The sequence below is a fragment of the Anolis carolinensis genome, unplaced genomic scaffold (genome assembly GCF_035594765.1).
Source record: "Anolis carolinensis isolate JA03-04 unplaced genomic scaffold, rAnoCar3.1.pri scaffold_23, whole genome shotgun sequence".
Classification (NCBI taxonomy): Eukaryota; Metazoa; Chordata; class Lepidosauria; order Squamata; family Dactyloidae; genus Anolis; species Anolis carolinensis.
In genome coordinates this window covers 103021-391378 of record NW_026943832.1, presented here as the reverse complement: position 1 = coordinate 391378, position 288358 = coordinate 103021, and the positions used below count along the sequence as shown (strand labels likewise).

The window sequence follows — 288358 nt, the reverse complement described above, 5'->3', positions numbered from 1 at the left end:
TAGTTAAGAAAATTGAATAATAGGCTGTTTGTACTATGAAATGATTACTGCAATTGACATTATTCTACCTGTGCTTATAATAAATAATAACTCTCTGCTAATGAATTTACAGCTTTGTAAGGGATGGAAGCTGATCATTTTCCCCACTGTTTTTCCTGGTTATAAAAAAAAAGCAAATTTGAATGCAATCTTTATTTCCAGCCACCAGGAAAAGTAACGGTTATACCTTGCCATACTGTTGCTGGCCATCGAGCACCTGAAGCTGAAAAAGGCTACTCCTCCTTTCCTCTAGTTTAAGGCTGATCCTTTATCCACAGATGCTCATGAGAAATGCCGTTGGCACCTCTATTTCTGTTGTGTACCTAGGGGGCCATTGCAGAAGGAGATGCTGAATGCGGCCTTCTACAATATTAAAATAAATCAATATGGCAAGGGACCAGGGAATACACTGGTGTATGTCACTAAAAAGATACTGATTGTGGTAGTATGTTTGAGTGCTGGACTAAGACCCTAGATACCAGGATTTAAACCCCCGCTCAGTCTTGGAAACCCACTGACCTTGGGTGAGTCACACTCTCTCAGTCTCAGATGAAGGCAAGGGCAAACCTCCTCCCAACAAATCTTGCCATGAAAACGCCATGATAGGGTGGCCTTTGGGTTGCCATAAGCTGGAAACAATGTGAAAACACACCACCTCCACCACCATCACCAAAAGAAACATCATTTAGCCTGTTTGTTTAATATTTGACCACAACAAATGTGCACTATGTGAGCGGTTTCCCTCCCAGTTTTTATTATAATTTGCATAGAGATTTTTCTCTTCTTCCACAGAAAAGAAAATGCAACCTTTTGCTTTGGGTTGACACCTTATTGTCTTGTTCTTCAAACAGATGTATGTTTTCTTCCTCTTAAATCCCTTGACATGCCCTTTTAAAAACAATTTATCTCTTGTATCTGTTTCTCATTTTTGAGAAAGCTAGGCATTTTTTTTCCCAGATGAACAGAAAAATGGACATTTTAGATGGCAAGAAAGCATCTCATTATCTTTTTCAGTTTTCACTGCTAGGTAGCTTCATTTTTCTTTTTGTCTTTGGAAATATACCACACAAGCCAGCTACACATTTACTTGAACAGCATAAACCATATGAACTGCCTTGTTAGATCAGAGCAAAGGCACATCTTTCTCCAATAGTTGTGTCTCTGAGAGTGCTCATAACAAGGTCAGAGGAATAATTCCACTCTTGTCGCCAGGATTTCAAAATGCTAGATAAACTGCCCTCACTCTGGAGGCTTCATTTTAAATAGGGCTTGGGGCAGGGACACAATTTTTTAGACTACAGCCTTCAGAACCACACAGTTAAAACCAGCAACTTTTCCAATCTGTGAATCTGGCCTGATAGTTCTTGATTGCAACAAATTTGTTTATACCTTTATGGAAAAGGCTATTCCTCGCCATCACCATTTCTGGAGCCAATCATTTCAAACTAAGCAGTTCTGTTTGTCACTTCTATTGGCCACAACACAACACTTCTGTACTAATTTTCTATGCTTAAATTTCAATTAAGGAGAGCTGAAGCAAAACAAGAAAATCAAGAAGTAGTATCTCTCCTTTCAGAGGTAATACTGTGTAACTTTCCACTATGCAGACAAAACAGTCTCACACTCCATCCATCCATCCACCTTTTCTCCCAATTCCAAGACAGATTGACTCCCATTATCTCAGTATACTGTCAGAACCCTGCTACTAGAGCCTGGATGTGGCTCTGAGTTTCAGGGTCACTGACATTGATAAGACACCTGCGTCCCAGGACTCGGAGGAGAAACGGCTGATGGACTTGGCGGGGAATTTGCGCGGGGTTTTACTGAGCGGGAAGAGACTGTTCAAATGAGGGGGAGGGTATATAAAGGAGGGTTGGCCGGAGCCTCCCATTCTTGGCTTTTCTGATGTTCATGTTTCCTACAGTAAAAGTTCCTGGTGATACCACAGAGAGTCTCGTGTGTTCATTCAGGAGCGGCTGTGGTGAGCTGACACTAAGCCAAGAATACGGACACCATCCCGCTGTAGCGGTGAGGTGTAACATGCAAGTGGAGGATGAAGAGCTCTTGGGCGCCGGAGGAGGAAGGTCGGAAAGGGCAACTCCCGAGACGGACGCTGAGTTCCACCAGCTGGCGGCCCTGGCGTCATCCACCGCTTATGCCCAGCCAAATGGGGTAACCCAGAGGCGCGGAGTGGTGCGGGGAGATAGCACCGGAGGAGAGGAAGGTTCACCTTCCCCAGGCCCGCAAAAGATGGTGTTTCTGGAGGAGAGGATGTCGGCGATGGAGACCACCCTGGCAGTGATGTCGAGGGCGATGGAGCGCCTGGCGGTTTTGGCGGAGCCGGAGCGAGGAAGGGAACTCCGGGCTAGCTCAATGTGGGACGTGAGCATGGGAAGCAGCCAGGGCTTTGCAGACCTCCCAGCACCGAAGGGAAGGGAAATGCGAAAGGAGCCCGGTGCTCGGCCCAAGATCCAAACGAGCCTGACGCGGGTGGAGGAGAGTGACGACGAAGGGGAAAAGCCTCCGAGAATCCCGGCTACGCTCCCAACTGAGACCCTGGTGCCCCTGGCGAATGCCGGGCGTGGCACAGGACAAAGGGAAGCAGCAGCGGGGCCCACTGGCCCGCAAGGGGGCTTGCGACGGGCGGAGAATTGGGGATTGCCACCACAGGGACCCCTACCGAGACGAGAGGAACTAAGGATCGAGTTTGGGGGAGAGTCCTCTGAACTGGATTTTTTCCTGACCACGGTGAGGGGCTATATGGAGGACAATGCCCACACTTTTAGAACGGAATCCAGCCGGGTACGGGCCATTGGTGCAGTGTTGAAGAGGGGAGCGGCCAGCTGGTACGTTCAACTACACGCGCGGCGCGACCCATGTCTGGGGTCACTCCGACGCTTTATGGGGGCCCTGGAGACCCGTTTCCGAGATCCACTGGAGCAGATCCGGGCGAGGGAGGAGTTGAAGACCGTCTCCCAGGGGCAGAGGTCGGTATCTGAGTATGCGGAGGAGTTCCAATGCCTCGCTGAAAAGGTGCCGGAATGGTCTGCAGTGACAAAGATAGAACTCTTCAAAGAGGGGCTCAGGCGGGAGATCCTCTCCTGGGCGGTGCATCGTGATGAGCCTGACACACTGCGCGGATGGATTCAGCTGGCGGGGCGCATCGAGACATCGCTGGCCCAGGCGAGGAGGCACCGAGGAGGGCTACAGCAGCGGCCGCAGATGAAAGAGGGGAGCCGGAAGGAGGGATCAACCCCAGCCGGGAGGAGAACGGAGCCGACAGGGAACGTGAGCACCAGCAGGAGGGGCTGCTTCGTGTGCGGCCGTTTGGGCCACAGGGCTGCCGAGTGCTGGCAGAGAAAAGGGGAAGGCGGAGGCCCGCCCAAACCAAGAGCCGTGGCAGGGAAACGCGCCGAGGAAGAACCACCGATGAGGCACCACTCGGGGGGGTTGGTAAGTCAGGACAAAGCCATGATAGTGGTCCCCATTCAGCTGGAAAGTGGCAGCAAACAAGCAACCTGCAAAGCATTTGTGGATTGTGGATGTTCCAGGAACATCATCTCCCCTGAATTAGCCGAGGGATTGGGATGCGAAAGAACGAACCTGGAATCCCCAATAGCTTTTTCGCAGTTGGACGGATCCACAGCATCGGGATCATTAGCTAAGTACAGTGCCGAAGATGTAAAGTGTAAGATAGGGAGTTGGGAAGGAAAGGTGTCATTTGTGATATCACAAATAGCCAGCTATAATGTTATACTAGGCATGCCATGGCTGGGGCAGGCCAACCCGCAAATCAACTGGGAGGATAAGAGCATGATCTTCAGGATGAAGTTGGAAGGAGGGAGCCAGGAAGTGGAGAGGGAGCCGGGGAAAAGGGGGGAGGAAGACTCTATCAGGATAGCAGAACTGGCAGATAAATTACCCCCAGAGTATCGGGATTTTGTGGACGTATTTGATGAGAAGGAAGCAGACAGTTTCCCACCGAAGCGGAGAGTTGAAGTGAAGATAGAGCTAGTCCCAGGAGCAGAGCTTCCTAAGGCAAAAATATACCCAATGTCGGCTAGGGAAAAGGAGGAACTGAGAAAATACATTGATAAAAACCTAGCGAGGGGTTTCATAGAGCCTTCAAATTCCCCTCTAGGGGCGCCTGTGTTGTTCAGGCGCAAAAAGGACCAAACGCTGAGGCTCTGCATTGACTACAGGGGCCTGAATGCAATCAGTTCTGGAAATAAATACCCCCTACCTTTAGTGAAGGACTTGATCGCCCAGTTATCGGAGGGACAGATATTCACTAAATTGGACTTAATTGAAGCGTACCATAAATTGCAGATTAAACCAGAGGACAGGTGGAAGACGGCCTTCTCCTGTGCATTCGGATTATTCAATTATCGTGTGCTCCCTTTCGGTTTGTGCGGCGGAGGCGCCGCGTTCATGCAATTAATCAACGAAGTGTTGCATCCATTGTTGTACAAGGGAGTCTTTGTTTTTTTAGATGACATATTGTTAGTATCTCGGACTAAGGAGCAACACATAGAACTAGTCAGGGAAGTCCTGCAAAAGTTGAGAGAAGCAAAACTGTATGCGAAGCTTGCCAAGTGCGAGTTCAATAAAGACCAGATAGACTTTCTGGGGTATAGGATTTCCTCCCAGGGAGTGGCGATGGACCCTGCGAAGGTAGAAGACGTGAGGGGGTGGGAAGCCCCCAAAACACGGAAGCAGCTGCAATCCTTCCTAGGGTTCGCAAACTTCTATAGAACATTTATCAAGGACTTTGCGCGCCTCACTTTGCCATTAACGGATTTGTTAAAGACTAAAGGTAGGGGAGAAACAGCCAAAGTGAAGGCCCCAGGGGCCAAACTGACCTGGACAATAGAATGCCAGGAAGCTTTCGAAGCCCTTAAAAAGCGTTTTACTGAGGAGCCTGTCCTACAGCACCCTGATATGTCTAAGGCCTTTGTACTACATTGCGATGCGTCAGACCGGGCATATGGGGCAGTTCTGCTACAGAAAGACGAGGGGGGGAACCTGAAGCCATGTGGCTATCTGTCAAAAAAGTTTAGCGATACAGAAAAAAACTGGCCGATTTGGGAGAGAGAAGCCTTAGCGATTCTAAAAGCACTAGAGTGCTGGAGACACTTTCTGGAAGGAAGTGGAACACCGTTTGAGGTGTGGACTGACCATAGAAATTTACAGTATCTAAGATCCCCTCGTAAACTATCAGCGAAGCAAATTAGATGGGCCCAATATTTCAGCCGTTTTGATTTCAGACTCAGATTCTTCCAGGGGAAACATAATATACTCGCTGACGCTCTCTCTCGGATGCCTCAGCACGGGGGAGGAATTCAGGAATCTGAAGGGAGTATTTTTCTTGATAAGCAATGGGGCCTGGCAGTACTAACTCGAGCACAAGCGGCCAAAGAAAACAAACGTACTGCCATTTCCACGGGGGGAGGAGAAATATGGGAGGAAGAGTTGAAGCGAGCGTATGGAATGGACAAATGGTTACAAACAAACAAAGAAAAGGGAGAATTGTGTGGGGATTTGGTGTTTGTAAATAAGAAATTGTATATTCCTGAATGTTTAAGACGAGAAATGTTAAGGAAGTACCATGATAACAAGGGTGCGGGTCATCTAGGCCCCACCAGGACTATTAAACTGTTGGCCAAACAATGCTGGTGGCCCGGAATGAGGAAAGACGCCAGGGGGTACGTCACGCAGTGTGAATTATGTGCAGAGGGAAAAACACCACCGGGGAAGCCCCAGGGGCTATTGCAGAAGGTGGTGGAGCCCATGAGGCCATGGGAATGCGTAGCCATGGATTTTGTAGGCGAACTACCCCCCAGCAGAGGCCACAGATACATTTGGACAATATTGGACCTATTCTCAAAACAGGCACACTTTGTGGCTCTGCCAAAACTCCCTTCAGCTGAAAAACTTGCTGATTTGTATGTGAAGCATGTATATCGCCTACATGGGTGTCCCGACAAGATAATTAGTGACCGGGGAGTCCAATTTACTGCAAAATTTTGGGGAAAATTCTTACAGCTGTTAGGAGCAGAAAGGAACCTGAGCTCGGCCTTTCATCCCGCGACCAACGGGGGGGTCGAACGTACCCAACAGACACTGTGCCAATTCTTAAGGATGTACACCAATTATAGACAGGATGATTGGGCGGACCTTCTTCCGTTTGCTGAGATGGCTTTTAACGGGGCCGTACATTCGGCCACAGGTCGTGCCCCATTCGAAATAGTATACGGACAGGAGGTGGCACCTTTCCCCAGGCTACCCGAGTGGAAGGAAGGGGAGGGCCAGACCGACGAGGAATGGCCGGCCAAAATCAAGCAAGGGTGGCAAACCGTGGTAGAGGCATTGCGGGAAACACAAAAGAAGTACAAGCTCTTTGCGGATCGTAGGCGCCGAGAGGGGGACAAATTGGGCGAAGGAGATCTGGTTTGGCTGAGCACAAAAAACCTGAAATTGGGGTTCCCATCCAAGAAATTGGCTCCACGCTATATAGGGCCATTCAGGGTAGCAAAAAGAATAAACGAAGTGACCTATGAGCTGAGGCTACCAAAGGACCTAGGAAAGGTACACCCGGTATTCCATTGCAGCCTGTTAAAAAAGTATAAAGGAACTCTGGACAGCGGAGAACAATAGTTGTGTTTAATCTTTTCCTTCCAGGACGAAGGGGAGGAGGACGCCATGTCAGAACCCTGCTACTAGAGCCTGGATGTGGCTCTGAGTTTCAGGGTCACTGACATTGATAAGACACCTGCGTCCCAGGACTCGGAGGAGAAACGGCTGATGGACTTGGCGGGGAATTTGCGCGGGGTTTTACTGAGCGGGAAGAGACTGTTCAAATGAGGGGGAGGGTATATAAAGGAGGGTTGGCCGGAGCCTCCCATTCTTGGCTTTTCTGATGTTCATGTTTCCTACAGTAAAAGTTCCTGGTGATACCACAGAGAGTCTCGTGTGTTCATTCAGGAGCGGCTGTGGTGAGCTGACAGTATACCAGTTAATTTTCATCAATTACTTTTCTATCCTGTCTTTCTTCCCATAATGTAAGGCAGCATTGATGGCTTTCCTCACCCTTAGTTTATTTTCACAACAACCCTTCAAAGAAAATCAAGCTAAGAGGAACTGACTCAAACCCACCCTGCAAGTTTTGTGGGTCAGTGTGATAAGAAACTTAATCTCCCAAGGCTTAGGATACATCTGCACTGTAGATTGAATGCATTTTGACACAACTTTAACTGCCATAGCTCAATGCTACAATAATGAAATGTTGTAGTTTTACAAGGTCTTTAGCTTTCTCTGCCAAAGAATGCTGGTGCCTCACCAAACTACAAATTCCATGCTTCAGTTATGGGAGGGGGGTGGGTATTCTTATTTAGCAGGCAATGTTCCCTGAGAGAAGAGTAAAATATCTACTCCTGCAGTGTGCAGAAGCAACACTCCAAGCATGCCTTTCTGAAAACTCAGATAGAAATAGTGAATGGTACACAATTGTCGTATGTAATCAAGAACACAACAAACTCAAGGCTGTAATACTTGCCACCTCGTCAAATGGGCAAAATTGCACCTCTCTTCAGGCATGGAGCCTGCTGGATCTCAACACATGACATCGATCTACTTTCTGCAGGGCTCCATGCCTGAAGAGAGGCGAAATCACCTGAGGAAGTAGCATCCCATGTTGCATTGAAAACAATGGGGGGGGGGGGAGCCGGGCAGCAACACACCCTCCCATGGAATATGATGAGTGGTGATTTGTACAATTTGGACCGCAGGGCAATGGGTTTCCCACACCAGATTCACCACAATCCATAGTGAATCCCTCCATTATCACCCAGATCAGGGACCTCATGTGAGGAAGAGATCCTTCTGGGACCAGGAAGAACTTCCTAATTTCAAAAGAGATTGAATCCTTCTTAAGAATTTTAAATTTCAGAGCAAGTTTCAAATTTCAGTCAGCTCACCCCAGAAATATGATCTCAGAAAGGGGAGAAAACTGGAGTGTGGTAGTGACAGAGAGAGGCAGGACTGGATCCATGGAAGTCGGGACTGGCAGTGACAGAGAGAGGCAGGACTGGATCCAGGGACCGGGCTGTGGCGCAGGCTGGTGAGCAGCTGCTGCAATAAATCACTCTGACCATGAGTTCGAGGCCAGCCCGTGGCGAGGTGAGCACCCGTCAATTAAAAATAAAATATAGCCCCTGCTTGTTGCTGACCTAGCAACACGAAAGATAGTTGCATCTATCAAGTAGGAAATAAGGTACCACTTATAAAAGTGGAGAGGCAAGTTTAACTAATTTACAACGTTGGAATGAGGAAGTGAGGAAGTGCCATCAGAGTGGATGATGAAGCAGTTGCTCCCCCTTGTGGCCAGAATCGAACATCCCCTCAGGAGAAAGTTAAATTGCCTCTGCGTCTGTCTGTCTGTCTGTCTGTCTGTCTGTCTCTGTCTCGGTTCAATGTGTTTATGGGCATTGAATGTTTGCCCTGTATGTGTATAATGTGATCCGCCCTGAGTCCCCTTCGGGGTGAGAAGGGCAGAATATAAATACTGTAAATAAATAAAATAAATAAAGTCAAAATCCCAACCATGTCTGCAGCATGGGGAGAAACCTAGCATAATCTCATGGCATGTGCAACTTCATCCCAGTAAGCAATGAGAAAATCTTTTTCCATTCAAGAGGCAGAACAGGCTCTGCAGAAGAGGGAAAGGGCCAAACATTAGCTCCGCTGACACTTCAGTCCGATTTGTATTGGCAGCTCCGATGTTGCCCTAGTCCCTGTTCCCCACACCTTTAGAATTACAGTTTAAAGGATTTTTTTTTCAAAGAAGGAGCTGTATTGAAATATAAAGAGGAAGAAGGGAGAAAGAAAAAGAAATGTGACAGCATCTTTAAGACTGTTTCTTCTTTAAATTTCATATCAGCTTGAACTTTTGTGGATTTAAGCCCATTTCTTTGGAGGCAGTACTTTGAAAATTTAGGACAAGGGTCATGATTTCTATCTTTCTGGATCTGATTAGATTCTTTCTCATTCCTACAAATGTATAAATATGCTTTATTCCTGGGGCCTTAATACCATTCAGCATTGCTTCTAAATTAGTAGGTTTAGAAAGGGCGCCCATTGCAGACATGTCGGCAAAACATGAGAGATGTCTATGGACAACAGACTCCTCGGCATGGAAAAATGGAACAAAAGCACCTCCCCATGGGCAGAGTTGAGCATCGCCTCCAGATGCCAGAAATGAAAAAGGGGAAGGCCTTTACCTTGTCTATGTATTGTATTTTTTGTTATTGTGCAGAATAATGTACTGTAATGCGCTCTGAGTCCCTTTGGGGAGATAAAGTGGAATATAAATAAAGTGTCTTCTCCTCCTCCTCCTCCTCCTCCTCCTCCTCCTCCTTAGATCCACTAAAGCTCATGCTAAACCAAAAGCCAGTTAGTCTTCAAAGTGCTGCCACATTTCTTTTGTTTCTTTTCCTCCCTCCCTCCATTTTAGTCCAAGGGAAGTTACAACATCCATTGCCTACATATTTATGATATCTTCATTTGTTCAGGAAGAAACAAAACAAGTGATGTTTTGTGTTCCCCTTTAACTGCAGGATCTCTGCTGCTTTGGTGGCTTTTAACACCACGAATGAGGCATGGAGTCAAATCAGCCTTCATTAGGCAGAGGCAATTTCCTTTCAGTTGAGACAGAATTAAAGCAGGTCTGTGCCTGTCTTTTATTGCTTTCCATTGAAAGGTTGCCTACCTCAGCTAAAACCCTTGGTAAATGAAGACGCTTCCTTCTCTCTTCATGTTTAATGGCTTTGTGGTTTGTGAATTAATTTTATGAAATTTATAGAATGGTGGTTTGGAAAGATGCTCCATTCACAGCACAGTATGGAGGCTAGTCTGTTCTAATTCCTAATTTTACAGGTGGGACACAGAACAGATCCAAGGTTCTTTCCATAGCATAGTTAAAGAGATCCCTTCATAGGTGTCATGAAAGTTCACACCAGAGATCAATGTTTCGGTGGAGCCAGGGCTTGCAATCTTGGCCTTCTATGAATGTTTGATGAGTAGATATTCGCTATATGTTAGCTGTAACTCAATTCCTTTTGAGCTTAACTGGAACCATCACAGTAACAGAAAGGGGAAGATTTTCAGAGAACAATATATAGTTTTATATAGCTATCCCTGTTGGAATGAAGAACCATTGGGGGTAGCCCGGTTTTGAACAGGCAAGATTCAACTGTCATGATGTGCATCTGCTTCAGAATTTGCCATTATTGATGACTGACAAGTAGATAGCTCAAGTGTTCTTCTTGTTTTTGATCTTACCTAGCATCCTCCTCCTTTTAATGAAAGAGGAAAAATCCTTTTTTCAGATCCCCTTTCTTTTGGAATCTATAATTTCATAGCTTATATGTTTATTTTCCACAGAAAGAGGAAATTCTTTCTTGCATTAATAAATTATTGTAAGCGAGATTGAATTTAGGCAATTTATGAAGCAATGCCTTGAACAGTTGCAAATTAGTCATTTTGACTTTTCACATTTAAGGTTTTTATTTCCCCCTAAGCTGCACAGCAAAAAAACCCCACATAAAACCAGTGAGCATCAAGTGACCTTTGGAAGGAAACCAACAAAACATTAATAGTTTGAGCTGTATGTTGAATGCAGGCTATTTTCATTTTTTTCATAATCTTTTGATTATGCTCAGTGATATCTAAAAATATATTAGGAATCCATCTCAAATATTAGAAAACATGTTCCTGTGTAAAATGGTATATTGCCATTTTGTGAGGCATGGTTACTATGCCCTAAGCATTATTCTCTCACAAGCAGAACTGTTTTACCTTTATTTGCAAAGGCAATGATCAAAACAGGATCAACTGAACTCGGGTATGCTTCTGGAATGACTCTCCAAATGGAAAGATTCATTGCTCAACTGTAGAATGCATTTGCCATAATTCTACAGCAACTTGATAGAGCAAAATGTTCCACAAATGGTACCTCCTCTTCCCCTTCCCTATATTTTAATCCAAACTCTCAGCTTCTGGGGCATGATCTAAGAACCATTTAATGAGGAATGTCAGGAAGCACCAAAGAAGCTTTCACAACTGGAAGTATGTATGAGTCATCTTCTGGATTACCTGCAAAAACATAGTCAGATATCATGGCATGGGGCATGCTCCAGAAATGGCACATAGGCTAAATGTGTAGAGGCTTATTGTACAAAGATGTACTGAATATCCTTTTGCACATTTATTGCACAGTTTATGCCATCAACAGGTAAGAAGAAATGTTGAAGAGTGGAACAGATGTTGGTGGTCTCTCATTCTTTGGAGGCATTTAAATAGAAGTTGCATTGACGTCTTTCAGGAATATTTTAATGGTGTTTTCCTGCATTGCAGGGTTGAATTAGATGGGTCTTTTGACTCCTTCCAACTCTAAAAATCTTCCCTTTCTGCTCGCATGCTGTGCACACAAAAACGGGGGCAGGGCATTAGATGCCATCTGGGTGCAAGCTGAGAAGGAGGAAGAACTATCACCCTCCCAGAGGGCCATAGAATTTCCTTTCTCCTGGCAACAAAGCAGCAGCCCAAATGATCTTGTTGAAAGAGATATCCAGGTTCAAGTAGACATTTCTTCCTACCACAATAAGAAAAGTCGATATGCTAGTATAATGCAAGGTTACACCAGCATATGCTATCAACAGGATCCCAGTCGATATTTGCAGACGTTTTACACAAGCAATGCTAGCCCTTGAAAGAAGGTAGATGAGTATAATATTTCTCATATATATATTTTTAAGGATGGGATCCCATGTGCGTGTTACCTCTCCCAGAACTCATTTTTGCTTGACAGAAGCCTTGACCCCTTGCCTTGCCATTCCATTGCTTGTGGATAGTGAGAGGGATCAGAGAAGCACCTAATTATGTTCCCATATCAAATGCAAAATAAGGACTTCTTCCACCAAGACCTACTGGGGTTTTCAAGAGATGTCAATGGATGATGTCATTGGTCTATGTCTAATTCTAGGTACACAGCTAGTGCTTTTCTGACCTCCACCAGCAAATGAATGGTTGGGAAGGGATGTTAATGTAATGGGGTCAATAGTATATGGAGGGGGGATGCTGAATATCACAAAGAATGAAAGAAAATGCTGACTCCTGGAACAACAACAAAAGATATACAGAAATGTAAGGTAGACTATGTCAGTAATGGGATGTCAGCCATAAAATGTGCATTTTAGTCTCAGCCACATTTTATTCTTTGGAGGTTTTGTAAAATTAAAAGCAGTAGATAAATCTGACAGACAAATGTATGTGGTAAGCATCAAGAATAACGACTTGGGGGGCATGTAAGAGAAGGAGCCAATGCATCATAGTCTGGGAGCTGGAGACATATTATAGATCAGCACTCTCATTATTGTTTCTAGCTTCAGTCAGATCCTAGCATTGTCTGAGAGTTGTGCTATGTAAAACCTTGTACCTTTTTTAACCCCATCATCTGCCGACTGGTTTGGGCTGTGCATAAAGGCCTACAGATGGTTGGGAAGTAGGCTTGGACCTGAATCAGTTTGACTGAAATTAATTTGTAATATTCAGTGTTCCGTTTCATGTAATCTCCTGAAAACAGAACAAGGAGGAGAGAACGGAAAAGCTCGGCAAAATAGATCAAAAGTGCTGGATTTATCAACTACTGGAGAGGATGGAGTTATATCTGCATTATACCTGAGGCAGGGATTTGCCACAAGGCTCCTGGAGAAGATCCTGCAGTGTCGTTTCTTCCTCCTTGGCAGTGGAAAAGTTTCCTAGGCTCCTCCGCCAGAGAGGGCTCTGCTGGGAACTTGCTTTCCCAGCAGCACTTGAATGGGATGGACATTAAGAACAAAGGATGCCCCCAGGCAAGAGACGAAAACCTTTCCAATGCTAATTAGGGTGATTAACTGAAACATTAATGCTGGCTTCCCAATGACAAAGGACTCTTGCCACACCCTGGACTCTACACAGATATATATTCTTTCCTTTCCTTACTTAGTTTATCCATACCTCACAACCCCTGATGATGCCTGCCATAGATGTGGGTGAAATGTCAGGAGAGAATACTTCTGGAACATGGCCACACAGCCCGAAAGACATACAACAACCCAGTCTCTGAGTTTCTCTCAGAGCATGATGGGAGTTGAAGTTTTTTTCTCTGTGTGTGTTTCTCAGCCAATAAAAGGCCTGATTGTGTCCATACTTTGATTGGCTGAGAATTGACACAACCGGCAATTAAAATTCCCAGAACCTTCTTTTGCAGTTTGTCTTATTTTAAATTTATTTATTTATTTATTTACAGTATTTATATTCCGCCCTTCTCACCCCGAAGGGGACTCAGGGCGGATTACAATGAACACATATATGGCAAACATTCAATGCCAACAGACAAACAACATACAGTAGACAGACTCAGAGGCATTTTTTAAAACATTTTTCCAGCTTCACGATTCCGGCCACAGGGGGAGCTGTTGCTTCACTGTCCAGTAGTGGCTGTACTTCCTCATTCCTTTCCTCGTGTTTTGCTGGCAGTTTTATGGTGTTGTAAATTAGTTAAATTAGCCTCCCACATAAAGCGTCCCTAAATTTCCCTAATTGACAGATGCAACTGTCTTTCGGGGCTGCATAGGTCAACAGCAAGCCAGGGCTATTAATGGTCGGAGGCTTAACCCGACCCGGGCTTCGAACTCATGACCTCTCAGTCAGTAGTGATTTATTGCAACTGGTTACTAGCCAGCAGCGCCACAATCTAAAAATCAGTAGATTGGTGAATTATTCTAAAACTTGGCAGACCTGCAGTTGTAAATGGAGTCTAAAACTTAGGTACGTTTCATGCAGATAGGCTTTAAAATGATAGAGGATTGAAATTTCCCATTGTAGCCAATGGGCCAAATCTTTGCCAAATGAAAATGGCAACATTCCTCCCGATTCGAGTAACTTCCCAGTGAACAGAATGAGAGGTTAGCTGAAAATGGACCCCAAAATGGCATGCCTTTTGGCCAAATTGCACACCTCTATTGGGAAGTACTTTATAGCATCGCATATTGATAATGGCATCAGGGAACTCCATGATGAGATCAATGAGTGTGTAAGTCAGTTGGGTTATGCTTAATAATCAGGAAAGTAGGGTTTAAACACATGAAAAAACATTCTGTTTCATAAAACATTATTACTAATGGACTTTTAGCAAAAGGTTTTACAGCTACACTTCAGCTGGAATAATATCACCATCTGTGGGGTGGAAATTGTTTTCTTAATCACTCTTTCTGCTACTATCAACCTATTTTTATTACAAAAGCTTTTCCAAGTATGACACATGAATGCTGGACACTTGCAATAACATCTGCTAAAGAGGAAGAGATAATAATATAAATGGGAAAAGCCTACTTTTCTTATTTTTATTGAGCCCAATTATATGTATTTATAGCCTGGCGCTTAATGTTTGCTTTTTTGGCTGAAGCAGCCCTGTACTTCTGCTGTGATATAACCTTTTCTCTCCCCTCTCTAGTCTTCACCAAGCTCCTTCTAAACATAAACCAAGGTTGTTTCACCAATTCTCCTCCACCTCTCTTTTGTAAAAGGACTGGAATCTTGCATCATTGTGAGATCAGAGAACTCTGACCAAACCTATGCGGATATCTGTTGCATGAGACTTGTAATTGACTTTTTTATAACAAGTCCAACTTTCAATGAGAAAATATTGCAAAGCATTTATTGAAGGTAACATGCTAACAACATGCTAGCACGAACACGAGGAAGTGTGTCCTGCTTAAGACCAGCATTTACAACAGAGAATACTACCATTATGACTACAAAGTATCCAAAGACATTTGTAAGCAAAGTTCAAGTGGGCTGAAACAACTCAAAGACCAGCACAGAGAAATAAGTTTTCTGACGGGGCAGATAGAAGACAGGTCTTTGGGTTACGAAAGCTACATTTCAATTAAATCACAAAATTCAGAGTATAGGGTTGTGTGTTTTTGAGGGGCCAAAGCACTCTTCTATCCTTCTTTTATCCCAAGGTCTCAAGTTTATAATTTTACCACCATGGAGCTTTGCAAAGGTTTCTCAAGGCAATGAAATACCAAGGTATTCTTTCTCTGCTTTAGACGTGCAAATTGAAGTCAAGCATTATAATGGTTATAAAAGGAGCCTGTGAGATATTGTGTGACCAGATTCAACTTAGAGTAATGTATTTGCAATGCCATGGCAACTACAAAAGTACGTTTCAGAAGTACCTTATGTAGCTTTTAGTACACAATATGCACCAAGGTTCCGTAAAGTAATGAAACAGTAAGTCCTGTGGGTGAAGGACACAAAAATGGAATGCAGTGCCTAAACTTATAATAAACACTAATCTAGGTGCTTTTTAAGAAATGACAAGAAGGGAAGACTGTTTTTGTGAAGTTCTATTTTTGTTTCAGTTTTTGAAGTTAATGAGAAGGGAAGAAAACCACCTTCCTTCCTCATATTTCCAGGAGGAACTGTGGGTGAATATCTGGTTAGAAATGTTAACAGTTTTCATTACCATTAAAAATGACTGTATATTAAGTATTTGGTATCAAAATGCAGATTGTAGATTTGCCCATCTCTTCATTATGTTTGGAAGCAACAGATTGGATGTACACTTGGTTTGTGGTCTAGCAAGTGCACCAATCTGTATGAGGGATTATACCTCAAGCGTGAGATATAGATTCCTAATAGGTTTATCATTTTTGGGAAAAATTACAGTGAATTTGTAAAACTACCATTATTTTTTTAATAAAGCCAAACCAAAAAGAAAGAACAAACACAACAGGATAGGGAGATTGATTATAAAAACTCATGGTAAGACAAGTTTACCATTGTTACAAGTAAGTAAGTATCATATTTTCAAACATACATGCATATTTACCGATACATTTGTGGGAAAATATGCACATTTTCTGTGCCTTCACTCATCAAAATAACTCATGTTGATGAATTCCACCCACCCAACTTGATTAAATTCTGAGTTGATTCATTCTCATGTGGTACATACCTACACATATTGAGCTTTGCTACATGGACAAAAGAATAGATATGGTTCTATTTTGTATAATGTTTTATTATGAACAAATTGTTAGTGAGAGGAGAGGCAACAACTATTTTTAGATGCTCCTTCACCTTGGATTTCTGCAGATGTGAACTCTTCTTTGTTCATTAGCCTATAATAATCCACAGTATTAGTCCCAGAAATAAACCAAGGACTGTATCTTCTAAATGAAAGGGTAGGAAAATCGTGATTCTGCAGATGTTGCTGGATGACAACTCGCATTATCCCTAGGAGTAGCCCATGTTATCTTGGACATGTGAATTAGAGTCCCACCTTGAAAGGCCATGGATTTTCTGCCTCTGATTCAATAAAAAAATTAAAACACAGTTCTTCACCACTTTAAAAAAATATGCCTGGAACCAGTATTGCTGATTTTGGGAGCTGGAGTTATGCATTCCTCTTCCTGATTATGCATTCCTCTTCCTGATTAATTTATTAGGAGGATTTTTTAAAAAAAAAATACAATCCTTTTGGTTACAGTGAGCCATGAAAATCTCATGTATGCTCAAAAATCTTTATTTCAGAAGGCTAAAATATAGAAAGATAGCACTTGGCTTTTGCATGTCCTCTCACCTGCCATTTTCCTCCCTTTGATGCACCCGCTGGGAAAATTTCTAAGGGCACCTAAGTGAATGCTAATGTAGTCATTAATCCTTGGCAGGAAATATTCTGTCTCATGTTGCCTTCTTTAACAGGAAGGTGTAAACCTTTTTGTGGGACTTCTGTTTCCAAGTTATTTGTTGTAAATCAGCATCTTCATAGGCTTTATCCAATCACCAACTGAAAATTAATGACATAATGTTTCTCCTATCTGCCTTGTGTCAATGGAACATTAATCAATGTAGTTAATCCCCCTCCCTCCTACAGCCCCTCTATGCACCTTTAGCATTGGTTAAAGAAGGCTGGAACAACTACTGGTACACACTGTTTCTGTTACAGAAAATTTGAGTACAATGGACAGAGGGGAGTCCCCAGGCATTGAATACCCAAATATACCATTGAGGAGTGTGGAGGAAGGGTAATATTTTTTTCATCTTTTTTGTCAAATTGCTCACAAAACTTTGCCTACACCATTAACTTCAGTGCTTAAACAGGATCCTTACCACTTCAAACTTGCATGATTTCATTTGGTTTTTGACTTGCAAATAACATAATCCACCAAAACTGACATCAGAATCAGACTCCCTAGGTTAAACTCCATAAGAAAAATGTAAGTTTCAATACAATTTATAATGTTTCTAGGTATATAACAACTATGATAATTTGTGCTTGCTTTAAAAAGTTTATATTTTAATTTCTCCACAACTATCGAGTATTTCTTGAATAATCAGGTACCAGATTAAAGGTACTGGGGGGGGGGGGGGTGATAGTGGTACATAATACATTTTTGTCTGCACAATACTGATTTACTAACAGATTAAATTAAACCTTTAGATTATTTATACAAAAATTAAAATTTGTTAAAAGAATTAAAAGAGTTAAAAGAAATAATATAAATAAGAACAATTAAGGTGAAATTTTAATGAAAAAGAGCTGGAGGAGAAGACAAAAAGAACATGGAATAATACAGAAAATATAAGAAGATTTGACTATTCGGTTTTTTAATTAGATGACAATACTATTCCTCTTTTTGTTATAAAGGATATATGGAATTTGTAACCTTTTTAACACTTTAATGTCTGTAAGGGTAATAAAAAGGTAAAGGTAAAGTTTTCCCCTGACCTTAAGTCCAGTCATGTCTGACTCTGGGGGGTTGGTGCTCATCTCCATTTCTAAGCCAAAGAGCCGGCGTTGTCCATAGACATCTCCAAGGTCATGTGGCCGGCATGACTGCATGGAGCACCGTTACCTTCTTGCCGGAGCGGTACCTATTGATCTACTCACATTGCCATGTTTTCAAACTGCTAGGTTGGCAGAAGCTGGAGCTAACTGCTCACACCGCTCCCGAGGTTTGAACCTGGGACCTTTCGGTCTTCAAGTTCAGCAGCTCAGCGCTTTAACACACTTCGCCACCGGGGTAATAGAGATGAAGAATTAGATGTAACAACTATAATTTTGTACAATGTCTTTCCCTCCATCCCCTCAACCTCCCAGTTCCATGGTGGCATACTAGATATTTGTAAAGAGTTAACCTACTAACAATAACTCCATTACTCCTACCCTCCTTTTCCCCCCTTTTTACTCAACTGCTCAATTTCCTGCTTTTATGTGAAAAAAAATCTGGAAATATTAAATAAAATATTATAAAATATATAGAATGAGTCATAGAATTTAAATTATTGTGTGTTATGAACTTACTCTTCATGATTTGCTAAAAAAATTTAAAAAAATGTTTCAACCACACCTCCTTTTTCTGGCTATGTGTCTGCTTTCATACAATATAATTCTTGTATTTATTTACAGCATACCTCACAATTAGAGGTTTATTTTTCCCCATTCATTCACTTGACAGGATAACAAGTGACTTTTTAGATTCTTTGAACAATGCTGCGAATATTTTAAGAACAAAATCAGTTTTGATTAGAACTTCCTGCTCTATGAATAAAATTTATGTCACATTCCCTTAGACCCTGACAGTGTCAACATGACAATTTTTGTAATGTGGTTCACAAGATATTTTCTCTGTCATGTCCCATTTGGCAAAACAGGCAACCCTGAAATCCTCCAAAGATAAATGACTGATACCCTTCCAAGCCTAAAGGGTGCAACAATGATTAGGATGACAGATGTGTTTTTTGAGGTCAGGAAAATACTCTGCAGAGTACATTTTTCCTCAAGTCTGTCGAGGTTAACAAAGCAGAACAGAGAAAATTGTAGCCCTATTGAAATCTTTCCTGTTGGCCAGCCTTTAGACCAAGTAGCCATGACTAGTCAAACAACAGTAATAAATATTTCCAAATTTAGGGTTATGGCTTTCTCCTTATGCTTTAAAAATCTTAGAATTCTATCAAGTTTGAACGTAAGATTCTGCAAGTGATTGGCTGTTTGCCTACATTCATAATTTACGTTTTTATTCACCTGTTTCTGTGTGTTCTGTTATAACAGTTGCTATGGCTACACTCTAATCTCACACTGCAGATATTGACACTGTTAGGCATAGGACAAAGTTACGGTATTGCTGATGAACCCTTTGACATACATTTCTCCTTTCCATCTATGCAAAATACCACTGTTAAATCATGGCCAATAGACCTACAGACCTGCCCATATTACTCAATTATGAAGACATTGACAGTCATTTCCACAGTAAATCAGATTGCTGTGATTTGCATAGCTCACTCTTTATTACTTTTATCATATCATTCTCCTTAATTGCCCAAGTCAGCTCAGTTTTAGCTTCATCCAAACTAGGGTGAGCACAGGGTATCTCTCCCCCTCCCCATTCCATTCATTGGATATCATCCAATTTTAAGTATTGGGGTTTGATTTCTATAGTCTGTCACCAAACATAAAGTGTTATTTAGGTTTTCAGGTGTGCATTTGGGATTAATTAAATCAGCCTTACACTCATAGAATCATAGAGTTGGAAGAGACTTGTGGGCCATCCAGTCCAATTTCCTGCCAAGAAGCAGGAAAGTCGCATTCAGAGCACCCCCGACAGATGGCCATCCAATCTCTGTTTAAAAGCCTCCAAAGAAGGAGCCTCCACCACACTCCAGTGCAGAGTGTTCCACTGCTTAACAGTTCTCACAGTTAGGAAGTTTTTCCTACTGTTCAGGTGGAATCTCCTTTCCTGTAGTTTGAAGCCATTGTTCCGCCTCCTAGTGTCCAGGGAAGCAGAAAACAAGCTTGCTCCCTCCTCCCTATGACTTCACTTCATACATGGCTCTCATCATGTCTCTTCTCAGCCATCTCTTATGCAGGCTAAACATGTCCAGCTCTTTAAACCACTCCTCATAGGGCTTGTTCTCCAGACCTTTGATCATTTTAGTTGCCCTCCTCTGGACACATTCCAACTTGTCAACATCTCTCTTCAATTGCAGTGCCCAGAATTGGACACAGTGTGATTCCAGTTGTGATCTAACCAAGGCAGAATAGAGGGGTAGCATGACTTCCCTGGATCTAGACACTAGAGTCCTATTTATGCAGGCCAAAATCCCATTGGCTTTTTAAGCTGTTGCATGACATTGTTGGCTCATGTTTAACTTGTTGTCCATGAGAAATCAAAGATCTTTTTCACACATACTGCTATCGAGCCCCATTCTTTATCTTTGCATTTCATTTTTTCTGCCTGACTGGAGTATTTTGCATTCGTCCCTGTTGAACTTCATTTTGTTAGTTTTGGCCCATCTCTCTAATCTGTTATGTTCATTTTGAACTCTGCTCCTGTGTTCTGGAGTATTGGCTATCCCTTCCAATTTGGTGTTGTCTGCAATGGAACATTAACTGCTTTTTCAACAAATCATGTAATTTCATGAGATCCTAATCAGCTCAGTTAAGTCATTTTGACTTCTTTGTCTTTGTAGTTGGTTTTAATAAGGGCACTGGTTTTGTATTTGTGAACCACCATGACTATCTTCATTGTGTTATGAAGAAAAGAGTGGGTGTTTGTTTTCTCTTTGATTCTGAACAATGTAGTATTTATTTTCATTTATTAAATAATTAGTTACTGTTTAGTATTCATATACATTGTCTTTAAGATGGAGAAAAGAGACAAAGCCGGAAATTTGGTTGCCTCTGCTTTTCAGACGGAACCCACAAAGATGTAGAAGACCCTGACACGGTTCGTTTCTCTTCCACCCTCACTTTTTCTTTGGCTACGAGGGAGCTAAATGCAGTACAAGTACAGTTTACTCAACAAGGCAATGTGCTTAACCTCAGATTACCCTCGACAGAATCGCCTGGAGGGAACTGTTATATAAAAGTCATATAGTAGCAGCTGCCTTACAGATCTTTTCTAATCATGTTGATCTGTTAGTTGTCATGTTAGAGGAGAACTGCGTTCGCAGCTACACAATGAGTTCTCTAAAATAGCAGAAGTGCACATATATAGTCCTTTGTATCAATTCACTCCATTCCATAACACCCTTGTACACTTTTCTTCCTAAACGAACTCTTCCATTCCATTGTTGATCACAATGGTACTGTGTTATGTTTTCCACTCCTAAATCATAAATATGCTTTATGGCGTTTGCTTAAGTCATCCCAACTCGCTCTTGAAAGGTTTTTCATTTCAAAAGGTGCTGTGAATGCTGTGATTAGGTAGCTAATGTAATTGCCTTTTATTACAGGTCAACTGGTATGAATTCCATCACCAGTAATGGGGAGAAGTACATTAAGATAAAGCTGATTGGGAGGAATCATTACCGCTGATTAGCATAAAGATCACTCATTTCCCAGGGCTCATTTCTGATAAACATGCTCATCTATTTAGCAGAAATTATGCCAATTTTTTAAAAAAGGAACTTGTGTTTACACCCTCCCCCCACATTCTCTACAAAATCACAGAAGGGAAATGAGAAACAATTTTAACTGTAAAATCTATCTATCATCTATCTATCTATCAATTGATCTATCTCAAAAAAGGTTTTAAAAACGAAAATACAATACCACCCACAGCTCAAACCTGCCCGCACAAAAAAGAGAAATCTGCAATGAAGCTGCATATTCATTATTGGCAGATTGGCCTGATGAAATCTAATTATTTGTGAACACATGAGTAGCATCTTAATTCAGAGAACAAAGCATGATAATCACGCTCCTAATCAGCAATTTTTACTTCCAAAATTTCTCACATCAGAGCCTGGTGAGTAGCCAGGGTCGTGGGAGTGATAGTTATTTCTGTCCAGTCAAAATCCTCTTGTATCAAAGGCACACAGAAATTCTTGTCTTTCAGATATTAGCCAGGAATGCTCACAAAATGTGGATCTTTTCAGAGGTGGAAGCACATATTGGCAAAGGCTGGAGGGGGTTGGCTGCAATCACATTTAGTATCATGAACCACTTCACAAACAAAATGGCAACAGATCAACTGAAATGTGCCATTTTTCTACTGATTTTTTAAAGTCAGGAGAACATTGGGACATGAAGTGGCAATAAGCATCACAAAATTGGTGAAATGATGCGATAAAAACTTCCACAGATTTAAAAATCTAGATATGTAAGTTATCTCCTTTTAATCACTCTTGGCCAAATCCAAGGAACCCTAACCCAAATGGCACAATTTTTTATAGGATGGATCAGGGCAGCAGAGAGAAAAGAGAAGTAATATTGTGACAGGCAGTGTATGCATGCATATGTATGTGCCTTCAAGTTGCCCACTGATTGGACAAACCCATTAATTTTATGAATTTCCTTAGGAAAGGAGTATTTAGAGATCATATTGTTAATTCCTTCCTCTGAAATACAGCCTACAGTATCTGGTATTTCCTGGCAGTCTCCTAACTAGAACTAACTAGGAGTGACCCAGCTTAGATTCCAAGATCAGTAATAGGGATGGTAAAACTCAGTCTGAATCTTGATGGATGTCCAGAATAATGAAGCATGGTTGTTGTTTCCCCCCCCCCCCCCCCAGAACTTTGAGATACTCAGGAATTATTTTTCTCGTAATAATGGGAAAGCAATTCATTTCCATTCAATCCATAGTGGGAAACCCCTGTTTCTGCATTAGCTTCAGGAGATGCAGAAATTTGTTATGTATAGTTTTTCCTTGGGGATTCAACAATGCTGGAATCCTGCTTGAGGTTTTTAATGTTACCACATTGTGTCTCTGTTCAGAGTTGCCATGATTGGCATCATGTTTATTTTTATGCTGATTTACCTTGTTAAAACCACCATGAGTGGCCTGTACATCAGAAACAAGTAAATCCATCGAGGTTGACTACTATGCTGGAATAAATGCAAACTAAAATTAAGCCATCCATTAGCCATTTTATTACTGGGAAGCAGTCACTGCAGTTGGTGAGGATGTGTTCCTCTGTTGTTCAGGAAGCAGCTGGCTGAAGGTCTCTGACGTGAGTGATCTTTTTCACACAAACACTTTGTGACTGGGGTCTTGTTTCTGCATGCCGCACTGAAGACTGCTCATGGCAGGCAATAGCTGCTTCTCAACTACCGAAGTTCAAAACATTGCAGCCAGGTGGGTTACTGGTACATCTTGCAGTAACTATATTGTTGTTATTGTTTGCCTTTGAGTCATTTCTAACTGATGGTGAACTTAGGGATAAGGCTCGTCAAAGATCACCCAATAGGTCTCCATAGGCTGCCAATTAGTTTTGGGGGAAAATACAAAATGTTAACTTTAAAGCCTTATATAGTTTGTATCCATGTTAACTACAAAATGTATTTCTCCCATACAATTCATTCCATACACTCAGGTCATCTGGGAGAAATCTACTTTGGTCTGCGAAAACTAGATTGTTACCCAGAGCACATTTTCTTTGACTTCCCCAATATTGTAGAATGGCCTGCTGGAAGAAATTTGTCAGCATGTGTTTTAAGCATCATTTTGATCTACAGGGACATGTTGGTAAGAAATAATAACAATAATAATAATATGCTAGGCAAGTATAGGATCTCAGCTGCTATCAATGCAACACATGGAACAGTTCTCTGATTTGCCAATATGTTATAGTAGCAGTTGAGTAATCCCACTGCCCATCATTTGACAAGTGTGAATGTTTCAAATATTCAAGGAGTCAAATGTCTCTGCTGCAAAGTCTGATTTTACATCCTGAGATTTGGAAGCTGTAGGCTTTTTCTCACAATCATAAAAGAAAATTCTTTTGGAAAGAAATGCCCCCCCCTTCCCAGAGTTCCATACCTTCTCAAAGTATGGCGTTTTATGAACAACTCCCCACATGATAGCATGCATGTCAAAACTACAAAATGAGCTATCTCATTTATCTTTGAATCATTTTACCTTTTTTTAAGTTAGAGAAAAAGGGAGGCTAGTCCTACTTATGTGACAGACTTTGAGAATCTTAACATCCAGCTTTCACTCATATTCACAGAGGCTAAGCTTGAGCCTTTTTAATGGAAAAAAGCACTTTATTGAAGTAACAAGGTGGGCTGTGGGCACTAGATACAGAGCGGATTTTTAAAATCTCATGCAGAACAGAAAGGGCACATATCGGAGCTGATGGTAAATGGGAATTAATTAGAAGCCAGGAGGAGACTGTGGGAATGGGAGATGAATAAATCAAAATTTTTGATCACTAGATCTTGTGTGGTCCCAGCTGCTGCTGCAATGGCAAAACAGTACAAGTTATAGCCGTCAAACCCTTTTTATGACTGTGATATACACCTTTGGAGCACAGATATATAGCTCCTTTTGACTTTCTACAGACACATGGCATGATTCTACCTTTGCCTGGACTGTCAAGCTAAGCAGTCAAATCTCAGTTGCTTAGAAATCAGCCTTTGAATGGCCTTGTTGCAAGGAAGGATGAGAAAGTACTTGTTTGAATTTCATTTCACTTTGGAAAGATCTACTGAAAAATAAAAAGATGCATGCTGTTAGAGGAATTCACTGTTGCAAGTTCTAGTCTGAACCTGACAATAGAAGCATAGAGTTGGAATGGGCTGTGAAAGCTAGTCCAACCCCTAGCATTGCAGGGACATACAACTAAAGAAATTCAAGATCACATGTGTCAAATGCAAGGTCTGCAGCCACCACATTATTTTATGTGGTCCTTGAGGTTTTCATTGCCAGGGAAACATAGCGATATTTATACATTTTTACAATTGCAAATAGCACATTGCAAGCAACCATAAGACTGATGTGGCCCTTGGTGAAAATGAGTTTAACACTCCTGCTCTATATGTTGAGAACAATGAAACAATTTTTTCATCCAATAATAATAATAATAATAATAATAATTTTATTTCTTACACGCCTCAAGGATATGCAGGTAAAAAAACAATTAAAATACATAAACACAGCAAAAACACTACAAATATATAACTAAAATGTACCTCCACAAAAGTTACATGCCAAACCATATCTCTATGAAATACATATTAAAACAGACAGAACAGAGATTAAACAAAGGACATGCATTAAAATTCATGTTTATGTTTCTTAGTTTGGTATCCAATGGTTTCTTCATAGGCTGTGATAATGGAAGTCTTCAGTTTATTCCAAAGTTCCTCAACATTTTCAGGATGTTTTATGTGTAGATAATTCTTAAATATTGTTTGGAGAAGGGCCTATTTGAAGGGCTCTTTAAGGCCTTTGGTGTTCATTTTACACATTATCTTTCTTTCTTGGTATCTGCGTTTGGGAGCAATCTTGATGGCTATCATGGAACAGAATTAGCCTTTGGCCTGTCCAGCAGTTATCAGCACCTGTCATAGCTTTTGTGAGCAGCATATCACATAGTCTAGGAAGTGCCAGTGCTTTGACTGGGAGTGCTACCATGATGTCTTAAGCTTCTTTTTCTGGTGGAAGAGTGTGTTTGTGATGACAAGGATGTGTTCCATATATTTGGTGAGAAGCAAGATGCCATTCTGATAGCTGCTTCCAAATTCACCTTTCCTTTTGGTCCCTGGCCACAGGTTGAAATTTCGTCCAACTCTCTTATTAAAATCACCCAGGAAAATGATTTTGTCCTCCTTGGTATCTCCGACAGGATAGTGTCCATCTGACAGTAAAATTTCCCTTGATGTCTTCGTCAGCATTTAGTGTTGATGCATAGGCACTTACGATGGTTGCTGCTGGTTTTTGGCAAGGTTAATTTGAAGGGTTGAGAGTCATTTGTTAATGCTTCAGACAGATGTTTCACCAGGTTGCTTCTGACAGCAAAGCCAACTCTGTGTAATCTTCGTTCTTCTTCAGGCAGTCCCTTTTAGAAGAAGGTCTAGAACAAAAGGGAGAAATGCATCAAGAGGAAAGTGAGTCAAGCCAACCCTGACTGGGACCACCTTCCACCCGGAAATCAATGTCCTCACTGTGGAAGAACATGCAGATCAAGAATAGGTCTCTGCAGTCACCTACAGACCCACCATCAAGACACGACATTTGGATGACAATCATACTCGGGCACAAGCGATCACTGATGATGATGACTCCCTGGCAGTGACAGCTGTTCAACAATGAAATATGCTGCCTCAGATTATGGTGAAGTCTCTTTCTCTGGATGTTTTTAAACAGACTGGATGAGTCATCTGCTGGGTGTATTTGATTGTGTATCATCCATGCTGAGAGGTTGGAGTGGATGCCTCTTGCAGTTTCTTTCAACTTTATAATTCTATACTTCTATTTTTATTATTCTGTGACATTGTGAGGAAACAGAAAATTCAATGTAACTGTGATTAATTTTTCTAGTACCATCCATAACTTGAAGCAATGATGCCACTTGCTAGTAAAGGCTGGTGAATTCTATATCATTGGAATTGTGAATCTACACCAGATTTTAATCTAAATTATAAAGGTGCTGGGACTATTTTAAGGACTGGATCCCACATGTTGTACAAATCCCTTAAAGGGAACAGATGGACTACCCCACTGATGTGGCTGCCACTGTTTCCTTTTCAAGAAAAAAAATCTAGATATTCTTCTAAACTGTTTTGTAAAATCAGTTCAATGCCAGCCCCTTTGAACTGTTTGCCAGTTTAATCTTCATGTGTTTTTCATGAATCCATTTTTTCCTTCTCACATTCCTTTCCCTCTCCCCAACTCTGATGAATCTATAAAAATCAGCTTTATATGAGAAGCAAAGCAAAGAATCTGCCAAGAGATGTAGGAACAATGCAGATTCACTTAAGTGAAATGAACTGTTCAATGAACATGCAGTACAAATTGGTTCAGTACCATTACTTACACTATTAGTTTAAAAGCTATATCTGGCTGAGCACGTAGTACCGATGACAGTTTCTCCATTTCACATCTGTGCAGAACTGAATGCTTTGTCTTATTGCATTTACATTTGAAAAGAGATTGCGGTATGGTCTCCTTTTCCATGGATTTGATATCGACTGTTTCTTTCACCTATGCTACAAAAAATCTTTACAGATGCCTCTCTTGGTCCTTAAATGTCATTCTATGGCATGATTCCAGACCAAGCATAATCATAGCTTTTGCTATTATCCATGGTATAAGTTATCACCTGTGAAAATGGAGGTCATATGTGTTTCATCCATTAAAAAAGACTATGTTCTTACATTGAGATTTCATACCATATATCTCTGCAGGCAGAGTTACACATTGATCCTTCAGGTATCTCTTCTGTTGAATGTTGTGTAACTGAATGCAAACTTGAATGCACAAACATGTCACCACATCTGTAAGTCCACTGCCACACACTTAAAAAGAATATACAAATTCTGCATTGAGTAAAAATGTTCAGCCACTTCCATAGCGAGACTTGAGCATGTGTCATGACTCTCTCCTCCTGTACTTCCGTTCTATATTTTTTCAAAGCAATACTGCAATTATAAGTATGATTCATATTTTAAACAACTAAAAAATTACTGTCTCAAGAATAGCAAGGAGTAGAAGAAGAGGGTACAGGAGGTGAATCCCAGCCCTTGAATATCTCTTGACTACTTAGAAAATAGCACAGAAGAATTGCCTCCTGTACCAAGTAGGTGATGGGAACATGGTGTGATTGGCAGCTATTGACATGACTTGTCCTTCAGAAACAGGAGATTGGTTTATCATGGGAAGGAGATAAACCATCAGATAGGTACAGTATTCTGTGATAGAATTGTCACCAAAAGCACTGGTTCTGCTTCAATGCTGGGTTGCCTTCTTCCTGAGATAAAGTCCTCAGGTATGAAACTCTATACAGCCACAAAACCCACTAGGTCACACTAAAGCACCCATTTTTTATCTAGGCTAACACTATTGTATCCACCGAAGCCAGGACATTAAGCCCATTATAGATTGCCACACTGTATTCCTTTCTGATCGCGTCCTTCTTAGGGGTGGATCAATAAATGGACATATTCAAAATATTCTAATGACGTTTATTTAAGTTTCTCACCACAACAAAGACCACTCAGTGATCACGTTGGAGGGAATCCTGGAGCAATCAGAGGCTAGCGCAGGAATCTTGAATAGCTGTCAAATGTAATAAATATGCTATGTATTTGCAGTTGTGGTATGCTAGTTCTTTGAAGTGTCTCCACTGACATTCTCTCTGTCCACTGAGAATCAAACCTCTGATTTTGGCTTCATTCCATCTTTGTCTTAGTTGATACTTTGGAAGCTTGACAGTCTGGGCCCCGAACGTGCAGTTTTAGTGAAGCTGAAATTACATGACATAAATAAAAGAAACATAATTTGAAATCAGAGAGAGCCAGCATGGTACAGTGGTTTGAGCGTTGAACTATGATTCTGGATAGAGGGTTTAAATCTCTATTCAAACTTACTGGATGGATAACGCTTTAGAGAAAGTTAAAATCAACTCCTCTCTTAATAGTTTCAGGCATGAAAATCCTGTGATAGTTAATCCTTATGGTCACCAAAGTCAGAAATGACTTGAAAGCCAACAACAACAACAACAACAACAACAACAACAACAACAAAGAATCAGAACTTTCAATAGTTGATTTTTTTTTAGAAAATGCATAGACTTAACCTTTCCCAAATTCATCATATGATTGTATTTAAAACTCAAATATTTAGAATGATGTGTTGTCGAAGGCTTTCATGGCCGGGATCACAGGGTTGTTGTATGTCTTTCGGGCTGGTATAAACTGAGGGCTAAATATGGGAACAATCTAATATTTTCTTTTAAAAATTAGAAAGTTAAATGTAAAATGCCTCAGAAAATAAAAGTAAGCAAAGCATGTTCAGCTTTGGGGGAGGTATACTTTTTACTGTAAGATATTATAAAATCAGCTGTCAGCAGAGAAGACACTTGTCCTTGCAGATGAAAAATGTACTTCTCTTCCAAATGGAATATGGTTATCTTAATGAAGAGATAAGGGAGGCAAAGGGATAAGGGAGGAGCTGCTTCTTCAAATAGTTTGGCATCACACTTTTTAGTGCCTAAAGGATTTCATACTAGCATCTGGAACTGGCCTTGCTAGCAAATTTATACAATATTCACAAGGAGACAGAGAGATGTGGAATGTCTGCAAAACTTCAGATTTCAAAATATCTCTGCATGTTGGATTGTTTCACCTATGGTAAATTTATAAAAAAATTAAGGCTCATTGTCACTGAGGTATTTTATTTTGTTGTTGAAAGTATAATATCAGTGGAATATTCTTAACTGAAATGCTTTGGATTTTAGATTTCCTTTTTTTGATTTTGAAATGCCTATGTCTGCATAAACATAAAGGACAACATATCTCAGTGGTGCAGCGGTTTAAACCACTGAGCTGCTGAACTTGCTGAAAGGTTGGCAGTTCAAATCCGGAGAGCGGGGTGAGCTCCTGCTGTTAGCCCCAGCTTCTGTCAACCTAGCAGTTCAAAAACATACAAATATGAATAGATCAATAGGTACTGCTTCGGCGGGAAGGTAACAGCACGTCATGAATCATGCTGGCTACATGACCTTGGAGGTATCTATGGACAATGCCGGCTCTTCAGCTTAAAAATGGAGATGAGCACCAACCCCCAGAGTCGGACACGACTAGACTTAATGTCAGGGAAAAACCTTTACCTGTCTTGGAGATGACACCTAAGTCTAGGAATTCATGTATGTTTCATTACATTTTGGAATTCTTGATAAGAAATGCTGATGCTGTAGATGTAAAATACTACTTTTAGAGCTAAACTTTCCCAAAGCAACTGTGACAATCACACACAGAGAAACTGTAATGAGGAAAGATGCATATATGAAGTATTCACAGATGTCTTGCTACAGGCTGTCATGAATATAAAATAATATACTATTACATATAGGACATAAGCCAAGCTGAACTTGATTTGTGTACAACCTTGCATATAGACATAATGTAGTTCACATATTAAGGAAGTATTTCACCCTGCTTTTAAGAAATACAGCAGGTTGAGGATTTTTTCTGTGGCTGCTTTGTGTAGTTGATCTCGTTAATTCTACAAAACTCTGGCCTTACTTTTGCAACTTGGCATTCAACTCAGGGCAGAACAGGCATCAGGTCAAGGCTGGCTTCTGGGATACAGCGGTCAAAGTCTGAAAGCCTCTGTGATTAACAAAAAATGGTTGCGACCTTTCTTTGCACTTATCTATCTATCTTCTGCATCCACAAAACCTCAAACTTGCTAAAACCTAAAATCTATATTTTACACAAGTAATTTTGCTCATTTTAAGCTATCCTCAATGAGATCTTAATACATCAGGCCCCAGGTTAGAACAGAAGAAAAATGATATTATCTGAGATAGGAGTACATTTGAGATGAGAAAATTGTTATGGTCCTTACTAATTATTCATATTCATAATAAAATGCAGCATTTAGAGAGATAGGTTGTGACAGTCCATTTGAGCACGTCTACTGAAGGGACCAAGTGTAAACAATGGCAGGCATTCTGTATGGCAGTTACAGACATAGAATCAGTGAGTTGGAAGACACCTCATGGACCATCCAGTCCAACCCCCTGCCAAGAAGCAAGAAAATCACATTCAAAGCACCCCCGACAGATAGCCATCCAGCCTCTGCTTAAAAGTCTCCAAAGAAGGAGCCTCCACCACACTCCGGGGCAGAGAGTTCCACTGCTGAACAGCTCTCACAGTGAGGACGTTCTTTCTCATGTTCAGGTGGAATCTCCTTTCCTGTACTTTAAAGCCATTGTCTTAGTCTCCAGGGCAGCAGAAAACAAGCCTGCTCCTTCCTCCCTATGACTTCCCCTCACATATTTATACATGGCCCTCATCATGTCTCCTCTCAGGCTTTTCTTCTGCAGCCTAAACATGCCCAGTTCTTTGCCTATTAGGTTTTTCTGAAGGAGTTACAACATTCCTTTCATGTAAGAAGCTTGTGACATTCTGCATTATGACACTATGCTGGTAATAGGTCCAGGGTGGAAAGATAGTCACAACCATTTACTCTCCCTATGAAATAAAAAGATATGGACAATGCAAAAAAAAAAAAAGGTCCATAATATCTTATTGAGTAAAGAAAATGTTAAAACAGATGCATTTCATTTAAATTGTTATTGTTTCTACAAAGTTAAAGACACAGGTACAGTAGAGTCTCACTTATCCAACACTCACTTATCCAACATTCTGGATTATCCAATGCATTTTTGGAGTCAATGTTTTCAATATATCGTGATATTTTGGTGCTAAATTCAGAAATACAGTAATTACTACATAGCATTACTGCGTATTGAACTACTTTTTCTGCCAAATTTGTTGTCTAACATGATGTTTTGGTGCTTCATTTGTAAAATCATAACCTAATTTGATGTTTAATAGGCTTTTCCTTAATGCCTCCTTATTATCCAACATATTCGCTTATCCAACATTCTGCCGGCCCGTTTATGTTGGATAAGTGAGACTCTACTGTACTTGCATTCCAGATAAGTACACATGAAAATGGCAAGAAAATAAGTGTAATCTGAAGGAGAAAGACCAATTTAGACTTTTTCACCTTATTATCAACTCTATTTATACAATGTTACAATTTATATGGTTGTGGAAGATCTGGACAAGAACTCTCCTCTCTTTTCTTAATTTTAGACTTAATTGCTAGGAGAGGGAACAGGATATTGTTAATTTTGTTTGATGACATTCTTTAACATTTAATAAATAAAGTATTTTTTAAAATGAGGCCCCATCTACACTGACCACTGTGGTGGACAGGCAACAAACTCCTGTGCAAAAGAAACCTCTCAATGTGCATCATTGCTTTATGGTTTGTGTAATCACTAGGGATGTGCAAAAAGACATTTGTGCCTCGTATGTCAAATTTATTTCCTCACTAGCTGTGCCCGGCCACGCGTTGCTGTGGCGAAGTCTGGTGGTATGGGAAATAAAGTGTTGAGGAATTGGTGGTAGTTAAGGTCAAGGGTAAAGGTTTTCCCCAGACATTAAGTCCAGTCGTGTGTTACTCTGGAGGTTGGTGCTCATCTCCATTTCTAAGCCGAAGAGCCGGCGTTGTCCGTAGACTCCTCCAAGGTCATGTGGCATACTGCATGGAGCGGCGTTACCTTCCCGCCGGAGCAGTACCTATTGATGCACTCACATTTGCATGTTTTCGAACTTCTGGGTTGGCAGAAGCTGGAGCTAACAGTGGGGGCTCTCTCCGCTCCCCCAATTTAAACCTGTGGCCTTTCAGTCCAGAAGTTCAGCAGCTCAGCGCTTTAACACGCTGCGCCATCAGGGGATATTATTTCCTAAAGGTTGTGAATATACAATATTTCTGATTGGTTTTTTTGTTTGTTTGTTGGAGGCAAGTATGAATGCTGCAATTAGGAAAAATGATTAGGATGTAATGGCCTTGCAGCTTTAAAGCCTGGCTGTTTCCTCCCTGAGTGAATTTTTTGTTGGGAGGTGTTAGCTGGCCCTGATTGTTTCCTGTCTGGAATTCCCTTGTTGTTTGGTGGTGGTGTTGTTTGTGATATTTTATGTGCTTCTACTGTCTGTGGCCCTGAGAAAACAGAGGATTTTCCAGACTTTGATGATGGGAATACTTTGTTGGGAGGTGTTAGCTGGCCCTGATTGTTTCCTGTCTGGAATACCCTTGTTTTCAGAGTGATGTTGTTTGCAATATTTTATGTGCTTCTACTGTCTGTGGCCCTGAGAAAACAGGATTTGCCAGACTTTGATGATGGGAATACTTTGTTGGGAGGTGTTAGATGGCCCTGATTGTTTCCTGTGTGGAATTCCCCTGTTTATTTACTGTCCTGGTTTTAGAGATTATATTGTTCTGCATTATTCTATCCCAGTAATTATTTCATATTAAAGAAGAATCTCACATATCCAACATTCGCTTATACAATGTTCTGGATTATCCAACGCAGTCTGCCTTTTCATAATCAATGCTTTTGTAGTCAGTGTTTTAAATTCATTGTGATATTTTAGTGGTAAATTTGTAAATACAGTACAGTAGAGTCTCACTTATCCAACAGAAACAGGCCAGCAGAACGTTGGATAAGCGAATATGTTTGGATAATGAGGAATTAAGGATAACCCTATTAAACATCAAATTAAGTTATGATTTTACAAATGAAGCACCAAAACATCATGTTAGACAAGAAATTTGTCAGAAAAAGTAGTTCAGTACACAGTAATGCTATATAGTAATTACTGTATTTATGAATTTAGCACCAAAATATCACGATATATTGAAAGCATTGACTACAAAAATGTGTTGGATAATCCAGAACGTTGGATAAGCGAGACTCTACTGTAAATACTACATAGCATTACTGCGCATGGAACTACTTTTTCTGTCAAATTTGTTGTATAATATGATGTTTTGGTGCTTAATTTGTATAACGATTACCTAATTTGATGTTTAATTGGCTTTTCCTGAATCCCTTCTTATTATCCAACATATTCACTTATCCTGCCGGCCTGTTTACGTTGGATAAGTGAGACTCTGCTGTATATTTCTAATCTTGTATTATCTGCTCAGAACTGGATTATCTGAGGCCCCTTCTTCACAGCTGTATAAAATGCACACTGAAGTGGATTATATGGTAGTGCGGAGTCAAGATAATCCAGTGCAAAGCAGATAATATAAGATTATAAATGGGTTATATAGCTGTGTGGAAGGGCCTTGAGTCTACACTGCCATATAATCCAGTGCAAATTAGATAACCTGTGGAAGAAGTCTTAGTGAGGCCTAAATCTGCCTGTCTCCTAACTGAAACCTGGCTGTCCCTTGGTTGCTAGGCAACCAAGTGGGCAGAGATTAGCCCTCTTCCATTAAGATTTGGATGATCTTAATAGGAACAGATTTGTGTTGTTGTTGACATCCTTCTGATATTCTTCTCCTAGACTGTTTATAGGATGCAATATGGATTTTATAAAAGGCATCAAAGTAATGGGGAAAGCTTTTAAATAGAATGTTCATTGCATGCAAATGCTCAGCAAGAGCTAGTGGTTCCAAACTCTGGGCTGGTGAATCAGCACTGGAGTTATCTAAAGATCTGTCCAAGGTAATAAACTGAGTTTGGGGAAAGCCAGTGTGTTGTAGTGGTTTGGGCACTGGACTAAGACTTATTTATTTATTATTTATTACAATATTTATATCCCGCCCTTCTCACCCAACAGGGGACTCAGGGCGGCTTCCAATAAAACGCATATATAAAAAATTATACAGTACAATATAAATCAGTTAAAAATTATAACTGATAAAAACACATTATAAAATGTACAGTGTAGATATGTGATATTAGATTACACATTATAAGATAAAACACATTATAAAATATAGGTAGACGTGTTCAGTTCAAAAAAAAACTGGGTCTGTCGACTGCGTTCTGCGTACATGATAATAATTAACGCTGCCAATTATTATTCAAAAGCCTGGCCCCAGGGAGGGAGCCTGCCTGACTTCAATGGGGAGGGCGTTCCATAGGCGGGGAGCCACTACTGAAAAAGCCCTGTCTCTCGTCCCCGCCAGCCGCACCTGTGAGGCTGACGGGACCGTGAGCAGGGCCTCATCTGATGATCTTAAGCTTCGAGGTGGGTCGTAGTGGGAGACACGTTCGGACAGATAAGCTGGGCCGGAACCGTTTAGTGCTTTATAGGCTAAAGCCAGCACCTTGAATTGTGCTCGGTAGCTAATCGGCAGCCAGTGGAGCTGGCGTAACAGAGGAGTAGTACGCTCCCTGAACGTCGCTCCAGTTATTAACCTGGCAGCCTCCCGTTGGACTAGTTGAAGCTTCCGAACAGTCTTCAAAGGCAGCCCCACGTAAAGTGCGTTGCAGTAGTCTAAACGGGATGTAACAAGGGCGTGGACCATCGTGGCCAAGTCTGGCTTCCCAAGGTACAAGTTTTAACTGTGCGAAGGCTCCCCTAGCCACCGCTGAGACCTGGGGTTCCAGGCAAAACGATGAGTCTAGGATCACCCCCAGACTGCGCACCTGCGCCTTCAGGGGGAGTGTGACCCCATCCAGCACAGGCTGTAACCCTATACCCTGTTCGGCCTTCCGACTGACCAGGAGGACCTCTGTCTTGTCTGGATTCAATTTCAATTTGTTGGCCTTCATCTAGTCCGACACAGCGGCCAAGCACCGGTTCAGGACCTGAACAGCCTCCTTAGTGACAGGTGGGAAGGAGTGACAGAGCTGGACATCATCTGCGTACAGATGACACCGGACCCCGAAACTCCGGATGATCTCTCCCAGTGGCTTCATGTAGATGTTAAACAACATGGGAGACAATACAGAGCCCTGCGGGACCCCACAAGTCAACGGTTGTGGGGCAGAGCAGGCGTCCCCCAATGACACCATCTGGGACCGACCCTCCAGGAATGAGTGGAGCCACTGCAGAACAGTACCTCCAAGTCCCATTCCCACGAGGCGCCACAGAAGGATACCGTGATCAATGGTATCAAAGGCCGCTGAGAGGTCCAGCAGAACCAGCAGGGACACACTCCCCCTGTCCAGTTCCCAGCGAAGATCGTCGACTAAGGCGACCAAGGCTGTCTCAGTACCATGCCCCGGCCTGAAGCCAGACTGTGCCGGATCCAGAAAATCAGTGTCAACCAAGAATCCCTGGAGCTGTGAGGCAACCACATGTTCCAGGACCTTGCCCAAATAGGGGAGATTGGAGATAGGCCGAAAGTTTCCAAATTGAGTGGGATCCAGTGATGGCTTTTTCAACAGCGGCTTGATCACAGCCATTTTTAGGCTCGCTGGAAACTTGCCCTCCCGAAGGGAGGCATTCACCACCACCTTCACCCACTCGGCCAAACCCCCTCTGGCTTCTCTCACCAGCCAGGATGGGCAGGGGTCTAGGATGCATGTGGTCGGTCTCGCCTCTCCAAGGATCTTGTCCACATCCTCGAGCTCAACCAATTGAAATGAATCCAACAAAACTGGACAAGCAGGTGCACTCGATACATGCTCAGAGACTGCCGTTAACATGGTGTCAAAGTCGGAACGGATCAGAGCGACTTTGTCCGCAAAGAACCGAGCAAATGCTTCACAGCGGGCTGTCGAGTTATCAGGGCTCCCACCTTGATTGGTGGGAGCTAACAACCCTCTGATGACACGGAACAGCGCCGCCGGACGGTTCTGTGCGGACGCAATGTTGGCCGCAAGGTGGACTCTCCTTGCGGCTTTGATTGCTGCGGCATATGCCCTAAGATAGGAGCCTAGCCGTGTTCGGTCTTTGAAGACCAAGGGCCAAAATTCCCAGTTGCCCATGGAAACCCATTGGATTTTCTTAAGCAAGCCATATATTCCCAACTTCAAAAGCTTTAAAAGGCAATCCTCCCTCCACCAAGCAAATCTTGCAGAGAAAGCCCTCTGATGAGTTCACATTAGAGTCACCATAAGTCCAAAGCAATTTGAAAGCAATAACACCAATATTACTTCTTAAAAATTTCAGACAATTTTTTTTAAAGCAGATTCATTATCAGGAAAATCATAAGATACTCCCTAGAAAATGTCATTAGAGTGAACATGTTTTTAACCATGTTTAACCTTTGGACAGCCATATGGAGACATGGGGTGACCAAGGGGAAACCCAAGGGCCATAGAAGATTTAGTTTCCTATATGAAATGATCCACCAACATTAATTGGTGGTGAGAATTAAGGATGAGGGAAAATTAATTCAATCTGAATCCACACTGCCTGAACCTACAAGTGACAAGTGACCTAGAATTTTGTAGTCCCAAAATTTGGCAATTTAGATCAACTGAAAATGCTTAAAACACATATGCTGGCGGGGGGGGGGGGGGGGGAGATGTACACGTACATTTGTGTATTTCTTGATGTAACAAACAAAATACACTGTATGCTTGCAGAAAAATTAACATTGGAGAGAGTAAGGATCATGATGATGATGATGATGATGATGATACTTTGTACCCTGCTTTTGTCTCTAAAATAGTAGCATGTCCTTTTGAAAAATAATGTTCAAAATCAGACTGAATGAATATCTGTAAAATTATGAAGAAAAATAAGACTGTAAGAATAATCAGTTCCTAGATTGAAATACAGTCCAGTTTGGGAAGGAGGATAGAACAGACCACTGTGAGAATCAGAATTTTGCCAAAATTATGAGGACATCTATGCCAGAAGAGGAGATTTGAGAAGTAAATTCTTTGAAATGGAAAGTAAATATAATATGGGACCATATACGCTTTTTGGTACTGTTCAGCTGTCAACCTATCTTTTCCCATCCCAGTCTGGAAGAAAATTAAAAGTAAATTTGAAATCCCCAGATAAGCTTCTGAAGTCAATCTAAGAAAGAACCAAGCTTTTAAGTTTTTCAGTTCATTTTTTTTGAATGGAAACTTCTGTATGTCTTTGCAGTGTTACTTGATCTATGCTTCAAGGGAGAACTGCCTATCATTCTGTGTTTACTGTCTGAAGAAAATCTTCAGCTGGTGACATTGTGATAGGCAAGAATCTTGTTTAGTGCCAAGTAGTTGTTTTTCATTTCCTTTTCCTATCCACCTCACTCCACATACATTGAATTAGGACAAAATGTGAGATGAGGACAATCCTATATACATTTTGAAGAAAACTCAGCTTCACTGGCAAACAGTGGAGACTCAAGATATTAAATAAAAAAACATGCACAATTGACTTTTTATTTTAAAAAACAAGGCAACTACTCTTATAATAGTTTAAGCTTGCAATTTATCATGCAAGTATTTTGAGGAACATATTTTGAAATATTTAACAAGTCAAAAAAGTGTGGGTTTGTTGAGCATCATGTGTTTTTGAGAAAATATTTACTAATATTTAAGTAATGTCCTGCCCTCCAATTAAAATACACATTTCACAAGACAGGTTGAAGACATATCAGTTTTGAAATCCAAAAAAAAAAAAAAAACACACACACACACACACAAAAAGTAATAAATAGTGAAAGCAGCATTTGTAGCAGCAGAAAATGCAGCCTGGAGCAATACTAATAACCAATAGCATAAAACCCAGAAGCAGCTATAAAACAAAAGTGCTGTAAATAAAAAAAAAAGTTTTAATATAGAACCTAAAAAAACTGCAAAACTGATTTGAAGCAACTTTCTCTGAGGAAAGTAATTGGCAGATTGCTACCACAGAAACCCCCCTTCTCTCTACTCACCACATGGCCACTTATGGAGGTAACAATACTGATTCCTTAAATTATTTCACCATGTTATCATTGTGTATCTTCAAGTTGTTTCTGACCTATAACAACTTTAAGATGGCTCTATTAATGCAGAGCCACCTTAATGGGAACCCCGGTGGCGAAGTGTGTTAAAGCACTGAGCTGCTGAACTTGCAGAATGAAAGGTCCCAGGTTCAAATCCCAGGAGCGGAGTGAGCGCCTGCTGTTAGCTCCAGCTTCTGCTAACCTAGCAGTTCAAAAACATGGCAATGTGAGTAGACCAATAGGTACCTCTCCGGCGGGAAGGTAAAGGTGCTCCATGCAGTCATGTCGGCCACATGAACTTGAAGGTGTTTACGGACAACACCGGCTCTTTGGCTTAGAAATGGAGATGAGCACCAACCCCCAGAGTCAGACATGACTGGACTTAACATTAGGGGAAACCTTTACCTTTACCTTTATTAATGCAGTTTCTTTTTATGTATTTGTTCTTGGCATTTTCCAGTTCAGAGGGGCTTTGCCTTTGCTTCTTCTAAGGCTGATAGAGTGTGAGTTGTTCAATAGTCATACAGGGATTTGAACCTTGGTCTCCAGAGTCCTAGTCCAATGAACAAAGCACTATACTATGCTGGCTCTTCTGTTATATACCCAGGGTGATAAGTATCACTTAGCAAAATCATTTTCATTTTAAATTCCTAATTTTCTGTAAATTCTACTAATGATCTGAAAGCTTACAGTGATGGCTAGGATCTAGGAAACATATACGCATGCAGGCCAATCCTGTTCTCGTATTTTCATAAATACATGTAGGCCTAACCTGGTTTGAGTTTGATGGAGTTGGCATGATTCCCAGTGTTTCTATGTATGCCGCCCTTCCCTACTAGGTTTCTTGAGATTCTTGTACTGAGCAGGAAGGTCTCTTGCGACCTTATCACACAGCTGCCAGAATCATCCCGCATTGTTGGGGGGGGGGGCATGGGGAACCACACCCTGCATTGCCCGCTTTCTCAATCGATAGATCCCATGGAAGGAAGTGTTGATCGTGTGGCTTCCCCTCATAACTTGGATGATAAAACATAGAGCATGTTTCATCTCTAAACATTTGCAGCTTACAGATACAAATCAAGTACTCTGAGACCAACACATTATTCTACACATAGTTTGAAAACCTTCCCAATGATTCTTCCACCTTCTTATCCACATTGTAGAAGGGAACAGTCCAGTTGAGGTCACTGAAACTCTTTTCTTATATTCAGTAAACACATGAAAGGGAAAAGGGATTATGTTCACTGTGTATCTGTCTCTAGGTATCTACTGACTTACCCTCAACCTTCATAAGCTACAGGCACTTTGGGCCTTATTTAGAGCCCCTCCACCTGTCAATATTCTTATTGCAGCCTTTGGCCTTTTTGTATAATGTGTGCTTACTGTAAGGCTAGACGTGTGGGTAAGAATGGGTATGATAGTTAAATATGCTGCAATGGTCTTCCCAAAGCAGAAGAGAACATGGTTATCCTTTAGATTCTAGGGGAAAATCACTTTGTGTGTGTGCTTATATGTATATGTTTCTCTAGTTTAGATAAGTTCCTCCAAAATAATGTTTCATTGCACATTTAAGAGGGTTAAGTGTTACAAGAGGAATAGACAGAAATATTTTTTCAGACATGTGGCACACTATTATATAAGAGACTTCTCCCCTCTTCTTTTGAAGCATCAAGTACTGATCACAGCTGCTGCAGGGCAGTAAAAGCTAGTTTTAGATGGATAAATGTTCTGATCCTACATGACACTTGGTGTGCTCCTAGTCATCACTGATGGGCAAATGCAAAAACCATGGCAAATTTAGAGGACATTCAGGGTCTTCTGTTAATAAAATGACATGTTGATCTGCTATTCTCAATGTGATTCTCCAGCAAGATAACAATGCAAAGCAGAATACCTGAAACCCACCCCCCTTAAATGGTGTGTGTGAATCTATTGATAGATAAAAGTCAGATAGATGATAGATAGATAGATCTCCATCATCTATCAATCATATAATTGAATTCATCACTTTCTGTGCTGTGCTGTAAAGACAGCTTTTTAACACATGTTTCCAAGGTGAAGGATTTGATTTCATTTTTATGAAAGAGAACTATGAAAGGAAGGAAAATCTCTCCAAAGAGAATAGGTCACTTATTGTTAAAAGGACCTCCTTGCTAAATTCAAGTTTGTTCTTGAATGCATTATGTTCAAGGGATAGATATAATCCTAAATAATAATCTTCTTTAATGAGTTGGAATCAAGATGTCAGAATTTATAAAACATGTGAATATCAATTATTCTCCAGTGCAGAGACTTCATAGGATATGTAAATCCAGCTGAACACTAAAAGAAGAAAATGAGTGAAAAGGCAAGTAAAGATGAAACTTATTGTGTCTGACACATTATATGTAAGGAGCAAGGAAAGTAGACCAAATGAGTAAAGGTGGTGGGTAAATCAAAACCATTTTCCATGTTCTTTGTTGCTCCTCAAAACAATATTCCTAAAATGTATTTCAATACATTTATACATCTTTTGCACATTTTCCCCTCTAGCTTTTAAGGCAGTCATTAATATTCTTTTTAGAAGTAAGAGTGGGTCATCTCACCCCAGTATGCAGATTATGTGCATAATGGAGACAAGTATTGTTTTTCAGTGTTTGTTGCCAACTTTCATCATGTGTAGAATCTTTAAATTGAGCCAAAGACCAGCAATACAAATGCCTATGGGAATAATCCCATTTATACAATTGCTATAAAAGGGGAAGGATGGAAATCATCTGAAAATGGCTAAGGCATTAAAGAAACATTGGTCCCAATTGCCTGCACATGGCAATATGTATTATCTGAGTAGGAATAGAAATAATATTTTAAAATATTTTGATAGCAAAAATAAATGCACACATGTGTTTTAAATTTTGAGAAATGCTGATGAGAATAATCCTGGAATGATGAGAATCTTTCCAATTTGAGACTTATTCTGTGTAAAATTCACCCATGTTTGATTTGTATAGAAAACAGAATTTAGGAATTTAGGGTTACTATTAACAAGGATAGATAAATTGGCTTAAAGGCTTCATAGTGCTTCAGGGTTGGAAGTCATGGTGAAGGGTGCACGGGTGTGGGGAAGGGGTTTTATTTTATGTGGGATAGGGGTTTTGGGTGCGTGCAGGGTTTGTTGTGTGTAATACGTTGTATGTTTTTGTTTTGTTTGAATGTTAGGGTAAACTCTTATATTTAATTTTTTTTTAAAAAAATGAGTAGAAACCTGGATTGAGAGTGGTGGATGACATGTGGAAAGAGCAGTTCTATATGTTTTGAGTAACAGATAATAATATGTACTGTGTTAGAATTGGCAGGCTGGTTGACTAATGTAGATATGCATGTACATTTCAAAATGATTGTTATCTGACTATATTTGCGATAATTTGCTGTTTTGTTATGTAACGTTTCATTAATAAACTGTTTACCCACAAAAAAAAAAGAGATCTCTTTCAGATTGGGGAAATGTTAATACTTTGATAATGCAAAACTTCATATAATGTAAAAAATCTAATAAAATTCATATTGACTTTGGGGGAAAAAAAGAAAACAGAATTTTCTGCACCAAAACATCATTTTCCATACAGAAATATTAATTTATGCAAGAAACCCTTTTCTGCATGGAAAATCATGTAACGGGGAATTTATTCTATATTAAAGTCACAGTTGATCTACAGAGAAAACAGCATTTCCTGTGCAGAAGACAGCAGTTTCTGCTCAGAAAATATTATTGCTCCATTTAAACATAATTTTGTATGCTAAAAATAATGCTTTCTGGGCAGATAGTGGATTTATTTTTTGTAAAGTTCGCACATGACTGACTTTCATTTTCCATACCAAAAACAATATTTTCTGGTCATGAATTATTATTTTTGTATTAAAATATTATTTTTGTATGGAGAAAATGCTGTTTCCTATGCAGAAAAGGCTGGTTTTACTACAAATGAAATCTTTTTGGGGTGCTTCTGCACATTAAAGAAGCTATCCAAGATGCTCAATTACATCTTCCAAATAGATTCAGCATTAGAGTTTATCTACTCTCAGCACTGATATAAGAAACATTGATGGCATGGCTTTTAAAAAAATCTTAAATAAACATTTCTTTTCTGTAGTTTTTATTTTCAAAACATGCAATTGGTTTCATTGGGATACTGACATTTTTGGCTTATTATTCATCCTTTTTTGGTATTGTAATCATTAGCTTTTATTATAGTTTTCAACTGTTATTTTTACTTAATTTTGAAAGGCCGAGGAGTGTTTTTAAGGATAGCATTTAATTTTTTTAAAGAAACGACCAATGAAGTGATGCAAGAGATCAACTATTTATACCCAACCTACCCAAGGTGTTCATAAAGAAAGAAGCTTTTTCCTACATCTAGGCTCACTAGATGAAAGAAAAATACATAAAAATACATAAAATATGTAAGTACATATCAAACTCTGAGGACACTACTGTATTTTAAATAATAAGTGTTGAATGTGTGTGTGTGTGGGGGGGGGGGGTTGCAGAAAATCAGCATGAACAACATGACCATGATCCTCAAGTAGGACACATAGTCATGCATGATCACCTTACCTCCTATATCTCATTGTGCCTGCTCTCATTTCAGACAATGGTGATCTGCGAAAGAAAGCTCTGTTTACTCTTACTTGAACATGTGGGCAATATTTACTGAAGTGGTATAGTGAAGCCAAGGTTGACAGTGTTGAATTCCCTTTATAGCAGAAATCTCCACAGTAACTGAAAATTACAATGTCCTCCACCTTAGTGCAATGAACGGAGTTTGCAATGTCCCTCCATGAACCGACACAGGCTCTAAGATCTGCTGGGAAGGCCCTCCTCACAGTCCCCCACTGTCACAAGCGCAGTTGGTGGGGACAAGGGAGAGGGCCTTCCGGCTTTGGAACTCTCTCCCCAAAGAGATTAGACAGGCCCCCACATTGTCCTCCTTTCATAGGGATTTGAAGACGTGGCCTTTGTGAATATTTGTCCTACGTAGTAATCACACATCCTGCACTTTATCCCATGCCCTCTCTCCATTACTGCAGCTGGCACTTATTTTATTCCAGTGTTTACAGCCCGACCATGGTGCCAGTAATGTACCACCACTATTAGGGGATCACAGCTTGATGTTTTATATGTTGCATGTGTTTGATTTTATTGTATTCTATATTGTGTTTACTTTTTTGTTTGTTTTTAGTCACTTTGTGCCATCTGTGGGCTGTCCCGAGTCCCTTTGGGGAGATATTGGTGGGATATAAGAATAAAGTTATTATAAAGTTGTTATAGGGAGGGGCATTGTTTCTGGCCTCCACAGGGGAGGGACCAACATTATTTGTTCTTGCACCATGTTCTAAGAGAATGGGGAGAGTTGGCAAGGATTGGATTTCCTAACAAAGGCAACTCTGAACTTTTTAAATCCCCTTTTGAAGACTGTCAAACCACCATACCATCTCCTTTCACAGTGTTCTGGTTACCTTTGGGCCAGGCAGGATTTTTCCCACTCACTAAAGTTTTTTCCCCCACCTACACTATATTGTCATGGAGGATTTGGGTATTGGTATTGGATAGTGTCATAAATAGGACTTCCTGGTGGGTGTTTGGAGTGGGGGAGGTGAGTAGGAAATCACCCTCTGGCACGCTTTTTGTGGATAGGAATTTGAGACTGCTCCCATGTATCATATGCTTTTGAGGTTGGTAAGACATTGCTCTCTTTGGAACTGACATCTGGGACTTTTGCCTTCACTAGGGTCCATGTGGATTGGGGGCTTACACCCTCTGGTCAGCCTGTTTTTGTAGGTGGCATGGGAGCAACCCTAAGTTTCAGAGATTCCTCTCAAGGGTCACAGAGAGATGGGGCTGAGGAGTTAGACCTACTTCTCCATCTGCACCAACACCAGTTTGCTTATGGTGGATTCATGAAAAATCAATTCCTGGTAGAGAGTAAAACTGACAGAATCTAGAGGTATACAAGGTAGTTGGAAATTTGAATGCCCCCCCCTGCTTTGTTTCATAAAGATTTGGAGGGGTCTGGTTTGGTTTCGTAATCCAAATCTCCAAAACTTCATAATTGTTTTGTTAAGATTTGTTCCATTAGCGGCAATGGGGGAAAATTTGAGGCTCATTTTGCCATCATTTTTATGGCTATCAGAATGAAACTTGACAAATTTGTAGCAACATTTATGACTTTAAGTAGTCATCCACTGATTTCAAGATATCTTTACAAATTGATTTTAAAATTAAAGAACTACAAGAGGCATCCCCTTGAATTTCTGCACAATGAGACAACATAAGTAGGGCATTCATTCTGCAAGTTTCAGAAAGATTTATTCATATACTGATTTTTAGGAATTTTAAAAAGTTTTTTTTTTTAAAAAAAACAACTTGAAACACCTTGAAACAACAAATGTTTGTTAATATCTCTGAAATGTTTTGGAGGCTTCAGAGGGGTTCCGTTCCAATTAGTAACTCAGAAATATGTATTGGTAAATCATACAACTTCCGAAGCTTTGCACAGTCTTACTAGAAACTATTTTAGGCCAACCCAGCCAAACACCCTTTTGGACCTTCCATGAAATAACTGCTTTAGAAATTATCCTGCATTTCAAAGTTGACCACTACATTTCTGGTACACCCAAATATAGAGGTTTAGACTCATATTCTATGGCCGATTCTTCTCAAAAACTGACAATACAGGATACCTGAACAGAGCTTTAGAAGAAACCTATTGTTTAGAAAAACTGACCACTCAATATTTTGCTAACAGATCAGTACCTTCAGACAAATAGGATACATTACTGGAAAGATAACAGCAAGCTAGATAAGTGAGCCCAACATTAGCATTAATGGCAAGCCAATAGTTAGATCTTAGTGAGGTTTTTTTTCCACAAAATAGTGGGTTTTTTCATAGTTAGGGTTTTACACACACAATGCACAAAAATAACATTAGAAAACTCCTAATTGCTCCTTGTGGGATTAAAAAACACACATTCAAACTTCAAGCAATGCGTTAAGTGTTCTCATGGTTTCCATTTATAAAGCATATGTGAGAAATTTGGCTTTGTTTTTTTAAAAAGAATGGCAGAACAGTAACTTCAAGGAAGTCTGAGGGCATCAGCAGGGGATTACTATAAGTGCTTCTAGCAATTTCCTTTTTTAAAGGACAGCCAAGACTAAGAGAGAGAGAAATTCTAGCAACTTTACATATCCTTCACTTGAATTTTGAACAATAAACTATAATAGGTATTTTTCTTTCTTTTTCTAAGGCCAACCAAGTAATTAGATGTCATTATAGTTATGGAGCCCTCAGTGGCGCAGTGAATTAAACCGCTGACCAAAAGTTTGGTGGTTCGAATCTGGGGAGCAAAGTGAGCTCCCGCAATTAACCCCAGCTTCTGCCAACCTAGCAGTTCAAAAACATGCAAATATGAATAGATCAATAGGTACCACTCCGGTGGGAAGGTAACGGCACTCCATGCAGTCCTACAGGCCACATGACCTTGGGGGTATCTATGGGCAATGCTGGCTATTTGGCTTAGAAATGGAGATGAGGACCAACCCAAGAGTCGGACATGATTGGACTTAATGTCAGAGGAAAACTTTTACCTTTACTTTATAGTTACATTTTAAAAAAATTCTTACATTTCCAGTTTCTCAAAATTAATTGAACAATGGTTTGTTATTTTTAAAAATGAATGTGAAGGCAGAAGTATAATTTAAGCTAGAATTTGAACTATGCCACCACCATTCAGGAAGGCCACCTCAAATCTGTAAATGTAACCTGCTAAAAGTAATCAGGTTATCCTTTGCATTAAGTTACAATTGCTATGGAGCTTAGTCTTCCTCTTAGCAAATTCAACAACTTACTGAAGCTCTGGATGGCCGCTACTATGGAGGGACAAATCTTTCCCCTATCCTGATTGGGGCTTTATGATGCTGAGCAGAATTTGAGAAAATGTAGTTTAGGACATAGGGTTTTTTGCCTTCCCAAACTATGTTTCCCAGAATTCTGTGCTTTCTCAGTCTCTTTTAAAGCAAAAATTGCTTTCTCCCTGCTTCTTCCCTCTCCTAATGGTGAAAGACTATTAATTTAAAGAGGAAAGGCAGCCTTCTTGGTTTTGCTTTGCTTTCTTGCACTGAAATTGAAACTGACTTTGGGAGGCTTCAGAAGTTTACAAAATTCCAATGATAAAGTATTGGGTAAGTTTTGATTTTTAAGTTTTTGACGCAGGCCATGGATACATGTCAGAGATCACATCGTAAGTACGAATTTAATTTGGTCTGACTTACGAGGACTAACGATAATTTTGCACAGCCCTAGTAATGATACATAATTGAATACTAAAGTTAGGATTGTTTCTGCATTTGCATTTCCCATTTGTATGCATTGTTTGAAAGTTGAATAGTGTAAATGTTGTGTATGTGCATGTATGTCCTAAAATAAAATATATTTTAAAAAATTTAAAAAGAAAGTTGAATAGTGAAGTAAGCTGATAGGAAGAAAATCAGCTCATTTGAAATATGCTGCTGGATGAGAGTTCTTCAGATACTGTAGACTTAAAAAGATGAATGAATGGGAATTAATAATTTCCACCCAAGACTGCACAATTATGGCTGCTGTAGGTGAAGGAATGCCTTTGATGGCCTCCTTAGATAGAGGCATGATTATGCTACCCAATGTATCTGAGTGCCAAGGCAAGCCACATATGAAGGGTGGGACCAGAGATTTTAAAAGCTCTGGCTGTTCTTTTCTGACTCTCTTTCTGCACCTTTTGACCCATCCTTCCACCTTCAGTCCAGTGTGAGTTTCATCTGGTTGCCCATTGGAGATGGGTAGAATTTTCTCACCTCCCCCATCTCCCCCATACTATCTATGGGGAAATTGACTCAAGATATTGTCCGCAAATAGGTTCATTGCCAGGTTTTGAAGGAGAAAAGTCAGAAATGGTTCTGAAACAGCATCTTCGTGTTCTGAGGCATGTGAGCTGGGAAGGGGCTTGCCCTTGGGATCAACATGGGGTTTGGCTCTTCCTTTTTGAATTTTGGGGCTTATGGGGAGAATTCCCTCGGCCTAGGTCTGACTTCCAACAGCTGATAGCTTGGATTGCCCTCTGGCTCAGGTGTTTTTGCCCAAGGTGAGACTGGGGAGTTTTTGAATCAGGTAGGCATCTGCCCCAGCTAAGACCTCAACCAGATTACTCTTCCAATCTAACAAGTTTTCCATGTTTAATCTTAAATAGTCAATAGGTCAAATAAAGTGATGCTTATTTCATCGAATTTCATAGGTCTTGTCTGGTTATTTCAGGGTTAATAATAAAACAGAGTAAATCAAATTTGTCATATATAGAGACACTCTATCTTGGCAAGGATAAGCACATTTGTGATTTTTTTTTACAGTTTCTACTGTGATGACCTATTCATATATGGGAGACATTTCTGGACTTCCAGTGGGAGCTGTAAAGACATATATGAATTAGCTCTTGATGGTTGGAAGTTTCACATTCAAATTTCCTTCAGACTTCCCATTTTTGCTTAGTTTTAAGGGTTATACAAAATTTCAGTGGTCTATTCAGAATTTGACTAAATTTGATGATTTGTAGATATGAACCACCGAAACAAAACACTGGAAGGCACCCTTAGAACCCAAGCATAACAAAACAATCTTATTACAGAATTCCGGGCAAAGTTCATTCATTCATTAGGTTCGTAATATCCTGAACATTTTTTCCAAATTGAGGCAAGCATTACCTCTCAGTTGAGGCGATGGAGCTGACCACAGCCATATATGCCGCATCTTATGGTCTTCCTCAGCCAATCAGACTGGTTTTCCTCTCCACTGTCCTGGACTTCAAGTCCAAGAATTCCCTGTTTTTTTCTGCAAGTTGTCTCCTCCTCTCAGTTGGAGATAGAAAATTTTAAAAAATCCAGAAAAATCAGTGCAGAAGCAAAACATTCTGTTGCTGTGGGGAAATTCAAAAAGATATCTCTTTTGTTTTTGTTTTTAAAAAATATTATTTGTAAAAACATTTTTTTAAAATTTCCAAAATCACTGGATAAGCCAAACATTCCAAAACTTTGCATGCTTATGGTCATAAATGTGTCCTACAAGTGTGCCATGTTTCATCCTAATAACCATAGAAAAAACTGAGAAACAAGCTTCTAATGTTCCCCTTAAGAGACCCACAAAGGCATCTAGTCCAGCCCAACTCAAAAGGGTATAACTAAAAAAAAAATCTTAAAATTAAAAATAAAATCCCTACAAGCTTACAGTTGTAAATGTGTCCTACAAGTGTGGTAACTTTCTTCTTATACGTTATTTTTAAAAAACTTTAAAATTTTCCAGAACATCAGTGGATGTGCACATTTACGATTGTGTGTTTCATCCTGATAGCCGTAATGCTGACAGAGAAATAAGACTCCAATTGAACAAAACTGATGAAACAATAACAAAACTTCTGAAATTTGGATTCAAAACACACCCCTCCCCCATTTTTAATTTTTTAAAAACAAAACAGGGTCCATCTGAATTTTGAAACAAAATTCGCAATGGATTACTGTAACACTCCTAAGTGGCGCGAACACTGGGAACCAACACAACAGCCAATAACAATATAATATCTTTATAAAAGCAATAAAAGTTCCAAATGGAAATAAGCAGTTATATAGAAGTAGCAATTGACCTTCCAGGAAAGATCAATTTTAGTCCAATAATATAAAGTCTTATGTCCGGTATTAGAGTTCAAAATCCAATATCTGAAACACACTCAAACTCCGCCTGAGTTTTGAGTGGGGAAATAAGCAGAGCAAGAAGAGTCCTTAGAAGAAATGTTCCAAACAGGGTTTCAAGGCAAGGCAAGTTGTAAGTTCAGGAACTGAAACGCAGTCCCATCATGGCAAGAAGGTAAACCAACACCTGGTCTACTCCAGAGTAAGTGCACTGTCAGGCTGCTTGGAAATCAGGAATGAGAGACGACGCTACTTCTTAGTCCAAAGTTAAGTTGCCATCGCACAGAAGATTCTCTATGCACAACTTTTATTGAAGTTCATAGCTCCCCCAAACCAGGTGTTAAACTCCCCAAAACTTCCCAAAAGAACTGGACCTCCAAAACATCATGCCAGGTGCCTGCCTCCCTAATTCTTCCCAAGAGAACTGGGTTCAGCCACAATCGCCTCGCTCTGCTAATCTGACACTTCTCCTTACAGATTGCCTTAGAGAGCAGTCTGTTTTCAAAAAAGCCCTTCTATCGAACGGTAACTTCTCTGGAGAGCCGGGAAGAGCCGGCTCCTTCTCAAGGCCATCTTTAATTGGCTCTGGCACGGAAATGTCAACAGAAGGCATATGGAAAGGAACTGAATCCTGCTCACTTGGGAAAAAACGCAAATCCTCTTCATTTTGGACAGCAATGGCTGTGGGGTCAGGGGCTAAAGGTGCCTGAGACATCACAATTACTGCCATTTCATGCATCCCTATTAGCTTCACTTCTAATGGGACTTGGTTGATTTTTGGGGTCTCCACAATCACCTGCATATCCACTGTCAAGACACTGAACTTGGAAGGCCATCATACTCAAACAACAAATGATCTTTCTTGAGCTTGTTTGGAGGTTCTAGCAGGGGAGTGCAGCTATCGTATACCCAGGACTGAAGACTGGAGATCTCGGTACACTCCTTCTATACCTGGGACATCGTCCTCTTCCACTGAGCGCCCAGCTTCAGGAAGGACGCACATGGAGCAGTGAGGGAGGAAGGGGACACCCGCCTAGCCAGCCAGATCAGCCAAATCAACCCTGGCGATCAATGGGGTGACAGATGTCACAGCCAGATTGCCCTCACATGCTACAAAATAATACCTGGGTTGATTTTGTGTTTGTGGTACATGATAGCCAGGAATCTGTTTATTGTAGAGTAAACCTACTGAATAAATCTAACTTTTGAAATCTGAGTCATCACATAGACCCCTGTAATTGGCAGTGACCAACAAAATGTAGGCACATATTTGCTAGTATTGTTTTATGTGTTTAATAAAATGAATTTTTTCGAAAGATAGATTACAATTTTGAGGTCAGAATTCTAAGTTACTCATGTAGCAAAATGAGATAGACTGCTATTTTAAGAGAACGTTTCTCCTTAAAATTCAGAGGCATGAAGCAATAGGTGGAAGCTTAGAATAATAATAATAATAACTTTATTTTTATACCCCGCCTCCATCTCCCCGAAGGGGACTCAGGGCGGCTTACATGGGGCCAAGCCCGAATAAAAACAGTAGCAGTATAAAACACAGCAATAGACAACAACTTGCACAATAAAATAAATAAAATAAAAATAAAACATTAGCCAATAAAAAACAAGAACTAATAAAAACATGGATTAAAACTGAGAGATTGTAAAAGTAGACTGGGTAAAGTGCACCATATAAATATTGTAGACACAAGGTGACTGATAAAGTGCTGCTTATGTGGTTGGATACAAATTTTGGATGGAAATGTTAAGAAACATAGAATTATAGTTTATAGAGAAGGAATAATTGACTTGAACCCCCCCCCCCCCAAGATGTTGATGGGCTTCAATTCACATCAACCCTAGCCAGAAAGTAAGATACATGATAAAATTACATGATAAAATTTGCCATAGATCATTGTTTTTCATATCTGAATACAGAATTGCCATGTGTATATGTATGCATATCCATATGCATATGTAAAGGAAGCTTTGTTAATAAACAAAAAAAAATGTATGTGCTATTTATTTTATTTGGAATACCCATCACTTTATAATTGGTTTGCAAATAACATATATGCTTATAATCTTCCAAATTTCTTTTTACTGTTTTTAACCATGGCATGCATTGAGAAGTTATGCAGTTGCCAAGCATTTACCATAAGGATTATTCATTTTATGCATCCTTTCTTTGCACACTGAGATTAGTGTTGTGAGGATTAGTTATCGATGACAGTGTTTGCTTTCCTATGACAAAACGATGACAAATGGGGAAAAGAAAACAGGAATTTTCAGGGAAACAATTATTCAGGCTAAAATAAATGGCTTTATGGGGTTTACTGAGCATATGCTCCACTTTGTAACCATTGTTTTATACAGAGATCTAACTGTAAAGGTCTTCAAAATTGTAGGCTCCATGAGAAAAGAAGATAAAGTAAGACATGACCCCAGGACCCCATATTGGAAATAGTTCTGTGAATAACTGGAAGGGATAGGACTTAAGCCAGGAAAAGCCATGATGGAGTGTAAGGAGATATTCACTAAATAATATGTATGACTTCTGATAATATCCTGATCCTCCTCCTGCTACTCCTCCATATAGAACCATCAAGTATACAAAGCACTTTGCAATAAAAGCAAAAACAATAGGTCCTACCAGAGATATACAATCTAAAATATGTGAGTGTGTGTACACACATACACATACAGAAAAAAGGAGGAATCACAAAATTACAGAATACAATTGCAAAGTAAGGACCTTCATCCTATGGGGATGGGAATCATCTTTTTACTGTAATGTTTCATGCATTTCTTTTTTTTAAATAGAAAAACTAATAATTCATTTGCCGCCATCACACATGGTATATTCTGTCCATTTCTACAGAAATCCTCCACTTTCTGAGCTATTTCAAAGGCAAGTGTATTTTCTGCCCATACTGCTTTCTTTCTTTTTAAAATATTGAAAAGAGAAAACATCAACATTGTGAAAGTCCTGAAAATAGGTCTAAAAAAGAGGGAAATGGAGCTACAGTGAACTGATAATATATTGAAATTATGCAATTCTGGAATAATAATTTATTTTTAAAAATACTGTATATGATACATGCAAGAGGATTAATGGTGGGAAAAGGAGCATCAAGGCACATTTTGGGAACTTTAACATCACTATGACATCTAAAATGGGGGAATCTGACAGTTCCCATCTCACATGAAAATAAACACCTTTAGTCATTTTTGTGTGAATCAGAAGCTCTGAAGACAATTACTCCCCAACTCCAAAAACCTCAGTTTCTACAAAGTTTAAGCATATTTTAAGAGTCCCACTGGCAATGGGTGGAAGTTGATTTGTATCATATGATGGGCTCGGTCTTTAATATGTTTTAAAAGTGTGTAGAAATGAAGGGGGCCTCATGGGGTCCTAAATCATCAACATCATCATCATCACCACCACCACCACCACCACCTAGAGTTAAATACCATTAATTTAAGCCAGTGGTTCCCAAACTTATTTGTCCTGCCGCCCCCTTTCCAGAAAAAATATGACTCAGTGCCCCCTGGAAAGGGGGGAGTGGCTTAGAGGGGTGGGCGTGGCTCCGGCTCAAGAGGGTGGGGCTGAGCCTCTCCCCAGGGCTGGGAGGTGGAGTGGAGTTACGAGCTCTGAGGCAGGGCTGAGCTTCTATCCCTGTCCTGTGATGCCTGCCACGACACAGGGGGTGGGGCTAGAGGAGGGGGCGGGGCCTCTTCCTGAGTGCCTGGCAGGGCTGAACCTCTCTACCCCACCCCCATGTTCTAACAAGTGCCTCAGGGGAGGTATACAGTGGTTTATCCCTGTCTCACACTCTTTGGAAGAGGCCCCGCCCCCAGCCCAGCCCCGCCCTTTAGTCTAAAAGGCCTCAGAGACTCAGCCCTGTCTCAGGCTCTTGGAAGGAGGCCCCACTCCCTTCCCTAGTTCTGCTCTCTGTGTCCCAACAATTGCCTCAGGAGAGTTATAGAAGATTCTCAGCCCTGTCTCAGGCTCTTGGGAAGGAGCCATGTCCACTCCTCTAGCTCTGCCCCCTGTGTGTTCTAACAGGAGCCTCAGGTGCTCAGCCCTGTCTCCGGCACTTGGGAAGAGGCCCCACCCCTCCTTTGGCCCCGCCCCATGTCCTAATAGGTGTCATCACCGCCCCCCTGGAACGCTCCTGTGGCGCTAGTGTCCACTTTGGGAATCACTGATTTAAGCCATCTGAAAAAAAATGCATTACATTGAGTCCTGCTTGTCCGCTGAGTTTTGGTTCCAGGACCAAAAGTACAATATACAATAGCATAGTAAAATGGTGCCCATTTTATGAAATAGAAAAATCAAGGTTTGCTTTTTGGATGTTTAAAAACCATTTTAAAGACATGGATTGTTGAATTCATGGAGGTAGAATCCATCAATAGGAGGGCTGATTGTAGTTAAAACATAACAAAAGATCAACAAACAATGTAAAATATAATAATATAATTATATATAATAATAATAATAATAATAATAATAATAATAATAATAATAATATAAAAATCTATTTAAAATGGTACAGCAATATAAAATGAATAATAAATAAACTTCTTAAAAACCTTTCAGTTTTCAGTTTTCAAAAGCCAATTGGAATTGGAAAAGTATTTGCCTGATAATGGAAGAATTGCAAGGAGAGGGTCATTTAGCCTCCCTGAGACTGGAGTTCCACAACCAAGGACCAATCATCAAAAATATTCTTTGTATGATCTTTAGACATGATGGGACTGAGAGAAGTGTTTATTTCAGGGGCTGGGATAAGATTCCAGTGGAGCTGTTATAATAAAGGATTCTATTCTTTAATATGGCTGATGGAAAATGAAGATTATAGTTCAGTTGGAGTCTGTAGGAGAGAATTGTAAGTGTACTACTGAAGCTGTGATGCCTGTCGAACCAAACGATCATCCAAATATAATAAATTGAGGTTGTAGTGGCAGAAGCACAAACATTTTCAGATAGAAATATCCAAGGAACAACTGGAGCGGCACAAATGGAGCTACAGGTATGCCAAGCTTCTCCCCAAACACTCCAGTCTTTCTAGTTCTTCCAAGAGAGATACACCGCAAAAACAGAAGCCCTGTGTTCATTCTGATTTGTTCTCTCTAAAATAATAGGGCCCAAACCTCTTTGCACACAACATATGTCCACTCCAATTCCAGATAAATATCTCTCAGTGTAGGGAAGAGTTATACTAGTGCTATCGAGCCATGGCACCCCCCTCCCTCAAAGTTACAAACAATTAGAGGACTTCAAGCAAGGGACATGATTTTTCTTTATTTTTTAAAACATTTTTTGATATTTCAAAGTTTCACAATATTTAATCCACTAGAGGCTCTGGGAGGACGTAGCAATAACTGTACCCCAAACCCTATAAAATCTAAACCCTTTAATAAATATATAAAATGAAATTTCTGTGTAACTTATACTGCTTGTATACTGTATCAATTTAAAATTTGTATCAAATGTATCCTGAAGGCTTCTAGAATCATAGAATCATAGAATAGTAGAGTTGGAAGAGACCTCATGGGCCATCTAGTCCAACCCCCCGCTGAGAAGCAGGAAATCGCATTCAAAGCACCCCCGACAGATGGCCATCCAGCCTCTGCTTAAAAGCTTCCAAAGAAGGAGCCTCCACCACATTCCGGGGGAGAGAGTTCCACTGCCGAACAGCCCTTCTCACCGTGAGGAAGTTCTTCCTGATGTTCAGGTGGAATCTCCTTTCCTGTAGTTTGAAGCCATTGTTCCGTGTCCTAGTCTGCAGGGCAGCAGAAAACAAGCTTGCTCCCTCCTCCCTATGACTTCCCCTCACGTATTTGTACATGGCTATCATGTCTCCTCTCAGCCTTCTCTTCTGCAGGCTAAACATGCCCAGCTCTTTAAGCCGCTCCTCATAGGGCTTGTTCTCCAGACCCTTAATCATTTTAGTCGCCCTCTTCTGGACACTTTCCAGCTTGTCAACATCTCCCTTCATCTGCGGTGCCCAAAATTGGACACAGTATTCCAGGTGTGGTCTGACCAAGGCAGAATAGAGGGGGAGCATGACTTCCCTGGATCTAGACGTTATTCCCCTATTGATGCAGGCCAGAATCCCATTGGCTTTTTTAGCAGCCGCATCACATTGTTGGCTCATGTTTAACTTCTTCCCCACGAGGACTCCAAGGTCTTTTTCGCACACACTGCTGTCAAGCCAGGCGTCCCCCATTCTGTATCTTTGATTTCCATTTTTTCTGCCGAAGTGAAGTATCTTGCATTTGTCCCTGTTGAACTTCATTTTGTTCGTTTCGGCCCATCTCTCTAGTCTGTCAAGATCGTTTTGAATTCTGCTCCTGTCTTCTGGAGTGTTAGCTATCCCTCCGAGTTTGGTGTCATCTGCAAACTTGATGATTGTGCCTTCTAACCCTTCGTCTAAGTCGTTAATAAAGATGTTGAACAGAACCGGGCCCAGGACGGAGCCCTGCGGCACTCCACTTGTCACTTCTTTCCATGATGAAGACGACGCATTGGTGAGCACCCTTTGGGTTCGTTCGCTTAGCCAATTACAGATCCACCTAACCGTAGCTCTTTCTCTCATTTTTGGCGAATTTATTCCATTTATATTTTTAAAGGATCTTTAGGGCCCTCTTTCTTGAGGTAGTAGATGTTCATGCAATTCTTCCTCATCATGTGGAGTGGTCTGTTGCTTTTGTTGAACATCTTCCTTTTCCAGGATCTATTGAGGTTACAATTTCCTGTCTTCTTAGATGTTCTCTTTCTACTTGGTCTTCTAATCTTTCTTCTGAATCAAGGTATTTTTTTAAATTTCTCATAAAAATCCTGGGTCTTCATGACTTATATTAACCAGTACCTTTATCATTTTTAAGATACCACCACTAGTTCTGGGTTTTCCCATCTGAATCTCTAGTTTTTCTTCTTAAGTTTATCTGTCAAGAAAAAGTACTATATTGCTTGAGTGGAAGGTCTCTTAATACTGCAATCCTAGTATTGCCTACTTCAATTAAATCTTTGGCCTGAGCTTACAACGCCTGGTCTCATATTTTCTTTTTTGTAAACAACACAATCAGATCTCTTGGAAGTTTGTACCTTATTGCATTTTGAGATTGAATCCTAAAAGTCCTGTCAATTTGAGTCCTGACCATTTGCTATGGTCTAGCAAGGATTCCAGCCACAACTTCAGTTTTTGCCAAATGAAGTTCCTATACAGATTCTGATATTACTATCAACCTTAATGAGTATTCTCTTTGTGAATATTCTAATCTTCCCAAAGAGGGTTCATGATGCTCCACCCTCTTCTCTTGTTTCAGTGGGGAAGGTGAGATCCTTTGAGTCTGGAGGGATTGTGCCTGCCATTTTTCTTTCTGAAAATGTATTTCTCAACTGGATTCCTCAGTATTGAATAACTACCAGCCAATTTCTAAACTCCCTTTCTTGGGCAAGGTTCTAGATTGGATGGTTGCTTCTCAGCTCCAGGGATTCTGGGATGAGACTGATTATCCAAATCTATCACAGTCTGGTTTCAGGCCTGGCCACAGGATTGAGATGGCTTTAGTTGCCCTGGTGGATGACCACCACAGAGAGCTAGGCAGGGGGAGCTTTTCCGTGTTGGTTCTGCTAGAAATCTCAATGGCTTTTGATACCATTGACCATGGTATCCTTCTGGAGCAGCTTTCAGTAATGGGTCCTGGGGGCATTGCCTTGCAGTGGCTCTGCTCCTTCCAGGAAGATTGCAGTCAGTTGGTGAAGCTGGGGGAGACCAGCTGGGGGAGACCCTGGCCATTGTCCTGTGGGGTCCCTCAAAGTTCCATTCTATCCCCATGCTTTTTAACATCCACATCAAACCGCTGGGCAAGGTTATCCTGAGTTTTGAAGTTCAGTGTCATCTCTATGCAGATGAGACTCAACTCTACTACTCCTTTCCACCAAATTCCAAGAAAGCCTCCCAGAATTTAAACTAGTGCCTGGCCACTGTAATGGACTGGATGAGAGCTAACAAGTTGAAGCTTAATCCAGACAAGACAGAGGTCAGTTGGCAACCTGTGCTTGACAGGGTTGCACTCCCCCTAAGGACGCAGGTTTGCAGCTTGGGGGTCCTCCTGGACTCAGCACTGATGCTTGATGCTCAGGTGTCGGCAGTGGCCAGGAGGGCCTTTTCACAGTTAAAACTTATGCACCTGCTGTGACTGCACCTCAAGAAGTCAGTCATGGCCATGGTGGTCCACGCCTTGGTTACAACCAGCCTGGGTTACTGCAATGCCCAGAAACTTCAGTTGGTTCAAAGGTCGAAAGCCAGGCTTCTAAATGGAGCTAATTATAGGGAGCATACAACACCCCTATTAAAGTAGCTCCACTGGCTGCCAATAATCTGTCGGTCCTAACTCAAGATGCAGCTGATGACCTATAAAGCCCTATATGGCTTGGACCCTTCCTATCTTTGTGATTGCATCTCTGCTTATGTGATTGTTTTAGTCAATTGTTATGTTTTGTTTTTGTTTTTAATTCTTATAGCGTTTTATAGTGTTTTCAGTGTTTTATTGTACAATGTTTTATGCTGATTTTATATTGAAAACCGCCCTGAGTCCCTTTTGGGAGAGAGGGCGGTATACAAATAAACTTTTACTTACTTACTTACTCTTATGAACCAGCTCTAAGATCTGCTGGGGAGGCCTGCCACTGTCACAAGCACGGTTGGTGGGGACGAGGGAAAGGGCCTTCTTGGTGGTGGCCCCCAACTCTGGAATGCCCTCCCCAGAGAGATCAGGCAAGCCCCTATATTGTCTTCTTTATGCATGAACTTGAAAACCTGGTGGTCCCTGCAGGTTATTGAGCAGGATTAATCCCTACCCCCACCCTCCCCCGGCTATCAACTAGGACCTTACCTTGCACCTTATCCACTACCTAGCCCTATGATATTCTGGTCCGCTAGTCACAGCCTAGGTCATCATAGTTGGCCATGTCTACTCTGAAAGCACTGGTCACTGCTATATTGAACCCATTGATGGAGCATATCGAAACTGGATTTTAACTTTTGTGGATTGTTTTGAATGACATGTTCTTGTTTTATTTTGTTTATTATTTTTATTATGTTCACGTTGTTGTATGGTCAATTGAATGTTGGAAATGTCCTTGAGTCCTCCTGAGGAGATAGGGCAGAAATAAATATTATTTTATAAACTCCATATGATTAATAAACCTCAAGGGACATCCCAATGCTCGGCCAACTGGCTGAAACACTGCTCACAGTTCCATTTTCTTCACTGGAACATATTCTAAGTTAAGATTTCTGGGTTAATGTGTTGTCAAAGGCTTTCATGGCCGGGATCATAGGGTTGTTGTATGTCTTTCGGGCTGTGTGGCCATGCTCCATAAGTATTCTCTCCTGACATTTTGCCCACATCTATGGCAGGCATCCTCAGAGGTTGTGAGGCATGGAGAGACTAGGCAAGGAAGGTAAATATATATCTGTGGAGAGTCCAGGGTGTGACAAGAGTCCTTTGTCAGTTGGAAGTCAGTGTTAATGTTGCAATTAATCACCCTAATTAGCATTGGAAAGGTTTGTCTCTTGCCTGGGGGAGCATCCTTTGTTCAGAGTCATTAGCCATCCCTGGGGCTCCTGCCCTCAGAGTGTTGATTCCCATCTACTGTTCTGATTTTTGAGTTTTTTAATACTGGTAGCCATATTTTGTTCATTTTCATGGTTTCTTCCTTTCTGTTGAAGTTATCCACATGCTTGTGGATTTCAATGGCTTCTCTGTGTAGTCTGACATGATAGTTGTTGGAGTGGTCAAGCATTTCTGTGTTCTCAAATAATATACTATGTCCAGGTTGGTTCATCAAGTGCTCTGCTATGGCTGATTTCTCTGGTTAAGCCATTGAAATGAATATGAATGAATATGTGTTTGGTTTTACTGGTGGACAAAATAAGAGATGGGCCAAGACAAGAGCACTTGAAAATGGAGAGATCAAACATACTTTTTCATTTAGTAATGCAAACATGTATTGGGTTAGACAATAATTATTTCTGAAATTCTACATCCCATCTGCTGATGGTGAAAAGGACCAGGTGTGTGAACTTGTGTTTGTGTGAAAATTCTTATAAAATGTCTCAGGAATCTTGTACATAGTGTGTATGTGGAAATTTGTACATGAAGCTAATAATGAATATCTGTTCATTTTATAAAATCACATACTTTTCTCTGAAATAAATAGTAAGATTTAGTACAGTGGGAATATTGCTTTTGTTATTCAAAGACAAATTCCAAATGAGAAACTGAAGTACACAAAACAAAAATAACTATGCAATTTAAATGGAGTGTTGTTTGGTTTTCCAGCTGTATGGCATGTTCTAGCAGCATTTTCTCCTGATGTTTCACTTGCATCTGTGACTGGCATCTTCAAAGGAAAAGCCTATGACAATACAATCTTAAATGCTTTTGGTGCAAATCCTAAGTATACTTATTCAAAAGTGTGTCCCTTTGCATTCAAATAATTGACTGCCTGGGAAATTTGCTCAGATTCACTTATTTTGTCCTATCTGTAATTGGAAAAAGGACAATTGAAGAGCAGAATCGTTTTGCTGTCACTACCAAAGGTGAATAAGCAGGAAAATCTTTTTTCTTGTTTTCCTTTCCTTGAACTACATTTATTATATGTATAAACCGAAAAGCTCTGTAGTATTAGATAAAATGCACCTGATCAGAAAATATTGTTTACAGGCATCATAAGTCACATTATTCTGTAAAACAAGGAAGAGATTTCTATACCTCAGGAAAGAATCAGGTTGATAAGTCTGCCCTGTTTCCAAATATTACAAGGAGAACATTGGATATTGTTGGCTCAGCAGACTACATAGATTTGAATGTCAAATATGTACTACATAGTTTTGAATGTCAAATATGTACCACATTATAGATCAGCTGTTAAACACCAGCTATTAAATGAAATCAAATGTCACATATGTATGATAGTCATACTAAAGTCCCTTAGATATCCCCTGAACAATACCACCTGGCCTCTATTAATGTCAGTATCTCATTTGGGAATATTGATGGAGAGGGGATTTTCCAGCACTGTGATGCAGCAGCTAAAAAAGTGAGTGGGATTTTGGCTACATCAAAAGGAGCATAGTGTTTCGATCAAGGGAATAAATAGTGCTTCTATATTCTGCTTTGGTTAGACCTCACCTGGAATACTGTGTCCAATTTTGGGCATCACAATGCAAGAGGGATATTGGAAGGTGTCTAAACAAGGGTGACTAAAATGATCAAAGGTTTGGAGATTGTGCCCTATGAGGAGTGGCTTACAGAGCTGGGTATGTTTAACCTGCAGAAGAGAAGGTTGAGAGGAAACATAATCACCATGTTTAAATATTTGAAAGGGTTTCATAAGAAAGAGGAAGCAGGCTTATTTTCTTCTGCCCTAGAAACTAGAACGCAGAGCAATGGGTTCAAATTAAAAGCAAGGAGAGTCCACCTGAACATTAGGAAGAACTTCTTGACCATATGAGCTGTTCAACAGTGGGAGACTCTGTCTCAGAGTATGAAACTCCTTCTTTGGAGGCTTTTAAACAGAGGCAATTTGTCAGGGTGCTTTGAATGTGCTTTTCCTGCATGGCAGGGGGTTGGACTGGATGGTCCACAATGTCTTTCCAACTCTATGATTCTACTAAGCAGCATATCTAGAATGTGGGCCATTTAGTTTAATTTATATCTTATATCTTGTCTTGCCACTAAAGATGCTATATAAGACAGCTAGAGAGAAAGCCTACCACATAGTCCATGGTTATATTTCTTCAGAATACACTGTTTATCTCAAATTCTGAGGTGGAGTTTGAAATAAAAATTATTTCTGAATTGAACTCCATTTTACTAACTGGGTGCCAAGCGTAGTATATATCAATAATTTATTGTTCCTGATTCTACAAGGAGTACATTCAGAAAAAAAAATAGTCTGTAGATCAAATTTGTCCCATATTATACTTTAGAATTCCTGAAGTACTGACTTATGGCCATTATAAAGAACTTGTAATATCATCATGCCTTTAATGTAGGTCACATTCACATTGAAAAGGAACACACACTATTAGAGCAATTGCTCATAAATGACTATGGGAGCATTAGTATCATTAATCTGAGTAATTATCAGATTGATACACACACAGATTGTGCCAATTAGCCTTTAAACAGTTTGTTACCCACAGTGAAGGACTCATCTATTATACGAGCAGGCACCACGTACTTTATATTTCTTTCTTTAGCATAATGAGAGATCCTTTACATTTGACCGTGTTTAAATGCAAAAGATATAAACATTATCGGAGCCCCGGTGGTGAAGTGTGTTAAAGCACTGAGCTGCTGAACTTGCAGACCGAAAGGTCCCAGGTTCGAATCCGGGGAGCGGAGTGAGCGGCCGCTGTTAGCTCCAGCTTCTGCCAGTTCGAAAATATGCCAATGTGAGTAGATCAATAGGTACCACTCCGGCGGGAAGGTAACGGCACTCCATGCAGTCATGCCGGCTACATGACCTTGGAGGTGTCTACAGAGAACATCAGCTCTTTGGCTTAGAAACGGAGAGGAGCACCAACCCCCAGAGTCAGACATGACTGGACTTAACATCAGGGGAAACCTTTACCTTTTTTTTAATTCATTGGGAATTATTTTCAGATAATTGTACAAAGGATTGCTGCCTCAGTTCATTACTTGCCATGAACATATAATATCTATATGGATCACTACAATAGTCGTAGTTGATCAGAAATCAAATTTTTCAACAAACATTAGAATCTAATTGAGCTCTATTTTCTCCCCGCTGAGAAAGGGGTTTACTCAGATATTTATCCAAATAGGTTGCTGTTTATTGAATGATGAAGAATGTGGAATGTATGTGTGCATGTATACGCACATTATTACAGTCTCTAATATGTGTTATGGTCTTTTTATAAACTTTCTTGTCTCTTATATGGTGACTGCACCCATATGTCCAGCTGTTGGATTATGTTTTTTTTCCCAAGCATCTCCAAATTTGAATGTTTTAGATATCCATTTCTTGGCAGGAGATAATTATGATTGACTTAATCAGCAAAACTATGATTTAACCCAAACAAGCATGTATTTGTCCATCTAACTAATCTGTCCAAGCTTTTGAAGCATGTGCCGTCCGCCGGACAATAAAAAACTATAAAACTGAAACGTGCTGTCCTTTATCCGGGCGAACTGCAAATCCCTATAAGCTGTCCTATAGATATTGAACGACTGAGTCTGGATAACTTCAAAAAAGGATGTTTATTCATACAAGGTTGTAAACCTGGCACAGATCTTAAAGTTGCAAAAAATGAAACAAATTTCTATAGGTTTTAGGTACAGAATTATCCCTGGTTCCAGAAAGCAAAGGTGATTATAAAACCACTATACCCTAATCACGCTGCCTATATTAGAAGGAGAAACTCTTTCCTTCCCTATCTTTACAGCAAAGATTAGTTCTAGAAGCGACAGAATAACCCTGCTCCTCTAACTAGATTTCTTATTCCAGATCAATATAATTCAATACTTATCTAATTTGGATAGGCTTAGATTGGCCTGGTTTTGAGGATGATTTGTCCCAGTTAGCCTTGCACAGCTCCAGCACGTTGGAAAACTATAGCCAGAATGAAGCTCCAAAATGGAGACTAGACCCTGGTAAAAAGGGCGGTCCTAAGATGTTGCACTCTTTGACCAATCACTGCAAAGAAAACTGCAGCCAGCTTTTGCAGATTCCAAGCCACTTTTCCTGGGCTTTGCAGCCAGAGGCTGAAACAAGATGCAAAGGAGGGAAAACAAACAAACGACCAATAAGTAAGGCAAACCATCGTCCTGGGGGACGGAACACTCCCCGCTAAATTCCCAGGATGTGGGAATTTACCAATCAAAAACATACAAACACCTTTGTATACACAACAATACAAACACTAGAACTTTAAACATCTCCAATAAGCAACACGAGGTCACTAATTGGTCTGTCCAAAATGGACACTTTGTCTCTGTTGCAAGTCTTTAATTGAACTTTCCTGACCTTACCGTCCGGGCAAGGAAAGGTCTTTAATACAATGCCCATGGGCCACGCATGGCGGGGCAAGTCTTTGTCCTTTAACAACACAACGTTGTTAACCTCAATGTTGTCCTGTGGGCTTTGCCAGATTCTTCTAGCTTGAAGCTGGCTTAAGTACTCAGCTTTCCACCTTTTCCAAAAGTGGTTGGCCAAGGACTGCACCTGTTTCCACAGGGCACGGTGAGTTCCGTCCGGAACTGGCAACATGACGTCCTTCCATCCTGGCACCTTTTGTGTCAAAATAAGTGCAGGAGTCAGTGGTTGTAAGTTCTCAGGGTCACTGGTAAGGGGAACCAGCGGCCGGTTGTTGATAATTGCGGTAACTTCCGCCATAAGTGTCACCAAAACATCATGCGTCAATGACCTATGACTCAAAAACATGGCATTAAGGATTTTGCGACTAATACCAATCATCCTCTCCCAAACACCACCCATGTGGGAGGCGTGAGGAACATTGAAAGTCCACATAATTTGTTCAGTATTCGTAAAGTTCTGAACCTTTGGGTCTCTCCCAAACCTAGACACACAATTGAGTTCTTTGGTCGCACCTACAAAATTGGTGCCACAGTCCGACCGAATTGACTTAATTGGCCCTCTGAGGGCTATGAACCTTTTCAATGCGTTTAAAAATGATGAAGTGTCCATCCCTTCTATGACTTCTATATGAACAGCTCGTATTACTAAACAAGTAAACAAAACTGCCCACCTCTTGTTATTTACAACACCACCCCTGGTTTTCCTAGTGACAACCTCCCAAGGACCAAACACATCGATTCCCACATGGGAAAAGGGTGGGTCTGTCAAAGTCCTATCCTGAGGTAGTTCTGCCATCAACTGACTTTGACAGTTTCGCCTAAGGCGCCTGCATTTAACACATTTGAAAATACAACTGTTGACCAACCTTTTGGCATTAACTACCCACAGACCTTCATTTCTAAGGGCTGCCTCAGTTAGAGTTCTACCCTGATGATGGATCCTTTCATGGTGATGCCGAACGAGCAGCAATGCAGTGTGACTATTAGGGGGTATGATGATGGGGTTTTTTATGCACGCCTTGAGTTTAGCTTTGGCTAACCTTCCTCCAACTCTCAAAATACCCTCCTTGTCTAGAAATGGGTTTAACTCATTTAGAAGACTTTGATTAGGGATGTTGAGCCCTTGCTCTAGCCTAGCTATTTCCTGCTTGAAAGCAGATCTCTGCACTGACTTGAATATGACGCTCTTAGCCTTTATCATATCCTGGACCTGTAAAGGCTCACTATCTTTGCAAGCTAAACGATGTATAAGCCTAGCTACTGCTCTAAGAAGACTGTGCCACTCCGAAAAACGTTCAAAACGGTGTGGTTCCAGGCAAGATCTTTGGCCCATCTTGATTTCTGTGGTCATCTTGCAAACTTTCACCTCTGCAACGGACTCGGGCAATTCTGTATTATCGGTGGGAGAAAAGGCTGATGGAAAATTGACTTCGGTCAAGCATCTGGGGCCTGTCAGCCAACTTGAACTTAACACTCGTTGAGTTGAAGCTCCTCTGGAAGCGATGTCAGCTGGGTTGTTGCTGGTGGCGACGTGGTGCCACTGGCTAGGCGTAGAACTGGATAGAATGTTGTTGATTCTATTAGCCACATACACCTTGAATCTTTTGGTTGTGTTGTTGATGTAACCAAGCACAACTGTACTGTCCGTGTGGAAATGGACATCTTGAAACAAGTCTCCTATCTCTTGCTGGATGATGCGCCAGAGCTGGACAGCAAGAACTGCTGCACACAATTCCAGCCGGGGTATTGAAGTTCCCATAGGAGCTATTTTAGCCTTTGCCATGATGAATCCTGCGTGACAAAAATCTCTGTCCTTTTGTCGCATGTATGCCACAGCTGCTATAGCTCGCTCAGATGCGTCACAGAAGATGTGAAGTTCTGTGGTGGGTTCTATCATTACCTTACAGGGCGCAAATTGTCTGGGAACTGCGATGGTTTCCAGGCCTTCAGCTTGGGCAGTCCAGTTTGACCAAGCCGTTTTTATTGATTGAGACAGCTCTTGATCCCATCCTATTTTTTCTTGGATCACCTGTCTGAACAGAAGTTTAGCAGTGATCAGGACAGGAGCAGCTATGCCTAAGGGATCAAATATCCCATTGATGGCGGAAAGCATCTGTCTCTTAGTGTTCACAAACTGAAATTTAGATGCTCTTAACGAAAGATGGTCCGATTTTACATCCCAGAGAAGTCCTAAACTAGACTGGGAGCTTAACCCTTTGAATAACTCATGAACATTGCTTTCCGCTAAGTCTTCGGAGGGAAAGGCTTGCAAGATTTGTCTGCTGTTGGATAATAGTTTGTGCAGGCGAATGTTGGCACCTTTTAACAAAGCCTGCAGCTCATGCACTATTTGGATGGCTTGATGAACGGAGTCAAACGAAACCAGAAGATCATCCACGTAGAAGTTGTGGTTAACTATGCTGGCGACTTCTGGACTGAACTGGTGCCCAAACTCATCTGCGGTTCTTTTGAGGCAGTAGTTTGCAACGGCTGGAGACGGGGTATTTCCAAAGACATGTACGCGCATCTGAAAAACCCGAACGTCACACAAATTTTGAGTGTCCGCGTACCACAAAAACTTGAGGTACCTGCGATGATCAGGACGAACTAAAAAGGCGTAAAACATCTTGTGGATGTCTGCAATAACAGCAAACTCTTTCTCTCTAAATCTCAAGATGACTCCGAGCAAACTGTTTAAAAGATCTGGTCCCTTTAGCAAAACATTATTAAGAGAAATGCCTTGGCATGCGGCACTGGCATCGAATACAATTCGGACCTTGTTAGGCTTTTGGGGATGCGTGACTTTATGGAAAGGCAGGAACCAGTTTTCTTCATTGACCTCACTTTGATCAGAGACCTCGGCGTAGTTACTTTGGAACATGTCTTCCATAAAGCCAACGATTTGCTCCTTTACCTTGGGGTCTTTCTGCATCTTCTTCTTCAGTGACCAGAGTCTATTTTCTGCCACATGCCTGTTGTTTGGCAAAGTGGGTTTTTCTGCTTTAAAAGGCAGAGGGGCTATCCAATTTCCCTCGGGACTCCGGGAAACTTGAGAGTTCATGATCTCTAAAAACCTCTGTTCATCTTTGGAAAGCGCTGTAGTTTCATCCCTTTCGGAGACTTCAAAGATGGAAGAATACTCTGGTGTTATCCCCTGACAATAGACCGAGATATGACTCAAACAGCTATGCATTAGTGTGGGGCGACTGCCTTGAAGCACGTGCGCTTGACGAGTGCCCACCGACGATGGAGGGTGCATCCTATTTATGCACACTGGGCCTGTAACTGTCCAGCCTAGTGGTAGCAGCTGAGCAATGGGCGCCCCTGGAGGTCCCTTAACTTGGTCGTTCACATAGAACAAGTTCGGACAGTCCGCACCAAGCAGAAGGGCAATGTCCACATCTGGACGGAAAGCAGGTAAGGCGTTCTTCAGCTTTCGCAAGTGAGGATGGGCCTCCACAACTTCTCTAGTTACAATCTGCCTTTTGTTCCGGGGAATAGAGGAACACTCAATGAGGTCTGGTAACTCGAACAGTCTCTTCTGGTCACAAGAGGAGACAACAAAGCCGGATGCTATGCGACCCTGCAACTTCTTCTTCCCTACACAGGTGGACATGGTGTAGTCGACCGTCTGGGTTTTTATGTCAAACAGTTGGAAAAACTCTGGAGTCGCCAGGGAGGCGTCGCTTTGTGAATCCAAAGCCACGTAAAGTCTCTTTTTAAGCCAAGGTCTTCTGGCTGGATATACATCTGCTAGGCAGATGGGATGGCAGACTCTGAACTGGTGCACGTCAGAGCATAGTTCAGTACAGGCGACCGATGGAGCATCCTCCTGCATCCGTGACGCGGTCTGCATGTTGGTGGCTTCAGTAGATGACCCTTCTTTGGAAGACGTGTCCCCTTTGGCGCGGGAGACAGCGTCAGAGTTGTGCATCGCGGTGCAATGCTTAAGGCTGTTACACCTTGCGCATTTGACGTCCTCTTTGCAGTTGGATGCAAAGTGAAGAGTTGCTCCACAGCACCTAAAACATATGCCCAGCTTCTGTACAATCTGTTGTCTTTCTTTATAAGGCTTCTTGCCAAATTCCCGGCAGTTGGCCAAACTGTGAGGCCTTTGGTGAATGGGGCAGAGCACCTCCTTCACCTCTGACTTGGATTCGTTGGCCCTGTGCTGAGTTTCGACTGCCTTTACGCTGACAGGTCTATTGGCCTCTCTAGGTGGTTTTTTCTCCACTTTAGGTGCCTTCTCTGGCTGGGTCCCTTGGTATAAGGTGGGGAGGCCCGTCTGCGGATCATTCCTTTCTCTGGCCGCCCTGGTGATGAACTGGACCAAATGAGAAAATGGAGGGTATGCCTGGGAGTGGGCCTCCTTGTAGTTGAAGACCTCCTGTCCCCAGCGTTCTTGCAAAGTGAAGGGCAGCTTGGTCAAGATCTGCCTCTGGGACAGGTGCTGATCGAGGCACTTCAAACCGGGCAGTTCTGGATTCTCCTTGGCCGACTCTAATTCCGTAAGGAGATCGCTGAGGTCCCACAAGAGTTTGAAGTCTTTGAGTTTCAAAGCTGGGAACCTTTGGAGCTTGTCCATAAGAGATGCTTCAATCTCTGTGCTGGCCCCATACCTCTGCTGCAACCTGGCCCAGGCCTTTTCCAGGGCTTTGTCGGGATCGGCTACGTGGGCTGCGTAGATCTTCTTAACTTGTGAGGATGAGGCTGGGCCCAACCATGCAGCCAGAAGAGTCAGTTCTTCCTCAGGCAATAACTTTAAGTCTCTGATTGCTCTCTGGAAGGTGGCCTTCCAGAGAAGAAATTCCTCAGGCTTGTCCGAAAACTTTTCGACACCCTTGTCCTTAAGATCTCTTCTGGGACTTCTGATGATGGAGACAAGCTGGGACTCCGGCGTCGAAGGGAACAATTGAGGAGTTTGCTGTTGTGGAGTGGACTCCCACCGTGTACCTTGCGTCAACCTTTGGCCTCTTGGAGGGATGACATCGACCACTGACGAATCGATGGTTCCCTGTGCAGCTGTCTGTAGGGGCCAACTAGCGCTCGGCCTTGAGGCCCTGATTGACTGACCTAGGGTTTTAGCAGGAGGCACAGGTAGCTCGAGCAAGGGTGAGCTCCCCGCTATGACGCTCTGCTCTGCAGGAAACTCAAAAGTGACTTTGGGGCCCTGCTCTGGGTAAGGAGAGAAGTCTCCCTGTTCCTCATCCGAAAACTGGCTGTACATGCTGCCAAGGTGCGCAAACACTTTGGCAGAAGGGTCCTGTATTGGTAACTGGCTTACATTTTCTTCTGTGAGTGGCTCAATTAGGGCCTTGGCCAAAGTCTCAGCCCTTACCCTTTTGGCTGCGGCATCCATCTTTATTCTAAGCATCTCTATACGAGCCTGTTCTATTTGCATTTCGCTTTGTCTACGGGCCTGTTCTATTTGCATTTCGCTTTGTCTTTGGGCCTGTTCCATTTGCATTTCGCTTTGTCTACGGGCCTGTTCCATTTGCATTTCGCTTTGTCTACGGGCCTGTTCTATTTGCAGTCGTTGCTCTTCTTCTTTAAAGGGAAGGGTGAGATCAGCTACCTTAGCATCAGCCTCCGCCCCCGCTACTTTGCTCTTTAGCTCCAGACGTGCAGCCTCCTTAATGTGCAAGGCAGCTAGGGAAGAGATGGCACTCCCAGCAGCAGAAGACTTGCTAGAGTGGCTGTGTTTAGACGATGCACGCTCCCTTAGTTTAGATACCTGGCTAGAGCGGTTGGACTTAAGACTAAGTGCCACAGCAGGTGATTTCAAAAGATTGGTCTCATGGCTGCATAAGGAAGCTAGGATTGCCCTCACCCTATTTTCTTTCTCATTAGTGTCAGCTAAAACACTCCCTATTTCTAACTCTGAATCCTTGGCGTTAATGCGCTCGAGGACCTGGACTATCTTAGACACTAAACCCCTCCAAAGACCGAAGGCTTCTTCGAGGTCTGTCTGTAATATGGCTGGCACCCTTGTGATACCCAAGCTCTCTATTCTGTCCATTAATGTTACAATTCGCTCCCATGCCGAACCTAACCTCACATGGAGGAGCTCCTTTTCATCTATTAGATGGGCTAGCATCTTGGCTGAAGGGTGCTTTATCCTTTGGGGCCTTTCATTCCTACTTTCAGCCTCAGAAGGAGGTACGCCATCTGTATCATCTTGAAATTGCATAGACATTATGTATTCTTAATAGCAAGTAAATTTACAATAAAAGCAAATTCAATATATAATACAATTCACAGCACTTAACCATAGCAATATATATCACTAAGTAACTATACTTTACAAAGATTGTGACCTTTGGCGCCAGACTTTGGTGGGCAAGCTGCAAAATGTCAACTGACAGCAACTTGCCACTTGATACCTCCCTTGCCCGAGTGACGTAAACTGCCAAAATGGCGACTTCGCCAAATTTTCAAGCACCTCGTGCTCTGCGGCTCGAGGCCTGCCGCCGAAGGAGCACCGAGGCTGGCTTTGGAAAGGAGGAGAGAAAAGACGCCTCCTCCCCGCTGTGAAGGGAGGTCACCACCGCAGGACGATGAAGCAGGTCACCACCGCAGGACGATGAGGCAGGTCACCACCGCAGGACGATGAGGCAGGTCACCACCGCAGGACAATGAGGCAGGTCACCACCGCAGGACGATGAGGCAGGTCACCACCGCCAGGCGATGAGGCAGGTCACCACCGCAGGACGATGAGGCAGGTCGCCACCGCAGGACGATGAGGTAGGTCGAAGCCGGCCGAGTGCTCCGGCCGAACTCGCAGCAGCGTTGCCAGGCCTGTCCAGGTTCTAGCCTGGTTCTGGTGGGCTTCACGCCTCAGAGCCAACCAAAGAACTGTCGCTGGTGCTCCGCGGCTCGAGGTCTACCGCCGAGGGAGCCCTGGACGTTGCTGGGAACTGCACAGCCTGTGCAAACCCAGAAAGCCACTGGGCCACGTGCGCACACGCGAGCCAAATAGCAAGGAAATAGAGCCCCACTATTTGACTCCTTCAGGTCTGAGAGTGGGCTCCACTGCCTCAGACGCTGGTAGAGTCTTTAGGTATGCAGACTGAGCTCAGGCGGAAAAGCCGCGGCCTAAACTAAACTTCCTAAACTATAAAAAACTATAGGCTGTGCAAGCTAGCTCAAGCGGAAAAACCGCTGATCTACCTCAAAACTGTGCCGTCCGCCGGACAATAAAAAACTATAAAACTGAAACGTGCTGTCCTTTATCCGGGCGAACTGCAAATCCCTATAAGCTGTCCTATAGATATTGAACGACTGAGTCTGGATAACTTCAAAAAAGGATGTTTATTCATACAAGGTTGTAAACCTGGCACAGATCTTAAAGTTGCAAAAAATGAAACAAATTTCTATAGGTTTTAGGTACAGAATTATCCCTGGTTCCAGAAAGCAAAGGTGATTATAAAACCACTATACCCTAATCACGCTGCCTATATTAGAAGGAGAAACTCTTTCCTTCCCTATCTTTACAGCAAAGATTAGTTCTAGAAGCGACAAAATAACCCTGCTCCTCTAACTAGATTTCTTATTCCAGATCAATATAATTCAATACTTATCTAATTTGGATAGGCTTAGATTGGCCTGGTTTTGAGGATGATTTGTCCCAGTTAGCCTTGCACAGCTCCAGCACGTTGGAAAACTATAGCCAGAATGAAGCTCCAAAATGGAGACTAGACCCTGGTAAAAAGGGCGGTCCTAAGATGTTGCACTCTTTGACCAATCACTGCAAAGAAAACTGCAGCCAGCTTTTGCAGATTCCAAGCCACTTTTCCTGGGCTTTGCAGCCAGAGGCTGAAACAAGATGCAAAGGAGGGAAAACAAACAAACGACCAATAAGTAAGGCAAACCATCGTCCTGGGGGACGGAACAAAGCAGTTTAAATGATGCTTAGCTCAGCATTTTGAAAGACAAGGATAAATGGAAAACATCCATGTTTTGTTTGGATTTTTAACTGGTCACTAATTTAATTTAGGCTTTGCAAAAACTTAAGAATTGCCTTCATTGTAGATCAGTCAGGTAATTAACTAAAAACAATAACTCATCTCTCTGGACAGTATCACCAGGATTTCTGTGAGATTGAGGAATAATGCCTCTTATGCAGGTACGGTCTTTTCTCTGTTAGTTTGTCTATTAGTGGGAATTTACACCTTTGTAAAAGGAGAACTGAGACCTACCATGACTTCTCAGTGAGTTATAAACTTATAAACAAGCATTCATGAAATCCCCCAAAGGAAAGAACGTATTTATCTCACATGCTGAATCTTTTAAATGCTTTAGAGCAGGCATTGGCAAACTTTTTTGCCTTGGGACCGCAAATGCATTTGATAAACTGAAAACAGTGAAGAATGACAATATAGGGAAGGCAAAGCAACACAGAAGTGTATCAATAAACTAATTGTGGATGCCTGGAAAATCCCTTTCCAGGTCTAGAAATCACTAGTGATGGGCTAATGTCCTCAAGGCCATATTCTCGTAAAGAAAGACTAGTAGGAGACGTTCAAGTGTTATATCAATTCCAAAGCAAAAATGGTGAAAAGCTTACAGATGCCTTCCTGCCACATATATTTACTTGTATTGTCACATGTCTTACAGCAACCCTAAGGTGAATCCATGAAGTGGCCATTCAGAAGCTACTGTGATATTTAATTTCTCACCCTTAAGTAAATATTGCATAGTTTATGAAGGCTTCTTTGCTGTGGAAGGAAATTGCTAAAAATTACTCATGGTTACCTTCAAGTATCAAATTAACAAAAATCACACCTCTTTGAGGAATTCTGTGTAACATCAATACATTGCAAAAGAAGGAGATGATGGGAGATATTGCCTTATTTATTTTAAATTCTACTTCATGTTCCCATTTATTATGCCTGATGGCTGTTACCAATACTGAAGCACAGATGAAATTTACCATATGTTGCTGAGGATAAAAAGCAAAAGTTCTACTTGAATAATAATGAATGGAAGATGAGAGCATCTGCAAACAAAAATGCATGATTCTAGCTGTCATTTTGACAAAGTAAATTTGTCTGCAGGATAGGCACTTAAACATCACCATGTGTATATCTTTCTGTATAATATTAATAACTCTCCAGTTTTTGAAGTCTCATAGACCTATAGACTCATAGAATCATAGAATCATAGAGTTGGAAGAGACCTCATAGGCCATCCAGTCCAACCCCCTGCCAAGAAGCAGGAAAACGACATTCAAAGCATCCCTGTCAGATGGCCATCAAGTCTCTGCTTAAAAACCTCCAAAGGAGGAGCCCCCACCACACTCCGGGGCAGAGAATTCCACTGCCTAACAGCTCTCAATGTGAATAAGTTCTTCCTAATGTTCAGGTGGAATCTCTTTTCTCATTGTTCCACATCCTAATCTCCAGGGCAGCAGAAAACAAGCTTGTTCCCTCCTCCTTATGACTTCCCCTCACATATTTATACATGGCTTTTATTTATTTATTTTGTGTCAAAAACACTGCATAATAAATAAGTTTTAGAGTGATAAGATAAAGGAAATCACAAGCAGCTAAATAGTTTTAGACCAAAAGTGGGCAACAGCGATCACATTGTCCATGGCTTTGAACAACTCCTCCTCCGTGCATGAGGCAGGGTATTGTGGGCAAGCATACATATGCGGAGTTGTTTGTTTTTCTCCACAGTCACACAAGGTGGAGGATTCCTCCAGGTAGTGCCATCTTACCAGGTTCTCTTTTGATCTGCCCACTCAGCTTCTCAGTCTTTTTAGGGACTTCCAAATTGCCCATTCTTGGTTTGCCCCTGGAGACAGACCCTCATGGGGGGCCATCCAGTTGGGATTGCCTGTTTTAGCTGCCCAGAGGGACACCCTTGCTGTTGCTGGGGGAATCATCAAGAGGAGTGGTGGTTCTCATGAAGCCCTTCCTTAATTTGAGTCTGGTGGGAGGAAGCTGATAGTCATGCAATGGGTGGCTTTCACAATGTTTGACCTTATTTCTCTCACAGTTAGCAGCAACTTCCCTTCGCACATCAGGAGGGGCAATGCCAGCTAACTTGTAGAGTTTATCAACAGGAGTAAGTTTAAGGCATCCTGTGATTATTATGCATGCTTCATTCAGTGCTATGTCCACCTGCTTCGCATGGGCAGACTTGTGCCAGACAGGACAGGCATACTCAGCAGTTGAGAAAGACAAGGCAAGGGCTGATGTTCTTATTACTTGTGGGTCTGCACCCCATGTGCTGCCAGTAAGTTTCCGCAGGATGTTGTTGTGTGCAGCTATTTTGTGCTTGGTGTTCATGCAGTGTTTCCTATATGTTAGTTTTCGATCTAAGGTGACACCAAGGTATTTAGGATGGAAACAGTGTTTGAGTTCTTGGCCTTCCCAAGTAACTATCAGTTTCCTGTTGGCTTCACGGTTACGTAGGTGGAAAGCACACACTTGTGTATGCATGACTATCATGTCTCCTCTCAGCCTTCTCTTCAGGCTAAACATGCCCAGCTCTTTCAGATGCTCCTCGTAGGGCTTGTTCTCCAGACCCTTGATCATTTTAGTCGCCCTCCTCTAGACACTTTCCAGGTTGTCAACATTTCCTTTTAGTTGCTGTTGCCGGACACAATATTCCATGTGTGGTCTGACCAAGGCAGAATAGAGGGGGAGCATGACCTCCCTGGATCTAGACACTATATTCCTATTTGTGCAGGCCAAAATCCCATTAGCATTTTTAGCTGCTGCATCACATTGTTGGCTCATGTTTAATTTGTCCACGAGGACTCCAAGATCTTTTTCACAAGTACTGCTGTCAAGCCAGTTGTCCCCCATTCTGTATCTTTGCACTTCATTTTTTCTGCCTAAGTGGAATATCTTGCATTTGTCCCTGTTGAACTTGATTAAGGAGTACGCCCCAAAACACTGTGGGGCTTATTTCCAAATAAGCAAAAATCAGAGTGAGTTTCATGCTGATTTATAAGATTGTAGCTATGATGATCATATGCCATAATGTGATGGAGGAGAAGGAATTTCAGCATAACAAGCTACATATGCCAACATTCCTTCTTATATACAGCTAGTATATAAAGGCTCAGGAACCCTTTTGTTTTTACATCAGGACATCCCCGAATAGTGGGATCTATCTGAATATGTATCTTCTGCCTATATGCTGTATGATGACTCCCGGTTTAAAATTAAAATTACATACAATGTTTTTCTTTGAAATTAACAAAACAAGTATTTTTTGCTTCAGTTATGCAAAATTAAAATATGGTGAAAGCTTTGGCTTTCTATAGAATTGTTCTATAATTGCCCCAGCCATAATTCATTTTTCAAAATCTTATTTTAACAGGAAAAAGCTAAATGTTTTTTTCCAAAGCTACATATTTTACATGTTTATGTAGGAGTGATGTCCACTGAATACAATAGAATTTACATCCTAGTAAAGCACATTTGCTTTGTACCGAGACTATCTAATTGACATAAATACAGTCCATTACATGAAATTAACTCTTGTTGGACACAAAGAAGTCTGAGCAATTTAAAAAGCACTGAACAAACTGCACCCTGGCACTATCAGATACAGAACCAATCTTTGGAAATGGGGCTATAAAGTGGAGTCCACGACATGTGGGTTTGGAGAAGAGCAAACCATAGATCACTTACTACAATGCAGCCTGAGCCCTGCCAAATGCACAATGGAGGACTTTCTTACAGCAACACCAGAGGCACTACAAGTGGCCAGTATCTAGTCAAAGGGCATTTAGTATAATGCCAAGTTTTTAACTTTGTGTTTTTAAATACATTATAAATGTACCCTCAATTTGTTTCTGACCCAATAAATCAAACTCTTGTTGGATTGTGAAAAAAGCAGGGAAGAAATTCTCTATTATTTCAAAAATAATTTGTAAGGTATCCCTGGGGATAACAGATTGAGAAACATGAATTCAAAACCCCCTTGGGTCCTCAGAACTTGTTGCACAGTCCTTTGGATCCATACTGTCATAAATAAATAACTGGGTAGTGGTTAGGAGAAGCAATTTTCATGCTTCAAAGCCGCTGATCGGAACCATCGTAGTTGTTCATTTCTCCCTTGTCCTTTGAATTGAATCACAAAGGACATGAAAATAATAATAATAATAATAATAATAATAATAATAATAATAATATCTATCTCTTTCTGTGGCTTGTAGTCTTACCATGAGGGTGTCATGGGATCTTTCTATATACAGTAGAGTCTCGCTTATCCAACCTTCACTTATCCAATGTTCTGGATTATCCAAAGCAATCTGCCTCTTAGTAGTCAATGTTTTTGTAGTCAATATTTTCAATACATTGTGATGTTTTGGTGCTAAATTTATAAATACAGTAATTACTACATAACGTTACTGTGTATTGAACTGCCTTTTCTGTCAATTTGTTGTAAAGCATGATGTTTTGGTGCTTAATTTGTAAAATCATAATGCAATTTGATGTTTAATAGGCTTTTCCTTAATCCCTCATTATCCAATATTTTCGCTTATCCAACATTCTGCTGGCCCGTTTATGTTGGATAAGTGAGACTCTGCTGTATTTTAAATAAGTTCTAATGGTTTTAATGCTTTTAACCATTCAGATTAGAGAGATAATTGGCTAAAACTAACACACTTAAGTTCAACAGGGACAAATGCAAGATACTCCACTTAGGCTGAAAAAATGAAATGCAAAGATACAGAATGGGGGACGATGTCTGGCTCGACAGAAGGACGTGTGAAAAAGATCTTGGAGTCGTCCTAGGGAGGAAGGAGAACATGAGCCAGCAATGTGATGCGGCAGCTTAAAAAGCCAATGGGATTTTGGCCTGCATGAACAGGAGTCTAGTTTCTAGATCCAGGGAAGTCATGCTCCCCCTCTATTCTGCCTTGCTCAGACCACATCTGGAATCACACGGTGTCCCATTCTGGGCACCGCAATTGAAGGGAGATGTTGACAAGCTGGAAGGTATCCAGAGGAGGGCGACTAAAATGATCAAGAGTCTGGAGAACAAGCCCTATGAGGAGCGGCCTAAAGAGCTGCACGTTTAGCCTCCAGAAGAGAAGGCTGAGAGGAGACACGATGAGGGCCTTATAGCAAGAAGTGAAAAGTCATAGAGAGGAGGGAGCAAGCTTGTTTTCTGCTGCCTTGGAGACTAGGGCATGGAGCAGTGGCTTTAAACTACAGGAAAGGAGATTCCACGTGAACATTAGGAAGAACTTCCTCACTATGAGAGCTGTTCAGAAGGGAACTCTCTGTCTGTCCTAGAGGCTCCTCCTTTGGAGGCTTTTAAACAGAGGCTGGATGGCCATCTGTTGGGGGTGTTTTGAAGGTGATTTTCCTGCTTCTTGGCAGAGTGGGGTTGAACTGGATGGCCCACGAGGTCTCTTCCAACTCTTATGATGCTACGACTTTTATATAGCTCTAGATTTAAATCTGTTTTAGTGTTTACACTCTTTAGGTATTTGTACATGGTACTTTTTAAAGTGCTGTTTGCTAGCTTGTGTCTGAATAAGAGAAAAAGCAGCATATAAATCAATATAACAACAACAACTGCACCAAGGAGCAAAGAATACACAGAGCCATGTCCATTTGTTGATAAAATTTATACTTAAAGAGCTAGGTGTGTGTGTCCACACACATTTCAGTACATACAGAGTCAGCAGCCAAGTCAGTCTTTTATGTCTCTCTTTAGGTGATATATGTTAAAATAAAAGGAATAATGTGGGATCTGTTTCATACTATACACATACACCACAACCAGTTCATTTTAGCTGCCATCATTTTCATCCTGGGACTTGGGAGTTAAGGGAGATAAAGGCCCCATCTATACTACGATATAAAATCCAGATTTGCTTTGAACTGGATAATATGGCAGTGTAGACTCATATAATAATGTGGATTATCTGCTTTGATAATCTGGATTATATGGCAGTGTAGAAGGGGCCTTAGAATTCTTAGCCAGAGAACTTTGGTGCTTCAATAGCCTACAAATCGCAGAATCCCACATGATGTAGCTAATTATGGCAGTTAAAAAGAAAAATTAGTGCTATAGCTGCGGGGCATGAAAGGTCCCTTTAGGTAACACAGGAGAAAATACTTGTAGGCTTGGGAGATCATCTCCCATATCATTCCTATCCCTGTGTGCGAAGAAAACTAAACATGAGGATTAGAAAAAAATAGCCTTCTTCCCGGATCCAGCAAGAACTACTAATCCTGCTCCCAACACTCTATTCCATAACATATAACCAAGCAGATGCCCAAGTAATTAAGGCTTTACCAAACGAAGCACAAAGCGCATGATGCGTGCAAGACTGTTTCCTCACCAGCTCACAAACATTCAGAGCAATGAACAGAAGCAAATCCCATACATTTCAACGTGGCCTAACAGAGGGCTTTGGAGGAGATCGTACCCTCTAAAAGTAACCAACAATCCCACTTCAATGCCAACAGGAAGCTTCAATGACCCCAGTTTTCTTCTTTGGACCCCAACACTCAAAAGCCAACCACAGCAGAGGAAGAAGAAATACGTTGGATTATATGGATTCTCTTGGGTCTGGAGAAGCATTGGGTATCAAACTTGTCAGAGAGTCTATATCAATTTCCTGATCAGGGAAGACCCAAGTTCAGTCCCTTTGTGTCTCGAAATTTACAACACAAAACAGAGGAAATAATGTGTCCTTCTCTGCAGGTTAACTCAATTGAAAACCACAGTTGGTGAGTTCTCTGCAAAAAGGTGGATGTAAATCAGAAGGGATTTCTAGTGGACGGTTCTCTCCTTCTGCCGCTGGTAATCTAGAAGCAATAGAAAGAAAACATGAGAAGGAAAGTCAACATGTAGAACTTGTTCTGAACTTGGAACTGGCAGGAATTCCAGCACCAAGACAGTTGTCCATTTTATGTTTTATGACACGGTCTCTTGAAGGCTGAGCTCTCCTTGTAGAGAGCCTTGGGCCCGGGCTGTGGCGCAGGCGGGAGAGCAAGCCAGCTGCAACCAGCTGCAATGAATCACTCTGACCAGGAGGTCATGAGTTCAAGGCCCGCTCGGAGCCTATGTTTGTCTTGTCTTTGTTCTATGTTAAAAGGCATTGAATGTTTGCCTATATGTGTAATGTGATCTGCCCTGAGTCCCCTTTGGGGTGAGAAGGGTGGAATATAAATACTGTAAATAATAATAATAATAATAATAATAATAATAATAATAATAATAATAATAATAATAAAAACTGCAAATTGAAGCAAAGACACAATTGGGGGTTTCGGTGTGAGAAGAAGGGAAACAGCATTTGGCTTCCAAAAAGGGCACAGGGCAACAGCAACCACTTACTGTATGGGAAGAAGCGGACCCTCATAATGATCTCCCAAGCGGTTTTCAATATCTCCACAGCCTGCAGGGAGCAAGCAACAATCACAAGAGAACATTCAGCTGGGCCCACATTAAGTTCTCAATGCTTCAATCCTATAGTAAGTGTTTTCATCCCATAAAACAAGGGTGACAATCATGGGGCCCTTCAGTTCTTGCCGCTGGGCGATGAGTCCCATTCAACCTGAGATAACATCTCTCTAGGACAGTAGTTCTCAACCTGAGGTCTCCAGATGTTTTTGGCCTACAACTCCCAGAAACCCCAGCCAGTTTACCAGCTGTAAGGATTTCTGGGAGTTGAAGGCCAAAAACATCTGGGGACCCCAGGTTGAGAACCACTGCTCTAGGAATATCTAGGACCTTCAGCATGACTTTACAGTCAGTTTCTGGCAGAAGAGCTAGAGAGTCTTAGTGAGAACATATTAATTAAATGGGCTAAAGCAGGCATGGGCAAACTTCGGCTCTCTGGGTGTTTTGGACTTCAGTTCCCACCATTCCTAAGAGCCGGTAACAAATTAAAATACTAAAAGACTGGGCAATAGCATGAGGAGATTGTTATAAGTCAGGTTCAACTTGAAGGCATATAAGAACATCAAAGCCTCACCTTGCCATGTTCAATATCCTGGAAATCCACATCATTTACTGCTAGAACCTGGTCTCCTTCTTGAAGCCCTGCTCGATGAGCATCTGAGTCAGGGATTACCTAAAAACATCATCATCATCATCTTTATCATTGTTGTCAAAGGCTTTCATAGCTGAAATCACTGGGTTGCTGTGAGTTTTTTGGGCTGTATGATGAAGTTCCAGAAGCATTCTCTCTTGATGTTTCACCCACATCTATGGCAGGCATCCTCAGAGACCTCACAACCTCTGAGGATGCCTGCCATAGATGTGGAAGAAACGTCAGGAGAGAATGCTTCTGAAACATGGCCATACAGCCCAGAAAACTCACAGCAATCCAGTTGTTGTTGTTGTTTGCTACCTGTCTCTACTAGCGCAATGCGGGGTACAACAGAGTCAAAACATATAAACATGAAACATGTACAAAATAAATACATAGATAAAACACATTGTTATAAAAACATATACCAAACACAGGGTACAAATCAACATATAGCAAGAATAGAATGCAGTTTCAAAACTCATGATTCAGAGACGACTGGGTAAGCCTGATGGAAGAGGATAGGTCTTTGATTCCTTTTAAAATTCTGACAGACAGAAGAGGAAACAATAACAAAAACATCAGAATCAGAGCCAGTCTGAAAACATATAAAAACAACAAAGTAAGGCAATCCTCCCAGAGTCAAATGAATGCAATCCCAAAAAACATAACTTGCTTGCCAAAATGAAAGCAGCCAAACACAAGTTGGAAATAAGAGATACCTTAGAAATGAAGATCCCCAACTGGGATGCTTTTCCTCCTCGGATGTTAAATCCCAGCTAGAAAAGAGAAACCATGAATGAGGGGTGTGAAAGAAGTGTGATTATTCAACACAGAATTAGTTATCGAACATAATATTTTCCCTGAAACCATTTAATGCACTACAGGAAGAGATATAAAGGACACAAACCTAACATTAGAAACAGAAATACCCCCCAAATGGTTGCAAAATACTAGATTCTTTGGGCAACTAGGTCTGTGCAAATAAAATGAAAAGATTTCCAAGCCTTAAGTAAAGCTCATTTCTTATTAAAAGAGACATCTTCCAGCCCCAGAAATGATAAGCTTTCTAGCTCTCAAATAATGGATAGACGTGGGCCTTTAGTATATGCTGGGATTGGATTCCACAACCCCCATGGATACCTAAATCTGTGGATGCCCAATTCCTGTTCTATACAATGGCTGAGTAAAATGGCTCCTCTTATATGAAATGGCAAAATTAAATATCTCACCTGAGCCCCAGGAGGCTTTTTCAGCACAATCGTCCTAGGCAGGAACTGGGTGAGCTCATTGTTGTAATCAGAATGGTAAATTCTCTAAAAAGAAACACACACACAGAGAAATGGCATAAGGTGAATTCCATTATAGGGGACATTAAACCATTTCTTGGATTCAGTAAACACTGCCTCCTCTACTTCGGCCCCATAAAATGGAGAAAAAAGCACAGGAGGGATTGCTGAAACGTTTTTATTGATCTTATCTTAATTGTTTTTAATACTAATGATGTTTAATACTGTTTTAATATTTGTATCTTTGTATATCTTAAATTGGGGGCCCTGGTGGCACAGAGTGTTAAAGTGCTGAGCTGCTGAACTTGCGGACCAAAAGGTCCCAAGTTCAAATCCCGGGAGCGGAATGAGTGCCCGCTGTTAGCCCCAGCTCCTGCCAACCTAGCAGTTTGAAAGCATGCAAATGTGAGTAGATCAATAGGTACTGCTCCGGCAGGAAGGTAACGGTGCTCTATGCAGTCATGCCGGCCACATGACCTTGGAGGTGTCTATGGACAACACTGGCTCTTCGGCTTAGAAATGGAGATGAGCACCAACCCCCAGAGTCGGTCATGACTGGACTTAACGTCAGGGGAAACCTTTACCTTTACTATATCTTAAATTGTGTTGTAATGCTTTTGGTGTTAGCCACTTTGAGTCTCCTTATAGAGGGAAAAAGCGAGATATAAATAAACATAAACATAATAATGATGATGACGATGAATGCATTCAAGACACAATGGAAGACCAATCCAGTCAATTTTATACTCTGAAATTTGAATTTACATTTTATGAGTGTCCTGCCTGAATCTTTGTAGTATGCATTTTCATATACGTATTTTAATGGAACTGTGTACTGTATTATCTGGGTGTTTTATATGTGTTGTACCCCACCTCCAGCGACGAGGAGAGTTAGACTACTACTACTAATAAGGTATAGGATGTAGGGTCTCCTTCCTCTAAACTTTATGACCAAGGGAACATCTACACTGTAGAATTAACGCAATTTGACACCATGTTAAGTGTAATGGCTCATGAGTGATGTAATTTTACAAGGTCTTAAACCTTCTCTGCCATATAGTGCTGGGGCCCAACCAAACTGCACCTCCCGGGATTCCATAGTATTAAGCCATGGTAGTTAAACTGCAAGAGGTGTTAAACTGCATTAATTCAACAGTGTGGATGCATCCCAAGTGTCTGTCCTGTTCGGATCCAAAAATGCCGATCCTAAAATGCTTAAGCAGCTGAGACCACCGGGCTGTCTGCATAACCAGAGAAGGACCTGTGGCCACTTGCCTCATGGGGAGGGATCCAGGCAGGAGGGCTTTCATAGGGAGGCAGGAACACAACTGGATAGTCGTCGTACGGGATCCGGCCTCCACCACCCATGTCCATTTTGGAGGCAGTGGAAGAGAAATCTGGAGAAACAAAATAGGTGATTTCACACTATCCGAAACGAAATACACATATAGTACCTCCAAGCCAAATGCACACAAAGAGAAAGAAAACTGATCTCCCATCCACCAAGCTTTCTCTTAGCAGGTGTTAGGACGTGGGCCGGGCTGTGGCGCAGGCTGGTTAGCAGCCAGCTGCAACAAATCACTCTGACCAAGAGGTCATGAGTTCGAGGCCAGCCCGTGCCTGCGTCTGTCTCTGTCTCTGTTCTATGTTATGGCAATGAATGTTTGCCTTATACGTGCAATGTGATCCACCCTGAGTCCCCTTCGAGGTGAGAAGGGTGGAATATAAATACTGTAAATAAATAAATAATAAATAAATAAATTGTGGGAGTTGGAGTCCAAAACACCTGGAGGGCCCAAGTTTGCCCATGCCTCAGCTACACGGTAGTTAATGCAGTTTGATGCCACTTTAACTGCCATGGCTCAATGCGATGGGATCCTGGGAGCTGTAGTTTTGTAAGGTCTTTATACTTCCCCCTGATAGTGCTGGAGACTCACCAAAACTACAACTCCCAGAATTCCTTAGCAAAGAGCCATGGCAATTAAAGTGTTATCAAACCGCATTAATTCTACCGTGTAGATGCGCCTTAGATCTCCCGGATCCAACCAAAGCGAGAAAATCTATTCCTCCTTCTATTGGTCTGACGTTGCGTCAGGTAGAGACACAAAGCGTCTGGATTGGTTGAGAGGAGGAGAAAGAGGCGGGGAATAGGAGAAGTGGGCGGGGAGAAGGAAATGCTGTCTTTAATAGGTGTGGCACAGTAAAGGGATGAAGATGCGCTTCCCTGTCTCCAATCGGCGTGCCTCCATGGCGACGGAGGGCGTCATGACGTCATGACGTCTTTTTCCTTCCCTTCGTCTTGCGTCACTCTCTTGGTTCCGCCCCCTCTCTTCCGCGAATGCCCGGATGGGCGCGTTGCGTTTAAATAGTGGGCGTTTTCACAGTGCAAGACGCCGGGAGGAGGAGAAGGAGAGGAGGCTGCGCGCCATTGATGGACGAATAACGTTTTTCCCCATCCTGCCGTTGTGAATTTTTATTTTTCACTCTTCTGGGAGGTGAGGTCCGAACATTTAATTTTGAATAAAGGCTGTTTTTTTTTTTTGCGGCGGGGGAGGGGCCAATGAAGGCAATGGTAGACATAGTAATTAATACATGAAGCTATTGTATTATTATAATATTATTATGTATTATTATATGGGACGATTATATTATTATTATTATTATTTATGTACTGTTTTGTGAGTTTTCCGGGCTGTCTGGCCATGTTCCAGAAGCATTCTCTCCTGACGTTTCGCCCACATCTGTGGCAAACATCCTCAGAGGTTGTGAGGTCTGTTGGAAACTAGCTTGATTAGCATTGAATGGCTTTGCAGCTTCAAAGCTTGGAAACTTCCTGCCTTTATACTTTATTGGGAGGTGTTAGCTGGCCCTAATTTCATTTTTTAAAAAATCATTCTGTCCATTTAGAGCAGGTGTTTTGTACTTCTACTATTCCTAATTGCCGGTAGTCCAAAACACCTTAAAGGCCCTAAATCAGACAAAAGAAGTGCTGACAAAAGCAACAACAATAACAATAAAAGTTATTCTCTATTGCCTTTCTAGGGATGGAATGGAATCTTTAAAATATAATTTCACTTTTTTTTGGAAAGTGTGCTCTTTATTTGGGAGGAGGGAAGTGCTCACAATAATAATAATAATGTTACTTCTTTTATAATGCGTTTATATGAAAGATTTGAGAATAATGTTAATTCCTCACCTGATTTTTTTTTAATCCTGTCCATTAGGCTTGGGCTGGAAAATATTAATAATGATAATATAATATTAGGTAGATAGTATATACTATTTTGTACTGTGTTGTCTTTTTCTGGATGTGGAGGTCAGCCACATTTACTTTCATTTTTAAAATACTTTAGTCTTCATTAGGTAATAGTATGATTATGGTTGTAAAAAATAGAAAAGGCAAAGGTGCTTGTGTGAACAGTTCTTTTGACATTTTTTGTCATGCAGATGTTGAGACAGAAAAGGTTTATTAAGAAAAAAAAACTATATGTGAGTTTAGAGCCATAGCTTTTCAGTAGCAACCTGCTTTTTGTTTAATTATGTCTGCTGTGTATAAATAGAACAATTAGAGGAAATGCTTTTAAAGTTAACATTTTAGCAGTCACACAAATTGTAGTCCTGATGCTAGTATACCTTGGACTAAGGAAGTTCTTTTGGTTGTGTGAATGACTAAAATCTGCCTGTATTGTATTCGGCACCCATACCACACAGCTATTTTTCTAGGAGACTAACATTCTGCCACTTTCGGATCTCTTGCTCAGGAAGCTAGCCAGATAAAATGTCGAAGGACGAGGACAAAGGGATCCCTGTGAAGGTGGCCCTGAGGTGTCGCCCACTTGTTCCTAAAGAGATTGCGGAGGGATGCCACGTGTGCTTGTCTTTTGTCCCTGGAGAACAGCAGGTGAGGAGAGTTTTTGGGCCTCAGTTCTGAGCCCGAAAGCGGTAGGCACTTTTAAAAAGTTCAAATCCCTCAACTCTTTTAAGTTGGATCATGAAGGGTATGGGTGACGAATTTGGTCCAGATCTATCAAGACTTTCTGTTACAAACCAACCAACCAACATACACATTTGAATATATGTGCATATAGTGTTACTTTGAGTTGAGTTAGGGATTTGTTGGCTAAATATAATCTCCCTTTTTGCTTCCTCACAGGTAATCCTAGGGAAGGACAAATCTTTCACATATGATTATGTTTTTGACCCTTCTACTGAGCAAGAGGAAGTTTTTAACACTTGCATCGTTCCCCTCATAAAGGGAATTTTTAAAGGTGAGAACAATACTGACAAAATAATGGAGGGGTATTTTCATGAAGAGGATTGTGTCCTGAAACCAAAGTGACAGCTCTAGTTTAACAGTTTAGATACCTGAACATTTGAATTTTTTAAAGAGTTTCTTACTTTTGATCACTGACTAGAGATAAGAGCAAAAGAAGCCTTCTGTTCAAATGGAGAAGAAAGTTGGTTTCTTTCCTACATGGTGTAGCTTCTGATTATAAAATCCTAAATAACCTTAGCAGTACGAAGGAATAAGGCTTGAACAATATGCAGGTTGCCCAACTGAAAATATGTGGATCCGGGGAAAGATCAGGTATTCCCAGTGTGCTTCTCTTTGATCATGTGAGGCAGCCGTCCTCATATATAATGACAAACTTTCTTTTTTGTCTCAATTATCAAGGATACAATGCCACTGTTTTGGCCTATGGACAGACGGGGTCTGGGAAAACATATTCCATGGGAGAAGCCTACATAGCCAACCAAGAGAACGATCCCATCGTTGGAGTCATCCCCCGAGCGATAAAATTTCTCTTCCAAAAAATACAAGAGAAAACGGACTGGCACTTTTCCTTGAAAGTCTCTTATTTAGAGGTAGAAACCATTTATGTTTTGCATAAACTAATAGCTTAAGAAAGGCTGGATGGGCATCCATCGAGGTTCTTTGTGCTTTTTCTGTAGATTATTAACAAAGTTTGCCTCATCAATTGATCTGGGTAGCAGTTCTAAATTGGTTGTGGACTTAAAAGTGTTTTTAACATATTTTTCTCATATATTGCTGAGGTGAGGAAAAGCTCAATTTCCCTCTCAGACTTTCAGCAACAATCCTTTTTCCAGGTGTGGTAGAAGAGGAACACTAGCATCCACAGTCATTGGAGGTGCTCTATCCATCGATCCTGCACTTGTTAGCTTGAAAATAAATTCCTTTGTTTGGTAGTGTTTGCTTACAAGAAAGCAGGCTTGAAGTTGCCACTGTTGTTTTATGTTGATTACTTTTTAGCCTGCTACTTTGTACTTTTCAGATCTACAATGAAGACATCTTGGATCTCTTGTCGCCAGCCAAAGATAGGACATCTCAAATCAGCATTCGCGAAGATCCCAAGGAAGGCATAAAGGTAGACTTGATCTGCCATTGTTTGCTGGGTTTTTTTTCAGAGAATAGTATGTGAAATATCACATAAATATAGCTGGTAGTGTCAAAATGGATTTCAATTTGGTCTTCAGTAGATGCAGGCAAGCTGACTTCTCTAAGTGTGGTAGACATATGCAAGCACTATTCTCTAATAAAGATGAGAAAATAAAATAGACATCTGTTGTTTTATAAACATTGCTCCTTTATATCTTCTAAAGCCTCTAAAGTTGAGGAAATAAATACAGTAAATTGAGCATTGAGGCAATTTTCTGGTCTACCAAAAATTGGAAAGCAATATAATTATAGCTAATTTATGTTCCTTCTCATTCAGAATTCATCTGAACAACATTTCATCTGAAGTCTTTCAGTCTCAATTCTATATCTTGTAATAAGATCGCCAATTATAGGCTCCTTTGCCTGATAGTGACTGGTTTTACAGATACCATAAACAAAGGGATCTTCAAAGGCAGAATAATTGCTTCTTCCTCATCTTGTGTTTTGATCCAGATCGTGGGACTGACAGCACATGAGGTGACTAATGCCCAAGAGACAGTCTCCTGCCTGGAGCAAGGAAATAACTCCCGAACGGTTGCTGCCACAGCTATGAACACCCAGTCGTCACGCTCTCATGCCATCTTCACCATATGCATTGAGCAGAAAAGCAAGAGTGACATGTAAGCAAAAGCATCCAGAACCTTGCTCATTTGTAATATTGCCTGTTGCAAATAAATGTGGACTTGTGCTGTGTGTATGCAATTACACAAAGCACCTTTCGATCAAAATTCTTGGGGGGTAGAGGAATACTTGGAGAAGATATCTGAACTCGATGTTTGGTTAGAAAAGCAACAAATGCAGAACCTTGAAAATTAATGTTCTGTTGTCAGTAGCTCTCTTTGCACCATTGCAGTGCTACCCACTGAGAAACTATTATGAATGCTATCCATTGTCATACATTTCCCATACACTGTCTTTTGACTGGACCACTTTATTTCTGGCTTAGGAACACCAGCTTTCACTGCAAACTGCATCTGGTAGACCTGGCAGGTTCTGAAAGGCAGAAGAAGACCAAAGCAGAAGGGGATCGACTCCGGGAAGGTAAGTAGGATAGGTTTCTGACAATGACAATGTCTTCATGTTTCAAAAACCTTTTATTCCTATTTTTCATCTCTTTGTCAATCAAAACACAAAGTTTAGGATCGCTTAAAGTAAGGACTGATGATTTTGCAGACATAGAAGTATTTTAATAGTTTTTCTGATTTGCTGCTTCCATGTTTTACTCTGTCTTCCTTTCTTATGAAAAAGCATTCACTTGAGATCTCTCTATCCTGTTTTTTTTCTGTATAGGTATCAATATTAATAAAGGGCTTCTCTGCCTGGGGAATGTCTTCAGTGCTCTTGGGGATGAAACCAAGAAGGGCAGTTTTGTCCCTTATAGGGATTCCAAGCTAACCCGTCTGTTGCAAGGTAAGGCTGGAACACGAGACTTTCTAGGAATTACCTTGAGGCTCTGAAAACCTGTTCTTTCCGTTGCCAAAGGGATGTTAGTGGGCGCTTTGGAGAAACATTTAAAATAGGTTGGATGGCCCCTGGCCATGGATACTGTAGCTTTGAATTTCTGCATTGACTGGAGGTTAAGTGAGATGGACCTTTGTTTTCCCTTCCAACTTTCTGATTCTATAAACAATAGTAAAATAAAACTTTTAAAAAGCAAAACATAGACTCAGGGCCCTTCCACATAGCCATATAATTTAGAATATCAAGGCAGAAAATCCCACAACATCTGCTTTGAACTAGGATATCTGAGTCCACCCTGCCATATATTCCAGTTCAAAGCAGATAATGTGGGATTTTATTCAGTTTTATTCAGCCCCTGTTGCTTTCTTACTCTCCAGATTCCTTGGGAGGCAATAGCCACACTTTGATGATTGCCTGCGTGAGTCCAGCTGATTCTAATCTGGTGGAGACGTTGAATACCCTTCGCTATGCTGACAGGGCCAGAAAAATAAAGAACAAGCCAATAGTGAATATTGACCCACAGGCTGAAGAGATCAACCGGTTAAGAACGCAGGTATTTTCCAGAATTAGGGAGGGGAGAGTTGCTGCGGAAATAGGGTCTCATTGTCTCCCTTGTATTTTTTTTGTAATTGCTGCCACAGAATCATAAACTATGTTATTAGGTAAAAATGTCAAGACAAACAGTTAAACATAATCATATTCTTCCTTCTAGGTTCAAGAGTTGCAGGTTTTATTGCTACAGGCCCACGGAGGGACACTCCCAGTTTCTATTGGGTAAGGAATGTCTATCCATAACTGTAACTTTGCCCAGGAAGCAGTTGGCCCATGAAATTAAAGGCTGGTTCGTGGGGAAGTTTGCTATCTTTTCCTCCTGTAAACTTAATTGCAATGCATCCTGCACTGCTTTGTTTAGTTTTTGGTTAGAAAAAAGTGGTTTTCTGGTAGAAGGCCCTTACTAACGCATCTTTCCTTCTTACTGTCAATAGGGAGCCCTCAGAAAGCTTGCAGTCTCTGATGGAGAGGAACCACTTCCTTACAGAGGAGAATGCAAAACTCAGCCGCAGCCTGAGCGAAGCAGCAAGTCAGATTGCTCAGGTGTTGGAGAGTTGCATTGCGGTAAGGCCCAAGATACACTCAAAGTGATTTGTCTCATACTATTGTGCATGGCTGTAATAATATCATTGTTCGTAATTCATTTTCTATTTTTGGTAGGCGGAGCAGCAGAATGAAAAGATCAACGCCAAACTTGAGGAGCTGCAGCAGCACCCAGTGTAAGTCTGTGCCCTATACATGCTTAGGTGTTTGAATCTGTAGAGCAGTTGCTGTGGGACTCACCCCATGGAGACCAGGGCTGACAAATTCTTCATAGCCAGCAAAGCAATCTGTGAGGGACAGTGGGAATTGCAGTCCAGCTAGAGTTCCACATGTTGTCCACCTTTGATCCAGAACAGGGATGAGGACATACATATGGGCCAGCCAGGACAGGATGAGAGTGTTCAGTTGATCATTTACATGCCATAAATTAGATACAGATGTTCCAATCCTCACTTTGTGAAATTGAATTTCAGAACAAAACTCAACCTGCAGAAGTTACTTGAGACTCTGGAGGACCAAGAACTAAAACAGCTGGTGGAATTATTTTGTCAGCTGCAGGAACTGATTACTCGCTTGACGGTAAGAGCCCTCAGGTAGGATATTTTACAGACTTAACAAAATACAGCATATTTGAAGATTACAAAACTATGCAAGCCTTAAAGATTGCAAAACTTTTCTTCTGGAGAAGTTCAAAATGGGCAAATTACCATGTTTTGTTTGGAACTGGATCTTTCCAGTGTTGGAAATATGCACCTTATATATTCCCAAGAGCTGGTTCAAAACAGAGGCCCCTGTAAGCTGTTTATAGGACCTTTGTATCATACCTGGCTAAATCTTGCTTTCTTCCACAGAATGAAAATGCTAATGGTGATGCTGACATGGATACATCTGACCAGGATTCTTGTTATAATAGTGCTGTAAGTCAGCTGCTGGATGTCGTAGACTTTGAGTTCATGTCCTAGTATATGTGTGTGTATATATATTCATGCTTAAGTTTAAAAAATGTATATCCCAAAATGGCACTCCCCTCCAACTGGGTCAATTTTTTTATGGGCCAATGTGATACCTCTGTCCACTTCTAGCCTTCACGGACTTAGCTTTTGCCTGTCCTCTTCCAGGTTTCAGAAGCTGATCTGGAAGCCCAACGATCCTCTGATGAGTATGCGACCCAGCATGCCCTTCACCAGGCTCAGATGTCAAAAGAGCTGCTGGAGCACAATAAAGCCCTGACTCTGAAGAAGGCCTTGGCGAGGAAGATCTCTCAGAATGACAGCCAGCTGGAGCCCATACAGAGGCAATACCAGGTAAGAGCTGCCATCACAAAGAGCATTTGTCATAAGTATACATAGCTGGAGAGGCCATTTTCTGTGTCTTACCAGCAGGAGCAACTCTTTATCATGAAAATGAAGGGGACATCCTTCTCCATTGTGATTCCTAGTTTGTTGATCTCTCTCTAGAAGCCCATTTGGTGACAATACAAACATTGTTTGGGGACTGTGATTCATGGCTGAAGTCAACTGTGTAGTTCTGAGTATAGTGCGGGCATGTGTGCGTGTATATATATATATATATTCACACACACACTTTGTAATACTTGCATTAGTATGGATTTTTTTCAAGATTTATTTATGTTTTAAAATCATTTTATCAAGAGCAACATTAAGAATTTGGAAGAAGTAGTTTCCAAACTGCAGAAGGAGAAAGAAGAGCTGATCATGGCACTTCACATGTCCAAAAAGGATGCCAACCAAGCAAAGTAAGAGGCACACATTCTGTGGAGGGTGGTGGGGGGTGGATTGTTAGGAAGGGAAATAAAGGCTTGGCTGGGAACACCTCTGAGGCTTCTCACAAAGGTATGCTGCCCTTTCAGGCTGAGCGAGCAGCGTCGAAGGCGACTTCAGGACCTGGAAAGAGAAATGACAGATCTGAAGAAGAAACTGAAAGACCAGTCAAAGCTCCTGAAGATGAAAGAATCCAGTGAGCAGACAGTGCGCAAACTAAACCAAGAGATCCGGGTACGTAATGATCCAGAGTATCAATGTGAAAAATATCAAGGGGTGTGTGAAGAGCTTTATAAAATGGATTGATTTTTTTTATTCTTCCAGTGGAGGAGGAGAGTCTGGTATGGGAGCCAGTGTAGATCATTAGCTACATCCTGCACAAGACCTCAACAAGTTGATAGGCGTCTGAGTTAGCTGACAGGGAAAGCTCTACCTCCAGTGCCCTCTTTGTCTTTCTCTTCTGTTCATTAGGCTGATACTTCTCAGGGACATGACTCTTTTTATTCAAAGTTTCCAGACTGCATGGCAAGCTTCTTGAGCCTTCCATTTTGCTGTTCTTCTGTGAGCATGGAGAGAGACGATGTCTCCAGAGAAATAGCTAGATAGTTAGGCCCTAACTTTCCCATATAGAAATGTAATTCATTCAATTAAGTTTTAAAGCTTGGCTTTGTTCCTGTAATTGATAAAGCTCATTCGTCTCCTGCTAGTTCAAGCAGCTTCTGATCTGCTAAAGCTGCTGCTGCTGCTGCTTTACTATTTTACACTTTTTTGAATTACCCGACAGCCAGAAGGCAGGGCCAATATTGAAATCAACTTGGACCCCAATCTCTGCCCAGTATCTTGGTCCTGCTTAGCTCCAGATCACATAAAAACATTGTGATAGAGTGCTGGTACTCGGGAGGTTTCATCTCCTTACCTTGTTCTCTAGGATAGAGCTTCTTAAACATTTCCACTTGCGACTCCATTTGGCCTGAAAATTTTATTACGTGACCCAGAATATATATAGGAACATTAAATATATCAAAATTTTCTGATAATAAACCAGCATTTGCAAGGCTTAATGTGCAGACAGATTTTCCTTTTCATGAAGTACAGCTGAAGCATCTTCTGCAGAATCCAGTGTAAGCCCTGCACAACGGATTCGTGCAAATGTCACCACAAAACATTTATTTTTACTTATTTAGGCAGACTTAAAGGAGGTTTTTAAGCAAGTCGGGATGCTGTGGTTTTAGCTATGAATAGGTTTTTAATCAGCTTAAAGGGTTTTAACTATTCAGTTCTAATACCATTAATATTTAATTCTATTTTGATATTTGTATATTTTAGGTTTTAAATTGCATTGTATTGGTTTTGTTGTAAGCCGATTTTAGTCTCTTTAGAGAGAAAAGGCGGGTTAACTATTATAATAATTTTATTGTTGCTATTTTTTGTGAGACAACATTGAGTTAAGGCAGTGGTTCTCACCCTGTGGGTCCCCAGGTGTTTTGACTTACCAACTCCCAGAAATCCCAGCCAGTTCACCAGCTGTTAGGATTTCTGGGAATTGAAGGACAAAACATCTGGGGACCCACAGGTTGAGAACCACAGAGCTAAGGAGGCCCCATTTGGTGTTAGTTTAAACTCACAGTTTATGAAGTCCTGCTCTAGGAAACAGGACAAGGTGATGTACAGGATTATTAGCAGTAGGACACCCTTTGCTGTCCTTGTACCTTTGAAGACTTGTTTAACTGGGTTAGCTATTAGAAGAGCATTGTTGCCCTGGCACATGGGTTGCATTTTCATCAGTAAAACCTTGAAGACATGGAACATTTCAGTGTTTGTTCCCATTGTTTGATGTTCACTGACCCCCCAGCTTTTACTTCTCTTCTAGACAATGAAAGTCCAGCGTGTTCAGCTCATCCGGCAGATGAAAGAAGATGGTGAAAAATTCAGACAGTGGAAGCAGCAGAAGGATAGGGAAGTTATCCAGCTGAAGGAGCGGGTGAGTTGTAGCTCCTAAAAACATTGTCCTTGGAAAGGAAGAAGCAAGCCAGTGTTCTCAGGCGGAAGGCAGAAGAAGTGAGGGAGCCAGAAACACCTTTCTCTCCTTTCCCCCTCCCAAACCCTCATTATCTAAAAATGATCTTTTAAGTTTTTCACAGGCTGAGGTGGGAAGTAGATGATAAAATCAGGACTACTTAAGGATGCAAAGGAGAACCTTCCAGATTATGTTGGATCCTCACTTTGGACATACTGGTAGGGGCTACTGGCAGTTGCAGTTGTATAAGACCAGGAAAGCTACATAGGCTCCCATCGCTGTTGCATTCATCTGGAATACCAGTCTCTAAAGCAGGCATGGGCAAACTTGGGTCCTGCAGGTGTTTTGGACTCCAACTCCCAGCATTCCTAACAGCCTCAGGCCCTTTCCTTTTGCCCCTCAACCGCTTAAGCGGCTGAGGGGCAAAAGGAAGGGGCCTGAGGCTGTTAGGAATGGTGGGAGTTGGAGTCCAAAACACCTGGATGGTCCAGGTTTGCCCATACCTGCTCTAAAGGGATATCATTACAAAAATGCAATGTTTGCTGCATTGCTCAACATATTCCTATTTTTTAAAGATAGAAGCAAAACAGGTAGGAATGTGGTGAATGTACCGCTTATGGGTTGTCTTCAAGACATCTGTGAGCATACTCACAATAAGTGCAAAACAAAAGCCATATGAATTTGAGGACTTTGTTAGAACTTTGGGAATAATCTTTATGTATTGCGCTGCAGATTTGAAGGGAACTTAAACCTAGCATCCAGTTAATATTGTTATAGAAAACTATTTTGAGGAGTTAATAATATCAAGGAACTATTCTGAGAAGCTCCTTTCTTTTGTTTTAAATTGTGTTTAATGTTTTCGGGTTTTAATGTTTTGGCTTTGAATTGCTGCCTATTTTGAAAGGCTCTGAGTCTCCTTCGGGGCGAGAAGGGTGGGATATAAATGATGTAAATAGATAAATAAATTCCTTCTAGCTCCCTTTTTTTCAATCCTCTTCAAAATGCTTTGAGGCAAGGCAAAGTGAGTGGCCCCAACATAATCGCTGCATGGTTTAGGGAGGGATTTCAACCCATGACTGATTCTGATTCTTGCCTCTGTCCCTCTCTAGGAAGCCACTGCTAACAAACGCTTGAAGATTGCTCTGCAGAAACAGCAAGAACCTGCCAGCAAACGGAAAGAGACCTCGAACCGCGGAGTCGAGGGACTTGCTGCCCGTGTGAAGGTGAGGCTTAGTGACTCAATTGCTCCCATTGATAACAAATAGATACTTATATAGCTGACTTGTTCAGAAAGGGGAGCAAAAGCAGAAGGGGAAGATGAGGCTTAGCTGGTTCATTCAAAATACTTTTTAATGAAGCCTTCATGTTCATTTAAAAAAAGAGAGGCCTAAAATGATATTTTAGGAGCCCCCTGTGGTGCAGTGTGTTAAATGCTGAGCTGCTGAATTTGCAGACTGAAAGGTCGCAGGTTCGAATCCGGGGAGCGGAGTGAGCACCCGCTGTTACCTCCAGCTTCTGTCAACCTAGCAGTTCGAAAACATGGAAATTTGATCAATAGGTACCGCTCCAGTGGGAAGGTAACGGCGCTCCATGAAGTCATGCCAGTGGCGACATGACCTTGGAGGTGTCTATGGACAACTCCGGCTCTTCGGCTCAGAAATATGGAGATGAGCACCAACCCCCAGAGTCAGACATGACTGGACTTAACATCAGGGGAAACCTCTACCGTTACCTTTAAAATGATATATCTTACGTTGATATATACCCTAGTTTGTATCTCGGTGAACACCACATTACAAACAATTCCATGTTCATTTTAAGAACTTTTGGGTGTAAAATGAGGCCAGGTGGAGGATTGGGCAGCTCTGGGTGCAGACCTTTGTGGGATGTTTTCTTTCCTCTGCATTAGAACACAAGGTATGTGTCCCTACCTTACCATAGGCCTTGGTTGTACCTGATTTCTTTCTTATCCAGAACGATCTTGCGAATGAAATTGAGTTCCTTGTTAGTATTGAAGAAGCTCAGCACCACCTCAACGACCTTCTAGAAGACCGTAAAAAATTGGCCAAGGAAATCACATCACTTAAAGAAAAGCAGGAGGCAGGGGAGAACCTTTCCGCAAAAAAAAAGGTGAGGATTAGTTGCTGGTTTACACAATAATGAACCATGAGGAGAATGAGGCTCTTTATTTTTCCAGGGCTGGACTTCCCATGCTTTGTGAAGGATGTCCTATGATGGGAGATTCTTCCTCTTTCCTGAAGCCAGTGCTTACTGGAATCGGTGTCGCTTTTTCAGCTGGCAGAGAGGGAGCCATCCAGGAATGGGTTAACTCCTGTCGCAGGCCAAGGAGACATCCAGTTATTTAAACCTTGGAAGATTTTTCTGCACTGGCCCCATAGAAAATCTACTTCTTCTCAAACAGGAAAAGTTAAGGATACCTATAGTCAGGGCATGAGGCTTAAGCCAAACACTTCTTGCCATCAGATACCAGCACCAGCATCCATTTTATCCTCTTCCAATACACATTCGCTTTCATCTCACTCTCACATTAGATTTCTCAGAGGGGCTGTCCTCTTGGGACTTTCACAAAATGTTCAAAGCCCTGTGTAAGCCCACTTTTGAACTGCTTAGATCTATTGAACTCATACTTCATAATCATTTCAGCCAAAAGGGTTTCAGTGCTCGGTCCCATGTTGGTTGCCATATCTCATTGTGAATTTGATTTTGCATTTCATTTTATTCATCCCATAGTGTTTCCTTCATTTTATTTTCACACAGCACATTCCTTGGGGAAATAATGGCATATGTTGAGTGTCAAAACAATGGTACAAGCAGATGTAAGAAGAATGCTAAAACTACGTTAGGCATATGTATATTAACATTATAAGGGTATATTAGAATTTTTAAAAATAAGAGGTTTTTTATATCTAAAGTCTTGTCTTTGCTAGAGACTAATTTCAATAGTCTCCTTTGTTTAAGACAGATATGCAGCTGCGGTGGGACAGGGGCCGCTTGGACCCCATCCATCCCAGTGAGTTGAACCAAAACTGGAAGTTTTCATTTTCATTCACTTTTTTGTCAATGGCATGGCGATCGAAAGAGCAAAATTACAATTTTCCTGTTTGGAGAGATCCAGTTCACTATGGTCTATTTCATGATTTGAGGGCCAAGAATGACCTCTTTTTAAAATGAGGGTGCCTCAAAGGGCCATAAAAAGGGGGTTGACGTGTTGCGTGTGACATTCATCCAACATTTCCCCTACTACTGGATTTAAGAGGTTACTATTAACCTGGTATCTTTTCTCACCCCTTTCCTCCCAGAGGCGCACCTTCTCGCGCAATGATGCAGATATGAACTATTCCCTCGCCAACCAAATTCGGAGCCTGGAAACAGAGGTGGAGCTCAGGTACAGGGTTGCTTTAATTTCCAGATGTGCAGATACACAGGCTGGGATACCATAAGACAAGCATGGGCAAACTTCAGTTCTACGGGTGTTTTGGATTTCAATTTCCACATTTTCTAACAGCCAATAGGCTGTTAGGAATTGAGGGTGTTGAAGTCCAAAACATCTGGAGGATCGGAGTTTGCCAATGCCTGGTTTAAACCATGCAGCAGGCATCTTAGATGGGCTGGGGGAATTCAAGTTTTTAGCTTTGCCTGGTTGGGGCAGAGGTCCTTATCATTTTCTTCCGTAGTAAATCCGAATTCCCCAAAGAAAAGGATTGGGCTATAGCCCATTAAATAAGTTGGGTGTTAGCTGTATTGATGACCTGCATTCCTAGCACTTACATTCTTCACTTCCTCCAAAGGAGTGCCCAAATTGCTGATCTCCAACAGAAACTGCTGGATGCCGACGCAGGAGACCGCACCAAGCATCGCTGGGGGAGCATCCACACCCTCCCAGAAGCCAATTGTGCGATCAAGCACCTGATTGGCGAGGTAAGATTAACTGGCAACAGAGAGGAATAATAATAATAATAATAATAATAATAATAATAATACCTTTATTTTTATACCCGCCACCACAAAGAGACTCAAAGTGGCTTACATATGGTGCAAAATACCCACAAAACACTAAAGACAATACAAACAATCAATTAAAGCAAAAACAATTAAAATAAGAGCATGATAAATATAACAATCAAAATAAAACACAATTAGATACAATAGCAGAATATAAAACAGCAGCAAAAGCTCAATCAAAACAATACTCAACAAACCAATTGCCAGTAGTACAATGGGCCTGACCAGGCTATAAAAAGGGCTGGACATGGGACATCTTGCAAATAGCATGTGATAGGGCTGGGTATTGGATGAAATGCAGGGAGTCAAATAATATTAGGGAACCTCGAGACAGTATAACTAAGGACTAGGCGTTCTCAAATGCAAGCTGACACATCCAAGGAAGGATGGGGTGAAGATGAGGAATGTGTGATGATCTGAACTTGGATGGAGGTTATTGCATTTATATAACAGTGAAAATGGTAAACATATTGCATGTATAAGAGAGATACTGTGTTAAGCTTTCTGTTGTGAGGGAGGATAGAATAGGCATATTCAGAACATTTATGGAAACCCTTTGGGAGATCTTGACAAAGTTATATTCCCCAGCCCAATACCTTTCATTGGAAACCTTATGTGGATGCAAATTATTCAGAGGAAGTTATTTTAATATATCACCTTTCCCCTATTTCCAAAGCTTACCTCCTCCAAAGTAGAGTATAGCAAACTGGAGAACCGCCTCAAGCAGAGCAAAACCTCATGCGCCAACCTGCACAAAATGCTGACAGAGAAACAGAAAGTAGCCACCGAAATGGAAGCAGAGTACAAAAGCCAGCTAGTCAAGATGGAGCAGGAGCACCAAGAGAAGGTATGGGCTGCTATCATAAATGGAGGTAATTTTAAAAACTGTTTAGCTTTTCCCATCATTGATATTATTATTATTACTATTCTTACAATACTTTATTTATATTCCCCTCTATTTCCCCAAGGAGACTCAGAGCGGATTACAGAATACATATAAACAAACATTCAATGCTGTTATACAATTAACAACAAAGACAGACAGTACATACAGAGGCAAGGCGTCCCTCTTTTTTCATCTCCAGCATCTGGAGGTTGTGCTTGACTCTGCCATGGGGAGGTGCTGTTGTTCCATTTTTCCATGCCAAGAATCTTGTTGTTCATTAATGCCTTCCTGATCAAATTGCTGGCATGTCTTCAGGGCGCCTTTTTACCTCCCCACCAAAGTGGTACCTATTTATCTACTTACATTGCTGTTTTTGAACTGCTAGGTAAGCAGAAGCCGGGGCTGACGGCGGGAGCTCATCCCGACTTGTGGCTTGAACTGCTGACCTTTCGGTTGGCAAGATTTTCTGTAGCTGGCGATTTAATCCGCTGTACTAACCATGACCCCAAAAGCAAGCAGAACATCTGACAGTCCCTTCATTTTTATCCAGCCTTTCACAACCCCGGAGGGGACTCAAGGCGGTTTACAGATCTGATAAAAATTCAATTCCGCACAAGTAAACAAAATGTAAACAATCTATATATACAGTAGAGTCTCACTTATCCAACATAAACAGGCCGGCAGAACGTTGGATAAGCGAATATGTTGGATAATAAGGAGAGATTAAGAAAAAGCGCATTAAACATCAAAATAGGTTATGATTTTAAAAATTAAGCACCAAAACATCATGTCATACAACAAATTTGACAGAAAAAGTAGTTCAATACGCAGTAATGTTATGTTGTAATTACTGTATTTACAAAATTAGCACCAAAATATCACGTTATATTGAAAACATTGACTACAAAAATGTGTTGGATAATCCAGAACATTGGATAAGCAAAAGTTGGATAAGTGAGACTCTACTGTATAAGCAATTAAAACACATATAAATCAATTAACAGGTTAAAACCATATAAAATGCCGAGTCATGATCTCATGGCCAAATTGTTTTCCAAAATCCATAGTCCATTATTCAAGCTGTTAGAATCTCATTCCGTAGTTTCCTGTTCACCAAACCATTGCATAAAAAGCCAGGTCTTAAGTTTTTTTCTACAAATCAGGAAGGATGGGGCTTTCCTGATGTCACTGGGGAGGGAGTTTCACAACCGAGGGTCTCTCTGGGTCTCTCGTCCCAACCAGTCGCACTTACAAAGAGGTTGGGACAGAGAGCAGGGTCTCCCCAACTGATCTTAAAGCTGTTGTAGGCTCATAGAGGGAGATGTGTTTAGACAGATAATGGGTATATGGCATGGTTCAGTAGTTCTCAAGGCCTCTGACAGTGAATCTCCTTTTCATAGCTTCTTTCTCCATCTTCCCTTTGTTGATGTTGCTAAAAAGAACCCAGCCAACTATGCAGAGGATGAAGAGAAATGCAATGTTGTGGGCGAAAGGTCTGCAGTGTTGCCGACAAATAGAACTTCCCTCTATATCCAAAGTTTTCCAATTCTGCCTGTTTTCTCTTTTGCCCCACCTGCCTGCCCATTCTCCAGGTGCTGTACCTGCTCAGCCAGATCAACCATAAAGAAGAAACAGAGAAACGGCTCCTCAAACAGCTCCAATTCCAGGTAAAAGCAGCTCAGTGTGGCACCTCTTGCTCTCCTTGAGATGGAGCCATGGAAGTGGCCCCATTTGCTATTTAGACCCAAGGAGGGCATATGCCGAGGAAAGGAGGTTCATTGTGCCAATTGAATTGATTGTGTAGCATTTTAACTTTTTTGTTATGATGGAAATTGCATAGACCTGAATGGTAAAGAACACCAGAATTACATGGAACACTGTGCATTTTACTAGTTTTTAAGGGTATCCAAAACAAACAAAAAATGCCCTCTGGAAGAAGCGGAGAGAGGGAACCTGAATTAGCAGAATAAAAAGATAGGTTATTCCTAGTTCTACAGAATCTGAAGCTGTCATAATGTTCTCCTCATAAGAAGAACTGTGAAAAGGAAGCTAAGATCAGGAATTCATCATGATCCAAAAGTGACATTACTTTTAGAAACCATTTTGGGAGAGTAAATATATGAATGCCTTGTCTGAAACGTTTTACCCATAATTCTAAAAAAAGATGCTCCTTAATATTTTGTTCTCATTTTCCAAGGAAATAAATTGCAGGGGGAAATATTATGAAAAATCAATTATTCCACATGTGTTGTCAAAGGCTTTTATGGCCGGGATCACAGAGTTGTATGTTTTCCGGGCTGTCTGGCCATGTTCCAGAAGTATTCTCTCCTGACATTCGCCCATATCTATGGCAGGCATCCTCAGAGGTTGTGAGATACCTCACACTAAAGGCTTTTGGGAAAAGGAGGGAAGTGACTATAGAGACCTTTTCATTGAGAGCAGGCCTGCACCACAGGATTCCCTCTGTCCTGAATTGTTCTCTAGACAAGTGTTGATGCTTCTTCACTTCTAAAAAGACGCTCTACCTGGAAGCTCTGCAGCTCCAAATCACGATGATTGGGATGAGATTTTTGCTTTGTTTGGGAACATGCAGCGTGTCGCTTCAGCCACTGGGCAGCCGTTTTGAAGTCCTTATTAGAATTATCATTAGATTTGGTATAGAAAGCGTATAATGATTAGAGTGCTTGCTTTTAATACTTGCTCAGCCATGGAAACCACGGAGCAACTCTGGGTGCCAATGGGGTGGCCAGTCAGAGGGTTGGGACTTAACCACATCCTGCACAAGCTTGTAGTCCTCATCAAGGGCTTAGATAGTTGAGTTGGTTAGCAGGATAAAAGCCCTTTCCCAGTTGATCTCTCTGTCTGCCTGTCATTCTCTTCTCTCCTGCTGTCACCTTGTTGGTTAGACTTATAGTTCTCAGGGATACACCTCTTTTTCTGAGCATGCAACAAGCCCTAAGTCTTTCATTTTGTTTGGTTCTTCTGTGAGTATGGGGAGACGTCTGCTGTGAGTTTGTTAGCTAGCTATGCACTGCTGACTTCTCTATCTGGATATGTTGTTCATAACTTTTAAAGCTTGGTTGTGCTCCTGGATTGCTTTAGCTCAATCGCTCTACTGTGGACACTACAAGCTTTTGATCTGCTAAACTGTTGCTACTGCTGTTGCTGATGCTTTACCTTTCTGAATGTTTTTTTTTCTTTTTGCCGGGAAATTACCACCCAAGAAAGAGGATAGAATTCTTCATTTGAAGAGATAATGAATAGAAAGAGCACACTCCCAAGTTCCCATACGTCTTTCTGTTTTCCCGCTCAGGAGGGGACACTCATGGAGGGGCCAACAGGAGATGCCAAGGACCTGGAAGACCCCACGCTGGTGGCAGCAGGGGACACTTTCTTTGCGCCCCCAGAGGTCACTCCCAAGAGGAAGGTAGGTAGATCGCAGAGTCATGGATGACACCGAGAAGATTCCGATTGTTCTTTGAGGTGTTATTGAGGTCTTATTGGGGAGAGAAGTGGAAGAATTCCAATAATGTATGCCTGTTGGGTGAGAAGGGCAGGATATGAATGTTGTAATAAAATAAAATAAATAAACAATGAGCTGGGCTATTTTTAATGGTCAGGCGCTCCGATGTGGGCTGGCTTCGAACTCATCAGTAGTGATTTATTGCAGCTGTCTACTAACCAGCTGCGCCACAGCCCGAGCATCTGGAGCTCCTCTTTGAGGGGCAGTCAATTTAATGATCACGGTTCAGTGTTTCTGAGATTTGTAGATTGGCGAGGCATCCCATTCTATGCAAGGGACCTTGTAAAACTTTAGCCCCCAGGATTCCATAGCATTGAGCCAGGACAATTAAAATGAAGTCATTCTACAGCTTAGATGCCTCCCAAAGTTTTCTTTTTCGTTGCTTGGAAGCTTTGGTGTTCTAATACTTTTGTTTTTAAAGAAAGAATTCTAAACACATAGCATAAAGAGTGCACTTTTTCTTGCTGCTGTGCATTACATTCAGCAGCAAATACTTTTTTTGGTTTCAAGATTTCAAAAATTGAGTTGCACATTAGATTCAATGGTGCCTTAAGACTTGAGTAAATATGGTATGTGATGAAATACATTATCTGACAAATCTCTCCTCCTTTCCGTAACCCAGGCATTGGAAGAAACTCCTGAGGAAGAGCCGGAGGCAAATGGCACCTCCGTCTTCCTCAACCCAAGTGACTTAAACGCTGGTGGGAATCCAGTGCTGTTGGGAAAGAGGAAGCGGTTGTTCTCCGGCTGCACCCTGATCAAGGAGGGCTTCTGAGCCGAAGGAAGAGAGGACCCTTCATCCTAGAATTGGCTCGATCCTGTACTCAAGGCAGGCCCAGTCTTTTGTTAGTTTTATAGCATGTACATTTTTTTCTTGAATCAATAAAATTTACAGCAGGTGAAATACACGTTTTTACTTTTTTGGTTGTTTTTCACGAACATACATTCCAGCAGGCTGAGTTTATGGAAAGAATAAGATGAAATTTTCCTAGAAACGGCCTTAGAATATGTAATGTAAGATATGTTAACCTCTTGGTATCAAAAATCGGAGCCATGTAACATTAATTCCATAGTTCCATCTTCCTCCAAGGCAGTTTAGGTGAGGAAGCACCAGCTGGCCTTGGCTCAGAGGGGGAAACAAACAAGAATGCACTTATTCCTCAAACCAAAGAGTAATTGCATCTCCCTGTACCCCACTTTGCCCCAACTCCACTGGTAAACAGCATCAGCCTAAATCTCAAAGGCTTGATACTGAACCGGTGCAAAGGATAATAAAAAAACACTCATCACATACACAAGCCACACTTACATCTGCATCCTGCCCAGATCTTGGGCCGCTTTAAAAACCATCTTTTTATTTGGATTCAAGGTACCATATGACTCTTTTTGCTTTCAAATATACACTGAACTCCAAACTCTTGGTATGAACCAATACAGCTTCATAACTTTGCTTCCTTTGATTTGTACATAGTAGGGTTGCAATGTAGTTGTAATGCATAACATAACTCTTTAAATGAGTCTGTCATTCTACTGTTTGTTAAAATTTCCTATTTATGTAGACAGCCCTGTCTGGTATCAGTTTCTAAAGGGTTTGTCCCACTTCCTCCTATGGCTGACACCATTTCTCAAGTTCTTAGTCATGCAGCACCTCAGCGATGGAAAAGCCCTCCTTAATTCAGTGTTCTACTCTGAAAAAGATACTTTCATGTGCAGTGTCGGATATTATTGTAATAAAATTGATTTTCTTAAGGCATCAGTCTAAACAGATGTCAACCTTTGATTGTTTTTTTGTAATTAATAGCTAATTTCTGATATGCAAATAAACTAATGTTTTGGTAGCAAATATAGCTTAACTGTGTCTTTATTTGGGAAATGGATAGTCAGTCCTCTACAGTCAACGGGAAGCCCCCATCTACACTGCCATATAATCCAGTTTCAGAATGATGATTAACTGCCTTGAACTAGATTATATGGCAGTGTAGACTGATATAATTCAGATCAGTTCAATTTGCAATATATGAGTCTACAATACACTGACCATATAATCCAGTTCAAGCTGCATTATATAGCAGTTTAGATGAGTCCTAAATCCTCCAGCATGACTCTTTGATGAACTCCTAATGGAAGCTGATTGTAGAGATGCACTGAAGTATCAAGAGAGGGGAAACATTTTAACCAAACCTGCTCATAATAAAATCCGTGAAAGTCAAACCTGCCATTTACATAGACATGGAAAAAGGTTCTCCAAAGGTTGCTGAACTCAATTGCTTTGCATCCTGTTCATGACCTGTGCCTGCATATAATTTCTCCACAGGGCAAATCATTTGCCATAGGGCTACCGAGAAAGTGGGGATGCACACCGAGGAATGGCCCAGAGGACTGAGGGATTATGGGAAGTGAAGTCCAAAAACCATTTTCCCCCAAACCTTGCAACCTACTTTTTACATAACACTTTCAAGTTACAGATTCTATTTAATCTCTTCTTCCCATGATGCAAACATTTTTTTTGGGGGGGGGGGGAGCAAGTAATCAGAATAGAACTATTTTTTAATAAAGAGAATAAATACTGAAAATGAGGAAATTAAACTTAAGATATATATGAGCAAAACCACAATTTATAACCCCACTAAAGGCAAATACAAACACTTCTCCACATCCAGCAGTTTCATAGGGTTCTGACTAAGAACAATGAAAAGCAGGGTTTAGGTTTAGTTTTTTTTGGCCTCAAAAACAGGCAGCTTGCAAGAAAGAAAGGAATTTGAACCTGTCCTTTCCCTCCCTTTATTTTCCTTTGAGGGCGGCTTCAATGATTCGCTTCTGGCCCAAAAGCAAAATGGCACAGATCTTTCAGAGCTGAGTTCCGTTAAGCTTATTTCCTTCCTTCCAGTGACGGGTAGGATTACCCAGTAAACTGAGGCCTCCTGCAATTCCCAAATGCCAACATGGCCTTAAAAAGAGTGGCTCCTTGCCAGCAAAAAGGCTTCTTGCCCACGCAGTCCAAAGCAAAAAAATTAAAATGTGGTCTGAGGGATGCAGAACAGCCCTCTCTGTATGCCTCTCACAAGTTGTCGTAATCGTCCTCATCCTCATGTTTCCTTTTCAACGCGTTTGACTCGCCAGACACACCCTGCGACGAGACCATGTTGGTGGTGATGAGGATGTTTTTGGATCCAATCAGGGATGGGTTGATCAGCACATTCTGGACCGTTGGAGTGGTGGGCGTTGCTGGGGGGGGGGAGGTTTTATATAATTAATCTTCCTAGAAATCAATAGCGGTTCTAATTTGGGTAGATACATTTTGGAACTCATCCACATCCTGCACAAGTTTAGAGTCCTCATCAAGAAAATAGATAAAGCAGATGAGTTAGTTGGCATGGAAAAGCCCTTTCTCAATTATCCTCTATGTTTCTCTATTCCAGGCATGGGCCAACTTCGGCCCTCCCTCCAGGTGTTTTGGACTTAAACTCCCAGTAGGCTGTTAGGAATTGTGGTAACTGAAACCCAAAACACCTGGAGGGTCCAAGTTTGTTCATGCCCGCTTCTGTAACTGCTAAAGCTCTTCTGCTGTGCTCAAGAAGCTTAAGAGCTGCTAAAACTGCTGCTGTTATTGCCGATTGACATTTTTAAATGCTTTTTCCTTTTCGAAATTACCCAATGGATGGACGCCATGCAGTTTTAATTTATACTTACCTGATTTTACTGATGTTTGAGATGTGGGGATCTGCACGGTGAACCTCTGGCCTGTCAGGGAGACGGGAGTCCCAACTTTTGCAGAAACTGACATAGCTTGCGCTGAAGGCGTTCCTGAAATTCACATCATTATTGAGAAAAAGTTTTATCGAAATCCCAAGAAGCAATGCAAAAGGAAGGAATGCACAAGCACTTTTTATCAGAACCCATGATAAAAAGGAATAGTGAATATGGTACTAGAGACAGCCCTAGGGGAAACTGCCAGACTACAGGCCCCAGAATCCCCACCTCAGCCTCATGTGGGAAGCTCTGGAAGTGGCTGCTATTACTAAGGGACATCTCAGGCACAAACCCAAATATAACTGGAGCAAAATGTGCTAACTTGCCTAAAGTGGGTGTACTGGGGCGGCTGGTCACAGCTCCAACACTGAGTCGTGGCACAGTTATCCTTCCAGCAGAGGAAGAGACCTGGGGAGAAAGAATGTTCCAAAAATATATCCAATTAATATTATGTATACCATTTATTAGTAGCAGTGAAGGGGTCACTGAACCAGAGTGACTCCATTTTAGAATGCCTGTCTGCTTGAAACCAGAGATCAGTCTCTCTTCTAGGAATAAAGATAGAAATTGCAACTTGCTGTCTTGCGACAAGATAGCATGTGTCCTGTATGTTTAGCAAGAATCAGTTGTGGTTAGCCGATTCTGAGAAATGTATGAAATACACGTACCTTTGCCTAACCTGTTGAAATGTTCTACAGTTCGTGGTGAGCTACATCCTGAAGTGGTGTACAGGTCAGGATGTGCCTGCCCACCACAAACCGGGCTGGTGGTTTTTCCAGTAAACCCAGTCCAGAATAAGGAACTAGAAATGTGGTAAACAAGTAGGGTATATAAGACCCCGAGCAGATTCGTTCGGGGCAGACAATTTTTGCCAGCTTCACTGCCGTGTCGCTGTTGTCTGTCGGTAGCTACCTAAAATAAAGGTGTTTGTCCTCAACTTCATTGGTCTCCAAGTGGTGCTCATAGCTGCTTGGCAAACCCGGGGATTCATGTGATTGGGGTACTCCCAAATCACCCCTTTCAGCAGTAGTATCAACAGTATCATTACCATTATTATTACCATTATCATTCTCATTAACTGGTAAACACAATATAGATCAGGCATGGGCAAACTTCGGCCCTCCAAGTATTTTGGATTTTAACTTGCACAATTTCTTAACGGCCAGTAGGCTGTAGACTCTGGGCAAATTAACCCGACAATTTCTTTGATTAAAGAGTACCTTCTGGACAGACTTCTTACCTTTTTCTGTAAGGATCTCAGCCTGTAATTTGGTGCTGTCAAGCAGTATCGGTCTGGGGGCAACCTTGGCCCAGAGTACGGTTTAATCAGTGGCAAAGGCGTTTGGTTTTTCTGTCTTGCGATATCCAGCAAAAACTGTTTTCCCCAAAGAAGAGGAAGAAGAAAAAGAACTGACAAATTAACAAGGCTTTCTTCCAAATCCCTACCCAACAATAAGCCTGAGCATTAACATGCTCTGTTTTTCCTCTTTCTTGAGCTACTGCATTTATTTTACCATATCCCCCCAAATCTAATTAAAAGGAGATTGAGCAGGATGCTGGATTGTTAAACTACTAAGGGCAGGAGCTTTTCTGTTCACAAGCCTCTATACCAGGCATGGTCAAACTTCGGCCTTCCTCCAGGTGTTTTGGAGTTCAAAACACCTGGAGGAAGTTTGAAGTTTGACTGTGCCTGCTCTATACAGAGCTTTTTTCATAAACCATCCTCTACTAATCCCAATAAAAAATTCCCTTTCCTCCATAATAACCAAAGCTTGTAAAAGTTGTAGCTAGTATTGTGTGCCTTGAAGTCATTTCCAACTTATTGCAGTATATTGGTGTGGTAAAATATGCTGGTATATAGTGCTAGTGTTGTACTGTGATAGTGATATAATACACTGTATGTACCGTAAATATTATTTGTAAGCTGCTCTGAGTCCCCTTCGGGGTGAGAAGGGCAGGGTATAAATGTAGTAAATAAATAAACTTATGGCAGCCCTATCACAGGGTTTTAGTCTTCAGAGCAGGCTTGCCTTTGAGGCTGAGAGAGTGTGACTTGCCCAAAGTCACCCAGTGGATTTCCATGTTTAAGCAAGGATTCGAACCCTGGTCTCCAGAGTTGTAGTGCAATACACAAAACACCAGCTGGCACTCTTGGGAAGATTGTTATTCTCAATTTCTGAACTATCTGATGCTACAATTAATGGCCTACAAATCAGAGACACTGGCTGAGGGTTTCCGGCCTTGTTGTCCCCCCAAAAAAGTGTTTCCAAATTCAAGAAAATAATATTGTTCAGAAAGGTCTAAACGTACATCTCGTGGAGGAGGAGAGGTGAAGGACTGGTCTGTCCGGCACTGGATGGCCAACCGGACATCATCTGCATCCACACTGGACTTCTTGGCATGACTGGAATAAATCTTGGCATCTTCTAAGATGGTTGTCACATACCCTTTGAGGAAACAAAACGCAAAAGAAATTAATAGGGTGAGTATGTTGATCTCCACAAAAGGAAGGATTCATTTGACAAGGTTTTAGCTGTATGAGGTGCACAGTTTAGCACAAGAGTAGGTGGGTAACTCCATGGAAGGGGAATTTGATCCTCATGCTCTTCATAGAATCCTAGAATCATAGAGTTGGAAGAGACCGCTTGGGCCATCCAGTCCAACCCTCTGCCAAGAAGCAGGAAAAGCACATTCAAAGCTCCGCCGATAGATGGCCATCCAGCCTCTGCTTAAAAGCCTCCAAAGAAGGAGCCTCCACCACAGTCCGGGGCAGAGAGTTCCACTGTTGAACAGCTTTCACATTGACTAAGTTTATCTAATGTTCAGGTGGGATCTAATGCTTTTTTTTTTTGTTTATTTCAATGTGATTCTAGGCTGCATCAATAGGAGTATAGTGTTGATATTGAGAAAAATCATGGTCCCACTCTATTCTGCTTTAGTCAGACATCACCTGGAATAAGCTTGTGTCCAGTTCTGGGTCAAGACATTCAAGAAGGATATTGACCAGCTAGTATGTGTCCAGAGGTGGGTGACCAAAATACTCAACACTTTGGAAACTATGAATCCCTTTGAGGAGTGGTTTAAGAAGCTGGATAGGTTTTGCCTGGAAAAGGAAAGGTTAAGATTGAACATGATAGCCATGTGTAAATATCTGAAAGGAAATCATATTAAAGACAAAGCAAGCTAGTTTTCTGCTGTCCCAGATTGCAACACAGAGTGATGGATTCCACCTAAAATTAGGAGTAACTTCCTGATGGTGAGAACTGTTGGACAGTCGAATACACTGCCTGGGAGTCCATTGGAGTCTTTTTCTCCCCAGAGGAACTTGTAGAGGGCATGTGTTCTGTATTTCAAAAACTAGAGCTAATCCGGGAAAATGGGTGCCATTTTTGGGTTCATTGGGTCAATTATAAATAAGTATACCATTGGAGGCACCCAAATGTGTGTTGGCCTTATTTGTATTTATATCTCCTACTTTTCCTCTCTAACATCAAAGCATGTTTATGCCGTCAGGTGTTTAGAAACAGGACTGGGGGGTGGGCTTGTTAACCTGTTTTAAGGTTTGCCTTTCAACGAGTTTTTGATGCTTGTAATGTTGAATGCATCAACTTTACAGGTTGTTTTATAAACAAACGAGTGGGCAGGGAGTCAGGATTCTAGGCAGCCTGGCCGTTTGCTAAGTCTTGCTGTGGTGCAGATAGTTTTTGGTGCCTTTGCATGCAGCGGACACAACCTCCGCATGGCTTTTGCGGTCAGAACTGCGCAATGACACTGGTCCTGGTCTAATGAAAGGTCCTACATGCAAACTCTCATTCAGGACAAAAACAAAACACCTGAACTGTTTATTGGCTCATCCATTACGCATCTTGGTCCTTTGTTCTAATGTCAGTCTAGGTTCAATGTACTTAAGCTTTCTTCTAACAAATGTCTCCTTTAAATCGTGTATGTGTGTCCCTCTAGAGCAGGCATAAGCTCTAGATACAACAGTTTCATGTCCCCTGTTGATATTTAGGTCTCTTTTTGCTTCCTTCCCAAAGTCAAAAGACGCGTTGAGAAACTCAGGGCGGACCTTAAGAACGTACAGGAGAATATAAGCACCATGTTCGACCAGGAGATCCTGCGCCTGCCCACCGCCCTCAGAGAGATGAACTGGATCAGCTACTGCGGTACGTACCTCTAGGGACCGGCCCCTTTGGGACCCACACTGGCCGCAAAGCACACCTTTGCTTAGGGTCGCCTTAGACCTTGAGTGAGCGGAATGGCACTTGGAGGGGGCGGTGGGTGAGCAGGAAAGACATTCCTTTCCTGGCTTGTGTTGGGACTTGTAAATTACCCGGCGTATCTTAAGTGACAACAGGGTTAATACCTCAGCCCCAACTACATGTGAATGTCCTGTGTCAATGTAATCAGAGTGTGGAGGCTGACACAGTGGGAGAGAAATAAAAGTTGTGTTCCCCTAAATGAGTTTCGATGAGGATGAGATGGTGGGTGTTGGAGAGAGTTGCTGCTGGAGTAGAGAGAGAAATTGTAAAGTTTGTATGCCTTGTATGGGCTCGGGCTGTGGCGCAGGCTGGAGAGCAGCTGCAGTCAATCACTGCAATGAATCACTCTGACCAGGAGGTCATGAGTTCAAGGCCCGGCTCGGAGCCTATGTTTGTTTGTCTTTGTTCTATGGTAAAAGGCATTGAACGTTTGCCTATATGTGTAATGTGATCTGCCCTGAGTCCCCTTCAGGGTGAGAAAGAAGGGCGGAATATAAATGCTGTAAATAAATAAATAATTATATGGTTCCCCCACTTATCGCGGTGTTACGTTCCAGGACCACCCACGATAAGTGAAAATCCAGGATGTAGGGACACTATTATTATTTTAATATTTATACATCATTTTAAGAGTTGGGTGGCCTTTCTCCCCCTTGCAAGCCCTGGAGAACCAGTGAAGCCTTCCTTAGCAGCACCGGCGGGCACGTTGCTCCATGCGCACCATGTTGCCTTGGCTGCCTCTGCTCCCCCAGCCAGGGAAGAAGGAATGCCGCTCAGCCCGGTGAGTGAGTGAGCAAGCGAGGGAGGGTGGGTAAGAGAGTGAGGGTGGGCGGCAGAAGCAGCAGCCTGGAAGAGGGCCAGGCTCCTGCTTCTTCCGCCACTCCAGCCGGTCCAAGCTGGGAAATGTGTAGGGGGCAGAACTCAAGGAGGGCTCCATTCCCTCTTCCTAGTCCTCCACGTTTCCTGGCTGGAGCAGCGGCAAAAGCAGGGGCCTGGCTGCCTCTTCCAGGCTTCTGCTTCTGCCGTCCAACCTCACTCTTACCCACCCACCCTCCCTCCCTCCCCCGTTTGCTCACTCACTCACCGGGTGAAGTGGCGTTCCTTCTTCCCTGGCTGCAGGAGCAGAGGCAGGCACGGAGCAAGGGGGCAGCCCTGAGGAAGAGAAGCCGCAATGGGGCAAATAAATCATTTCCCTGCGAAACAGCAAGTCCGGGAAACAGTGAACTGCGAAGTAACGAGCGAATGCTGTATACTGTATATACCAGGCATGCGCAAACTTTACCCCTCCTCCCACCATCTGTTAGGAATTGTGGGAGTTGAAGTCCAAAACACCTAGAGGGAGGGCCAAAGTTTGATGTTGCCTAGTATATGTTCTGTGTGTGTGTGTGTGTATCTAATCAAAGAACAGAAAAGGGAGGTACACCTGGAAGCTACAAGGCTGTGGAACTCATTGCCTCCATATATTAGAGCAATGTCGGAGTTGCAATCTTTTGTCAAAGCACTTAAGACTTGGCTGTTTGGTTGTGCATTTAAGTAATCGGATCTAATTTGCCAAATAGTCACTGTTGAATGTTTTTATGTTGAATATTTTATATTGTGGAATGATATTTTAAATTGTAAGTTGCTCGGAGCACTCTGGTGGACAGCGACTAATTAAGAAATAAAGTGAAGTGAAGTGAAAAAGCCTTCCTGCATAGTTTAAGGAACAACAACTGTCTCTGTGCATTCTGGTCCATGATGCCTATCTGTGGGTATCTGGGTCTATCACTGGAGTCATTAGCGTCCCTTCCACACGATCGGTTGTTTGATTATTGCATAAACCCCCTGTCAAGTTTCTTCTAAAGCAGGGGGCAATTTTCCTGGACTTCTTGGGCTGCTTTTTAAATACAGGAAATGACCTGGAGGATGACATCCTATTCAGAAGAGAGGCTTCTTCTCTTGGGCCTGAAATCTTACCATTCCGGAACTTGAAAGGGGCCCCCAGGGGCCTTCCATTCTGCCACCAGAGCCCTCTTAACAGAGGAAGGGGCAGCTGAGACAATGTACAGTCAAATAAGAGTGTGGCCTCCGCCACGTGCCAGCCTTTCTCTGGCCCAAGGGAAGGGGTCTTGCAATCCTGTGTGTTGGGACTACAGCTACCATCGTCCCTTGGCTGTGCTGAGTGGGAGGCTGTTTCTGATGGTTTCCTTTCCTCCCCCAGCCCTCGGAGAAGACCCGGCAGTCCTAGAGCAGCTTGCCTTGGTAGGTAGCGCCTCTTCATTCCTCCATCCCATGTCAGTTGCCCCCCACACACACACTTTTTGCAGGTTTGCTCTTCTCAGCCCCGAAAGTGACGGAGGAGGCCGGAGGGCTCAGGAGGAGGCCTCTTCACCCCTGCCATCTCTTTCCCTTTCAGGAGGGAACGGACGTCCAGGAAATCAACGAGATGGCCTCCAAGGCTTTGCGGACCCCCGTCCGAACTGTCCGAAAAGGTGGGTTTGCAGCCCCTGAAAGGGGGGTGGGGGTCAGTGGTCAAGGCAGCTCTGCTTTCCTGTCCAGCCAGAGAGTGGCGCCTCCAGGAGCTGCCTTGTGGTCACCTGCCCTGCCCAGGTCATGCAACCCAACCATTGGATGAAGAACTGCTGGTAACTTTCCCCTGCGGTACTTTAGAGAGTGTTCTAACCTATTGCATCTCTTGCGTATGGTTTGCTAATTGCACAGCGGCTATAGAGAGGAAGGCAGGCCAGAGGGTGAATTGCCACTCCTGCCCAGAGAATGATTAGAGTTGCCCTCCTTTTTCCCATTGTGGAAGAACATTATCATTCCCACTGACTTAAGAAAGCTCAGAATATTCTGAAGGAATCATCTCGGCCTGGATAGTCGTCTTCTTTTAAATTTAAATTATTAAATTATCACTTCTCCAACATAAACGGGCTGGCAGAACGTTGGATAATAAGGAGGTATTAAGGAAAAGCCTATTAAACATCAAATTACATTATGATTTTACAAATGAAGCCCCAAAACATCATGTATTACAACAAATTGACAGAAAAGGCAGTTCAATACTTGGTGACATTATGTAGTAATTACTGTATTTATGAATTTAGCCCCAAAACATCGCAATGTATTAAAAACATTGACTAAAAACACATTGGCTACTAGCAAATTGACTACAAATAAAGATAGAATTTCATAAAATGAACTTACAGTAACAACATTGTCAGAAATTAAATCCATAAAAAGTTCAATCCTTCTTGCCTAGAGAAACAGCTGTGGATCCAGGCGGGAGGCAAACTGTGTTGGATAATCCAGAACGTTGGATAAGTGAAAGACTACTGGAGTTTCACACTGATGTGGCACAAGGAGTTGTTCAATAGTGATCAGAATATGGGAGGATGGGTGTTCTGTTTTTGTAATTCTATATATATAATGCGTATTGGGAATGGCATTTAATTTCGTTGTGTGATGTACAATGACAATGAAGTTGTTATTTTCTCTAGGGCTCTCCCTGTTGAATGCCAACCTAGCTTCTTTCCTTCCTTCCTTGCTTTCTTCATTATCAACCTTTCATAGCCATACATTGGAAGTGGGATTGCTGGGCTGCAAAGATCTTGGCTTTGATATTTAGCGGCAGGTCTTTAAACTGCAAGATCTCACCTGATTTCTTTGTTGCTGCTCTTCCAGCTTCTTCTAATTTCTGATCAGCGTTTATTTTGATTAATGACCGAGCTCAAGGGAGAGGGAATGCTCTGCCCACGGTCAATGTATTTAAATGGCACGTGATGCTTATTTTAATCCTGTCCATATTCAGTCTCTGCCCTGTGATGATGAACAAATAGATGTTTTGTTTACGATGTTTTTTAAAGATGTTTTTAAGATGTTTTTAAATTGTTGATTTTAGCCGGTTCTTGTAAGCCGCTCTGAACCCTAGGGGAGTGGCGGCATATAAGTTCGAAAAATAAATAAATATATAAATAAATAAAAAATAGGGGAAACAGAGCAGTTTAATGGGCAAAAGCAAAGGAGTTATAAGGGAGTCAAACACAGGAAAGGTGGGCCTAGTATAGGGCTTCTCTACATTCTAGGGAAGCGTAGGCGTGTATATCTGTGTTGTTGGGCCTGACAGCAATTACATGCGAAGGATGCAGGCCAGAAGTCCGATAACTATGTCCCTCGCCTGTCTTCTGAAAGAGTAAGGCATCACTATCCTACTTGGCGACTGGATAATAATAATAATAATAATAATAATAATAACTTTATTTTTATACCCCGCGACACATCTCCCCGAAGGGACTCGGAGCGGCTTACATGGGGCCATGCCCGACACAACAATACAATAACAGTAATAAGACAATAAAACAAAATCGCATCAATAAAACATCAACATCAGTAAAACAGTCATAAAAGTCAGCATACAACATAAAATGTTAAAAACGGGAGGCTAAAACATGGATCTGGGCCAAAATGCAGAAAACTTCACATGGGAGAGGTAGTTTCAGAGCTAAAATATTCAATAAAGTGCAAAGTAATAAGTAATAGTGGCCTGGCATCCTATTGTTGAGTGGGCAGATAGATCAAACCTACAATGATTAATCCTCGATGGCGAGAGATCCTTGAATACTAGAGTTAGGAGGGACCTCCAAAGCTCCATCCAGTCCAACCCCTTTTGGGAAGGTACCATCCAAGCCCTCCCAACAGATGGCCATCCAGCCGCATAGACATTAGCGGACTCACGGGGAAATAGGGCTATAGCATCCTAGAGTTGGAATAGACCTCTTAGGCCACTCAATCCAACTCCCTTTCCTTCCCCCAGGCATAAAAGCACAATCAGATCCCTCCCAGCAGATAGCCATCCAGATTCTGCTAATAATAATAATAACACACCAGACATCACGGTTGTGGAAAGGAAAAAGGTTTGGATCATTGATGTTGCAATCCCAAGTGACAGTCGCATTGACGAAAAACAACAGGAAAAACTCAGCCGCTATCAGGACCTCAAGATTGAACTTCAAAGACTCTGGCAGAAACCGGTGCAGGTGGTCCTGGTGGTGATGGGCACATTGGGTGCCGTGCCAAAAGATCTCAGCCGGCATTTGGAAACAATAGACATTGACAAAATCACGATCTGCCAACTGCAATCATCCGAAAATGCATCACACAGTCCTAGACACTTGGGAAGTGTTTGACTTGTGATTTTGTGATACGAAATCCAGCATATCTATCTTGTTTGCTGTGTCATAATAAAATAATAATAAAGTATGGATTGTCGATGTTGCAATCCCAGGGGACAGCAGGATTAAGAAAAACAATTGGAAAGGCTGACACGCTATGAGGATTTAAAGCTCAAATTGCAAAGACTGGCACAAGCCAGTCATTGTGGTCCCAGTGGTGATGGGCACACTGGGTGCAGTGCCTAAAGACCTTGGCCTGCACTTGAACACAATCGGCACTGACCAAATCCCCACCTGCCAGCTTCAGAAGGCCACCTGACTGGGATCTGCACGCATTATTCGCCGATACATCACACAGGACACTTGGGAAGGGTTCAAAATGTGATCCAATACAACAGCCAGCAGAGTGTCTGCTGTGGACTCAATCTTGTGTTTCAAATAATAATAATATACACCACACAATCTTAAACACTTGGGAAATGTTCGACTTGTGATTTTGTGATACAAAATCCAGCACATAGATCTCGTTTGCAGTGTCATACTATGTCTTTGAGTCCCCCCGGGTGAGAAGGGCGAGGTATAAATAATTGAAATAATTGAAATTGAAATAAATAATATAATAATAGAATCCTCAAATTGGAAGGGACCCCCAAGGGCCATCCAGTCCAACTCCCTTCTGCCAGACAAGAAAGCACAATCCGATCTCTCTGGACAGATGGCCATTCAGCCTCCACCAGATTCAAAGTTATTAAACAGCTCTGACTATCTGGAAGCTCTTCCTAATGTTCAGCTGGACTCTTTTCCTGGCTCTGTTGAGTCCCAGTCAGAGACTCGGACCTGACCCTTGTGCTTCCTCCTCCGTCTCCCTCCCGCATCCCTTGCCAATGGCTCTGTGCATTCCTATGTGCGTTCTTATGCGCCCGTCTCTTTGCCTTCCAGCTGCAAAGGCCAAGCTGCCCATCGAGAGCATAGAGGAGGAGGCGGAGGGCCCCGTCCTGCCCTTGAGGAAGAGGTCCCGGCAGGAGGACGAGGCCCCGATCCCCCTCCCTCCGGAGCAGAAGCCGCCCACGGTAAGACCCTCTGCTGCTGTGTCTCATAGGCATTCGCATAGGCATGGGACATGCTCATAATGGCATACTAAGTTCCTATTAGTATGTCTGGGTCAGTGTTTTTACAGCATTTTGACCGTGCAACTTGTCATTGTGATGGGCTGCCTTGAGTCTCCAGTATCGGCAAACGGGAAAGAGCAACTCGTCCTCCTTCCCTCCTCCATATGGGAATCATTATTCTTTGATCATCCTGAGATCTCAAGGCAGCCAAGAGACAAAGTCTGCTTTTGAAGTCATTTTTGACGTATGGCAATTCTATAATAATAACTTTATGTTTATACCCCGCCCCATCTCCCCGAAGGGACTCGGAGTGGCTTACATGGGGCCATGCCCCACACAACAATACAATAACAGTAGTAAGACAATAAAACAAAATCGCATCAATAAAACTTCAACATCAGTAAAAAAATTCTAAGGCAAACCAATCAAACCCAGCAGCATTTGTTCAGGGGGGGGGGGGGTTGCCTTTGCCTTGTTCCTCCAAGGCTGAGAGTGTGTGACTTTCCCAAAAGCCACCCATTGGGTTTCCGTGGCCGAAAGCCCAGTCTCCTGGCATCTGACCCAACACTTGACTCACCGCCTTGCGCCGCCCCAGGCCCTGTTTACGTTTGCTATATGACACAGATCCAGAATGCAGTTTTAACGGCATTGAACTGAATGAGGTGGTGGTGCAGGGCCCCCAGGTAAGAGAAGAGCTCAGTGTGCTGCTTCTCTTCCTCTGTTCCAGGGAAAGCGGTCGACACGGAAGCCCCCCACGGCCAGGAAGTGCCGCCCACCCTCCTCCCGCCTGAACCAAAGGTAACACACAGCAAAGAAAATAAGGTTTTACAAGTGGGAATGTTATAAGAATACAGTCTGGAGAATGGAATAAAGAGGGGAGGGGAAAGAGCGAAGGAATTTGGAAAAGTGAGCATTGCCAGGCAAAGTGAGTGAAAGGCGATGATCAGAATGACCTGGAAGCACAGGGAGGATCACAACCGAATGGGTAGCAGGGTTTCAGAGGTGTTCCTTTAGTTTATTGGGTAATGGAAGATCACTGGGCACAGAAATATCTTGTTGCTGTTCGACGTTCTCAGCAGACAAAGATTCAAGTAGACTTCTTTAAAGTAACATGTTTAACTCACAACTTCATGTATTTAAATATACAGATATGTTTGTTGCCAGGTTAAGCTTTAAAACATTTCTGTTCCTATCTTTAACTTATAATCATTAACAGTCTCTTCAAAGCTATATTGCTTTGTACAGCTCTCTTTCATAACAGTCTACTTCCAAGCAACTCAAGCCTCAACTGTCATCTAACTCCTAACACTGGCTTCTTAACAGACCCAAGCCTCAACTATCATCTAACTCCTAACGCTGGCTTCTGTACTCTAACAGACCCAAGCCTCAACTGTCTTCTAACTCCTAACGCTGGCTTCTGTACTCTTAACAGACCCAAGCCTCAACTGTCTTCTAACTCCTAACACTAGCTTCTGTACTCTTAACAGACCCAAGCCTTAACTGTCTTCTAACTCCTAACACTGGCTTCTTAACAGACCCAAGCCTCAACTGTCTTCTAACTTCTAACACTGGCTTCTGTACTCTAACAGACTCGAGCATCGACTGTCACTCCTCAACTGCAGTCCTTTTAAACTTGCATTCTAAACAGTCACATGACCAGTAGCCCCTCCCACTGCTTTAAGTACACAGAGCTAAGAAAACTGCAAAACAAAAAAGACCTACACTTCAGGAAATGAACCGACACATTATAAAACAGACAAAATATTAAATAGAGGAGGCTTGAGAAGGGTGCTCTTTCCAACAGGAAAGAGAGAAGGAATTGGGAAAAGATAGGCTCGGCGATGTTTTTAAAAAGCGAACTATTGCTCCCTTTTTGAGATTTTCAGCAGAGGCAACCCTTCTTTATTATTTGTCGGGGGGAACTGGTAAGACTCCATTGCCCATGCCATTTGCTCTCCCTCTGAGGACAACTTGAGCAGGTAATGGGGCCATATTTTGTTAATGTGGAATTGTGTATTGATAGTGTTTAAATGAAAATGTGTGTCTTGCCTGTATTGCATACTGATTGCATCATCCAGAGTGTACTATAGTCTGGAAAGAATTAATTACTAAGAAGCTGTGATGATCTTGATGTGTGGCTGGAACCAGGGAGTGTCCAGACACAAGTGTGTGTGCATTGCTGATTGCGTTCAGTTCTGAGATGAGTCGAGTGCTGTCTGCCTAGAGTGAGAGTCAAATGCTGTGTTCGTCCATTGTCTGCAAGTCCATTGTCTTGATTATTGCTGAATTCAGTAAAACTTTGTATATAGTTTTATCAATGTCTCTGATGTCTCTTGGTTCTGCGTTCCACTGATTCCATCCAACTACTGCTGCGCTGCAAATTACTCTGACATATTTGGCATCTATAGCAGAGCAGAGGTCAGTGTAGTCAGTGCTAGGTAGGTAGGTAGATAGAGGAAAGATGCAAGGTAATGTTCCAGTAAAGTTTAGAAAAAGGTTTTCAGAAACCGTTTTATTGTTGCCATTCTTGCTATCCTTGGGGTCCCTTCCAATGCTAGGATTCTATGATAAGGGAGACTGAGCAAGTAAGAGTCTGGATGGCCATCTGTCGAGAGGCCATCTGATGGTGTTCTGCCTGGCAGGAAGGAAGGGGCTGGACTGGATGGCCTTTGGGGTCCCTCCCAATTCCAGGATTCTACGGGTGGGCTCCCCAACTGGCCAGGCTTGCAGGGGCCGCAGGTTCCAGTTGTAGGGCCAGGCCTGGAGATAGGCCTCACGCTGTGTTTACAGACTGGCTGCTCTTTTCCGTTTTCAGCAGGGCCAGCAAAGGCAAGCTGACCACACCGGTGTCATCCAACGGACGCAGTGCTGCCACCACCACCCTGGGTTTCGCCCCCAGGTTTGATTCCAGGTGAGCCGAGGCCCCCCTTCCTTCCTTCCTTCCCTCCCTCCTTCACCCTCCACAGCAAGGCCAGTGTGGCTCCTTCTCCCCTGCAAGCAGAGCCCGGTCCCCCCCTCTCCCTCGCCTGAGGGTCCTTGCATGAATCCGGGGAGGGAGTGGCCCCTGTCTTTGAGGAACGGCTTTCATTCTCACCCATTCTGTTTCACAGCATCTTCAAGACCCCCGGGCTGCGGGCCCCCGCCTCCCACGAACCCGTCTTCAGCTTCTCCGCCAACGGCAGCCCCTTGGCCGGCAGCAGCGATGTCTTTGTCACTCTTCCCATCGGCAAAGGGGAGGTGAGGCAGAGGTCGGACCACCGGGTCAAGGGGGAGGGAAGGGCAGCGGGGAGCATGCAGGGGTCCTGGGACAAGGCAACTCAACAGACAGCAGGGTGGATCTACTTTGGGTCTCCTTGTGGAGAGAAAGAAAGAGTGGGGTATAAATAAACATAATAATAGGTATACTCCCAGGGCCCAGGATAGAGAGGTGCATTGGGGGGGTCCATGATAGCCTCCCATGAGCCACGACAGGATAGCAGAAGTTGTATACATACACGATCCCTGAAGCTGCTGCAGCGACTCATTGCTTTAGCCAAAGGCCACGCTTGATGTGCTGCCTTTGCGGGGTGAGGCAAAGGTGTCCTCAAGACTAGAGCTGGTCAATGGCCACATCTTGGCCACATCTACCCTGTCCATCGCTGGCTTTGGGGGAAGTGGGGACAGTGGTAGGAAGGAAGGAAGCCCATTGCAGGGCACAGAGGGAAAATCCAAGGAAGCACCTGTTGCTCACATGAATGTCTTAGATATTTTTTTAAAGATAATATTCAAATTTATTTAATGCTCTTAGACCATAGGTCTTTTGCATGCAAGACAAACAAACCAATACACAAAAGCCAGACCATCAAATACAATATAAAACATGCCAGTAAAACCCTATATAAATCATTAAAACATTAAAATGCTGCAAATATCAATGTCAGGATATGCCCTTCAAATACTACATATTTCATAGATTAGCACCAACATAATTAAAAACAAGATAAAACCAAGTAAGTACAGCATTATTAAAACCCAAGCAGGGAACACATTGGATATAAAAACCACTATTAGTTAAAAGCATCCCCAGCACAGTCAACCGCGACATCGGAGATCAGTTTTGCCCGGATTTTCCGAGCTGCCAGGGCAAAAAGGGCCACCTTATGAGTAACTGCAGGGTTAGTGTCGGACAGAAGGTAGAAAATCCTTTCTGACCGTATTCATTAGGAGAGGATAAAGAATAGGTCCCAGAATTTTAGTTCTTGGCTCAGAATACAGAGGGCAGGAAAACAAAAAGTGAGACAAATCCTCAATTTCCGGGGCCCCACACACACATAAACAAAGAGCCAGAGGGATGCCTGTATATCTACCATCAATCATGAATGTCTTAGAGAGAAGCAAAGCAGGAGACGAGGGTGGGTTTCCCAGCAGGGAGAGGTGTAGCATCCTTTTCATTGCCCCCCCCCCCCCTAAAAGAAGCAGGTGGTCATAAACCAAGAGACCTTCCAGCCTCCCCAAAAACACTGGTCTTGTTCTTGTATATGGTCCTCACTTGACCTCTTCAGGCTGAACGTGGGCTCAGGCTTGGGCAGAAAGTCAGGTGGGGAGAAGAAAGCGTTGCTTGGATGCTGGGCAGGAGGGTGGGGGTTTTTGGGGGGGTGGGTTCATCCTGCAGCCCCCTCTGATGCAGACATCAGAAAGACCACCTGAGTCCCACCTCTGCTCTGAAGGCACAAGAGTTAAAGGTTCTGGAAGTGGAGCGTAAGGAGGGTTCTGCTAAGCCCACCATCCGTCTCTCCAGCTCCTTGCCGTCCACACAGTGCCAAGCCATGGGGAGGGGGGTCTTCAAGGTGACCCCGGGGCAAGGAGGGACCCTTCTCCTTTCTCTCCAAAGCCCTCCCAAGAGATGCCTGCTGCCCTTGGCCTCACATTGCTCCCTCCCTCCCTCCGCAGAGCATCCGTGTCAAGGCCAGCAACCTCACGGAGAAGGACCTCCTGCGCCTGAACCCGTCTGCTCTCGGGAGCATGAAGAAGCTCTCGGTAAGAGGCGTCCCCGTCTTTCTGTGTTCTCTGTGGGGCCAGAAGTGCCCCCACCCCTGCTTTGTATTGGTTTCTCACAACATTGGCAGATCTCTGTTTATGGCTGAGGGGGGGGGGGGACATTAGGCCCCTCCTTGAGAGAAAAGCAGGGCATAAACATAATAATACGAATAATAATAATACGAAATCCAGCATATCTATTTTGTTTGCTGTGTCATACAATAATAATAATAATAAAACTTCCTGCCCTGGGCTCTGAGTTGGCCATCATTCAGGGCTACCTGAATACTTCCTTTGGTGCTTAAAGCAGATACTACACCAGGCATGGGCAATTGCGATAGGCTGTTAGGAATTGTGGGGGTTGAAGTCCAAAACAGCCAGAGGGAGGGCCGAAGTTGGCCCATGCGTGCCTTACTCCAACTGGGCAGTTAGCTGTCCCATCTAGGGCTGAACCCCCTTTTAGAATAGAATAGCTTTATTATAGTAATTGTACATTGTACAACAAAATTGAATGCCATCCCCAAAACGCATTATATATGCAGAATTACATAGCACCCGTCCTTCCACGCTGTGACTGCTTTTGCACAACCCCCCTCATGCCACATCATTGTGAAACCATAGAGTTCATTGTGGTCCCAGCTCTGGGGCAAAAGCCACCTCTCAGCCTGTTTGTCCTTGTTTTTAATTTAATCCTTTGCGTTGCTGCTTCAGCCAAGCTCTGTTTCTCTCCCTCCAGGCCCAGGTCCTGCGCTTGTGCAAGTAACACCGGCACCCAGCTGAAGACCAGCGGCCATTTGGGACTTGTTTGGAGGGCCATTGTTTTTTGGGGAGGGGGCCTTGGCCACCAGGCTCTCCTCTGCGTTGGGACTTGAACCAGGGGAGACAATGGACAAATGGAGGCCCCAGGCATGGTTTTTTACTTGCAGGGCCCCAGATGGGGACGGGCTGCGTCCCTCTAGACCTTCCTTTCCCACCAAGAATAACAAGGGGCCACTCGGCCCTTCTTTCCCCCTCCCCATGGTTGGTTGGTTGTTTGTCTGGCCTGACGGTTTCCCTTGTTTTGGTGGGGTGGGGGACCGCCCCCTCCCTCCTCCCCATGGTTGGTTGTTTGTCTGGCCTGACGGTTTCCCTTGTTTTGGTGGGGTGGGGTGGGGGACCGCCCCCTCCCTCCTCCCCATGGTTGGTTGTTTGTCTGGCCTGACGGTTTCCCTTGTTTTGGTGGGGTGGGGGACCGCCCCCTCCCTCCTCCCCATGGTTGGTTGTTTGTCTGGCCTGACGGTTTCCCTTGTTTTGGTGGGGTGGGGGACCGCCCCCTCCCTCCTCCCCATGGTTGGTTGTTTGTCTGGCCTGCCTGTTTCCCTTGTTTTATTGTTTTGGTGCCTGTGCATAGAAACACTCACTTTTAGCAAGTCTCCCGTTTGCCATGTTTTTAGAACTGAATGGGAATTCCCTTAATAAAGTGTTACTGTCAGAGTAATGGACATAAGACTTTCAATCTAGACAAACAGCACAGATCTTCTCAGCAGGCAGAACCAGATCTCATCTGATGCAATCAGCTAATATACAAACACACTTGTAGTCTGGACACTCCTCTCTGGTTCCAGCCACATATCCAAGGTCAATACAGCTTCTTACCAAATTAACTCTTTACACACTATAGCATTTCCTGGATGATGCAATACATGCTAGACACAAATTTCATTTAAACACTACCAATACACAAATCCCACATTCACAGTTACTGCCTTCCTTCCAGAAGACTTCTGTCTGTGCCTCACCTGAGCCACGTGCTTCCCGGGAGCCCTTTTCCTCCTGGGAGAAAACACCTAGGCCTTTCACCTTGGCCCTTCCTCACCTGGCAACATATTCGTATGCATAAAGAGCACACTTGTAATAGGGGTGATACATAGATAGGTTGGGTGGGGGTAGATATTTAGGTAGGAGAGATAGATAGAGAGATATTGGACTGGGCTTTAGCACATCAGGTTAATCGTCAAGCTGCAATAAATCTTGCCAACTGAAAGGTTGACAGTTAGAAGCCCGGGTCAGGCTGAGCTCCGGACCTTTAGCCCAGCTTCTGCCTACCTAGCAGTTTGAAAACAAATGTGAATAGATAAATAGGGACAGCATTAAAGCAGAGGGTTATTTCGGCTCTGTATTTTGATCAGAAAAAGGAAGTTTACAAAGAAAGCTCTTTGGCAGGGAGATGGAGCAACAGCACCCCCGGTGGCTAGAACCGAGCACAGCCTCCGAAGATGCCGAAAGATGGGAAAGCCTATATATATATATCGCTGTTGTCTGTCTTGTTATTGTTATAATGGGCATTGAATGTTTGCTGTATATGTGTTCTGTGTTCTGCCCCGAGTCCCCTTCAGGGTGAGAAGGGCCGGATATAAATACGATAAGTGAATAGATTAGATATAGATAGGGGAGATAGATAGAGTAGGCAGGTAGATAAATCGGGGTGCTGTGGTTTTTAACTTTGAATATGTTTTAATGGCTTTGAAGAGTTCTAAAATACTGTTTGCATTTAATCCTGTTTCAATTATTGTCACGACCCAGGCTGCAGAGCACCAATAACCTTACACAGAGGCCAGAATCTATCTAATATCTTTATTAAGGAAATATATAAAGTTAATAAAAACAAGTATAGGAAATAGTCCAGAAGTAGACCTTTCAAGAAAGGTCAAAATTAGTCCAAAAAAGCAATGTCCAATATGAAATATTAAGGTCCAAAGTTGTAATCCAATAACCGAAACACTCACTTGCCAAGCAAGTGAGGGGAGATGACAAGGTCCTTTTTAGTCCATGAACTTGAGCAAGGCTAGGAAAATAACTTGATTCTTGGAACACAAAGCTTGATTCAAGGCAACAAGGAAACGAGGACCAAGAACAAAATCCGTGGTAATTACTTGGCGAGGAAACAAGGCAAGATCCGGGGAGAAAACAAGGCTGAGAACGAAGGCTTGGAACAGGAACAAAGGCTTGAGAGCAGGAGTAGCTGTCCACACACGCTGCTCCGGTAGCTGACGAATTGACTCCGCAAAATTCCTTCGGGAGCAAGGAACCTAAATAGGCCTTGTTTTCCCACCAGAGAGCACTTCTCTGGGGAATCAGAAACGAAAGTCAATCTCTGTGTCCAGATGTATGACTCCCTAAAATTTCTCATGGAAGCAGGCTTAATCATCTGAATGCTTTGCTGCAATTCTCAAGCTCCTGCGATTAGCCTGCTGCACTCCTTTTTGCTGGAGATAATAATTACGGCGAGAAAAAGGGGGAGATTTTGACTCAGGGCTTGTTTGGCAGATTTCTGGAAGACAAACCTCCTGCAGGTGCAAGGCCTCTATTTCTGGCTGGGATAGTTCCTTTTCTGGCTGAAATGGTTCCTTTTCTGGCTGAAATGGTGGAAAACCCAAGTTTTCCTCTTCATCTATCACAACAGCACTAGGGACGGGACTACATGGCCCATGACTCATCACACTATCCCCCTCCTCAAGCCCCCTCTCAAACTGGGACTCTCTCCCCGAGGCGCGAGGCCGCGGCTTGGCGGGATAGGTCTGATGGAAGCGGCGGGTTAAATCAGGCGCATGGACTGTGGAAGCGTCTTCCCAAGAGCGTTCCTCGGGCCCAAAACCCACCCAGTCAATGAGATATTGTAGGCGGCGGCGGTGAAAGCGAGAATCCAAAATGTCCTGAACCTCGAACTCCTCCTCCCCATCCACCAAAACAGGAGGGGGGGCCGGCCGGTCTGTATCAGGGCGCACACCATCCGCCGGAAGGAGCAGGGAGCGATGGAACACTGGATGAATGCGCATGGAGCGTGGAAGTTGGAGTTTGTAAGTCACGGGGTTAAGTTGCGCCACCACTGGATAGGGGCCAATGAAACGGGCATCTAACTTCCGGCAAGGGCGATGGGAGGGCAAAAAGCGAGTGGACAGAAGAACCCGGTCTCCTACCTTGATTTCGGGGCCCGGCTGGCGATGTTTGTCCGCGTGACGTTTATAGTCCTTGGCTTGGTCTAGTTGCTGGAGCAAAAGTTGTTGCACCGCTGTGAGTTCCTGCAGCCAGTCCTCGGCTGCGGGAACTTCTGAGGTTTCAATGACAGGAGGAAAGAAACGTGGATGAAAGCCGTAGTTTGCAAAGAACGGGGTTTCTTTAGTCGAGGCCTGGACACCATTGTTATAGGCAAACTCTGACAGCGGTAACAGGGAAGCCCAATTGTCCTGCTGGTAGTTCACATAACAGCGAAGGTATTGTTCCAGAGTGGCATTGGTGCGCTCAGTTTGCCCATCCGTTTGGGGGTGGTGAGCCGAAGATAAACGAGAGTCTATGCCCAATAGTTTTTGTAGTGCTTTCCAGAAACGAGAGGTGAATTGGGACCCACGGTCTGTGACCAAACTCTTGGGCAATCCATGCAATCTGAAAACATGTTGAAGGAATAAATCTGCAGTCTCTTTGGCCGTGGGAAGGCCATCGCAGGGAATGAAATGGGCTAACTTGGTAAAAAGGTCCACCACCACTAGGATTGTGGTGAATCCATAGGAAGGTGGTAGATCAGTGATAAAATCCGCAGAGATTATTTCCCATGGGCGAGATGGGGTAGGGAGGGGATGCAGAAGCCCTGAGGGCTTTTCCCTTCTTGTCTTGGAGCGCTGGCATACTGGGCAGGTGTTGACATATTTTTCCACATCCTTGCGGATCTTGGGCCACCAGAAATCTCTTAGGATCAAATGCATGGTTTTAAATAGTCCGTAGTGCCCTGCTGGCTTGCAGTCATGACACAGACGAAGTGCTTTTTCCCTGCCCAGTCCTGGAGGAATGTAGACATGATTTCTATAGCAAAGTAGCCCATCCTTAAGCGAAAAGGGGAAATGTAGTCCTTGGCGAAGTTGGTCCTGTGCCCAGGCATCTGCTTGCTGACTAGCCCTGATTTCCTGAGCACAAAGGGGCCCTGGAGTAGAGGGAGTTGTTTCAATGGGAGTGGATTTGGTGTTTCCCACTGTGAGCGTGGCAAAGTTCTCGGGCTGTAGCAGCTGGGACTCAAAGGTCTCTTTGCGCCCTGCAGCATATTCCGGTTTCCGTGACAGAGCATCTGCTTGCTTGGTCTGGGCTGGGGTTACATAATGGATTTGAAAGTTAAAACGTTCAAAGAACAAAGCCCAGCGTTGTTGCCTTTGATTTAGCTTGCGGGCAGTTCTTAGATGCTCTAGGTTCCGATGATCAGTATGGACTTCAATGGGAAATTTGGCCCCTTCTAACCAATGTCTCCAAGTATCAAAGGCTGCCTTTATGGCCAAAAGTTCCTTTTCCCAAATAGTGTAATTCCTCTCTGGTGCGGTCAATTGACGGGAATAAAAGGCACAAGGGTGAAGATGATCTCCCACTGGTTGTAGGAGTACAGCCCCAATCGCCACATCGGAGGCGTCCGCCTGCACGACAAAAGGGGTTTCAGGATCTGGGTGCTGAAGGATTGGCTGGGACGTGAATAATTTCTTTAGTTGCTGGAACCCTTTCTCTGCTTGTTCTGTCCAGCGGAAGGGCTGTTTCCCACGGATGCAGCTGGTGATTGGATCAGACCAGCGGGCAAAGTCTGGAATAAACTTGCGGTAGTAGTTCGCGAACCCCAAGAAGCGTTGCACCTCTTTCTTGTTGGTTGGCGCCCGCCATTCCAATACTGCTGCAACCTTTGCCGGGTCCATGGTGAGCCCTAGTGGCGAGACACGATATCCCAGGAAATCTACCTCTTGTAGATCAAAAGCGCATTTTTCCAGCTTGGCATAAAGTCCATGGTCCCGCAATCGTTGTAACACCATTCTGACGTGGTTCTCATGTTCTGATTGTGATCTAGAAAACACCAAAAAATCGTCCAGGTAGATAATCAAGAACCGGTCTAGATAATCCTGAAAGATATCGTTGACAAAATGCTGGAACGTTGCGGGAGCTCCACATAATCCGAAATTCATGACCAGGGTTTCGAATAAACCGAATTTAGTCTGGAAGGCAGTCTTCCACTCGTCCCCTTCCCTGATGCGAACTAGATTATAAGCTCCTCGTAGATCCAGTTTGGTGTAAACCTTAGCCCCTCGAAGCCGGTCTAAGAGGTCCGAGATCAAAGGCAGGGGATACCGGTTTCGCTTAGTGATATTGTTCAATGCTCTATAGTCCACCACCAAGCGTAGGTCCCCTGACTTCTTTTTCACAAACATCACTGGGGAAGCGGCTGGGGATTGAGAGGGTCTGATAAACCCCTTGCGGAGGTTTGTCTCTAAGAACTCCCTGAGAGCTTCTTGCTCTGGTTCAGTCAGGGAGTAGAGGTGTCCTCGCGGAATCGGGGCCCCCTCCACCAAGGCAATGGCACAGTCATAAGGTCTATGTGGGGGTAGTCTCTCGGCTTCTTTTTCATTGAATACATCCCAATATTCTGAGTACTTCTTGGGCAAGGTGATGATGGGTTCAGCGTCTGTGGCATGGCAGACCTTGGCTACAAGGCAATGGTTTTGGCAATATTTTGAAGCAAACTGTAGTTCTCTGTTGGACCAGGAGATACTTGGGTCGTGGAGTGTCAGCCATGGAATTCCCAAAATCACAGGGAAGTGGGGAACCTCGGTAACAAAGAAGGAAATCTCTTCCATGTGTTCCCTTATCCACATTCTGGTGGGTTCCGACCACTGGCTTACTGGACCTGTCTTGAGGGGGCGGCCATCGATGGCTTGCACCACACGGGCGTTCTTGAAATCATGATATTGTAATCCCAGAGAGTCGGCATACTCTCTATCAATGAAATTGTTCGTGGCTCCTGAGTCTATCATGGCATGGACCATGACGGGTCCTTTTTTCACCGACCACAAGGTGACCACTAGGAGAAATAGGACCCCGGTTGGCGGCTCTTGAGTGGGGTTTTTGACCGGGTTGGCGAGCCTCTCTACGCCCGGTCGCTGGCTTCCCCCGCCGGCTGCGCGCCAGCCGCCTCAGACGCCTTCGTCTCCATGGAGGACGCCGCCGCCAAACGGGCGGCGGGCTTCCCTTTGGCTGGACACTCTCTGGCAAAGTGGCCCCCGTTTCCGCAGTACCAACAGAGATTTAGGCGTTGGCGGCGGGCCTTCTCGGCGGCATCTAGTCTGGGACGCACGTTGCCCAACTGCATTGGCACCTCCTCGCTTCCTCTGGGGTATGGGGCTGGTGGCGGGGGTCTCCACACAGGACGCGGCTGGACGCCGGTGGGAGCGGGAGGTTTCGCTCCAGCCCTACCGCTCTGGCCTCGGGTCCATTGCTTTCTGTTGGCAAGCATGACTTCAGCTCGTAAACATTGATCAATGAGTGCTTCAAGAGAGTGTGGAGGATCCACCTTGGAGATTTCCTCCAGCATCTCAATGTTGAGACCCTCCCGAAATTGTCCTCTGAGGGCTACATCGTTCCAGCCGGTGTTGTGGGCCAGCACTCGGAACTCGGCTATGTACTGGGACAAGGGTCTGTCCCCTTGGGAGAGGCGCCGGAGTTTGTGGCCGGCTGCCTCCAAATTGTCCTCGATTCCCCAGGTCGCCTTAAGGTGGTCCAAGAAGTGTTGCGCTGACCTTAGATGTGGGGAGACTTGGTCGAACAGTGCCGTCGCCCAGTTGGCCGCTGGCCCGTCTAGGAGACTGTAAATCCACGCCACCTTGATGTCTTCTTGGGGAAACTCGGCAGCACGGGCCTCTAGATAAGCCTGGCATTGGCGACGGAAAACATGAACCTTAGAAGCTTCTCCAGAAAACTTGGTTGGCAACGCCATGGCCGGGAGACGGATTCCGCGCTCCTTCAAACCCCTTATTTCCCCATCCTGCGCATTGAGCTTGTCACAGATGCGGTCCACTTCGTCCTTGTCGATGGTGTAGCTAAGTGGCTGGCCACCCGGCACGGTTCCGGTAGACATACTGGCCTAGGTTAATTGGTGCTTAGGGTGGCGGAGTCAAACTGTCACGACCCAGGCTGCAGAGCACCAATAACCTTACACAGAGGCCAGAATCTATCTAATATCTTTATTAAGGAAATATATAAAGTTAATAAAAACAAGTATAGGAAATAGTCCAGAAGTAGACCTTTCAAGAAAGGTCAAAATTAGTCCAAAAAAGCAATGTCCAATATGAAATATTAAGGTCCAAAGTTGTAATCCAATAACCGAAACACTCACTTGCCAAGCAAGTGAGGGGAGATGACAAGGTCCTTTTTAGTCCATGAACTTGAGCAAGGCTAGGAAAATAACTTGATTCTTGGAACACAAAGCTTGATTCAAGGCAACAAGGAAATGAGGAGCAAGAACAAAATCCGTGATAATTACTTGGCGAGGTCCGGGAAACAAGGCAAGATCCGGGGAGAAAACAAGGCTGAGAACGAAGGCTTGGAACAGGAACAAAGGCTTGAGAGCAGGAGTAGCTGTCCACACACGCTGCTCCGGTAGCTGACGAATTGACTCCGCAAAATTCCTTCGGGAGCAAGGAACCTAAATAGGCCTTGTTTTCCCACCAGAGAGCACTTCTCTGGGGAATCAGAAACGAAAGTCAATCTCTGTGTCCAGATGTATGACTCCCTAAAATTTCTCATGGAAGCAGGCTTAATCATCTGAATGCTTTGCTGCAATTCTCAAGCTCCTGCGATTAGCCTGCTGCACTCCTTTTTGCTGGAGATAATAATTACGGCGAGAAAAAGGGGGAGATTTTGACTCAGGGCTTGTTTGGCAGATTTCTGGAAGACAAACCTCCTGCAGGTGCAAGGCCTCTATTTCTGGCTGGGATAGTTCCTTTTCTGGCTGAAATGGTTCCTTTTCTGGCTGAAATGGTGGAAAACCCAAGTTTTCCTCTTCATCTATCACAACAGCACTAGGGACGGGACTACATGGCCCATGACTCATCACAATTATTGCATATTGTTATATTTTAAATTGTACGGTAATGCTTTTATCTTAAGCCACTTTGAATATCCTTCGACAGAGATAAAGCTGGGAATCAATAAATATAACAATAATAGAGATTGGGAGACAGATGGGAAATGATTAAATTCATTCACAGATACAGTCGTTCATTCATTGATGCTTTTATGTTAAGCCACTTTGTGGAGGCTTTGAAGCGGAGGCTGGATGGCCATCTGTCGGGGTTGCTTGAATGCGATTTCCTGCTTCTCGGCAGGGGGTTGGCCTGGACTGGATGGTCTCTTCCAACTCTAGGATTTTATGATAGCTAGGGTAGTGTAGATAGACAAACAGTATAACATTGCGAGCACCATCATGCAATAGTTGGAGAGTTGGAAAAGACCAAGGTTTGGATCCCATTCAGCCACGGAAACCCTTTGGGCGAGTCACGAGAAGTTAGGAATGTTTCCTGCAACTATAAATACCCCCCTCCCCAATTATATTATTTCATAGCTCTGTTATGGTATTCACAACGTGATATGGAAAATTGTCTATTTCCTTTTTTTATTTAGCGCTTAAATTATGTACTCTTACATTTGAAATGCAGGGATATTTTTGGGTCAGGGGAGGAAAGGGAGCCTGTTCTTGGGAGTGGTGTCGCCTATCCTGGGATGTTCTTGCAACTTAAAACAAATTTAGCCGCTCCAAGTGTTGCGCTTTCTATTTTGGCTGCTAGACATCTGTGCTTGGAAACTGAGGTCAGCCATTGGGTGCCTTCTCAAAAAAGGAATAGTGTGCTATTGGCTGCATATTCCAGAATTGTGTATACTAAGCGTACCCAATGTAGGTAAATGGTCAGGTAGATAGATTGATATGATATGATTGGATGGATAGATAGATAGATGATTAGATGGATATATGAGAGAGAGGATGAATAAGGGGAATCAGATGGATGGATGAATGGATTCAGAGATAGATGACTGGATGGATGGATACAGTGTTATTGGATCTCACAGCAGCATTTGATGGCTGCTCGTGTTATTGGATCTCACAGCAGCATTTGATACGGTCGACCACAATCTATTGACCCACCGCCTAGCCATGACGGGGGTTAGGGGATACCCCTTCCTCCAAAATCGGGGACAGCGGGTGGTGAGGGGAGGGTTGGTTTCCGCGTGGTCTCCGCTAACTTGTGGGGTCCCACAGGGAGCTATTCCTTCTCCTCTATTATTTAACATCTATATGCGACCGCTTGCCCGACTGGTGCGGAGCTTTGGGCTCGAGTGCCACCAGTACGCGGATGACACTCAGCTCATTCTGAGGATGGAGGGCCAGCCGGACTCCATACCCGATAGTTTCCATCAGTGCCTTGAGGCCGTGACTGGATGGTTGCGTGCCAGCAGGTTGAGGGTGAATCCAGCGAAGACGGAGATCCTTTGGCTGGGCCGTCCGGGTGGGAGGGAGACCCAGCTGCCTACCCTGGATGGTGAGACACTACGTCCGTCATCTTCGGTAAAAAGTCTTGGTGTCTTATGGGACCCTCTGCTCACAATGGAGGCCCAGGTCTCTGCTGTGAGCAGATCTGCGTTTTTCCACCTACGTCAGGCTAGGCGACTGGCTCCCTACCTATCTAGGAACGACCTGGCGACGGTGATCCAGGCGACGGTCATCTCGAGGCTCGACTACCGTAACACCCTCTACATTGGCCTTCCTCTGTCAGTGATCCAGAAACTGAAGCTGGTGCAAAACGCGGCGGCTCGTCTTCTGGCCGGGGTGCCGGCGAGGTGGCGTATCACCCCAATTCTTCAACAGCTGCACTGGCTACCGATTGAGTACCGGATTACTTTCAAGATACTAGTACTAACTTTCAAGGCCTTACATGGTCTGGGGCCAGCATACCTGAGGGCCCGCTTATCCCCCTACCAACCCCAGAGATTACTTTGGTCCAAAGACCAAAATTTGCTTGAAGTCCCTAACATACGGACTTATCATTTGTCTTCCACTAGGCAGAGAGCCTTCTCGGTTGTAGCCCCTCAATTATGGAATGCCTTGCCAGTGGAAACTCGAACCACCTGAGACTTACTTGCCTTTCGGAAAGCCTGCAAAACCTTGCTCTTCCAACAAGCGTTCAATGGGTGAAAGACTCGGGGCTATGTCTGTTTTTATTGTTGCTTTTATTGTTTTTATTGTTATTTTAAAGCCAAGTGTATTGTTTTAATCTATGTTTGTAAACCGCTCCGAGCCAAACCGGGAGTAGCGGTATATAAGTTTAATAATAATAATAAATGACTAAATGGATTCAGAGGTAGTGTTGCACCCCAAGGCAGCATGAGCACTCGAAAACCAGACAAGAGCCAATATAACACACTACATCTTTATTAAAGCAATTTATATCCAAAAGAAATTAGGTATAGAGTCTGAATAAGGAATAGTTCTTTTTAGAAAGTCAACGATGGTTCCAAATGGGTAAAGGAAAAGGTCCAATATTATAATCCACAATGAGAACTCGATAGCTCTCCAGAGAAATCAAAGTCCATGAGTTAAAACAGGGAAACAAGGCTGGCAGGAAACAGAGTTCAATCCACTGGAAATATTTCGTAGCAATCAAGGCAGCAAGGTTGTCAAGGCTGAGGCAAACTTGGAACAGGAACAAGGAATAACAACTGAAGTAAAGTCATGGTCTACTCGAGAGGCACGGCATGGTCGGACTGGAGCTGGAATACTTGGCTTGGAAACGAACTGGGGCTGGAGAAACCTCTCCAAGAAAGCAACGTTGACACCACAAGAAAATCTACTGAGCAAAACACTTTTAACAAATTCCGAACTGTTCAGAATTTAGGGAGTAAAAACTCCCAAAACTTTCCCATGAGAACACTAACCATTATCCCATCTATTTGCCAGTCTGGCTCCGGCGAATCCCTTGTTTTGCACATCTGTCCCTGGTCACAAAATCTCTACAATTAAAAACCTCGTTCCAGGTGTCTCCGCAACATCTGGCTCTATCTATGAGGGAGGAATTGAAGAATCTTCCCCAATTAGTGAGTCTCCAGAGCCAATATCTTCGGGCACCTGCAGCTGTAAAGGCCCCTCCGTGGAGGATGAAATGTCAGTATAATCGTCAGCATGGTCTGTGTCGAAGTGCAAGTCCTGAAACACTGCAGGCCTTGGTGCCCTGGCTGGCTGGGATCTAACAGATAGATGACTGGATGGATGGATGGATGGATTCAGAGATAGATGACTGGATGGATGGATGGATTCAGAGATAGATGACTGGATGGATGGATTCAGAGCTAGATGACTGGATGGATGGATGGATTCAGAGCTAGATGACTGGATGGATCGATAGATGTGATAACACGTATTGAGAGATATATACAGTAGAGTCTCACTTATCCAACATAAACGGGCTGGCAGAACGTTGGATAAGTGAATATGTTGGATAATGAGAGATTAAGGAAAAGCCTATTAAACATCAAATTAGGTTATACTTTTACAAATTAAGCACCAAATCATCATGTTAGACAACAAATTTGACAGAAAAAGTAGTTCAATATGCAGCAATGCTATGTAGTAATTACTGTATTTACGAATTTAGCACCAAAATATCACGATGCATTGAAAGCATTGACTACAAAATGTGTTGGATAATCCAGAAGGTTGGATAAGCGAGTGTTGGATAAGTGAGACTCTACTGTATATATAAAGAGTGATGGCATCAGGGCAGCGGACAAAATAACAAAACTACAGGCCCCCCAAATTTGACAACACCACGGCTCTAGGTTGATACAACAAAAAGTAAAGAAAATTAAAGTCCTAATTAGAGAGAGGAATAATTGGAATGGATTTTAATCATATGTTTTTATATTTTTTATATTGTTTTAATTGTTTTATTGGATTTTTATAGCTGTTTTAATTATGTATAGGCATCGAATTGTTGCCAATTTTGTACGCCGCCCTGAGTCCCTTCGGGTGAGAAGGGCGGGATATAAATGTTGGAAATAAATAAATAAATAATTGTTTTTATCCAATTGCTGCCAGTTACAAGGCTAAGTTCCGCCCACTTGGTCTCCTAGCAACCTACTCAGCCCAGGGGACAGGCACAGTTAGGCCTCACTTTTAGGCCTCTTCCATAGATTATCTGATTTTAACTGGATTGTATGGCAGTGTAGACTCAAGGCCCTTCCACACAGCTATATAACCCATTTAGAATCTTATAGTATCTGCTTTGAACTGGATTATCTTGACTCCACACTGCCTTATAATCCACTTCAGTGTGCATTTTATACAGCTGTGTAGAAGGGGCCTCATAATCCAGTTCTAAGCAGATAATACAGTAGAGTCTCACTTATCCAAGCCTCACTTATCCAAGCTTTGAAATACTGGCAGCTCTCTTGCTTCTTGTGCCCAGTGTGAATGCAGCAAAAGGGCTTCCCTTTGGACAGAGGAAAAGGAGGGCTGGGCAACCAGCAAGGCTTTGCCCAATGAAGCTTCTGGGCTCAACAACCAGGCCACTGACCAATCTGTGTCTTCAGGGCAGGCCCATCCTTCTCCTTGGGTTTTGCCCTGTTGCCTTCCTCTGAGGCTGAGAGAGTGTGAATTGCTCAAAGTCACCCAGAGGGTTTCCATGCGTCAGTGGGGATTCGGACCCAGGTCTCCAGACTCCTAGGATCTTAGAGATGGAAAAGACTTCCAAGGGTCACCCAGTCCAGCCCCCTTCTTTCTAATAGGCAGGAAGGCACCAACCGAGTCCTCCCAACAGATGGCCCTCCAGCGTCATGGACATGGGCAGGTACATGGAGAAAGCTGTACCATCAAAGACTCCTGGGGCTGGAAGGGACCCCAAAAGCCGCCCAGTCTATCCCCTTCTGCCATAGTAAAGGTCAAGGTTTCCCCTGATGTTAAGTCCAGTCATGTCTGACTCTGGGGGTTGGTGCTCATCTCCATTTCTAAGCCAAAGAGCCGGCGTTGTCCATAGACACCTCCAAGGTCATATGGCCACTGGCATGACTGCATGCCAGTGGCCTGTTCGGCAGTGGAACTCTCTGCCCGGACTGTGGTGGAGGCTCCTTCTTTGGAGGCTTTTAAGCAGAGGCTGGATGGCCATCTGTCGGGGGTGCTTTGAATGCGATGTTCCTGATTCTTAGCGGGGGGTTGGACTAGATGGCCCATGAGGTCTCTTCCAACTCTACTATTCTATGATTCTATGAGCGCCGTTACCTTCCCGCCAGAGCAGTACCTATTGATCTACTCACATTGGCATGTTTTCGAACTGCTAGGTTGGCAGAAGCTGGAGCTAACAGCGGGAGCTCACGCCACTCCCGGGGTTTGAACCTGGCACCTTTCAGTCTGCAATTTCAGCAGTTCAGTGCTTTAACACACTTCGCCACCGGGGCTCCTATGCACTCATATACATATGTGTATATGTGTGTGTATGCTGGCTTCCCAGTGACAAAGGACTCTTGCCACACCCCGGACTCTACAGAGATATATATTCTTTCCTTTCCTTACTTAGGAGTCCATAGACTCCTCCAAGGTCATGTGGCCAATGGCATGACTGCATGGAGCGCCATTACCTTCCCGCTGGAGCGGTACCTATTTATCTACTCGCGTTTACATGCTTCGAACTGCTAGGTTGGCAGAAGCTGGGGCTAACAGCGGCCACTCACGCCACTCCCAGGGTTTGAACCTGGCACCTTTCAGTCTGCAAGTTCAGCAGTTCAGTGCGTTAATACACTTTGCCACCGGGGCTCCTTAGATGTGATAATACATACAGTATATACATTTCTCAATACCGATATGCTTTTAACATCTGGCAGCCCTCTTGCTCTGCACCGAGAGTGGATGCGGCAAAAGGGCTTCCAGTTGGACAGAGGAGAAGGGAGGGCTGGGTGGCCATAAGGGCTTTGCCCAAAGGAGCTTCTGTGCCCAGCAGACAGGCCACTGACCAATCTGTGTGTCTTCAGGGCAGGCTCATCCCTCTCCTCCGGTTCTATTCATTTTATTTATTTATAGTATTTCTATTCCGCCCTATTTTCTCACCCCGAAGGGGACTCAGGGCGAATCACAATGTACATACACATGGCAAACATTCAATGCCATTAGACATACAACATACAGAGAGGCAGAGGCTATTTATCATTTTCCAGCTTCATGAGGGTATGCTACATTCCGGCCACAGGAGGAGCTGCTGCTCCATCATCCTCTGTGATGCTGAGTCCTTGATGGAGTACTTCCTCATATTCCGGCACACGCTGCTGGACATTTTTATGGTGACGTAAATTAGTGAAATTAGCTTCCCTGCATAAGCGGTACCCAAATTACCTACTTGACAGATGCCACTGTCTTTCGAGTTGCTTAGGTAAACAACAAGCTGGGACTTGGTCGGGTACTCAACCCAGCCCGAGCTTTGAACTCATGACCTCTCAGTCAGTAGTGATTTATTGCAGCTGGCTACTAACCAGCTGTGCCACAGCCCGGCCACAGTTTTGCCCCCGTTGTCTTCCTCTGAGGCTAAGTGTGAATTGCTCAAAGTCACCCAGAGGGTTTCCATGTGCCAGTGGGGATTTGGACCCAGGTCTTGGAGATGGAAGACTTCCAAGGGCCATGCAGTCCAGCCCCCTTCTCTCTGCCAGGCAGGAAAATACCCCCCAAGCCCTCTCGACAGATGGCCCTCCAGCATCATGGGCAGTGGCAGGTACATGGAGAAAGAGAACTGTACAATCAAAGACTCCTGGAGTTGGAAGGGAGGGACCCCAAAGGCCATCCAGTCCAGGCCTTTCTACCATACACAATCCAAGCCCTCCCAACAGATGCTTAGAAACCTCCAGAGAAAGGAAACCATTCTCGAGCCTGTTCCAGAGGCTTGAAAGGAGCTCTCTTCTGTGGTTTCCTTGGCAAGGTTTCCCCAAAGGTTTGCCACAGCCTTCCTCTCTCTTTTTTTTTCATAATAATTTTTATTGAAAATTGTTACAAGTTTAATCTAAGGGAGAGAAGGAAGGGTTCAAAGGTAGAGTTAAGGGGAGGATGTGGGGGGTATAAAAGAAGGGAAATCTAAAGGGGCCTGGGCTGTGGCGCAGGCTGCAGAGCAACCAGCTGCAATGAATCACTCTGACCAGGAGGTCATGAGTTTGAGGCCCGTTCGGAGCCTATGTTTGTTTGTCTTTGTTCTATGTTAAAAGGCATTGAATGTTTGCCGTATTTTTTTTAATTAAATAAGTTAATTTGTCCATATTTTTGATATCCATTATTTTTTCTAACCACATTTCTTTAGTGGGAATAACTGTACTTTTCCAATATTTAGCAATCACTAGTCTCGCTGCTGTGATTAAATAGGTATAAAAAAATTTCTATGTTTTCTTTATTCTGTACTCCTCTCTCATTTTCATGTATATTATATAATCCCAGTAGGTAATAATCTGGTTTACATTCCAAATTTACTTCAATTCAATATTAATTATTATCCAATATTTTTTTTATTCCCTTACAACTCCACCACATATGATGATACGACCCTACTTGCTCCTTACATCTCCAACATTTATTATCCCTATTTTTGTACATTAAGCCCATTTTTTTTGGTGTTAAATACCATCTATGGATTATTTTAATCCAATTCTCTTTGAGATCTGTAGCCAGACAATAACCACAGCCTTCCTCAAGAGCCGAGAGAGTGTGACTTGCACCCAAGGTGGGCCTCCATTCCTGGGTCAGGATCCTTCCTCATTCAGACCTCTCAGTTACGTCAGCTGTGGTTTCTATTGTCACCAGAGCTTCCACGCACTGGATTTGCACCAAAGCCAAAGGGGAGGAAGGCCTTGCACTGCTTGGCAGGGAAACGAAAAATGCCCGGCAAACTCCAAGACCAAGCCCTTTGGGTTTGGCCGCTTAACCACTGACAGATCCTCCCCTGCTTGCTTTCCTTGCGCCTTCGAAGGAGTGGTTTGTGCTTTTCGAGGACGGCGCAGGGCCAGCCAGGACCTGCTTTGGAGGAGGAAAAATGCCGCAGCCCCGGAAAGGCAGGTGACGATCATCAGGCTCTGGTGGTTTGGAGGCCAATGAGAGGCAGGCGCCTCCTTTTCTGGGAAGAATTGGCCCTCCTTGGGCTCCGAGTGCGGATCTGGCGCCGGGCCTGTTGCAACCGCTTCCCTTTGCACAACAACGCCTACCTGGCGCAGGTGCAGCAGAGGTTTCCCCAAGGAGGAGGAGGACCGATCCGTCCGGAAGCAGCTCCATCCACACAGGTTCAGTCTGCCGTGGAGACCCCCTTCCCTCAGGAACCATGATGGCCGGAGGCTTATCCACCCCTAAACCGGCCACGCCGGAGGTCCAGGCCATCGCTGAGCAGGTGAGAAGGCCATCCATGACTCAAGGCCTCTTGCCTCTGACAACTCACCTGGAAGGGGAGCCCCAAAGGCCATCTAGTCCAACCCTCCTCTGCTCCAGTTCTTCTCCAACACTTTGTGAGGAGTGGGCTTCCTATAAAGGGCTCCCCAAAGGCAGCCTGAAAAGGTGAGAATCCTGTTGGCTGAAGTCATAAGAGTCTAGTGTCGAGATCCAGGAAAGTCATGGCTCCACCGTCTTCTGCTCTGGTCAAACTTCTTCATCTAGAGCAGGGGTCCCCAAACTAAGGCCCGGGGGCCGGATGCGGCCCTCCAAGGTCATTGACCTGGCCCCTGTCCTAAACTGTAGCCTTAGGGTTGAACTAAGTCTATCTGGTCTTTGGAGGTCTCTTTGCTTACTTATAGCTTTATGAGATCATCTAGATGGTCTTTGAAGGTCTCTTTGCTAAGCTACAGCCTTATGAGACCATCTAGATAGCTTTTGGAGGTCCCTCTCCTTACCTATGGTCCTATGAGATGGTCTAGATGGCCTTTGGGGGTCCTTTCCTTACTTATGGTTTTATGAGATTGTCTAGTTGGCCTTTGGGAGCCCCTTCCCTTACCTATGGTCTTATGAGACCATCTAGATGGTCTTTTGAGGCCTCTTTGCTTACCTATGTTCTTATGAGACCATCTAGATGGCCTTTGAGGGTCCCTTTCCTTACCTATGGTCTTATGAGATCGTCTAGATGGTCTTTGAGGTCCTTTTCCTTATCTATGGTCTTCTGATGGCCTGATGAGATCATCTAGATGGTCTTTGGAGGTCTCTTTGCTTACCTATGGTCTTATGAGATCGTCTAGATCAGGAGTCTCCAAACTAAGGCCCATGGCCCAGATGCGGCCTTCCAAGGTCATTGACCTGGCCTCTGTCCTAAACTTTAGAGTAAGGGTTGACCTAAGTCTGAAATGACTTGAAGGCACACAACAACAACAATCCTAATTTTGGACTATTTCATCCTAGTCCGGCCCCCCAACAGTCTGAGGGACTGTGAACCGGCCCTCCACTTCAAAAGTTTGAGGACCCCTGATCTAGAGTAATGACCCTTTGTCCATTTCTGGGAAAAGCAATTCAAGACAATGGACAAAAGGAAAGGTTATCAGGATCCGGTGCAGGCTGGCTCTAGGGCGGGACATGGAACGGACATGGACGTGGTCACCTTAGTGGATGATCTTCACTGGGAACATGACGGGGAGAGTGTCACTGTTGGTCCTGCTGGACCTCTCAGCGGCCTTGGATACCGTTGACCACGGTATCCTTCTGGGTCACCTCACGAGGATAGGTCTTGGAAGTACTGTTTTGCAGTGGCTCCGGTCCTTCCTGGAGAATTGTTCCCAGAAGGTGTTGTTGAGGGACACCTACTCAGCCCCACAGTAGTGTCCCCCATTAACATCTACATGAAGCTGCTGGGAGATATCATCCGGAGTTTGGGAGTTTGATGTCATCTGTGCTCCTCCCCACCTGCTGCTAAGGAGGCTGTGGGATCTTGCAAAGAGTCCTTACTTGAAAAGATAGCAAGGCATTTATCATAGAATCATAGAATAGTAGAGTTGGAAGAGACCTCATGGGCCATGCAGTCCAACCCCATTCTGCCTAGAAGCAGGAAATCGCATTCAAAGCACCCCCGACAGATGGCCATCCAGCCTCTGCTTAAAAGCCTCCAAAGAAGGAGCCTCCACCACACCCTGGGGCAGAGAGTTCCACTGTCGAACAGCCTTTCTCACAGTGAGGAAGTTCTTCCTGATGTTCAGGTGGAATCTCCTTCCTTTCCTGTAGTTTGAAGCCATTGTTCCGCGTCCTAGTCTGCAGGGCAGCAGAAAACAAGCTCCCTCCCTCCTCCCTATGACTTCCCTTCACGTATTTGTACATGGCTCTCATCATGTCTCCTCTCAGCCTTCTCTTCTGCAGGCTAAACATGCCCAGCTCTTTAAGCCGCTCCTCATAGGGCTTGTTCTCCAGACCCTTAATCATTTTAGTCGCCCTCCTCTGGACGCTTTCCAGCTTGTCAACATCTCCCTTCAACTGTGGTGCCCAAAGTTGGACACAGTGTGATTCCAGGTAACGTGGTCTGACCAAGGCAGAATAGAAAGAGGGGGAGCAGGACTTCCCTGGATCTAGACGCTATTCCCCTATTGATGCAGGACAGAATCCCATTGGCTTTCTTAGCAGCCGCATCACATTGTTGGCTCCCAGTGATTCATTGCTCTCCCGTCTGCGCCACAGCCTCGGGCCATAACCAGACAAACTGTGAATCCTATCAAGAATTTCTTATTATTACCAATATTTCCATGTACAACATTTTATGGTATGTACATTTACTGATCCTGCATGTTCTGGTGTTCTGTTCGGCGGGCATGCTTCTGAACAAAAACTTTGCTAGGTCTTACTTTCAGGGGAGGCCTTATATTTAGCAATTCAGCAAAACCTCTACTAGGTCTTATTTTCTGGGGATGTCTTATTTTAGGGGAAACAGGGTACTATTTTGGATAAATGAGTTCTAAGCAAGCGGATTGCTGTTAGTTTGGTTTCTTAATTGTTTAGGCTTCCATTTATTTATTGCAACAATGCAACACAGAGGCGCCCACTTAATGGGAACATAAATGTGAGATCTGAGAGAGACTAAAGCACCAACTAAATACTCCTTATGCAAATATGTTAATTTGCCATCGGGACCATTACAGGATATAAGCGATCATTCTCTGAATAAGAAAGCATTGGGGCATGCAAGCAAAGTGACTTACAGATGTGCTTATTATACAGTATTTAAATGGATGGAGAAAAATATTAAACTGATGAGAGGCTAATTAAAATGAGTCCATTACATTTCAAAATACACTTGGTAAGGGGCAGATATACAGGCTAAAGTTTTCACAAATGTGGGGTGGGTGCAATAGCTGCAGTCCATATAAAATTAAATGAATTTAAAATGCTACTGGGATCAGTGAGATTTAATGTGTTTAACTGCATGCTCATCAACTCATTGGCCTGCAGCAAAATGGAAAGGAGGATGTGATATTTTTAGATTATATTAACATTCAATTTAATTTGGGGGAGTATTAGAAAATTATTGACAATAAAATCAGAAGCACCATTATACCTTTATCTAGATTGCTTGTAGCATCATATATGGAAATACCTGCTGGAACAGTGTTGGCACGTTTCATTAGCAGCAGCCCCTTTTTAAGGGCTGCATATGTCTCAAGAGAAAGGGAGAGGGAGAGAGAAGACAGACCAAATTTCCAGCTCAGCAGCCAGTTTCTCCAACTTTCTCCATATTTTATTCACAGCCATTGTACCTGTGACTGATTTGTTTTTTTTCCACCATGGCTAGTATAGTACTGCTGACATTAAGAAAAAGAGGCTTCAATACAGTGGTGTGACTAACCCAACAGCTGGTGATCTCTTATCTGTTGCAACATTCATTTGCTTTCACAATTTTATCATTTGCCTGCTTTGACTCTCAACTTATAGAAAGATTCCATCAGTGTTGCTTCCAAAAAATCCTACAAATCATTTGGGAAAACAGGCAGACAAATGTCAACATTCTGGACCACTAGCACTGAAGTGATGATTCTCCGTTTCTGGACTGGTCACATTGTTCAAATTACAGATCACTATTTCCCAAAGCAATTACATTACTCTCAACTCAAGAATGGAAAATGGAATGTCAGTAGACAGCAATAGAAATTTAAAAATGGGCTTAAAGCAGGCATGGGCAAACTTTCTGACTTGGGGACCACATGGCAGGCTGGAGCGAGGTGGGTGGGCTGGGAAAGAGGGACAGGGTTCTCCCCAAGTTCCCTCCCTGCCCTTTCCTCCCCCTCCTCTTCTCTTTTGGAGACAGAAAGTGAAGGAAAGATGGGAAACATTTGGATCTCAAAAGGGTTGATCTTGGTCAGGATGAGATGGTAGATGGGAGAGAAAATGTGTATCCATTAGACCCCGTATTGCCTACTCCTGATATAGAATCTCTGCAGAAAAGCTTTCAGAGAAGGAAAGGTGGAAGGGAAGGGAGGGAGGAAAGAGAGAAGGAAGGAAAGACAAAAGGGAAGGAAGGAAGGAGAAAGAGAGAGAGGGGGAAGGAGGGAGGAAAGTGGGAGGGAAGGAAGGACAAAAGGGTGGAAGGGAAAGCAGGTGGGAGAAAGAAAGAGGGAGGTAAAGAAGGAAGGAAAGAGAGAAGGAAGGAAGTATAGGATGGTGAGAGAGAGGAGGGCCTGAGGAAAGAGCCCAAAGGGCTGCATCCCGTCCTCGGGCCTGGATTGCCTATACCAGGCTTAAAGCAAACCTTAAAAATGTGGAATAAACTGGGAAGTTCTGACACTTGAGCATTCGTACTGGAGGTGAACTGTTACCAACAACACTGTGGATGTTGAGGTGGCATGAATAGAGGTCAAAAGGGAGAACCATGCTGTGCTGGTACGGCTGTACCAGAATCTCTGACTTTATTTTCTTGCTGCTAATGTTTGCAGTCATAGGACAGGCTGCCTGTCAATCATCATTAAGTTTGGTTCCACCCCTTGTTCAGGGCTCTGGGAGGGAAGGAGCCATTTTTAAGTTAGTCTCACTTAGGAAGCTAAGCTATAGGACGTAGACCAGCTCATCCCGTAGAAAAGCTTCACATCTCAAGAACATCTGGGGATATAGAACATCTGAGGAAACAGAAACAGAAATTCCAGGGGGAAAGTCCCAAAAGCTCTGGCTGAGAGCTTACAGCCTCTCAGCCTCACAGCTCCTGAGGGAAACAGCCCTAAGTTTCTAAAGACTCAAAGAGAGAACAGCATCACAGATCCACGGAACCCCAGCTGAAACATCTGCAAGCCTTGGCTGGTAGGTCCACTCGATACCACGACGCATTTGGAATCTGTAGTGGTCCCACATCAGCTAAGCCCATATTGATAGACAGCCTGGGAGAGGTTATAAGAGGGTTTTCACAGTTATCCAAAGCCAATCACCTGTCCCTTGGGGACAAGACTCAAAGGGCCAACAGTCTGATTTCTCTAAGGAATGGAATCTTATAGAATTGTCTTTGTTTTTTATTTTTAATAGTTTGTTTTTTTAAAAAAAAAACTGGTTTTAATTTTTCGAATGGCATATTTTTAAATTATATAACTGGCATAATTTCAATGATATCTTTTTAAACTGTGGTGAGCTGACTTGAGTCCCAGAATTATTATCACCATCTATATCTTTTAATTTTGGTAAACTCCTATAAATCCTACAGCTGCAGAATAGTGAGTTAAAATACATTAATAATAGAGATTTCATACATAGATGTGCTCATAAATAACACAGAGAAGCAAAATGAGATATTAGAGATATTTTCTTTTTAGAGGAAAAGATTGAACTGTTGTGGATTTCTAATGATAATAAGAGAAGTCTATAACAGAGGTTTATGAAACGTAAGTATGAAAATACTGTGGCATGAACCTTTATCTCCCTTTCCCTCAAAATACTGCAACAGTTCTATTCAGTTTTATTTGCCCAGTGAAGCAGGTCAACCGGACAGAAAAAAAAACCAAACCACTTATTTATACAATCAATAATTAACATAAAGCATTCCTTCCTTCCAGTGTGGTGGTTTTCCTGTCAAAATTTTTATCTCACTTTTTCTCTCCAGAGAAGTCATTAAAATGGTTTACAGTATATAAAATATATAGAAAAGTAACAAACCAAAAGAACAGATTTTTCAGCAAGTTAAAAGCAGCCGCAAAATAATCACACACTACACACATAATTTTATCAGTTTCACATGACTTTAATTTTTGTGTCAGCTTAAGGAATTTTGGTTTTGGTACCTGAGAAGAGATGACTAAGGAGTTGATTCTGTGGCATGCACAAAATCTCAGAATACTTTGAAATAATAATAATAATAATAATAATAATAATAATAATAATAATACTTTATTTATACCCCGCCACCATCTCCCCAATGGGGACTCGGGGCGGCTTACATGGGGCCATGCCCAGAACAATACAATATAACAAAATATAAAACAACACATCATAACACAATTAAACAATACAATAGATAATAATATACATAATACAGCACAAAATCAGAAAAGCAATAAAAACCAGGACGGGCCACATGAACACTAAGTTAAAACTCGGGGTGAGAAAGAAATAAGAATAAAAATCACGGGGAACAGGGTCATAAGATAGTGGTACAGTCTAGAGGATAGATATAGGAGGGGAGCAACAAAAAAGAAGTATATGACAGTTACTCTCCAAAAGCACAACGGAAGAGCCATGTTTTTAAGTCTTTCTTGAAGGCTAGTAATGTGGGGGCTTGTCTAATCTCAATGAGCAGTGAATTCCACAGTTGGGGGGCCACAGCAGAGAAGGCCCTCTCCCTTGTTCCCACAAGGCGGGCCTGAGATATAGGTAGTGGTGACAGGAAATACTATTGGGAGCACAGGGAAATGGACCAGAGTGTTCTAAACATGTGTTGTTGTTGTTTGACATGAAGTCAAGTTTGATTTATGGTGACTCTATGAATGAAAGCCTCCGGTGGCTCAGTGTGTTAAAGTGCTGAGCTGCTGAACTTGCAGACCAAAAGGTCCCAGGTTCAAATCCGGGGAGCGGAGTGAGCACCCGCTGCTGCTCCAGCTTCTGCCAACCTAGCAGTTCTAAAACATGCAAATGTGAGCTCTGGTGGGAAGGTAATGGTGTTCCATGCAGTCATGCCGGCCACATGACCTTGGAGTGGTCTACGTACAATGCCGGCCCTTCGGTTTAGAAATGGAGATGAGCACCAACCCCCAGAGTTGGACACGACTGGACTTAACGTCAGGGGAAACCTTTACCTTTACCTTTTTATGAATGAAAGACCTGCAAGAACCCTGATCATCAACAGTTCTATGTAAGTCTTGTGAAGTCAAGGCCATAGTTTTACCGACTGAGTAAATCCAGATATAATAAAAATAACAATAATAATAATAATAACAACAACAACAACATTATTTTTATATCCCACCTCCATCTCTCCAAAGGGATTCGAAGTGGCTTACATGGAGACAAGCCCGATCCAACAAAAATTAAAACCAAAACATAGATTAAAACGTATCTCAATAGAATCAACAACATTACAACAAGACAATAACATAAAAACAGCATCATCAGCAGTCAATAGTCTGAGCAGTAATGGGGACTAAATTTCAGGGGGAAGCGAATTGTGAAATAGAATTTCAAACAGGGCTGGTGGACAAAAATGCAAGGGCCAATAATAAATTAGAAGTAAAAGAGCAATGTCAGTTTAAAACTCTAAACCTATAGGAGGAAGAACAGAGATAAAGTGCAGGAACTGCTGATAGATATAGTTGGGGGCTGAATATCTTGTGAACTGCTTAATCAAATGATTTGTCTTTCCTCTTTTCATACTGTTTTCTACTGTGTGTCTTCTCAAATGACAGATCCCAGGATTCCTTAAAAAGAACCCATGACAGTGAATGTGATCTATAGCCAGTCCTCTGTATCTGTGGATTCGACATCCACTGATTATCTCAGGAATTTTACACAGCATTTCTTTAAGTGATAACAGGATCAGTGTCTCGAACTTAACCACAGGTGTTATTGGAATTGGGGTGTGGTAGCCAGTGCTAAGACTATAGTATAGAGGTTGTAGTAACCCTGTGTTAGTTTGATGAGGATTGTTGAAGGAAGAGAGAGGGGGGGGGGGAGGAGAGAGATGGTACATATGGTATATACTGCTGCAACTAAAGAGAAAAACCTTCCTTTTTGGAAAGAACAACTTTGTTTGTGTGTTCTTGTTCCTGGAGAAGACCACTATAACTATCTGAAGGTATCTGGCTCCTTAACTGGAGCTAATAGAGTTCCTTCTTCTTTAACAGGGAATTTTATGACAGTAGAGAACCTCTGACAGATTCCATCTTCCACAGCTTGAAAATAGTCCAAAACAAAATTAATCCTAATTAACTTGACTATCTCATCAGCTCAAAGCAAGCCCACACATCCTATTGAAATATTGGTAAGTGTTGTTGTTGTTTATTCGTTCAGTCGTTTCCAACTCTTCATGACCTCATGGACCAGCCCACGTCGTCACCCCCCAGCTCCTTCAAGGTCAAGCCAGTCACTTCAAGGATACCATCTATCCATCTTGCCCTTGGTCAACCCCTTTTACCTTTTCCTTCCATTTTCCCCAGTTTCATTCTCTTTCTTCTCTTCTCTAAGCTTTCCTGTCTTCTCATTACTTCTCAGTACTTCATCTTTGCCTCTAATATCCTTCCCTCCAGTGAGTATCTGGACATTATTTCCTGGAGTATGGACTGGTTGGATCTTCTTGTGGTCCAAGGCACTCTCAGAATTTTCCTCCAACACCACAGTTCAAAAGCATCTATCTTCCTTCGTTCAGCTTTCCTTATGGTCCAGCTCTCACATCCTTAGGTTACTATGGGGAATACCATTGCTCTCCTCCTAAGAAATAAATGTCTTCTGATTTCCTGGCTGCAGTCTGCATCTGCAGTAATCTTTTTGCCTAGAAATACAAAGTCTGTCACTGCCTCCATGTTTTCTCCCTCTCTTTGTCAGTTATCAATCAGTCTGGTTGCCACAATCTTGCTTTTCTTGATGTTTAACTGCAACCTAGCTGGTAAGTTAATACTGGTTAAAATTGTTCTTCATTTTAAATAGTGTATTCTTTCATAATATTTTTGCACTACAAATAATATGTGCAGTATACATAGAAATTTGATCAATTTTTTTTCAAATTATAGTCTCCCCCTCCCCTCGCCCCCCCCCCCCCCAAAAAAAAACAGAGGGTGAAACAACCCTCTGGTTAAAAAGTTTGAGAACCCCTGCTCTAGAGAGCTGATGGAGTCACTTTATATAGAGAAGGTGATTTTATATAGATTTATTTAGGTGGGTCATGCATTGTGAAGGGACAGGACATAATAGCTCATGGGGCCCCTTCCAACTTTATGACTCTATGATCAGTAATGTTCTTCTTATGTTCTTGTAGTTTTAGAATGTAGAACAAACTTTCTATACATCACTTATTTTCAAGCTTAAGCATGCACTACAAGTCCAAGTATTTCATCTACATTTCTATAAACATGGGTATGTGTATGACCTCAATAACTTTCAAAGGGTGATATAAAAAGTGGCCCTCAATGGGGCAGAAGAGATTATACTGAAGTGCATTTAGGATAGGAGTTCAGAAATTTTGTTAAACAAGATATTATTTACTACATTGCTGCATCATTAACTGTAGAAGAGAGCTATTTTGCGCATGACCTCAATTATCACCACTTCTGTCTTTTATGCAGTTGCTCCCCACAATGTACTGCATGTAGGGAAATGCAGTAATTAGCCTTGGTTTTCATATTAATGTAAAGAGAAACTCCAAGGACAGAACTGATAAAGCTTAATAAGTCAGCCTTTTCTTAGATTTCTACCTTTCCTGTTTAATAGCAAATATATCAATTTTCCTTCAGATTCCTTTTAATATACTCCATATACTCATTTCAAAGCAAAATATAATTTACAGTTGATGTGTATCAATTTATAAGAATAATTTTAATATAAAAAAGTAATTATTTGCTAATTTCTTTCTCAAAGCAATAAAGAATTTGAGCTGTTGAAAGAAAAAAAGATGATTTGCAGTTCGGTTGAGGACTTCTTCTGTGCCTAATTCACATTTTGTTGTTTGTACAGAAAATTGCCTTTTATGTGCCAAAAAAACAAAACAAAACAGGAAATGTGCAATGTCTTTTTATTTTTGTTTTTTATTGTGTGTTAATAACATCCAGAATGAAAGGGAAAAAAAACATCAAAAATAAATCAGATATACATATGCTATTCCCCCTCCCCCCACCAGTGAACCACCATCCATGACTTCCGTCTGACCTCACTCATTGTGAAACTAATATCTCAAAAAAACCTACATTCCATTAATAAATTCCGTTTGCAACTACTTTAAAGTCTATTTTTTCTCTTCCTTCCTAAATATCCAAATGCAAGCCTCCATTCCTAGCAAAGTTTTCATTACTTCCTCCTCTAATGCTGTTGGAGAGCTTGGTCATTTGGATATATTCTAATAATTTTTCTCACCTGTCCTTTACAAGTCACTATTTTCTCTCTTTCCAAGATTTTGCTCTTATTAGTCTCACAGCAACGAAACTGTATTGACAGATTTCTGCATTTTCTTTACTAGTTCTTTCACAAAATAAACCCAAGAGACACATTTCTGGATTTTTCTTAACCTTTTTAGCGATCATTTTGTTTGTTTCTTAATCACCTTCCCCCCAAAAGTTTGTACCAAATTACAAACCTACCAGACCAGGAAGAAGGTACATTTCTTGTAATTTACATCTCCAACAAAGCAGATTTATCTGCTTTGGTTATTGCTTCAGGGGTTATATGACTTTTATGAAACATTTTATACATATTCTCTCTACTAGATCCCACTATTGAAAATTGAAATCTTCTTTCTGTAAATATTCCCAATTATCCAACTCAACATTTAGACAAGTGGGAATAGTGCAATGCCTGCCCCCAAAAGTGTGATTTTCCAACATAATAACTCTCAAGTGAAGATTAGAATCAGTCCATAGTTCTCCTCATCAGAGTTTCCCAGCTCTTGAGAAACATATTTTAACTACATTTTCAAATATTGTGGAATATTCTTTCCATCCCTAATTTAATAACTAATTCAAGATGGTAACATGATGTCCAGTCAAATTTAAGGTCTTTTTACACTAGACAACTGTAGCAATTCTGCTTTAACTGTCATGACTATATACGCTTGAATCCTGATTGTATAGTTTTGTGAGGCAGTTCTCCAACCAGAGAATGTTTGAGTATTTATTGAATTTATGGGTTCCTGGATAATTGTTTACCTGCAGATATCTTTACAAGACGGAGACTTGATAGAAACTGATATTGATGAAGAAACTGATATTGATTGGAGGAGATAGTAACATCTAATCAAAACTTAGCATCCTTGAAGAATATAGATGATTTATCTTTATAGTAATTATAACCCTTTGATTCCACTTAACTATCATGAATCCATCCTATAGAGTTTTGAGATTTGTATTTAGGGTTATACTTCTTTTATTAAGATAATTCTGGACCTCTAGATCAGTGGTTTTCAACCTGTGAGTCCCCAGATGTTTTGGCCTACAACTCCCAGAAATCCCAGCCAGTTTATCAGACGTTAGGATTTCTGGGAGATGGAGGCCAAAACATCTGAGGACTCACAGGTTGAGAACCACTGCTCTAGATAATCATGGACTACAACTTAAATTTTACCAAGTCTTTATAGCCAATGGTTAACATTTGCTCTCCAACTATTCACAGGTGAAAACCAGGACACATGTAGTCAAGAAACAATACAATAAAAGTTATTAATGCAGAAGAGCACACAGGCAAGGAATGGCTTCAGCGGTTTTTACACTTTGAACTTAATTTGCAGCAATTGACGTAAGATAGGGACAAAAGAGGAAAGGATGAGGAGAGAAAAACTGGGACATTTTAAAAGCAGCTGAAACAAGTGGGATAACAAAGGACTACTCATGATCTCTCCTGCCAATTTGGGGAAGTTGAGGGATTTGCAAATATTGCATTATAACAGAGATAAGGACATATAGTCTTCCAGATCTTGTTGGATTATAATTTCCAGCATCCATCACTGTTGGCTATGCTGGGCTTGCATTCTGACAAGTTCTGGAAGGCAACATGTGGCAATAAATAAAAGCTACAAAGTAGGTCAAAAATCTCTAATTGTAAAACACAGTACAGTAGAGTCTCACTTATCCAAGCTAAACGGGCTGGCAGAAGCTTGGATAAGCGAATATCTTGGATAATAAGGAGGGATTAAGGAAAAGCCTATTAAACATCAAATTAGGTTATGATTTTACAAATTAAGCACCAAAACATCATGTTATACAACAAATTTGACAGAAAAAGTAATTCAATACGCAGTAATGTTTTGTTGTAATTACTGTATTTACGAATTTAGCATCAAAATATCATCATATATTGAAAACATTGACTACAAAAATGGCTTGGATAATCGAGGCTTGGATAAGTGAGACTCTACTGTACTTGAAAACTTCTTTCTTTTCCATGATCTCTTGAGACTGATGAAGAAATTCAGAGGTGCAAAAAAAAAGTGCAGGTGAAAGTGAATTCTAGAGTATGAAAGAAAGAAGTGGGCACTTTGGTGCATTTGAACTAGGAAAATTATAGCTAACCTGCAATAATAAACAGCTGTCACACATAATAGATTTTCATCCTGAAGTACTGTCTGCTCATCTCATCTATAATCATATCTCTATTCATAGCTGAAGGACAGTTTAACTGGGCTGAGATTTAAATGACACGAATGCAGACACAATGGTCCATCACCACAAGAAGTTTGCAGGGGAAACATTATAAAAGGTCAAGAATGGACAGAAATGTAGGAGGAGTGGAAAGATCCCTGTTGGCTTTCATTTCTAGTTTTGCCTTCAGACAGAGATGAACAAATGTGTCAGTTCCTCTTTTTCTCACATTTGAATTTTAAAAATATTAATACGGAACCAAAATGAATTACATTGCTAACCATGTACACTGGATAAATATTGAAGGTTCAACTATTCTAAGGAATGTATGCCACCTATCCAGAAGTATATTCTGCACTGACAAGTTATCATGGTCACACAATATCAGCAACAGCACAAAGAGGAGGAAGAAAATGCCAGTAAGCAACCATTCCTAGGTTATATGAATGCCAAGGAGTAATGGCGCGAAATGGGGGAATGCACAAAAAAAATACTACAAAAGAGACAAAACTTCAATTCCTGAGTATTTAAAGTGTTAAAGTCCTTAATATGAAGATCATTGTGTGTCTCCCTGCTCTAAAGCTGTTAAAGGTTATAAGCATCTAAAAAGAAAAAAGTGGAAACTGAGAAACTTGTGCCCCAGTAGCAGGATTCACATCAGCTAGAAGTAGGGAGGTAGGATATAGAAAACATAAACATATGGTCAGATAAAAGCTGTAATCTTAATTGACTGCCATTCTATTACAGTGTTAGACCTATGTGGCATTACATAGAGCCCTTGACATGTTTAACTCAATGATATCCTTGCCAGATGACCCAGTGGTCATCTGGAAGACCACAGGGAGACATTGATCATTGGATTGCATTAGAGCATCTAGAGATTGGTAGAGAGGTCTTCTCTCAGGTTAAAAAAATAGTGTTTCTTTATTTGCATTTCCCCCTTTTGCCAGGGCCCTGTGCCCCTAACCCCAGTGAACATGGAGTGCTGACTATATGAATTTTAAAAAATAAACCCTTCATTACATACAAACTTGCTGAAACACTTGCATTGCCGAATAAGTAAGACTATTTTGCTGTATTTGGGGGTAGAGATCAATAGATAATTTCACGAAGCATGGGCATTATAAATATGCATCCCATAAAGATGTAGTGTACCTTCAATATAAATGAAAAAAGTATAGATAAAAAGCCTTGTTAATAGGAAATGTCAATTTGGAAGAAAGGGAAGGGGCATTTAAAGTATTGCTGTTGCTGACGGTGTCTTCTGAAATTGTTTTGTTGCAGTTTCACTTTTTACCAATCTGAGGAATATGAAATGTTCAACTATACTCAGAAATCATGGAACAGGAATAGACAGCTGTAGTGTCTTTCTCTTGTTAACAAGCAAAGCCATGCTAGAATAGAAAAAATGGCAAATAAGAAGCCATTTTAACCTCCCTAGTGTTGTTGAGCTATGGCATCCCTCTCCTCAAATTGATCTGAACCTTCAGGGAGACTCCTAAAAAGAGATATGATTTCCTTTTTATTTAAAAAATATTTTCTGCTCTTTCAAAGTTCTACAGTATCGAAGCAACTGGAAGCTCCGGAATACTTTAAATACTTTACTTTTAAATACTTTAAAAATTTATAGAAATATTTCTTGTATAACTTGCATATAACTTGTGTACTATATCAATTTCTAAATGTGTAAAACTGTATCAAAGGTATCCTGAAGACATCTGCTTCTCACAGTGTTTCCTTTTACACAAGCTCCTAGGTACAGAGATGGCTGAACAAGTAAGGAAGGTCCCTTCAGTGGTCTCCCAAGCCATATAATATCAGACCCTTTATATATGTGTGTAAGACAGTTGGTCGCTTTGTCACCAAGATGAGCTTGGGATGTTTACCCATTTAACTATGACTGGAATCTTACCATTCCCATGGAAGAGAAGATAAGATATGAATACTTTAACCTTCTGAATAGGCAGCCAAGCCTCTGGTTATCCAGGATTGTCACCTTTTTTTCTGAATCTTGAATCTTTATCTCCAAGGATCTGGACACTTAAATGAATTAAGGAATCATCTACATACCCATGTCTCCTTCACATTTATGCCCTCAATGCATCTCTGCAATGGATTGGACTTTCAAACCTACCAATCACCATCTGTTCTTCGTCTTGCTTTGGTGATCCCCTCTTCCTGTCTGTGACATCATAGAAACCTTTAGCCAATCCCTGTGTGGATTCTAGCAGGTCTGTTTCTCAGGTAATCAGGAGGAGGTGCGGGAAGTCTGAATAGCTGTTAGAAGTGTATGAAATGTCTTGTATTTTCTATGGAGTTATGCTCATACATTTTGAGTATTCGGCTATTCCTACATCCCTTTTTGCTGAACTGTAATAAACCTCTGTAGTTTGCCCTCAACCCAGAGTGCTTTTTCTCTATCCTGGCTGATCTGGTTTAGCGGAAGCTCATCAGGCATGGACCTTCTTAGCTGCCATCCGGCCTCTGTTTAGAAACTCCCAAAGATGATGAAGTCCTTCAGATAGCCCGGACCTAAGCTCTATGAAGCTTTGTAGATCATAACAAGCACTTTGAATTGTTCCTGGAATTGTATTGGCACCTGGTGCAACAAGAATTAAGAAAGAGACATAACATACTCTGGCTACTAAATTACCATCTTTTATCCTCGCATTTAATGTTAATCCCTTCCCTTGGAAACAGACATTGCATAAGGAGGTACTAGATGGCTTCTTCCTCAATTCTTATAAAAGGATATGCATGTACCTAAAGGCAGCCACAGACTATAAAATACAAAACCAGTTTTCATGCATTCATACAGGATAATTCTGCTTCACTTTAAATTGCAATGTATATATTCCAAATGCACATGCAATGTATCTTAATCCTGTTTACAATACATTTTCAAATGTCCTGGCAAGAAAGTAAATATTATGACTTTAATTAACATAGCTAAGATTTCATAGTCATTCCTAGAGTCCACAATTATAGAGCAGGATGATGGCAAACCAGAGGAAAAGCAGAGAAGAGCTCAAGCAACCATGGGCATCTTTTACACCAGGAAGTATAACCTAGTGTAAATCTGCCCAGGAGTAGCCCTGAATTCAGCACATTTGTGCAGAACCAGAGACTCTTGCCTATATACCTTAGGATTACCTCCACTCCTTTGTACATCATCTCTTCCATGTTGCTACCACAGCTCTAGCTATCCACAGAGCTCCTGCCAAGCTCTTGGAAATCACAGGTGTATCTGAGAATGTCAGAAAGGGACATCAATGTGAGTAGTAAAGAAGAGTGTGTGATCCCTCTTTTTTTTAATTGGTCACACAGATGCTCCATTTTGATAAAATCAGAGGTGCTTGTGACAGCCAGCCTGGATGGAGCTTTGTGACCAGATAGGAAGTAGCAACAGTGACAAGAGAATGACCTATCCCCTGTTAAGACCTGAGAAAGGCTAATGGTACTGGCCACACTGTCCAGACTGCCCCAAAGACATGAGATTCTCTGTTTCCAGAAAACTCTGGAGTATCCCCCAACTTTGACTGGCTTTGGGCAGTCACTTTATGTCCAGATTTTAGGGCTTGTGTAGATGGGCCCAATGCTTTAAAGCAGTGGTTCTCAACCTGTGGGTCCCCAGATGTGTTGGTCTTCAACTCCCAGAAATCCTAACAGCTGGTAAACTGGCTGGGATTTCTGGGAGTTGTAGTCCAAAACACCTGGGGACCCACAGGTTGAGAACCACTGCTTTAAAAGCTGAAGTCACTGAACAGCTTTAATTCCAGAAACCTATCAAGAACTCCATTCATGAATGTGTGAACCCATTCCTGTAAACAAACACCCCAAGCTTCAATGTAGGATTAATACAATGCCCCCTCACATACCTCCTTTGCGTATGTTTAGTCTTCAAATAGTCAGAAAGGGATTGACTCTAATGTGCATCTCAATTTTCAAAATCCTGAAACCAAAAAAGGATTTGCTTTTGAATGTAATGTGCAGCAGCAAAAAAAATTGCACTCTTTGTAATTTTGGCCATTACAGTTGCTGCATGCTTAAAATTCCTCCTTTAAAAACAAAACTGTCACAACACCAAAGCTTCTAGCAATGGAAAAGAAAACCTTGCAGTGCATCTATGCTGTAGAATGAATCCACTTTAAGTGCCTTGGTTTGATGTTATGGGGTCCTGGGGGCTGTGGCTTTACAAGGTCTTGAGCCTCTTCTGCCAAAGAATGCGGATACCACACCAAACTACAAATCCCAGGATTGCATAGCACAATAAGACAGGGCAATTAAATTAGAGATAAGGTCTTTCAAATAGTAGCTCCAGGTGCTCCTGAAGCAGCTTTCCCTTTGCTTTGATTCAGCACAAAGATTGCCATATGAAACAAATCTAATGCACACCCTAATTTTGGTAATTTAACAAAATAAATAAATAAATAAAAAGGTGAGCATTAGACTTGTATAAATAGGATAACTCTAATTCTTTCCCCAAACTATTTTTTTTTGCATTTCAATATGTTCTTATAAAATATTAAGCAAATGAAATTTTCAGCGATATGCTTCACAAAATACAATAGGTTCAACTATTTCCCAGGATGGATATAACCATGTTGAATATGCCTGGCAGTTGTTAAAGAAAAGAAGCCATTCATAAGTGTGGGTGGATGGGGGGAGATGTCAGACCATAAACAAGACTAAATATAATGGGGTTTAAGGAAATATTCTCAAAAGGTTTTTACTCAAAACCCTCTTTTTGAATGAGAAAAATCTGTCAGATTCACTTTCTTAAATACAGTATTCAAAATTTTTTAATCAGGTCCTTTTTTTGAATTTATAACTAGACCTGTTGGTTATGGGAAGCTTTTACCAGACAAATATACACATTTTCTAATTGAATTTTAGATTCGTTGTTTGGAGTACATGATGGTAGACTTCAGTTTCTTGGATTACTCACCATTGGCAGATGGGATTTAGTATCCAGCAAAATCTGAAGAGCTGACATAAAATAAGAATTAAATATTCAATTGTATCTATTTTAGTGAGCCTGATAAACTCCATATTGACAATAATTGACATGGCCTGTATTGTTTAATGAATTTTTCATTTGTATTATGGTAGAGATGTAGTAACTGCAGTATTCTATGTCTGGGGCCAAAAACAGAGGTTATGGTTATGTACAGTGCCAGATCCTGAGAAAATTTTCTTAAACAATGAACAAGCTCAGGTTACAATCTTAGATAAGGATTACCATGTATGCATTAGATATTGTAATGTACACCTTGTTGTCTATAGGGCTAGATCTACACTGCTCTATGTCCCAGGATCTGATACTTGGTTATCTGCTTTGAACTGGATTATATGAGTCTAAACTGCCAGATAATCTGGGATCAGATCTCGGGATATAGGACAGTTTAGATTGAGCTTGAGTAATACCAAAGTTCTATAAAATACTGATGCTTGGAATCAACTTTATGGATTTCATCAGATGGAGCTGGAGAGAATGGGGAAAAGCCGGGGAAATTGTCTTCGAGCATGTTTTCTGTTCTTAAGAACACCCATTCCTCCATGTCTTTGAAACTATTCAACAAAAATGAATTTGACAGATCTCATCCCATGTGTTTTTAAGCACTTTTGTCAGGGGTTCCTCTTCTTCAAAAGAGGAAGGGGAGCAGGAAAGTGTTCATGAATCTGAGGGCGAGTTGGAGTCTGAGGAGGAGACTTTGCTAGTACCCTCATTCCAGGAGAGGTGAAAGGAAACAGAGCAGAGACGTCGTTCAGCTAGATTAGCTGCCAGAAATGCAGCTGAATAATTAGGAACTGTCCTAGCAGCTGTGTGGGGACCCAGGGCTATAAAAGCCGAAGCAGGTGCAGCCAGTTCTTGCTGGTAACAAACTGACTCAAATGTCTTCACTCTCTGTATGCCTGCTCCAAATCTGCATCTGGATTTATGCCTTTTTCTTTGTCTGAAGTAAGACTTCCTGGCTTTCTTTTGCATTATTTCACTAAGTGTACTGTACATTGTTTTGCTGAAGCAAATCAGTTTTCATTTACTTACCACAATGTCTTAAGGCTGTTCTCGAAAGACAAAACAGGACACATTTCCAGGTGCATCAGGTGCTCAGAAGATGATTTCTCCCTGGCTTCAGTCCCCCCCGTATTGCCACACTTCTAACAAAGTTCATTGATGAAACACCATGCATGACAGCTGGAAGTCTGTCTGCTTGATGGGCTCCATGGTACTTTGTCTATAAACTGTTTTAGAAGTGCGTGGAAAATAGGGCAGGGAGAGGGGTTCTTGCATATGATGAAGTCCTGAGTCTCAATCAGTACTGGGACATGTTAGATCCTTTAACCAAAATTATTATTTGTTGTTTGTCTTTCTGCTCAGGTTCAGAGTTCAGTCCAGCTTGCTCCTCACCTGGGAAATATAGCAGGCCTGATAGTCCTACAGAAGAGTAGCATAAGATAAGGTTCGGGACCTGCCTATCTTCGTGACTGCGTCGTCCCCTATGAACCTACCCGACCGCTGAGATCTTCTGGGGAGGCCCTTCTCTCACTTCCACCCTCCTCACAACTGCATTTGGTGGGGACGAGAGAGAGGGCCTTCTCGGCCGTGGCTCCCCGACTCTGGAACTCCCTCCCCAGGGAGATTAGGTTGGCTCCCTCTCTACCTTCCTTCAGGAAACAACTGAAGACTTGGATGTTTTGGCAGGCCTTTGGAGATACAGTCATTAATTAATCAGCCCCAGAGGGTTTTAAATAATCTATCCCATTTTTATTACGATTTTACCATTTATGTGTTTTAAATGCCATCTTTTATCCTGTATTTTTGTTTTAATTGATATATTGTATTGCTGTTTTATCTTTTTATAGTGTGATTTGTATTATGTTGCCTATGTTTTGTTCTATGTTGTTTGGCCCTCTGCCCCATGTAAGCTGCCCCGAGTCCCCGCGGGGAGATGGTGGCAGGGTATAAAGTTTTTATTATTATTATTATTATTATTATTATTATTATTATTATTATTATTATTATTATTATTATCCTGCCAAATTGAAGAGAAGTTTTAGTCCCCTTTGATATAATTGGGAATTGCCATTCCCCCAATTTTAGATCAAGTGGTTTATTGGCTTTTGGCAATGCATGAAGGAGCTTTTTTCTAGTTGCGTTTGTAAGTGAAATTTGTCCTATGAAACAAGCTCTTTTATTTCACTAATGTAACTATCTAATGAAAGACATTTCTTCTTAACAAGGTTTTCAACATTGCTTTTGTTGGAATGAATGCACTAATATGTAGTTATTTGTATTTGTACTCCTTGATACTGATTTTAACCAGGCCATTACATTTTATTGATGGATCATGATTATTTTATTTCTATTGTTATTTTTAAAATGGTTGGTGTGGTTCCTTTTAGGTTGAGAAAAATGGTTTATACAGGTGTGGATTCAGGAACTCAAAACTGCAAGTGGAGTTGTAGTGTCCTTCAATATAAAACCAAGCAATAAATTCTGCACTGACTATACTAGGTGACTTTTCTCCAATGGATTCTGCATATTGCCTAGCAATTATCAGATTTCAATAAAAGAAAAAAATCCAAAGAAAACAGATAAGTAAATAATTTTTAAAAATGAAGCCATTGTGAAGTTCTCTTTGTGAAATAATGATCAGTTCATCACCAAGGGCCTTCTCTCTGGTTTCTTTCAGAAATAAACTGAGCATTTTCTCTCAAACTCAAGAAAATTAAGGCTGGAGAGTGGAAAGAGAAAGCTGGAGGCAATGTAAGAAGCAGCTTTAATTAATTAACCCTGACTATAAATTAAGGAGTGACATTCTATCATGCCCTCCAGTGATAATGTGCCAAAATGCCACACTGCCTAGAGCTTTAACCAATGGTTTGGAGATTTTCCAAGGATATTTATAAACTATGGGTGATTGTTCTGCTTTTGCATAATTTGTCTGTACAAAATTTTTAAATAGCACAGCATCTGAGTATTTGAGAATTTTGTTAGTGAAATATCTTATAATGGCATTTACGCTGCATTTGGCTGGGAATAAGTGTTATATGAGAACTTGACAACATTAATGTTGCTAGGAAAATTAATTATGCCTACAGTAAAAAGCAAGGACACCCAAAGATTTCTCCTCAGGGGGAACTCCAGAGGAAATCCGGGGCAGGGAAGGACTAAATAGAAATGCAGACATCCTCAGGTGGTTCTGCACAGTTATACCAACTATTTGTGTAAAAATGTATGTTCTACAGATGGGGGAAATCTCCCAGTCTCACTCAAGATGAACTCATAAATTACATACATCTGGGGGTAATGGTGGTGAATAAATCTCACAAAACCGCATGAAATTGATGAAATTATCAAGGGAAGGTAGACACCCAAAAGCATGGAGGGAACTATCTGTGATGGATCTCTTGTATAGAGCCCTTTTCATATTACACACTTACGATTCCACTTTTATTATCATGACTATACCCTATGACATTCTGGAGTTTGCTGTTTGGTCTAGCACTAGAACTCTCTATCAGGGAAGGAAATAATTCCATTGTGACCTTCACTCTCCTGATAATTGGACCAATGTGTTAGCTTTCCCCTGCTCTAACCCATCATCTTTCAACCATTAATTATCATTATTTTCAGTAGAACATTCTTTTTGATTATTTGAAAATCTACTTCATGAGTCCTGTCAAAATCAGTTCTGAGAATCATAGAATTTCAAATTATAGATTTCAGAGGGATCATTGTGGCTATTAAAGGTGTGCGTTTTTCGTTTGTCCTCATAATTTGGATCAATTTGTCAAATTCATACTTACGAGGCAATATCCGATACGTGGCCATGGCTGGTGCCAAAAAATTAAGAATCAAAACTTACCCCATCCTTTTTTTCTTTTAGTCTTGGAAATCTTGGAAGGCCCCCAAAGTCAATTTCATATTCAGTGCAAGGAAGCAAAGCTGAAAGCAAAGCCAAAAAGGCTGCCTTAGTGCCTTGCCTTTCCCCTGTAAATTAATGAAGTCTCGCCATTAGGAGCAGGGAAAAGCGGGAGCAGTGTTTGTTGAGAACAGCATAGAACTCTAGGAAATGTAGTTTGGGAAGGGAGGAGCCCTGTGCCAGAGAATTCAAAAGGCCCTGCCCTAAACTACATTTCCCAGAATGCAGTGCACTGCTCAACATCAGAGAGATTTGCTTCTCCGTAGTCAGCCAGAGTTCCAATAAATTTAATATTCTACTCTAATTTTTGTTCCTGGGTTATAAATGAATTTCCTAATTTGATCTTTCATAAAAACATGGTGAAAGTTTATTAAACTGCAAATACCTTTTCTTTGCATGAGGGATATCATATTATAGCATATTTTGGTGTAGTATACTATCCAGTCCACCAGCTTAATATTGTCATCCACCCATTTAACAAAGTTTTTGGCTCAAAAACAAAGTTCCTGGAGTAGAAGTAGAAGGACTGCACAATTAAACAGGAAATAACACTTTCAAATTAGGAACACACTTTCTTTCTTCTTATTATTACAATTATTGCTATTATTATTATTATTATTATTATTATTATTATTATTATTATTATTATTATTATTTTATTATTCAGAGGCTGGATAGCCATCTGTCAGGGATGCTTTGATGGTTTCTACACTATGGTTTTTGTTCTTGGGTCATAAATGCCATTTCCTAATTGGTTCTATCATAAAAACATGGCAAAAGTTTATTAAACTGCAAAACCTTTGTCTTTGTACGAGGGGCATCGTGTTATAGCACATTTTGCTATCCAATCCACCAATTTGACAAAGTTTTTGGTGCAAAACCAAAGTTACTGGTGTAGTGCCACTACTTTCAAAGTAAGGAGTACAGAATTAAATAGGAAATAATACTTTCAAACTAGGAACCTATTATCTTTATAACTAAAAAATATTGTTTAGGAAAAAAAATGAAAATTCCCCAAGGTCTGTGAATAAGTGAAACATTATGAAATTTGGTGGGCTAAGAGTGGTAAATGTGTTCTACCTTTGTAGTGAGTTTCACCCCAATATCTGTAAAAATGAGGGAGAATGGAGCCCCTGAAGTGTCCCCAATGATTGTGCACAATTACTATAATGAAATAGTAACAAAATTTAATTACTCTAGTTATAGTAATGAATTTTTCACTGACTATACTGTATAAACACTTTAGAAATGAAATGCCAGTGCCTCCCAGTTTTGTAATGACTTTTGAACCATTTTTAATGGATAACACACATCTTAATGGCTATATATAGGAGAATCCCCTGCCATGTGGGAACACACAATAAAGTGTTGCCAAAGGCTTTTGTGGCTGGAATCACAGGGTTGCTTATTGTTTTTCAGGCTGTATGGCCATATTCCAGAAGTATGCTCTCCTGATGTTTTGCGCACATCTATGGCAGGCATCCTCAGAGATTGTGAGGCAAAATGTCAGGAGAGAATACTTCTGAAACATGGCCATACAGCCTGGAAAACACACAACAACACAATCGAGTGTTCTCAAAAGATGCCCATCTGATTTCTGCTTAAAGATTTACATAGATGGATAGCCCATAATTCTGGGAAATCATTTATTCATTGTTGAACAGCTCTTACTATAAGTTCTTCCTGACAGTTATGTGGATTCTACTTTCTTGTAATGTGAACATGGCTATGGAGACCCGAGGCTGAAGCGGTGTGGTCCCTTAGGGTTTTTCAGTAACGTGTAGAATTGGTGTTTCCTCTGATGGCACCACTGGTTCTTCAACATATGAGTCTGCTGGACTCTTGGGTTATGGCAATTTGTTGAATTTCTCAATGATCCTTTGCAGCCTTTCAGCTTTTTAAGCATTTTGTTCACTTTATTTGTTCATTCTCCGACAAGTCTGAAATGTGTCGAGCTTTGCTTTTCCCCTTGTTTTTTTTAAAACAAGAGTTAGAGTTCTATTTTCTTTCCTGTTTCAAAGGAGTCCTGTAGAAGGAAGATAAAACACTCGCCAAATTGACATGCTTCAAATGAGGATGCTGTTTATGACTAATGGTCCAAAAGAAAATAACAGGAAGCAAGCAAAATCCCAAGCATTAGAGAACAGACTTTGCAAGATGCAGCCTGGAGCCCTGTTTTGTTTCTGGTTTTTCAAGGAATTGTACAATTAATAACAACACACACATGTCTTGTGATTTATTCCAAAATGGTTGTCATATTTTTTAATCTCTGTTGAAATGTCTGGATGCATTTATATGGTATCCTTCAAGAAGTGAAATAAAAGATGCCACAAGGCAAGGGGATGAAGGAAAAAAGATATTGAACTAACAAGAAAGTGTGTTTACAGATCTCAGCAGTCAACATTATACATAAAAAATAGCTACTACCAAAGAAGAGAACTAGATAATTTAGCATAGCATGTCCAGAATTTTCAGACAAGTTGTTAGTTCAGCTTGATTTTCTAGACACCCACTGTATATATATTGTCATGTTGTTTGCTTTATGTTTTTTTTAATTTTGCGGAAATTGCCCCACCCCCCTTTTAATACAGCTGCATGCCAAGTCAAGCTGTCCTTTAAGTATTACACCTGCTGTATAATTATCCCTCCCTGATAACTTGATATTGCTTTGCACCTTGGCCTGGATCTTTTGACCCAAATCAGGATTTTAATATTATTGTGTATATTGACTTTTATGACTGTTTTTAATCATGTTGAAGTTTTACTGCTCGGTTTAATGTTTTATCTGATTTGTACTGTCGTGTCTGGGCATGGCCCCATGTAAGCCGCCCCGAGTCCCTCCGGGGAGATGGGGCGGGATATAAGAATAAAATTATTATTATTATTACTACATCAACTCAAGTTGTGTTTCTTGGTCACTTCCTGGCAACTCAGACTCCATCTATTTAAATGCAAAGTTGAGATTTTTTGCCCTAAGATGTACAGGTATGAAACAAACCTTAACAAAAACACTTACATCATCACCAATTGAGCAATTGCAATGGATGTTAACTACAGTTGTGCCCAGATCGGCTTTAGAAAATGATCTTTGGTTTATTAGGCTTATTTGGACGTCCGTAATGGCAAGGACTCCACAGCCATGTTTTTTTTTTTTTTTGTCTGAAACAGACCACTCAGCTGCCAATTGTGGCTACTTTTGATTTCTTTTTGGGAACAGGCGGAGCGTGGTGAGGCTGCTGCGTGCTTGCACGGGTTTTCCTGTGAGCCCTGTCTGTTGAGCCAATCAGAACACAAGAAATCCATGCCATGTCTTACCCAAGCTAGGTCTATATAAACGGGATGAGCACCTCCATTGCTCAGTTGTGTCCTGGCTCTAGAGAACGGTGCTTTAGTCTGATTGCCTTGTCACTCGCAGTTTTAGCTTTTGGCTTGGTTTGGCTTCTAGCTTTGAATCTATTTTTATTATTTTCTTTCCCTTTTATTTTCTTGATTATTTAGTGGGACTGGGAGATGGAAAGTGCAGGTGGGTGGGTGCACATTTGGGGGCTTGGGAAAAAGCATCTCATGGGTGGGTGGGTGTGCTTTTCTTTAAAAATATTAGAGTGGCTCTGAGCCTTGATTCACCCACTTTGGTTTTTTCTCTCGTCTCCTCTTCTTATATTTTTTTCTCCTCCCTCCACTCCTTCAAAAAAAATACTTTTAAAAGATTATTATTATTATTATTATTAAGAATTCCAGCAAACAGCAAAGCCTCAGTCTCAGAAAAAACACCTATACCTACCTACATACCTACTAAGTACCTACCTACCAATACCAATACCTAATTTCTTTTCTTTGGAATCTCATCAAGTTCTCTCTGTTGTTTTATTTAATCCAAATATTTCTCTCTTTGTTCTTAATGTAATTACTACATTTCATTCAATTTGACTGGGGCTTAAAATAATATACATTTGGGTTGGCTTTTGTTAGTCTCAGAAAAACCACCTGCTACCAATACCTACCTCCCAATACCAATACCTAATTTCTTTCCTTTACAGTCTCATCAAGTTTTCTCTATTGTTTAATCATGTCCAGATAACACTGCCCATCACCTTTCCCAATGCTAGTTTTTGCAGGGGAAGGGGATGGCGCATCCTCTGTCTTGCTGTGAGGAAAAGATACCCGTATATTTTAGGGAGGTTTCTGATGACTTGATGTAGTTTGGGGACAGAAACCTCCAATGTTTAAAATGACTTCTGCGATGAAGTGTCAGTAGGGTTTGGGGATTTCTGGTCAGCATTTAGGATTTGCAAAGATGGGGACTGGGATGTTCACATGCTGTTTATTGACTGTATGTTCTCCTGTTCTACTGAAACAATGTGTTGAATATTTACACTTCCAAAAAATGGTTATTAAAGTAGGACTAAACTTTGAAGAATAACTGAAGAGATGCAAATGGTAAATGAAACAGGACTAATAACTGCAGTTTCATTCACATGTATATATTCTTCTATATTCTTGAAAAATTAATCTACTATTAATCTCACTCAATTTGTTCAAACCAAACATTAGGTTAATTTACCTGCAATAATCTGACTTTCTCTAGATCCACTTCCATTGTCTGTTTTCTAATATTTTTATATGTATTACTTAGAAGTGGTTAACAATTTTGGAGGTTGTTCTGGATTTTGGAAGATCTGGGTGATTTGGAAGAACAAAGCATTGAAATATGAACCGGCAAACCAGGATCTGAATCTTTTCAAAACAAAATAGCTCTTCTAAAACACTTTTGAATTTTTTTGAATGTTTGGAGATTTGGGTCATTTCAAACTTAAGTTCTGTATTAATAAATGTAACAATTTTCTGGGGAGGGGGCAGGGGGCTGAATATGATTGGTCACGGCAGCTGCAGGCTGTTTGGTTTTTTAACTTGTCAGCCAACCTTTCTGCAGAGGGAGGAGCCACAGACTCAGCCCCTATGGAGAGTAGGAATTAGGAATAAGCAGATGTGTTTTTGAATTCTGTGTGTACGGTTAACTTTAACTTCGCCTTTTTGATAATTCTGTTACTTCTGTTCCTATTCCTTTGTTGGCCTAAACTTATTTGCTTTCCCATACCTAGTGCTACTCCCTCCCCAAAGTCCTTTATAGTTCTCCTCTTACTAATCCTTCAGCGTGTGTCTGTGTTCTGTGGTGTGTGTCATGTGTCCTGTTCTGTTTTGTACATACCCTCAAATATTTTTAAAATACCAAAAAACCCCAGCATATGGCAGCATAGACTCATATAGGTGTGGTGCAGGCTGGAGAGCAAGCCAGCTCCAACCAGCTGCAATGAATCACTCTGACCAGGAGATCATGAGTTCGAGGCCCGCTCGGAGCCTATGTTTGTCTTGTCTTTGTTCTATGTTAAAAGGCATTGAATGTTTGCCTATATGTGTAATGTGATCCGCCCTGAGTCCCCTTCGGGGTGAGAAGGGTGGAATATAAATGCTGTAAATAAATAAATATAATCCAGTTTAAAGCAGATAATGTGGATTATCTCCTTTGATAATGAGGATTATATGGCAGTGTAGAAGGGGCCTGATAGTGTAATTGCTGAAATGCTTGATTGTTGTCTTACTGGACAATGAGCAATGCCCAATGGCTATTTCTAGTGAGTCCAATGAATCAAATGCTATTTTTGGGGACTCGCAAATAGTTATGCACCACCCAATTATGCACAACTGCATATGAAAGTATTACAATGGGAGAACTCTATCTATATGACTCTTATCTGAATAGAACCATTACATAATGGCCAGAAAAGAAAATCACATACTTAAGGGAGTTTACATGTGCATGTGACATTAAAGGAATTCTTTCCACTATTATTTGATTTCTAGTATATTACCTGACCTTGTATTGTTGGCGTTCGCCATAGCTTGCATGTATTTTGAAGGGATTTGTACCTCTGGTCAGTTCCATGACCAACCACAGGACACAAGCATTTAGAAGATCTAGAAAATTTGTATTTTTCTAGTGGACAAATCACATATTTATCCATTTGATACAATAATAGATAATGCCACTCATTAGTACCCTTTGGACACCTTCCTACTTTCATTTTCCATAGCAAGAGAGCCCTGGATATTTTAGACAGAGAGACAATAGCATATCTGCAGTGCTGAATTACTTTTTGGGCTGATAGCAATTCTGAGAAGGTGTGTGCCCACTTTTAAGTTTCCTAGCTTGTTTAACTGTTTTGTGGGCAAGTTTCTTTTGGATAAGGGCTGAAAGAGTACAAATTAATGTATGGTCTTCTTAGCTGCCAGCCCACTTGATAGGCATTTCTCACTTAGAATGATAGAATTGAGTAGAAAGAGACCACAAGGGCCACCCAGTCCAACACCCTGCCATTCAGGATCACATAATCAAAGCACTCCTGACAGATGACCATCCAGCCTCTGTTTATAAACATCTAGATAAGGAAACTACAACATTACAAGGAAATTAAACTCACTCTTCCTAACATTTAGGTGGGGTCTCCTTTTCTGTAGTTTGGATCGATTGCTCTGTGACCTGGTCTCTGGAGCAGCAGAAAACAAGCCTGCTTCAGTTTCAATAGGGCATTATTTCAAGTATTTAAACATGACTATCATGTCTCCTCTAAATCTTCTTTTCTCTAAGCTAAACAAACCCAGCACCCTCATGGGGCTTAGTTTCCAGACCTTTGATCATTTTGGTTTCCCTCCTCTGGACACATTCCATCTTGTCAATATATTTCCTCTACTGTTTTCCTGAACTAATCTATGGTTTGAGAGAAGCAGCATCTTTTTAAAAATCTTTTGGGAAGTAGAAAAGACTACTGGAAGGATTGTAAAACCAAGCTACATTGTTTAAAACATTATTTAAAAAAGTATATAAATGACAGTAGTGCTTTATGGGTTTTACACTCTAATATTAAACAAAATGTCCAAGAGGTGCCGGGGGTGGGAAGAGGAATAAATTGCAAAGACTAGATTTCATTTCCCAAGGTGCTGCATCATACTTTTGATCTGACATTTCCAGTTGTCCCAGTAATATTGTGTTCTGCGATGTCAATAGAGTAATGAAATGTGACAGAAGTTAGACATGGCAGTAAAAGAGGAGGCCATCAAATGAAGCAAGATAGGCTTCTCTAAAGTTAGAAACATGGGAAAAGGTAGGGCTTTTAACTGTAACATTCAGGTGTCAGATGTTTTTTGTTTGCTTTTCTGTTTAGCAAGTAGGAAAGTATTTTTTTTATTTATAATTATCAACGGCCAGAATATTTTTCACATTTGTGAAATATTCATTTGTATGTAGAAAACCAACTTTACAAAAGAAACCATGCAAAATTTACTTGATGGATTTTCCCCAAGTGTGAAGACAAGAAAAGGTCTACACTGGGTTTTAGGTTTGTTTGTTTTTTCAAATAATCTTTTGTGTAATAAACAATGGGAGAATGTACAGTTTTTTAATTAGAGCAAACACAATTACAGTCATAATTATAAACTGAAAAAAGTTTCATAGAATCATAAAATGATAGAGTTGGAAGAAGCCTCATGGGCCAACCAGTCGAATCCCCTACCAAGAAGCAGGAAATCACATTCAAAGCACCCCAGACAGATGGCCATCCAACCTCTGCTTAAAAGCCTCCAAAGAAGGAGTCTCCATCACACTGCAGGGCAGAGAGTCAACAAAATCTGTTCATTATACCAATCTTTCTTAGTCCTCAACAGCATAATTTAAACAGAGAACCTTATTCTATTTCTTTTGTTCAAGAACTGGAAACTGTTGTTAATCTGTTACAAATTTCTTAGGAATATCCCATCAGCCTTTGACCGTACATCTGTTCTATAGTAAGTGCCCAAAGGTAAAGTACACAGGGGGATTTAAACTTTAGAACCAATGCCATTTGAGACCACTTTAATTGCCATGGCTCAATGTTATGGAATCAGGAGAGTTGTACATTTACAAGGCCTTTAGCATTCTCTGCCCAAGAATATTGGTGCCTCGTTAAGCAACATATCTGTGGATTTCATAGCACTGAGTTATGAATTTAAAGTTGTCTCAAGGTGAATTAATTTTACACTATAGATACATTCACAGACATGGAATGGTTTGAATCTATTTGTTAATCTTAAGTGGCATGATCCATTGACTAAATAGGATTTACCTAGGTGTTGACTCAACATTCACCAATTCAGTCAATGACTTTTCTCAAGCTTGGGAACTAGCTCACATGATTTAGGCCTATGTCATTCTAGGTAACATTTTGCAGGCTGTCAGTAAATATTACTTGAAACTGTGCCACTGATATGTGTGCAAGAAGCATAAGACAGGAAGAATAGCAGCTTTCCGACTGAGCCTATTTGCTAGCTGCTCTAGATGCATAGCTTGCTTATCTGTTGCAGTTTATTTACTTTCAGATTTTCTCAGGCTTTATGAATATCTCTAGATAGGTTGATTTTCAGAGCTTAATAATACTTTCATTGTGTGGCACTCCAGCTAAGCATCAGGAAAACACACCATCTCACCCTTCCTCCCTCCCTCCCCCAGTGAAATATAATCTCATCTTCTGTATATAGTTGAAAAGAAATTAATGCCTCCACAATAAATAAGCAGTTTCCAAAAAAGTTGTTTTGTTATGCAACGCCTGTATGTCTTTCTGCTTGATGTCTCCCTAAATGTTGGAGAGAGAATATTCCTGCCCTGCATTCTGAACAACAAAATCCCCCAAGACCAACAAATATTCAAATGCACACAATCTATTCTTTGTATTTTGGTGGGATGAACTGTACAATGGAATTGACTCTTCAGTCTGCAGCATTAGTCAAATATACCTTTAAGCTTTTTTTAAAAAAAAAAATCTTATGTTGTCACAGCTGTTTGTTGGGCTGTGATGTTTATTCTAATTACCTTGCATTTACTTTGATCGTTGAAACAAAACATGTGTCTAACAGAAACAAAAATGTTTAAGCTTTTTCAAATTTGTGCATATGTATATATCTGGATAAACAGAAAGACAAATAGGACAGATGCAATTGACGAACACACCCTTTGCTCAAAATTGCAGTAAGTCAGAAATTGGTTGAGCCAGGGATGGGGAAATGTAGTGTCTGGGGGACAGTCAGTTTGAGTTCAACATTGACCTTTGGCTTCACCAATCACCCCAAAAAAAAGGGAGGGAAGAGAGAAATACTAACCAAATATCAATAGGTATCTACAGCTGATGTAGATTTTGCTTTTGAAAATCTATACAGTTGTGTCTAGAAGAAGGTGACCAAAGTGGTAAAACACCTGGAAACCAAACCCTATGATGAGTAGTTAAGATAGTTATGTATGCTTAGTGTTCACAATCATACACAGGAATGGCATGGACAATTCTAAGTTAATGTTCAATTATGCATCTTAACACTTGAATATCATACACAACTCAAGTCGTGAAATGGCAGGAGGCATTGCACAAAGCACTATGCTTGGATTCCCTCCATTTCACACATATCCCAAAACCTGAAGAAAGTCCAAAATTTAAAATACTTCTGGTCCCAAGCATTTTGGATAAGGGATACTCAACCTTTAATAGTCTAAAGAAAAGATAAAAGGGAAAGCTTAATGAGTCGCTTAACCAGTTTAAATAGGAAGATGATTACGATGCCTAACTCTTCATTATGATGAAAGGTCATTCAGAACATATGAAATCATGAACTGTGACAACTTTCACATTATCTTCTTGCTGGAACTCTTTGCGTAAGTTCTCTGTTATTATTTAAGTTAATTCAATTTAATTATGTTCTAATTAGTTGCATTATAACAAATCAATGAAAAATATGTGGACCAACCATAAAATGTATTACATAATATAGTAATTGATTAATGGTGATTTTGAATAAATGATTAACCTTACCATGTTGAGATCCAGGACCCTGGCTTTTGTGAAACTGCCATTTATTTCCTTGAGTGGGTATGGATTTCACAGGGGTTCATTCGCAGATCCCACAAATAAAGTTGTGTGTACAAGGAGTTGAAATATCCTTTGCTTAGTGCACACTCACTAATGATCCTTATTTGGCAGAAAAAGTTTCAATTGATCGCCTATTTTTTCTGTTACTTTTAAAATGTCCTGATATTACAAAATTCAGACCTTGAAGACATTGCATTTTTGAGCTCCGAAGAAACGGTATATGAGCAAACAAAGTAATCTTGCACCCCTTTGAGACAAACTGGAAGGGTTTATGAAAGTTTATACAGGTTGGGCATCCCTTATCTGGAATTTTGAAATACAGTGTTCCTTCACTTATCGCTGTGGTTAGGTTCCAGGACCACCCACAATAATTGAAAATCTGCGAAGTAGAGACACTATATTTATTTTAATATTTATACATTATTTTAGTAGTTATACACTATTTTAAGTCTTTATCAACCAATCGTGTATTGATAAATCGCCTCCTTCTCCTCCCATTGCCACTTGGGCTCCTTTGCTCTTCCTTTGGCTTCTCCTTCCTCCCTTCCTTAGGTTGTAAATTGTAATTTTTTATGATTTATAATAGTCTTTTAGAGTTTATTGAAAAACCGCAAAACAGTGAATCCGCAAAAAGTGAACCGCGAAGTAGTGAGGGAACACTGTACTCCAAACATATCCACACAGGTGGCTGAGAGAGTTACACCTTTGCTTTCTGATGGGTCAGTGTACTCAAACTTTGTTTCATGGACAAATATATTAAAACTATGGTGTACAAAGTTACCTTCAGACTATGTGTATAATAAGGTATGTATGAATTATACATTATTTTCATGTTTGGACTTGGTTCCCATCTTCAAACTATCTCATTATGTATATGCATTAACATATAGGTATCTCTACATTTTAAAAACATCCAAAGTCCAAAACACTTCTGTGGTCCCAAGCATTATGGATAAATGATACCCGACCAGCACTACAAATATCTCTTATACCATGAACACATTTCTCCTTGTTAATCATGAAAGTGCTTAAAGGTCCCTTTAAATGCTGATACAGATAAGCGCAGCTACTGTATATACATCTTGAGTCAAAAAATTCATCCAGGAAAATCTTGGGTGACTGGTTAATGAAAGTACTGTGCCTTACCTCTCATTCAAAACCAGAAACATCTCCTTTTTTTAGTAGATTAGTAAAAGGTGAGAGCTTAGTGCATTCATGGAGAATCATAGAATCATAGAATAGTAAAGTTGGAAGAGACCTCATGGGCCATCCAGTCCAACCCCCCACTAAGAAGCAGGAAATTGCATTCAAAGCACCCCCGACAGATGGCCATCCAGCCTCTGCTTAAAAGCCTCCAAGGAAGGAGCCTCCACCACAGCCCGGGGGAGAGAGTTCCACTGCCGAACAGCCCTCACAGTGAGGAAGTTCTTCCTGATGTTCAGGTGGAATCTCCTTTCCTGTAGTTTGAAGCCATTGTTCCGTGTCCTAGTCTGCAGGGCAGCAGAAAATAAGCTTGCTCCCTCCTCCCTATGACTTCCCCTCACATATTTGTACATGGCTATCATGTCTCCTCTCAGCCTTCTCTTCTGCAGGCTAAACATGCCCAGCTCTTTAAGCCGCTCCTCATAGGGCTTGTTCTCCAGACCCTTATTCATTTTAGTCACCCTCCTCTGGACGCTTTCCAGCTTGTCAACATCTCCCTTCAACTGTGGTGCCCAAAATTGGACACAGTATTCCAGGTGTGGTCTGACCAAGGCAGAATAGAGGGGGAGCAGGACTTCCCTGGATCTAGATGCTATACCCCTATTTATGCAGGCCAGAATCCTGTTGGCTTTTTTAGCTGCCGCATGTCAAGACCCAGGCTGCAGAGCACCAATAACCATACACAGAGGCCAGAATCTATCTAATATCTTTATTGTAAGAGTATATAAAGTTAATAAAAACAAGTGTAGGAAATAGTCCAGAAGTAGACCTTTCAGGAAAGGTCAAAATTAGTCCAAAGAAACAATGTCCAATATGAAATATTAAGGTCCAAAGTTGTAATCCAATAACCGAAACACTCACTTTGCCAAGCAAAGTGAGGGGAGATGACAAGGTCCTTTAGTCCATGAAACTTAAGCAAGGCTAGGAAGTAAACTTGATTCTTGGAACACAAGGCTTGATTCAAGGCAACAAGAAACGAGGAGCAAGAACAGGATCCGTGGTAAATACGTGGCGAGGTCCGGGAAGCAAGGCAACGTCCGTGGAGCAAGACAAGGTCCTGGAAGTAAAGCAAGGCTGGAAACGGGAACGAGGGCTTGGAAACGGGAGTAGCGTAGTCCACACACAACCTACTCCCGTAGCTGACGAATTGACTCCGCAAGACTCCTTCGTGGGCAAAACACCTAAGTAGGGTCTCGGTTTCCCGCCAAGAGCAGATTCTCTGGGGAACCAGAAGCGAAAGCCATTCTCTGAGTCCAGATGCATGACTCCCTAAAGTTTCTCATGGGAAGCAGGCTTAATCAGCTGAATGCCTGGCAGCGATCCTAGCGCTCCTGCGAGAGGCCTCCTGAGCGCCTTTTTGTTGTTTATAATAATCACGGCGAGAAAATGGGGGAGATATCGGCTCAGGGTTTGTTTGGCAAACTTCTGGAAGGCAAATCTCCTGCAGGTGCAAGGGTTCCAGTTCTGGCTGAGAAAGTTCCAATTCTGACTGAAACGGAGGAAAACCTAAGTTTTCCTCCTCATCTGTCACAACAGTGTTAGGAACGGGACTACATGGCCCATGAGTCATCACACCGCATCACATTGTTGGCTCATGTTTAACTTGTTGTCCACGAGGACTCCAAGGTCTTTTTCGCACACACTGCTGTCAAGCCAGGCGTCCCCCATTCTGTATCTTTGCATTCCATTTTTTTCTGCCGGAGTGAAGTATCTTGCATTTGTCCCTGTTGAACTTCATTTTGTTAGTTTCGGCCCATCTCTCTAGTCTGTCAAGAACCTAAAAGAAGCAGCAGTCTCCCCCACTATCTCTCCTGTGGCACATTGTTGGCCTTCTTGAATGCCTGGGTAGGAAAATGGCAGCACCAGGGGCACCTCCCCTGAGATAACACTGGCATTGTCCTCCCTCTGTGGAAAGACTCTTTACTTATCCATGGGTCATATGAACAGCCACAATTTTAGACCCAGAAATCGGCTCTTGACTTATACATGAGGTCACTCCAAATTTACCTTTTCATAGTTCTATTTGTAGAACACATTTTCTATTACCAGATATTCTTACAGAGAAGAAGACTGAATGAATGTAACTTACAGCTATATTTTGAAGGAAAAGAGGGGAGACTGCCAAAAACCTAAAAAGGTAGACTGCCACCACTGGGGGTGACTACTTGTAATTAATATGCTTTAGTGGAGGAAAAGGGAAAGAGTGGGAGTTATGGAAGGGTTGAAATGCTGCAAATTGTGTTCACTGGCTATATTCCAATATTGCACTTGGATCCTTTACTGGCAGTAATTAGACCTAATTTGCATAAGTAAGGTCATTTAACAACTTTCTTTGGGAAAATAAATCTAATTAAGATTAATGATTCTTATAGGATTACTTCTCTCCCACATAGCATGCTCTGCAATAGCAGGTACAAGCCAGTTGGATCATTGAGGATCATACTCCTCAAATAGAGGAGTATAAGCAACACAACAACACAGATTCTCACCCTTCATTCCTTATTTCACAACCCCCATGTTATACCAGAGGGTACTTATTTGGGAATGAGTGTGAACATTATCCAAGCTATAGCAGAAAGCTGTATGAGAATCATTTGTTGGATCAGGGTTGGTTTCTTGAGGTTGTTGCTGTTAATTGTTGTTTATTGCTGTCAAGTCAGCTTTGACTTATGATGACTGTATGAATGTGAGAATTAGAACCCCTATTGCTAGTTACTATAAACAACATACATAAACAACATAAACTAGCAATCTTAGGTTTGCTAGTTTATCTCACATTTATCTTCATCCAAAGCAATGGTTCTCAACCAGGGGTCCCCAGATGTTTTTGGCCTTCAACTCCCAGAAATCTTAACAGCTGGTAAATTGGCTGGGATTTCTGGGAGTTGTAGGCCAAAAACATCTGGGGTCCCCAGGTTGAGAACCACTGATCTACAGCTATATCTATATATCTATAAATATACATATATAACTGTACTTCATTTTAATTAGCAATAAGCCAACTTGGGTCCCATGAGAAGAGAAAGATGCAATGTAAATTAAACATAGAAATGAATAACAACAGAATGGTCCCTGTATCAACAGGGCATATGTTCCAGAACTTTGCATAGATACATGAAACCATTGATTATTACCAAAACTTATTGAACAAATGACTTATAGAACTAGTAACACTTCTCAGGCATTGTTAAGTCCTTCAGCACAACTCTATGGTTAACATCCAATGGAAAAATACCATAGAATTGCCTGGAGAACCTAGGAAATCCCTAAAGCAGACATACTTTATCAAGGAAAACAGCGCTATGGAAATTCCATTTCGCTATTGAACTCCATTGAGTGACCTTTGGCAAGTCACATTCTCTTAGCCTCAGAAGAACGCAAGGACAAACACCACTGTGAATATATCTTGCCAAGAATACCCCATCATAGGTTCAGTGTAGTAGCCCCCGAAGATCAGAAATGACTTGCAGATCATAGGCCCAGTATTTGTAGATAAACTTACTTCATAGACGTGTTACAAAGAAGACTAAGATTATTTTATTTGTTTACTAGATGTTGCATATGTGTGGTGGTAATGTGGGACTGTTTGTTGCTTACTTTCTGCATATAAGCACTAATTACTCTGCTTATCTAAGATGCTACTATTTTTCACATTCCCCAGTTGATATTTTTCATTGAAAACACCCTTTCTCATAGAAATATATACTTGCCTGGAGAACCTTTAGTGATTTATGAATTTTCAATTCAATTGAAGGTTGAAGAAGTGGAGTCATATATGCAATGCCATTTTGCATGTGATACTTTTGTACATTGTACATTTCGCATGCAGATGTGCATGGCACATGGCGACCATTAATTTCACATTTGTTTGCACATTCAGATCCGCAATGTTGCCATTTTCTAATGCACATGTATGCTATAACTCTATATCCATCTATATCATTAATGCAGATTGATATCACTTTAACTGAAATGACTTAATGTTATGGCATCAAGAGAGTTGTAGTTTTACAATGCATATAGCTTTCTCTATGAAAGTGTTCTGGTGTCCCACCGAACCACAACTCCCACAATTCCATAGTATTCAGCCAAACTGCATGAATTTATGTGAATGAAAAGTTGTATTTTCTCCTTGTGGTGCAGTATACTGGTCATCTTTCCAATACAATTCCCCACAATGTGAAGAAGCAAGTGAACATTGCAGAAAGATTCATTTCCCTAGAAGAACACAGTATTTAAAGAGTGATATCATTGCATCTAAACACACATGAATTTTGCAAGAGGAGTAATTTCATTAGGCAATTTTTCATACTGACCACAGGCAACACATTTTATATTAATAGCTACATGTAAGATATTGCAGAGAGGGCTGTGTATAGAAACTCTAAACAGTAACCCTGAGCAATAATATCAATTTTCAAAGTATTTCCTGGATTCATCTCCTCCATTCTTAGAAAGACTATAAAATCCACTTCCTGGTTGCTTCCAATTGTGAGTCCCTCTGGTCATTTGTTTCTTGGCTCACCACTGAAATCTGTCTCTGGAGACCCAGTGTGCCTTTGCTACATTCACACACACACACACAGCCTAACACTTTGAAATCTCATGGGCTGCTGGTGAGATCTTCATTAAAATAATAATGTTTTATTGATCCCATGATTACTTTATTTACCTTAGCATTTCCTGTTTTTTAATTACAACGATTGAGAAACTGTCTGAAGTGTTTCATTTATCAGCCTAAATAGCGCCAGCTGCTCGAAGGGGGAAACATTCAAAAGATGCATGGTTGCCACTTCATTTGCATGAGGAGCCCTATCCAGCTTTTGCCTCCCAAACCCTTTTGCGTATGCGCTGCTTCCCTATTAGCAAGAGCAGTTTAATTAAACTCCAAATGTAATAACAGAGATGTAAATCAAACATAATTTGGGAAGTATCCTTTGACTAGAGCTGTAAAAAACCTGCTTCTTCTTTTTTTTTTCCTTTTCGATATATTTCATTTTTTACACACTGTGGTATGACATGCTCAAGGCAGTACTGTGTAGCAGCAGAATTTGTGGTCTTCGAAATACAAACCAGAAACTAGGATGTAACTCCAAGATTACATCGTTTGTAATGTGACTTGTCAAAGATCACTCAATGGAGTTCAAGATCAATCAATGGAGCCCCGCTGGCGAAGTGTGTTAAAGCGCTGAGCTGCTGAACTTACGGACCGAAAGGTCCCAGGTTCAAATCCCCAGAGCGGAATGAGCGCCCACTGTTAGCCCCAGCTCCTGCCAACCTAGCAGTTCGAAAACATGCCAATGTGAGTCGATCAATAGGTACTGCTTTGGCGGGAAGGTAAAGGCACTCCATGCAGTCATGCTGGCCACATGACCTGGAGATGTCTATGGACAACGCTGGTTCTTCGGCTTAGAAATGGAGATGAGCACCAACCCCCAGAGTCGGTCACGACTGGACTTAACATCAGGGGAAACCTTTACCTTTACCTAACTCCAAGATATGTTTCTTCCAAAAATAGCAATGGGTAATTTCAATAATTTTCTTTCCTCTATGAGAAAGACTTCAACAGTCATGCAGTTTTTGGCAGCTGTTTGCAATTCAGAATTTATTCTGTACAAAATTTGTGGATTTGTGCAGAAATCTGCATTTTGTGCCCAGCAGATTGCAATATCTAAATGGAAAAAATATGTTAAGACAGAAATATTAATTCCTCTGCAGGCAGTACTGTTTTCTGAGAAAATCACCCACATGCAGTTTTTACATAGCATTTTCTACACAGGAGTAAACATATCTCCATTGAAATATTCTTTTCCCTTCAGGAAATGTTATCTACTGTGCAGAAATTCTGTTTATTGTACAGAAATACATTTTTCTGCACAAAACAACTACAAAATTCATGCAGAATAAGTCTTGAACTGTGAAGATTCTAATTAGTCCAGGTTATTTGTCATCAAGGTTTCTCAATATGCAAAAAACATATTTTGACTATTTTTGAATATTTATAATAAAAAACTGTGGGCCCTGGTGGCACAGTGTGTTAAAGTGCTGAGCTGCTGAACTTGTGGACCAAAAGGTCACAGGTTCGAATCCGGAGAGTGGAATAAGCGCCTGCTGTTAGCCCCAGCTTCTGCCAACCTAGCAGTTCGAAAACATGCAAATGTGAGTAGATAAATAGGTACTGCTCCAGCAGGAAGGTAACGGTGCTCCATGCAGTCATGCTGGCCTCATGACCTTGGAGGTGTCTATGGACAATGCCGGCTCTTTGGCTTAGAAATGGAGATGAGCACCAACTCCCAGAGTTGGACACGGCTGGACTTAACATCAGGGGAAACCGTAACTTTACCTTTACCTTTATAATAAAAAACTAGTAATAAAAGTTTGTTTATAGCCCACCACATCTCCCAAAAAAGACTTGGAACAGCTATTTCCTCCAGCTCTACCAGAAACATTGGTTCCAATGGCCAGGCAGAACTTCTATCCCTGATGACTTTAAGCAGGAAGGTGAACTACTCCTGTCTAAATCTCAGACTTCTCCTATCAGCCAGTGATGAAGCAATGGGCTGACTTTATTCAAGGCAACTTTCTATATTCCTATGGCATTTGTCATCCACAACCTTCTTCATTTTGGGCTGATTGGCTGTCAGAGTTTGATTCTTCTTTTTTGAAATGTTCAAGGCAGCTTATGGCTTTGCATAAATAGCAATTATATAATTAATAAACTTGAATAATAAAATTATATCCAAATCAAAATGTTGTTGTTGTGTGCAAATGAGAGACCTCCTTGCATCCTGGCCATCAAAAATACTTCTTAGGACTTCCAGAGTCAGGGCTGAGGCTTTCTTACTGATTCACCTTACATGCAATGTGGTTTTCCTCTTCTCCTGCTGCCTTCCACTTTCCCCAGCATTATCATCTTTTCCAGTGACTCATACTGTCTCATTACCATTTCTTTCTTAATTAGTAGAATGTTTGACAGTTCCTGTTTCACCTTTGTGCCAAAGGCATGCAAGGTTATTGAAATAAAGTAAAAGTAGAGTTAAAAGGATAGACAAAGCATTTTTCATGAATTTCTCTCATTCTTTTCTCATTTAGACCATTTGAAGTGAAAGGCAGGGTAGAAATATTTTATTCAAAGAAATCAAATATAAAATAGGACATGTCAGAACTGTACTTCAGGTTTCATTTCAAGCCATTATTGAGCAACTGTAGCCTTCCAGACACTTTTGGATAGTAGTTCCCAGCATCCCTACCACTGGTTATGTCATACCATAAAACTCTCCCAATTTGGCAGGGACAGACCCAATCAATCTTCTATCATCTCACTTTTTCAGCTGCTTTCAAAATACCATGGTCTCTCTCCCCTCTTTTCCCCTTTATCCTCGCTTACTAAGTTCACATTGTAAATATATTTGGCATTCTTTTAACTCAAAGGGGCAGAGAGAAGAGGGAAGCTCAGGCAGAAGCAGACTGCTGCAGCATCTCCTAGTTTGTGTGTTGTTTGCCATTAATAATTTCTGTCATCCTGATCAAATACTGATATTGCTTTATCTTATCTTCTAACTCTGCATAGTATTCCTTCTTATTTAATCAATTAACTCTACTTTTTCTACTCTTGATGGCAGCCCACTATGCACACATCTTTAATTTAATTTATTTTGTTAATATATTAGTAATATACATGTAAATATTTATTATAATCATCTATCACTCACATAGGATCTACACATAATAAATCATCTTATATAAATGTACATATCTATAATATCAGGAGCCCCTGGTGGTGCATCAGATTAAACAACTGAGCTGCTGAACTTGCTGACCGAAAGGTTGGCAGTTCGAATCTGGGGAATAGGGTGAGCCCTAACTTCTGCTAATCTAGCAGTTTGAAAACATGCAAATGTAAATCAATAGGTATTGCTCCAGTGGGAATGTAACAACGCTCCATACAGTCTTGCCAGCCACATGACTTTGGAGGTGTCTATGGACAATGCTGGACAATGCTGGCTCTTTGGCTTAGAAATTGAGATGAGCACCAATTCCCAGAGTTGGACACGACTAGACTTAATGTCAGGAGAAAACCTCTACCTACCTATCTATAGTATCGATCTTCTTGAAGTTATACACTTTTCTATTTTATTTCAAAAGTATTAACTCATCAATTTTCTAAAACTTTATTTCACTCTTTTACAAGTGATATACATACATGTATTATTTCATAATACTTTTAGTTCACAAATCCTATTGCAGTCATCTTCTTCTGGTTTTTTTATGAAATCAATAAAAGGTTTCCAATCTTCTTGCAGTTATTGTGCATTATCTCAATGAATTAAAGTTAATTTGTCCATTTCAGCCATGTTGTAAACTACAAATCCCATAATTCCATGTCATTGTGCTACGACAGTTAAAATAGTATAAAACTGCATTAATACTACAGAGGAGATGGACCTCAGTTTTTATCTATAAAATATTGGAGGGTATGGTATATTGACATTGATGCGAGTTGCCTTCCAGCAACACCTGGAAAAACACAGTTGCCAATTTAAATATCAGTTTATTTGCTCATTGTATCTTCTTGTTTTTCATACAGTGTTTATCTTCCAAAATGGCTAATGTCAGTAAACAAAAATCCATAGGGGGTGCATATTTTCAACAAGTTCACAGGTTAAAAAGTTAATGCACATGTAAGGCAAATGACTGGAGAAAAAGGAAAGAAGAAAAATCTGGGAAGAGGAGGCAATGTACACAGAACAGAAGTCCTGAAGAAGTCCTGTGTCTTTTCAAAAGCTGCACAGTTCATGCAGAGATACTTTCAGTGTAAAACTCTACTTTCAGTCTCTCTTTCTTGTCTCCTCCTTCTCTTCCTTTTAAATGAAAAGTAAACTCCCCAGACTCAACCCATTAAAGAAAATTATGCTAGGATTTTCTCCATCCCTTTCAATCAGCGGAGGATAATCACATGAATGTTGAAAGAGGAAATTAGTTTTATAGGAGAAGGCTAATGATATGATAATTGTCTCTTACAAGTGTGTGACCTTGAGATGTTATAATAATAGCACTGGAAAACAGCTCTGTTATCTATGCTGGGATATTCCCTTTTGTTTCTCTCTATTATTTTTCAGAAAAACAAACAAACCCTCTCAAATCATTATGCATAGATTATGATAGATCCCCCAGATTCAGCTCTCTCTGTGTGGTTTTAATTGTACATTTCTATTGGTTTTCCGTGCATTTACCGAACTGAAAAGTTTTTAAAGAAAATTATATTATTTGCTTTTCTTCATAAGTCTACAACACACACACACACACACACACACGTGAATCCATTTTCCAAATATGTTATTGGGACAAACCTGTTAGTTGTAAAACAGTCAGAGGCTTACAAATTCAGGCAATCAGCAGTATATAAAAGCAACAAAGGTTGTCAATGTGACCATTAATAAGCTTTTAATGAGCAAGAGCTTACTGGGAGCGGAGGCTGTAGAGAAGCAGCAATAAATCACTCTGACCATGAGGTCATGAGTTCGATGCCAACCCGTGGTGGGGTGAGCACCCGTCAATTAAAAAAAATTAAAAAATAGCCCCTGCTCGTTGCCGACCTAGCAACCCGAAAGATAGTTGCAGCTATCAAGTAGGAAATAAGGTACCACTTATAAAAAGTGGAGAGGCAAGTTTAACTAATTTACCACCTGGAATGAGGAAGTGCCGTCAGAGTGGATGATGAAGCAGCTGATCCCCTTTGTGGCCAGAATTGAACATCCCCTCAGGAGAAGGTTAAATTGCCTCTGCGTCTGTCTGTCTCGGGCTCTGTTTGATGTGTTTATGGGCATTGAATGTTTGCCCTATGTGTGTATAATGTGATCCACCCTGAGTCCCCTTCGCGGTGAGAAGGGCGGAATATATATACTGTAAATAAATAAATAAATATTTCCCAAAGTTAACACTGTGATGTCTCAGAGACCCTCGAGTCATGACCCCGCAACCATTATAGATCAGACTGAAGAGGCTATGGGTTTTTTTCCAACTCAGCAAGATTCTGTTCCCTTCCAGATGTCCCCTGTTGACAGTTTGGGTCCAAAGCTAATTGCAAAAGCCCTTGAAACAGAGCCTGGTTCTCCGGAAAGCGTTCCTTTTGATAGAAAATTGTTTCTCAAAACACACCGCTCTGAGAAGGAGATTCGGAGACAAAGCACGAGATTAGCGGAGAGAAAGGACACTAATTAAACCGATTCCCTTGGGAGTTTTCAGGGAGGGTTGCATCTGGCAAAGTTGTTGTCTTCGGTCCATTTCCCTTGGGAAAATGTGAACTCAGGCACCTGGTTTGGGGAAGATTTGAAGTCCCATAAAAGTTCTGGGCACAGGCTAGCCATCGCGGTGTCAATGTGTCAGTTGGAAAGTTAACATTGACTCTAGTTCCTGTGGCGTGCTACTCTTGAGTAGACTGGGCGTTGCGTCTCATCTCCCTGTCAAGTCTGGACTGCATTTCAGATCCACCACGACCAACCTTGCTTTGTTTCCTTGCCTTGTCTTGTTATCCCTGCCTTGGACTTTGAACCTGGAACTCTTGTGAAAGACCTTGCTTTATTCCCCACTCAAACTGCTTGGAAGTTTGAGTGTGTTTCGGTTATTGGATTTGAAAAACTGGATCTCTAATACTGAACATTGAACTTTCTATTACTGGACTATATTTGACCTTTCCTAAAAGGACTATTGCTGGACTATATACTCTGCTTATTTTTGTTTGATTCTTTTATTGCTTTAATAAAGATATTAGATTGTTTATTGCCCTCTGTGTTGGTTTCCAGTGTTCACACAGCTTAGAGGCGTCACAAACACTAAAAAATTTTCAGATAGGGTTTTGGACATTGGAGGAATTTACGTGAAAAACATCCATGATAAATAGCCACCCAAGGGCAAGTCTATACTGGATGGAAAATCAAGGACTAGATGTGAGGGCAAAATCTGACAAAATCAGCAACAATAAAAGAACAGCACCAGTAACAAAAACAACACTGTGTGCAGACAAATCCACATGATTCCAATGTCAGAATTAGATAATAATGATTGTAACATATGTGTATTTCAAGATTTGAAAAGTAAATTAGAATAGAATTTTTTCTGGATTTATGAAAAATGATTTTCTGGTTATAACTATTGGCATATTGGTATTAAAGAATGCTAGACTTCTGCTAAAACACTGCACAGAAATAAATAGGCATTTAGGTGTCACCTCCCTCTAATGGTGTCACTCAGTGCAATTTGCACCACTCATATACCCTAGTGATACCATTGCTACTAGAAAGGTAATAGTAAACTCCTCTAAATAGAACTTGCCTAGAAAACTCCATGATAGGGTCACCTTAGTGCTGCTATAAATAAAAAAATGACTTGAATGTGGGTCTACACTGACCAATTATCTGGGACCAACCCGACATGCTGGATCCTTGACTATTCCCAATATAGGTCCCCTGTCTGCTGTGGAGATGGGAGAGAATTCCCACTGACCAGTGGCATTAAACAGTTTTGCACCCATTGATCGCTACTAGAGATGTGTGAAATGGCTGAAATCCAATTAGCAATTTGTTTTGGAGATTAGGATGGCCCCTGCTAGGATTTGTAAAGATTCAGTGGGGTCCCATTCCAATTTATAATCCAAATCTTTAAAGTTTCGTTCATTGCTTTTTAAATATGTGTTCCATTAGTGGCAATGAGGAACATTTAAAGGTTCATTTCTCTGTCCTTTTAATGACTATTGGGATGAAACTGGACACACATGTAGGCAACACGCATGAATTTAAGCTTGTCAAATTTCAGAATGTTTAGGTGATTCAAAGAATTTTAGGATTTTTTAACAAATAGATTTTTTTAAAAGAAAGAAATTGTTTCAATTAAAATATTATTTTTAAAAAACTACAAAAGGTATACCCTCAAAATGTGGTGCAGTGAAACAACATAAACAGGGGAGTACACCTGCTAAGTTTCAGAACAATCAGTCTATCCAATCATTTTAAAGATTTTTTCCAATTTAAGCATATGTACTTCACTGAAGCTTTAATGTGGGCAGCCCCATTCTTCTGGTGTGAGCAGAATTCTGGGAAATGTAGTTTAAGTTGGGGCCTTTTGAAGACCTTTGCTACAGAGGTCCTTGCCTTCCCAAACTACATTTCCCAGAATTCTGCTCGTACCAGAAGAATGGGGCTACAATTTGGGGTTGGATATAATTTCAACAGAGGAAGGAAATTGACTGAATGAAATGACAGAAAGAAACAGAATTTGCAAAAAGCTACTATAAGTTTAAGTTTTAAGAAACACAGAGAAACAGAATGGACCTCCAAAGAACACATCTTTCTCCTTCCTGCAAATGGCAGAAAAAACACAGAGGAGATGCCGAGGGAATGATATAAGACCAGCTTATATCAGAAAGACATGTGATTTGGCTTTCTTCTTCTGATTGGAAAACAAGGAAAAAACGGATATTTGAAGCTTAATGGCCACCCAGCTCTCTTCTTCCACACTTTACATTACCCAGAATTCTACTCAGCATCCGAAAGCCCCAATCAGAATAGGGGAGAGATTTGTCTCTCCAAAGCAGCAGCCAGCCAGAGTTCCAATAAATTGTTGAATCTACAAAGAGGAGGACTGATTAATACTTCTAGTAAGTAAATCTCTGTGCTGAGCTGGGAAGAAATCCTTAAATGGAACTTCTATTGGTTAATATGAGATACATTCAGTGAAATAATTGTTGTGGCTTAAAAAAACATTTTTGTCAAAAATGTAAAAAAAAATCACTAAAATCAGTTAGAAAATTTTTGGAAATGCTTTAGAAAAACTTTAGAAATGAAATGATGGTGCCTCCTAATTTTGTAATGATTTTTGAAACATTTTTTTCATCAATCGCACAGCACTAGTGGCCTTGCCCCATTTTACCAAATCAGTTCCATGTAGCTTTTCGTCACCATTGGGCTGATCTGGCCCCAAAGACACATAACCACCATACGTTACCTGGAATACAAACATTGATATTTATGTTGGTATTTATGTAGAATAGGAACTAGTTAATAGTCATCTCCTGATTTTCAACTCTACATCTTGTGTTTTTTTCTGACCCTTATTGCTATTATGAACACTTATCTAGTAACTATGTTAAGAACTGCAGCCTTAGCCTTTTAACATTTATGTTTCTGAAGTCTGCAAATCAAAGAGCAATCAAATGGGCAAAGTTTGGTATCAAAATGTTTATATGCAAACAAAACAGAATGCTAGTAAAGTAATATAACTTCAGCAAAACATTTCATAAATGAAAGTTCTCTGGCAAGATAGCTATCCTGTGCTAAATGGTATTTAAGTACCAAATGAGTATGCTATTTCTAATATTTTCACATATAGATAAAACAAAACAAAAACACTTTTGCAGAATAGGATTATTGCACACCAAAGAAAGTTCAAGCAGGTTAACGCAAAACTGTATTTGACTGTTTTTAAAAGAGAAAAAACATAAACAGGAAGACCTTGACTTAATATTTTTGGAGGTGAACAGGTACAAAAACATGAGTGTATGAAGCTAGGGACATATTGTTATTGCAACAGGAATCACCTTGAATATTAGCATTCAATTGTAGCTCACAAAAGTTCACAGAAATTACACTCAGATATATTTCTTTTTGATCTGCAGACAGAAGGTTTTGCTCTTAATTTTAGAATCCATCCATTAATCCATTCATTCATTGTGAACATTTCTTCCAGACAGTGGAAGGAGGCTCACCTTCTACCCACAATGTATCCTCACAACAACTCTATGTGCTAGATAAGGTGAGAAAAAATTGACTGGATCAAGTTTGGTGAGGCACCAACATTCTATAGTGGAGAAAACTAAAAACCTTGTAAAACTGCAGGTCTCATGATTCCATAGCTTTGAGTCATCACAGTTACCGTAGTCTCAAACTGTATTAGTTATATTGTAGGCCTGCACAACTTGGCAGTAGTAAGGGGCCAAAATTAAATAGCCTACATGTTTTTGGGCTGCACTGGGTTTGTGAGAGGGTGTTTTTCCCTCAAGGCAAGCAACAAAGTGAGTGGTCTCAATTTCCACTCTCCCCTCAACACAATGGGGAGTTGCAATTCTTTTCTAAAGAAAAGAAGTGCTTCAGTTCTTATCTCTGCTACTTCCTTTCTCTTTGCTTCTGGGTTGTCTCCTTCTGCAATGGAGGGAAAAACCACCTACTCTGCACCATTCATTTCCCTCATTTGTGAGGGAGAAACTTAGCTTTGCTATGAAGACCTCACAATAAATAATGGTGAAGCTCCATTTCTCCCTCACAAGCAAATGGTTTTTCCCAACAGAGGAGGAGAAAACAACAGAAGCAACTCAGGAAAGACAAGAGTAGTGTAGTCAAGTTTCTTCTTTACAAACAAATGGTGTGGAGTTGGTGGTTTTGCCGCCAGATGAGAAGGAGATGACAGAGGCAAAGAGAAAGGAAGAGCAGCAGAAGCGAGAACTGAGGTCCTTTTTCTTTGCCACTTACTTCTCCCAGTTTTCTTAATCTCCAATCCAATGTTACATCTTAATATAACCTGGAGCCCAGGATTCCAACCTTCCCAAATAAAAGTCAGGCAATTCCCTGCCAGCTTGCAATCTTAAAAAGATACAAAATGATATAAGTAAAAGGGGATAGCAGTGTGGAAGGAGATTGTGCCTCTTTTTCTCTTTCTATAAGACCAGGGAAGTAGCATTTGGAATGGAGGGAGAGCCTTGGCTGTTGATGGTTAGACATGATGAAGCTGTTCCCACTTACTCTTCTCTCACACTAAGGATCCGACCAGACAGTACCTTTATCCCGGGAGCTCCCACAGCAATCAGGAGGGTGGCCAGACGCCGTTCCCTGTAAACCTGGAAGCAATCGCTACAAAAGGCAAAATACGTGAGATTTCCAGGTGCAGGAATATTGTGGTTTTTTGTCGAATATTTATTTACAGTATTTATATTCTGCCCTTCTTACCCCAAAGTGGACTGAGGGCAGATCACAATACACATATACATGACAAACATTCAATGCCATTAGACACACAACACATATAGACAAACACATATAGACAGACACGAGGTAATTTAACGTTCCAGCTTCTGCCTTCATGAGGGTATGCTCAATTCTGGCCAAAGGGGAAGCAACTGCTTTACCGTCCACTTGTGACACCAAGTCCTTGATAGAATACTTCCTCATACTTCCGCATGCTGCTGAAGATTTTTATGGAGCCCTAAATTAGTTAAATTAGCCTCCACATATAAGTGGTATCTAAATTCCTACTTGACAGATGCAACTGTTTTTCGTCTACATAGGTCAACAGCAAGCTGGACTATTAATGGTCAGGAGCTTACCCTGCCCCGGGCTGGCTTTGAACTTATGATCTCTCAGTCAGTAGTGATTTATTGCAGCTGGCTACTAACCAGCTGCACCACAGCCCGGTCTGGATCTTCGCCTGTCTGTTTGTCCCCGCAAAGGAAAATCACAGAATTTTTTATCTGGATTTGTTCCCGGGTTTTAGATGTTTCTTCCTGATTGGTCAGTTCCATGCCAGTGTGGTGAAGAATTTGCCCTGGTTCTATGGTCCGGCTTATAGTGTATAATTTGTGTGGTTTGACATCCCAGGATTGGTTGTTTTACAAGGGCTTTAGCTTTCTCTGCCAAATAATGCTGGTGATTCTTTAAACTACGATGTACATGATTCCATAGCATTGAGCAATGCCAGTTAAAGTGATGTCAAACTACATGAATTTTGCAGTGTAGATGCACCCCAGACTTTAAGCCTAACAAAACTATTCAAGCTGATCACCTTTAAAGTCTTGCATGAAATCTGGAATGGATTCACTCTCCAACTGAGGCTGAATCTACCATCTTACCTGTGGCTAGGGTACCATTAAAAATAATCATAAATATTCAGAGTAGTCTCTGAAAAACAGCATTCTTTTTTCTATGCGACTGACAACATAATTGTATTTGTAATTTTCCTAGAGGATAAAAAGTGTGTCTTAAGCATTTTTGGCTCAGTGATAGCAATTGTGTTCTGTCTTCCAGAGATGTCAAAGTAGCATGCATGGAGTTCCCATGAGTCTCTCACCCTTAATAACTAGAGGTAAATCTTACTATCTTAAGCATTATATGGGCTTCACAACATGCTGCTGTCATACTATATGAGCCAAGCCAGTCAGTTGGACAAGACTGAGATGATGAAACACAAACTTGATGCCTGAAAGTATATTGAGAGCAATTAGATTGACCATGGCAGGTGTTTTCCTTTCTGCATTTCCAGCAGCTCTTGAAACCAGTAACTAGGCAACTTCATAATGAAAGCGTTCTCATGCCTCCCAACAGCATAACAGCATTGTGGCAAAGAGTGCAAGATTACCCACATGACAAAAATTAGTTGTCATTCATTTGGGTCAGCTCTCTCAAATGCACTTCTGTTCCAGTTGATGAAACGCAGCTCCCCATCAATTTCATTTCTAATCATGGGTGATTCTGGAACAGAGATAGAATGAAAGGTTCAAAGGCAGCTCCTTTTAACTGTGAGAAAAAGAGTAATTGCTGTTGGCATAGGCATATCACATCTTAATGTTCTTAACACACAAGTCAATCTGCTTAGCTTGTTGCCAGATGCAACGGGTCAATTACTTTGTTCTTGCAAATGATTGTATATACAAAATAGACAAGAGGAATTCTTGGAATAATTAAGACTTTAAAGAATGAGAGTTTGGAGAGGTAGTCTGGTCCACGTAAGGAGCACCATACAGATCTCTTACTATGACAGTTCCATAGGATCCTGGTCTGTTTCCAGACTCAGTTCAATTCTGAAGCTCATGGTCTGCAAGAATCTCAGTGAAATTGAGGAGAGCATGCTGTGAGCCTCTTTGGGTTTGGTAATCTTTTAAGTTGTGTTTCTCCCTCTGTGTCTGTTAGGGATGTATAATTATGCGTTAGTTATCGTAAGTTGTATCAAATTCATTAAATTTGGACTTATGCTGCAATATCCAATGTGCGGGCATGGCCCGCACCAAAAACTCAAGAATCAAATCCCTTGTAGTTTATTTTTTAAAAACGTTTATAAATTTTTTGAAATTTCCCCAAATATTTGTGGATAAGTAAAACATTCTGAAACTTGTTGGGCTAACAATGGTAAATGTGTTCTACCATTGTAGTAAGCTTCACCCCAGTAGCTGTAAAAATGAGGGAGAAAGGAGCCTTTGAAGTTTCTTCACTTGCACAATTGCTATAACAAAAAAGTAATGAAATTCCCTTACTCTCATTATACTAACACTTTTTAAAACTAATGATACTTTAGAAACACTTTAGAAACAACACACCGGTGCTCGCTAATTTTGTAATGACTTTTGAATTTTTTTATCAATTACACAGCCCTAGTATCTGTGCATGTACTTGTCATCGTGAGCTGGCTTCATCTGCTATCACAACAACCCCGCCAGGTAGGCACATAATTTATAACTCCCAAATTACTGTCTCCATCAATGCTGTGCTTGTACGGAATGTGCAAGGCAAGCGGATCATCAAGCCCAATATTAGCAAAGCCCTTATCTGCAAACTTGCTCATTAGCAGAGTAATAAAATTTACAGTTCAGCTCTTGGACCTTATCTCTTTAATTATATGCCAGAACTTTGTTTTCATTCAATGAACTTGAGGGCTTTTATTTTTGGATTGTTCCATATGTATAGGCAATATACATTCATCAATGTACTCACACTCCCATCATGGTCACACATCCTCCCTCATGGAGGCGTTGGAGAAGAAGAGGGGTGAGCGCATGTCCTCCACTCTCTAGATACAGTCACACTGGATATCCGTCATGCTCAAGGACAAAGGATATGACGTGGAACTTGTCATTTTTATCACATGGGTGTGACACTGCTTCCTTGGCCAGTCCCATCACTTACTTAACCCTTCAGTAGCTCCTAGCAGTGACCACATGTTGTGGAAGAAGTATCTTTTCATACAAACATTTAAACTCATGGAGTTACATTCAATTTATTTCTAGATAACACAGCAATCTCTAATTGACAGTACTGAGATCTTCCAGGGAGGCCCTTCTTTCTTTCTGCCATTACCTGTACAGCTACATCTAGTGAGAATGGAAGAAGACTTTCTAGGTGGCTTCCTAGAGAGATAGGCTGGCACCCTTCTTGCTGTCCTTTCATAAATAGGTGAAGACCCTTGGGGACTGGCTGCTCAGTATGAAAGAGACTTTTGTGTTCTGAATTGCATCTATTTATTGTTCTTTTTTTTTAAAAAAAACTCTATTAAATATTGGAAAAATTAAGTACAGTATATAAAAACATATAGGTAAAACTATAAAGCTGCAATAATGTAAGAGAATTTTTTTAAAAAATCCCAAAAACCTAATGTTACTAATACAGGAGATAATCATGTGACTTCCAACTTCCAAACTAGTGATTTTAATTATCAAATATATCTATTTCCTCCAAGTACTTATCTTAATTAACTTCTACAATAACAGAAAATTCTACTGTTCTTCAAAAATTAATGCTGCAAATCTCCTCTAGCATTGTTACACATCAGCAATTACTACATCTCAAGCTTTATCAAAAATGACAATGATTTATCTTCAATCAAGATCCTCAACTTGTCCATCTCTGCAAGGTCATAGAGTTTTATCAGCCAGTCTTCTTGCAATGGAACAGTAATGCTTCTCCATTTCTGAGCATACAGCTTCTTCTATCAATAGCAACAGAAAACCTCAGGTTTTAGTTGATGTTTTGTTTTCAAAATACGGTCAGCTTTTTTCACTTTTGTGGCTTTTATTATCAGTGGATTTGGCTGAAATGTTCCCTCTAGAAATTTCTAGATCCTTCAGTGTAACTCTATAGCATATGTGTCAAGGCTTTGGGCCAAATTTGAACTGTCGGGTCATTTTATGTGACCTTTTTTCCTGTGTGCAGGTGGTGGGAACATGGGATAAGACTTTCTTGGTGGCTGTCATAGGCCATTATCAGAAGGCTAAAGGTGAGCCCTATTTAGAAAACTGATGATTTCACACCCCCATTTAGCCATAAAAGCCCACTGAGAGATCTTAGGCAGACCATACTCTCTCAGCTGCGGAGAAATAAAAAAGCCAAACCCCTTTAAACATATCTTGCAAAAAAAAAATCCACCACCCTATGATAGGTTTGGCTTATGGTCACTACAAGTCAGGAATGATTTGAAAGGATACATCATTACCAATTGTTATCTACTATAAGATTTGGTTGATTGCCATTTTTTTCCTCGTGTGTCACTTTTTCCTTGAGGGTGTCTAGGGTTTCTTCTCCTTTGCTTGATCTCTCTCTTTTCTTCTCTCACTTGTATACATGGCCCCATGAATGTACAGCAATGTAGCCTCCATGGGATTGTGCATGAGAGTTATACAAGCCACCTTGCCCCCTTTATCACTACAGTAACAACAGTATTGTAATGCTTGGCCCAAATCTTTTTATACTGCAGACCTAACATTTTTCAAGAAGATTTGGAGATAAAGAGTGTCTTCCCACTAAATAAATAAAGGGACATATATATAGAGAGAAAATCAGCCAGATGACCTATCAAGCTTCACTTGTGGATTATAAATTGGACATTGATGAACTCTTTCTGAATTACAATAGACTATATATTATGGACTATTTCTTACTTTGACTTTCCATCTATATATTTACTCTGTTTCAATAAACAGCTTGTGTGTTATATTGGCTCCTGCCTGGTTTTCGAGTGCTCACGCTGCCTTGGGGTGCAACAGTCAACCATCTTGGAGTTTAAGATCATCTGGGTAGGCCCTGCTTTCGGTTCCACCCCCTTTGCAAGAACGAACGGTGGGCATGAGAGACAGGGCCTTCTCAGTGGTGACTCCTTGGCTATGGCACTCCCTCCCCAATGAAATTAGATAACCCCCTCCCTCTTGGCCTTTAGAAAAAAGTAAAAACCTTGTTACGGGACCAAGCTTTTGGGCATTAAGCAATACAATGAATGATTATGTGCAAGAGAGGTGACATTCGGAATGGCCTGGACCACAATTGCTAGATTATTTATTTATTTATTTATTTGCAGTATTTATATTCCACCTTTCTCACAATGCACATATACATGGCAAACATTCAATGCCATTAGACACATGACATATATAGACATATAGGATTATGTGATTTTTATCTTATATTGATATGTTTTTAATTCTACATTTTAATGTTAAATGGTGTTGTTGTTTTATGATTAAATTGATTATTATATGTTACTATTATTGTGTTAGGTCTTTGTATGTAAGGTATTTAATTTTGCCATAATTATACTGGAAACCGTTTTGAGTCCCCGTTGGGGGGGAAAAAGCAGTATACAAATGAAGTAAGTAAATAAATAAATAAATTAAAATACATGTGTGGGAGCCCAGATCCATTATTTGGTATATTTCTGTAAATGGAGAGGCATGCAATAGCAAGGGCATTCATGCAGGTATGTAGCCAATGTCAATGACCTCATGAATGCTTTGGAATAGCAGATGCATTTGATAGTCACATGCAAATTGAATCTGAACCCACCCTAGGGATTTTCAAAATTATTCAAGTTTACCTTCACTCTGTTCTGACTTCATGTCAGCATTGTGGCTGTGTGCTTGTGCTTTGGAAGCCACCGTTTTCCATATTTCAGTCCATCTGCCACCATATCTTTTGCCCACGATCTATCTGGCTCTTCTACTAACACTAATATTGTGCTGCTAGATTGTTCTGTCCACAAAGCTCTTGGATCAACCAGCAGAAGAGCATTTCCTTTTCAGAAGAGTATTTCTTCTAGATCACAGTGGTTCTCAACCTGGGGTCCCCAGATGTTTTTGGCCTTCAACTCCCAAAAATCCTAACAGCTGGTAAACTGGCAGTGATTTCTGGAAGTTTTAGGCCAAAAACATCTGGGGACCCCAGGTTGAGAACCACTGTGCTAGAAGAAGTGGTTTTCTTCTGGGAGAAAAGGTTTATGCCAAATCTTAATCCCTTACAAGTGAAAAGCATTTGAATTAAGGTTGCACTGCACACTATCAGGAAAGCAAATAATAGAAAATCAACTCAAATGGAAATTTCTTCTTACTTGGAAACTTGCATGATAATAATAATACATCCTTATAAATCTATCTATCTATCTATCTATCTATCTATCTATCTATCTATCTATCTATCTATCTATAGAGAGAGAGTTGTTGTGTGCCTTCAAGTCATTTCTGACCTAGGGTGACCCCAAAGGAGATCACAAATGACTCATCCAAAGCCACAGAGTGAGTTTTCATGGGCAAGGAGGGAATTGAATGCTGAACTGAAGAATCGTTGTTCAATGCTCAAATCATTACTACATGCTGGTTCATATAAATTTATGTTACACCTTATCATGAGATCCTATGGGCAGCCTAAAAAATTAAAACAATATAAAATAGCAAGCACAATTTCAAACAATTCAAAGCAGAGTAAATATATAAGATATTTTAAAACAATTCATATATGCAATTTCAAGGAACGATCCCATAGACTTTGAAAGAAAAAGCACTTGCCAGTTTGTCACTGAAATGAATGTAAATCAGCACCAATCTGATTTACTTAATAGGTACTTAATAGAACCCTACAATCTGTGCCTTGTCATAGTTCAGTTTGCTGCCATATATGTTCTAATGGGCATCTGAGCCAGGAGGGCCAGATGGCACTGGCAGACTGGTGTGCTAGTACTAGCAATGTGTGCAGAAGCGGAATTGGCAAGGGATTCTCTTGAAACAGTTTTCCATTGTCAACGGTGCTTCATTTCATCATATGCACCAACTGTCCAATTTCAACAGGGATTAGCTACTAAACCTAAACACTCTTTATATTATGGAGATTTCACAAACTCCCATAAAGAAATGAACCAGCATGGTGTGGGTGCTGGAATATGACTCTTGAGAACAGGGTTTGAATCCCTGCTTGGCCATGAAAACCCACTGTGTGACTTTAAACAAGTCACACACTCTTAGGTTGGCTCTACATTGTAGAATTAGTGTACTATTATAATTGGCATGAAACAATACTATGGAGTCCTGGGATTTGTTGTTCTGATGAAGCACCAGCATTCTTTAACACAGATAGTCAAAGACTTAGTAAAGATCCACCCCATGCTATTTTTAAAGCAGCTGAAATAGCAAACCAACAAAGAATTAACTATCCTTGCCAAATCAGGACTGCTATCAGTGTAATAATTTCAGTCTGGAAGGAGAAGTTCCAGGATCATCTTTCTTAAAAAGCTCTCTCTCTCTCTCTCTCTCTCTCTCTCTCTCTCTCTCTCCCCCCCCCCCCCCATGCTCATTTTCAGAGGAGCAATGGAAAAATTAGCTATGCTTTTCTACAGCAGTTTACCAGTAGATACTTATTAACATACTAGGTCTGTTTGGATGCCATTTGAGCAATATCTTTCTCTTCTGCCAGTATCAATCACTTGTTTGCACATTCCACTTCACATTTTCACTGTGATTTATAAGAGATCAAAAAGTGGTCTACTTAAAATGTGCTGAAACAACCATTTCTTCCCTTATTTTCTTTCCATCTCTAATGAAGAGGAATGACAGAGAAAGCATGGGAAAAAATCCCCAACAACTCAATAGAGTGAATCACTCCAGTTTGCAGGAGTTGAAAATAATTAATTGGATTTCATTTTTCTTTTGTCTTGATTATGAATGGAAGGGATTGTTGTCCTGGGGTATTTGCCACACAGAGTTCAAGGATAAATTGATGGAAGGGGAAATTTATGTCCCTAATGAAATGTTTGATCTTCTCCAGATTTCAGTGATATTGCGTAAAGCCCTCTTTTCCAGCCCCTTCATTGCCATTCACCACTATTCAGAGCACATTCACAACTTCTGCCCTGTCCCCCGGGAATCTTTTGTGTTTAATAAAATATTATCAATCAACTGGGTAAAGAGATTGCCACTGTTGCATTTATAAAACGTTTAGCATTCAGGATGATGGTGACAATTGAGAAGGAGCAGATATCCCTTCTTAGAATAAACTAAATTTTAGCTCCAAATTCCCAGAGTCCTCCACCCACCACACCCAGTGATCAAACTAGCTGGATAATTCAGTGTCTTGCAGTCCAGATAAGTAACTTTTCCAAGCTCTTTTTAATCAAGCAATGAACTTGCTCGTATTCTGCCCCAATGCTCCCAAGAGTGAAAGTCTAAAGGGGACTTCTGTTTTGTTCTGTTCACTTGAACTCTAGCAGAAACGTTAGTGTGATTTATCAATGTTCCTGATCATGTGAAGGCCTTATACTACTCTGAATGCATCTGTCATTTCTAATTTTGTGAACTAAATACAGTCAGGCCCTATTAGGACTTGGAAGAAAGAACACCAGAGTATTCCAGGAATCTCCAGGTAAGGCTAGGAAATATCATACTGAAATTCTGGAGAGCATCTGGCTGTTGACAGTACTGGATGGACCAATGATTTGACTCATTATAAGGCAGAATTAAAAGTCAGAAATGTTAGTCTGGAATATCAGTATACAAAGGGACTTACAGCACCTTAAAGACTAATTGAAAGAACAAAGTGTGTGTTTATCTTTGTCCGCAGTTTCATCTACATAGGCAAAGAAATCTAGAGCCCATCCAAACAAGCCCAAAACGCTGAACGTGCCTCACTTTTACTAGAGGCTTCCAAACTACACCTCCAGTAAAAGCAAATCAATGTGGAGTAAACCAATGTTTCCCTGGTTTATTTGCATTAATTAAACACCTCATTATATCTGCATCTTTATGAAAGATCTGGTTTTAATGAGGTGCTGGACCTGTGGGAGGTTTCCTCTACCAAGACGGTTTCCTCAGTCCCAGAGGTGAGTCTCCACAGCCATCTCATTTCTTCGGGTTTTAAAAAGCCCGGAGGATGAGGATGGTGCCTACTCCCTCCCCCCAGTCTCAATTTACCCCCTAAAATTTACTGAAAATGGTCCCTGGGCACCATAGAGTCTTTCTTTGTGTCCTCATGGAATGAAAAAATGACATCTAAGGAGATGGGAGGGGAGGCATGGAGGAATTTTTCTCCTGACCCTTCCCATCTCCTCAGGTATCATTTTCTCAAGCTACGAGGATGCGAGGAGAGATCCTATGGCAGTCAGGGATCATTTTCAGTAAGTTTTAGGGGTAAATCAGGGTCTTCAAGGTGGTTTCATGCTATCCCGATTTCAATCCCAGGGATGTGGGAAGGGGTGGGGACTAGAACCTGAGATGATGTGAGTTACATTAATCTATTCTGGCATGGGTTTTGGTGCTGTCTGGAAGCACCCTGAGTTGATTCCTGGATGGGTTCAAGGAAGAACAATTGCTCTTGCCCCTTGATATCTATGAATACCTACATCTTATATGATCACATCTGTGATCCTCTGAATTTGGATACTTATAATAAACACATGAGTTCTGTATTTCTGTACTTCATGCCCTGTGTATTTCTTTTCAAAAATTCATTGCTTAGCTGTGTTCATTTCACCTTCTTCATGGAATCCTTTCCTCTGTCAAACATAGGTTAAATCTTCAGAAGAAAGTAGAGAGAATGATTTTTTCTTTTTCTTTTATTTAATTTTCTAAGCACAAAGGCTAGGGCAAAAAGTCAATATTTTTCTCCGTAACTAATTCTTGATTTAGAAGTACAATTAAGTTGTAAACTACATTAAACTGCTGATGTTGCTTCTTTCCTAGCATTTGATATGTTGGCTTTATTATGTGAGGAAGCTTTTGAGTTTTACTCATCAGCAAAAACTTGAGAAACTCCTATAAAAATGGGAGGGGGGTCAATGTACTTTCAGAAATAATTACCTCCTAATAAAAAAAAAGTCTGCAACAGTTTGTGCATTGTCTGTTATGATGGCAGCTCGCAGACTAAGGACCTCATCGCATGAGATACTTTTCAGTGGCATGCACTGGTTCATTAATACTTTTTTGGCAGAGCTAGCCAGCTCCCATCCCATGATGCAATGCAACTTTTGGTGGGGCTCCATCACAAAAGTATTGACGAACTGGTTCATACCGCCACGGCAGCAACATGGGAGGCTTTCCATGCTGCACTGGATTAAGCCAGATAGCCAAGGCTTTTCCTCGTGGGATGGGGCGACGGGTGAGTTGATGCGGGGTGTGGGCAATGTTAGATTTGCCATTATGCGTGGCAATTCTGGCAGCAAGACTGATGAGGTTGTTAGTCCAAACAGTGATAGGAAGTGTGTTTGAACTAAAAGCTTCATTATTTGTTTTGCATAGTTGCAGAAGTGATAAAGTCCAGATCTTTAAAAATATGTTTTTGGTCTACAACATTTGGAAAATTACATTTGGAGTTTCATCTTGCAGAATTCCCATGACAATTCAGCCACTGGTCATATTCAGTAGGGGATTCTGGGAAATGTAGTCCAAATTTGTACTTGCACCAGCATGGTACAATTGGTATAAATTATTATAGTACTCACAACATAAAAACAAAGTACAGCAGCACAATGCTCAATCAAGTCAGGAAAGCTTGTGGGCAAATATAGTTCACATGTGGAAAAGAGATCAGTTCAGGATGTTGAAAAATGCATTGGATGTTACCAATGCTCTTTGCTTTTCAGATATAGTTCAGAACAAAATAAAAATGAAGGGACTGCAAGTGGGGGAAATCACTTGCTTTTCCCATTTTTCTTAGCTTCATTTGTTGGGGTTTCAATTCATCTGGATTGCATTTGTGCCCTTTTCCATTTTTTGAACTAAAATTATTTCAATATTCTAGATTAGTTTCTATTTTTCTACTGAATTGAATAGACATTTCAAATAAAATTTCAATTTCATCAATCTGGGCAACCACCTTCAACTTTTCCTTTGGCAATATACCAGGACCTTTGTTTAATGTTAATTCCATTCCCAGTTTCTAGTTAATACCAAACCTCTTACTGTGATCGAGGTGACCCCCCCCCCCCCCAGGACTTTGTAAAAGATAGTTCAAAAATCAAGACTTTATGTTCTATATTCCATATATTTATAGTAGAAGGTGATTGAGACTTTTTACTGGAGTTTACTGTGACTCTCTGCACAAAAGGTGTTTGACCTTTTAGCCTGAGGCAAGAGATAACAACTTCATGAATTGTAAAATCATGCTGCTAAAACTCCACTTTTATGAATTTCCATGCTGGGTTCTCCAGATGTTATGAACTTCGTTCTTATCAAATATTTTCAATTGTTTATATCATTCATGATTCCCCTCTCACTTTTATGGATTCTCCCTTATTTCCATGAAATCTATCTATCTGCCTATATGTATTTGTACCCTTTGGGATCCCCGGAAAATATGTATTTTTCCCAGCATGGTTTATATTCCAACTTTATTTTATTTTTCATTTTATTTCATATAATTGTCAAATCATGAAATCAAATAGGAAATATTTTGAACTCAACCTGAACACCAGAACTTATCCCATTTCCTATGACCCAGGCTTCCTTTCCCAAAAACAAAAGGATAATCTTTCACCACTAAATCCAATCAAATTCAAATTGCATGGACAATATAGGGCTTGAGTCGCCGAATTCAGAGTGTTGACCTAAAGGTGATTCGCCCCAAGGCAAACATTGTCATATCTCACCCAAAGGAAAAACCAGGACACCTCAGGAAGGCGCCCTGCAGAGACTGTCAATATGGCTCATCACCACCCATCTTTGCTTCCATCTCTGACACCCCAAGGCATATCTAAAATCTGTATACGTGACAGAAACCCGGACACCCTTGATTGCTGCCATTAATAAATTAAGCACCCTTTAGAAATCGGTCTAGCAGGACTTAATCCTCTGGTTCCTGTCCCCGTCACCTCATTGTTTCGATAACTCCCGCCTTCTCTTTCCTGATTGGCCCGAGTAGAGACAAAAGGCAGCTTCCTATTGGGCCAACGGAGCAAGGCGGGAAACGAAAGCCCGCCTCGTTCAACCTTCTAGCCTATCAATGATCAGATGGGCGGGGGAGCAGGGCGGGAAATTCAAAGGGCTGTCAGACTGAAATTTTGTATAAATATGGCTTTATTTTGATTGTATGGTACCCTAGTGGACCGAATGATCGCTACTAGGGTCCTCTTCAGCTGAATTGCTCAATAAAGACTCCTTGGCGGATTTTCCTTCAACTTTGGCGGACCTTCTTCATTTCGGCTTCAGGTTGTATTGCGGCTCGTAATTCTCCTTTTGGCTTCGCCAAGGTCCGTTCTCTCAGGACCGGATCGGGTCTCTCCTTAAGGGCCCGATCCCCTAAAACGCGGTCGACAACATTACTACTCCATGGATGCTTTCTGTCCTTTCCTCTGAACAGTTTCTTCCTACTTCATCGCTCTTTCTTCTAAGTGCTTCTCTCAACAGGCCAGAGTTACTCCATCCTCTAAGCCCTTTCATTTCAGATCTATACTCTGAAAATAATTGTGCTTTCCCCTGGAGCAACTATTCCTACTCACGGTATTGGCACAGTTACAATTAGAAAAGCCCAAATCAGAAATGGGCTGTTTTATAGATATTAATTTATATTAGTTAGTTCCACTTCTCTCTCTCACTCCTGTAAATGTTCTGGAACATATATAGTTTTCCCCTGAAACTATATTATTTATGAATACCAGCAAAAGCCTGGGGCATGGCTGGCCTTGGGGTAACAGTTGGCTTCCTTTTGGGGGAGGGGATGCAGGGAAAAGAACAATAAGGTGTTTGGCTCCCAGGGTGCTTGGTAGCCATTTATGCAATAGCTTAGCCATGTAGCTTGTTGATAGGGTTGGCAGTTCAAATAAAGCATGAGGCTGCTGTACCTACGTTTGGATAAGAAAGGCACAAAAGAAATGCCTGCTAAAATTCCCTCTTGTTTCCAACCATTAAAGTTAAATGCGTTTTCAGGGTTTGGAGGTGGATCTTCAATTCCCAAACTGGTACAACTTCAGAGCATTCAAGGCTGGCCTCACTTGGCCTCTTCTTTCAAATGCAAAGCATACAAGAAACACAAAGGGAATGGCCAATCAAGACCATGACAATGTAGAGTCATGATCACTTATGAAATAGAAAAGTGATGCCCAAATAAGATTGCACTTGTGTATGAAAACCATGTTCCTTTTATTGAAATGACACAGGGACAGATTAATCAAAGGAATGAAAGATGATGAGATCAAGGTTTTGTTTAAATTATACTGGCACAAAGATATCATACAACAAATGAAGATAGGGTCTTGAATTTCAAAAGAGGAAGATAATCAAGTCAGGGAAAAGGCAATTAATGTAATACTAATTATGGAACCATCTTCTGATAACCCGGTTGTCATAAGCAATAATAATCTTACTCCTGGGCTTTTCTTAAAATAAAGTCATGCTTGAATAATAGTGTTTCAATTCTGAAGGAGAGAGATTCTGTGGATAACATAGCTAAAGGTTTCGTCTCCTCCTCCAGAGCTGAGATGATTCATGATTAGGAGGGGATATTTTGAAGCTACCTAGATGATACATTATCAAGGAATCATGTAGTCAAAAGCTAGAATTCTGTTGGTCATAAACCTGTATAAGTTCCTTTACAGCTATGTCTTCACATTTTTCCCAATATCTAGAATCATAGAATCATAGAGGTGGAAGAGACCTCTTGGGCCATCCAGTCCCACCCCCTGCCAAGAAGCAGGAAATCGCATTCAAAGCACCCCAGACAGATGGCCATCCAGCCTTTGCTTAAAAGGCTCCAAAGAAGGAGCCTCCACCACACTCGAGGGTAGAGAGAGTTCCACTGCCGAACAGCTCTCACAGTGAGGAAGTTCTTCCTGATGTTCAGGTGGAATCTCCTTTCCTGTAGTTTAAAGCCATTGTTTCACGTTCTAGTTTCCAAGGCAGCAGAAAATAAGCTTGCTCCCTCCTCCCTATGACATCCCCTCACATATTTATATATGGCCCTCATCATGTCTCCTCTCAGCCTTCTCTTCTGCAGGCTAAACATGCCCAGCTCTTTCAGCCACTGTATATCATATACGGGCAGTACTTGAGCTACAAAAATCTGACTTATAAACTACTCATAGTTACAAATGGAGATGAGACAACAGGAAGTGTGAGAAATCAACCCCTTGAAAGGGAAATTCACTTCTGAAACAGTTATTATCATGCGGAAAAAGTGTGCCCATTGAAGCTTTATTACCAGTCCTTGTTTCTGCCACAAGCCACAGACGCACAGACAGCAAAATAAACACAAGAGCATTAACGCTACCCTAATCTTTCCAAAGCTTGCTTATATATATACAGTAGAGTCTCACTTATCCAACACTCGCTTATCCAATGTTCTGGATTATCCAACGCATTTTTGTAGTCAATGTTTTCAATACATTGTGATATTTAGGTGCTAAAATTGTAAATACAGTAATTACAACATAACATTACTGCATATTGAACTACTTTTTCTGTCAAATTTGTTGTATAACATGATGTTTTGGTGCTTAATTTGTAAAATCATAACCTAATTTGATGTTTAATAGGCTTCTCCTTAATCTCTCCTTATTATCCAACATATTCGCTTATCCAACGTTTTGCCAGCCCGTTTATGTTGGATAAGTGAGACTCTACTGTATGTGTGTGTGTGTGTGTGTGTGTGTATCCTTTCTCCTACATTTTTAGAGAAACTTGCTACAATGGTAGAATGCATTTACCACTTTTACCCTTCCCGCCAAGTTTCAGAACATTTCACACATCAACTGATTTTTGAGATTTTTTTTAAAAAAATATGAACAGATCATCAAAGTCAGTAATGCACATTATGGGATTCAAACTGGGTTATATGAATCCACACTGCCATATAATCCTGTTCAGATCAGATAATCTGGATTTTATATGGCAGTGTAGAAGGGGACAATGTGTATATATCAACTGATCGCCTAGCACTAAATCTAATCAATCGGGGAGATGGTTGGTGAAATTTATACTTGAATCTATGAACCATCCCTCTAGGATATTGATTTCTTTTGCTGTGGTGATTTCTTCACAGCATCTAACTAACACAATGCACCATCAGCCCATATGCTAATGATTTCTTTAGGGATGCATGATAACTGGATCAGATTTGCATTTTAATTACTCATAACCCATTTTGCACCTCCTAGAACTGGAAAAATGTTATTACAAATCTGCAAACTTCCTAGCTTGTGAGGCAATTCACATAGAAACAAATCCTCAGGGCTGGAAGCATCCAAAAAGACATCTAGTTCAAGCCCTTACTATACAGGAATGTGCAACTAAAGCACTTTGGAGAGATGGCTATTAACATCTTTTTAAAGACCTCCAGTGAAGGAAAGTCCTGCATTAACTAAGATGATCTATTCCATTACTGAATAGCTCTTATCACTAGAAACCCATCTTCAGTTCAAGTTTGGGGAAAAGGAATAATATGATGGTCTCTTCCAACTCTATGATTCTATGATTTTCTTCAAATCTTTAGGTGTAGTACCCTTTCTTTAACTTTGAATCCATTTGGTCATTCCATGGGGTGCATCTACATTGTAGAATTAATTCAGTTTGAGACCATTTTAACTTCCAAGGCACAATGCAATGGAATTCTTGGAGTTGTAGATTGGTGAGATTCTAGCACTCTTTGACAGAGAAGGTTAAAGACCTTTCAAAACTACAACTCCCATGATTCCATGGCACTTAAAGTGGTATCAAACTGCATAAATTCTATAGTGGAGATACACCCTTAGTTGCTGAAACACAAAGAAATAAGCTTTATCTACCACAATACATCCATTGAGATATTTAACTGTTTAATTCAGACATTTAAAGATGGCTATCATAGCACTTCTAAGTTTTCTCATTTCCCACCTAAACATACCAGGCTCTCATATATTCCTTACAATGTTTGGTTTCCAGAACATCTTGGTACTAAATTCTCATCATTAGGTTCATCCCACCAGGTATCGCTGATGGCTATTAAAACACGTTTGCCTTTCTGTGTTCAACCCACAAAAAGAAACCCACATTCTTATACGAGGGCTATCCACAAAGTAGATTACGTTTTGGAATTAAAAATTAACAAAGTATAGGAAAAAATATTTATTATATACAGTTGAAAGCCACACTTCAATAGTACTTTTAAACATAGTCCCCATTCAAAATTAGTCACTTTTCATAATGATTAATGAGTTTGGAAAGTTCTTAACCTCAGCACTTTCCTGCTGCCGCCCTGAAGAGTGTGGGACCCATTATTGTAAGCTGAAACTCAGCCAGCTGAAGAATGAATGCAAAAGGAAGGAAGGAGCAAGCAAGAACCCCACTCTCGCTTCTTTTGCAAGATCTCAAGAGAGAATCAAAACATTCCGGCTTCCCTTCCCTTTCCTGCCAGCTCTCCTCCAGGCACGGGATTTCCTTGCCTCCTGAGGAGAAGCAGCCAGAATTGGCAAGGGCTTCTTGAAAAAAAATGCATAATATCAATATATAGAAATAGAAACACCTATTTATTTACAGTATTTATATTGTAAAAAATACAAATTTCTCTCTCTCTCTCTCTCTCTCTCTATACACACACACACGTGTTTATGTATGTATAATACAGAAAGAGAGTGAGAATAAAACCAACCAGATTGATATAAAATTAGGCTAGATGGGCTAGTAGGAACAAAACCTTGAGAAAGAGAAGTTTGAGAAATCTGGCCTTCAGGAGCTATCAGGGAAAGTTCTTAAAAATTGACTATAATAATATTATCATACTGAGAGATTATAGTTAAGTCAGAGGAGCTTTTGACTCCAAGAGTTATAGAAGGAAAATATGTTTTATGCAAATACCAAAAGAGAGACAGCATGATAATGCTAACATACTAATAATCTAAATGAAAATTGTAGAACTTTCTTTGTAGATATTAATAATAAATAATTGAAGATCAATTTTAATGTGAAATAATCTGCTATGAAAATTCAGTTTAATTTCCACTATAGAAGAACTAGTAAAGGCTATATGAAGAAACCAGGAGACAATGTGAGAAGATAGAAGAAGATAAAACCAATGAACTTACAATTAAAATGGTTAGAATCTTCAATATATTATATAATGTGTGTTAAAGAAATAGAGATGAAGAATTTGTTGCACTAGAGCCCTGAAACACCTTGTCACCACAAACCACACTCTGTCCAGGTAATACAGTAAGTAAAAGTTTATTATGATAAGAGTTTATAAAAATAAGCACATCTAAAAAGGAGAATCAAACTCCAAAAAGTCATTTCCAAGATAGCCAAAATTCCAAAATCCTTTCAAATACAGTCTCAAGAATCAATACACAGATATATCTATAAACATGATAGCATGAATCCAAAACAGGCAACCTATGCCACACATGAAACTAAAAACAGAAACTAACTTAGAAACATGAATATATGAATCCCAAAAACGTAGGGCCAGGAAGCGAGAGCTGTTCACCTCAAATACAACATTGCTCTCACAAAGGATTGTACCACTCAATCTCTCCCGTTACATAATTCCTCACACACCTGTTATTCTTCTCCTTATCTCGAAACCTCTGAGAAAAGTGTGTCTGTCTCTGTTCCAAGTGCCTTGATCTGGCAAAAAATTGTCTCCCACATTTCTCTCAGCCTGCACTTCTGGCAGATTCTGATGATAACTGATATTGCTTTCTCCAGTCTCATAGGAACTGCCAGTAGATTCCAAAACAATTCTCTCCAGGCCACTTCTATCCTCCTATGGGCCCTCCAAATTTTCCCCAGCATCCTCTTCCTCATGTTTTGAGCACTCAGAATCTGGCCAGTCTACAACAGACTTGCTATTACAATGATAATATTGTAAAACAACTCCTCATTCCTCAAGAACCTTCACCCACTTTGTATTCTCCTTGTGCCATACTAAACATTTGTAAAGATGAAACTAACTAAAAATTAATCTATAACCCGCAAATTTCTCTTTTCCTTCCTTTGATTCACCATTCCCTATTTTACTAGTAAATATTTAATAAAAATTATTTTGAAAAAAAAAACCCCACAGATTTAAAAAATGTGCAATCTGAAAAAAAATGTAATGTTGAAAATATTCACATACATCTGGTTCAATGTGAAAATCCACAGGATCATATATCATTTTGAAGATGTTCAACCAAAATATATTTTATTTAAAAATGCATATAGAAATATGTACAAATATCTGGACATTAAAAAGGGCTCTGGTTTGAAGAGAACCCAGGTTAAAATGAATTCAGTACTTTAGAAATGTGATAGTATGGTGCAAATCTATCAATCTATTTCTATTCAACCAAACAAATTGGAGAAAGAAGACACTCTAGGCAGTGAAGAAGGACCCAGGAGGGGACAATTAAGCCCTCTTTCTACTCAATATTTTATCTTTACATAATTTTAAATAAATCAAGATATGCAACACGATTTAGAACCCAGTAAGAGCCTAAAGCCTTCAACAGCATTCATAATGTCAGTTTAAATGCAAACTACTCTATCTCTGCAGGCAGTCTTTTTGAAGTTGCTGAGTTGGAAGAGAACCCAACCCTTTCAATTAAATAACTCTCCTTCTAAAAAGGAGAGAATGACGGGGAAATCCTCTAACTAATGCCAACATGAGAAGTCTATAACCAAATTCTTCTTGTTGTTTTATTCAGCATCAAATGGGACATATCCACAGTTGGCATAGATATGAATAGCTCCCACAAAGTCCACCATATCTCAGAATTGTTTCCCAATAAATTATTTTTTTTATCAGGTGTTTCCATTATGATAAATGTATTAGGCTAAACCTAAGGAGTAGGTTAAGGTAGCACAGACCTCTTCAATGAATCACTGAATGGCAAGTCAACACTTATGTTGATGCTACACATTCACTGGGTCTACTTTTGTTAGAACTAACAAGTAGTGTTGTTGGTTTTCAAAATAGTTAAGGGACAGTTGAAGTTGAAGACCTGAAAGGAAACAAATATGAGTTGCTGTTAACCTAGGCATGTGTTTCTCTGTTCTCCATATTCATATATATTGTTTTCATTATATTTACCATTTCATTTACCATTAGAAAGGACTGCTTTGTAACTTCAGATGGAGAAGCCAGACTGAACTCTGCTTTATTGCTTTTGTTCCCACACAGCTTATAATCATGAGAAGTGGTTCTCTTCTCAGAAATGTATGCCTGTAGCATCCAAAAGGTTAGCTTTTTGCTCTATATACTATTTTATCACCTTTCCTGATGAAGAATCCTGCAAAGCTTCAAAACCTAGTATGTTGTTTTCTGCACCTTTTGATTGACCCAATGAAGTTATTATCACAAGATGGATTTCGGTTGGTGTTTGTATGTGCACAATGGATGTGAGAGCTGGAAAATGATGGAAGGTGACAGGAGAAATATCTACTTATTCAATGTGTGTTGCTGGCAGAGAGTTATCTGACAAAAAGACAAACAAATGGGTCTAGATTAGTCTTTAACACAGTTAGAAGCCAACATGATTAAACGAAGCTATCATATTTTCTGAATAATATGATTCATTGGAGAAAAATAATAATGTTTGCTAAAGGGAAAAGTAGCAGATCACACTAGAGTTGGAATGATTTTATCAAGGAAGAGAATCATAGAATTATAGAGTTGGAAGAGACCTCATGGGCCATCCAGTCCAACCCCATGACAAGAAGCAGGAAAGTTATATTCAAAGCACCCCCGACAGATGGCCATCCAGCCTCTGCTTAAAAGCCTCCAAAGAAGGAGCCTCTACCATACTCCGGGGCAGTTAGTTCCACTGCCGAATAGCTTTCACAGGAAGTTCTTCCTAATGTTCAGGTGGAATCTCCTTTCCTGTAGTTTGAAGTCATTGTTCCGCGTCCTAGTCTCCAGGGTAGGAAATCATGGCCCTGAATTTGCAAGAGCCTAGTATGGCTGTTAATCATAGTTTCTCGGAGGTCCCTCATTTATGGGGTACCTTAAGTCAAAACTGACTTAATGATACATAGCAATTATAAGAAAGTTTTCCTGAATGTGGTTGCTCTTTTGTTCTGACAACTAACTTGTCCTTCAGTTTTTATTGTTTATTAGTTTTAATACAGACAAACTAAACAACATTCAGAAGGAAAAAGAAAAACAGAAACAAAGGGTAACAAGATAAGTATGTATAATATACATGTATACATGCAACAAAAAAAGAAATGTGTTACCTTATTCTTACAAATATAGCTAAGTTAAATTAAATAAAGCTATTAAAGTTATTAGTCGCCATAATCACAGATTAGAGTTTCTATTGGTCAAAAAGCCATAAACAGTTTCCATTCTTTCAAAATATCTTGAATTGCTTTATTTTTTAAAATTCATATTAATTTGGCAATTTGATGAAAATCCAAACTGGTAAATGTGGACTAGTTTTTCAAAATGTAATAGCATCAGTAATATGTTTGCTCAAATTTGGAAACAAACTAAAGCACTTGTCTCACAGTTCTTGGTTCCATGAACCAAGAATATTGACCATGACCCATCACTGGCAATTGGCTAAGAAGTTTTTTAAAAATTAAATATATACTAAAAAAAATTAGTTTTCAGCAATTCAGTTCGACATGACAATCTTTTTCCTCTATGACACTCAGAAATAAGGAAATGACATTCTATCAGTTTATATTACTTCCATATTTAAAATCTTCCAACTCACCTTAACTGTCAAAAGGGAGACAATTATTCCAAAATTGTTTTCTCACCTTTAAATATTTATATCCCACCTTGTCTCACAAGGCAGATTACAAAATAAATATTAAAAACTGTACAATATAAAATTGATGCTATAAATAAAATATCAGTTTAAAACACAAGGATCCAGCTTACCAAAAATCAAGAAAGGGCTTTGGCAACATTAAAAAGAAAGTCCCTCAATAAACTGCCAGAAAAAAAAAGTGTGGGAGTGTGTGATAGAATAGGCACAAGATGTCAAAGGAAGTAATCTGTGTAGTGAATGGTGTATCTTCACAGCAATGGATGCATCTCATGATACAGAACACATATGGTTGAGTCCAAAATTGTAATTGTACATACAATTAGTTCCTTTCTATATAATCTACTAGTGCATACCCAGTGTGTCATCACACAGTTATGGGTAGAATCATTCTGGAAGGTTCTTTGCAGAGAAGCAGGAGTGACATTGCTCACCACATCATGCAGCACTTACTTAATTCTTAAATCATTCATTATTCTATACCCCAGGAAGTGGACACAAAGTATGGGATAGAGATCAGTTATGCAGAATACACGAGTCATATATAGAATCACAACCTAGATCTGAATTACTTAATTGTAACCAATTAAAAAGTGAATCACTTTAATGGCTTCAAATCTTTCAGGTGATCTATTTCATTTCAAATACATCTGTTAGGAAATGTACGTAGTATAAAAACACTAACCCTCTTTGAAGCGTTTATTATTGTAGTACTTCAAAAACTCAGTGCAGTACTTGCAATCTAAAATTTATGACTTGCTGACCAAATCCACTTACAGTTGTCATAGGGGTATTAAAATAGTCTGAAAGATGGATTTAAACATCAATGTTAGTGAACAAACTTAGAAACAAATACAGAATGAAAACACAATGCATTTTGTCTCAACTTCTACAGTGCAGCACCTGATGAAGCTCAGTCAAAGATGATATTATATCCCAGTGAAGTTTAGTCAGATTTGAAAAGATTTAAGTTCAAAATACAGTTGGCTTTTCATATCAACAGATTCTGTATCCATAGATTCAACCATCTATGGGTCGAAAGCATTAAAAAAATCCAGAAAGCAAACATTGAATATACCATTTATATAAGAGACATGATTTTATTACACCATTGTATATAATGGGGCTTGAGCATACAAAGATTTTGGTATCCATGGGGAGGGGGGTCCTGGGACCAAGCTCCAGTGAATACTGAGGACATAAGTAAACATCTATATCTTACATGCATTTGTGATGAGATTGTCCTTTGAGTCAACAGTCTTTGGAAGCTGTGTTTGAAAAAATATAGATTATTATTAACCAGAAGATTGAAATTAATCCAGTAGCATTATTGATGTGATCCAATGACTCTATCAAATACAAAGAGCTAATCTCATATTTCTTCCTAGTCACAAGATTAGAAATAGAATGCCATTTGAAATATACAATGAATTTGTGTCTCTCTAGTTCAGTGGTTCTCAGCCTGGGGTCCCCAGATGTTTTGGGCCTTCAACTCCCAGAAATCTTAACAGTTGGTAAACTGGCTGGGATTTCTGGGAGTTGTAGGCCAAAAACATCTGGGGACTCAAGGTTAAAAACAACTGCTCTAACTGGAAAAAATAAACTCTGGTCTCTGGTCCTCATAAAATAGCTGACCATATAAATGCATTAAAAATAATGGCCATCTGCATAATTCATTTGATGTAATATGGCTCCCATTTATCAATTACTTCAACTATGGTAGCAGACAGTATCATTTCCCACATGTTTCACATAGTTATTTATGGAAAGATTTATTTACTAATTGGAAAAGACTACAATCAATCTGGGTGACATTAGAGGATACTGTGTTCCATGAGTTTCTTGCTGTGATTTTATGCACTTGTCAGGCCCGTAGCCAGGATTTTGATTTGGGAGGGGCTGGGATTTTTGGTTGTGGGGCTGAGTCTGGGTGAGGGGGGGTCTACCCTAGCAAACCTTTTGTATCATTATCCCAATACCCCCATGCATATGAGATATATTGAGCATGGTGATCAGATCATGATATGAATAAACATAACAGTTTGAATAATAAATGTAAGGTTTTTTCACGGACCACCCTGAGAATTTGGGGGGGGGGGGGCTGAAGCCCCTCAAGCCTCTCCCCCCCTCCCCCCCCCCGGCTACATGCCTGGCACTTGTGGTTCTTTTTTTTACTTTTGGTCCAAAATCCACTTGGTGTAGTGGTCATACAGTGACTTGTTTATTATTTTTTAACCTCATTAAAAACACTGATCCACTGATGGTATAGCTACCGGGAAGACAAACTGAGGACCCTGCCAGTAAAAAAATAATAGTCAGCAGCTGACAACACTGGATGATTTCTTTGTGTGGTACTAGGTTTCTACTGACAAAATTATATTCATATACATGTAACGTGGCATGCACTCAAAAGAACAACTCCACCAGTAACATCAGCCTTAAGTGATGCTTCCCTCAAGGGTTTAGCAATGGAAGTAATTAATACATATTTGCACATGATTGTTTCTACACAGGAAACATTTTACATGCAAGGAATAATACCTCTACCTATAAATATTATTTTTTGCACAGAAAAGGCTGTTTTCCATACTTGACAACAATGTATGAACATTGCGCAAAATAGGTCCCAGACTGCAAAAAATTACATTAGTCCATGATCTTTTTTTGTCATGTTTTTCAATACTTTTTGATTTTTAAATCCTTTCCATTGCTAAACCCACTTTGTTTCTTCATGCTCTACAGTGTGATGGATTGTCTGCCATTTCAGGTCCCAGAACTTCTTTGCATCTAGATAAGTTTATCCTGTTATCACAGCTTTAAAATTCTTTTTTGAATGTATGAGACTGTACTTTGTAAACATATGGGGGGCATAACAAAATAAGCATAATGACTATCACTGGGATTAATAAATGCTACAAATCATATGATATCTTGTGACAGGGTTATTTCTCAATGCAATTCCCCATTCTGTCTTTTATATACAGTACTGAAAGATAACAATCAAAATTCAACAAGCTTACAGTAAAGAAGATATATTTAATACCCATTGTGTTACTATTCATATGATTTCTTGCTTGCTTTCTTTTCTAAGTTTAATCTTCTTTACATTATTGGGCTTTCAATCATCTGTGACTTTGGACCTGAATGTGGCATATGTATGTGTACATATATACACCCCATTATTCTTTGGTTTATGTTCCTTTCACTTTTGTCATTAATAGTTTGTTTGTTTTCATCCACAAGTAAAACTGAGGAAAAAGAAAGCGAAATTGGCCTGGTCGCCATGATGACGATGACGTACATGATACCTTACAAGTAAAATTTACTTTACACCCCCCCCCCCCCCCACACACATACCACCAATCAAATTGGCCATGGAAACTTACTAGGCAACTCATACTCCTTCAGACTCAGAGGAAGGCAGTGGCGACCCTTTTCTGGACAAATTCTGCCAAAAATAATCTCATGATATCATTAGCCTAGAGCAGCAGTTCTCAAAGTGTGCTCTGTGGTGCCCTTGGGCTCTGCGAAGCATGCTGAGGGGTTCCCTGCTTTTCTCCTTCTCCGACCTCCTCCTCTTCCCCCTCCAAGATTTCCCTCCTCTTTCCTGTATCTCTCCCTCCCTTGCCATAAAACCATTTTTCTTGACCTCTTTGCCACCCAGATCATTTTTCTCTCTCTTTTCTCACATCTATAACCATACTTCCCTCTCAAATCTCAGAGGGTGATTTGATTGTGTTTTTTTCTGCATGGCAGAAGGGAGTTGGACTGGATGGCCCCTGGGGTTGCTCCTGTTGTTGTTGTTGTTGTTGTTGTTGTTGTTACAAAGGCCATCGGTTGGGGGTGCTTTGATTGTGCCTTCCCTGCATGGCAGAAGGGGGTTGTACTTAATCCCCGCCTGGGGCCTTCAACTGAAATACTTTGATGTTTATGTTGGTTAAAATTGTTCTTCAAAGGTTTGCCCATGCCTGATGTATATATATTCTTGGGGTTCCACAAGAAACTTTTGCTTCAAAAAGGGCTCTGCGGCTGAAAAAGTTTGAGAACCCTTTGCCCTAGGCTCACTATAATTTGGCACACAATACCAATGCAGTTTTTGATGTTCAGATATCAGTGCTAGTTATCAAATAGCTACATGGTTTATTTTGCATTGATAGACCATTTGGCAGATAAACTGAAAAGTGAATAAAAAGACAAATGGAATGAAGCATTTGGGAACTCTGGAGAATTTAACTCATCAGCATTTTGGAGGTGGCCCTAATGGTCAATTTTATTGCTGCCTTGAAATATACTAAAATATACAGATTATTGAAAACTTCAGAGGATTCCCTGACTTCTCTTAACTTGGTGTAAAACTGGCTTAACTGAATCACCAGCAGTAAAATATCTGGACATCTAGAAGTAACTCCTGGTCAAAGTTGGGGTATAGGGCCAGGTAGGCAACCTCAATGAATCATTGTTGCTCTGTTACAATTTTTTTTAATTGAGTGCAATTTTAAGAATGTTGATTTAGTAATTTTTTTCAAAAAAACCCCCCAACTTTAAAAACTATTATAATTCCTGTTTTTAACATGTTTAATCTGTGCTGCAAATTGCCTTGTGTCCTATATTTGGAGAAAGGTGAGATGTAAAATAATTAAGTAAATAATACTGGGGGGGGGGGGGTAATCTTTATTCCCTGACAGTTGGGAAGGCTTACAGCAGAATATTATCTTCTGTAACCCCTCTCCCCGCATACACACCCATATACAGACACTACGTTGTACTGAACCATAGAGGAAACATGGTTATTAAATCCATGGTTCCATGAAATAGGAGATCACTTTGGCAAGAAGTGTTAAAAGGAAGAGGTGGAAAGATGAAAACAATCATGAGCACCTTTGGACATCTTTTGGAGAAAGGATTGACATGCGCCTCAGGTGATAAAGCCCAGAGTACATATAGGTTATATTCGGAAATAACTTAACTCAATCTCCCTTTCAAGTTTCAAATGTGGAGCTCAAATGGGTGGATTGATGGCTAGCTGACTGCAAATTATAGCTGTAGAATGCCTTCATCTCAGAGGTCTGATTCATGCCAGTGTAGATTTCATTGCAGTGCCAAATAAACAAAAAAAAACCATTGGGGCTCACTCACATACAGTGAGCCTTTGATATGTGCTGCAGTTTGATTCTGGGACCCTCTGTGGATAACAAAATCCATGGATGCTCAAGTACCATTTTAACTATCTTAATTTAACTTGTGAAATATATTTTAGTCTACTTAAATTATCTATTATTATTTTAAATGGTTGTAACATATCTGAATTAAATGTTTCCCAATCTGCCTCAGTACTAAACGTGCACATTGAAGCCCATCCCCTCAGAAAGGTGGTTTTTCAAAGCATTTCCTAGTTCAGCCCATCTTTTTGTCCATTTGTTTTATTTTGTAGTGGATGAGCAATGTGGGTGTAGTGATACTATCGAACTCTAAAGGCCACGGTATGACAGTGAGTGGACTCTCCATCTTTGGAGGTCCTTAAGCAGATCTTGGATGGGCATATTTCGATAGTGCTTTAGCTACATATTCCCACACAACAGGTGGGAATATGTAGCTAGATAGTCAGTTGTGGCCCCTTCCAACGCTAAATTTTTATGATTTTCACCCAAATGGAAGAAAGCCTGAAAATTTGCAAGTTTCAAAAAAGAAAGTATATCAAACCTGTGTTTATTTCTTGATGCCCAGGAAAATGCATACTCCTACAAATCAAATACACATGCAAATCTAACACAAACCCAAACTGCACACATCCCTAGCAGCCAAGGCCTTTGACATGTTGCAGTGGACAATATTAACTGCAGCAAGGAGAAGCCTTCAGTTTATGAAATGATAAAAGCACTTTAGTGCTGCCAGAGTGAATGTATGGCTGTCATTTGGGCAGCCACCTAGCAGGAGCAGCAGGAATCCAAAATAATAAATTGTCACCTAAAAAGAGCCATCAAAGCAATAGAGACATACAGGAACAGGGGGTGGGCTGTTGTATCTGCATGGGACTAAAAATGAGAGGGAAGACAAGATCAAGCATACGAGAAAAAAGAATAGACATGTAGAAGGAGAGGGAAATGATACGGTGAGGAAATAAATGACAATAGACAAACCTAATGATATAAGACAATGATTTTTTTAAAAGAGCAGCAGCAGGATTTAGTACCACCAATGTGGAAGGTACTTTATAGGAATATATTTTCAGACAAATGTGGAGAACAGAGATAAAATAGACCAAAACAGTCTATATTACTGTATATACTCATGTATAAGTTGAGAAAATTTAGTTAAAAATGACCCAAAAGATTTAAGTCCACTTATCCCATGTGAGTTCATGAGACCTCTCATGTTCTCCAACAATAACTTTTGTATGCAGCAAAATTAAGGATCCTTCCACACTACACAAGCATAATATAATGATTCCTTAACTGCCATTGTAATATTCTATACTATTCTGAAATGTGCAGTTTAGGGAGGTGTATTTATAGACTGCTTTAGTGTTTTACTTAACTAAACTTGGAAATTCATAGGATGCAGCCATGGCAGTGGTAACATAGTGCTATAATATTAAAAGAAGGAAGATGTGTCTTCTTTTTCACTACAGTTCCACAAATTCTCCAAAAAGAAGGTGACCATGTTGCTTGTGGGATTCTGGAAATCGTAACAGCTTGTGCCCATGTTGGTTGGGGAATTCTTGAAGTGGAAGTCCCAAAATCAATAAGAAGTATTCCATATGTGCTACTTTTCTGAGTCTACACTGACTCTAAAGCTGAGGCCAGACTGGAGCACTGGATAACTTTCTGTATGACTGTGATAGCATCCAGATGCCTGGGCTGGATCTGCTGCTGTGCCATAATAGTGTTAAGATAGTTCATCTAGGCCAAACCCATGTTGGTCCTATTGGACCATCACCTCTCTCTTCTCGTTACTGATGCTACTCCTTTTTGGCCACAGAGTGCCTAGCCAATACCTGTTGCAATTGTGATGTTAGAATGGGCCACTTGAATGATCAGCCACGAGGAGAGTAGAACAAACCCCTCTTTTTGTTTATTGTGATGGTATCCCACCTGGCATTACAGATGCAATCATGCTAGCCAGGCTTTCAAGTGGAGCTCTATGGCTAATAGGGATTCTTGGCAATGTGGCAAAAAGGCACCCCCTTTTGTTGTGCTGATCGATTCAGTTAAAGAGTGATAACATCTGATCCAAACCAGCTGTCCAATCTTCTGTGAAGCCCAGAATATTCTGGAGTTCCTGGCAAGCTCTGGGTTATTTCCTAAATTTGCCCAAAAGCGAAGAAAAGTCAGGTTAAAGAATGAAAACCCACTCTACTCACTGGAAAAACAGCCAGCACTGGATTCAAAGTGAACCAACTTTTTCTTGCTCATGTAGAGTCACCATTTGTTGTGTAACTACCCTAGTTACATAGCTACATAACATCAATTTTCTAACCCTAATTAATGTACTTTGTTGGAGCATCAACCATGCAGAAAAAAGCAAACATCATTTGTTCATGATCAAGTTATAAGCAGATGATGTTTTCATTACCAGTAAGGTTGAGGGGGCCATTTAAACCGACTGTTTAAATGCAGTTTTAAACTGGCGTTGAAGAAAGTGGTTTCACTAATGCAGATGATTGCAGGAAATCCTGGAACCAGTTTGATGTCCAGATGGTGATTACACAAACCACAGATCACTGCTGAGCATTAAGGGCTTCCTTTTGTGTGCTTTCATGGGAGTTTGTTGTCTAGCCAGTAGCCACTACAATTTGAAACTAGCACTGAACTGCAAAAATTGTTCAGTATAGATGGGGCATAGGACAAAAAAAAAGCATCTTGGAATCCTGGTCTCATTCACTGATGGAAATATTGAAAATGTTATTGATCTCCATCCCAATCACAAGAAAAATTTACTCCTTTCTGTTGCATTGCTTATGCCCCATAAAGTAGGCATTGGGAGCGGTTATGATTGTAGCCACAGTGACATGATTGTGACTACATAGGTAGCAGAAATTCTGATTCATTCCACATATGTAACTCTACCTTGCATATCTGTAAGTCTGGTCTGAAATTCTGGTTTCTGTTTACATATCTTGTTAACCCCAAGACTCATTTTTCTTTTCTTCATGAAGATACTTTGAATATGTCTTTGATGCATGGCTTTGATTAATAGGATAACAAAACAAAAAAAAACATTCTCATGAATATACTCTGGAAACTTGCATAGTCCACTTTGCCCAAGCTCGTGCTGAAAAGAAGAGAGTATATAGAAGATTTTCCACTTTTTGCCAACCTTCTCACTCCACTGGCCACAGGTGTTCATTCATTTTAATGAGACCTGTTCGCCCAGTATTCCCTCCAGAAAGGGAAGCTTAGCACTCGTGTATAATTGTCCCTGCTGTGCCGGAGATGGGTTTGTATTGTATGCTGGAGGGCACGGCTTTGAAATTCAGCAATGGCATGCATAAACATTGGCCTTAATTCTGACTGCCCCTGCCAGTATAGCAAGTTATAAGCATTGGTTTCTATACAAGTGCTGTCCAGTAGATAAGCTGATGCCATCTGGGCCGCGTCACCACCAGAAATATCAGAGAGAAAGGCTGTCATTCCTCGAGGCAGGAACGTTTTCCCATATTTTTTCCTGCAGTATAAAAAGTCTGCTTCCTATTTCTCAGGTTTTTGCTTAGGTATTACTTAGTTATGAAATAGTTTTGCTTATTTTATTTCAAGTTGGGACAAACATGAACGTGTGGCCATATATCAAATGGTGAACTGGTGTCAGTGAAGCAATGAATCCTGTCTTAGTTTTACTCCTAACTTAGAGGATCCAATTTGCTGAACATCCTCTCCTTCCTCTTTCCCTCCACCTCCTCCTCCCTCCTCATGAACCTTACCATCAATGGATATTTATTTCCTTGTACAGCTCCTATAAACTTCAGGAGTGTATGAATCTCTTCACTGACCTAGAAGTCACCAACTGCCACTGTACAAATCCTTCCTTTAATCAAAGTGTAGAAATGTTACTATTTAATGACATCTTTTTGAATCCTCCAGACAATTTTTCAAGTCAGTATTTATTTTCAGAGTTCCTATACATGAAAGCAAGTCAAGCTGGAAAAGGTGTGTCATTCCCACCTTGAGAGATGGAAATAATGGGTTGGAATTCTGCACCAGTAACTCATTTAAGTATATTTAATGAAATAACTTCTCCTTGTGTGATTGCTATAAGCCTGATTCAATAAGCATTCTACAGTGCTCCAGCTACTGGCAGAATGGAACTCTTTCTCTCTATGCTGCTGATACCTGACAAAGAAGATTGTGAATACAAATAGCTTTCTCATCCTAAATCTGTGGTTCTCAACCTGGGGTCCCCAGATGTTTTTGGCCTACAACTCCCAGAAGTCCCACCCAGTTTACCAGCTGTTAGGATTTCAGGGAGTTGAAGACCAAAGGCATCTGAGGACCCCAGGTTGAGAACCACTGTCCAAAATGTACTTATATATATTCACGTTGTAATATTGTTACCACAGTCATTAACTTTAAAAAAAAGATTTGGGAATGCCTTCTTTTTATGAAGAAAGAAGGAAACATAACACATAACATAATCAGACAAAGGGTGAAAAGTCAATGTTTAACTTTCTTCTTTTTTCAGTAGGTGAGGGTGGGATGAGATTTTTTTCTCTTTTTTGTAGTTTTGTTTGTTAGGTTTATTTTGTTAACATTTGTGTGTGTGTGTGTGTGTGTGCACATTCTGGGTATCATATACAAAACTATATTTACATATGTAGTATGCCAGGAAACTGACCACATGAGTACTAAATACTAAACTTAGTTGTTTATTCAAGTGGATGAAGACAGATGCTTCATTGCTGAACAAGAAGAAATGCAGGTTTTTAATGGTATGGTCAAAGGAGTCTCAAAACATGCCGCATCTCAAGTTTTTATTCTATAGGAGATAAATGAACATAAGTTGAAGAGGAAGACCACACTGTTTGGGCCTCTTCCTCCACCGATTCTACTAGTCCCAAACATACTCCTTTTCTGTAAAACGAATAAAAGTTCAAGGTCAGAAACATAAAACTTTGATGAGAGAAATACAACCATTAAGAATATGAATTTAAAAGGCCATTTTGGTGTATTTACTGTATTTCAATTTTGTTTTTACCACACTGTTATGTAATTGTTTAACTTTTGTATTACACCTTTTTATCTTGTTTAGTATGGAGCATTAGCCATCTTGAGTCCCCACAGAGAGAAAGGCAGGGTATAAATAAAGATAATAATCATCACCATCTCCCTATCAAACCTAGCCATCCCCAAATCTTGCGCCTCTCTGAAATGTTGACCATCCCTGAAATTCCCATCCCTGAGGCCAGTCCCTTTCACTAAGAGAAGGGGTGAATCAATGGCTTTAGATCTATCCTACAACTCATTCAATGCATGCAAGAAAAAGCAAAACAATAACTTTACTCTTTGATCTCACTATTGTATTGCAAAAGAGTCTTTATAAGTATGGGATGATTAGAATTTCTTTTCTCCGAGTGCTTGCAGATGATTAAATCTTTCATGGAGATGCGAGACACTTTATGATGCAAGTACCTCTGGAATTGTCAGATCATGATTTTAAAATCTGAAGTTGCAAAATATTTTATGGCCTTGGGTAGGAATAAATTCTAAATATTGAAATGCGAGTCATTTCGCTTTATTGATCACATGATATATAATGTATTCTCTCAGCTTTTTAATGGGTAGAGATATAATGAAAACAGATTAAGCCTAAGCCATTACTTGTAATATATTTGTAGATGCTCCCCCACACTCAGCTATCTGTGAATCTGAATTTTACAGCTGTTGTAAACAAAGAGAACAAAACTTCTCATTTGTCCCTTAGGCAGATGGTTTGCAAGAAGTCCTGTGGTTTCTTCCAGATGTTAACATTAGAACTCACCAGAACTTGTTTATGAGAAGACATAGCTTCTAACATCCATCTTACTTACTAGTCAAAATGCAAGAAAATACTTCCCCTTTTACTAGGGCAGAATACACCAGCCTTGCCCAACGTGACATCCACCTAAGTTGGGCTACAGCACCCATCATCCATAGGGGATAAAAGGAGTCGTGGCCTGACACATTTGGAGGTCAGAGGGTCATTATCACCTTAACCAAGCTGAACCTCCCAAACCATGAACTCAGCCATTGCTATTTTCAATATAGCAAATACATCTCTTTGCTACACATTTGGGAGTTTGGAGCACACCAACGAACTTGCCCTTGAATTAAGTGGAAGGTCAGCACTTAAGAAAATCAGTAACATGCTTTAGATTTTAGGAAGTGACCTTTTGCCTCCGCTGAGAAGAGCCCTGGTGTATATAACTCAGTGCCTACTAAGAGATGCCTTGACCAGTTTCAATCATGGCAAGGAGATAACTAAGTGCCTGGTGGATATTAAAGTAAATAAAACAGCAGATTATTATTTAGTATGTCTTAGGAGCATCACCATGACGAAAAAGGAAGACAAAAGAAAATCTGCTTGTGGAAGGAGATTGTACCAACCATTCAGTCCAGGACTCTGGTTAAACAAGTTACAACTGCCACATGCAAATAGGCCCATTTGCTCAAGTACATAAATATTTAGATTTAAAATATGTTGATTCCACTTCTTTTTGGAGCAACTCAACCAGAGAATACTGAAAAGTGCTATTAAAAACCAATCAAAATACAAACAGAACTAATAGAGCAGTATATGGCAGTCAAAGAGAAAAAAAAAGCTGTGTGTGTGTGTGTGGGGGGGGGGGGGGGAATCCATGGGAGAACAGAACCAACACCAGAGCAAACAAATGAATAAATCACACTCTGGAAGGACTCTTAAAAATTGTTTTGTGAGTCCTCAAGTTATTCCAATTTATGATGACCCTGGCCCTAGCTATACCTCAAAGGCACCAGATCTTGTCTGAACATGGATGCTAAGCAGTCAGTCCTGGTTAGTGCTTGAATGTGAGACCTTAAAAAAATACAAGGTGCTGTAGGAAAGGAATATTCAAAAAGAACACCATCTCTGAATATTTCTTCAGAGATTGAATGTTGCTTAAGAAAATCCTATGAAATTCACTGGGTCTCCATAAATCAGCAGGCAATTTGAATGCATATGTACACATACATTGAACACAAATCTACCACAGGCATTCTTGATTCAGAAAGGGTTTATCTTTGATTTCCTGAAGCTGAGAGAATGTGACTTGCTCAAGGTCATCCATAAGATTCCCACGGATGAGCAAGCACTCAAACCCTGTTTGCCTGAGTGCTAACAAAACCTCACTCATCATGCTCATAACAAAACAGAATATTGTGGTTTGGGTGGCCGAAAAAGAAGCTCCAGGATGGTCAGGACTTGTCTGACATTTGAATCCAATATACAAATATACAACAAACAGAGCAGGGAAGGAAAGCAGAAGGGTGCAGAATGCTGCCAAGTTACTATGTTTGGACCACAGTTTCTTGGAGTTTCAACTGAAAAAGGGACACTGAGAGACCAACCCCTTTGGATGCAAGCACTAAGGCAAAAGGAAAAGGGAAAGACTCCAGGAAAGAAAGGTAGGATTTGAAAAAAAAGAAAAAAGAATTGAAGCCAGATTGCAGGAAAAAGGTGGAAGAGGAAGTATTTAGGAGATATTGGAGAAAGATGGCTGAAACAAGGAGACAAGGAGCAAGAATCAGATGCATGGTAGCCACCCCAATAATCACCAAACCATTCCTCTCTGCCATAAGAAAGGGATGATTGCATGGTAGGGAATGGCTGATTCCTTGTTTGTTTGTTTTTACCTTTCACCATGAGATTTTGGGACAGCAAACAGATAAAATGATATACAGTAGGGTCTCGCTTATCCAACATAAATGGGCCGGCAGAATATTGGATAACTGAAAATGTTGGATAATATGGAGGGATTAAGGAAAAGCTTATTAAATGTCAAATTATGTTATGATTTTAAAAAGTAAGCACCAAAACATCGTGTTTTACAACACACTGTCAGAAAAAGCAGCTCAGTACACAGTAATGTTATGTAGTAATTACTGTATTTATGAATTTAGAACCAAAACATCGCAATGTATTTAAAACACTGACTAAAAAGCAGACTGCATTGGATAATACAGAATGTTGGATAAGTGAAGGTTGGATAAGCGAGACTCTACTTTAACAAAATTAAACAGCCATGGCTTAATGCAATGGAACCCTGGGGGTTGAGGTTTGGTGAAGCAGCAGCACTGCTTGGCAGAGAAGGCTAAAGACCCTCTAAAAGTACAACTCCTTTGATTCCGCATTTTGAAGCCATGGAAGTTAAAGTGATCTCAAAATGCATTAATTATATAATGTAGATACAGCCTAAGAAGAGCTCTGGCAGTTACAGCACTGCTCTATCTATTGGCAGGGAGTGCTTGCTCACTTATATTGAGCTGATACAAAGAAGACAGTAGAGAAAGACTTTCCCGTTCAATGACACAACTCTCATGTGTGTATGAACAGAAAAATCAATGGCAATGACACCAAGCTGCCAGGAGGTGGCAAGAGATAGAGGAGTCTCAAAGGCTAAGCATTGGATTTAAACATCAACCAAAATAAGTGCAAAAAAGCCTCCCCAAAGTTTCTGCGAGATTATTTATTTATTTGCTGTGAAAGAAAAGATGCTGTCTCAGTCAAACAGCTCCTCTTTGATGGTTATTGATTTGAATAGATGGTTGCCTCTCCTGGCCAAGCCTTGTAAAATAGAATGCATAGGGTTGCTTGGGGAATATTCCTAGGGACCCGTATTAGTCAGCAGAAATGTGCAAATCGGTAGGCTTAACTAAAGAAAGGCTGAAGGAGGAATCCTAGTGGTAAAACAAATAGACTCCTTCCCTCCTTGTCTCCCCCTCTCTTTGGAAATCCAAGTGCCCTACAAAGGCCTTTGCCGTTAAATCTTCATTGTATGCATTACCCTTGTGTTCTTGAGCAGAAGAAATTTGCCTCAGGCTTTTAGATTAGAATAGAAAGCCCCCAAGGTGAGACAAGCCGCATCACTGGGATATGACAGCCAAGCACTTATGGTAAAACAAAGACAATAAGATGCCAACTCGAAAAATGCTGGCTGGCTAATAGAAAGAGAAAAAGCAATTGAAATAGAACACTTTTAAGTTGAACAGTGGTACGTTGGCAGCTGGAGGCAGTCATCTGGGTGGAATTTTGAGTCTTCACTAGGTTTTTAAAGGAGCAATCCAAAGTAAAGATCTGACCTTCAAGATCAGATTGAACAGCTCCTTTAAAGTTGATCCTAAAATCAGGGTTAGATTCACTGTCCTATTGATATGGGAGATATTGACTAGCACTGCACCAGGAACCTCAGAGTCGGAGACGAAGTTGGGAAAAGTTTGGTTCTTCTGGCACGGAGAAACATCTCAGAATAAATGTGCTGTTGAAGGCTTTTATGGTTGGAATCACAGGGTTGTTGTGTGTTTTTCAGGCTGTATGGCCATGTTCCAGAAGCATTCTCTCCTGATGTTCCATCCACATCTATGGCAGGCATCCTCAGAGGTTATGAGGTATACAGGAAAAGAACTATGCAAGGAAGATTTATATATTTGTGGAAGGTCCAGGGTGGGAGAAGGAACTCTTGTCTGTTGGAGGGCAGTGTGAATGTTTTAATTAGTCACCTTGATTAGCATTAACGGCCTTGCCTGATTCATGTCCTAGCTTCTTCCTACCTGGGGGAATATTTTGTTCAGAGGTGTTAGCTGCCCCTGATTGATTCATGTCTGTAATTCCTCTGTGGAAATGCTGGACCACTCTAACAACTATCATGTCAGACTACACAGAGAAGCCATTGAAATCCACAAGCATGTGGACAATTTCAACAGAAAGGAGAAAACCGTGAAAATGAACAAAATCTGGCTACCAGTATTAAAAAAACCTCTAAAATCAGAACAGTAAATAAGGAACAACACTCTGAAAACAGAGGAATTTCAGACATGAATCAATGTCTTGGGCTGCCACAACCCTGTAGAATTAATCCAGTTTGATACCACTTTAACTGCCATGGCCCAATGCTATGCAAGCCTAGGATTTGTTTTCCCTTAAAATGAAAAAAATGAAAAATAAAACTACAATTCCCATTATTTCATGGCATTGAGCCATGGCAGTTAAAATGGTGTCAAAATGCATTAATTGTATATTATAGATGCACCCTCAGGCAGACATACGTGTGGATTATGCATTGTGGGAGTCATAGTTAAACACCAGAAGAATAAGAGTTTCCAATAAAAACAAATGGATCAATAATCTGGATCAATCCATATATCAATCTTTTTCATTCTGATTTTTTAAATGTACACAATTATCAAATGTTCTCTTTCTCTTAATTTCCACATCCGTACCTGTGCTTTTCTTGTTTTGAACAAAGTGCTCCATGCTTTGTCTCAACTTGCCAAACACACCAGGATTGTGAAGGATTTTGTTTGTGCCTCGTGCTTCATCTGTTGGAAATACAAGAAGGTCTTGTCACCTTTTCAATGAATCTGTGTCAAATGAATTTCATTTTCACCCAGTAAGACCACTTCTGTACAGTTCAAAGCATTGTTAATTAGGCTGTCTTTGCTAGTTAGTGCAGTGGCGGCTGATTCTAATTGACAATCCATGAAATAGTCTTTGAATGGCTTCGTCTGTCTGATCTCATGCTATCATACACTGTGGCCCTCACTATGAAGTTTTGCAGGCTGGTTCTTGAACACTGAAGGCCAAGAATGAAGGAAAGCGAGGAGGGAAAGTACTGTACAAACAACCTTAATGTTGGGAGGGAGGGATGATCAGAGCCATTTGTCTTTCTCTCCCCTGAAAGTAAGGTACTGCTATCCAATTATTCTATTTGTTTTATACATGGAAAATAAAGAGGAGAAGCAGTGCAAAGTAGTAGAGAGACAGAGTAATTACAGAATCATAGTGCTGGAAGGAGCCTCATGGGCCATGGAGTCCAACCCTCCACTCCATGCAGAATTTCCATCTAAAGCAGAGCTTTCCAAACTGTGTGTCACAATGTGTTAGTGCGTTGGCTGCAGTGCATAGTTATGCAAACATAATGAGAACCTCTGAGTCTATGTGAAATATATATATATATATATGTGAAAGATTTTAATAAGATATGTTATGTCCCTATACACTTTTTCTGTTGCAATTTATTTATGTGTCTGTATCACAAAGGGTTGGCTTATCCTGTGGTTTGCTGTGGTTTTAGCTCTGAAGATGTTTTTAATCAGTTTTAAGGATTTTAACTGTTTATTTTTAATAACCATAATATTTAATTATGTTTTAATGTTTGTATATTTTTAGGTTTAAAACTGTGTTCCATTAGTTTTAGGTTTAAAACTGTGTTCCATTAGTAAGCTGCTTTGAGTCTTTGTTGTAGAGAGAAAAGGGGGGGGGGGATAAAAATAAACATAACATAATAATAATTCCTTGTGAAACTGAATTATTGTGTCATGAAATGATGTTATGTCTAAAATGTGTGTCACCAACATGAAATGTTTGGAAAGCTCTGATCTAGGCTCCTTCTACACTGCCATATAAAATCCAGATTATCTGCTTTGAACTGGATTATCTGGGAGTGTAGACTCATATAATCCAGTTCAAATCAGACAATGTTGATTATCTGCTTTGATAATCTGGATTATATGGCAGTGTAGAAGGGTCCCTAGAGCATCCTTAGCCAAGGACTCTAGGGCACCAGTGTTCAAATTATTTCTCAGTTATGCAAAGCCACAAGGTGGTGTTGGATCATTTGCACTCTCTCAACCAAAAATGAGTCTGAGAGTCCTTCCACACAGCCATATAACCCAGAAAATCAAGGCAGAAAATCCCACAATATCTGCTTTGAACTGGGTTACCTGAGTCCACACTGCCATATATTCCAGTTCAAAGCAGATAATGTGGGATTTTATTCAGTTTTGGGAAGGGGCCTGAATCAATGGTGGAGTTTTGCCGTAAGGCAGGGTTCAGCAAAGATAACAGTTTAGCCATCTTAGGTCCCTTTTACACTGCTATATAAAATCCAGATTATCTACTTTGAACTGGATTATCTGGCAGTGTAGACTCATATAATCCAGTTCAAAGTAGATAATCTGGATTATCTACTTTGATAATCCGGAGTATATGGCAGCGTAGAAGGGGCCTTAGACTGCACTTGTTTTTCTCTTTCCTGGAATAAAACGTGTGGGCCTCTAAATACACAGGGATAATTCCTCTCTTCCAAACCACTTCTCTTTGTTTTTCTGTTTCTCATGAAGCAACAAGACTGGGAAAATAGGGCAGTTTAAGATGGCAAGGGCTCTCACTTTCTTTTTCTGTTTTCACTGGGAGCAGTATGATCAGGGCAAAACACAGAACCAGATGCTGGATAGTGTACAGGAGACTCTCCTGACTTTTGTTTCTGTGTTTTTCCCAGGCAATAGTATTGTGCTTTTGTATGAAATTGCTGTTCGTTTTGTGTAGTTTCATTTGTGTCATCTCATTTTCGGATTTGGTTCCTGCTAACAAAAATGGGCCATCTATATGACACAAATTTTCATCTGGCTAATGGAAAACACGAAAATTTCCATGACATTGGTGGCAATGGGAGTGCTTCTGAGACTCACCCCCAACCCATTTTTGAGCTAGAGGGGTGAAAATTGCCACACATGGAGGGCATTTCAACCCCTTTTAGCCCATCAACCTTTAAAACATTTGGGTCTTCCCCAGAGTAATATTGTTATTAATATTAATATTATAATTAACACCCATTGGCACACATCAGCTGTCATGGGGAGGCACTCCTCTCCCAGACTCAGCTTAGAGTCCCAGAGTAGCTATCGATATATATATATATGTGTGTGTGTGTGTGTGTGTGTATATATATATATATGAAATTAGTAAAACCCATTGGCCCACATCAGACGTAATGGGGAGGCATTACTCTCCCAGACTCAGGTTAGGGTACCAGAATAACTATTGTTATTTATATTAATATTATTATTAACACCCATTGGTACATATCGGTTGTAATGGGAAAGCAGCCCATTGTCAGTACCTGCTTATTGTTATGGGGCTGAAATGAAAAGGAAAGAAAAGCAAGCACGATGACTGTGCGGCTTTCATTTTCATCTTGCCTCTCGTTCCCTACGAAAATGTTGTCATTCGTTTTGTGTAGATGAATGGCCAAAATGAAACAATAGTATGAAAGAAATTAAGAAAAATATTTAGTGCACATCTCTATCAGTCAAGTAGGGGGCTGGCACTAGCAACTTGCAGCCACGGTGGGCTTGGACACCTGTTTGCAAAGAGCTGCTGGTAAAGGAGGAGACATGGGATGTATCTTTTGAGCAGACCTGCCATGCATCTAAAAAAGAACAAGGCAGGGAGTTGTTTGGGCTAAGGCAGGTCCCAGGTAGATGCAAGAACATACAACAACAAGCTCTGGATTCCTACAGTCAGCAAGCATGCTAAATATTGGGGGGGGGGGGGGGCTTTTAAGATCATAGCGTCATAGAGTCAGAATAGACCACAAAGGTCATCACTGCCATGGGTTTTTTTTTTCTCACTTTTACAGTGGGGTCCATTTTCACCCCTACAAAAGTGGAGGGCTGACTATATATGTGGTCCCTTCTCCATTTATAAAAGGTTAAAATGCCCCTCCCTTGCAAGGCTTTCTTATTAACAATACAAGTTTACACTAAGATAAATCTCTTCTCTTACATCCCATTCCTTTCTTCTTTGACCTCAACTACCACTGCAACACACCTTCTGAGAAACTCTAGAAAGTACAAATAGGTTGAACAAGATCCACCCTATCTTGCTTTCTCACCATTCTGCCGTATGCATGAGAGACAGAGAATGCCACCAAACAGTAATAAATAATTAAGCATCAATCCTTACACAAAATGTTGTCTCTTAACTGAACGTTACTTCATTGGAGAAACTGAGTGACATAAAAAAAAATTACAAATAAATAAAAGTGCTGCATATAGCATTCACTTCAGTCTTCTTAAGTGCAGCATGACATGCCTAATAAATACCAAAGTGCAGTGTGACATGCCTAATACTAATAAAACATGATTTATACATTCTTCTAATGTTTCCTATTTTGAAAAAGCTCTTCTATGAGACAGCATGACAAGCACAAAGTGTCAATGAACCTCATTGAAGAGGTGAAGAGTAGATGAAGTTCATTCACACTTTCCCAGGCATGTAATGTGTTTCTATCCTAATTGAACAGACATTTATGTAGTATTCCCGTTTAAATTGCAGCTTTAAATGTACAAAGCTATGAAAAATAGGTGAGATTGTTTCCCCTTGGAAAACTAGTTTTTTAAAGGAGTAAAGGTGCTCCCTCATCGAGTTCCAATCATATTGTAATGTTCTTATATATACGTGACTGGATCACAAAAATGAATTGCAAAAAAAGTTGACATTTCTCACTTGTTGCAGAGTGAACAATCCTTTGGACTTTATGGAGATATTTGTTCAAAAGTTTTTTGAATCAGACAACCAAGATTGGAATCTGACCAGTGACATTACAATGTATGGGGCTTTGGGAACATTACAAAAGGAGATATTGAGTGTCACTGTACACAACATCTCCACTTGCAGAAGGTAGATTTCTAGACCCATACTGCATTGAATGGCTAGAGAGAGCAGTTTTTCTCTGGCATGAAATTCTCCTCCCTACCCTTGCCAAACACTAAAATTCTGCCCATTCCCTTCTCTCAGGGTTTTCAGACTCTGCTTCTCACCTCCAGATGACTGGATTTGCATGCATCTCCTGTAAATTATTTGCTCATTATGTCAATCACATGGTAGGTCATGGACAGGTTGAGCAGTTCATACACATTTCAATAATTTCCAATTCATTTAAAGTTGCTTTATAGAGTGAAGATTCTTTGATTTTTTTATGTGTACTGCAGACATATCTTCTGTAGATTTGATTATTCATACATTTTTTTTACTATGGTCTCTCTGGGAATCTCTAAGTTCTCCAGTGCAGCAGTTGATCATAAAGTCATACTGGAGTGATTAGATTCCAGACGGGTGTTCTTCAGAAACAATGTTTTGGATCTGTGCTCAGCTGTGAAACCCACTTGGTGACCTTGGAGAGGTCACACACACTCAGCCTCAGAGGAAGTAATGGAAAACCTTTTTTGAACAACTCTTGCCAAGAAAACCCTACTATGTATAATCTTAGAGTCTCCATAGGTCAGAACCTACTAAAAGGAACACAACAACAGCAACAGAAATTAATGTATTTCTTCAATACAATTCATGCAGGAATATACAGCATTTCTACATGGACATCCATCCAAGCATGCTGTTAGCGTCAGCAGACTACCAAAAATCAGCTGTCTTAAAACTATAACCCGAATTTTCAAACACTGTCATCCCACTGAGCTTTGTGTGATTGCATGCCTTTTCGATAAACCATGATGTTTGTGACAATTCAGGGGAATAGGGAAGCAGCAGAACACATGGAATGAATTTTTGATAGGTTTACAGTACCATAGATGCTTGGGAAAATGTATTTTCACATACTTTTTCTTCCCATGTGCAGCCTTTACAGAGACCAAAGTCCCCCATGACGAAGTTTCTGAGCAACTCAAGAGACTCCCCTGCAGTAAATCACCAAGACTGGTGAAATTCTTTGGAGAGTTCTGAAGGAAATAAAGTGTGAAACTGTAAAGAAATTGGCACTTATGCTGTACAACAAGCTTAAAAATAGAATCTCTTCCTGCAGCTTCAGAAGCTCCTGGCAAAAGTTCTCTTTTCATAGAAAACATGTTGAGGCTATAGAAAACAGAGAGAATACGCAAAGTGGAGGGATTGGGGGAGAAGAGGAAAATTGGTGGAAGAGTAGACATTGGTCTAAGGAGATTAATAGGATTCTGAGAGGGCAGTATTATTGGGTGGGGAGAAGATACCACTCTTTCTGATCTGTACAGCAATCATAAATGTGTGAAATAATAAGGCAGTAAAGTGAAAAAAATCAGTAAGAAAGATGCTTCAGAGAAAGTCAAAGGGCTGTCTATGATGTTTCCTTAGCTTTTCTTGGCAGTGACAATAGGTGTTTCTGTTGTAAAATGATCAGGGAATCTGGTCTATATTGTAATTTTTAAAGGATCTAACCAAGGTGCTCAGCTGTGCTGGAAATACAGTTCAGCACCTTGGATAGCTCCTGTAAAGTTCACATAAAATGGATACGTCTCTCTGGTGACATGAAAGCTACTTGTTAGAAATTGCTTGGAGTATGGAAGTCAAGAGCATTAGACATAATGTTCTGATGGTAAGAGCTGTTTGGCAGTGAAATATGCTGCCTGGGAGTGTGGCAGTCTTTCTTTGGAGGTTTTTTTAAAACAGCTATCGGAGGACCATCTGTCAGGAGGGCTATGGTTGTGTATTTCTGCATGGTGGGAGGTTGGACTAGAGGGCTGTTGTGGTATCTTCCAGCTCTATGATTCTATGTGCAAAGCTCAGTCTTGAAAGTGCATAACCTCTTTCTGTGGTTAATCAAGAATGTGATGAGGTTAAACTAAGTCAGGGTTTGCATTCCTATGTAGCAGGAATAATGCTGTAGTATGGTGTGCTGCAGGAAAGATATGGACAGTGTCACAATTGCAGAGGGAATCGTTATCAGTGTTTTCATAAATGGGAGCTTTCCTTTGAATTAACTACTGTGGTGCTAGCACAAGCCTACACAAGGCTACAGATGTGGCAGTTTGTTTAAAAATAAAGTCATCACCTTCTCTCATCTCATTTCTCCTGATGGAGTCATAAGCACAGACTGATCATTTTCTCCATACTAAATAGTCAAAAGTGTACATCCTCTGAGAGCGAAGAGTATAGGAGAAGGAATATTTTAAAATATGTAAAAGAAATAAATTAATAAAGTTACTTTATAGTTAAAATGTACATCACTAGCAAAAAAGCAGGAAGTCCTTTTTTCTTTTAAAATAAGTACTTGAATCTGTTTGTTGATTGTGTTGTTTCCCATTTGTTTCTAGTATGTATTTTTTTCTTTTGCTTTCTCAGTCACGTTGTTACTATTTTGTGGAAATGTAATTTAATAAATATGATTAAAATTCTTTTAAAAAAATCTCTTTGAAACATTTTGAGTGCTGAAAAACTTTGATGAGAAAATTCTCAGATTGAGCAGACAGAATTTGCATAGTTCAAAACGTCCTCTGTGCAAAATTTGCATATAGTACTTCTGTGAAGAAAACAGTATTACTGCAATAGAAATAGCATTTTACACACAAAACAATATTTCCCACAGAAATATTACTTTCTGTGCAGAAAAAGCTGCTTGGGGAAAAAGCTGTTCCTAGCACCATGAAAAAAAAAACCCATTGGTTTTCAAAGGCTTTCTAACAGTGAAAAGAGAACTGTTAAAAATACTTCTTGCTTCTGTCAAGATGAAAATTAGTAAAGAATTACATCTCTAGAGGAGAGTGTATATTCAGCTAATAGTAATACATACTCTATCCATACACACACACACACTCACACTCTCACACACACACATATATAACATGAAAGGATTTCATATTCAATTCTTACCTTTTATTTTCTATTTTTTAAAGAGCATTATCACATCCTGTCACTTTAAAAAAGTCAAAGGCTAATATTTGATTTATATTTGCACGTGTTGGGATGCATCGGATTTACCAGCTAAATTTACATTTCTCCACTGAGTTCTTTTGAACAAAACCCATATTTTTTCCTATATTAAATAATTCCTCTACAGCATTTCGGAAGTTTCAAATACTAACAGAAAAATGTGTAAGAATTTGGCTGGTCTATTATTCTTCCCCAAAGGTTTTCCTGACATAGAATCAGAAAATCCATTTCCATGCATAATAATAAACAACTAGACTCTTGTATGGAAGTTATGTCTTTGTAAATGGACTTATGTTTTGGGGAATTATAATTAGTCAGTTTTGTAATATCGGCATCCAGTAGAGGGCTGCTGGTACATTACTGCAGTGTAGTTAATAGTGTTTGTTGCACAATACACACTCATGTGCACTGCTATGCATTGCACATCAATGGACATTAGTCCCAATGCACATTGGGGACTCTTACACATGTCTCAGGATACATATTCTCAATTCAGTAACTGGATTTCTTAACACCTCTTATACTTCGGTAAGTATATGAAAAGTCACGTTAAGTAAAAGGTGATAGAATTCTGGCCAATATACTTTCCATCTCTAGTGGATACTGCAACTAAATGTGATCCTCAGAAAATAAAATTCCACTGACCGATGAGTAAACTATTTCTAGAAGCTGAAAGAAAGTAGCACTGTATGTACCCTCCCTCTCCTTTGTGCCTTCCACTTTAAATCTATCTGTCACCAAGATCTTTGAATTCCGAGTTTCACCTATTTCTGGCTGCAGAGGAATTTTTCAGCTCATTTTTCTTCCCTGCTCATTTGTACAACAATGCCAAATTTTCAGGCAGAGATTATTGATTTTGTGTCTTTTAATCCGTCCTTTCCCATTTCCCAGCACTTCCATATAACCATATATAGGCCAGGGCGCTGAATAAAATCAATAGAATTAGCATGCAGATGAAGCAGCACAGTAACATTTGATTATAGTTATTCCTTCAGTGGATCTGTGGACACTTCAAAGCTAGTTACTCTTTTAAGTGACTGGGATCAAGATCTATTTCCATCACAATCTTGCTTGTATTGCACCATTCAAATTGTAACACTGGAGAGGTCTGGTGCTTTTGTATTTAAAGGTCTATTTATTCTCTAATTGTGGCCAGACATATGTTACTATGGGTTCGGAAGCTGGGCACCCATTTTTTTTTTTGTATCTTTGCCCATACAATCTCATTCTAGTGGAGCAAAAATCCCCATTAGCTCAGGTTTTTTTTGCCAGATTATAATTTTAAGCAAGTATCTAGATGCGGGTTGTTTTTGATTTTCTCTGAGGATGAGAAAGCATAACTTGCCCAATGTCAACCGTATGGATTTTTATGGCTGAGTTGGGATTCAAACCCTGGTCTCCAGAGACATTGTCCAACACATACCAGTTCTCATATTTGAGATATATGTTTTGTGTTCTGTTGGTATCATATACATATGTAACTTTCCTTAGACATTTGGGGGGAGGGGGGTTTCATTGTGCAGTGAATATTCAGATCATGATTGGCATTCCATTTGTGTAATAATTATTTCACGTGTCTTCAAATCCTATCATTGCTCCAAACTAGGGTTGCCAAGTCCCCTTTATTACAAAGAATAATCTTTATTCAGGTTTGGAAAGTTCCCTTATAAAACTGGAAGGTGTCCCTTATTATAAGAGATATCCCTTCTTTTAGGGTCAGAAATCTTTTTCCTTTTATGTAGACTGAACTGAATGCCAAAGCTTTATCATATTCTGAGGTGTGAGCCCTTCCTAAGGACAGCAATACATGTGAATATGTGAAAATGGACAATATGTTAGTCTTTCTGAGAAACACATGGTTAACTTAATTGAAATAAACACTTCCATTTGGTATTTGGGTAGCACACAAATGTGTTAATGGCTGCTTTCTCCTTGTCAACTCTGTGTGCTATGAAGTATAGCTGTCCTCTATTGCTATTTTGAAAATATGGCAACACTAGTCCCAAGTAATGTGCAGCACTGAAGTAATTAAATTTACCTATATGTTGACACATCATTCAACAATTGATACAATGGTTCTACTCTAGTAGAATTCTAGGATGATGTGTCACTAGGAGTGCAGACATCACCATTATGTGTGTTTCTCATTACATAATCGGAAATTAAAAAGACATATTGGCAGATATACAATCAATCCCACAATCAGTATTCATTCCAGCCATTGTGCAATTATGAGACCTTCAACTCTGTAGAATTATAGCAGTTTGAAACCACTTCCACTGACTTGGCTCCAGTCTATGGAATCCTGGGGTTTATAGTTTATTGTAGCACCAGAGCTCTCTGACAGAGAAGAGTGAATAATATCTCACAGACATACAAATTCCCAGAATCCCATAGCATTGAACCACCACAGAAAATGTGGTGTCAAATCATTATAATTCTGCACTGTAGAAATAGCCTATGTGAGTATGGATGTACAGCATGATGATCTTTTAGGATGCAACACCAAGGCATTAACATGATAGCATTTGCTTTTCCAAATAAGAATTTTGCTCCTCAAAATGAAATTTCTTTTCAGTCTCAACATTTCTGGCATGTTCAATGGAACATCTAAAAATACTTTTGGCCTCCAAAGAAAAGGAACAGGCAAAAACAGAAAAGGAATGTAAACACAGAAAATATATGAGTTCTAAGATGTGAATGATTACCAATGTTTCATTCTTGGCAATGTTAATACATTTGGGAACAAAGGGGAGAAATCATTTGGGATAAAATTTGGGAAGAGGAGAGAATTAAGACATATAATATTTATAGAATGTAATCCAAATATTCAAAGTTGGGGGAATTACTTTTTTGGATGACTACTCTCAAACTCTGGCATTGAACATGGGAAAAAAGTAAATTCTCCAAGCTTTGCAAGAAGCCTAACTACTTTCGTCAGGGGTGAGAGGAACAGAGCCATTGCATATTTTAAGAGCTCTGGCAAGCTTTCTAAGCATTTCATCTTCAATGAAAGATTCTGTTGCAATGGTCAGTTCTAATTGGGGGGGAAACTAACAGGCAAATGCACTCATTTTTGCTTTCTTTTTTCAGTCTGTGGAAAAGAATCTCTACAAGTGTCACTGCAGATATTACTCTGTAGTGAGGGGGAACTGCCTGCAGCAGGAGGCTCTGAAATGCCACGTGCAATTAAATCTTTTATTTTTAAACACATTTCAGAGTTTGTACATGGCAAGCTGTGTCGCCATGTAAACTCACAGAAACCTCTCCAGAGCCAAACAGACTTAGCAGAAGGGCATGTTCTCACATCCCACTAGCCAGACGACTTTTCAGAGAGCTCCTACTGTGCATCTGGACTCAGACTTTCTTTATCTCTTTGTCAGCCTGTGAGAAGAGAAAGGACCCCAGGGAAAACAAAGTAGCAAGCAGAATAAATAAATACTTTTGAAAAACTGCATTCTGCCTGGATAAGGAAAAGCTTAAGGAAAAAGAGAATTGTTTGTGTGTGTGTATGTGTGTGTGTGTGTGTGTGGAGGGGGGGGTGTTGTTTGTTTTTGATTCCTTCAAAAAATACTTGATGACTACTAACAGGAAAGTGGGACTAGAAACTTGCCAAGAAGACCAGTAATGTATTTATGATGATGTAGTATGATGATGATGATGTTCCAGGAAGTTGTAATGGCATCCACGATAGCTATATACTTTAAGGAAATCCAAAGAAGTAGGCACATTTACACTGATCACATAGGTTGGTGTGAAACTGACAGAGAAAGAAGCAATTTTGGTGTTCGAATTATTAGATAGAAAGTCGTGAAAGTGGTTTAAGGTCTGGATGGTACTTATTCACACTGCAAAGGCTGGTGTCAAACTGGGTTTCAGGAGCCACAGTTGCTGTAGCTTCACAGCAATGGAGGAATCAGGTATTTTTTCACCTCCCCTCATGTCCATTGTGCCTCTACAGACCATCAGAGTATCCATCCTTCAATCATAGAACCACATAATCACAGTTGGAAGAGACCACAAGGGTCATCCTCACCATGCAGTAACACACAATCAAATACATCCAGACAGAAGGCCATACAGTCTCTGCTTAAAAACCTCCAGAGAAGGAGACTACACCATGCTCCAAGGCAACATATACAACTGTCTAACTGCTCTTAACATCTAGAAGTTCTTCTGAATGTTTAGGTGGAATATTTTCTCCTGAAATTTGAATTAATTGCTCTGTCCTATGACCTCATCACAAAGGCCAGTTGAAGCATCGTGCTTTGCCGCTGGACAGAGGGGGCAGTGGGGTGAATCTGTCACCCTGTGTGCAGCTTGCTCTTCACGACACTTTTCCCCATCACAAATGGGAAGTGTAGTCCTCCTGTGAGGACCCGTTCTTGGGGGCAGGGCCTTCTCTGGAAGTCACATGATGTTGTGTGAGGGCTGGCATGGGGCTCCGTCCCCAAAAGAGGATGGAAGCATCCTAGGACACTAACATTGCCCTATCTGATGAAGCCTCTAGTCACCAGAGCAGCCAAAAAAAATCTTGTCCCATCTTCAATGTGACATCCTTTCAAGTACTTAAACAAGACTGTTATTCCCCCTCTCAGTCTTCTTTTCCCCAAGCTAAATACACCCAGGTCCCTCAACTGGTCCTCATAATGCATGGTTTCAAACTTTTGATCATTTTGGTTGCCCTTCTCTGGACATATCCTTCTTGAATTCCTTTGCCCAGAACTGGACACAATATTCCAGGTGAAATCTGATGAAAGCAGAATAGAGTAGGACTATTACATTCCATGATCTAGACACTACATGCCTATTGATGCAGCCTAGAATCAGTTTCAGCATGCAATGGGATTTTTACTCCTAGTTGTGCTGATGCACATCACAGACTCTATTTCAGAATATCCCCTAACTGCTTATCTCAGTTAAAAGACCTTAATGCATATTGTTGCACACATTCACAATGTGCATCATATAAACCCTGCACTGTCCAGCTGCCTTCAAACTGCATTAAATAAGCAGTGAATATGTGCCCCGGGTCTAAAATGTGAATTCATAGCACAGTGGTTCCAAACCTTTGGGCCTCCAGGTGTTTTGGACTTCAGCTCCCACAGTTCCTAACAGCTGGTAAGCTGTCTGGGATTTCTGGAAGTTGAAGTTCAAAACACCTGGAGGCCCAAATGTTGGGAACTACTGCTATAGCAGGATCAAATCCTTTGTAAAATTAATAGTTCTTCATAATCAATTTGAAACCAAGCTACTATATATATTGCATTCCAATCACACATATTCACTGTTAATAGGTCAATCCTTCATGCTCCCAGTGGCAATAATACATTTGCCAAAATTCCCTAGGCAACATGGCTAGTAGTCCTGTCTGAGGATTCTTGAAGCTGTTATCTAAGAAACATAGCTCTGACAAACTTTGGATTATAGGTGAGTAAAAATGAAAAATTTGAGCAGAGTTATAAATTACAACAGTGTCATTATTAACTTGTATGTCCTTGTGCTTTGATGCTGCAAGCCATCACCTCCACTGTAGCATTATGTATTCCTCTCTTGACTACCTGTATTATTTTAGGCAAATATTTTACCAAATGAAGGGCATTCACCCTTCACTTCTATTTGTCAAAGAAAACCTTTCCTTGTGCAAAAGTATTTGCTTAAAATGATTGATGGTTTGATTCAACTAAAATCTCATTTTTTTCTGTTAGGATGCTCAGGGTGACTTACAGGAGCTCATGACGAGTCTTCAATTCAGTCATGGAGCTGCTTCAAAACTTCTCAAACTGCAGATTTAGTGGCAGGGTTTTGCTTTGGTTTATCTTCTGTAAAGAAACAGACGGAGCAGGAAACCAATTCCTTGATGTTTCCATTGCTCACAATACTACCCAGACATTACCCCAAGACCATCCACACCTGAATTTCTGGCTGGGTTTTCAACTGTCCTTCAAACAAAGATGGGTGGGAATTCATTCCTGTTCTCTACTGAATTGAAATTTATCCAAATAAACCCCATCAATATGGAAAAGTGAACTTCATAGAACAACGTGACATCTGTCAATTACACTTTCCCCCATAATGATGTTTTTTGAACTTTGTTAAATTTCAGTTCAACACAATAAAATGTCCACCCATCCCTGATTGCCAAATTTGCAAAGTGAGACACTTCTGCTGGTTCGTTGCCCTATGGATAGTGTAAGAATTTTGTTCTGGATCATTTTGAATCTGAATTTGTAAACATTTACAAAACCTTAATATGGAAGTTAGTGAAATGAAGGGGGCTTCCAGACAGTGCCAAACCCACTTCAGCATTGTAACCCTCCTCCCACACCCTGAGATTTCCCTCCCAGAGGGACTACATGCTATCCTGATTGAAACTGGGATATCATGTAGCCACCCAAAGCCCCTGATTTACCCTCAAAACTTAATGGAAAAGGTCCCTGGCTGCCATAGAGCCTCTCCTCATATCCTTGTGGAGCAAGAAAATGACACCTAATGAGATGAGATCTGTGAGGAAGAAAACCCTTTGCAACCCCCCCCCCATCTCCTCAGGCATAATTGTCTCACACCATAAGGACATGAGGAGAGGCTCTATGGTGGCCAGGGACCTTTTTCTGTAAGTTTTAGGAGGTAAATCAGGAGCTAGGGGGAGGGGAATGGGTGGGTGCCATCCTACTTCCCTGGGCATTTCAAAGTCTGAAGAAGTGGGATGGCTGTGAAGACTCATCTTCAGGAAATGTGTGCAACGGTTTCCAATTACAGGAAAGAAGATCTCACCTGAACATTAGGAAAAATTTCATGATGAAGGTTGGACTGGATGGCCCATGTGATCTCCTTTAACTCTATAATTCTATGACTCATTGAAACAGAGGACTTCATTTCATACCAAATTGCTCATTCCAGTCACAGACTCATAGAATTGGAAGAGACCTCATGGGCCATCCAGTCCAACCCCCTGCCATGAAGCAGGAAAATCGCATTCAAAGCACCTCTGACAGATTGCCCCCCAGCCTCTGTTTAAAAGCCTCCAAAGAAGGAGCCTCCACCACACTCCGGAGCAGAGAGTTCCACTGCTGAACAGTTCTCACAGTTAAGAAGTTCTTCCTAATTTTCAGGTGGAATTTGAAGCCATTGGTCTGCATCCTAGTCTCCAGGGCAGCAGAAAAAAAGCTTTCTCCCTCGTTTGTATGATTTCTTCTCACATATTGATACATGGCCATCATCATGTTTCCTCTCAGCCTTCTCTAGAAGCTAAACATGCTTGGCTCTTTAAGCCATTTCTCATGAGGCTTGTTCTCCAGGCCCTTGATCATTTTAGTCACCTTCCATTGGACACACTCCAGCTTGTTGACATCTCCCTTCAATTGTGGTGCCCAGAATTGGACACAGTATTCCAGGTGTGGCCTGACCAAGGCAGAATAGAGGGGTAGCATGACTTCCTTGGATCTAGACACTATACTCCTATTTATGCAGGCCAAAATCCCATTGGCTTTTTTGCCGCTGCATCACGTTGTTGGCTCATGTTTAACTTGTTGTCCATGAGGACCCCAAGATTTTTTTCATACATACTGCTGTTGAGCCAGGAGTACCCCATTCTGTATCTTTGCATTTCATTTTTTCTGCCGAAGTGGAGTATCTTGCATTTGTCCCTGTTGAACTTCATTTTGTTAGTTTCAGCCCATCTTTTTAATCTGTTAACATCATCTTGAATTCTGAAAGTGCAAGACACAATTCATTTTTCTGTACAAGCATAGCTTTTGGTATACTCATATCGTTCTTTTTAGTGGTTGATGCCAGGAATGTTTAATAAGATTTTTTAAAGTGTCATTTACTTTGTGTGTGAAGACAGGAACCTCCCCAGGGACTACACACTGAAAAGAATCCATCAGACATGAGCCCTTGAAAACATGGTCAAGGGGAAAGAGGCTGGGATTCATTGAGGGACATCTACACTTATGTTTCTTATTCATATGGATGTTCTTTTTTGGAACATGTGTAGGGTTTTGTTTCTTTCTTCTGAGCAGCTCATAGAGCTCCCCTCTGGACTTGCTGTAAAGACCCAAAGCCACTTAACACTGCCATTCTATGCTTTAGGACAGGCTGGCCAGTTCAGAGAAGCATGTGGTGAGCATTCTTCCCCATGCACTATGAGAAAAGAAGTGCCAGGACCGATGGAGAACCCCAATGGTGCTAATGTCATTGATTGTGTGTGTGGCTATGGACAATGATATCTAGACCTTCTCTGATTCTGTCTGCACACATGAAACATAGTATAGTTGTGTGAGGCAGCGTCCTGGATTTACTTTAAGTAAGAGTGCAAGGCTTACTGTAGTGAACATCTACATGCAGATATGTATGTAGGAGGCTGGACTTAGGCCAAAAATAGTAATGTTGGAAGAGGAAGAGGAAGGTTCTCTAAAGAATGCTTGTAAAGGATTGAACAATTGGTTTCCATGGGTTCTGAAATCTCCAGGACACCAAGACTACATATTACAAATTATCATGATAGTGGAAAGCATTGCTGCAGTGTTCTCATTATATTGAGGTAGGGACTATGTATGACTCTGAATACGTGAGGGAATCAGTGTGGAAGAGGAATTCAGATCTCTGTAACAAGAGCAGTGGCAATGAAAGGTGAAACACTTTCATTGGACTACAATTTGGCACATCTATATATATAAAAGAGTGATGGCATCACGGCAATTCACAAAACAACAAAAGTACAGGCCCCCCAACCTCAAAATTTGACAACACAACCCATCATCCACGCCTCAAGGTTGATACAACAAAAAGAAAAGAAAAATAAAGTCCTAATTAGAGGGAGAGCAATAATTTTTTTTATCCAATTGCTGCCAGTTTAGAGGGCTAATCTCTGCCCACTTGGTTGCCTAGCAACCAAGGGACAGCCAGGTTTCAGTTAGGGGACAGGCAGATTTAGGCCTTACTTAGGCTTCTTCCACAGATTATCTAATTTGCACTGGATTATATGGCAGTGTAGACTCAAGGTCCTTCCACACAGCTATATAACCCATTTATAATCTTATATTATCTGCTTTGAACTGGATTATCTTGACTCCACACTACCATATAATCCACTTCAGTGTGCATTTTATACAGCTGTGAAGAAGGGTCCTCATATAATCCAGTTCTGAGCAGATAATATAAGATTAGAAATATACAGTAGACTCTCACTTATCCAACATAAACAGGCCGGCAGGATAAGTAAATATATTGGATAATAAGAAGGGATTCAGGAAAAGCTGATTAAACATCAAATTAGGTAATCGTTATACAAATTAAGCACCAAAACATCATATTATACAACAAATTTGACAGAAAAAGTAGTTCCATGCGCAGTAATGCTATGTAGTATTTACAGTAGAGTCTCACTTATCCAACACTCGCTTATCCAATGTTCTGGATTATCCAACGCATTTTGTAGTCAATGCTTTCAATATATCGTGATATTTTGGTGCTAAATTCATAAATACAGTAATTACTATATAGCATTACTGTGTACTGAACTACGTTTTCTGACAAATTTGTTGTCTAACATGATGTTTTGGTGCTTAATTTGTAAAATCATAACTTAATTTGATGTTTAATAGGGTTATCCTTAATTCCTCATTATCCAACATATTCGCTTATCCAACGTTCTGCCAGCCCGTTTATGTTGGATAAGTGAGACTCTACTGTACTGTATTTACAAATTTACCACTAAAATATCACAATGAATTTAAAACACTGACTACAAAAACATTGATTATGAAAAGGCAGACTGCGTTGGATAATCCAGAACATTATATAAGCGAATGTTGGATAAGTGAGATTCTTCTTTAATATGAAATAATTACTGGGATAGAATAATGCAGAACAATATAATTTCTAAAACCAGGACAGTAAATAAACAGGGGAATTCCACACAGGAAACAATCAGGGCCAGCTAACACCTCCCAACAAAGTATTCCCATCATCAAAGTCTGGCAAATCCTGTTTTCTCAGGGCCACAGACAGTAGAAGCACATAAAATATCGCAAACAACACCACTCTGAAAACAAGGGAATTCCAGACAGGAAACAATCAGGGCCAGCTAACACCTCCCAACAAAAAATTCACTCAGGGAGGAAACAGCCAGGCTTTAAAGCTGCAAAGCCATTACATCCTAATCATTTTTCCTAATTGCAGGATTCATACTTGCCTCCAACAAACAAAAAAAACCAATCAGAAATATTGTATATTCACAACCTTTAGGAAATAATATCCCCTGATGGCGCAGTGTGTTAAAGCACTGAGCTGCTGAACTTCTGGACCGAAAGGCCACAGGTTTGAATTGGGGGAGCGGAGAGAGCCCCCACTGTTAGCCCCAGCTTCTGCCAACCCAGAAGTTCAAAAACATGCAAATGTGAGTGCATCAATAAGTACTGCTCTGGTGGGAAGGTAACGCCGCTCCATGCAGTATGCCACATGACCTTGGAGGAGTCTACGGACAACGCCGGCTCTTCGGCTTAGAAATGGAGATGAGCACCAACCTCCAGAGTAAGACACGACTGGACTTAATGTCTGGGGAAAACCTTTACCCTTGACCTTAACTACCACCAATTCCTCAATACTTTATTTCCCATACCACCATACTTCGCCACAGCAACGCGTGGCCGGGCACAGCTAGTTTTACCTATATGGCATGTAATAGATTTTTCAGATATAATAGTACAGAGACCCCTTGACATGTTCAATGTTCTCTGCCTAAGAAGGGAACAATAAACTTCATATAGGACAGGGATTGCTGAATCTCAAGAAAAGTTCTTTTTCTGTTTTTAATGGGAATTGAAATGTTATTACCTGTCATTTGTTGCACTTTGTTTGTAGTCTTTACAGGTCCAACAAGTGGAGTGGTCTCTGTATGCATTGAAATCCTTGTATGCATCAAAGTCTGGCAATGCCTGTCTGTCTTGTTTTCTAAGGTTTCAAATGTGTTGACAGAAATACGCCTGATATATTCCAGGTCACCACCAGCTACTTAGACACCACCAACAAAATGGCCAAGTTCCAAGATTGGCAAAGTAATCTTCGACATGCAGCAATTATTGTGAAGTCATCTCATAATTTTAAAATGTACAGTTTGTGGATTCAGAATCCATTCAGCCCATGCACTGTTACTGACATCCCTGCTGTATTTTGTGGCCTTAATCAGCTGTCAAACAGAAGCTCTTTCAACCAGCCCTTGCCTGTTTTGTATGCCAGCTGCTCTTGTGCAGGAGCACAGCTGAGCCAGAATGAATAATTTCAGAAAGTGACAAAGACCCTGGCCACTTAGTGCATGAAGAGAGACCAAAGTGCGAGGCTCTCCTTAGCCTTGAGCATGGAGAGAGATTCAAAAGGCACTGATTTATGATCACGCTTCATAAAAAGAACAGAGGACTTCCACATCCACCCTAAAATTGTGTGGGGTTGTTTTTTTAAAGGCTTTTATACATCTCATTTTAAATGCACTTGGCACTTCAAATGTGTGTTCTCTCCCTCACACTCTTTTAAAGATTGGGTTTTAGCAGCTGCTGAAAAGAAACACATGTCATCTCCCACATTCCCATTAAAACAATGCACAGACAACAAATGCATTTTTTTAAAAAAAATAATTATTGTAATGAATGTATCAATTGGAAATTCTACAGACATTTTTTGAAAAATGGAGGTAGTAGGCACAATCTATACACAACCATCCACATTAGAAATGTCACAAAAAGGCATTGAAAATATGGACGGTTCCTTCTTTCATCCTTCTCCACTACCCCTAGCTTGGATGACAGGAATGTGAGAGGACAGTAAAACACATAAGAACAAAAGCCATCCCCTGTCCCAGATCAGTCTAAAATAGTATCCAATCCATCACTCTGTTCCTACAGTAGCCAGCAGAAACCAGTAAAAAGTGCACAGGTAGAACATGAAAATGTTTCTCCCTCACAATTGTCCAAAAATAATGGTTACTGGGGAACAGCTATTAAAGGGGATGTCTCAGAATAGTTGTGATACATTTTCTACCCGCTGCATGCTGTTGAATGAACTTTGTAAACTATCAATGTACCTAATATATAAGATGATTTTGTATCTGTGGAACATATAGACCACAGTTATGTGAAACTGTAGATACAACAAAATGTCTTTAAATTATCTTACTTCTGGTTCAGACATACCAGAGAATTGTGTGGAAGACATGGAGATTCCTGTCTCCAACTCAAATCCAAGGTAACTTCTGTGGGAAGCATACTATAGAATTGCTTAGATGATGTAACACATTCCTAGAAAAAAACCTTTTCTGCCAGGTGCAGGTAAGTGAAACTGTGGGTATGTTTTCAGCACTAAAAAGGATTCTGCTGTACTTTCAGAAGGAAGAGAAGGGGGAGGTTGCTTCAAAATGGCTAACTGTCATTACAGACTGAAGGAATCTGCTGAAATCAAGTGATGCATGAGCTGTGTTGAAATGTCATGAGATACATTTGCTCTGTTGAGGTTAGGCATATCTTAACCTACCTGTATAATACTGTATAATAGCCCTTGAACTCTATAGAGGAAACAGCTGAAGAGAAATACAAGTGTAACAATACTTAATGTTACTGTTTATTTTTTCAGTTGCTTCCAACTTCTTGTGACCTCATGGACCAGCCCACGCCAGAGCTCCCCATCTCCTTCAAGGTCAAGCCAGTCACTTTAAGGATAACATCCATCCATCTCGCTCTTGTTTGGCCCCTCTTCTTTTTTCCTTCCATTTCCCCAGCATCATTATCTTCTCCAAGCTTTCCTGTCTTCTCATTATGTGGCCAAAGTACTTCATCTTTGCCTCTAATATCCTTTCTTCCAGGGAGCAGTCGGGCATTATTTCCTGGAGTATGGACTGGTTGACTCTTCTTGTGGTCCAAGGCACTCTCAGAATTTTCCTCCAACACCTCAGTTCAAATGCATCTATCTTCCTTTGCTCCACCTTTCTTATGGTCCAGTTCTCTCATCCATAGGTTTGACATCACTGACATACTTAATTTGATATCACTAAAACACTTAATGTTGATGACATCAAATTATTTCTAACTCTTAATTTAAAAGAAAACCTGAACATGCCTTGTTGAAATTTTGTATCCAAAATTCTGCATCTTTGAAACAGTGGGTATTGTTCAAGAAAACTTTGCACAAACATTTTAAAAATATGACTATGCTTTCTTTTACCTAGACTGTCCAAAATGGTCTAGCAAAGTATTCAAGGAGGAAAAGCACAGCATAGGCAGAGGAGCTATAACTAGTGCCTGGTGATTTTTATACCAGTGAAGAAGATATTTAAGGTCCTAATGCATATTCACAATATAATGTATGTGTATACTCATGTATAATAATAATTTCTTACTCACCTCTCCTCAAGGCAGGGCACAACACAGTTAAAACACATAATTACAAATCATTAGAAAAAACACACATATTAAAACGTATTTCTATGAAATACATACAGTGTTCCCTTGCTACTTTGCGATTCACTTTTTGCGGACTTGCTGTTTTGTGGGAAACTGGTTGGATCTTCTTATGGTTGTTGTTGCTGCTGCTTCTCCTCCTCAGGGCTGCCCCCTTGCTCCATGCCCACCATGTTGCTCTGGCTGCCTCTGCTCCTGCAGCCAGGGAAGAAGGAACGCTGCTCCAGCTGGGCCATGCCGGGAAACGTGGAGGAGAAGAAGTAGCCAGAGCAACATGGTGGGCACAGAGCAAGGGGCCTGCTGGCGCTGGTAGGGAAAGCTTCACTGGCTCCCCAGGATGGACAAATTAATGCCAGAGCCCAAGGCACAGTAATCCTGGGAGTTGTGGCTTTACAGCAAACAGTGAAAAATGGCCCACAAGCCTCCCCAGGGCTTGAAAGGGAGAGAAAGGCCACCTAACTATTAAAATAATGTATAAAATTTAAAATAAATATTGCGTCCCTACTTCGCGGATATCAACTTTTTACAGGTGGTCCTGGAACGTAACCCCCACAATAAGGGATGGAACATTGTACAGTGTTCCCTCACTTATCACAGGGATTAGGTTCCAGGACCACCTGCAATAAGTGAAAATCTGCGAAGTAGGGACGCTATATTAATTTTAATATTTATACATTTTAGTAGTTATACACTATTTTAAGTCTTTATCAACCATTGTGTGTTGATAAATCGCCTCCTCCTCCTCCAGTTGCCTCTTGGGCTCCTTTTCTCTCCCTTTGGCTTCTCCTTCCTCCCTTCCTTAGGCTGTAAATTGTAATTTTTTATGATTTATAATAGTCTTTTAGAGTTTATTGAAAAACTGTGAAACAGCGAATCCACAAAAAGTGAACCGCGAAGTAGTGCGGGAACACTGTATATTAAAATACGATGATAAAAATACTATAAACACAAGACATGAGTTTAAAATTCATAATTACAAAAAGACTGGGTAAGCCTGCTGGAAGAGATAGGTCTTCAATTGTCAATAAAAATTGTTCAGTATAAAAAGTTATCTTAATCTGTTTAATGTCCACAAGACAAGTGGAGTTCTCAGAAAATGTGTCAAAGCTCATGCTCTAGAGGTGGACAATTTCCAATGCCAGAAATCTTCATCTCCTGTTAACAATGGTCATTCTGAGTCTGAGGAGCCTAAATTAAGACAGATGGGGTCCTACTCATCAAAACAAAGTTGCAGATGCTGAAGACCTATCGTCATCTTTCAATGAGCAATAAAAAGAAAAGAAAGATTGTGTTATTCCATGAAATTATTAAAGAGGAGAAGTTGACCTAACTAGGCTCCTGTTGTCTAGTTAAAAGGTAAAGGTTTTCCCCTGACATTAAGTCCAGTCATGTCTGACTCTGGGGGTTAGTGCTCATCTCCATTTCTAAGCCGAAGAGCTGGCGTTGTCCGTAGACACCTCCAAGGTCAAGTGGCCGGCATGACTGCATGGAGCGCCGTTACCTTCCCACCAGAGCGGTACCTATTGATCTACTCACATTGGCATGTTTTCGAACTGCTAGGTTGACAGGAACTGGAGCTAACAGCGGCCGCTCACGCCGCTCCTGGGGATTGAACCTGGGACCTTTCGGTCTCCAGCTCAGTGCTTTAACCTACTTTGCCACTTACATGTCTATAAATTCACAAACTCTCCCTGGCAGTTTTATTGCTTTCAACCCACCTTTTTGAAGAATAGCAGTACTTTCCTCAGGCTCATATACTTTTCTTACCTTTGACTACAGCTTACAACTCTATTTTACTTCTTGCTGACAATTTGTCTGAACTAAATGCCCTGCCAGACTTACTGGGTGGGGACATTGCGATGATGGGCTTTCGCCCTCCCACCATTGCATCTGTGAGAAGCTACTCCTTCCCAGAAGTCCCCTGTACCAGGCAGGCTTCCTGCTGTGTGGCCGGCCGCCCAGCCAATCATCGGCGAGACCTGCCCTGCCCCCTGATTGGCTGGGGCTGGCTGCCACTGGATCTGCTGGCAGCCTACTTAAGGCTGTGCCAGGTCACTCACCAGCAGCGCACCATTTGGCTGTCGGCAGCCATAAGTGTGTTAGTTACTATGGTTACCTTTTTCCGTGCCAATGCTCCATCTTCAACAGGTGTGTAACAGACAAATATTCATCAACCATGAATTTCCATCACAGCCAATCATTACAAGGGAAGCTTTTCTCATTGGATTTCTGATGTACACCTGTTCCACCTACACAGCATCTGATTTAGCAGGACAGATGAGGAAGTTTCCCTTTATTTTTTGTAAAAGTTTTCTTTTTTTCACATACTACCATTTAAAAAGATAGAATTTTAAATTAAAAATTATGGCTGTAAGCCTATCTATATACATTTAGCTGTAAAACTGACTGAAACTGATATAACTTGAATAAATATATCTAGGATTACAGTATTTTTGTGAGATATATAAAGATAAAAAGAATGAAGGAGTTTTTTTTTAAAGAGTTTAAGGGCACTATTTCTGCATTGGTTTTTGTGGATTGCAACTCATTTGTTCAGCTGCACATAAAGATGTTTGTCTAAAATATCACATTATGCTTGTTTAGTCTAAATCTATGTTTACATATTTACACAGTAGTTGTATTACATTATATATCTGATGAATACCAACATGGTACAACAAATTGTTTAGCTGCCAATTGTCAACTATCCATGCTTACTGTCCCATTGTGAAATGGGGGAGGCACAACAGCTGGGTTTGAACTCCCAGGGAATCAAATGGTATATTGATGATGACAACTTGTTATACACTATGAAGGAATGTGCAACTACATGGCTGGAATCCTGTAGATTAGTTATAACCAGAAAAGATCAACTGAACGGTGAATCAAAATTCAAGAAAATCTAACTAATTCAAAGACTGCATTTGAGTTGGTATTAAATATAGGTCCATATGAAATTGTTACACTTGTGGCACCATGCTTATAGATTAGAATGAACATTTCACAACAGCCAAAAATGTACATCTGGATGAGTATTTCTATCTGTCAGAGCTCCATTCAAAGCATAGGGACTGATGCTGGAAAGGCAAAGCAATGTGGGGCCAAGCAAGAGAAATCTTTCCATTTACACAGGGAGGATAGTATCTAAATAGTGGTAAGAACTTCCTCATTTCATGTGTGTTCTTGTCAGGACCCAGGCTGCAGAGCACCAATAACCATGCGCAGAGATCAGATTCTATCTAATATCTTTATTAAAGAAATATATAAAGTCAATAAAAACAAGTGAAGAATATAGTTCAGAAGCAGACCTTTCAGATGAGGTCAAATATAGTCCAGAAATGTATTGTCCAATATAAGATATTAGAGTCCAAAGTTATAATCCACTTGACTGAAACACACACCTTGCCAAGCAATAGTGTGGGGAATGACAGGGTCTTTAAGGTCCAAAGTAGCTTGACAACAAGGCTGGAAAATAGACTTGATTCTTGGCTAGATCAAAGCTTGAAACGAGGCAAACATGAAACAAGAACTGAGTCCAGAGAAGTCCATGAAACAAGGCAAGGCTGGAAACTTGATCCGTGAAACAAGGCAAGGCTTGGAACTTGATCCGGGAAACAAGGAACTGGGGTACGAAGTCCACACACGATCTCTCTCCTCAAGCTGAACAATTGACTCCGCAAGGTTCCCCTTGCGGCAAAACCCCTATATAGGGTCTTGTTTTCCCGCCAACAGAACACTTTCCCTGGAGAACAAGAAGCGAAACCCAACTCTGTCCAGATGCATGACTCCTTAGAATTTCCCAAGGGAAGCAGACCTAATCAGCTAATTGTTTGGCAGCGATTCTGAGACTCCGGCGATTTGCCTCCCTGACTCCTCTATCTCTATTATAATTGTCCTTTCGGGAAAACGGGGGAGAATTCTGCCCAAGGCTTGTTTGGTTAACTTCCTGAGGACAAACATCCTCCAGGTGGAGAGGCTCCGATTCAAGTTGAACCGGTGGAAATCCCATGTTTTCCTCCTCGTCTGCCTCAATAGCACTAGGAACGGGACTACAAGGCCCATGAGACATCACACTATCCCCCTCCTCAAGGCCCCTCTCCAACATGGCTCCTCTCCTCGAGTCGCGGGGCCGCGGCTTGGCAGGGTAGGCCTGATGGAAGCGGCGAACTAAGTCGGGGGCATGGACCGTGGAACCGTCTTCCCAAGAGCGTTCTTCGGGGCCAAAACCCACCCAGTCAATGAGATACTGGAGGCGGCGGCGATGAAAGCGAGAATCCAAAATGTCCTGAACCTCGAATTCCTCCTCCCCGTCCACCAAAACAGGGGCGGGGGCCGGACGGTCCACATCAGAGCGTACACCATCCGCCGGAAGGAGCAGGGAACAATGAAACACCGGATGAATGCGCATGGAGCGCGGAAGTTGGAGTTTGAAAGTCACGGGGTTAAGTTGCGCCACCACTGGGTAGGGACCAATGAAGCGGGCATCTAACTTCCGGCAAGGACGGTGGGAGGGCAAAAAGCGAGTGGACAACAGAACCTGATCTCCTACCTTGATTTCAGGGCCCGGCTGGCGATGGCCGTCAGCGTGGCGTTTATAGTCCTCCTTGGCTTGATCCAGTTGTTGGTGCAAGAGTTGTTGCACCGCTGTGAGTTCTTGCAGCCAGTCCTCCGCTGCAGGGACTTCTGAAGTTTCAATGACAGAAGGGAAGAAACGCGGATGGAAGCCGTAGTTTGCAAAGAACGGGGTTTCTTTAGTTGAAGCCTGGACACCATTGTTGTAAGCAAACTCCGATAGAGGTAATAGGGAAGCCCAATTGTCCTGTTGATAGTTTACATAACAGCGAAGGTATTGTTCCAAAGTGGCATTGGTGCGCTCAGTTTGCCCATCCATTTGGGGATGGTGAGCTGAAGATAAACGAGAGTCTATGCCCAATAGTTTCTGTAGTGCTTTCCAGAAACGAGAGGTGAATTGAGATCCACGGTCAGTGACTAAACTCTTGGGCAATCCATGTAGTCGGAAAACATGCTGAAGGGATAAATCTGCAGTCTCTTTGGCCGTGGGGAGACCATCGCAGGGAATGAAATGGGCCAACTTGGTAAAAAGGTCCACCACCACTAGTATCGTGGTAAATCCAAGGGAGGGTGGTAGGTCAGTGATAAAATCCGCGGAAATTATCTCCCATGGGCGAGATGGAGTAGGAAGGGGATGCAGTAGCCCTGACGGCTTCTCCCTTCGTGTCTTGGAACGCTGACATACCGGGCAGGTATTGACATATTTCTCCACATCCTTGCGGATCTTGGGCCACCAGAAATCTCGTAGGATCAAGTGCATGGTTTTGAAAAGTCCAAAATGCCCTGCTGGCTTGCAGTCATGACACAGATGAAGTGCCTTTTCTCTGCCTGGACCTGGAGGGATGTAAACATGATTCCTGTAGCATAGTAGCCCATCCTTAAGTGAGAAAGGGAAACGTAGTCCTTGGCGAATCTGTTCTTGAGCCCAGGCATCTGCCTGCTGACTGGCTCTAATTTCTTGAGCGCAAAGGGGTTCTGGGTTAGAGGGAGTTGGTTCAATTGAAGTGGATTTGGTGTTTCCCACTGTGAGCGTGGCAAAGTTTTCGGGCTGCAGCAATCGAGATTCGGAGGTCTCTCTGCGTCCTGCAGCATACTCTGGTTTCCGTGATAGAGCATCTGCCTGCTTGGTCTGAGCCGGGGTTACATAATGGATCTGGAAGTCAAAACGTTCAAAGAATAGAGCCCAGCGCTGCTGCCTTTGATTTAGCTTTCGTGCGGTCCTTAGGTGTTCCAAATTTCGATGATCAGTATGAACCTCAATGGGAAATTTGGCCCTTTCTAACCAATGTCTCCAATTTTCAAAGGCTGCCTTTATGGCCAAAAGTTCTTTCTCCCAAATAGTGTAATTTCTCTCTGGGGCTGTTAGTTGACGGGAGTAATAGGCACAAGGATGAAGATGTTCTCCCACTGGCTGCATGAGTACAGCCCCAATTGCCACATCGGAGGCGTCAGCCTGCACAACAAAAGGGGTTTTTGGATCAGGGTGCTGTAGAATTGGCTGGGACATGAATAACTTCTTTAGTTGCTGGAACCCCTTCTCTGCTTGCTCTGTCCAGCGGAAAGGCTGTTTTCCACGGATGCAGCTGGTGATTGGGTCAGACCAGCGGGCAAAGTCTGGAATGAACTTGCGGTAGTAGTTCGCGAACCCCAAGAAACGTTGCACTTCTTTCTTGTTGGTTGGCGCCCGCCATTCCAATACTGCTGAAACCTTTGCCGGGTCCATGGAGAGCCCTAGTGGCGAGACACGGTATCCCAGGAAGTCTACCTCTTGTAGATCAAAAGCGCATTTTTCCAACTTTGCATATAGTCCATGATCCCGCAATCGCTGTAACACCATTCTGACGTGTTTCTCATGCTCCGATTGTGATCTAGAAAACACCAAAAAATCGTATATGATCAAGAACCGATCTAGATAATCCTGGAAAATATCATTGACAAAATGCTGGAACGTTGCGGGAGCTCCGGATAAACCGAAATTCATGACTAGGGAGTCGAATAATCCGAATTCAGTCTGGAAGGCGGTTTTCCACTCGTCCCCCTCCCTGATGCGAACTAGATTGTAAGCCCCCCGGAGATCCAGCTTGGTGTAAACCTTGGCCCCTCGAAGCCGGTCTAATAGGTCCGAGATCAAAGGCAGGGGGTAGCGGTTCCGCTTCGTGATATTGTTCAATGCTCTATAGTCCACAACCAAGCGTAGGTCCCCTGACTTCTTTTTCACAAACATCACCGGGGAGGCAGCTGGGGATTGAGAGGGTCTGATGAATCCCTTGCGAAGATTTGACTCTATGAACTCCCTGAGAGCTTCTTGCTCTGGTTCCGTCAGGGAGTAGAGATGTCCTCGCGGGATCGGGGCCCCCTCCACCAAGTCAATGGCACAGTCATAAGGTCTATGTGGGGGTAGTTTCTCGGCTTCCTTTTCATTGAAAACATCCCAAAAGTCTGAATATTTCTTGGGTAAGGTGATGATAGGCTCAGCGTCTGTGGCATGGCAGACCTTGGCTACTAGACAATGGTTTTGGCAATATTTTGAAGCAAACTGTAGTTCTCTGTTGGTCCAGGAGATGTTTGGGTCATGGAATTCCCAAAATCACAGGGAAGTGGGGCACCTCGGTAACAAAGAAGGAAATCTCTTCCAGGTGTTCCCTTATCCACATCCTGGTGGGTTCAGTCCATTGACTTACTAGACCCATCTTTAGGGGACGGCCATCGATAGCCTGCACCACCCGGGCGTTCTTGAAATCGTGGTATTGTAATCCTAGAGAGTCGGCATACTCTCTATCGATGAAATTGTTTGTTGCTCCTGAGTCTATCATGGCATGGATCATGACGGGTCCTTTTTTCACTGACCACAACGTGACCACTAGGAGAAACAGGACCCCGGTTTGCGGCTCTTGAGTGGGGTTCTTGACCGGGTTGGCGAGCCTCTCTACGCCCGGTCGCTGGCTTCCCCCACCAGCTTTGCGCCAGCCGCCTCGGCCGTCTCCGTCTCCGCGGAGGACGCCGCCGCCAAGCGGGCGGCAGACTTTCTCTTGGCTGGACATTCTCTGGCGAAGTGGCCCCCGTTCCCGCAGTACCAACAGAGGTTTAAACGTTGGCGGCGGGCCTTCTTGGCAACATCTAATCTGGGACGCACATTGCCCAACTGCATCGGCTCCTCCTCGCTTTCTCTGGGGTATGGGGCTGGTGGTGGGGGTCTCCATACTGGACGTGGCTGAATACTGGCGGGAGCGGGAGGTTTCACTCCTGCTCTTCCACTCTGGCCTCGGAGCCACTGTTTTTTGTTGGCAAGCAGGACTTCGGCTCGTAAACATTGATCGATAAGTCTCTCAAGGGAGTTTGGAGGATCCACCTTGGAGATTTCTTCCTGCATCTCGATGTTGAGACCCTCACGAAACTGTCCTCTGAGGGCTACATCATTCCAACCGGTGTTTTGGGCCAGCACTCGGAACTCGGCTATGTACTGGGACAACGGCCTGTCCCCTTGGAAAAGGCGCCAGAGTTTATGGCCGGCCGCCTCTAGATTGTCCTCGATCCCCCAAGTCGCCTTAAGGTGATTCAGGAAGTTTTGCACGGAACTTAGGTGCATGGAGGCTTCATCATATAGCGCCGTCGCCCAATTGGCCGCTGGCCCTTCTAGGAGAAATCCTGTAAATCCACGCCACCTTGGCATCTTCTTGGGGAAACTCGGCTTGGCGGGCTTCTATGTACGCCTGGCATTGGCGACGGAAAACATGAACCTTGGAAGCTTCTCCAGAAAACATGGTTGGTAGCGCTAGGGCAGGGAGACGGGCTCCGCGTTCCTTCAAGCCCCGTATTTCTCCCTCCTGTGTCCGGAGTGTATCACGGATTCTGTCGAATTCATCCCTGGAAATGGTGTAGCTGAGTGGTTGGGCGTCCGCCCCGGTTCCTGTAGACATTCTGGTCTAGGTTAATTGGTGCTTAGGCCGGCGGAGTCAAACTGTCAGGACCCAGGCTGCAGAGCACCAATAACCATGCGCAGAGACCAGAATCTATCTAATATCTTTATTAAAGAAATATATAAAGTCAATAAAAACAAGTGTAGAATAAAGTTCAGAAGTAGACCTTTCAGGAAAGGTCAAATATAGTCCAGGAAATCACTGTCCAATATGAGATATTAGAGTCCAAAGTTATAATCCAATAACCGAAACACACACTTTGCCAAGCAAAGTGTGGGGAAATGACAAGGTCCTTTAGTCCAATGGAGCTTGACAACAAGGCTGGAAAACAAACTAGATTCTTGGCAACAAGACTTGATACGAGGCAACAAGATGCAATAAGCAAGAACAGGGTCCGTGGCGAGGTCCGGAGTACAAGGCAGGCTTGGAACTAGAACAAGGTCCGTGGCAAGGTCCTGGGAACAAGGAACTGGAGTAGCGTAGTCCACAAACGATCTCACTCCAGAAGCTGACGAATTGACTCCGCAAGGATTTCCTTGCGGGTAAACACCTATATAGGATCTTGTTTTCCCACCAAGGAACACTTTCCCTGGGAAACAAGAAGTGAAACCCATACTGTGTCCAGATGCATGACTCCTTAAGATTTCCCAAGGGAAACAGGCTTAATCAGCTAATTGTCTGGCAGCGATTCTGGCTCTTCGGCGCTTCGCCTCCCTAGCGCCTCTATCTCGATTATAATTATCTTTGCGAGAGAATGGGGGAGAATTCTGCTCAAGGCTTGTTTGGCTGACTTCTTGTGGGCAAACATCTTTGCAGGTGCAGGGGCTCCAATTCTGGCTGAAACGGTGGGAAACCCAAGTTTTCCTCTTCGTCTGCCACAATAGTACTAGGAAGGGGACTACATGGCCCATGAGACATCACAGATCTATAAAACAATGATGGGGGAAAACAAGTTCCCCCCCCCCCCCCCAAAAAAAAAGCATGGCTGATACACATTTTATCAGCTTGATGTATTAGGAAATAGTCAAAGATTACATGCAGGTTTAAAACAGTTAACATCCTTATCCTGTGTGGTTGCAGCATAATCTCTATTCTTAACCAACACATTAAAGTGATGTACTTATTCTCCAGAAGATGTGAAAGACTTTCTATATGAAAAGTACTGTATTGTATTCTGTAATCAATTTGATACTGTCATATTTAGTCTTCACAACAATGCTGAGCGTAATAAAGCATTCAAACCTTTTCACATATTTGTATTTGTATACTAATATAGCTTGTACTCTCCACCCCACTCCCACCACCAATACATTGAATTAGTTTTACAAGCTTTTAATCTTGACGTTAGATTGATGAGCAGCCAATATCTTGTACAGTTGTAGTGTAGGATGTTATGGCCTTGGTCTCATCCTTTGATGTATGGTTGAATAGCTCCATTAGCCAAACATAAGAGAGAGAGAGAGAGTTCTGTGTATACTTCCAGGAAAAAAATGGCTGCTTTAGTGTCAGACTCACTTCAAAGGACCAGTCTGAACGCAGATCAAAGGAAAAATGCAGTTTTCCAAGTATCCTCGGGTTTGATTCTTAATTTATGATATGCTTCAATTAAATCCAGTTTAGTAAATATGCTCCCTTTCTTCAATACGGTAATTAAATCCTTTACTAAGGGCATAGGGTATTTATTGTCCTTAGTAATTGCATTTAAATTTCGATAGTCAATGCACAATCTTAGAGAGTTGTCTTTCTTTCTCCTAAATAATACTGGGGCTCCGAGAGGAGAGTTGGATGGCTTAATGAAGCCTCGCGCCAGGTTCTTATCAATATATTTCCTCAATTCCTCCTTCTCCTGAACAGACATGGGATACACTTTTGGTTTTGGTAAGTTTGCTCCTGGGGTTATTTCAATTTCTACTTCTATATTCCTCTTGGGAGGTAATTTACTTGCCTCTTTCTGATTGAAAACATCCACAAAGTCTCTGTATTCAGGTGGCAATAGCTGTGGGTCTATTTCCCCTGTTTCATCTCCCTCGTCCTCCTCTGCTGCTATTTTGCTTATCTCCCATTGTGTTTGTTGCTCTTTAAATGCCAGGCTCTTTCCTCTCCAATCTACTTCGGGATTTGCCTGTTCGAGCCATGGGATCCCTAGTATGACATTGTATGTGGCAATAGGGGCTATCACAAAGGATATTCTTCCTTCCCATTTGCCTATTTTACATGGGACCCCCCGTATTTCCTTCGTAGATACCTCTCCAGCAGCAACTGATCCATCTAGCTGCGAAAATGCAATCAGGGAGTCAAGCAGCGTCTGCCGGCATTTTAGCGCTTCTGCTAATTCCGGAGTTATAATGTTCCTAGAACAACCGCAATCCACGAATGCCCTGCAGGTGGCCCGATTCTCTAACCCCGATAGGCAGATTGGCACTACCAGCATGCGTTTGTCTTGACTCACCAGCCTCTCCGGAGATTCTGGGGCTCGCACCTCCTCCTCCGCTCGTCTCCCGGCTGCTGGCTTGGGCTTTGGGGGTTTTGGCGGCTCCCCCTTCCGGGCCCAACATTCTGCTGCTCGATGGCCCGTCTTCCCACATACAAAGCATCCCGGCTTGGGTCTGTTGTCGTCTCCTTTGAAGGGGATCCCCGGCCTCCCTACGGGCCTTTCCTGCTTCCTCGTTTCTCCTCGACCCCTCGCCACCGGTCTTTGCTGGCCGCCGCCGCCGCCGCCGCTCCGGAAGCGCTTTACTTGGGCTAGGGTGGATTCGACGCGCCCTGCCAGTTGTATCCAGCCCTGAAGTGTCTCTGGATCGTCTCTGTGCGCCGCCCAACTAAAAACCTCGGGGCGTAGTCCCTCTTTGAATATCTCCACTTTGGTCACTTCAGACCACTCTGGTACCCTTTCTGCGAGATGGAGGAATTCCTCTGCGTACTCGGGCACCGTTTTGTCCCTCTGCTTTATTCCTTTAAGCTGGTCTCGAGCCCTCAATTGCTCTAGCCGGTCTCTGAACCGGTTTTCCAGTGCGGCGAGGAAGCGGGGCACTGACCTCAAGCACGGGTCGCGTCTGGCATGTAGTTGCACATACCAGCTGGCCGCTCCTCTCTTCAGTGTGTTGCCGATGGTTCGCACCATGCTTCCTTCGGAGGGGAATGTGTGTGCATTGTCCTCCATGTATCCCCTGATGCCAATGAGGAAAAAGTTCAGTTCAGATGATTCCCCTCCGTATTCCAGTTTGAGCTCTTCCCTCCTCTGCATCCATTCTGCGGCCCGTTGATGCTGTCTGGGAGGCATGGGGAAGGGTTGCATCGGGTTCCCTTGGACGGCCCCTTTGAACACGCCGCGCCCCATCCCGGCGGTCGTTCCCCGCGGCTCCCGAAACTCTGCCGCTGCTGTCGACCCTTCTCCCCATCCGAATGCGGGCCTCGCCGTAGCCCCTGCACCTCGCCTTCCTTCGTCGTACGGCACATCCTCCTCCTCTTCCTGGATCTCCGGCTCCTCTCCGCCTTCCTCTGCTAATCCACTGGACCCGACTCCTGGTCCCAGTGGTCTTTCCACCCCGATGCCCATTCGGGGGGTTGGGAGTCCTGTTGGAGTTGGCGGTCTCAGAGTTCCCAGAGCTTGCTGGCGCTCCACCTCGCGCGCCATTCTGTCCCGGAACTCCAGTTCCTGCCAGTATTCCTCATCCCCCTCGCCCCTCGCCGCCACGGGGCTCTGCGTTGAGGCGCGCTGGCCCCTCTGGCTCCAAGCCTCTTCTTTACTTGGCTCTCTCTCGGCGCCATATCGGGTGGGCTCCTTCTGGAGATTCTCTTCCAATAGTGGCACCAATCTCCCCACGGTTTCCGACAGCCTGGATAAATTAGTTTCCAGGATGGATAACCGCAGGGCCACGGTCTCCGGCATGCTTCCTCCAGATCCCCAACTGGTTTCTGCAGCCGCCGAGACGCCTCTTCCTCCTCTGGGAATCCTCTGGGTCACGCCGTTCGGCCTGGGGTACCCCGTAGAGGAAGCTATGGCTTGCAGCGTTTCTTCCCCCAACGGCCGGGCCCCTGGCAAAGGCCTCTCTGCTCCATTTAGGCTTTGATCGCCTTCTCCACTCATTATCACTTCACTGCGAATCCGCAGGAGGGTGAGAACGGGATTCCCGACTTAAATGTCAGGCTCACTTCAAAGGACCAGTCTGAACGCAGATCAAAGATAGCTGCTCTCAAATCCAATCTTTATTGAAGAATACATGACTTTGGAAAAGTCGGGAATGACCTAATGTTTACATACAATCATTTTTATCACCTCTGTCGTAACGTCACACCACACGTAAATATCATCACCAAATCCCACCCCCTGTATCACATTACTATTATTCCCACACATTCTACCAATTATAATTGTTTATACTTTCAACCCCGAGTTCCCAGGCTCTTCTATCTTCTTCTGCCAGGTGCTACATGAGACATCCGGAATTATTTATGTTATGACTCCAAGTCCAGGGCTTGGAAATTCAGCCCTGGGACTTGGTTCCATGACACTTTAGGATGTGTGTTTGCATCATCCTTTGGAAAATCTAACCAAAGGGAAATTATTTTTATCCTTAGGTTCTTGGCCCAAGTGTAAACTCCAAAGATGCAGATGGACCCTAAGGCTTTCCCCCTTTTCTTCAATCAATCAATCTTTATTGTGGTCCAAAGATGCAATTTTCTCAACTGAAAGAGTGCACAGCAGATTCATAAACTGATAAGACCACTAAAAATCAGGAGGAGTGCAATACTAGATGCATATGAACACTGCAAATATATACAAGACAAGTTTCAATCTGAGTCTAATAGAGGAAGTTATCTTATCCTGGCTACCTCAGAGAGAAACTTGCCAACAACCAAGGTCACATGGGGGAAATTGTCACCTAGTAAAAACTTTACATGGAATTGGGCTGATCTACCGGGTAAGTTGTTTAGTAGTGGGTTAATAATATGTAGCTGAGCCTGCTTGCAAATACTGCAGGACAATAAGATGTGATACATTGATCATTCAACATCCTGATTATTTCATGAGTAAAGTCTTATACTATGTGGACTCCCACAAATCTACCTCAAAGAACTTCGGATGGGAACACATTTTACCTTGCCCTGGAGAATAGGCAGCAATATTTGGCCATCATCAAGTTCTTAAGATAATTTACTTCATGGAGAAGCCAAGCATAGTGTATACCCAGCGGTCTTGGGGAGCAAGAAACATATGATTGAGAATGCAACTCACAGTAGGTAATGTCCTACAGTCTTCCAAGAAAAATAAAAACAAACCAACAAAAGTCCCATGGCGATCAGTGAATGGTGATGGGGGCAAGACTGTGAAATCTGGAAGTCCCTAGTCACAGACTGGCACATGGGTGGTGGATATGGATTCATTCGTTCTACCTCAAGGTCTGAGGAAGTTAGGTAGTGGGGTTGCCCTTGAAAATGGCCCGGAAACTTCAACTAGTCCAGCGCTCGGCAGCCAGGCTACTAACTGGAGCAAATTACAGCAAACTACCCCCCTGTTTAAGGAGCTCCATTGGCTGCCGTTTATTTTCCGAGCCCAATTCAAGGTGCAGGTTAACACCTATAAAGTCCTTAATGGTTTGGGACCCACCTACCTTCATGACCGTATTTCCCCCTATGAACTTGCACTGTCTCTCTGTTCATCAGGGGAGGTCCTCCTCTCGATCCCACCACCGTCGCAATCGCGGTTGGTGGGGACGAGAGAGAGGGCCTTCTCCATAGTGGCTCCCCGGCTCTGGAACTCTCTCCCCAGGGAGATTAGGCAGGCCCCTACCCTCCTTATTTTTCGGAAGAGCCTGAAAACTTGGCTCTTTCAACAGGCCTTTGGTGACTAATCTCCTTAGTTTGGGATTGCCCTGTTTGTCCATTCTATTTTTATAGCATTTTTATTCCTTGCCATATATAGTCTTTAGGTGTATGCCTCCTCCAGCACCTTAATGGGATAATTGTCCCTGGTACCTACCTCTTTCCTAATCTGAACTGTACAAAACTATTTTCTGGCCCACTACCTTTTTAAGGAGCCAACCCAGGTGTACTTATTGTTCATTGGTATATGTGATTTTATTTGTTTATGATTTGTTTTTATTGCTGAGTTTTATATTGCTTGTTGCCTGGGCTTGGCCCCATGTAAGCTGCCCCGAGTCCCCTCAGGGAGATGGGGCGGGGTATAAAAACAAATTATTATTATTATTATTATTATTATTATTATTATTGTTATTGTTATTAGTCCAGCAGCTGTATCCATGACTGAGCAGGCCTTTCTAGGATCTACTCTGCTCACCTCACCTAGGAAAGGGGCTAGAAAAGGTGCCCTAAACATAGTCTGCCTCTCTTATCCCTGACTGCACTGCCGCATCCAAAGGGTTCACCACCCTGCAGCCAAAAAAGAAAATGAACGTATGGACACTGTTAGACAACACTGACAGTGAACGCCCCGAATGCAGGACTGCTATCATTGCAAGGGAGCTGGGATGCTTTAACATCGACATAGCAGCACTTCAGGAGACCCAGAGAGCAGGAGAGGGACAGCTGAAGGAAGTAAAAGGAGGCTACACCTTCTTCTGAAAGGGACTGCCTGAAGAAGAATGAAGAATACACAGAGTTGGCTTTGCTATCAGAAATGACCTCGTGAAGCACCTGACTGAAGCACCCATTGGCATTAACGAATGACTCTCAACCCTCCGAATTAACCTTACCAAAAACCAACAGGAAACCATCATAAGTGCTTAAGGGAGAAACGTGCCAAGAGGAAAGCGCATCAAGACAACCCTGAGCAGGACCATCTTCCACCTGGAAACCAATGTCTCCACTGTGGGAGAATATACAGATCAAGAATAGGTCTCTTCAGCCACCTACAGACCCACCCCCAATAATAATAATAATAATAATAATAATAATAATAACAACAACTTTATTTTTATACCCCGCCTCCATCTCCCCAAGGGGACTCGGGGCGGCTTACATAGGGCCAAGCCCGGGTAGTTACAATCATTGAAGCAATAAAAACAGGTCACAAATACACAGTTAAACACATTAGACAGTAATATCAAGTCGACATAATCTAAAAACCAAAGCAAAAATTGTAAAAATGAACTGGACCCCGCAAGATTCCATAACTGGAGGACCATCATGCTCGATCTACAAGGGATCGCCTAAGTAAGTAAGTATAGCTCTAGGATTCCACTTTAGCTGCCATGACTGCATCCTATGAAATCCAGGAATTTTTAACTTGGTTGCAAGGATCAAAAGATCTATTTGGTTACAAATTCTCAATATATCTCCCTGAAATGTGAGTTCCAGGATTTTATAGGAAAGAATGATGGAATAGTCTATGGTATAAGTGGAATAATAGTACTGTAACTATGTAGCATGACAGAGCATCTAGTGAGTTCATGCTTGAGGTGAGATTATACTTGACAATTTCTCTCTTTTTTAGTAAACCTGTTTTAACCTTACAACATGTCTTCATACTTTTAAAATAAATTTAAATGTAAGATAAAATATTGAGAGCAAAATCAAAGTGGGGAAAAGGGCAATTAAAAAGTGAAGAAGATCTTCATCTCATGCCGAAAGTATTAATTTTAGTATCTGGCAAGGCTTCTTGTATGTAGGGCTTCAACAAAGAATGTGCATTTCCTAGACACGCTCCATAGCAATCAGTGAAATTTCAATTATCACTTGCCTATCGATATACCACCTCAGATCACATTTTATTGATTAGCCTATAGGCCGTATCAAAACATTTAACACATAGACATACGTACAACATACAACCCTCAGTACAAAAGAAGTTAAAATAAACAAGCTGTTAACAAGATCCCATCCAGGTCAAATATCTGCATCACCTTTACAATTTACCCCAATTGATTCCAAATAAGGAGTTCTCAGCTGTGTTGCTTTGAATAGGAAATCTTCACACAGTGGAGGGAGTGGCTGCCAGAAGATGCAGCGATGGTTGCCAACTTGGACGGCTATAAAGGAGGATTAGGGAAATTCATGGAGACTGAGGCTCTCAATGGCTACCAGACACAATGGTTATTGCTGGCTCCAGTACTGCAGACAAGAGGACTCCACTTATGTCTATTGCTGTTCAGAATGAGATGGGAAGGCGCAGTTGTGCGGGTTTGCTTTGCCACAGTAGGAACAGGGACCTGAACTTGCATTATTATTATTTATTATTTAATTGCTACATTTATATCCCACCCTTCTCACCCCGAAGTGGACTCAGAGCGGCTTACAAATTATATGTACATACAGTAGAGTCCCATTTATCCAAGACTCGCCTATCCAACTTTCTGGATTATCGAAGGCATTTTTGATCACCACCGGGACCACCTGCACTGGTTTCTGCCAGAGTCTTTGCAGTTCAATCTTGAGGTCCTGATAGCGGCTGAGTTTTTCCTGTTGTTTTTTGTCAATGCGACTGTCACCTGGGATGGCGACATCAATGATCCAAACCTTTTTCTTTTCCACAACTGTGATGTCTGGTGTGTTGTGTTCCAAAACTTTGTCAGTCTGGATTCAGAAGTCCCACAGTATCTTTGCGTGCTCATTTTCCAATATTTTTGCAGGTTTGTGATCCCACCAGTTCTTTGCTGCTGGGAGGTGGTACTTGAGGCATACGTTCCAATGAATCATTTGGGCCACGTAGTTGTGCCTCTGTTTGTAGTCTGTCTGTGCAATTTTCTTACAGCAGCTGAGGGTATGATCCATGGTTTCGTCAGCTTCCTTGCACAGTCTGCATTTTGGGTCATCAGCTGATTTTTCGATCTTGGCCTGAATTGCCTTTGTCCTGATTTCTTGCTCCTGGGCTGCAAGGATCAGGCCTTCTGTCTCCTTCTTCAGGGTCCCATTCGTGAGCCAGAGCCAGGTCTTCTCCTTATCAGCTTTTCCTTCAATTTTGTCAAGGAACTTTCCATGCAATGTTATGTTGTGCCAGCTGTCAGCTCTAGTTTGTAGTGTGGTTTTCTTGTACTGGTTTTTTGTCTGCTGTGCTTTGAGGAGTTTCTGATTTTTGACTTCAATCAAAGCGGGTTCTTCACTTTGCTTTACATATTCTGCCAGGGCATGTTCTTCTTCTTTAACTGCTTGTTTTACTTGTAAGAGTCCTCTGCCCCCTGATCTTCTAGGCAGATATAGCCGGTCAACATCACTGAGAGGGTGCAGTGAATGATGAATGGTCATGAGTTTTCTTGTTTTTCTGTCCAAATTGTCCAGTTCCGCCTGTGTCCAGTTTATAATGCCAGCAGTATATCTTATGACAGGTATGGCCCAGGTGTTTATGGCCTTGATGGTGTTGCCTCCATTGAGCTTGCTTTTGAGAATTTTTCTGACCCTTTGTGTGTATTCTTTGCTGACCACAGTCTTCACATGTTCATGCTTGATGTTGTCCAGCTGTAATATGCCCAGATATTTATAGGCCTCTGGCTGGTGACACTTTATTGTTTGGCCATTAGGCATATTTATGCCATCATTTTCAATTATTTTTCCCTTCTTCAATGCCACTGTCGAACATTTGTCCAAACCAAACTCCATGTTGATATCAGTGCTAAAAATTCGGACAGTGTTGGTCAGAGACTGGATTATTATTATTATTATTATTATTATTATTATTATTATTTTATTATGACACAGCAAACAAGATAGATATGCTGGATTTCATATCACAAAATCACAAGTCGAACACTTCCCAAGTGTCTAGGACTGTGTGATGTATTTTCGGATGATGATGATGATGATGATGATGATTATTATTATTATTATTAACAATAGCTGTGCCCGGCCACGCGTTGCTGTGGCGTTGTCTGGTGGTGTTGGTGAGAAATTGTTGAGGTAGTGGTGGTATTGAATGTCTGTTGTATGGTTGTCATTATGTTTAGTATGCACACTGAAGTGGATTAAATGGCAGTGTGGAGTCAAGATAATGCAGTTCAAAGCAGATAATATAAGATTCTAAATGGGTTATATAGCTGTGTGGAAGGGCCTTGAGTCTACATTGCCATATAATCCAGTTGAAATCTGATAATCTGTGGAAGAGGCCTAAGTGAGGCCTAACTGTGCCTGTCCCCTGGGCTGAGTAGGTTGCTAGGAGATCAAGTGGGCGGAGCTTAGCCTTCAAACTGGCAGCAATTGGATAAAAACTATTATTCCTCTCCCTGTAATTAGGACTTTATTTTTCTTTTCCTTTTTGTTGTATCATCCTAGAGCCGTGAATGATGGGTTGTGTTGTCAAATTTCAAGGTTGGGGGGCCTGTAGTTTTGTTGTTTTGTTCGCTGCCCTGATGCCATCACTCTTTTATATATATATAATAATTATTATTATTATTATTATTATTATTATTATTATTATTATTATTATTAACATTGAGGCTATATTTGTTTCCATTTTGTTTCTTTACTTCAAAATAAGATATAGTGCAGTGTGCATAGGAATTTGTTCGTAGTATTTTTTTTAACCTATAGTCCGGCCCTCCAACGGTCAGAACTGCCCCCCTGTTTAAAATGTTTGGGGACCCCTGGTCTGCATCAATGGATGGTGTGATGCTGCTGTATATCTTTCCTATGCAGCAGAGCCTTGGTTTGCATCCAACAACAGAACGAGAGATAGGGAAGGAGGAAGGAGGCCGTGTCGGCTGAGCGAGGGATGACTCTGCGCCCGGCCATCTGGGGTGCCAAGGCCCAGAGCGACACCCGCCTTTGTGCCCGGGAGAGCGGCATTCGCCTTCTGTGTCCCTTTCCCCCCTCCAGGCAATGAGTATTTCATTAAGTAACGAGATTTTCTCCTCTCCTTCTCCCTCCCTTCCCGCTTTGCCCAAGATCACGCACAGCCATTAAGGCATCAATATTAATAGGCATGGCACAGAGATGGACCGCCCGCCCGCAGCCTGCTTGGAATTAATCAGGGAGCAGAAACGGGGGCCCGGCTTGGTCTGCCCCCCCTGCCAACACAGCCCAGGCAGCCTGGGGAGAATGGGAACTGAAGTCCAACCCTGCCTGAACCTTTGATGATTTCCAGTCCAAATTTTAAAGAGGAGACCCAGCACGATGAGCCTGTTTGGATCTATGGCAGGCATCATCAGAGGTTGTGAGGTCTGTTGGAGAGTTGGCATCTGGATATATATTTGGATTGTCCAGGGTGGAAGAAAGAACTCTTGAATGTTGCCATTGGCCACATTGATTAGCATTGAAAGGCCTTGCAGCTTCAAAGTATGGCTCCTTCCTGCCTGGGGGGATCCTTTATTGGGAGGTGCTAGTTGGCCCTGATTTATTTATTTATTTACAGTATTTATATTCCGCCCTTCTCACCCCGAAGGGGACTCAGGGTGGATCACATTACACATATAAGGCAAACATTCAATGCCTTAACATAGAACAAAGACAAGACAAACACGGGGCTCCAAGCTGGCCTCGAACTCATGACCTCCTGGTCAGAGTGATTCATTGCAGCTGGCTGCAGCTGGTTGCTCAACAGCCTGCGCCACAGCTTGGCCCCATCCTTTGTTGGGATGTGTTAGCTGGTCCTGATTGTTTCCTGTCTGGAATTCCTCTGTTGTTCTTTATTTAGTCCTGATTTTAGAGTTTTTTAAAATACTGGTAGCCAGATTTGGTTCATTTTCATGGTTTCCTCCTTTCTTTTGAAATTGTCCACATGCTTGTGGATTTCATTTTCTTCTCTGTGTAGTCTGACATGGTGACAAGAAACGATCAGCGGAACAACACTCAGAAAACAGGGGAATTCCAGGTATGAAACAATCAGGGCCAGCTAACACATCCCAACAAAGGATTCCCCAGGCTTTGAAGCTGCAAGGCTATTCAATGCTAATCAAGGTGGCCAAATGCAACATTCACACTTGCCTCAAGCAGAGAAGAGTTCTTTCTCCCACCCTGGACATCATATATAAACCTCAATTGCCTTGTTTCCAACAGACCTCACAACCTCTGAGGATGCCTGCCATAGATGTGGGTGAAACGTCAGAAGAGAATGCTTCTGGAACATGGTCATACAGCCTGGAAAATGATTCCAGCCATGAAAACCTTCAACAATACTTCTCACAGAGTCTCTCCGAAGGCCTAACTAATCTAGCTTTCACTCCCTCTGTCCTGAGACCTAATCTGATATCACAGGAAAACTCCCCATTGACCTTTCACCGGCTTCTGGAACATGGTCATACAGCCCGGAAAACGCACAGCAACCCAGTGGTTCCGGCCATGAAAGCCTTCGACAATACAAAGTCAGTAGGATTGTGGGAGTTGTAGTCTGGATGGTCCTTCCAACTCTATGATTATATATATATATAAAAATGTAATGTGCATAATTAGGACCGGGTTAACAACAAAACCATTGGGCCATGCTTCTGGAACATGAAAACTCGCAGCATCTCATGAAAACATTTGACAGCACAGCAGACATGTTCCTGGGATTTGAAGAAAGGTGAGAGTGCGCTCCTAAAATCTCTCCCCCCGTCCCCGTAACCTTAACTCTTAATACTGTTGTCGTATTTAACCCGCATATTAAAGCACAGTACATATATTTTATGCATTTATGGCATACTGAACTATATTTCCCCCCCTATTCTTTACATTTTCTAGTCTACGCGCGTCGGCTGCAATTTTCCTCAGCGGCCACAAATCTCCCAAAACATCCCCATTTAATTATTGATGCTAAACTCACAAATAAGACTCATGAAAGTTAAATCCGCACAAGTCGAGGACCGACAGCAAATGTAAACGTTCCCAACAGGTATGGATATAAAGTGGGTTTGTGTGCTTGGGTTTTTATGTGACCCAAGCTTTCAAGGACTTGTAATTCACTTCATCGGATGGATCGAGTGAACCGGAGTCGGTAAAAGCCTTGGCTAAATAAAATGTGTCATGAGACGCAGATTAAGACTCCCTTCCAAATGTCAAGAAGGAAGATGAATTTGCACAACTTTCCAGACCTTGGAGTGAACATTAGGCATGTCCGATCGATGAAAAAAATGTTTCAATTCTCGTTTCTAAAGTAGGGGGCGCTGGCGCTTCGATATAGAAAGTATTTCCGATTTTTTCACCCAAAAATTTCAGATATTTCCAAAAATTCGTAATGATTCTAAATGTTTCTAAAATGGCGGACGCGCATGCGCAATCGCTACACACTGGGCTTGTATGGCAATCTTCCATGTGGACGCAGAGGACATTAGCCCCCACCTTTGCGTCCATCATGGAAGCTTCTGATAGGCTGGGGAGAAGTAGCCATGTTAGGCTGCGCTAAGCTCCCATTCAAGGTAGGTTGCAGAAACAAATTATATTTTTAAAATATTTTTAAAAATATATATTTTTTTAAATGGGGGGGGCGGGAATTAACGAAACATTAAGAGACAATTAGAGAATGGGCCAACAATGGTTCGAATTACATTGCTAGTTGCGCTGTGAGACAATGTCTCGGAAAAGCGAGAACAATCCGAAACAATTCCGATATATGATTCAAAACAATTTTTGGACATGTCTAATGAACATCCATATAAGATGCAATATAACCATGTAATACCGAGATGGAAAACATTTTTTTTAGTCAGGCTTGATCTTGAATGGGGAGTTAGGACCCATTTGCTCTACAAAAGACCTGCTCCGGGTTGAGAAGCACCACCAGCTCCCACTCCCACTTCTCTCGCTTTCCCCTTTGTCCTTACTATGTGCAGCTGCAAGTAGTCGCCGAGTCCGGAAGCACTGTCCACCCGCACCAGAATGGCGTTCTTCTGATGCGTGCTGAAGCCCACGGCCAGGCGGTCGGCCCGCGTGCTCGGTCGGTCATTGGGGGGCCACGTGTACGTGATCAGCGCCCCGCCTTTCCCGAAAATGTACGTGGTGCCAGCTGTGGAGAGAAAAAGAGAAAGAGACAAAATGGTTAGATGATGATGACGATAATAATAATAATAATAAAAATAATAATAATAATACAAGCAGTCAAAGAAGAAGAACATGTCCTGGCAGAATATGTAAAGCAAAGTGAAGAACCTGCTTTGATTGAAGTCAAAAATCAGAAACTCCTCAAAGCACAGCAGACAAAAAACCAGTACAAGAAAACCGCACTACAAACTAGAGCTGACAGCTGGCACAACAAAACATTGCATGGAAAGTTCCTTGACAAAATTGAAGGAAAAGCTGATAAGGAGAAGACCCGGCTCTGGCTCACGAATGGGACCCTGAAGAAGGAGACAGAAGGTCTGATCCTTGCAGCCCAGGAGCAAGACATCAGAACAAAGACAATTCAGGCCAAGATCGAAAAATCAGCTGATGACCCAAAATGCAGACTGTGCAAGGAAACCGACGAAACCATGGATCATATCCTCAGCTGCTGTAAGAAAATTGCACAGACAGACTACAAACAGAGGCACAACTCTGTGGCCCAAATGATTCATTGGAACTTATGCCTCAAGTCCCACCTCCCAGCAGCAAAGAACTGGTGGGATCACAAACCTGCAAAAGTATTGGAAAATGAGCACGCAAAGATACTGTGGGACTTCCGAATCCAGACTGACAAAGTTCTGGAACACAACACACCAGACATCACAGTTGTGGAAAAGAACAAGGTTTGGATCATTGATGTTGCCATCCCAGGTGACAGTCGCAGTGACGAAAAACAACAGGAAAAACTCAGCCGCTCTCAGGACCTCAAGATCGAACTTTAAAGACTCTGGCAGAAACCAGTGCAGGTGGTCCCAGTGGTGATGGGCACACTGGGTGCCATGCCAAAAGATCTCAGCCGGCATTTGGAAACAATAGACATTGACAAAATCACGATGTGCCAACTGCAAAAGGCCACCCTACTGGGATCTGCACGCATCATCCGAAAATACATCACACAGTCCTAGACTCTTGGGTTCGACTTGTGATGTTGTGATACGAAATCCAGCATATCTATCTTGTTTGCTGTGTCATAATAAAATAATAATAATAATAATAATAATAATAACAATAATAATAATAATCTATCTGTAAATGTAATGTGCGTTTTACTATGGAGTAAACAACAAAACCACTGAACCCAAACACACCAAATTTGGCCACAAAAGACATCGTCATACAAAATATGTCTTTCAATCAAAAAAAACCTAGAAAAATAAAGTCCAAATTAGAGGAAGAGGAAGAACTGCTTTTTCCTCTTGCTGCCAGTTAGAAGGGTAAGCTCTGCCTATAAAATACAAATAATCTGATTTGAACTGGATTATATGGCAGTATAGACTCAAGGCCCTTCCACACACCTATATATTATATTTTATATTTTACATGTAATATTGCTAATAATATTAAAATAAATTGATATAGTACAATATACAGTAGAGTCTCATCTATCCAAGCTAAATGGGCCGGCAGAAGCTTGGATAAGCGAATATCTCGGATAATAAGGAGGGATTAAGGAAAAGCCTTTTAAACATCAAATTAGGTTATGATTTTACAAATTAAGCACCAAAACATCATGTTTCACAACAAATTTGACAAAAAAAGCAGTTCAATACACAGTAATGTTATGTTGCAATTATTGTATTTACGAATTTAGCACCAAAATATCATGATATATTGAAAACATTGACTACAAAAATGGCTTGGATAATGCAGAAACTTGGATAAGCAAGGCTTGGATAAGTGAGACTCTACTGTAGTAATTTATTGCTAGTATTGCACTATGCTAATAATATATTATTGTATGGAAATTTAATTTGTAAGCCGCTCTGAGTCCCCTTTGGGGTGAGAAGGATGGCATATAAATGTAGCAAATAAATAAATATATAACCCAGAATGCCAAGGCTCCATATTATTATCTATATATATAAAAATCTTATGGCATTTTTACCTAAAGCTAAACAACAAAACTTAACCACCCAGAACCACGAAACCTGGCAACACAACCCACGGTCCTCGCAGCTAGGTTCCGACAACAAAACCAAAAATCCAAGTCATAACACCTTCCCAACAAAAGATTCCCCCAGGGAGGAAGCAGCCAGGCTTTGAAACTGAAAGGCCATTACAGTAGAGTCTCACTTATCCAACATTTGCTTATCCAACGTTCTGGATTATCCAATGCATTTTGTTTTCAATACATCATGATATTTTGATGCTACATTCGTAAATACAGTAAATACTACATAGCATTACTGCATATTGAACTACTTTTTCTGTCAAATTTGTAGTATAACATGATGTTTTGATGCTTAATTTGTAAAATCATAACCTAATTTGATGTTTAATAGGTATCTCCTTAATCTCTCCTTATTATTCAACATATTCGCTTATCCAACGTTCTGCCGGCCCGTTTATGTTGGATAAGTGAGACTCTACTGTACTAACTACCGCCAATTCCTGAATACTTTATTTCCAATACCTCCACAATTTGCCACAGCAACGCGTGGCCGGGCACAGCTACTATTATTATATTATTATACTAGCTGTGCCCGGCCACACGTTGCTGTGGCAAAGTGGTGGTGGTATTGGTTAAAAATTGTGTAATTTTTATTTGACGTTATTTGCAATTTTTTATTAATTTTATTGTAAGATATATTTTTATTTATTATATTTTATTATTTTCTTGTATTATTTTTAGTTATTTTCTGTTATTATAGTATTTTATTGTATTAATTTTAGTGTTTTTTATTATTTTTTATTGGGTTGCTAGGAGACCAAGTTGGAGGAGCTTAGCCTTCTAACTGGCAGCAATTGGATAAAAGCAATTATTCCTCTCTCTCTCATTAGGACTTTATTTTTCTTTTCTTTTTGTTGTATCAACCTAGAGGCATGGATGATGGGTTGTGTTGTCAAATTTCGAGGTGGGGGGGCTGTAGTTTTGTTGTTTTGTGGGTCGCCGTGATGCCATCACTCTTTTATATATATAGATAATTCATTCATTAATTCATTCATTTTAAATGTGTACAGATGATCCATGATTTGTCACCATAAAAAAGAAAAAAACGAAACAATAGGAAACCTATTTGTGAACTGAGGTTAACATCATACTTCTGAAAAAACGGTTGCTGGTTCACGTTGGTGTGCTCGTCTTTTAAGGTGCCATGCAAACTCTTTTGCTAATGTTTATCATATACCGTACTTGAGCAATTTCTTGGGAAATCGGTTTTCGATTTTAGAACTAAAAAAATTATTATTCGTGCCTGGCAGAAGGGGGCTGGAGTCTCTAGGATTCTATGAATCCACCAACTTTCCAGATAGAATGTCTCCTTCTCTGGAGGGCTTTAAACAGAGTCTTGGATAGCGATCTGTCAGGAGGGCTTTGATTGTGTCATCCTGCATGGCATGGTCCTTGGAGTCTCTTCCAGCTCTAGGACGCAATCCACTACACGACTACGGTTATCTCTCCCAAACGGCCTTCTCCTCTGGTCCCTATCCTTCCGCGCCCAAGTGCCGCCGCCGCTCCCTCCTCCCCGGCCATCAATCTCTACCTGGGCCCGGCCAGGTTCGGCCCCTCTCTGCTGCAAAAGAGAGATTGGGTGGGAGGCGGAGAGGAAGGAATGATGGACGGAGAGGGATAAGGGTGAGGACAGGCTCATCCGTCTCCCGGCCACCCAGCCCTCCGCCGCCGGCTCAGCCATCCATCATTCGGCATCTGCGTTTTTTCGGCACGCCCCGAGGCTCCTTGGACGCAAACTCTCATCAGCTACCCCAACCGAGTCTCCTCAACACCAACAATAGGAGAGTTCAGGGGGAAAACAGGCACCGAGTTACAATTACAGTTCCAAGGCTACATTATTAAAGCTTGAGCAGACTACCGTATAGACTCAAGTATAAGCTGAGTTTTTCAGCCCTTTTTATGACTCGGCTTATACACAGGTGAGGGTCCTGGTGGGCTTAGATTCAGGTTGGCTTATATTGGAGTATATATGATACATTTATTCTTTTTCTCTATTACTATTGGTATTATTACATTTATTATTTTACTCTATTGATTGTTATTATTACATTTTTTATTTTAGTCTATTATTGTTGTTACTTTTACATTTATTTTGCCCTATTTTTATTATTACAGTAGAGTCTCGCTTATGCTACCTTCGCTTATCCAATGTTCTGTATTATCCAACACAGTCTGCCTTTTAGCAGTCAATGTTTTTGTAGTCAAAGTTTTCAATACATTGTGATCTTTTGGTGTTAAATTTGTAAATACAGTAATTACTACATAATGTTACCATGTACATTGGATAAGTGAATATGTTGGATAATAAGGAGGGATTAAGGAAAAGCCTATTAAATGTCAAATTACATTATGATTTTACAAATTAAGCACCAAAACATCATGTTTCACAACAAATTTGACCAAAAAAGTAGTTCAATGCGCAGTAATGCTATGTAGTAATTATTGTATTTATGAATTTAGCATCAAAACATTGCAATGTATTGAAAACATTGACTACAAAAACATTACTAAAAGGCAGACTGCTTTGGATAATACAGAACGTTGGATGAGCAAATGTTGGATAAGCAAGACTCTGCTGTATCCAACTGTTTTTTCTATTTGTTGTAAAACGTGATGTTTTGGTGCTTAATTTGTAAAATTACAACATAGTTTGATGTTTAATAGGCTTTTCCCTAATCCCTCCTTGTTATCTAACATTTTTACTTATCCAACGTTCTGCCGGCCCGTTTATGTTGGATAAGTGAGACTCTACTGTATTATTAATACATTTATTATTTCACTCTGGTACTATTATTATTACATTTATTATTTTATTGCATTATTTATTATTATTATTATTATTATTATTATTATTATTATTATTATTATTTCACTCTAGGATACATAGAGCACATTTTCTGTATATACTCGAGTATAAGCCGAGTTTTTCAGCCCTTTTTTTAAGACTGAAAAAGCCCCCCTCCGCTTATAACCGGGTGAGGGTCCTGGTTGGCTTATATTTGGGTCAGGTTATACTCCAGTATATATGGTACATTTATTAATTTTCACTATAATTATTGGTATTATTACATGTATTATTTTTCTCTATTATTGTTGCTACTATTACATTTATTTTACTCTGGTCTCGGGCTGTGGCGCAGGCTGGAGAGCAGCTGCAATGAATTACTCTGACCAGGAGATCATGAGTTTGAGGCCCGCTTGGAGCCTATGTTTGTTTGTCTTTGTTCTATGTTAAAAGGCATTGAATGTTTGCCTATATGTGTAATGTCCCCTTCGGGGTGAGAAAGAAGGGTGGAATATAAATGCTGTAAATAAATAAATAAAAAATACTCTATTTTTATTATTATTAATACATGTATTATTTCACTCTGATCTTATTATTATTGCATTTATTATTTTACTCTATTTATTATTACTTGTATTATTTTCCTGTATTTATTATTATTATTATTATTACATGTATTATTTTACTCTATTATTATTAAAAGGATACATAAGGGCATTGACATTGAAGAAGATGAGAATAATGATTTGACCAGAGTTGGACAGTCTCATCTTAAATTTGAGCTTAATGTAAATATTCAAAAACATTTAACCTATTGATGCCTCAATTAATGTTATTTTATTGGTATCTATTTTTATTTTTGAAATTTACCACCCTCGGCTTATACTGGAGTCAATGTTTTCCCGGTTTTTTATGGTAAAATTAGGTGCCTCGACTTATATTCGGGTCGGCTTATACTTGAGTATATACAGTATAAGGACCAGCAATGCTCTGAGCCATCTTCTTATGGCTTCGTCCCTCTCGAACTATGTTTTTCTCTCCTATGTTCTTTGAGTCTGTTTTGGTTTTTCAAGATGGGGCTTTAATGATGCCATCTCTTTTTGTTATAGATCACTTTGGGAATACGGGCCCTGCAAGCGGTGAGCAGGAAAGCTATAAATAAATAAGGTAAACATGGTAAATACCATAAATAAAACAACAAGCTCCAGCCTAAGGCCCCTTGATTATCCAAACTGCGATAATGCAAATCAAATCGACGGCAAAGAAACAGAGAGCGCGGGAACGGTTTTGCCTTTGGGCACGAGTTTCCTGACCTATTGAATTGCCCTTGACATTTGGGGGTTGTTTTTACTGGGATTCACCTGCAATCAAAGAGTATTCTGAACCCCACCAGAACCCTCATGACCAGCAAAAAATAATGGAAGGCTTTGGGAGGAATTTGCCTTGATTTGGGGGAGTTGTAGTTCACCTACATCCAGAGAGCACCGTGAACTCAAACAACAATGCATTCACGCTCAAATTTGACTACTAGAGGGGTCTGGGAGGGATAGATCTTGATTTCTGGGAGTTGTAGTTCACCTACAACCAGAGAAATTGTGATCTGCACCCCACTTATGATGGACCTGGATCAAACTTGGCACACAGAACCACCATGACCAACTGAATATACTGGAGGAATTGGGAGTGGGTGGGCTGACTTTCATTTCTGGGAGTTGTAGTTCACCCACAACCAGAGAAATTGTGAACCCCACTTACGATGCGCCTGGATCAAACTTGGCACACAGAACCACCATGACCAACTGAATATACTGGAGGAATTGGGAGTGGGTGGGCTGACTTTCATTTCTGGGAGTTGTAGTTCACCCATATCCAGAGAAATTGTGAACCCCACTTATGATGGACCTGGATCAAACTTGGCACACACAACCACCATGACCAACTGAATATACTGGAGGAGTTGTGAGTGGGTGGGCAGACTTTCATTTCTGGGAGTCTTCTGATGGCCTGATGAGATCATCTAGATGGCCTTTGAGGGTGCCTTTCCTTATCTATGGTCTTATGAGATCATCTACGTGGTCTTTGGAGGTCTCTTTGCTTAGCTACGGCCTTATAAGACCATCTAGATGGCTTTTGGAGGTCACTTTCCATACCTATGGTCCTATGAGACCATCTAGATGGATTTTGAGGATCTCTTACCATGCCTATGGTTTTATGAGATTGTTTAGTTGTCCTTTGGGGGCTCCTTTCCTTACCTATGGTCTTATGAAACCATCTAGATAGTCTTTGAGGGCCCCTTTCCTTATCTATGGTCTTCTGACCTTTTCTGTCAAATTTGTTGTATAAAATGATGTATTGGTACTTAATTTGTAAAATCATAACCTAATTTGATGTTTAATAGGCTTTTCCTTAATTTCTCCTTATTATCCAAGATATTTGCTTATCCAAGCTTCTGCTGGCCCGTTTAGCTTGGATAAGTGAGACTCTACTGTAATAATAATAATAATAATAATAATAATAATAATAATATGACGCAAAAACACGGTATGGCACAGCAAACAAGATATATATGCTGGATTTCATTTGTTGTGTCTTTGTGTCAGAATAATGATGGTGATGATGATGATAATAATAATAATAACTTTATTCTTGTATCCTGTCCCATCTCCCCAAGGGGACTCATGGCGGTTTACATGGGGACCAGGCCCAACAATATACAATAAAATACAACAATATAAAATACAAACCAATTGCAACAGATTAATGTATCAAAACTATAAAACACAACATCACAAAATAAAAATGTAGCCAGTGGACAAAGGCGACATAATGGCACCTCAAGCTTCAGTCTTGGAGGAGAGGAATAAAATTATAATTGTGCAATGTGTTAGGAGTGCTAATCGCAATACTAAAAAGGTAAAGGTTTTTCCCTGACGTTAAGCCTTGTTGTGTCCGACTCTGGGGGTTGGTGCTCATCTCCATTTCTAAGCCGAAGAGCCAGCGTTGTCCGTAGACACCTCCAAGGTCATGTGGCCACTGGCATGACTGCATGGAGCGCCGTTATCTTCCCGCCGGAGCGGTACCTATTGATCTACTCACATTGGCATGTTTTCGAACTGCTAGGTTGGCAGAAGCTGGAGCTTACAGCAGGCGCTCACTCCACTTCCCGGATTTGAACCTGGGACCTTTTGGTCTGCAAGTTCAGCAGCTCAGCGCTTTAACACATTGAGCCACCGGCACCGCATTAGCTAGTGATAAAGTGCAGAAGACTAGGATTTCAGGAGAGGTAGGGACTCAATCTTCTTTCTTGGCAGGGAGTTGGAATGGATAACCTTTGTGGTCCCTTTCCAACTCTAGGATTCTGTACCTCACAACCTCTGAGGATGCCTGCCATAGATGTGGGTGAAACGTCAGGAGAGAATACTTCTGGAATAAGGCCCAGAAAACACACAACAACCCTGTGATCCTGGCTGTGAAAGGCTTTGACAACACATCAGGAAGTCCTTCCTAACATTTACCGTATATACACGAGTATAACCCTAGATTTTCAGCCCTTTTTTAGGACTGAAAAAAAACCCTCCTTGGCTTATACTCGGGTGAGGGTCCTGGTGGGCTTATATTCAGGTCGGCTTACACTCAAGTATATACGGTAATTTTATTGGTATCTCGGCTTATACTGGAGTCAATGTTTTCCCAGGTTTTTTTGTGGTAAAATTAGGTGCCTCGGCTTATATTTGGGTCGGCTTATTTATTAATTATTTACAGTATTTATATTCCGCCCTTCTCACCCCGAAGGGGACTCAGGGCAGATCACATTACACATATAGGCAAACATTCAATGCCTTTTTAACATAGAACAAAGACAAGACAAGCATAGGCTCCGAGCGGGCCTCGAACTCATGACCTCCTGGTCAGAGTGATTCATTGCAGCTGGTTACAGCTGGCTTGCTCTCCAGCCTGCACCACAACCCTAGCCCTTATACTCGACTATATATGGTAATTTTATTGGTATCTCGGCTTATACTGGAGTCAATGTTTTCCCAGTTTTTTTGTGGTAAAATTAGGTGCCTCAGCTTATATTCAGGTCGGCTTATACTCGAGTATATACGGTAGGTGGAAAATGTTTTAGTAGGAAGGTGGCTTTAAAAGCCCACATCCCAGCATGTGCTCCAGAGCTTCCTTTGCACAATGGGACGTGCCAGGTGGAAGAGACAGGAAGGAAACGCCATCTCACGCCCCGCCTAAAACATGTCAAAGGGTCGGCAGAGAGGAAAGGGGAAAAGACACGAATTCCCAGCTTCTCGGGCTCAGCTCTTTCCCTGAACTGCTGTTGGCATGGCCTTTGCCGAGAGGAGAAGGAAAAGCCGCCTCCTCCCTGCCATCGCTGCTTCTCGGCATTGGTGAGCGGCACGTGAACAAAGAGCCACTCGCTGCCAAGATGCCTCGCAAGGGTCCCTGGCACAACCCGGAGCAGATCTCCCTCTCCCCAATTCCTCCCTTTTCCTGAACGAAACGCATCCTTTCGATGCAAGCGGGCCAAAATGGAGACCCGTCGGCATCTCTGCAGCTGGCGCACGGCACACAAAACAAGACGGCCCCAATGCACGAGAAAGGGGCAAAACAAGGCAAAGCCTCCAACCGTATTTGCCGGGAGAATCATGGCTCAACGCAAATGACCGGATGGCACTTACAGAGAGCAGAGGCACCCCAAAAACATCCAGACTCTTTTGAGTCACAACTGGTGTGATACCCGCCACATATGGGCATGCAGACACATCCGAGCTAGAATCGAGAAACAAATGGGATATGGGACCCAGAAATGGGTTTCGGAGAGGTTGGTTCAGTTGTACATGTTAGAGGAGGAATTGGGAAGCCAGGTAATTTCCACACACACACACATGGAAGCCAGGTAATTTCCACACACACACACACACACACACACACTTTGTGTTGTGATCACAACTGGTTTGATGCCCCCCACATATGGGCATGAGACACATCTGAGCTAGAATCGAGAAAGAAATGGGATATGGGACCCAGAAATGGGCTTTGGAGAGATTGGTTCAGTTGTACATGTTAGAGGAGGAATTGAGAAGCCAGGTAATTTCTAAACACACACTCACATGTTGTGTTGTGATCACAACTGGTTTGATGCCCCCCACATATGGGCATGAAGACACATCTGAGCTAGAATCGAGAAAGAAATGGGATATGGGACCCAGAAATGGTTCAGTTGTACATGTTTAGAAGAATTGGGAAGCCAGGTAATTTCCACACACACACACACACACACACACACACGTTGTGTTGTGAGAGAAGCGACCAGGTGCTGGGGAGGCCCAGCTCTTACATAATGCCAAGGAGAGCGCAACAAGAGGGCTACCTTTTTCATCCCAGGTAAAAGGAAAAACTGTCAATCACAAGGCCCTGCGGGTTGTTGTGTGTTTTCCGGGCCGTATGGCCATGTTCCAGAAGCATTCTCTCCTGACGTTTCGCCCACATCTATGGCAGGCATCCTCAGAGGTTGTGAGGTGTATGGAGAAACTAAGCAAGGAAGGTTTATATATCTGTGGAAGTTCCTGGGTGGAGGGAATAACTCTTGTCTGTTGGAGGCCAGTGTGAATGTTGTAATAATTAATTAATTAATTTCCATAAATTAATCAATTAATTTCCATCATTTCTATCCCACCCTTCTCACCCAAAGGGACTCAGGGTGGTAATTAATCACTATTGCTAGCATTAAATGCCCTTCCCAGCCTCGCATCATGGCCTGGGGGGAATTCTTTGTTCAGAGTCGTTAGCTGCCCCTGATTGATTCCTGTCTGGAATTTCTCTGTTTTCTGAATTTGGCTCTTTATTTACTGTCCTGATTTGAGAGTTTTTAAATATTGAGAGCTAGATTTTATTCATTTTTCATGGTTTCCTCCTTTCTGTTGAAATTGTCCAAATTGTGGATTTCAATGGCTTCTCTGTGTTGTCTGACATAATAGTTGTTAGAGTGGTCGAGCATTTCTGTGCTCTCAAATAATATACTGTGTCCAGGTTGGTTCATCATGAACATGGTTCATCTGGAACATGGCCACACAGCCCGGAAAACACACAACAACCCTGTGATGCCGGCCATGAAAGTCTTTGACAACACAAGGCCCTTTGTTGGGTCTGAGCCTGGGTCTGCTTGGCGGTGGAGCCCTTTGTGACAAAAACAAGGAGCCTGCCCATCATGGGTTCAAATCCAGCCCGACCCCAAGTAGCTTCAACTCTGTCCCAACACGTTTTCCTGCTGTTTGGACCCCAAAAACCTAATACAAGTCTCTCTTCCCCAGTCTTGTTTGGAGCTTGGATTCCCCCAAAGATAGACATCAGCTTGGTTTTGGAGAAAACACAATGCCTTGCTTTTGTACTCCCATCTTCCGCCATTGCTTATTCCTTGCCCGACAACCACTTTCTCATTCAACTACTCAGAAAGCCATGCTCATCTTGGGGGGTGGGTTGGACTCGGACTCCAATGGACTTAGTGTGAGTGGGCGTGGGTCCTATTGGGACCAAGTGGGTTGGTGGGAAGAATTGGAAGCCTGTTTTCTGCTGCTCTGTAGTCCAGAAACAATGGAGCCATGGGTTCACATTGCAGGAAAAGAGACCCCATCTCAATATTCTGACAAACTTTCTGACTCTCTGAACTCTCTGGCAGTGGAATAGGCTGCCTGGGAGGTCTAGTGGAATCTCATTTTTAAGCAGAGGCTGGATGGCCATCTGTTGGGAGGGCTTGGATGGTGCCTTCTTGCCTAGAAGGGTAGGGTTGGACAGGATGATCCTGAGGGTCCCTTCCAACTCTAGGATTCTATGAGGCTGGATGGCCATCTGTTGGGAGGGGTTGGCAAAGTGTCTTCCTGAAAATGTGCACAACACTGCAGGAACGGAGTTGCACTGGATGGCCCTGGAGAGTCCTTTCCATTCTCTGATTCCATGAGGCTGGATAGCCATCTGTAGAGAGGGTTTGGATTGTGTCTTCCTGCATCATAGAACTGAGGTAGATTGGATGGGGGGGTCTCTTTCACCTCTATGATTCTATGAGGCTGGATGGACATCTGTTTAGAGGGCTTAGATGGTGTCTTCCTGCATAAGTGGATGGACTGGGGGGGTCCCTTCCACCTTTGTAATTCTACAAAGTTGGATGGCCATCTGTGAAGAGGGCTTCCAGCACAATAGAAGGGGATTGGACTGGATGGCCCTGGAAGGTCCTTTCCATTCTGTGACTCTATGAAGATGGAGGGCCATCTGTTGGGAGGGCTTTGAAGGTACCTTCCTGCAGAACGGAAGGGGGCTGGACTAGATGGTCCTGGGGATCCTTTCTATGACAACATGAGGATGGAGGGACATCTGTTGGGAGGGCTCAGAGGGGGCCTTCCTGCAGAACAGATGGGGGGTGGACTGCCTGGCCTTGGGATGGTTTTTACACCTCTATGAAACCATGGTTGGGTGGCCATTTGTTGGGAGGGCTTGGAAAGTGCCTTCCTGCAGAAGGACTGGTCTAGCTGGCCCTGAGATGACCTTTCCAGTCCACCTCGATGAAGTTAGTTGGCCATTTATTGGGAGGCTTGGACAGTGCCTTCCTATAGAAGGACTGGCCTGGCTGGCCCTGGGGATCCTTTCTATGACTCTACGGGGCTGGATGGCCATTTAATGAGAGGGCTTGGATGGTGTCTTCCTGCAGAAGGACTGGACTGGCTGGCTCTGGGATGGCCATGCCATATCCATGAAGTTAGATGGCATTTGTTGGGAGGGCTTGGAAAGTGCCTTCCTGGAGAACAGACGGGTGGGAGACTGGCCCTGGCTGGACCTGGGGAGGCTTTCTATGATTCTATGGGGCTGGAGGGCCATTTGTTGGGAGGGTTTGGATGGTGCCTTCCTGTAGAATAGGATAGACTGGATAGTCTATGGGTCCATAAAGTTGGATGGCCATTTGCTGGGAGGGCTTGGAGGGTGCCTTCCTGCAGAAGGACTGGAGGGGCTGGCTCTGGGATGGCCTTTCCACCTCTATGAAGTTGGATGGAGATTTGTTGGGAGGGCTTGGAAGGTGCCTTCCTGGACGGGTGGGGGGCTGGACCTGGGGAGCCTTTCTATAACTATGGGGCTGGAGGGCCATTTGTTGGGAGGGCTTGCATGGTGCCTTCCTGTAGAGCAGGCTGGATTGTTCTATGACTATGAAGTTGGAGGGACATTTGCTGGGAGGGCTGGACCTGGTGGGACCTGGGGAGCCTTCCTATGACTCTATGGGGCTGGAGGGCCATTTGATGGGAGGGCTTGGATGATGACTTCCTGCAGAACAGATGGGGGCTTGACTGGGCTGGTGGGCCATTTGTTGGGAGGGCTCAGAGGGTGCCATCCTGCAGAACAGACAAGGACTGGCCTGGCTCGCCCTGGGATGGTCTTTCCATCTCTATGAAGTTGGATGGCCATTTGTTGGGAGGGCTTGGATGGTGCCTTCCTACAGAAAGAACTGGCCTGGCTGGCCCTGGGGAGCCTTTCTCTGACTCTACGAGGCTGGAGGGCCATTTGCTGGGAGGGCTTGGACGGTGTCTTCCTGGAGAACAGATTGGGGACCGGACTGGATTGCCTTGGGGATCCTTTTTATGACTCTATGAGGCTGGAGGGCCATTTGTTGGGAGGGCTTGGAAGGTGCCTTCCTGTAGAACAGGCTGGGCTGTTCTATGACTGTGAGTCTATGAAGTTGGATGGCCATTTGCTGGGAGGGCTTGGATGATGACTTCCTGGAGAACAGACGGGTGGGGGGCTGGACCTGGGGAGCCTTTCTATGACTCTATGGGGCTGGAGGGCCATTTATTGAGAGGGCTTGGATGGTGTCTTCCTGCAGAAGGACTGGACTGGCTGGCCCTGAGATGGCTTTTCCAGTCCACCTCGATGAAGTTGGTTGGCCATTTGTTGGGAGGGCTCAGAGGGTGCCATCCTGGAGAAGAGACAGGGACTGGCCTGGCTGGCCCTGGGATGGCCTTTCCACCTCTATGAACTTGGATGGCCATTTGTTGGGAGGGCTTGGAGGGTGCCTTCCTGGAGAACAGGCTGGGCTGTTCTATGACTGTGATGGCACCTCTTATGTGTCTGTGAAGTTGGATGGCCATTTGCTGGGATAGCTTGGATGGTGCCTTCCTGCAGAACAGATGGGTGGGGGGCTGGCCCTGGCTGGACCTGGGGAGCCTTTCTATGACTCTATGGGACTGGAGGGCCATTTGTTGGGAGGGCTTAGAAGGTGCCTTCCTGTAGAGCAGGCTGGATTGTTCTATGACTATGAAGTTGGAGGGCCTTTTGCTGGGAGGGCTGGACCTGGCTGGACCTGGGGAGCCTTCCTATGACTCTATGGGGTTGGAGGGCCATTTATTGGGAGGGCTTGAATGGTGCCTTCCTGCAGAAGGACTGGCCTGGCTGGCCCTGGGATGGCCTTTCCACCTCTCTGAACTTGGGAGGGCTCGGAGGGTGCCTTCCTGGAGAACAGACGGGTGGGGGGCTGGACTGGATGGCCTTGGGGATCCTTTCTACGACTCTACGAGGCGTGATGACCATTTGTTGGGAGGGCTCAGAGGGTGCTTTTCTGCAGAATGGATGGGCTGGACCGGGGGAGCCTTCCTATAACTCTATGGGGCTGGAGGGCCATTTGTTGGGAGGGCTTGCACGGTGCCTTCCTGTAGAGCAGGCTGGATTGTTCTATATGAAGTTGGAGGGCCATTTGCTGGGAGGGCTTGGAGGGTGCCTTCCTGGAGAACAGACGGGTGGGGGGCTGGACTGGATGGCCTTGGGGATCCTTTCTATGACTCTATGAGGCTGGATGGCCATTGTTTGGGAGGGCTTGGATGGTGTCTTCCTGCAGAAGGACTGGACTGGCTGGCTCTGGGATGGTCTTTCCATCTCTATGAAGTTGGATGGCCATTTGTTGGGAGGGCTTGGATGGTGCCTTCCTACAGAAAGAACTGGCCTGGCTGGCCCTGGGGAGCCTTTCTCTGACTCTACGAGGCTGGAGGGCCATTTGCTGGGAGGGCTTGGATGGTGCCTTTCTGGAGAACAGACGGGTGGGGGGCTGGACTGGATGGCCTTGGGGAGCCTTCCTATGACTCTATGGGGCTGGAGGGCCATTTATTGAGAGGGCTTGGATGGTGTCTTCCTGCAGAAGGACTGGACTGGCTGGCTCTGGGATGGCCTTTCCACCTCTATGAAGTTGGGTGGCCATTTGTTGGGAGGGCTCAGAGGGTGCCTTCCTGGAGAACAGATGGACTGGACCTGGGGAGCCTTCCTATAACTCTATGGGGCTGGAGGGCCATTTGTTGAGCGGGCTTGGGTGGTGTCTTCCTGTAGAAGGACTAGACTGGCTGGTTCTGGGATGGCCTTTCCACCTCTATGAAGTTGGATGGCCATTTGTTGGGAGGGCTTGGATGATGACTTCCTGCAGAACAGATGGGGGCTTGACTGGGCTGGTGGGCCATTTGCTGGGAGGGCTTGGATGATGACTTCCTGCAGAACTGATGGGTGGGGGGCTGGACCTGGTGGGACCTGGGGAGCCTTCCTATGACTCTATGGGGCTGGAGGGCCATTTATTGGGAGGGCTCAGAGGGTGCTTTTCTGCAGAACAGATGGGCTGGCCCTGGGGAGCCTTCCTATGACTCTATGGGGCTGGAGGGCCATTTATTGAGAGGGCTTGGATGGTGTCTTCCTGCAGAAGGACTGGACTGGCTGGCCCTGAGATGGCTTTTCCAGTCCACCTCGATGAAGTTGGTTGGCCATTTGTTGGGAGGGCTCAGAGGGTGCCATCCTGGAGAAGAGACAGGGACTGGCCTGGCTGGCCCTGGGATGGCCTTTCCACCTCTATGAACTTGGATGGCCATTTGTTGGGAGGGCTTGGAGGGTGCCTTCCTGGAGAACAGGCTGGGCTGTTCTATGACTGTGATGGCACCTCTTATGTGTCTGTGAAGTTGGATGGCCATTTGCTGGGATAGCTTGGATGGTGCCTTCCTGCAGAACAGATGGGTGGGGGGCTGGCCCTGGCTGGACCTGGGGAGCCTTTCTATGACTCTATGGGACTGGAGGGCCATTTGTTGGGAGGGCTTAGAAGGTGCCTTCCTGTAGAGCAGGCTGGATTGTTCTATGACTATGAAGTTGGAGGGCCTTTTGCTGGGAGGGCTGGACCTGGCTGGACCTGGGGAGCCTTCCTATGACTCTATGGGGTTGGAGGGCCATTTATTGGGAGGGCTTGAATGGTGCCTTCCTGCAGAAGGACTGGCCTGGCTGGCCCTGGGATGGCCTTTCCACCTCTCTGAACTTGGGAGGGCTCGGAGGGTGCCTTCCTGGAGAACAGACGGGTGGGGGGCTGGACTGGATGGCCTTGGGGATCCTTTCTACGACTCTACGAGGCGTGATGACCATTTGTTGGGAGGGCTCAGAGGGTGCTTTTCTGCAGAATGGATGGGCTGGACCGGGGGAGCCTTCCTATAACTCTATGGGGCTGGAGGGCCATTTGTTGGGAGGGCTTGCACGGTGCCTTCCTGTAGAGCAGGCTGGATTGTTCTATATGAAGTTGGAGGGCCATTTGCTGGGAGGGCTTGGAGGGTGCCTTCCTGGAGAACAGACGGGTGGGGGGCTGGACTGGATGGCCTTGGGGATCCTTTCTATGACTCTATGAGGCTGGATGGCCATTGTTTGGGAGGGCTTGGATGGTGTCTTCCTGCAGAAGGACTGGACTGGCTGGCTCTGGGATGGTCTTTCCATCTCTATGAAGTTGGATGGCCATTTGTTGGGAGGGCTTGGATGGTGCCTTCCTACAGAAAGAACTGGCCTGGCTGGCCCTGGGGAGCCTTTCTCTGACTCTACGAGGCTGGAGGGCCATTTGCTGGGAGGGCTTGGATGGTGCCTTTCTGGAGAACAGACGGGTGGGGGGCTGGACTGGATGGCCTTGGGGAGCCTTCCTATGACTCTATGGGGCTGGAGGGCCATTTATTGAGAGGGCTTGGATGGTGTCTTCCTGCAGAAGGACTGGACTGGCTGGCTCTGGGATGGCCTTTCCACCTCTATGAAGTTGGGTGGCCATTTGTTGGGAGGGCTCAGAGGGTGCCTTCCTGGAGAACAGATGGACTGGACCTGGGGAGCCTTCCTATAACTCTATGGGGCTGGAGGGCCATTTGTTGAGCGGGCTTGGGTGGTGTCTTCCTGTAGAAGGACTAGACTGGCTGGTTCTGGGATGGCCTTTCCACCTCTATGAAGTTGGATGGCCATTTGTTGGGAGGGCTTGGATGATGACTTCCTGCAGAACAGATGGGGGCTTGACTGGGCTGGTGGGCCATTTGCTGGGAGGGCTTGGATGATGACTTCCTGCAGAACTGATGGGTGGGGGGCTGGACCTGGTGGGACCTGGGGAGCCTTCCTATGACTCTATGGGGCTGGAGGGCCATTTATTGGGAGGGCTCAGAGGGTGCTTTTCTGCAGAACAGATGGGCTGGCCCTGGGGAGCCTTCCTATGACTCTATGGGGCTGGAGGGCCATTTATTGAGAGGGCTTGGATGGTGTCTTCCTGCAGAAGGGCTGGCCCTGGGATGGCCTTTCCACCTCGATGAACTTGGGAGGGCTCAGAGGGTGCCTTCCTGGAGAAGAGACGGGTGGGGGGCTGGCCCTGGGGAGCCTTCCCATGACTCTATGGGTCTCCCCCTCCCTCCCTCCCTCCCCCCCCCCCCCGGGAGCCGGCTCTTACCGTGTCCGCCGCGGGTGAGGAAGGGCGTGCGGTTGATGGCGATGGGGACGGTGCCGTGCTTGTTGTGGAAGTGGTGCACGTGGTGGGTGGTGCTGAGGCTGGAGGAGACGCGCGCCGCCCCCGCCCCCGCCGGGCCCCAGGCCACCAGCGCCGCCGCCGCCGCCAGCACCAGCCCCAGCCCCGGGGAGGAGGAGGAAGGAGACCACGAAGAAGAAGAAGAAGGAGAAGAAGAAGAAGGGGGGGGAGGACGAGCGGCTCCCCCCGCCGCCCCTCCTCCTCCTCCCCATCCCGGGCCCCGCCATGGCGCCTCCTCCTCCTCCTCCTCCTCCTCCTCCCTTCAGAGCCCCGGCCAAGCCATGGCCCCCTCCTCTTCCTCCTCCTCCCAACCCCACGGAGGCCAAGGGGAGGGGGGGGGGGGAAACCAAAAAAGAGAGGCGGGGAGGGGGCTCTAGGCTGGGAGGGAGGGGCGGGGCGGCGGGGCCCCCTCCTCCCTGGAAGCCATCGAGGAGGCAGATGGGGGGGGGGCAAGGCGACCGACAAGGGGGTTATGGGTCTGGCATGGCGGGGGAACGAAGATGGAGGAGAGGCAAGGAACGGAGGGAGGGGAAAAAAGGGACCCCCCCACCCCTCTCAAGAAAATAATCTGCTAATAATAATAATCCTCCGGGTGTCGTCTCCAAGGTGCGCCCCGTTTGGTCTCCGTCGGAAGAAGAAGAAAAAAATCCGAAGAGGAAGAAGAGGAGGAGGAGGAAAGGAAGGAAAGGAGGGGAAAAAAAGGGGGGGGGCGAGCTGGCTGGGCTCCGCGGCGCGTCTCTGCTGCAGAGCGGAGGGAAGGAAGGGAGGGAGGGAGGGGGAGGGACAAGAGGAAGGGGCGGGGACAAGCCCTGGCCAATCCCAAGCCCCCCCTCCCCGCCTCAAAGGGAGGGAAACAAATGCGCCTCTCTCCCCCCCTCCCTCTTTTACATTCCAGCACCATGGACAGAGCCCTGAAGAGGAAGGTGCTGAATATAAGGAAGAGACATTGGGTTGTCCAACAAAATCCAGCTACCAGGATTTTAAAAAAACTCAAAAACCAGAACAGTAAATAAGAAAGCAACACTCTGGAAACAGAGGAGTTCCAGACATGGGAACCAATCAGGGGGCGGCTAACGACTCTGAACAACGGATGCCCCCCCAGGCAGGAAGAAGCCAGGAGATGAAGCCATTCAATGCTAATCAAGGTGATTACTACAACATTCACACTGGCCTCCAGCTGATAGGAGTTCTTCTCTCACCCAGGACTTTCCACAGATACAGTAGAGTCTCACTTATCCAACACTCGCTTATCTATATATATAAAATGATAAAGTTGTTTGCGCAGTGACTATAACAACAAAACTAAACATCCCAGAAATACGAAATTTGGCAACACAATGCAAAAGGCTTGCCTCCAGGTTACAACAACACAACCACACCACAAAACCACAATCCAGACCCACAAAACTCACAACAACACATCATGCGATAACAACACAACTAAACTCCCCAGAAATACAAAACTTGGCAACACAATGCAAAAGCCTTGCCTCCCAGTTGTAACAACACAACCACACCACAAAACCACACAGGACCCACAAAACTCACAACAACGCATCGTGACTATAACAACACAACTAAACGCCCCAGAAATACGAAACTTGGCAACACAACGCAAAAGCCTTCCCTCCAGGTTGTAACAACAGAACCACACCACAAAACCACAATCCGGACCCACAAAACTCACAACAATGCATCATGACTATAACAACACAACTAAATGTCCCAGAAATACGAAACTTGGCACACAACTAAACACTCCAAAAATATAAAACTTGACAACACAATGCAAAAACCTTGCCTCCCGGTTGTAACAACACAACCACACCACAAAACCACAATCCGGACCCACAAAACTCACAACAATGCATCGTGACTATAACAACACAACTAAACATCCCAGAAATACGAAACTTGGCACACAACTAAACGCCCCAGAAATATAAAACTAGACAACACAACGCAAAAACCTTGCCTCCCAGTTGTAACAACACAACCACACCACAAAACCACAATCCGGACCCACAGAACTCACAACAATGCATCGTGACTATAAGAACACAACGAAATGTCCCAGAAATACGAAACTTGGCACACAACTAAATGCCCCAGACATACAAAACTTGGCAACACAACACAAAAGCCTTTTCTCCCGGTTGTAACAACACAACCACACCACAAAACCACAATCCGGACCCACAAAACTCACAACAACGCATTGTGACTATAACAAATACAAAATTTGACAACACAACTCATCCACCTCCCCAATCCCTACATTCACACTTGGCCTCCAAAAAAACAATTACAATAATAACAATGACAACAACAACAGCAATAAGAATCAACACCATCACAGGCAAGAAACAGCCAGGCACTGAGGCTGAGAGGCCTCCAAAAAATACAGTAGCATCTAACTTATCCAACCTTCATAATCACTACAACAACAATAATAATAAACACCTACACAGGCAAAAAAAAAAAGACTATTGTACCACAATAAAAATATAAACCGCATTCAGCAGAATCAGACATTACAATTAACAACAAACCAAAGACAACAGGGATCTCAAGCAATTATCAATCAACACAAAAATTGAAGAAGGTAACAGACTTCAAATACTACTACTAATGTGAGTATAAAGAAGGTGGAGGTCACAGCATCAATACAACCTAATGTAGACTGACGAACACCACCAGACTAAGCCACAGCAACGCGTGGCCGGGCACAGCTAGTATAAATATATAAAAGGGTAATGAAATTTCGGCCTAGGACAAAACAACAAAACTACACATCCCAGAAACACTAAACTTGGCAGCACAACCCCTCATCCATGCCTCTACGTTCATACAACAAAAAGAAAAGAAAAATAAAGTCCTAATTAGAGGGAGAGGAAGAATTGTTTTTATCCAATTGCTGCCAGTTAGAAGGCTTGGTCTCCTAGCAACCCACTTGGTCTTCTAGCAACCCAGTCAGCCCAGAGGACAGGCAGAGTTAGGCCTCACTTAGGCCTCTTCCGCACTACCTATAAAATACAGATTATCTGATTTCCCATACCACCACACTTCGCCACAGCAACGCGTGGCCGGGTACAGCTAGTATATATATAAAATGGTTATGAAATTTCGACCTAGGACAAAACAACAAAACTACACATCCCAGAAACACTAAACTTGGCAGCACAACCCCTCATCCATGCCTCTACGTTCATACAACAAAAAGAAAAGAAAAATAAAGTCCTAATTAGAGGGAGAGGAATAATTGTTTTTATCCTATTGCTGCCAGTTAGAAGGCTAAGCTCTGCCCACTTGGTCTCCTAGCAACCCACCCAGCCCTGGGGACAGGTAGAGTTAGGCCTCACGTTGGCCTCTTCCACACTGCCTATAAAATACAGATTATCTGATTTTAACTGGATTATATGGCAGTGTAGACTCAAGGCCCTTCCACACAGCTATATAACCCATTTATAATGGACTTAATGTAAGGTAAAACCTTTACCCTTTACCTTAACTACCACCAATTCCTCAATACTTTATTTCCCATACCACCAGACTTCGCCACAGCAACGCGTGGCCGGGCACAGCTAGTAATATATAATCTATATATATAAAAGAGTGATGGCATCACGGCGACCCACAAAACAACAAAACTACAGGCCCCCCCAACCTCAAAATTTGACGACACAACCCATCATCCACGCCTCTAGGTTGATACAACAAAAAGAAAAGAAAAATAAAGTCCTAATTAGAGAGAGAGGAATAATTGCTTTTATCCAATTGCTGCCAGTTAGAAGGCTAAGCTCCTCCAACTTGGTCTCCTAGCAACCCAATAAAAATAATAAAAAACACTAAAAATTAATACAATAAAATACTATAATAACAGAAAATAATTAAAAATAATACAAGAAAATAATAAAATATAATAAATAAAAATATAACTTACAATAAAATTAATAAAAAATTGCAAATAACGTCAAATAAAAATTACACAACAATTTTTAACCAATACCACCACCACTTTGCCACAGCAACGCGTGGCCGGGCACAGCTAGTATAATTAATATAATAATAATAATAATAAAACTTTATTTATACCCCGCCACCATCTCCCCGTGGGGACTCGGGGCGGCTATCCTTGCTTATCCAACGTTCTGGATTATCCAACGCATTTTTCTAGTCAATGTTTTCAATACATCATGATATTTTGGTGCTAAACTTGTAAATACTGTAATTACTACATAGCATTACTGCATATTGAACTACTTTTTCTGTCTAAATGATGTTTTGGTGCTTAATTTGTAAAATCATAACCTAATTTGATATTTAATAGGCTTTTCCTTAATCCCTCCTTATTATCCAACATATTTGCTTATCCAATATTCTGCCAGCCCGCTTATGTTGGATAAGTGAGACTCTACTGTATATATAACCCTTCCTTGCTTAGTTTCTCCATACCTCACAACCTCTGAGGATGCCTGCCATAGATGTGGGCGAAACGTCAGGAGAGAATGCTTCTAGAACATGGCCAGACAGCCCGGAAAACATACATCAACCCAAGTGTGTGTTGCTCTATGCTGGTGGCCTAGGGGATAAAAGCTTTGTGACTTGAAGGTTGGGTTGCTGACCTGAAGGCTGCCAGGTTCGAATCCCACCCAGGGAGAGCGCGGATGAGCTCCCCCTTTCAGCTCCAGCTCTATGCAGGGACATGAGAGAAGCCTCCCACAAGGATGGTAAAAACATCAAAAAAAATCTGGGCGTCCCCTGGGCAACGTCCTTGCAGATAGCCAATTCTCTCACTCCAGAAGCAACTCCGGTTGCTCCTGACACGAAAAACCCAAAAAACTATATTGTACTACAATAGAGTCTCACTTATCCAACATAAATGGGCCGGCAGAAGCTTGGATAAGTGAATATCTTGGATTATAAGGACTGATCAAGGAAAGGCCTATTAAACATCAAATTAGGTTATGATTTTACAAATTAAGCATCAAAACGTCATGTTATACAACAAATTTGACAGAAAAAGTAGTTCAATCCGCAGTAATGTTATGTTGTAATTACTGTATTTACGAATTTAGCACCAAAATATCACGATATATTGGAAACATTGACTACAAAAATGGCTTGGATTATCCAGAGGCTTGGATAAGCAAGGCTTGGATAAGTGAGACTCTACTGTAATATAATAATAATAAAACTTTATTTATAGCCCGCCACCATCTCCCCGTGGGGACTCGGGGCGGCTATCATCGCTTATCCAACGTTCTGGATTATCCAACACATTTTTCTAGTCAATGTTTTCAATATATCGTGATATTTTGGTGCTAAACTCATAAATACTGTAATTACTACATAGCATTACTGCGTATTGAACTACTTTTTCTGTCAAATTTGTTGTCTAACATGATGTTTTGGTGCTTAATTTGTAAAATCATAACCTAATTTGATATTTAATAGGCTTTTCCTTAATCCCTCCTTATTATCCAACATATTCGCTTATCCAACATTCTGCCGGCCCGTTTATGTTGGATAAGTAAGACTCTACTGTAATAATAATAATAATAATAATAATAATAATAATAATAATAATAATAATATTCACACTTGCCTCAAACAGACAAGACTTCTTTCTCCCACCCTGGGCCTTCCACAGATATATAAACCCCACTGGCCTAGAAAAGTAATGCCTCCACCTTCGTAACTCTTCAACTGGTCTGCGGCAGGTCCTGGCTTGTAGACTCTCCTCTACAGTTCCATTTGGCGGGAAGCCTTAGCATTAAATGTTTGTGTTATTAAAGTGCGAAGTATGGAACACTGCGCAGACAGGGAAGTCTTAGCATTGAACGGTTGTGTTGTTAAAGTACAAAGTATGGAACCCTGTGCAGACGGGGAAGCCTTAGCATTGGACGGTTGTGTTGTTAAAGTGCGAAGTATGGAACCCTGTGCAGACAAGGAAGCCTTAGCATTGAACGGTTGTGTTGTTAAAGTACAAAGCATGGAACCCTGCACAGACGGGGAAGCCTTAGCATTGAACGGTTGTGTTGTTAAAGTACAAAGTATGGAACCCTGCACAGACGGGGAAGCCTTAGCATTGAACGGTTGTGTTGTTAAAGTGCAAAGTATGGAACTCTGCGCAGACGGGGAAGCCTTAGCATTGAATGGTTGTGTTGTTAAAGTGTGAAGTATGGAACTCTGCGCAGACGGGGAAGCCTTAGCATTGAACGGTTGTGTTGTTAAAGTGCGAAGTATGGAACCCTGTGCAGACTTAAGCAACGTGCAATCACTGAATTCTTGACAGCAGAAGGTGTCACCTCAAAGGAGACTCATCAGAGAATGCAAGCTGTTTATGGTGATTGTGTTGATGTGATTCCTGTGCATCGTTGGGCGAGTAAGTTTAAAGATGTTGAGGTCAGATATCTGACTTGCGTGATAAACAAAGAGTTGGACGTCCTGTGACAGCAAACACCGAGTTTCACAAGCAAAAGGTTAACAGATTGATTCAGGACGATTGTCGTATCACTCAGAGAGAAATTTCAAGCATCATCAGCATTTCACAAGAACGTGTGGGTCACATTATTGCTTTGCTTGGCTATCGGAAGATCTGTGCATGATGGGTCCTGTGAGATGCTGGTTGCGGAAACAGAGTGTCAACTTCTTTTGTGACGGCTTCAGAAAACTTGTTCATCGTTGGCAGAAATGTATCCAATTGTCTGGTGATGATGTGGAAAAGCGAATAGTGTTCGTTAAAGAGCACATTCTAAGGATTATTTCTGCCTTTGATTTATTAAAATATTCCCATCCAAACCCAAGTAACGAAGGTGGAGGCATTACTTTTCATTCAACCCTTGTAAAATTAAGAGTTCAGG

The 288358-nt window shown here is 41.8% G+C and overlaps 4 protein-coding genes across 6 annotated transcripts; 2 read left to right on the top strand and 2 right to left on the bottom strand.

Moving 5' to 3' along the window:
• Positions 1 to 76764: 76764 nt before the first annotated feature.
• LOC134294796 (PDZ domain-containing protein 11-like) lies at positions 76765 to 82577 on the bottom strand. Of its 2 annotated transcripts, none has more exons than XM_062966525.1 (7): positions 82503 to 82577; positions 81766 to 81887; positions 80434 to 80517; positions 79924 to 79980; positions 79145 to 79243; positions 78505 to 78565; positions 76765 to 77972 (listed from the first exon to the last, which is right to left on the bottom strand). In XM_062966525.1, exons 2-7 carry the CDS (start codon positions 81862 to 81864, stop codon positions 77938 to 77940), a joined length of 435 nt encoding a protein of 144 aa, XP_062822595.1. In that variant the 5' UTR covers positions 81865 to 81887; positions 82503 to 82577; the 3' UTR covers positions 76765 to 77937. The 2 variants fall into 2 exon arrangements, with proteins under 2 accessions (XP_062822595.1, XP_062822594.1); XM_062966524.1 differs by having other exon boundaries at positions 82428 to 82567.
• Positions 82578 to 82775: 198 nt separating this feature from the next.
• Positions 82776 to 101744, top strand: LOC134294790 (chromosome-associated kinesin KIF4-like). 2 transcript variants are annotated; one of them, XM_062966514.1, is made up of 25 exons: positions 82786 to 82985; positions 84252 to 84391; positions 84644 to 84758; positions 85166 to 85356; positions 85785 to 85877; positions 86402 to 86568; positions 86895 to 86989; positions 87239 to 87358; positions 87787 to 87962; positions 88122 to 88183; positions 88396 to 88525; positions 88622 to 88680; positions 88978 to 89083; positions 89356 to 89421; positions 89623 to 89808; positions 90157 to 90260; positions 90375 to 90519; positions 92156 to 92266; positions 93412 to 93525; positions 94277 to 94432; positions 95623 to 95708; positions 96112 to 96241; positions 97002 to 97172; positions 100525 to 100638; positions 101357 to 101744. In XM_062966514.1, exons 2-25 carry the CDS (start codon positions 84269 to 84271, stop codon positions 101507 to 101509), a joined length of 2973 nt encoding a protein of 990 aa, XP_062822584.1. In that variant the 5' UTR covers positions 82786 to 82985; positions 84252 to 84268; the 3' UTR covers positions 101510 to 101744. The 2 variants fall into 2 exon arrangements, with proteins under 2 accessions (XP_062822585.1, XP_062822584.1); XM_062966515.1 differs by lacking the exons at positions 100525 to 100638; positions 101357 to 101744 and adding an exon at positions 98804 to 98932 and having other exon boundaries at positions 82776 to 82985.
• A 306-nt stretch (positions 101745 to 102050) lies between these two features.
• On the bottom strand, positions 102051 to 238901 carry LOC134294793 (transcription initiation factor TFIID subunit 9-like). Its single transcript, XM_062966519.1, has 7 exons — positions 238880 to 238901; positions 220786 to 220884; positions 106795 to 106931; positions 105725 to 105859; positions 104811 to 104892; positions 104425 to 104538; positions 102051 to 103959 (listed from the first exon to the last, which is right to left on the bottom strand). Exons 1-7 carry the CDS (start codon positions 238884 to 238886, stop codon positions 103793 to 103795), a joined length of 741 nt encoding a protein of 246 aa, XP_062822589.1. The 5' UTR covers positions 238887 to 238901; the 3' UTR covers positions 102051 to 103792.
• On the top strand, positions 108500 to 121498 carry LOC103281706 (borealin). Its single transcript, XM_062966522.1, has 9 exons — positions 108500 to 108650; positions 110947 to 110987; positions 111142 to 111217; positions 114836 to 114966; positions 115733 to 115803; positions 117824 to 117916; positions 118116 to 118242; positions 119935 to 120021; positions 120758 to 121498. Exons 1-9 carry the CDS (start codon positions 108584 to 108586, stop codon positions 120782 to 120784), a joined length of 720 nt encoding a protein of 239 aa, XP_062822592.1. The 5' UTR covers positions 108500 to 108583; the 3' UTR covers positions 120785 to 121498.
• Positions 238902 to 288358: the final 49457 nt, after the last annotated feature.

Coding starts and splice junctions, on each gene's coding strand:
- LOC134294796 (XM_062966525.1), bottom strand. CDS start 81,864: ATGGACATGGGTGGTGGAGGCCGGATCCCGTACGACGACTATCCAGTT. Junction 79,981..80,433: donor AAAAGCCTCCTGGGGCTCAG/GTGAGATATTTA, acceptor TCTCTTTTCTAG/CTGGGATTTAACATCCGAGG. Junction 77,973..78,504: donor GGTCCGCTTCTTCCCATACA/GTAAGTGGTTGC, acceptor TATTGCTTCTAG/ATTACCAGCGGCAGAAGGAG.
- LOC134294793 (XM_062966519.1), bottom strand. Junction 106,932..220,785: donor TCAAAACAAGAAAAGCACAG/GTACGGATGTGG, acceptor GTTTCCTCAAAG/GGTATGTGACAACCATCTTA. Junction 104,539..104,810: donor CCCCAGTACACCCACTTTAG/GCAAGTTAGCAC, acceptor TGTGAATTTCAG/GAACGCCTTCAGCGCAAGCT.
- LOC134294790 (XM_062966514.1), top strand. CDS start 84,269: ATGTCGAAGGACGAGGACAAAGGGATCCCTGTGAAGGTGGCCCTGAGG. Junction 88,681..88,977: donor GAGCTGCAGCAGCACCCAGT/GTAAGTCTGTGC, acceptor ATTGAATTTCAG/AACAAAACTCAACCTGCAGA. Junction 90,520..92,155: donor AACTAAACCAAGAGATCCGG/GTACGTAATGAT, acceptor CTTCTCTTCTAG/ACAATGAAAGTCCAGCGTGT.
- LOC103281706 (XM_062966522.1), top strand. CDS start 108,584: ATGTTCGACCAGGAGATCCTGCGCCTGCCCACCGCCCTCAGAGAGATG. Junction 110,988..111,141: donor TCCTAGAGCAGCTTGCCTTG/GTAGGTAGCGCC, acceptor TTTCCCTTTCAG/GAGGGAACGGACGTCCAGGA. Junction 117,917..118,115: donor GCCCCCAGGTTTGATTCCAG/GTGAGCCGAGGC, acceptor TCTGTTTCACAG/CATCTTCAAGACCCCCGGGC.